This window comes from Simochromis diagramma, unplaced genomic scaffold (genome assembly GCF_900408965.1).
Source record: "Simochromis diagramma unplaced genomic scaffold, fSimDia1.1 OVJJ01000685.1, whole genome shotgun sequence".
Taxonomy (NCBI): Eukaryota; Metazoa; Chordata; class Actinopteri; order Cichliformes; family Cichlidae; genus Simochromis; species Simochromis diagramma.
In genome coordinates, this window is record NW_024387477.1 from 5,304,671 (window position 1) to 5,593,028 (window position 288,358).

At 40.2% G+C, this 288,358-nt stretch overlaps 11 protein-coding genes and 2 long non-coding RNA genes across 26 annotated transcripts; 8 read left to right on the plus strand and 5 right to left on the minus strand.

Moving 5' to 3' along the window:
* The first annotated feature begins 39,293 nt into the window (after positions 1 to 39,293).
* On the plus strand, positions 39,294 to 43,795 carry LOC120724375. The gene is made up of 2 exons (XR_005693898.1): positions 39,294 to 39,930; positions 40,697 to 43,795. It is a non-coding gene; the product is annotated as an uncharacterized LOC120724375 (long non-coding RNA).
* Positions 43,796 to 90,118: 46,323 nt separating this feature from the next.
* Positions 90,119 to 91,731, plus strand: tmsb2 (thymosin beta 2). The gene is made up of 3 exons (XM_040016317.1): positions 90,119 to 90,252; positions 91,284 to 91,388; positions 91,657 to 91,731. The coding sequence occupies exons 2-3, from the start codon at positions 91,289 to 91,291 to the stop codon at positions 91,692 to 91,694; spliced, it is 138 nt and encodes a 45-aa protein (XP_039872251.1). The 5' UTR covers positions 90,119 to 90,252; positions 91,284 to 91,288; the 3' UTR covers positions 91,695 to 91,731.
* A 3,916-nt stretch (positions 91,732 to 95,647) lies between these two features.
* LOC120724226 (protein Wnt-8a-like) lies at positions 95,648 to 97,519 on the plus strand. 2 transcript variants are annotated; one of them, XM_040016315.1, is made up of 6 exons: positions 95,648 to 95,818; positions 95,933 to 95,966; positions 96,085 to 96,223; positions 96,422 to 96,547; positions 96,653 to 96,795; positions 96,938 to 97,519. In XM_040016315.1, the coding sequence occupies exons 1-6, from the start codon at positions 95,748 to 95,750 to the stop codon at positions 97,493 to 97,495; spliced, it is 1,071 nt and encodes a 356-aa protein (XP_039872249.1). In that variant the 5' UTR covers positions 95,648 to 95,747; the 3' UTR covers positions 97,496 to 97,519. The 2 variants fall into 2 exon arrangements, with proteins under 2 accessions (XP_039872249.1, XP_039872248.1); XM_040016314.1 differs by lacking the exon at positions 95,648 to 95,818 and having other exon boundaries at positions 95,858 to 95,966.
* Positions 97,520 to 98,142: 623 nt separating this feature from the next.
* LOC120724228 (protein Wnt-8-like) lies at positions 98,143 to 100,263 on the plus strand. Its single transcript, XM_040016318.1, has 5 exons — positions 98,143 to 98,353; positions 98,464 to 98,593; positions 99,080 to 99,205; positions 99,294 to 99,436; positions 99,533 to 100,263. The coding sequence occupies exons 1-5, from the start codon at positions 98,276 to 98,278 to the stop codon at positions 100,079 to 100,081; spliced, it is 1,026 nt and encodes a 341-aa protein (XP_039872252.1). The 5' UTR covers positions 98,143 to 98,275; the 3' UTR covers positions 100,082 to 100,263.
* Positions 100,264 to 102,258: 1,995 nt separating this feature from the next.
* On the plus strand, positions 102,259 to 107,054 carry lcp2b (lymphocyte cytosolic protein 2b). The gene is made up of 14 exons (XM_040016323.1): positions 102,259 to 102,617; positions 102,916 to 102,978; positions 103,076 to 103,122; positions 103,325 to 103,387; positions 103,490 to 103,524; positions 103,609 to 103,649; positions 104,432 to 104,621; positions 105,205 to 105,306; positions 105,415 to 105,483; positions 105,596 to 105,671; positions 105,770 to 105,848; positions 106,092 to 106,166; positions 106,344 to 106,493; positions 106,665 to 107,054. Exons 1-14 carry the CDS (start codon positions 102,540 to 102,542, stop codon positions 106,788 to 106,790), a joined length of 1,194 nt encoding a protein of 397 aa, XP_039872257.1. The 5' UTR covers positions 102,259 to 102,539; the 3' UTR covers positions 106,791 to 107,054.
* A 1,753-nt stretch (positions 107,055 to 108,807) lies between these two features.
* syce3 (synaptonemal complex central element protein 3) lies at positions 108,808 to 109,879 on the minus strand. Its single transcript, XM_040016325.1, has 3 exons — positions 109,751 to 109,879; positions 109,395 to 109,504; positions 108,808 to 109,257 (listed from the first exon to the last, which is right to left on the minus strand). The coding sequence occupies exons 2-3, from the start codon at positions 109,501 to 109,503 to the stop codon at positions 109,073 to 109,075; spliced, it is 294 nt and encodes a 97-aa protein (XP_039872259.1). The 5' UTR covers position 109,504; positions 109,751 to 109,879; the 3' UTR covers positions 108,808 to 109,072.
* Positions 109,880 to 110,435: 556 nt separating this feature from the next.
* foxi3b (forkhead box I3b) lies at positions 110,436 to 112,671 on the plus strand. The gene is made up of 2 exons (XM_040016324.1): positions 110,436 to 111,274; positions 111,387 to 112,671. The coding sequence occupies exons 1-2, from the start codon at positions 110,674 to 110,676 to the stop codon at positions 111,962 to 111,964; spliced, it is 1,179 nt and encodes a 392-aa protein (XP_039872258.1). The 5' UTR covers positions 110,436 to 110,673; the 3' UTR covers positions 111,965 to 112,671.
* A 15,599-nt stretch (positions 112,672 to 128,270) lies between these two features.
* Positions 128,271 to 135,826, plus strand: LOC120724381 (gamma-aminobutyric acid type A receptor subunit pi). The gene is made up of 10 exons (XM_040016574.1): positions 128,271 to 128,552; positions 129,608 to 129,694; positions 129,785 to 129,897; positions 130,030 to 130,097; positions 130,175 to 130,392; positions 131,095 to 131,177; positions 131,356 to 131,493; positions 131,639 to 131,791; positions 134,806 to 134,999; positions 135,090 to 135,826. The coding sequence occupies exons 2-10, from the start codon at positions 129,648 to 129,650 to the stop codon at positions 135,420 to 135,422; spliced, it is 1,347 nt and encodes a 448-aa protein (XP_039872508.1). The 5' UTR covers positions 128,271 to 128,552; positions 129,608 to 129,647; the 3' UTR covers positions 135,423 to 135,826.
* afap1l1a (actin filament associated protein 1-like 1a) lies at positions 134,359 to 163,258 on the minus strand. Of its 4 annotated transcripts, none has more exons than XM_040016563.1 (19): positions 162,899 to 163,258; positions 146,446 to 146,571; positions 146,237 to 146,320; positions 146,059 to 146,138; positions 145,515 to 145,644; positions 145,261 to 145,356; positions 144,941 to 145,155; positions 144,658 to 144,837; positions 144,443 to 144,526; positions 143,781 to 143,856; positions 143,430 to 143,546; positions 143,137 to 143,348; positions 142,292 to 142,437; positions 142,100 to 142,172; positions 141,502 to 141,616; positions 139,884 to 140,051; positions 138,467 to 138,642; positions 138,256 to 138,381; positions 134,359 to 137,019 (listed from the first exon to the last, which is right to left on the minus strand). In XM_040016563.1, the coding sequence occupies exons 1-19, from the start codon at positions 162,924 to 162,926 to the stop codon at positions 136,993 to 136,995; spliced, it is 2,259 nt and encodes a 752-aa protein (XP_039872497.1). In that variant the 5' UTR covers positions 162,927 to 163,258; the 3' UTR covers positions 134,359 to 136,992. The 4 variants fall into 4 exon arrangements, with proteins under 4 accessions (XP_039872497.1, XP_039872498.1, XP_039872496.1 ...); XM_040016564.1 differs by having other exon boundaries at positions 162,905 to 163,257; XM_040016562.1 differs by lacking the exon at positions 162,899 to 163,258 and adding an exon at positions 150,050 to 152,770 and having other exon boundaries at positions 145,515 to 145,641.
* A 1,721-nt stretch (positions 163,259 to 164,979) lies between these two features.
* Positions 164,980 to 209,597, minus strand: ablim3 (actin binding LIM protein family, member 3). Of its 8 annotated transcripts, none has more exons than XM_040016568.1 (23): positions 209,079 to 209,597; positions 199,746 to 199,880; positions 186,230 to 186,413; positions 182,442 to 182,557; positions 179,444 to 179,570; positions 179,204 to 179,297; positions 176,775 to 176,862; positions 176,601 to 176,659; positions 176,371 to 176,442; positions 174,103 to 174,264; positions 173,115 to 173,144; positions 172,864 to 172,990; positions 172,192 to 172,287; positions 171,813 to 171,863; positions 168,916 to 169,032; positions 168,671 to 168,741; positions 168,250 to 168,418; positions 167,104 to 167,133; positions 166,769 to 166,824; positions 166,501 to 166,567; positions 166,387 to 166,397; positions 166,207 to 166,287; positions 164,980 to 166,112 (listed from the first exon to the last, which is right to left on the minus strand). In XM_040016568.1, the coding sequence occupies exons 1-23, from the start codon at positions 209,089 to 209,091 to the stop codon at positions 165,999 to 166,001; spliced, it is 2,070 nt and encodes a 689-aa protein (XP_039872502.1). In that variant the 5' UTR covers positions 209,092 to 209,597; the 3' UTR covers positions 164,980 to 165,998. The 8 variants fall into 8 exon arrangements, with proteins under 8 accessions (XP_039872502.1, XP_039872501.1, XP_039872499.1 ...); XM_040016567.1 differs by having other exon boundaries at positions 166,387 to 166,394; positions 168,916 to 169,050; XM_040016565.1 differs by having other exon boundaries at positions 168,916 to 169,050.
* Positions 209,598 to 214,370: 4,773 nt separating this feature from the next.
* LOC120724384 lies at positions 214,371 to 215,471 on the minus strand. The gene is made up of 3 exons (XR_005693899.1): positions 215,384 to 215,471; positions 215,171 to 215,247; positions 214,371 to 215,081 (listed from the first exon to the last, which is right to left on the minus strand). It is a non-coding gene; the product is annotated as an uncharacterized LOC120724384 (long non-coding RNA).
* Positions 215,472 to 215,516: 45 nt separating this feature from the next.
* sh3tc2 (SH3 domain and tetratricopeptide repeats 2) lies at positions 215,517 to 236,527 on the plus strand. 3 transcript variants are annotated; one of them, XM_040016560.1, is made up of 22 exons: positions 215,517 to 215,807; positions 220,813 to 220,911; positions 221,778 to 221,912; positions 222,707 to 222,834; positions 223,030 to 223,135; positions 223,286 to 223,429; positions 224,401 to 224,599; positions 224,684 to 224,757; positions 224,905 to 225,100; positions 225,341 to 225,477; positions 225,692 to 225,742; positions 225,838 to 226,142; positions 226,296 to 226,490; positions 229,738 to 230,598; positions 230,706 to 230,926; positions 231,046 to 231,212; positions 231,471 to 231,648; positions 231,746 to 231,896; positions 232,133 to 232,255; positions 232,373 to 232,523; positions 232,645 to 232,841; positions 233,394 to 236,527. In XM_040016560.1, exons 2-22 carry the CDS (start codon positions 220,902 to 220,904, stop codon positions 234,234 to 234,236), a joined length of 4,572 nt encoding a protein of 1,523 aa, XP_039872494.1. In that variant the 5' UTR covers positions 215,517 to 215,807; positions 220,813 to 220,901; the 3' UTR covers positions 234,237 to 236,527. The 3 variants fall into 3 exon arrangements, with proteins under 3 accessions (XP_039872494.1, XP_039872493.1, XP_039872492.1); XM_040016559.1 differs by lacking the exon at positions 215,517 to 215,807 and adding an exon at positions 218,662 to 219,711; XM_040016558.1 differs by lacking the exon at positions 215,517 to 215,807 and adding an exon at positions 218,662 to 219,602.
* Positions 236,528 to 248,776: 12,249 nt separating this feature from the next.
* On the minus strand, positions 248,777 to 254,097 carry adrb2a (adrenoceptor beta 2, surface a). Its single transcript, XM_040016575.1, has 2 exons — positions 253,865 to 254,097; positions 248,777 to 253,579 (listed from the first exon to the last, which is right to left on the minus strand). The coding sequence occupies exon 2, from the start codon at positions 253,577 to 253,579 to the stop codon at positions 252,323 to 252,325; it is 1,257 nt and encodes a 418-aa protein (XP_039872509.1). The 5' UTR covers positions 253,865 to 254,097; the 3' UTR covers positions 248,777 to 252,322.
* Between the last annotated feature and the right edge of the window lie 34,261 nt (positions 254,098 to 288,358).

Here is a 288,358-nt window from a genome sequence, read left to right on the forward strand (position 1 = left end):
TCATTTACACTCATCCTTGTTTCATCTTTTCATTTTGTCTATGATGTAATGTTAACTCAACCTAAACATATCCATCCATTTTCTTCCACTTATCCGGGGCCAGGTCACTGGGGCAGCAGCACAGAAGCCCAGAAGCCCAGACCTCCCTCTCCTCAGTCACCTCCTCTTGCTTTTCTGGGTGTTTCAAGACCAACCGAGAGATATAATCTCTCCAGCATGTCCTGGGTCTGCTCTGAGGCCTCCTCCCAGTGGGACATGCTCGTAACATCTCCCCCAGGAGGTGCCTAGGAAGCATCCTTATCAGATGCCCAAACCACCTCAAATGGCTCCTTTCGATGTGGAGGAGTAGCAGCTCTACTCTGAGCCCCTCCCGAATGGCTGAGCTTCTCAACCTATCTCTAAAGAAGAGGCCAGCCATCCTTTCCGCTCCTTGTATTCCCTCCATGAATTGCTACCCTGGTTTGTGTGGAGGGGTTTGTGTGTTCCAGGGATCCAAGGGGCTATGTTTTCAGGGGGCTTTTTGCCTCCTGGTAGGGTCTTCCATGGCAAATTGGTCTTGGATGAGGGACCAGACAAAGAGCAATTCAGAATGGCCCCACGAATACAACATAAGGGAACAGTTTAACCTTCCTGGGATAAGGTTACCGGGCCCCCGCCCTGGGTAGGCCTGGGGAGGATGAGGGCCTGGTGGCTTGACCTTAGCCCATGGGGCCTGACCAGGCACAGCCCGAAGAAGGAACGTTGGCCCATCCTCCTGTAGGCCCACAACTCACAGGACGTGTCATAGGGGTCAGGTGCGGTGTTTGCTCCGCAGTGGACAAAGACCAAAAGTGGTGAAAAAAATCACATCTATTTTCATTTAATTTTATTACAGTTTCAGACATTTCACACTATAGGGGAAACCTACATACATAAACCTATCAAGTATGTACTGTATACAGTGACGTCAAAGTATCTGGCAGTGCCACGATTTTTGTAATTTTTGCCCTTCTTCACCACCTGAGTGGATCTGAATCAATCAATCAAGATGTGATTTAAGGGCAAGTTTTCATCTTTAATACAAGGGGTTTAACAAAAATAATGCATTAGGAATTACGACCATTTTTATACATTGCTCCCATTTTCATAGGGTCAAAATAACTGACTGACAAGCAGTGCCATAGCCTCACTCTTAACGAAGTAGGTGTGTTATCATCAGAGTCAACGATGAGGAGACCTTTTCATGAGTGGGAACCTAGAAAGGTGGAAGATGCAAAACACTGCTTACACTCAAGAGCAATAAAGCCAAATATTAAAAATAGTCTTGCCAGTTCTGAATATGAAAAATCTTTAGACAAATAAAATTGAACCTGTATTAGAATGATGGTAAGGGAAAATATGGCAAAGAAGAGAAACAGCTCATGGTTAAATTTCCATTTCCCTTATGTATACTACAATAAAACAAACGTATTGATAACACTTTCAGGGGCAAAAATATAAGTCTAGATTTACTCCTGATAAGCCCCCCTCAATATTACACAGAGTCACAAAGGTCTTTTAGGAGGACTGTGCCACTTTGCTACACTTATCATGTTGCTCACATACGCATGATGAATCTCCTTGCTTGTTTCTGTGGTCATCTTGGCCAAGGCAGCGTCTCTTTTCTTTCTTAGCCTTAGGCAGCCCATCTGGGAAAACTTCTGTTGGCCCTGGGGTCTGTTTAGATCAGCCAAAGCTCTTCAAGCACACACTCAAATTTGGCCACATTATGTTGTTTTCAAAAAATCTTAACCATGGGAACAATTTAACCACAATCCCAGATTTAGTCTTTACTTAAATCTTTAAGATAACTGAATCCATTTCTCATATTTATGTTATATTAGGTAAAAACAGCTGAGGTAAACACATAATTTGTTTTCAGTACACAAAGACATGGCCCTGACCTTTATTGGCCTTTCAATCTGTTTTAGGGTTCAAAGTTGTCGTCTGATCTGTTTCAAATCTGCTGTTTACGACCTGTAATCAATTCACACTTTGACAAAATCACATTCCTCTCCTAAGATTAGCCAAGGAAGCAAACAGCAAGCCATCATGTAACCTAAGCTACAACAATCACAGAAAGGCTTTATAATTATATGTAAAGCTTGATGCAATAGGCTCTAAATTTAAAAAGCTCTAAGTTCTCCAGAGGCCCGGTAATGAACTAATCATTTGATTCAGGTGTTTTGACCCAAGGTGATATCTAAAACCTGCAGGACACTGGTTCTTGAAGCCTGGAGTTCCCCCATCCCCTCATTAGAGGTCTCCATGGATTGGCCCTTGCATTAGACCATATAAAGTATTAGCAACTTGTGAGCAGATCTTTGGATCACTGCAAAAGTCAGCACCTCCTTAAAAACAATAAAAAAAATTAAGAAAGAAATAGTTCATCCTATAGAATTGATCATTGCTAGTTAAGGCTTACAGATTTATTTATTTTTTATTCACATGAAAATGGAGAGCTAGCAGGGCATTTTTCCTTTTTCCACTCAACAAATCAAGGTGCTCTAAATTCAAAAAAGGGACATTTTATTATTGCCAAGAACCAGCAGCCCAATAATGAGATAGCGCTTGAATAACAAAGAAGAAAACAAGAGTCTTTACGTACAACTGGGTTCACGTTGCTAATGCTTCCATGAAGTTCAGAGAAAAGTAAGGTCAGAGAGCCAGCTGCAGACAGAGTATGAGTGTGTCCTGTGACGTAGCTCGGCTATAAATACTATGTTCCAAAGGCCATATTGACATTTAGGTGCTGATTTATCTGGGAGTCTGGCTCAGGTTTATAAGGTCCTCACCACTGTTCATGGACAGATGTGATGTTATCGAACCCTCCCCTGTCTAGCATTGTGAGAAGTATGAAATGGACACAAATTGTTTCTTTTTTGGGGGTTGAGCATGAAGGGGTTGATGGTTTATGCGACAGTTTCAACAAGCAGAATGATGGTGCTTACGTTATGAAAGGAAGGACTTATTTAAAGCACCCCTGGTTCATTTTCTGCATAGACAATAAGAGATGACTTATTGTTGGACAGGATGGACACAAATAGCCCCGGGCTGAATCATCAGTAATAAAGGATGAGCAACTACATCAGGAGATGTTTGATTCTAAGATTAAAGTCTGGGGTACAAATTAATGTGCAGGAATAAGTCAGCCATGAATCCTAAAGTGCATCCAGACAACAGGAAACTAAAATGCACCACTAATGGCAAGGGTAAGCTAAAGAGTGTGCTTTTAAGAAAACTTATAATATGATCTACCTAATTCAATTTACTTTGTGCACTGATACAAAATCTACTCAGTGAACTTAGAAGAATTAATAGCCATTTTTATATCAGATTATAATGTAGATCAAGTTAGATGTCTTCTATTTAATGTTTTTCCAAACATAAGTAAACATACCCTTGCTTACATTTTCCAGTTAGCGATCAAGCTTTTTTCTTGTATTAATAATATTGGCAGGTACAAAAATAATTTTGAACCGTCTGTGTAGTTGCAAGTGGTAACTTACTCTTTCTAAAGATTAAAGTGTTACAGATTTTCTGCACGAGGCTGAAAATCAGAGTAATTTCTGTGCTAACACAGGTTTTTTTATGGTATTTTTATGGTATTTTTTTATGAAGAAAAATAAAACCACGCCGTAGCAACCGAGCTAGAATGATAAACAAACTCATGCTAATTACTTCCCGTAACAATTTTAAGTTCTTCATTTCTTTACTGGAATTTTATAGTGAAACATTGTCAAGTATACCATTTAAAAATTACATTTAAAGGTATTGTGCCTTTTCAGTGGTGTATATTTGTTTGTGTTGACTACACCGCTGGCCATTAATTGTCTATTTTTATGTAAGTGAAAAATAAAAACCCACACAATAATAAAAAATAAATGAAGGACCTAGTTGCAAAGCCAAGGGAGGACATTTTTTAATTCACTCAAGGCTTTTGGTTTCCTAAAATACAATTTCAAAGTGTTCCCAGTTTGCATAAAGAGGTTTGAGAAGTGGCAGAGCCATAATTCACAGGACTTTCAGCTACTAATGTTTTCAAGACAAACTTATAAAATAACATTATGAAGTGGGGAAGATTTCCACTACCAGCAGTTCCCACTTAATCCAAGCTGTGTAGTTAAGTATGGCAATTATAATATTGTTGTTCAGTGAAGAAAATGACTGAAAATTAAACATATATTTGCTGAGTTTCTTACAGTCTTGCTAAGGATCTATGCCTCGGTATTTAGACATGTCAGCTATCTCGCAACAATGCGTAAAACATTATTTTTAAACATGAAGAATTGTGGTTAAACAGGAATGGTGAATGGTGAATAGCACCTGCAGGACCATCAACCCCTACAACACAGCTCTGTCATAATGTTATTCAGCACAAGGGTCTTGACTCTTATTTTCTTGTACTGCTACTTTTTTCCCAGTTCCATTTATCTTTCTTTTGTTGAATGCTAGCTCAGAATTGATCATTGCTAAAACAGTAATCCATAACCCATTCATCATGTTACACCCAGCGCTCCTATGAAATCTGTCTGTGTGGAGGATTTTCACAATGCTGTGTCACTTTATGTAGTTTGATTCTGGCATCCTAACTTCCTTCCATTTTTTTTTTCCCACTCTTAATCCAAACTATAGCCACAGTCAGCAAGGTCACTGAGTTCTTTACAGAGAGAAGTTTGCATCCACTGCCTGCAGCCACAACTGCTGAGGCTCACAGTGTTGACTCTCTTCTCGCTGGATCTCTGGCATGTCATCCTTATGCTGCCAAGGAGCATATGGTTATGTGCTGACATAGTAATTATATATATTTCCACCCCCCCCCATCTTTTATTTTCTCTCACAGCTTTTTTTGTATGTGTCGACTTCTATGTTATCCAACATGAAAAGGGCTTATGTCGCAAGTTCATGTCAAAAACAGCTAATGTTAAAATTACGTAGCTTCAGGACTGACTAAATACAGTCAAGGCCTTTAAGCTCTGTTGAATGAACTAATGGTATCTTTTACTCACTGAAAGAAGTGTGAGCAAATGTCGGCACAGATAGCTTAATAACAATTAAGGTTTTAGTGTTAAAAAACTGAAAGTCTGCAAATAATGATGAATTAAATGCATATATTTTTTAAATGCTGTGAAAACTAGTAAGAATTTAAAAATGTGGAGATGTTTTGTCATATGTTGACATCAATGGCTTGTATAGGCAGAGAGTTTGTTACAGTTGATCCCTCCAGAAGGTGGTGAATTATTCACTGTTTGGTTGGCAGGAAGCCTGGGATGCGATGAAAGCCCTGGCTCCCACCCCAGGAGGGATATTGGCTGGGAGGGAAACAACTCGCAGATTCCTGCCTTTCACCGCTTCCCAAGCGGTGAGCTAGTTTAGCATAGTTATTGGTCTAACAGGAGTTTGTTCATTAACAGTCCCTTGCTGGCTGACAACATGTGGTCACTGTCAGTTAGAAAGGCATGACAGAAGAGGTGGGATTGTAACTGCTGGGTTGAGAAGAATCATTAGGGCGTATGACAAATGCCAAGGAGTAAAGCAGCAAGATCTAAGGAAAGCAACTGATGGGGTTAGCTGTGGTCACCGGCTAGTCACAGCAATTAAGGTGAAATTCTAAATATAGGATTCACTGTTAAGCTATTACAAACCAGATATTTCTTCATGTTTTACTATGATGATACCAAAATAATCAACTCCAAAATGTACCAAAGTATTCTTTTAAATATTGCCTCATTGTCCTGGGAAATTTCCTATACAATCGGTTTATTTAATTCAAATTTGTTTATAGGAAGTCACTTTTCAACATGCTATGGAAGACTTTTTTGGCATGACAGTAACATATCTAAGAGACCACCTGAGAAGAAAAGAAAAAAATATATCTGTATATTTGCCATTTAAAACGAATCAGAGTGGCAGTTAAGTCTTTTTGAAGTCTGACTTGAGTTTCTGCTTGTGTGCAGTCCAATGGTTGGCACAAGCAGCTATTTTTATCTTTGCGACTAGGTTGTTGGTATTGATTTTGAGGAGGCTAGCATAAATGAAGCATTAAATTTCATTGCCTTCCATCTGGATAAGAGGTGTAGACATATATGTAGCTGTAGTTTATCTATATGTTTACTGGGTTTCAAGATTCAGATATCACAGAAGTCTAAAGTCTCAAAACATGTCATATTTTATCTACTGTATAGCCAAGCTTGTTAGCATTAGCCTAGAACACATCAGTGGGCAGAAACTGGTCCCATTCAATGAGTTATAAAAACAATAATCTTGTTTTATTTATGAGCAAGTGCACTTTAACACAACTACAACTTTCTCACAATGTCTCTGACACATAATATGTAAATTAATATGTAAATATGATCGTGGCTATGCATTTACAGGCAAACAGCTGGATGAACAAAGTGTTTTTGAGTGCTAACAGCTTCCTCCGACTGGCAGTGTATCCAACTGTTTATTTCTGTATACCCATCTAACCCCCTCTTACATATTGTCGCCCTCCCATCTGTGACACTTTTGTAAAACATGCGTGGATCAAAGGAAACGCTGTTGTTACTTTACTCTTACATGGCTGTAACAAATTCTGAACTGGCTTCAAAATCATTCTGACTAAGAAACACTTAAAACTCTGATCTTTATTGTTTGTTTAATTTTGTGAACGTGTCACTCACTTGGAAAAACAGACACGACGCAGCTGGCTTGAATTCACTTAGCTAAAATGAATCCAAAAAATGACACGCTTTTTACAATGTGAAGAAAAAAAAGCTATAAAAGATCCATGGGGAAGTTTTAAACTGCTGCTGCAGCATAATCCACTTCTATGCTTGGTGAGTTACAAATGTTCATAGTGTTTCCAAAATATGGATAAATACACTGTGTCATGCTGTTGCAATCTTGGATACTGTGAAGAATTTTGGTAACTCTTTGGAACATATTGAGCACACAGATGGACAACAGAAAAGGGATTAAACTGCAGAAGGCATGTGAGAAGTTTTAATGGATTTCTTCTTCTGTTATCTTTTTAGCCACAGTAAAGCTTGTCAGCATAGATGCATATAAGAAGAAGATGGTTTTAAAAATACTGCTTGCTTTGAAAAACTTGTTGAGGTGCTTTATACTTAAGTTATGTTCTAATTTTTAGTTAGCAATATTTTGCGCATTTGCAGACTTTCATTCTAAACATGAATCTTTTATTGCATAAAAAAACAGCATAAACAATGTCAACAACAAGCCTCTATTTTAGGGCGGTCTCAGTCGCACGCATTTAAAGATATTCAACATCTCAACATCTCACTGACGCACACGTGCACCCACATTTTCTCACTTACATCCACACACATTAAGCCTTAACCCCCACAGAGAATCTAATCATCGCCAGTCGAAACATGTAGTTCACCTCCTTTGGGTAAGAGAAAACCTCCCTAAATAAGAATGGCTCTATAATGAGATTTTTATGATGGATCTTCAATGTTGAGACTGACCTTGTTCACCACCTTACCCTCATTTAAGCCATAAATCCATCTGAACCATCAAAACTGAAGATTTTTAATTAAATGTGTGATAGGAAAATTGGAATACTTATCTAGGTATTTTTTTTACATTTTCCCCTTTGAGCTCAAATTCCATTATCTTTGTCTCAAGCACTGTCAACGCATCAAGATTTCACCTCACGCGGCAGCGCTTCAATACTCATTTTAAAGCGAATGATTGCTGCTATGACGAGGAAATTAAATGTTCAAAGCATCGCGCTGTAATCGCAACGTGCACCAACAGTCAACTAAACTCAAGCTCTCTTCCCTTACAGATGAATTGTTTCTTTTATCATTGAACCCCCAAAAAAGCACGAGTATGACATTTTCTTCATTGTTAACAAGCCGGACTCCGTGCCATTGCTTTTGGCAAGAGTTGTCCTTTGTGTCTACAGAAGGCAGTCTAAACCCTAAATACTGTACTCCTGATATATCCCTTAATTCAAAGCTACACCTGGATCTGATGTGCTGATTTCTGCATCAGTAAGATTTACAGTCTGTTAAGTGTGCTATTTTAGCATAATTATAGGGATTATTGAATTTGTTTATACTTAAAAACCTGCAATTTAAGTAGATTACCACCTATTTATATTTTTTCCATTTTCAGTCTGCATTCCTTCCTTTCCCTGCACTGCCCATGTCATTTATCATTATTCAATAGTGTATAAAAGTGGAGGTGATTAACATCTGTGGGCCTCCTCTAGAAACCTTTCCCATGTCTTCTCCTGATCCTGATGCCTGCTGCCCCTTGGAGCATGTAAATCTCACCAGTAAATATTTCATCAGGGTCATGCAGAGTAACCCCCCTCCCCTTTTCCTGGTCTGGTAATAGAATTTGGAGTGTGTCTTTGCCATCACAATCAGTCTAATTAAATCAGACAAACAATACTTGTGGTATACAGTTTACCTGCTTACCTAATGCCATACTTTCCAAAGACACTAAAGGAAAAGATAAACAGCGTCTGCCCGGTAATTGATGCTAGAGAAAATCCGAAATTGCTCTCACGATAGGTTTAAGGCTGTTTGAGCAGAATGTTAAATGAAAGAGCCTCAACTAATGGCTTTAACTAGTCATTTAGACAAAAGTGTCCATTCTTTTGTCAGTATTTCTAAAGCTATTAGATAACTCTGCTGAGGTCTAAATACAATTGATGATCCAAAAGTCGCTCATCACTTCCACTGAGCTGTGGAGAGAAAATATTGATTTGCATGTGACAGTGATATATGCAGTGCAATAAACTGCTGCAACAAACCAGGTTTTAATCTGGCTTTTGCCTTTGCATTACAACGTCCGTAAGCCATAGCAAGACCTTAGAAATAAGTAAGCATCTATGAGTATAAAAACATCTAATGGTTTCCTTTAAACTTACCAACTGTAATATGAGTATTGGTCTAAAGGGTTGGTAAGAAAAGTAATTGGACTGTTCTGTGTATAGCACTTTTCTACTCTAACTAAAAGCCCTTTTTTTTAACACAAGCATCATTCCCCCGACACAAACACTTTCATACAGCACTTTATTCTATGCCTTAAGTGCTTTCTATCTATCATGTACACATTCGGGGAAATTGAGGGTTGACTATTTTACCCAAGAATACTACGTCAATACCACAAACCACTGACCTTCACATTTGGTAGACAAACTGTTCTACCACAGCTGCCCACAAAAAAAGTTTTAGGTGATGACCAGTTCTGTTGTTCTTGCATTGTTTTGGTCCATGGGTAATTTGAACATAATATTTTCTCGGTTTTTCCACAGTAAACGAGGAACCCTACATTTTTTTCCCCTATTAAAGTTATCATATGTGGCAGAGGTTGTTTAAACTGATATTTGGGGCCAGGGAAGCCTCATTTTGACTCGTGACATGTGTCTCTGCTATCGTTATCTATGACTAAGGGTTCTTACCCGTTCCTGTATGACAAAGTTTTGTGCTTCTAATAACAGAAATGCCAAAATCAAGCAACAGGGAATAACATTTCACACGTGGCAAGCATGCTTAGATGGACTTGATTTGTGTGAAGGTTCACAAAAGACCAAGGTTAGAAGACACTCATGTACAACACCTGCTCATTGTGAGACTGATACTCGGTGAGAGGCAGGCTACACTCTGGATATTCCCCGGTAATTATTTACTCTGTTAAGCATGTTAGCCATGACATATTAGATTCAGCCATATAACTACTGACAGAAAACAAAACACTTTAATGAGAGGAATATCCCCTCAAAAACTATCAAGGGGATGGTCATCCATTATCAAGGCTACTAGAGGTTAGGGAAATGAGAGAAGAAAAATTCTTGAGGGAGTAATCTAGCTGTTTTATTTTAGCAGGAATAATCCAAGGGAGACAGTTTTAATTTCCAGATGCCCCACAGCAGTGACCCAAAATTAATTGTTCCTTTTGCTACAGAGGGAGACCCCATGAGACAGACAGGGGAACATAGAAAAAAAAAATCCTGGGTAATTACACAAGTGTAGAGCACTCTTCTATGGAGCGAGACTCTTGGTGGCCATGGATTATATGAGAGAGCTGACCCAAGGCTGAGCAGGAGAGAATTAAAAGTGTTGACATATAGGACTGCAGAGGCTGAGAAGGCTCTGTAAAATCAGCAGTGGCAGCAGCCCAGGCGAGTTAAGTATGTGTTAAAAAGTGAAACAGCATTCATTGTTTGGGTTCATGTCCTGTGAAGGTGCTGAAAATGTTTCAGGTTAACACAAGAAGACACGGAGCTGAGCCTTCTCCCCTGACAAAACATCTGTGGCTGTTTACATTACTTTATGGCAGATAGTAAACAGCTGCATTATATACTCACTCCGTTTAGTTAAAACCTCACTGGGAACTATTATGCAAATCTCTCATTTCACCACATCCCAAAGGTGCTCCATTCTTGATGACATGTCATGTTCAAGAAGCCAGTTTGAGTGACAAGAGCTTTGTGGTGTGTCATTCAGCTGGAAGCATCCATCAGGAGATGAGTACGCTGTGTTCATAAGGGAATGGACATGGTCAGCAACAATGCTCAGGTAGGCTGTGGTGTTTGAACAATGCCAGCGATGCTCAGTTAGTGCTAAGGGTTCCAAAATTTGCTAAGGAAAAACTTTCTCTAATCCATTACACCAACACCACCAGCCTGAAATGCTGATACAAGCCAGGGTGGATCCATGCTTCATGGTGTTTAATACAAATTCCCGTGAACTGGTGCCAACTGTAGCCTCAGTTTCCTAATCTGGAAACTGATCTTAGCTGATAGAAATGGCACCCAGTGTCTTCAACTAGTCCACCTGCTTTAAAGATCAACATGTGTATTCAGAGATGCTCTTCTTCAACCCTTGGTGGAATAGTCCAGTCCATCTCACGCAAATGGCTCTACTACATTAAAAGTCAGTTATTTCCAATTCTCTTGGGTTGAACTTTACTAAATGGATGAAGTTGCTGCCACACAATTAGCTCATTTGATAGTTGCATTAATGAGCAGTTGAGCAGAAGTAGCTAATGAAGTTGCCGGTGAGTGTATATCGTATATCTAACAAAAACAACTCAATTAGCCAACAGCAAGAACTCCCCATGAGTCCAAGAAATATTTTAATAACCCCAAATCATTATTGTATTTTGAACAGATCTTAGCATAATCAAAGTTTCAGTTTCATTTAAGAAAATATTACAGAGTCACCACATTGTTAATTTGAAAAATGCATTATGGAAACTATTTTAGTTTCTCTTCCTACCTGGATTTGTATCATTTGCATCACACTTCAATCCACTCAGAATAAACAGATAATAAACCTGTTTTTTGTTTTTTTCTAATGTTCCTGATTTACATGAGGTCGTGGAAAATGCAAACAAGAATGCACAAAAGCGACTTTGAATTAGTGACTGAAGGTTTTCTATAGAGCCTCCTTTGTGAAAATTTTTTTGTTTTGCTTCATTTTTCAGAGTCACAAAGTGCTTACGACTAAGGATCTGTTTTTATCTTTCGGGACCTTCTAACTGACTCACATCTATTTAGTCACACAGTTATAGTTTTTAATGAGAAAAACACAATAGGGGGAAAAATAGATTCTGGCAACCCAAACTATCACTCAAGTGCTAAGCTTTTATTGCAAAAGAAAAACTCTATCTAGACATTTCTATTGTGATGCACCGCAATTACTGAACTTTCTCAAAAACAAACAAAAAAAGAAAAAATCAGTTTACTTTTTTAGTTTAATTACTTTCCAAAATATCACAGAGAATCCATTCAAAGTGACATTACTTCAGGTGTGCTGTGTCTCCCTACATTAAATATCAAAGCTAAAAAAAAACATCATTTGAATTTTTTCAGACATAGCTACAATTAAATGATTAACTTGGTAACACTTAAAATAAGCAACGCTAAGGGTGATTTATCAGTAATAAATAGCAAACAGTTGTCTGAATTATGAATCATATCTGATTGTCGACCATTGTGTGACTATCGTGTGACTGTGGGTGTATTTACTTCTCACACAGTCCTGCTTTTTCCTTTAACTATTCTGAAAAGAGCCTATTGGAAACTAAACTAGTACAAAGTAGTCATCTCCCCTTCCTCTCATTGCCCCTGTAATAAAATTTGCTGTCACTGGAATAACAGATCTCGTCCATTTCACATACGAACACAGCCTGCTTCATCAGATTTACTGTGCCAGTAGCTTTCAAAGTCAGCTACTGTGGGACCATCAAGGTAAGTTTTCCTGCCTTGTGTGTTTGTGCAAGGAGGCATTTGTGTGCGAGTGCTTTAAAGTTGGCTGGGTACTCTTATTGCCTTTGAGTATTATTCTTTTTTAGGGTCTCTCCTGGAGGGTGTACTGCACTATTGATTTGTTTAGTTAATACATTTCTTCTTCTATCTCATCATTCTTATCTCACGAGGCTTCATGCTTGCCTGTCTCTAGGTGAAGTAACACATGGGAGCAACAAACACTTCTCTCACACTGCTGAAAATTACAAATCTGGGTGGAGTCTGATGAATACTTTAGCATGTGGTGAATTTTTACAGCACCAAAATGGGGGGAAAAAATCTGTCATTGTATACTGAGGTTTGTTTTTAAGAAATAAGATATCTCATTCCCTTAGTCTCCAGTGAGCTACAGTCTTTATTGAAGAAGAGAGGATGGGGCTATGCACCAACCTATCATCATGCTTTAGCTTGAGGCTTTAAGAGACGCTGTATTGTCTTTTAGAAAAACCTTGAAGAGTACATGAATCCAGAGCTGTCACTGTAGCTAAATCAAATGCACCCCATTCAACCTCCTCTCCCTGAGGTGATGTGATGCAAAGGAAAGGTCGAGGCTGTGTTAATAGCTTACAAATCTCTGTCTCAAAACCTTAAGTGAATAATATTCTTACAATATGTATAATTCGGATGTGCAGAGTGTAACAGGATTTCTTCTATGAGTTTTTTTTTTTTTTTTTAATTTTATCCAGTCAGAGCAGGACCCAGTTGGAGAAAATAAAGGGGACATTCCCTGCTGCAACAATAATCCTCAAATAACAAGTTAGTGTTAGCGACAGACCATTAATCCATTGAGAACTCATTACTATCCATATCTCCATTTACATCTGAATTAGACCAATTAGGGGAACAAAGCAATTCTGCCACATCCAAACCACTATAAATGAATTAACATCATCTGATTACATTGAAGCATGGTGAAATCTATACTGTCAGGGTACCAATTAAATGAATAGCAAGCATTAGAAAAGCTATAGCAGTCATGGACCATAATCCTCTAATTACTATAATCACATAGGGTGAAGGAAAAGCTTTTTTTTGGAGACCTTTCCATTCATAATACTGTTTTTAATTATTATTTGTTTGTTTCCCAAATTTATCTGATGATTAACCCATGACCATTTTTTTTAAATCTGTATAAAGATATTAGTTATTTAGTGAAGATAGTGAAGCTTTTCTTAGACTAAAAGCCTTCTGTAGTTTCTTCGCATTGCTCGTCCTCAGTGTTGGCCAAACTGACCATGTAAACATCTAAAAACTGTCCCAAACATACAAAATCAATCTGGGATCTTAAATGATTTGCTGTAATTCAAGAAAATGTAAATTATTAATAGAATTATTTAATTAGCACTGTGTGCAATATTTATGCTGATTTTTATCATATCAGCATACTAAGAGACTTTGTCAGACTACTATAGAAAGAAATCCCATGATGTTGTGTAAACTTTATGCTGAATGTCTGATTGGATCTTGTAAAAAAGTAGGTACATCCTAGGAAAACCTTTCTGTTGATGTGTAGAGTATCAACATAGTGTTATCAAGATTGTGGATAGTGGGGCTTGGAAAGACAAAGCAAAAAAAAAAAGAAAAGAAAAGAAGGAATAGCCTAGTCATAACCCAGTGATGAATTCCACTCAAAAGTTGGATTATTGAGTTTTAAATTCATTACAGGCTCAACTCCAAAAACTTTTTTTCCTTTTTTGCATCATGTAAGATTCATACTTTTAACTAGTCATGACTTACAGTACACATCCCAAAATTAGATTCCAACTTCTTTTGCTTATCTTTAGTTAGCTTTTAGTTTCAGAATCTGAATTAAAAACAAACAAACAAAAAAAGCAAACAAAAAAAACTTCATTAGTTAAAATGTCAAGAGAGATGATGTCACACTGCTGGAAAATTATGCAAAAAAAAAAAAAAGATTTTGTAAGTGCTTGACTGGCTTCTGTAGCTAAACCGGACTGATAGTCCATTGCAGCTTGTAAGGAATTTTGATGTCAATCGTCTTTTTTATTTAGTTAATGGTAGTTTTCACTGAAACATCAGGTGCTTAGTGGATTAATGAAAAGTTGGAACAGAAGAGGTCTGGATCATCCCTCTCTGTGCAGTGTCATCTTGATGGCTGAAAGTGAAAGTCAGTTCCTGATTTGATTGTGCTGTTCACAGTTCAAGATACAACACTAAATATTAAGGTGGTGGATAAATTTTTATCCTCACTGCAGATAAAAAAAAATAATATAGCCGAGGCAGAGACATGTAGACTGGGGGGCCTTGAAAATTGCACCCTGCTTGTACTAATGAATAGTGTTATAACAGCATATTAGTACCAAGTACCATCACAGTTTGTGCAGTCTGTGTTTTCAAAAATGTTAAATTTCTGGGAAGAATATCAAGCTATGGAGTATCCTATAGTCTTATATGTATGGAGCAGCTTTAACATTAGGATTACTACAGATTCAACGTTAATTTACACTTTTATCAACAGAAAAACAACTATCGATATTTTTGGTGAAAAAATCACTACAACAGCAATTTTTTCCTACTGGTTGTTCAAGTAGACGGCCTTTACGTTAGAGTTACGTTACAGTGCACTTACCAAACTGATGATAAATTGAAAACACTTTATTTCCACTATAATGTACATCATCATGAAATAATTCTAATTTCAAGTCAGTTTGAATGCCAATATTTCTCCATCTAAGATGTGAATAAATTAAAAGTGCATGTCTACTGGAGTCAGTGTTTATTATGACAGATGGGTGCATCTTCCAATTTTAAATGTCCATCTGTACTTAAATTTTTATCAGTCTTTCTAAAGTCCATTTAAAATGTATTTTTAATAGGCAAGCTTGCACTGCAGAGCACCCTTAGAATTTGCAACAAGACAAACGAAAAATGAAAGCTAAAATAAAATGTTCTCATTTATTTCATAGTGTCTTGTCTTATTAGCATCAAGTTAAGAATTTCCTTAGTGGCTGCAGCTCATATTAACCTGATAGGATAATATGAGGCAGGGAGTCATCACAGAGCCTTCAAGAAGATCTGTCTGAGGGCTGAGGAGAAGTGAAGAGGGTATCTGGTAGGTGAGCACCCAGTGGAAGCAACCATGAGCATGAAGTGGCCCGCTGACCTTCATTAACGCGTGTCAGCGAGCTATGCCAAGCAGCGTGCTGTGTGCTTGTGCCTGTTTGCCCACACACTGGGCGAAGACGGGGATAAATTGCATGGAAGAAAGAGATAAGGTTGTTATTAGGCCTGTTAAAATCAAAAGCGGGAAACAGAAGAAGAGCGCACAAGGAGGAGAGAAGATTAAAGACTAACCAAGGCAAACACATTTCATACAAAGAAGAAGTGACAGGTCTACCAGCTGCTTCATTAGAAGGTGAGGTAAATGGGCTGGTGAAACAATAAGACATTTTCAGTGTCAGACCATTTGAACACTACGCAGAGAGTCTTCATGAAGGTGTCATCATGTACAACCACACAAAAGACATAAATGAGAGAAGAAAAACTTTGTTCTCTGTACTGTCAAGCATAGCAGTCGTAAATGGAGAGTTGTATGCGTGACTGTGAGTGTGTGTCTACTTTGACCCCAGAGATTCCCCTGAAGCAATGAGGTGTGGGTACAAATCAAACTTCATTAGATTCACAAGCAGTGAGCCCTTTGGTGTGCCAAAGAGGCAGAACAGAGGAGAACTTAACCATGGAAAAACAGTTTCTATTTAAATGTCACTTTTCCATTATTCAGCGCTGGGCCTCTTCACCGTGATAGAAAATAAAAATCTAATGTAAAAGCAGGACATCAGAACCTGGAGGTAGTTAACATTTACCTCAAATTGATACTCTGCTGTGCTTACACACTAGTGTTTAGTAGGTGTTGGTGTGTTTAGCATCACTACTATCGCTGGCCCATTAGTGTTCTAATAACTGTGCCAGGAAGTGACCCAGCACAACCTTATAATAATTTTTTTGAAAATGTATAACCATTACATAAATACTTCACTTAAAATCCCTAAAACCAAGCACTGATGCCAGGCAACACAAATAAAAAGCAGTACAACAATGAAAAAGGACTTTTATTAAAACAGTGATGCAGCACAGCTTGAAACGTCAACTGGCATGCAGAAATGATCTTCCACAACTACAAATGCATATCATTAAATTCAAGCATACATACTGCATATGTAAGGTAAGTAAAAACATTAAGTAAAGACTGATGCCACCTGTTACCAGGATTGATTGGCTCCTTTAATTGGCCTCTTTAAAATCCAATCGCAATTAATTAAAGTTAGCAACAAAACAAATTAAAACAACAGAATAAAAGCAGCTGTTAAGGCAAACATTTATTAATACCCGGCAACAAAAGCAGCAGTTTAAAACAAAGTCAAATGCACTAAATCAACAGTAAAATTAAAAATAAAAATAAGGCTGGCAAAGCAACAGAAGCACCCTTCAGTGATCAAAATGAGTGTTTGGCTCAGTCCCCAGGCACATTTCAATTAAATATCAAAGTTAAATACAAGGTTTACCTGGCTGCAAACAAAATAAACAATGCCACCGGTCAGGTTCTGAATTCTGACCCAAAAATCAAACACCTGCATGCTAACCTGTCTGTTTATAGAGGCTAGCACATGCAAAGACAATTTTTAACCAATACTAAGAACAAACTTACGAAGAGACCGTGCAGTCACGGTGGGGCAAGCAGGTGGAAGAAGAAGGCTTGTTGTATTTATGTCCCTGTGCAACAGGCTAATCTCAGTTGAGCCTAACCCAGGTTGGTTAGTGTCACATGGAAAGTATAACTGTAGAGTTTTGAAAGTTTGACTCAGAAAATAAATATCATTTTTGACCACTGTGATAAATTAGTCAACTTCAATGCCAGTACCCTTGATGCTGCAAGGCACACTAAAGAAATATGTCTGAGAAGGTTGAACAATTGGGCCTTCTGTCTACAGATCAGTCACACTGTATTTACAGGTTTAAATCACACATTTTAAACTTTTCTTTCCTTTGTGGTATTTTATTTATCCTTTCTCTGTACAAATATTTATATTACAATCTAGTTACATGTGTAAACTGCAGTAGCGTATGTACCCATGCATTCCATATTTCCGTGATAAATACGGAACATCAAAATTATGTGAATGCTTTAATTTGGGCTTATCACTTGATGTCATGTTCACAGTTACTGAAGCCAGACAACCATAATTTAGGCAAATATGAAGTAATGAAGTTGAGTGTGACCTATTACTTTCTCATCTATCAAACAACAGCAGCCACATAAAATGCTCATACTTATACTATTTCATGCTGGCTCTCAGCCACTGTGTAACCAACAAATGCATTAACTGCATTTTGGCTCAATTCATATCTGGATTCTTGCAGTATGTGGAAATTAAACTTTAGCATTGCACTATGAGAATTGTTTGTTTTTCTAACCTGAAGCTAACACAGTAGTGTTAAAATTCAAAATGTGTGTTAAATTGGGTAATTACTAATGGTGCACTGGACAAACTGAATTATTTTGTTCTGCAAATTGCAATAAATCATTTTCCTCAAGAACCTTTCTCTACCCTTTTCTCTAGTGGGAGGCCATTTGTTTCTGTAAGTTGTAACTGTTAATCTTAGCTACATGTGAAACAGAGAAAAATAGAAAAGCGCATAATAAGTCTTACTAAACACTATATATACCAGCAAATACACATGCCATGGCATTCTAGGGTCCAGAGCGTCATGTTTTCATGTGTGAAAAATGTCCAGGCTCTCCACTGTGACTAAAAACTGTACAAACACCAAAGTGTCTGTGATGGTGATGTATACATGAGCATGGGGCTGTAGAAAACCTCTTCAGTCTATGAAAATCAAAGAAACACGTGTTGAGACTGTGTCAGAACCCTGGCCAATAACTGCTATCTGATGGAGCCCTGCCCACTGCCTTGGCTTGCCCACAGCCTCTCTACCAGCAGACAGAACTCTGAGCAGAGACAGAGATTTATGCCACCATTTATAGATTTCGCTTTTTTTTTTTCCACTCTCCCTTTTCATACCAAATTCTCATCTGACTAAGAAAGATTCCTTTGAGCCTTAACTCCAACAAACACATCCACTCGCAGAAAACAAACTCCCTTAACTTTAAAGAGGTCTCATGTGTAGCCTTCACTTTGTAACACATAAACAATGCAACACCCAAACACCATCCAAGCGCCGGAGGCATTCTGACAAACAGCCCTATTTGGAAAACAATGCACATACTGTGCGTTACACTGACTTTGACCTCCTCACTACCACTGATCTGTCAAAGCAGCTATCATCCCACTGGTAAGTATTTCTCCCCATTAAGAAAGCATAAACCATCTGCCTGCTCAGCTGAAACTGTATGACGTGAGGAATGCCTGTCATGTTATGCTTAATTAATGAGGCCGTATATTTGCAGAGGAATCAGAGCAATGCGAGCACGTACGGTTATGCAAATGCTCCTTGTTTCTGTGAAACTGGAAGTTTGGGATAGGTGTAAATGCTGGGTTTGCACGAACTGTGGGACACGCTCGTATTTAAGATATTGTGCAGGCAGTGGAGAAATTATATTTAAAAGTGGAGAAGGTGTTATGTAGAGATATCCATTAAAATGCTTTGATTGATGGCATGCTAGAAGGTGACAGTGAATGACACAGGAATTCAGCACAAAAACATGTGGCAAAAATCCACTCTGGAGTGTGAAGAAACTGTCCAAAGCTGCATTTGGCCAGAACAGCCAGTTAATTAATCAAAAGTGTTAGGTCTGATAAAGCTGACCGATAACATAGTCAGTGAATATATCTACAAGATACTCATATAAGAGAGAGAAGGCTCAGATGGCACATTTACAAAAAAAGGATTTAGAGGTAGTACATCCAAATGTTGAGGTTAAGTGATAAACAGTCCCTGGCAGTGAATGCAATTAGTGTTTACCTACAGATTTGACAATTACACATCAGCCACTGCATTAGACATAAAAAAGGATTTATATGGTCTATTTTCTTACTCGAGAGGGTGGCTTATGATTAGACGAGACTCAGAGTCTACCATGCTAGCAGCTCCTTAACTTTGGACCCAATCACAGCAGTGGTTTGAACAATAATAATAACACCTTAAGCTTGTTTAAGACTGGAAACAAAGAGCATTGGTAACAAATTATATATATTTTGTATATTTTATTAAATAAGCATTTTAAAATATAGGATATGTGAAACCACTTATTTCAATTGAAAAAATAAATAAGGAAATACACGAAAAAGCAAAAGCATACAACAAGCTCTATCCAACTCAGTCACACAGGCCTAGAAACCAGTCAGTGACCACCTGGCGACTGACCACTTGTTAGGGAAAAATGTTCGCCCTTCCATCCATCTATTTTCTTCTGCTTATCTGAGGCCAAGTTGCAGGTGCAGCAGCCGATGCAAGGTTGCCCAGATATCCCTGGGAAGTGAGGGAGAAGGTCAAGGGAAAAATGTGCATTCACCAGATGGTCAGCAAGTCGTTGCTGGAGGCTGATGGCAGTTGCTGTGAAATCCATTGCTTAAACTTTGGGCATGCATGCCTAGAGACCAGCCACTGATCCCTGGGAAGCCCCAGTCGCTAGGGAAAATGTGTATTTATCGACACGTACCACCAGTAACTAAAATATTTTTATATCTTGTTTTCATATCTTGTTATATATTTAAAATTGCTTTGTCAATAAATAAATAAATAAATATCAAAACTGTACTCTATTTTCTTTTGCAGCTGTCTACTCACATCTTTTATGTGGATGCATACACGCACTCAATTCAGTGAAGGAAGGCGTCATAAGGAGTCATAAGGCTATTGCCTGTAACTGGACAGTTAAATTTTTAATTGCTATGTATTTCATTGTGGGTCTTTTTCAAGGTCTGCTAGCAACCAAAGACCTCCAGCAACCACTTGCCAGCTGGTCAATGAATACACATTGTTGCCTTTCCAGGTTGCTATGGGCCTGTCAATCAGCCTCAAGGCCTCGAGCCCACTGTTGTTGTAATTTGGTGCTGTATAAATAGAATAGAATAGAACTGAAATGAATTTAATTATGTCTTATGTCTCTTAATTATGCTTTAAATAGACACACACAGACAATTCCTAACACACTGAGCTCTACCATTTAAACATGTTAAATAAAAGAGGCCCCAATGCTAGACACAATAAAATCATATAATAAAAGCAAATTAAAAACTCAATTCTGTTTTCTTTTTACAAACAAAGAGTATTTGTTATTTTATTACACACTTTAAAAGAGGAAACTTTCTTCTACTTCTGCTTTTAAACCATCAGAATATTCCTATACCTGTTAATATTAAAATATGTGACATAGAGATGGACGGCCTGAAAGGCATGAACATGACTATCTGAAAAAATAACATTGGGGGCACAAGCTGAACCGCACTCACTGAAAGCAAAAGGTCAAGATAAGCAAAAACAAAAAAACAAAAAAAACACCACCCCGCTTCCTTAGAGAGCAAGATTTTATTTGTAGAGAAATTCCATATAGCAAAGAGGCAAAAAAATATCAGCAGAGGATATGGGGAGGTTGTTGTAAAGGTGATATCAAGAAATCTGGCAGAAACATTTTACTTCTCCTTCAAAAGAAAGTGCGATAACAAAGTTTTGAGGGCAATTGTAATAAACAACTTCAAGGAAACAACTTTTTCTCCCCGGTGCCCTCAGTACATACAAAGAATACGTTGACAGACAATCAGATTTCCTCCCACACACACGCACACACACACACACACACACACACACACACACACACACACACACACAGAAGTACACACATCAAGTTAATGCAGAGTGCAACGAGCCTCTCAGGAAAGAAACAGTCGGCTTGGTAAGAAGCGATTAGAGCTCCCTTTGGTTGCCCTGGTGTTACCGAAGATTGATGTGATTAATAAAGGAGTTGTTATGGCGCCCTCTATGCCTTTGAATGCAGGCCAAAAGACATCGGGGGGAGGGAGGCGCCGGCAGAGATAGAGACTCTAAAGGTAATGATGTATCTAACAACTGTGATTTATCTTTTTACAGGTCTGGGACAAACCTCACTCATCAGATTATTATTTTACACACACCGTCACCTGTCTAACCACACAAGTTAGCTTCATGGTGCAACTGATCCACAATACTGACACTGCAGACGCTGTGAAATTAAGTCTTGCCAATCTCGCTAATCATTTTATTCATTGGAAATTATCTCAAGTAAGTAATTTAGAGTTCTAGCCTTCGGGTATGAGAATTTCCCAGGACATTGAGTCAGTATTCTTTTTCTAGATAATATGTAAGAGCTTCACTTTGGTTCCAGCAATGTATGTTTGAGTGCAATAGGGAAATTGTTTGGCCAAGGTTTCTGTGATGGCTTTTATTCGATTCTCTGTAATAATATGTAGAAGTCCACTGAGTTTTTTTTTTTTTTAATGTCTATATAGGTTAGTAAATAAGATACCATAAAATAAAGTACTAGAAACGTGTGGTATCAACTACGGGTCATGTCTTCCTGTATAAATTAACAGAAACCATGCAAAATGCATAGATAATAGTACTGGAGTATAATATAATCAAACACAGATGTTTTTTAAGTTGTTATGAACAAGAATGCACAGAATTTCTTTTTATTTGTACATCCAGCATCCAATGAAAAAATATGCTTACTTCACTCTCAAGTTTCTGAGCAGCTGGCTGCTGAAAATACAATATTAATTTATTTTATCTCTATTTTTGGTCTCTATCAATTATGTTGCAGATCTACTGTGGACTAATCAGATGTTTTTCACACCATTAATCAGCGCTATTAAGAGTGGTGACAGTGAACTGAAACTGTAAATTTCAGGCATAAAGCTCAAACAATGAACTAAAACAGTAATAAAAAGATTTGCACAGAGTAAAGAAAGGCAGTAAATCACTACATTTTTACCAAGTGGCTCCTCTCCCATAGTCAGCTGATGTTGATATAAAAGGAAGAATAAGACCTGCTACAAGCAACCAACATTTATTAGGATACACAAGAGTCCACAAGGGAACTACACTCATGATTTCAGGAAAACGTCTTATTCACCTTCTGGCTTCACATTAGATAAGAATACAAAAATGGTTCTCAGATCATTTAAACCCCTTGCCTAATATTTTCTAACTAAAACTGGATTTCTGAGTTGTATGACATTGGCTTGGATTTGGATTTGAGTCCCCAGTGACATGATGGGGCTTTAATGGATCAGAAAAAAAACAATCAGATTCTTGATAAGGTTTGGGTCAACATCTTGGACTCTTTGTTGTCTTCCTCAGTCATTTTAGGGGTAATTTTGTGGTGTAGTAGCATTATCGTCCTAGTGTTGACGTGCACAGCTATTGTTATGATGAAGCTATGGTTAGTAGCAACTTTCAGAAGAATGCCATGCCAGGGTCCAAAGTGTTCCAGCAGAACTTTGCATTGATAGAAGATGATCTGTGCAATTTATTTTGCCATTATAATCTAAATATAAAATGCATTTTGATGTAAAGTTTTGTTTTATGCATATCGTTATACTGTTTTCTTACCTCTTGAACTTAACCAGAAGTTAGGGTTAGCTCAACTTAGCCTCTCTATACAACAAGTAACCATGAGAGTGATATTATTCCATACCCCAGAACTAGTTTACTCAACATATTGATACTGCTTCTCTACTCTAATACCTGTACGGAGGTTTTGCTGTAATTATTGTTTAATGGAGTAAGTAATACAAACCTTTAATCATGAAAAAGGTCTGGAAGCAAATGGAAAGTCTTACTTGACTGAGCAGGGTGAAATTGAAGTGTTTTTCAATTTAATTTTGATGTTCTTTGACATTTCAAAACCTGGGCAATGAGTTATTTGTCAGCTGCATTTTAAACGGTTCAGAAAATCTAATACTAGTAATGTCTTTAACCGCCACACCACTGAATGGTATAACACTCTGATTTGATCAATATGAGCTTGCCTTCATCTCTCAACAGCACCGAGCCAATGGAGATAAAGTCATTATGGTCCATAAATGGCAGCATGCAGTGTAATTAAGTAGGAAATTTCCTAGAGGTCAGTTCACACCTGGTAGAGCTGAATAGCTGAGATAATGGTGGAATTGTTTTAGCTTTGATCTATTCAGCGTCCCTATGGTGTGATTTTGCTTGAACACTGAGAGGAGGCAAATGTTCTGGGTTTGGTCCAGCCAGCCACTTCTGGATTCCCAGAGACAAGATAATTTCCCTGTAGTTTATCTGTGACATGTCAGTTGTTTTCACGGTTCATGCTAGCGTTCATTCAGTAGACAATGGTTTATTTGAATCACAGCTGAGAGGTTTCCCTTTTCCTCTGCCTATTATAGACTTCCTTGAACATGTGCTTTTTCTAACTCATTGCATTTCATGTTTTCTGTCCTTTACCAGAATAGAGAGATCCTCATTTATTGGATGGACAAATTCTTATAAAATCACATTGTAGGTGACTTTGTAAGGTAACTAGGCAAGGAAAGCAACAAATGTGTGTTATTACATTGTTATAGATAAAGGATGTATACCAGCCCCAATCTTTTTTGCACCACGGACCAGTTTATGTCCGACAATATTTTCACTGACCATCTTTTAAGGTGTCGCGGATAAATGCAACAAAATAAAACCAGTATTGGTACCCAAAAAAAAGATTTATTCATAACATACAAAAGACCCAGGGAAACCAAGTTAATGATAGAAAAGATTTAAAAAAAAATAACGATAAAAACCGATAATACCCCTGAAAACCATGAATTTCGCAACCAAACCTCAACTCTCGCGGCCCAGTATGAAACGGCTTACGGACCGGTACTGGTTCGTGGCCTGGGGGTTGGGGACCGCTGATGTATACGACACAATTCTCATGCTTACTAACAGAGCACTGAGTCAAATAATGAACATCCTGTGTAATGTGCACTAACCTATAAGAAACACAACATTATGTAGAAGTATCACTGCACAGCTTGTTTTTCCGCGACCCCACCCCATGTGTCTATTTGCTGTGTTATAAGCTCAGATAACATGTTGATGGTGGAAGTCTTTCTGTGACTCATTAGGTGTTTTTATTTTGGTTGCCTCCTGGAAGTTGATGTTTCAACACATCAGTGAAAGATCTTGGATTCAACATGGGTTCTTCGACTTGAGCATTCACTCAAACAGTGTCATCAGCACTTAGTCCCAGGCAGTGGCAGATTGCCCACTGGAAGCACTGGGACATTTCCTTGTAGCATTCAGCCAAAAATGTGAATAGGTGTGCACATACAGACGCCAGCTGGCAAGGTATGCAAAATCTACCCATTTAGCTGCAGATAACATTTATACAAGTTAATTCAATCCAATTCAATTTTCACCTCAAGGCACTTTTTATTGTAAGGCAAAGACCCAAAGACAATAATACAGAGAAAACCCAAACAATCAGAAGACTCCCAGTGAGCAAGCACTTAGTCACAGTGAAAGGAAAACTCCTTTTTAACAGGAAGAAAAAGAAAGAACAAGGCTTGGGGAGGGGCGGCCATCTGCCACGACAGGTTGGGGATGAGGAGAGGGAACGAAAAAGTTAAGGTGAAAAGGCCCGACAGAAGAAATGTGTGAAGTGTATCTGTGGGTACAGTTCTTTGATAATTCCCCTTGATACCTGTACATAAAGTTAATTGTTTTAAGGTTCATGCTAGCCCTTGTCTTTTTTTGTGTAGTGTAGGCTGGAGAATATAGGCTTTACAATAGTTCTTTCTGTCTAACTCCCCCTCATCACCTCAGAGTTGGTCTGAAGATAATGAGCCAGACTAAAGTAAAAACACAGTACCATTCTGAGCTCTGGAAGAACCTTGAAAACTTGAATGCAAAACTCTGTGAGCAAAAATTATTTCAATATTCATTCAAGCTGACATGAAATCAAGAAAAAGACCTAGAAAGAGCTTTGTGTGAACAGAATTATGTGTGAAGTGCCTAGTTAGCTATTCAGATATATCCATATATTTATTATAATTTTTCATATCATAAACCCCTTCATAAATCAGACAACAACCCCCCAAAGAAAAAACAAACTATATCTGAATCTTTATAGTAAGCAGACAAATCTGATTTAACTGAAAAAAAAAATCTGATTCGGGAAGAGCCCTAGTTCTTATCATATTACCAAATGATATTCCACAGTGGAGCCTCGAGCAAATCAGAAAAATTGTAGTCGTTAGAGTTGTAGCTCAGGCCTAATCAGATGTGTCTCTGGGGGAAGAATTGGGAAGCCTGAGGTCCACCTGGTTGTACATGTAGGCTACTGGGTGAGAAAGATGGATATTCGAGTGCCCTCATCCAATCCATGTTAGGAAGTAGTCCTAACCGCCGGTGATTTTTACAGTCATGATAGGCTCTGCTGCTCTGCTCTAACATGTTAATATTACATGAAACTGTTAGGGATGACAATGAGCCTGAGGCAAGAGGGAGACAGAGATTTTTTTTTTCCTCTGCAAGATTCCCTTTTTTGCCCCCCCAATCCTTGCCAGTGACTTTAAATAACTCGTGGCCTCATTATCCAAATTAGAAAGCACAAAGTAGCATACAATTAATCTGATTTTGCTGAATAAATTTCAGATACTGTTTATATAGATTAGACCGTACAGTATACTTCTGTAAACATCATTCAACAAGTTGCTCTACAAAATGTACAGTGCCGTGTCTGATGACCTACTTATGATAAATTCATGTTTGCTGAGTCTTATACAGTCTTCAACCCTATTCTACCCCTCAGTTGCATAAACAAGTATCTGCAAGTGTTAGATATCTTCCATACTCTGTGTCCTCTTGTGTCGGACATTCAGTAGTTTTCACTTTTTAACCACCTCTCACTCTCCTCTTCACTCTTTCTCCTGCATAATCTCCCCCCTTCTCTGCTACTTCCCTCATTTTCCCCTTGGATTTTCAATTCATCCCTCCAAGGACACCAGGTCATTATCTTCTTCCTGCTGGCATAAATTTGAGGCATATCTATACAGACTGCTCCCAAACATAAACACTCAAAGGCACTCGCATCTGGCCAAGGGCATGTGTTTGATTAAGTCATGTGTCGATGGCCATTCCCCCCCCCCCCTGTAACCTGTAACCTGTGAGCCTCTTTCACAGAGTTTGAAATGAACATAACGTGAGTCATTTTTGCCCTGCTGTCCACCTGAAAGGGCCTGGATTACCAAGGCAGTTCCACAAAGACTGGTGACAGTTATAGAGGGGGCGAGCAGAAGGCGTCAGGGTGGCGGCTTATGACAGCGACACAAAAGCACCAGTGTTTAGTGAAGGAGGTTGTATCATACATTAGACTGCTGCTGCATTGGCCTGCCACTGAGCTGAGGTAACCATGGAAACAAGCTGCTGGGAGACAGTGGAGGGAGATTCAGCAGGCTGGAGTCAGTGGGCCTTCAGCTTTTGAACACCACGAGAGATTAGCTCAGAGCAAAACCATAAACCTCACACTAGACGCAGCTCTATGACGGGTATTGATGTTGGATGAAGTGGAAAGTAAGAGCAGCAGGGATAAACAAAGTTTTTAGGCAAAGATCCAGCCAAATAGTTGACATCAAAGCTCTTGTGTAAGTGCATCCTCTTAAACTCAGAGCTCGTGGCAATATGAAATTTGAAAATTATGCAGCGAGCACAGAGCGGTCCAGAACATGGATAACACAGCAATGGAGATAAAATATCCTATGATATGTCAGCAATCCGTGTATAATTGCATCATTTGCGAGCTGTGAATCAATCCCAGAGATTAATCATATTGTTAGGAGATGTGAAACTCATCACCATGATGGCTTAAGCAGATTGCCATGGCAATAGAAAACAATGAGCTGCAAGGAAGATAAAAGGAGGAGAGTGGCACTTACATAACAAACCGAGGGCAAGACGTGGGGAGGCTCAATGAGCTACAGAGAGATGAGGCACAAAAGTGAGAAGGCTGGTGGAAGAAAAGAAAATCGATAAGAAGAAATCTAAACAGGAGAAAGAGGAACGAAGACAGATATTGGAAATGTACAGAAGTAAAACCGAGCAGCGGAGTGATTGATATCTAATCCTTTGGAGAGCTTTTAGCCTAGCTTAAGAGGTCAGGGTAAAATATTATGAAATGTTTAGAGCAGAAACACAAAACTTTGTGGACAGTGTTGGGGTAAATACTCAAGGAGAGGTTTTTTATTGGCACATCATGTTGTGAAATAAACATGAGGATCCATCGGGAGACCTCTTTTTTCTCTTCCTTAATCCACCTTCTCAAGTAGGACATGACACTCTCACCCCTCCTCAACCATCTCTCTCTCTCTCTCTCACTCCCAAGGCTGTGTTCTCCTTAAAGGTGATAGATCTTAAAAAACAAACAATGCTCGCCTGTGCAATGCTTCCTCGTCACAGTAGCATTTCACGCTGAACAGAAAGATGATTAAATACCATCTCATTCCCTTTTATTAATATGAATTGCAGTTGGCAAATAACAAAATGCTGCATCGATATCACCATCTGGCATCACACTCAATTCCTTCAGCCCCACCTTTTAACAAGGCAGCATGGACGGATTTTGTAATGCAGTGTGACACCTTATCCCTTATGTGCTTTTCTGTGTTAACACTTCAAACACTCACTAAATTGAAGTGCATTTCATCCCTTCAGGTGCTAAGAGTTCAAGGAGTCATATTACCATGTTGCTGGTGAAATAGATACGACACAGTGGGGACACATTTTAGTCACGGTCGGTCAGTGCTTCACAGGCTGAAATACAACTATATTTAACTGCTGGATGGACTGCCATGAAATGGTTCCTTCAGCATGAACTGCAATAACTTGAGATGATCCCAAAACGTATAAATATTCAGTATCTTTGTAAAAAATGAATTTCCTGTGAAGAAAAACCCCTTTACTGCTAACAGTTATATATAAATCAGTCATTTCCCCTGTTTTCGGCATTCCCACTACAGGTATTTCTAAACTCCACAGTTAAAAATATATGCTCTTTGATTTGACTTTCAGCCCATAACGTGTGAATTGTTTGTGCTCTACCAGACATCATTAGCGATACATGACGAAGGTGTAGCATTTTTACCCAAAAAAGAAAAGTTGCAGATTTTCGTGCCATGTGTGTACGCCCAGCGAACGAGCGAAGGCTTTGGTAACGGCGAACGTGAAGCTGCATAAACACAAACACGTGAACACATCTGCACACACACACTGTACCTTTGAACATAGTTCCACTGAGGATGCCAGAGGCCTTACCTACAGGCAAAAGAGGTAGAATACGTCTCACTGCATTTATAGCCTGGGGCAGTTTTCCGCATTTCAATGTACTGATCATACCGATGCTGCTTGCACCTCCCAAGCCAATACACACTGGGGAGAATTAAATTTTACCACCAAATAAATAAAAAAAGATGCTTTTAAGGCATGCACAACAATATGGAAGTTTTTAAGTTTTCCTCCCTACAAAAAACCCCAGTTTTGCTTCATCAATATTTCTGGCAGATTTTGGCCTCGTCATGCCACAACACCTCAATAGGGACGAGGTCAGAATTCTCACTTGGCCATTTCAGCTCTTTATGTACTTGTGTGCTTTGACTCCCTTTCTTGATGCATCAATTAACCTCTTCTAAATTTTAGGTGATAGACAGCTGCACTGATATAATCCTGCAAAAAAAATCCTTTATTCAGATCTGAATTCATTGTTCCATTTATTGCAGCACAGGCTTCCAAGCTCTGGTATAGAAGAGCAGTCCCAAAGCATAATGTATCTCGGGTGCGATAAGGTTTTGGTGTGCTGTATCTTTTGTGTCCTTAAAATATAGTGGTGTCCATGTTTGCTAAATGTGGATCTGTTGCAGAACACCCAGGCGGTCTTTTGCAAACTTCAGACTTGCACTTTTGTAAACATCTAAGTCAGGGGTCGGCAACCCGCATGCGGCTCTTTAGTCTTTATTTTGCGGCTCCGGGTGGTTTGGGAAAATAAATTAGAAGTATTTAGCTGAAGTGTATTTTATTTGTGTTTAGTTCTTTTTTTAACTTGTAGTTCTAAATTGGAAGATTATTGTGATTTTGAAATATAAAAATAAAATTATATCTTATTATTTTTTCATCGCTCAAAATAAGCATCACACTCGTGGAAGCCGGTATACCCGCCGAAACGCCGTGCATTTATCGAGACTTTCGACCACAGGTAGGCCAATTATGGATCTTCGGATCCACATTATGTCAGCAGCTATTCTCCTCCGTGAACTATGTTAAAAACAAACACCGCTCACACCCCACAGATGACAGCTTACAGTCCTGCGTAAAGATTAAAGCCCCGATTTGCAGACGCTGTGCGCAGAGTTTCGGGACCAGAAGTCTAATTGTAAACATATCACGACAGACCCGACGATGTTTGTATGGACATGCTTTTCAGCATCTCTTTATTGACCGCTTTTCACACATGGTTGCTGTACGCATACAGCCGGCTGTAGCTTTTCAGCTCACAGCCCGACACACACCAACACAACAGCATAAACTTTAAGGCGGCGAGGTGTGATTGCGGGTGCCGCTCAGGTGCATCCGACTTCCATACAGCGGCACTGCAGACCACGCCCCGCCACACACATTAACCAGGTAAAATACATATTTAGGCAGAATTTTGCAAATATCTATTTTTTTTTTTTTTTTATTAGCAGCATAGTGCAGGTCAAGGCTCCAAAAGTCCAAAGGCGATATAAGGCTGGCGGCTCACAACAGTTTTTGTTTGCTACATGGATCATTTTAGTTCAGCTGGGTGTCTTTCCTTTTGTTATATTTCTTTAAGAGTTCAAAGTGTGTTAATTACATAAATAAAATGTAATTTTCTCTGTAGCACTTCATGGATTTCATAAGCAACACACCTTAGTTGCTCTGTGGATTCTTTTAAAAAGCAGTTAAAAACGTTTCTTTTCAAACAAGCCTTTTGTTGATCTACATATTTTATATTCTTTACATTATTTACATTTGATCTTTTACATTGTGTATAATGTCTATTGATTGTATTGTTTATTTTAATATTTGTGTACAGCGCTTTGTGACTGCCTGTCTGTGAAAAGCGCTTAATAAATAAACTTTACTTACTTACTTTAGTTGTTCACACAAAGCATAAAGGTAAAAAAAAACAAAAAAAAAACAATATATGCAGTGTTATCTTCATTTTAGATTTCAAAAAGTATTTGCGGCTCCCAGTGTTTTCTTTTGCGTGGAAACCGGGTCCAAGTGGCTCTTTGGGTGTTAAAGGTTGCAGACCCCTGATCTAAGTGATTTCCATCTAACATTCACACTCTAATGAACTCATTTCGAGCAGTTCAGGGTTCAATATCCTGCCCAAGGATGCTTTAGCATGCAAACTGGAGCAGCCAGGGATCAAACCACCAACCTTACAATTAGTAGATGACCTTTTCTAGTCTTCAGCCACCAAATAGGCTTTTGTTTTTGTTTTTTAATCTGGTTGTGTCCATCTGTGACTGTAACATTTTGTCATGAACAAATGCAAAAATCCTGGTAATCCCAAAGGATTCTCAAACCTTTTTTCATATATAGAAATCTAGCAAAAAAAAAAAAAGTCATTACTTTCTCCTTACTAAGAAATGTTCTAAATACTTTCCAAAGTACAATCTAATTCATAAATGGCTAAAGTAATGGCCTCCCTTGAACCCTGTCTGCTCTGTCCAAATCTAGCTGAGACCATTTTTAATTGCAAGCTTTTTGCAAACTCTAGCAGTCCAGCCCCCAAGGAGCTGTACTTTCCTCTCCCCAAATATCAATCACTAGAATGAGATTGTCCCATTAAAAGAGCTTTAATAGGCCTAATCACTGAGGCGGGAGACGAATAGTGAATCAATTAAACAGATTTGTGTAAGAAGAGACACTGATGTGACTTCACTTTTCATATGTGGAGACATTTAAAAGATGACTGACAGACTTTTGTTTATTGTGAAGGTGTCTCAAACAGCTAATCAAAATCCATATTATGGAAATAGTTAACATAACAATACTGTTTATGTTCCAAGTTTTGAAATCAAGATTTGTCAATCTAAACATAACATTTAATAGTATATTGCCACTTTTTAAATACTTAAAGTGCTGCTTAAAGTGTTGAACCCACGGACATCACCAAATGCTGATTTTGCTCCCTTTAGATGCTCTGCCAGGCCCTTACTGCAGCCGCTCTCTCATTTGTGAGTCTTTCTATGTTCAGTTTTATCTTCAGTAACTGTAAAGTATGATATGCTGGGTTGAGACTGCATGACAAACCTGGCCACTGAAGAATATCCCTTTTCTTTGCCTTTAGAAACTCTTTGCTTTTGCTACATGCTTTGGGTCATTATCCATTTGCACTGTGAAAAGCAGTCCAGCTGTCAGTTTTGAAGCATTTGGCTGAATATGCCCTTTCCAGTTCTTTAACTTCTTCACCTTTATTTAGTACATGGGGATCTGCCAGGCCTCGGAGCTGCCGCAAGTCCCCTTCGAGGCCTTCCCCAAACCGCAGCTCAATTCAAGTCCAAGCTTTTATCTACTAAAACGCTATCAAACCTAAAATGACGACGTGGGCCCAGCGAGTGAAACATGTTTGACAGGTGAGGTAGTCTGCTTGAGATCATGAGCTGTTTCTTTACTACTGCATTCTTTCTTCTTCACATCATTCTGGTACCAGTTCGTTTTGGTTTTATTTGTTAATTTTTTTCAGTACTGGGTAGGTTCTGGGCAGGATATTTGGTCTTCCTGTTTTTGGGTTTAACCAGTGCTTTGCATCTTATTGTAAACCCTGTGAATTTCTGTACATGAAGGCATCTCTTGATTGTTGAGTATTTTTGTTATGGCTAGATGCTGTGAAGGGGTTTGCAGTCATCCACTTTAGTTGTCTTCCATGGTCTTCCGTCCCTTCTCATGTGTGGGGCGATCGTGGCTCAAGAGTTGGGAGTTCGCCTTGTAATCGGAAGGTTGCTGGTTCGACCCCTGGCTTGGACAGTCTCGGTCGCTGTGTCCTTGTGCGAGACAGTTCACCCGTTGCCTACTGGTGATGGTCAGAGGGCCCGGTGGCGCCAGTGTCCGGCAGAATCACCTCTGTCAGTGCGCCCCAGGGTGGCTGTGGCTACAATGTAGCTTGCCATCACCAGTGTGTGAATGGGTGGATGACTGGATGTGTAAAGCGCTTTGGGGTCCTTAGGAACTAGTAAAGCGCTATATAAATACAGGCCATTTACCATTCTCATGGTTCCTCTTGTCCTCCTTGAACTCCTGCTCTCTCTCGTTCTCTCCCTCTTTCTTCTGTCTATGTCTATGTTGGTGAAGATGGTATTAACCAATCTCTTGCATTGGTGGTCTCAGTAGGTTGCAGCTTGCAAACCTGTTTGCCACCTTCAATCAGTGCAGTACTTAAACCCAGAATGCCAGATTGTTGTCCTACACATGTGGTAGTTTATCTAGGATCACTAATAACTCTGCTTTACTTACCTCTGTGTTTCTGCCAGCTCTGTACTGCCTTATCCTCAATCATAGAGGGAATCCTGTGAATTATTCAACCAGCTACTTAACAGATACACTCTCTCCCTACCTGTTAACATTACTTACCTGCCCAGAGATTTGAGAACTGGAATTCAGCTTTGAAGACGAAAGAAGCGTTCCTGCCCAAAGACACTCACCCAGGAGAGCCTCAGCCTGCACAGCTCTGAAGAAAAGACACTCTCTTCCCTGTTTGGAAACATATCTAAAAAACAGACTTACCTGAATGCTGTTCCTGTTTTTTAATCCAGCTAAGATACTTACCTGAAAACTCTTCCTAGGCTCCTGCAGATATACTGACCTGTGGCATCCATTGTTATTGTTGCTCCTGGAAACCATGTCATTAAAACTGTTAAACTTTTTAAGCATTTTTGTCCTCCGGGGTAACCTTGATACCTTTTGTTCCTTTCTGTTGCTGAGCTGGCCAGTGCAACCTTTCGTTTAAGAATGTACTACATTGTTGATTTCACCCCTGCATGTCTGATAGGTGCCTTTTGATTTTTCAGCCTGATGATTGTCTCTATCATTATCTCTGCTCCTCGTACCGAGAGTTCCAGTGAACAGCTAATACATGCAAGTTTAACAACAAGAATCAACTCCAGATCTTGGATATATAACACAATTATATTAATTACAGATTTATATTTGTATAGATGGTTTTATAATCCATAATCTTTAATGTGTCCTTCATGCAAAATAAGCAGAAAAATAAGACGAATAGACAATAAAAGGTTACTGTATATCACATTAAAGCTAGTGCTGAAATAACAAGCTTCAGTCAAACTCTGTCAGTTTTATACAGGTCACAGATGATTTGTATATTTATCCTCCTCTGCTTGCATCTCAAACTGTACCTCTCACTTGCATGAGTAATTACTGTGCACAGGCACACTTCTGTGAGGACAGTCATCCTGGTTCACACCTGCCTGTCTAGACTGACAACTTCACCTGTCCGATTTTGGTCGAGTTTTCTGCTAGACCATGAGTGGAAGGGGGAGGACAGAGAAACGGGGGCAGCGGAGACAGCTGATGCATTTTTCATCAAGGTATTGTGGACACTGCAGGAAGCTTGGTGAAAAAGTGGATGGAAGAGAGCTGGACATTACTGTGTTCTCAGGTTTGTGCTTTAATCCTATAACCTGTCCTGCTTTAAAAATACTAGTTTGCTTTGGTCTCGCTTCCAGAATGTATTCATTGTGGATGGAGTGTTTATATTAAAGGAACTGCCATAACCATTCGCCACATGCTGGTAGGGTGACTGGTTGTAAATGTTGTAAACCTAACACAGCACTATATAGCACTTATAGAGTCACCAGGGTAGGGGAGTGAAATGTGGCTGAAGTTTGTCCATAACTTATAGCACTGAAAAAATAAGTGTAGTTTTAATTTGGCTCTTTAGTTTCCTGCACACAAGACTCTGACCCAGAATCAGGTCGTTTACATACAGTGGGGCAAAAAAGTATTTAGTCAGCCACCGATTGTGCAAGTTCCCCCACTTAAAATGATGACAGAGGTCAGTAATTTGCACCAGAGGTACACTTCAACTGTGAGAGACAGAATGTGAAAAAAAAAATCCATGAATTCACATGGTAGGATTTGTAAAGAATTTATTCGTAAATTAGGGTGGAAAATAAGTATTTGGTCACCTCAAACAAGGAAAATCTCTGGCTCTCACAGACCTGTAACGTCTTCTGTAAGAAGCTTTTCTGTCCCCCACTCGTTACCTGTATGAATGGCACCTGTTTGAACTCATCATCTGTATAAAAGACACCTGTCCACAGCCTCAAACAGTCAGACTCCAAACTCCGCCATGGCCAAGACCAAAGAGCTTTCGAAGGACACCAGGAAAAGTATTGTAGACCTGCACCAGACTGGGAACAGTGAATCTACAATAGGCAAGCAGCTTGGTGTGAAAAAATCAACTGTGGGAGCAATCATCAGAAAATGGAAGACATACAAGACCACTGATAATCTCCCTCGATCTGGGGCTCCACGCAAGATCTCATCCCGTGGGGTCAAAATGATCATGAGAACGGTGAGCAAAGATCCCAGAACCACACGGGGGGACCTGGTGAATGACCTGCAGAGAGCTGGGACCAAAGTAACAAAGGTCACCATCAGTAACACACTACAACGGCAGGGAATCAAATCCCGCAGTGCCAGACGTGTTCCGCTGCTGAAGCCAGTGCATGTCCAGGCCCGTCTGAAGTTTGCCAGAGAGCACATGGATGATACAGCAGAGGATTGGGAGAATGTCATGTGGTCAGATGAAACCAAAGTAGAACTTTTTGGTATAAACTCAACTCGTCGTGTTTGGAGGAAGAAGAATACTGAGTTGCATCCCAGGAACACCATACCTACTGTGAAGCATGGGGGTGGAAACATCATGCTATGGGGCTGTTTTTCTGCCAAGGGGACAGGACGACTGATCCGTGTTAAGGACAGAATGAATGGGGCCATGTATCGTGAGATTTTGAGCCAAAACCTCCTTCCATCAGTGAGAACTTTGAAGATGAAACGAGGCTGGGTCTTCCAACATGACAATGATCCAAAACACACCGCCCGGGCAACAAAGGAGTGGCTCCGTAAGAAGCATTTGAAAGTCCTGGAGTGGCCTAGCCAGTCCCCAGACCTCAACCCCATAGAAAATCTGTGGCGGGAGTTGAAAGTCCGTGTTGCTCGGCGACAGCCCCAAAACATCACTGCTCTCGAGAAGATCTGCATGGAGGAATGGGCCAAAATACCAGCTACTGTGTGTGCAAACCTGGTAAAGACCTATAGTAAACGTTTGACCTCTGTTATTGCCATCAAAGGTTATGTTACAAAGTATTGAGTTGTATTTTTGTTATTGACCAAATACTTATTTTCCACCCTGATTTACGAATAAATTCTTTACAAATCCTACCATGTGGATTCATGGATTTTTTTTTTCACATTCTGTCTCTCACAGTTGAAGTGTACCTCTGGTGCAAATTACTGACCTCTGTCATCATTTTAGGTGGGGGAACTTGCACAATCGGTGGCTGACCAAATACTTTTTTGCCCCACTGTATTACTGGTTTTATTCACTTTTCGTGCCATGATGGAAAATTTTGCTTTTTTTTTTTTTCTTCTGACAGATATCTGGATTGTTCCGAATGGGTGTTAGTTTACATAGAACAAGCGTAGATTTAGTTACTTTTAAAAATTCCCATCAAACTGTCAAAGAGGTGTTTATGTTGAGGCTTTTAAAGCAGTTATGATAATTAATGCTGAAGCTTATGAAAGGCAGATTAGAGATTTTAGTTTATCACAGAATGCTTGTTCTAGGTCCAGCCAAGGGCTGTCTGGCGAGCTTGGTTTGATCCATTTTGAAACATATAGCAATCTATTGGATAAGAAATAGTATTGAAAATTTGGTACTTCTAAACCACCATTGTGTTTTGGCCTTTGTAGAGTTTTCAGATGTATTTGTATGGTTTGTTTTTTCCATTAGTGACTTAAACTAGAGGGATTCGAGGGTTTATTAGGGACCAGTGAAAACAAGTAGTTTATTTTAGGCAGAACCATCATTTTAATCATGCTGGCTCTTCCCATGAGTGATAAATAAGAGATCATGATAAAAATGAGATCATCTTACTGTTATGGTTCTGGGTCCTTTTGGGTCCTAGCATTTTGTGTTTTCTTGTATTCTTGTATTATAAGTTATGTTCTGGTTCATCAGTAGTCTTTATTTATTCTATTTTGAGTTTCTTATATTCCCTGTTTGGTGCCTTGATTATTTAGTATTTTCTCCTTTTGTCTGTGTTTATGCAGGTTGTGTGAGTTCTCGGGTCTTGTTTCATCCTCATGTTTCATTCTGTTTTCCCCTTCCTGCCATGTTTACCCATGTTTCCTCAGTCAGTCATGTCTCGGTGTTTGTCTGAACCTCTGTGTGTGTGTGTTCCCGTTACTTCCTGTTTCACTTTGGTAGTCTCCTGTCTGTGTGCGCCATGTTTTGCTTTGCTTCTCTTACTTTGAAGGTATCTCATCATATGTATTATGTTTAGCTTTGCGTCCTCTGTCTCGTTGTGTTTAATTTGCCCCAGCTGTGTTGTACATCTGTTTCCTGTCCCTTCGTCGTTCCCTGTATATTTAAGCCCTTTTTTTTCTTCTGTCCAGCATTGTGATCTCCCTCTTGGTTGTGTGTGTTTCTCTGTGTGTCTCCCCGTTTTGTTTTCTTAATTATTCCCAGTATGGCTTTGTACTATCTTGCCATTCAGCAAATAAAGCTGTGTTTTTGAGTTTACTTTCACCTCCATGAAGTCTTCGTTTGGGTCCTTTCCTGTCTGCACACAGCCGGATTATGACACTTATACCATTTTTAGTAGAGGAATATGGTTCAATTGTACCAAGTCTGAGAACTTGGTAGAAAAATTTATACCTAAATATCTAATGTTACCCAACTACAGTGGAGTGGTTCGGGGCAAAGCTGATGATTTACTCCAGTTAACGGAATAGCCTAATATGAATGAGAACTTATGAGTGCGATTGTCTTAAAAAGAGAAGTTTGTGTGTTCCCAAGGAAAAGTAATACATCGTCAGCATATAGGCTTATTTTATCGTCTGTATTTTCAGTTTTAATTCCTTTAATATTTACATATTACTTTCCAAAGATTCAATCTTTACACAGCATTTGGAGAGCAGTGTAGTTTTCTGATCCAATTTATGAAAAATGAACAAAATCCAAATTTGTGTAGAGCTGCTAAAAAATAAATTCGGTTTCCTCAGTCAAATACTTTGACAAATGGAGTGATTTTCGCTCATCTTTTGGCAAGGGCTTTGCAGAGTATTTTAAGGTCTGGTTTAAAAAGTAGGTTAATGATGGCAGAGTTCATGTTTGGAGTTGTGTGATCATTCTGAATCTGAGTTATCAGTCTGAAAAAAGCAGGTGCTAGTTTATGCCAAAATTCTTTGTGAAAGTCGGATATTGTCCGCATCAGGCGGATTAATCTGTAATCAGTATTAGGTTTCATAAAAGACTTCAAAAGATTTATTTATTTGTTGTGGATCGTGAGTAATGGTCCCAGTTGAGTGCTATAAGTGTATAAGTGTTTTTTTCTTTATTTTTATTATGGGAGCAGTATATTTTGCCCCGCATTACTGCCTGTCCAACTTCCCAAAGAACACATGGAGATATTCCTGGCAAGTCATTGTTTTCTAAATTCGTTCTTCACTCCTTTTTGAAATAATTAATTAAATCCTGTTCTTTAGCTAATGATGTATTAAATCTCTAGCTCCTAATTGGTGGTGTGATTCACTTCTCTCTCAGAGAGATATACACCAGTGCATGATCGCTAATAGTGATAGGATGAATCTGAGTGTCTGTAATATCCCTCATAATGGAGCTGCTAATTAAGGTAGTCCAAGCGAGAATGTGAGTGGTGTACTGGTGAAAAGGTATAATCCCTGTGATTGGAGTGATGTGAACTCAAAGCATTGCAAAGACCAAAATCACTCATGTATTATTTCATGCCAGTTCTTTTGACTCACTGCTGTACTGAGCCCGTCCATTTCTGGATTTAATGGACACCAGAATGTATAAAAACAGGAGGGGTCATCAACATTTGGTCAATATGTAGTAGCAATACACAGATCTATATTTTGAATACATAAATTAAGTATTATAAATATTCTTTCTGGATCTATTACACAGCTGGTAAGAGTGAAGTTTATTCTTCTATTAATTAATATGGCTATGCCTCTTTGTTATGAGTTGTAACAGGCTGAGTACATGTGAGGGAACTGTGGAGAAGTGAGTGTGTGGGCAGATGTTTTGAGTCTCCTGTAGAAAGATAATGTCTGCCTTCAAGTCGTTTAACCAGTTAGTAATTTTAAGCCTCTTTTCCCCTGGAACCAACTCCACGTTTGTTCCATTGACATATCTGTGTGGTCATGATTAAACTAACTGGTGGTGTGTTTAGACACACCTTTAGTGTATGCTCACTAAAGGTGTGTGTGTGTGGTGTGGCTGTTTATGCTTCGGTGTTGTATGTTGGTGTGTCTGAGTGAGTGTGTGTGTGTGTGGTATGTTTATGTGTATATGTGTGTGCTGTATGCTTAGGCTATGTGTTAATAAGGCAAAGCAGACATAAAGAGTACAGAAAGAGAAGAGAAAAGATGTGAAAAGTAACAAGAGAAATAAAACAGTGCAGTCAACAAATAACCATTCCAGAGTCACCTAAAAATAACAAGAAAAAGAAAAGAAAGGAAAGGAAACAGGCTATGCTGATTAGAGCAGCATTAATTCTTCTACAGTCTGTAGACTTCTCTGTTAGGGGGAAAGAACACTGGAAAAAAAAAATCAGAAAAAGACGTTTTTGTCAATAGAGGTCACCTGACTCAGTGCAGCCATGGCGCAATGTTTTGGTCGCGATAAAGCTGCCTGTTAATGTACAACTTATCGACCACAATGTCAGTTCGGGAGCTTTCCTGGAATGAACTTTTTCGGATCGGGAACAGGACCTTGTGTCGCTCCAGGATCTCCTTGGGAAACTGGTCGTTCACGCTTAAGTCCATTCCTCTAAGCTCCTGGGTGCAGTTCTTCACCAGCTGTTTTTGTTTGAAGTGTTCGAATTTGGCCAATATCAGTCTGAGTCTGCGTGCATGTGGAAGTTTGACCTTCCAGACTGAATACGATGAAAAGATATGGATTTAACTACATCCTCCGGGAATTATATGTCGGTTTGGATGAATTCTCTCACTGTTGTTTCCAGATCGTCTTCTACCTTCTCTGGTATTCCTGAAAACACCAAGTTGTACCTCATTATGCGGACTCAGAGCTCAATGACATTTTCTTAGATAGTTTTGTTTTCTTCCAAGAGTCGGGTCATTTCCTGAGTGAGAGATTTTAACTACGACATGAAAATGTCCACCATGTCGCTGGCTCCGGTGAGCTTTCAGAGCGGCTTAGTTTCGAGTACGACATTCTTTTACTGCTAGAGGGACTTGGCACCTTGTTACCTTTGTTTTGCCACAACAACGTGCTCAAAACACTCATCAGTATACTGTGGTAAACTGTCCAGGTCTTCTCTGCGGTCCTCAGGAGTGGGGACGTTTTTTGGAATGTAAGTATAATTCTTGTTGTAAACTTAAAAGGCTGTCAAGTAATAAACTGGCAGAAAAAAATTTGTGCTGAAAATGTTTTCAGTGACAAGCCATGTTCATTAGTGCCGAGACTCTCGCTGTGTCTCACGTTGCTACAGCATAGCTCTCTTCACTTGCCTGTCTCCGCTCAGAATCAAAGAATCTTAATACTACAGACCATGAGTTTTCTGTTATTTTAACTTGTCACACTAGCCCTCTTTATTTTCTCACCTTGATGCATTGAGCAAATTGAATAAAGTGGATAAGCTTCGGGAATTGTCTTTTGAAAGCCCCACCTTTAATGCATTGAAAAAGTTTCAGATGCTGGAAGTCCTCCCAGAGCTTTGTGTAAGCATACTTCCCTCTCTAGGGGCATGCTTGCTTGACAGCTAGTCACACTCAGGCTGTTACTTGCTTCTCTGACTGTAGCTCAGCCTGAGTGATCTCAGATAGTGACCGATGGCATTGAGTGTTAAACACAAATGCGAGTTACGAAACTCCCTTTAGAAAACCTCCAGGGTGGTGTTTGATGCTACACCCAGGTTTTTTCCATCCTCTCTGGTTTGTAGTCACAGTATGATTTTATTTACCGCTTAAGTGCCCTCTGTATTGCTGGGAAAGGCACTCTTCCGTAAGGGAACCTTTGGCATTTCTGTGCAGAAAAAAAGGGTGGCTACATCTCGGTGCCACTGAGCGGCACAAAGCTTCCGTTCCAGTTCACATGCTCCGTCCTCTTCTCCTCTGCAGGATTATGATCGCTTTGTGAGATGTCAACAGGAGTTAATGAATATCCCCTTTCACAAGCCTGGGTAATCCTGCCAACAAAATGCCCCCCGTCATTGATAAGATCTGCCATAATACCAGGAAGGAGACCACTGGCATCCAGCTCTCAGCCACAGAGGGATTTTTCACGCTTTGATGCATAAAGCTGCATTCCTTTATTTCTTTATTTTGCAACACTCTGATGAAATTGGGTGCAGTTATTATTGGGGGATTTGTTGCTGTTGGTGGCAATGAAACAGTCTACCTCCTGCTTAATCTACCCTCCAGTCTACTAGCAGCGCTTTTGTCTCGTTTTATTAGCATTTCGTTCTCGCACTCAATCTTTTGTTCTTTCCCTCTGTATTTCTCTTTCTTCACCCTACTTTTCCCATCTCTAGTCCTCACACCCTCCAAGGTTTGAACAAGTAATTGCCCAATCTCCTTCATATAATTCTTTTTGTGGTAGGCATTTCTTACCCCTGCATTTTCATAATGCGAAAACCTGATTATGAATTTGGAAAAAACCATGCCCCATCACACGCTATTTTAAATTTTGGTACTTTGGTATTTTTCTTCTATTGCAGATCTTTATGATAATACTCCTCAGTCAAGGCAATTGCATCTCCAAGGTGTTGTGCGGCAGTCTGTGTATGACATTTATTGAAATGTCTTAAACACAGTTAGTATCTTTTGATTTTTTTTTTTTTTCCTTGAATCAGTAGCACTACTGCACAGGGTAATAATTTGCTAATTACAGGTGTTCAAAACGTGGCATGCCAAAAGAATTACTAGGTGATGGATAAAAGCAATCATATACATGCTACTGTTTTTATATGATATCAAAAGCATGTAATTTGGCACATTCTGTGACAACTGCTAGTACGGTTAACACCTGTGGGCAAAAGAAAAAAAAGAAAAAAGAAGATATTATAAATATAAACACATTGCAACATTGAACAAACAGACATTTAGCCACTGGCTCGATATTCTAATAGGTGCATTGGGTATGCTGCTATCAGTACATCCCAGCAAAACACATTAGGCTAGCAGAAGAGTCACATCAAACAAGTTTCCATCCACACGTAATGCAGATTTTAACAGAACTTCCAGAACTACTAAGGCAGTCCCATGTTTTCTTTCAACAGTTTTTCAAATGTTAGGAGCTAATTCATACAAACAGCCCAAGGTACTAATTCTCCAGTTAGGTGCTACCAAACCTTTGTAGAAGATAAGACGAGACAAAATTACATAATTACAAGAGCTCTCGATAAACATTTCCCCCACACAGATATGTGTTTTCAACTAATGCTGTTTTTCATCTCTCTTCAGTGGAGTTTTTAAAAGTGCCGTGATTCATGTACATCACGATGTATTTGACAAGCCTACTGCCACCTTTTCACATCAGACAAGCAAGAGAAGGTTTATGTAAATATAAAAATTCTGAATATAAAAACAGGAGGCTGGAAATTCAATTACTTTTTTGATTCATCCTTCATTCTTCTGGTTTTAGGAAGACAATGTAAATTAATGATGTGAAGTTCTACACTGTATTAATAATTTTGGAGATTATTCAAATATGAATATCATGCAAAGAGTGAATAAACAAGGTTTCAGTCTCCCAAATAATGCTATTTATTTGAAAGGGATAAATAACGACTCCATAGTTTTTCACCAGTTGAAGATGCACAGCTGGGTGAACCTGTTGGGTCTGATCCATTTTCCATACCTGACAGTAAAACAATCATATTTAACATTATTTTAAAGTTCTGTTCAGAATTTTAAAAAACTGCCCAATTAACACCTATCACTCTCAGTCAAATTAATGATCATAAAATTATAAGATGTCCCAGTTTATTGGACAGAGCCAATGTTGTTTTTTGCACTTTATCTAACGTGGTTGCATGACTATGTAGCTCTGAAATCATACCCCCTATTGTTTTATGTCACCGTCAATATGTTACCTATTTCTGACCCATTCCAGTTATGCCAGACTTTTATGTTAGAAACTAAGCTACACATAATAACTCTGTACACCATCAGAAAATGTTTTAAATCAAATAAGTGTTGGTTGCAACTGAAATCACATAACATTTTTCAGTAGTAGTGTGAAGCGTTACAGTACTAAATAAAGTAAGCACTTTACAGTTATAATTATATTGTTACTTGTGTTACAAATGTTCTTCAGTTATCTGTGCACTGGGTGGAGAGAAAGAAAAGAAAAAACTCAAACAAATGTGCTTCTTTTCTTCCTGCACACTTATGCAACAATCAGCTGATTGTAGCTCACCTTTGGAAGGAGGAAGATGGTGGAGCAAACTACAGCGAAGCTATGGACACAAACTACATCCAGGGCCAAATCAGCTGCATTATATTGCTAACAAAACTTTAGCACCTTTATGCACCTGCCCAGCTTGCTAACATAAAGCTAGCCAAGAACCCAGAGTGACGTCAAAGTTTATCCCAGCTCAGCAGCCAGAGTCGAACTTTAATAGGTATGTGTTTCTAAAGTAGAGTCATTGGGTCACTTTGAAGTGTCTTTATGCTGGTTCTTATCTTTAGTTTGTGTTTATATGGAAATACTAAAAGAATGATAATATGTGTGTCCTCATTAGGATAGGGATTTGTGTTCATGTGTGGAATTGTAACCTAAGGTTAATATTGTTAATTGGTAGTTGCGAGACAGTGCATTCAGTGACATTATATGGAGTAATGAGAAAGTCACGTAATGCATAGTGTAACAAATTAAAAATGACTAGGAAAAGTAATAAATAAAGTGTATTTCATTACTTTTTTAACCACAGCACTTGATTAAAAAGTGCTGTGAAAGTGCAGACTTTCAGTTTTAATCCTAGTTATTTAATAAAAGTATTGCATTAACTTAAAGTAATACAGCCATTGCTTTTACACACAGTCCTCCATTTTCATAGGCTCAAAAGTAATTGGATAACTGAATGACTGACTAGCAGCTTCATAGCCAGGTGAGGCCAGTTCCCTCATAATTGATTCTAAGTGTCCCTGATGAAATTGCCTGCAGGCCACAGTCAAGAAGTTTAACAGTTTAAATGGCAGGCTTTTCAGAAGCAACAAAAAAAAACGTGCCTGCCACTGGTCAGTATTTCTGCGGGAGCAATCAGTTAAGGAGGCCATCATGAGGCTGGAAAAAATCTATCAGAAAGATTGCAAAAAAGTCAGGAGTGACCAAATTAAATATGTGGTACATTCTTAAAAAGAAGGACAGCTAAGCAACACCAAAAAGCCTGAAAGACCACGAAAGACAACTAAAGTGGGTGATTACAGACTTTTCTCCATGCTTAAGATAAACCCTTCCACAACATGAAGCCAAGTCAAGACATCACTGTCAGCATTTATCTGAATACTTTATTAGTGCCTGAGGAAATAATGTGGTTACAGTTGCTCCAAGACAATAAGAACAGTAACAAACTAACTAAATGAAATAATACGAAGTATTACAAAGTTATAAAAAATATAAGAAATAGCTCTACTATTTACAAGTAGCTCAGTTATAAATATTACAAAGATTAAATATATATGATTGACATTTTAGTCTAAACTGTAGACTGTAAAACTTTATTTGTTATTTCTACTGTAGAGGATGTGCAAAACGGTGTACTATTGTGCTTTGTACTGTGCATTAAATGAAAACAATCGCAACTTTTGAGTTAAACCGTGTTGTTCTAATTCTTTTGAGATGCACTAGAATATATATCAGTGTTTCACAATATAACTAAGCTGAGCAGATCATGTTGACCTAAAAAAAAAATGTTGAACAACGGGTACTTTAACTGAAATGACTGTTATTATTTCCACAACTCACCTTCAGCATCCTCTCTGTCACCCTTACACATACAAACTGCATTCCCTCTGTGCAGACATCAGCCACATCTGCATTGTTAATCTCCATCTGTACTATAAAAAAGCAGACACATTTGAAATACCAACAGAGCATTGTCTCTGTAACTACAATAAGTTCCTAAAATTTAGATCTTATTAAGCACTCCAGCTCATTCACCAAAGAATGGGTTAAAAAATTGGAATGATCTTGTCAAATCCCAGATTACTATCCCACTCAAATGTTGCAAGGTGGATTTCTGTGGGATAGACTGGGCGTCTTTTACGTGGCATATATAGACTGGCTTTATGACCTTACATGTACAGAAAATCCTATATAACACACTAAAGAAACAGCCAAAAAAGCATACCATGGCCTCTTTTAAAGGGTATCCTGTCAAGCTCAGTCTGTGTCTTGAGGCCATTAAGCGTACAACCTGACCTTCTTTCAGCTCACTTCATTGCATGGACATGAATCAGCTTAACATAAGTAGTTGCAAATCACCTCTCCAACGTATTGATCCCAGGTCTAGACTCTATCCTTTAAGTGTTATTTTGTCAGTGAAATCACAGACGTAGCAGACAGTAATGTCCATGACAGCGATGCAGTTGTAGTCATTCACATTCTTTATCGGTAGTCCTTTGGCCGTTAAAATATTTTGATTAGAAACCTTGTAGATTTTCCAGATGAGTACCTCTAGGATATTTCTTTAGTGAGAATCTAGGGAAACATATTACCACGGATAGGTTTAGACATTGATCTTTATTGTAAGACAGGCATTTAAAAATTAAGTAGAACTTAAGTAGATAGTGTAGATAGTAAATAGCGGCAATCAGTCCTATTTTTGCATTATTGTACTGACGATTACATAAAGAATATGAGAAAGCTGTTTTGTTTTGGGAATTAGTGGCAAATCTTTGTGTATAATTTCCATGACCTGTAATTTGATTATTCATTTCAGATTCATTTCAGATTCAGATGTGTTTTATTGAACACAATTTCAATTCTATTGATCTCAGTGAGAAAGATGCATTACCATTCACTGTTTATAGCACATAATCAGTAACGTGTAATTAGTTTTATCAGTATTAGTAAGATAAATCCTTGGAATGCTGTGGCTATGGGGTTCTGAGCAATAACAAGGTTAGACAAACACAGCAACACTTAACCATTTCCAGGCTTACATACAGAGATGATTACATTCTCTGATATACTGAGGTTTAAAAGACTCCGGTAATAATCCGCTTTACTTTCCATCAAAGCAACTGTATGCTTCCTAATGACTTGTGCCCAGTTTACACTCCTGCGTGCTTTCATCTTATCCTAAATAGGACAAAAGCTTGTTATATTTAAAAGCAGTTGTCATTAATCTGCGCTTCCTGTCATAACTGAAGCTACAGTGGGAGTGATCTGAGTTGAGCATTGTCTGATCTGGCGTAGGCTGGTTTCCATCTTTCACTAAATGCCACAGATCAGAGAGAAATTTTCAAGTCTCTTTTTTATCTCCTGCATTGATTGCGAACCAATTGCCAATTTGATTCTAAACATCTCAACACTGATTGTTTGCTTTTTGGCTTGCTGCAGGAATTCACTGGCATTAAGGAGAAACCTGTTTTCCTGCCTGTTCCTTTTACTTGTCATGCTAACCTTGTTTTCTTCTGCTGTTTTAAGGGTAGTTTGAGTAGAGTGCTGTTACTATAAAGAGAAATGCCCTCTGGGGTGTTACCTATGGTAAACATTTAGAATCTCTTGCTGTTTCTCGTTGCATGTTGACATTTGTGGTTTCTGAAAGACAATTAGCTTGAATCTAAGCTGAAAAGAAAATAACACTGCACTCAAAAGACAGTCATACTTATATTTTGTACCCTGACTGACAACTGCACATGTAACTATCTCCCTCCCTTATGTGTCCCTTACGTAACAAAAAGTCCTGGCTTTCTTGTGGATCTGTCAGTTAAAGCAATCTCAGTAAAGACACGTTATACCTATTTCTGACAGCATCGGCAAGAAACAGGTTACACTTACATAACCGAGAAGCAACGGATTGCAACAACTGTTTATCTTACACAGTGTCACAAAGATATGAGCAACAAACGCAGAAGCATCTGTGGCCATAGTCCAAACATAAAACTGACAACAAATGCTCACAGTGATGCAAGATTTTGAGACAACTGGAGAAACTGAGAGCCATTCTTCTAAGCTTTCATTTTGAATATATAAGAGGTTGGTTAAGATTAAACCCAGTTTACTGGGTCAAAACAGAGTATATCACATGCACAATTGTGGCATGTTTTTAAAAAAGCAGTGAACTAGACTGGCTCACAGGATTACAGATATTAATAAAAGACGTATTAGGATAATCATCTGCTGAAATGACCCGTTATATTCCACTCAAAAGTACAAGCTGGAAAGCACAATTAGCAGATGCACAGATTCATTTTTGAACACTAAACCCCAGCTGGTCAGCTGTCTGTGTGGCTGTTGAAAATAAAGTGATATTATAAGCTGATAAGTTCTCAACTATCTACACTGCACCGATGAAAACACCTAGCAAGCCCATGGTACTTAAGATGTGCTGTCACTGCTAAATGAGCTTTACCAAGTAATTATAGAGTCATGTAAAAAGCAAGTTTTCACAAGATTCTAGGCAGACCTATAAAATGTAGAATGTCAAAAAAGGGTGAGTAGCAGCCAGGTGCTAATCAATCAAACACACTTGATTAATTAATCTAAGATTTGGAAAGTTGCGTCTGAAAAAATCACAAGACCTCTGGAACAGACCTAAGTGGAGATGTTTGACCATAATGCACAGGGCCAAATGTGGTGAAAACCACAAACACATAATACAAGCTGTTAGCATGGTGGTGAAGAGGTGATGATTCGGGCTCATGCAAATCAACAGAACCTGGGCACTTTGGTATACAAAGGAATTCATGTTCAACTTAGTTTCATCTAAGCTTTAGCAGTCAGACAGATAGCTTCACATTTGACTCTAGAATACTTTGCAGTCACTAAGTCATGTAACAGGACAATGACCCCAAGCATAGCAGCAAATCTAGAACAGAATTGCTGACAAAGAAAGAAGGTGTTGCAATGTCCCAGTCAAAGTCCAGATCTCACCTAATTAAAATGCTGTGGTAGCGCATAAATGCCCCTGCAAATGTCAGCGAACTAAGGCAACACTGTAAAGAAAAGTGGGCCAATATCCTCCACAATGATGTGAGAGATTGATAATTAGTGAAGATTTGTGTGTCATGTTACTGCTGCTAAAGGTGTTCAGAGCTCAGTTGACTATGGTAACATGCAATAGGATGAAGTAAAATATATCTTGTCTCATGTAACCCATCATTTTTTTTTTGTATTATATTTTCTGTATTTTAGATTTTTTATATATTCTTTTTCATCTGTATTTCTTCCAAACCACATACAATTTCATTCAGGAAATTTCCAGGGACACTGTTTTCAGTTTTGGCCACCTGTCAATTAAATTTACATTTTCATTGGAGATAACTGCTCTACAAAGAAGAGGACGGACATCTGTGCAGAAACACATATATATCACTTTATTTAATTTACTGGCTATGACTTTGTCTTTGCTTTTAAATGCAAATCCATCTCACATCAAACAACCCTCTACAAACAAGTGGACTGTGCACAAAGAATGTAAATGCATTAAAAACTAAAGGAAAGTGCCATGACTGAGCAAAAACAAAACCCATTTTATTCCTGGGTGTATTGTCTTTCGGTGGATGTGCTGACACCAGGTGTTGTCTTTGCTTAATGCAAGAACCATGCAGAGGTGTCTGTAGCAAAAGCTGTGACACCTATCACCATATTTCATTTGTAGCCGGGTGTCTTTCAATAACCCCGGAGCTAAATGCAAGCAGAGGACTCAGCAGTGAAAACAAACTTGCACAGATGGCCGAGAGTGAAGGAAGAAAAAATAGATTTCAGGATGTTGCTGACAGAGCAGACATAATTCATTAATATATATTGTATCCTCCCTCTCCTATAATTTTCTCTCAGACTATTCTCAGTGGCCAAAAAAATGAGTATGTGAACAAATCATCTTTCTTTGAACCTCATGGGTAATTCAAACAATACAGCTTTCATTGCTAAAAAAAAAAAAAAAAAGAAGAAGGAGGAGGCTGGACTTCTTTGAGTTTCTGTCTGCATAACAGTGAAACTGCTCTTTGACTCCATTTGTTTGTTGCTTAATTGGAAAAAAGTTCCAAGGGTTCTTTGTTCACTTTAGTTTTATGATAAAGACCGCTGCACGAATGATTTTCTTTGTTCCTAGGCAATTTGTTGCCGTTAAATAATTAAACAGACACATACATGAAAAAATGTATTTTGCCTGGAGCATGTCAAAGATATCTGATAGCAGTGAATGAACAAAAGGCGAGCGGACGTTTTTGTTGTTGTAAGGCAACAATTTCTAATCAGACCATAACTGTCCTCAGGGAGGTGCTAAAACTAATGGAAAAATACTTTGATAACGTGAGGGAGAAATGGGAATGGCACCCTTTAAATTTGATTGCTAGAAGTAACTGATAACTGAAGCCATGTGCCAAAAGGAAAGTTCTGAAAAACTCCACCACACCAGGTAGTTACAGTATAACTGGACACTTGACGCTAGGATTCAAAGACTCGAGATCTTTATAAAAAAATATTCATTGTCTACAAGAAGGGTGTTATTAATGGGGTTCTAAGTAAGACTTGCAGACTGTTTGTGAAGCAAATATGCCAAGCAGCAAATCTTTTTTCTGACTTCTTTTTTGCTAGATGTGAGGTTGGGTGAGTCACAAGCAAAACAAGAAAGTGAGCTTTCATTTTGGGATTGTAATGTCTCCATTTTTTGAAGCCCACGCTTTAGGCACTAAAGGTTTTGAACTGTTTCAAGTAGGTCGACAAGGAATGGACAAACTTGACAGGAAGAATACAGTGTAATAAAATGTGTGGAATTTAATTTCAGATGCTTCTGCAATGACTACTTTGGTGTCATTCAGCGAATTTGGAAAATACAATTTTCTGTGTCAGAAAGAGGGTATTTGTAGCCGTCTGTGGCTTTTTTCTCGATCAGTTCACCACAAAATAAAGTCTAACATAGATAAAACTCTAAAGTAACAAGTATGGTCCTGTGTCGGCATTACTGCAGTGTAAAGGATGCAGAGAAACAACTGCTCTGTGACTCACAAAATGACAATCAAGGCTGTGAAAAGCTCATATTTAAATATACAGTACTGTGCAAATTCTGAGGCTCTCATCATTGCTTTATATTTTATTTTTGAGGACCCAGACTTCCTAATGATTTTTTGGGAAAATTGGTCTTAAAAATATTTCTCCACTCTTTCTGAAGGTGTCTGAAAGATTTACTTTGGACATTGGCTGCTGGACATTTGAATAACTGGACAAACTGAGGAGGAAAAAAAAAAGTGACAAGCCCCAAAACAAAACAAACAAACAAACAAAAATTCATCTACAGCAGATAAACTGTATCTCAGTCGTGTCTTAAGAAAGAGGGGGAAAAAAGGTCCAGCAAAGACCTGACACAGGACATGAAAGACCCGTCTGAGCCTCTCAAATATTTCTGCACTGACTACTTTCCTCTCAGTGGAAGGGTGGCTGCTATGAAGCAGGTATAAAGGAAGGGTAAAATACCGAAGTGTGCCAAATTGCACAAAAACTGCACTGCAGCCATTTGTAAAACACAGTGGAGGCTCTGTCATGCTTGTGGCTACAGTTCAGCCTGTACGGTTAACGCTGTTGTCAATGTTGGATTAAGATACAGATTTTCTTCTACCATTCAGTACCGTCTGGAAAGCATCTGATGGGAATCACTTCTTTTTTAAGCATTACTCACTGCCAGTACAGTAAAATAAAACTCTAGAGGTCATGGATTTGCCTCTAAGAAGCCTGGATCTCAACAATATCGCAGCAGTGTGGGATCAAATTGCTATACCATTGAATAAAAGGCAATCAAACATCCAAAGAAGAGCTTTGAAATGTCCTTCAAGAATCCTGGAAAACTATTCTTGAAGACTACATAAAAAATACAAGAAAACAGATCTAAGAGAGTTCAGTTCAGACCACCTCCTACAGCTCTTCTGAAGGGAACTCCAAGCCAGCCGAGAAATGTAAAACTCCAGTATATCCTGGATCTGCTATGGGCATCTTTCTAGTACTAGTTTTAGGCAGATTGCTGAACCCTCTTAACAGGCTGATTTCGGTTTGATTTCGAGTAGTGGATCAGAGCATCCTGTGGGAGTCCAACCTACTCCAAGAATGGGTCTGATTTACTGCCGGCGATGCAAAACAAGCTCTCGCTACAGTTGTAAAGGGACCAAAAAACAATGAGCCAGATACATCATATTTCTGAAGCACCCTCATGGGAGCCCCAAAAGGAGAAGGTGACATGCCTTCTCCAAGTATAAGTTAGTAGTGTACATATAAAAGCAGAGAGACACAGGAACCATGCAACAAATATGAACACTTCAGTATTTTTTTTTGTGAACAGTATCATCACATATGGCAAATTTTACTCATATTGTGCAAGTCACATGTGGTGTCCTTGAAAACGCACCAGTTTCAGTTTCCTAACTATTCAGTCTTTTACCCCCGCTACTTAATATTCTCCATTCATTGATTTAAGATCCATAAAACCCTGAGCTTCTATTATCCAGAGAATCTCACGCCGGCACTTTTTTTTGTCAATCGCTTCTTGAGCTCCGCCACCAAACCCAAAACTCTACTCTCTAGCTTTTTCATATTTCCATCACTCCATCTCACTCCCCACTTCCCATTCCTCTATCTGTATGAAGCTGTTCCAGTGTGTGATCAAAGCACAGTGCGCAAGACTTCTTTCCTCCCTCTGTCAGAAGCAAAAAGACAAGGGAAACAAAGGCCCCACAGTAGTCTGCCACAAATAACCTCTTTACAGCACAACACTCACTCACATACACACAAACCATACTGACTCAGCCTATGGCAGTCGTAAGTAAAGTGAGTAAGGCTGATCTGTTTGAGTGCACTGCTGCTTGTTGGGTCTCTACGATTCCCAGCATAAAAGGATGCAGCTTCTAATTATCTCCTTTTTGCTCCAAACTGACACGACACATACAGAATGACTTGACTGATAGCAGGGATGACTTCCTGCTTTGTGGTGCAGAACATGAACACAAACTGTGTTGCCGCCAAACTAAAAGGAGGTAGTAAAAACTCGAATGCAGGAATATGCAGCTGTATTCATTCTGGACAGTATCAAGTTAAAAGAGAAAAAAAATGTCCTTAGGTTTAGTTTTCAAAATTTGACTATCTGTTCCGTGTTTTTCGGTGGCCATTCAGGGGCACCTTGAATGATATTCTAATTTCCATTAGTGACAGGGACCATAGAGCCTGTGAATTATGTACTTGAAGCCGACACTTCACATCAGCTGTAGAGTTAATGCAAATACTCCTGGAATTTCTTTAACACATTTTCTTGTTCCGAACTCATTTTCTGTCCTTCTCCCTCTGTAGTCACATCCATCTGCACTCAACTTAACCTCTCCACAACTCTCATTCACACTTCAAACTATCTGTATTCTACAGGGTGGGCCATTTCTATGGATACACCGTAATAACATGGGAATGGTTGGTGATATTAAAGTCCTGTTTGTGGCACATTAGTATATGTGAGGGGGCAAACTCCTCAAGATGGGTGGTGACCGTGGTGGCCATTTAGAAGTTGGCCATCTTGGATACAACTTTTGTTTTTTCAATAGGAAGAGGGCCATGTGACACATCAAACTTATTGGTAATGTCACAAGAAAAACAATGGTGTGCTTGGTTTCAATGTAACTTTATTCTTTCATGAATTATTTACAAGTTTCTGACCACTTATAAAATGTGTTCAATGTGCTGCTCATTGTGTTGGATTGTCAATGCAACCCTCTTCTCCCACTCTTCACACACTGATAGCAACACCGCAGGCATCCAGTATCCGTAGTTTCAGGTGATGCACATCTCGTATCTTCACACCATAGACAATTGCCTTCAGATGACCCCAAATAATAAAAGTCTAAGGAGGTCAGATCGGGAGACCTTGGGGGCCATTCAACTGGCCCACGTCGACCAATCCACTTTTCAGGAAACTGTTCATCTAGGAATGCTCAGACCTGGCACCCATAATGTGGTGGTGCACCATCTTGCTGAAAAAACTCAGGGAACGTGCCAGCTTCAGTGCATAAAGAGGGAAACACATCATCATGTAGCAATTTTAAATATCCAGTGGCCTTGAGGTTTCCATTGATGAAGAATGGACCCACTATCATTGTACCCCATATACCACACCAAACCATCACTTTTGTTGTTCCAACAGTCTTGGAGGGATCCATCCAATGTGGGTTAGTGTCAGACCAATAGCGGTGGTTTTGTTTGTTAACTTCACCATTCACATAAAAGTTTGCCTCATCACTGAACAAAATCTTCTGCGTGAACTGAGGGTCCTGTTCTAGTTTTTGTTTTGCCCATTCTGCAAATTCTGTGCGCCAATCTGGGTCATCCTCGTTGAGATGCTGCAGTAGCTGGAGTTTGTAAGGGTGCCATTTGTGAGTAGCTAATATCCGCCGAAGGGATGTTCGACTAATGCCACTCCCCAGTGACATGCGGCGAGTGCTACGCTGTGGGCTCTTGCTGAATGAAGCTAGGACAGCCACTGATGTTTCTTCATTAGTGACAGTTTTGTTGCGTCCACATTTTGGCAAATCCAACACTGAACCAGTTTCACGAAACTTAGCAAGCAGTTTGCTATCTGTAGCATGGGAGATGGGTGGTCTCGTAAGGTGTCTTGCACTGAAATCTGCTGCAATGACCCGGTTACTGCATTCACCAGATATCAACACAATTTCGATCCGCTCCTCACGTGTTAACCTCTTCGACATGTCAATAGCTGTGAACAAAGAGAAACTTGTAAATAATGGTAAATGGTAAATGGCCTGTATTTGTATAGCGCTTTACTAGTCGCTAAGGACCCCAAAGCGCTTTACACATTCAGTCATCCACCCATTCACACATCCACTGGTGATGGCAAGCTACATTGTAGCCACAGCCACCCTGGGGCACACTGACAGTGCAAATAACTCATGAAAGAATAAAGTTACGTTGAAACCAAGCACACCATTGTTTTGTGTCACATGGCCCTCTTCCTCTTGAAAAAACAAAAGTTGTATCCAAGATGGCCGACTTCTAAATGGCCACCATGGTCACCACCCATCTTGAGGAGTTTGCCCCCTCACTTATACTAATGTGCCACAAACAGGACTTTAATATCACCAACCATTCCCATGTTATTACGGTGTATCCATATAAATGGCCCACCCTGTACATTATGCCTATTTTCCCATTAATCTGAAGGCAAATTCAGCCTTCCAGATCAGATGCCTTGGCCCACATCATGGTTATTATAGTTAACAAAAGCGAAACATTTTGTCCAAATCTAACCTGATGGTCAAAAAGTTAAAAAAAAAGCAGCGATAGTTTAGAAATTTAATTGTTTTAGTTTAAATGTTCGTCTCAGTTTCTGAATGAATTTACTGATTCATGTGGCACGGCGACACAAAAGAGTGTTTTCTCAGTGGCGAAATCAGTTTAGCGTACCCACCATTCAATACCACGGGTGGGACTAACCCTGCTGTAGAGCTGTGGTTCATATATACTGGTCACTAGTGTTCGCAGGGAAAAATTGAATCTCCTCCCCCACACAAATGGGTTTGAGTGGAGGCACTGCTGGACTCTAATGAGTTGACAGTTCTGTTTGATATCGGGTAAGCAATTTAGTAATGATGAAACACAATTCATATCAGCCAACACTCTCTTCTTGTTTTCTTTTTCTACCATATCAGTGGATTGTCAGAGATTGCAGCACTGTGACTCTGTGGTTACCCAGACCCTGTTTGATGTCTGATAGGCACCGGGGAAACTGTGTAGCTCATTAGCCTCCATTACGGTTTATGGCTGTATCAGTGTGGAGGCAGATTTGGGCCATATAATGAGTATGGCTGAAATCGCAGCCTCACAGAGCAGGTGCTGCTTGAACACAAACCACACTATTCTGCGACTCTTTGCCAGGACTACACCATTGAACTAAACAGACGTGCACGTATCTGTGATTACTTACACACAATTCTGCAAAGTCGGACAAAAAATATACCAGGTCTGCACACGTATCAATGTTTTCATTTAAGAAAGAAAAGATATTCCATCTGACAGTCCTGAACAGTGCCAGGCTCAGTGTTATATTGAAGCTGATATAACTTGACATATTCTGTGAGAAAAGTCTTCTTGCGCTTCTTTTTTTTTCTACCAGAAAAACACTGGCACTGCAGATATGTTCCTTATCCCTACTAAACACTTGTGTCATATGATAAACTTATCACAAAGCCTTCTCTACTACAAGAAGAACACGAATTCATCCCTCTTGATATCCGTTACTTGCTCTGTCTTTCTGCTGCATTGGCAAAGGTTGCATTAAGAGTTTTTCATGGGTATCCTGTGCATCTATGCCAATTAGCTTATATCGATGCCTCCTTTGTGTCTCTACTTTATTTCTGTGTGCCACTTTGAAAATAATGTAAAAGCAGTTTTCTCCCCATCTCTCAGGTTCTTTATATCTCTTTGGAACTACAAACAGATGGGCTTTTGGCTCTTTGCTCCAAATATACATTTTGGGAGAATAAAACCAGCTAAGAGATCTATCACACATTATCACACCTTCGACACTGGAGATTTAGCTCCATTAACCTTCTCAGATTTTTAAATGTTATCAGAAAATTGTTTTCATGCTGTGGATTAATCTCTTGTTTTGTTCATAATTGGTGTCAAATCTCCCATATCTGTTTGAACAGCCATTTGGAAGCACATGCAGAAACAGTTTGTACAGAGGTTGTTTACTGGGACGGAACAAAGCAGTTACAGTGTTTGAACTGTAGACATTACTGACTGTAGAACATTGGGACTGTTCCCAAACTGCAATTACCCAGACGATATCTAGGAGCCATAAAAATGGTAGCTGAGTCAAGTTTGGGATTTTTTAAGTCTTAAAGGATATTTTCACATGAGCTGTAAAAATATGTAGTGTAGTGTTTGGTGCGTAATTTATCTGTTGAAAAGAATTTTTAAAAAGTAAAAATTTTTAAAAATTTCATGAATTATTTACAAGTTTCTGACCACTTATAAAATGTGTTCAATGTGCTGCTCATTGTGTTGGATTGTCAATGCAACCCTCTTCTCCCACAGATTCAAAGAAAGTCTAAAAAATAAAGAGTGCGTGGAACAAAGTCAGTTGTATTTTTTGCAAACATTAGCATGTTAGGCTAACCGTTTTACTAATCTTGGTTGTAGCTATAACACTGCATTTAATTTGTGCACCTTACCACACGTGCAAAATTCAAACTTGTTTGCTATATCTCTGACCTGTTTTAGTTATAAATATATTTTGGGCATAGTTGTAGCTGAGAAAACAGGGTTCTCACCTGCAAGCTACCTAGCTGACAAGAAAGCTGATGGTGAAGACAGACTTATCCAAAGAAGAGTATCAAGAAAATTTCAAATAACCTATTTTCAATTATAGGTATAGTTTTGCTATATCCACACACACACACACACACACACACACAAGCAAATATGTGGAGACATGAAGGGGATAACAGGCTTCAGGAAGCCACTGAACTGAAATGGGATGTTCAAAACAGAATATGACTTCAAGGCAAATGTCAAAATGATGGTGCTGTAAAGGGACAATTTCTATAGAGAAGCAGAGTAATTAACCAAGTCAGAGACAAAGGTCACAGTGGGAGATTTTCAGAAAAAACTAAAGCCTATGCAGTATGCTTCAACTTTCTGATATTGTATTCCCCAACAAACGAGGAGTTACATTTGTCATCCCTGCTCAAATATCCAGTCCAGTAGATGAACTAGGTCCTGATTTCTAGTGACTTCTCAAAGATAGGCAGTGTGTCACAAGGGTTTAGATAAAAGACGAAGTTCAGATGGTTATATTCGTCTGTCAAGTTGATGTTCAGTCTTCTGTTATTGGACTTCTCGGACTTAAATTTAATAAGTCAAACAACCTTAGGTCATGAACAGTTCTCCATAGTAAGGCGTGTGGCTAACAAGCAAAGGCGTGACTGCTATTTGGGTAAAGACGTGGATCAGTTTCTAGTGTGCAGGAGAAAATGGAGGCGCACAGAAGGAGAACTGATTGCTCTCCACTGCATTGCACATCAAGAGGCTCTGTGTGAAAAAAGCCTCAGGCACTGAACAGTGCTTAAGAAATATGTGAATCTCATATGAGCATGGGGCCTAAACCATTCAGGTCACTTTTAGAAGAAGACAATTCTGAATATTATGAGACAACTTTGTTGTCAGTTGTGGAGAAAGCATTCTGCCGCCAGTTCGGCAGGTGCACCTTTGCGAGCTGCTGACTTGTTCAAGTTATTGCACTTCTGTGAGAGGGAAGCATACACGCTCAGCATTATGGAAAGCAGTTCTGCCCTCCAAAATATGGTATAACACCTTTTTCTCAAGTTTTTATGGGGCATTCTACCACTATGGGTGTTATTAATGAAGCAACTTAAGATTTGTTGCTGGTTAAGTCTGATTTTCACCTCTGCTAGGAGATCCTGTGACCTCTGTGCACTGTCCAACAGGGGCAGGATAAAAAAAACATATTTGAGTGTTAAATTATGCAGGGTTTGTGGATGAAGGGTTGAAAGCTTGATGTTGGTCGTGGTGGGGTCAAGTAGTCAATTAGTTCCGTTCATAATGCAGCAAATATATATAGTTCACATGCAACGCAGAATAATTAATGATGCTGCCATAATACTTCTGGCAGCGTCTGTGACAAAAAGTCAGTCATCCATTGCAATGCCTCTCTTTTGGTTGGCTGTAGGCTTACAGTCTGAGGCAGAGACAGAGGCCCTCTGCGGCGGGCTTAGGCTGAGATCTGTTCACTAGCTCAGTCATCTAAGCACTACAAATGACCCACAATATGCTAGAGTGCCCACAGGGGAAATAAAGCTTCCAGACATGAGACTCCATCACCACTGCGTTCAAGTGAGGGAAATGGTGGGGCAGAGAGCGTTTAACCATCCTTGCTTCACTGGCCTCCCGCGTCTTGTTAAAAGCCGATGGCCACTTATGACAGAAGGGATAGTGGAGATGATGAAATGTAATGGGCCAAGAGGAAAGGAGCTTGGCTGAAGAGGTCCGGGAAGTAAAAGGGAAAAAAGATACAGGGGCAGATGGGAGAAGTGAATGGTGTTAATATAAAGTAGCTTGTTTGTGTGTGTGTGTGTGTGTGTGTGTGTGTGTGTGTGTGTGTGTGTGTGTGTGTGTGTGTGTGTGTGTGTATAAAGACATTTTACCTCCAAGGCTTTGTCGAGAAAGAAAAATCAAAGTGGCTATACTGCTCGTTTCAGCCACAACACTTGCTTGGGTTCTTGTAAACAATTTGTTCTTCAGCATCTTCTTCCTGCTTACTGTCGTGGAAAACATAAATTCAGCTTCGTCGTGAGCAGCACGCCTAACAGTATGACTAACAAGGCAGGGAAAAAAAAAGAAAGGTGCCTTTGGCCAAATGTATAAAAAATGTAATATGCACTGCTTATGCTGTTAAACATGAAAGTATGAAACTCTTTAAAAGGGATAAACCTAGCTGATAGAGCTACTGTGTATTTGGTGTTATAACTTGCTTCGGGTCCCAAACAAGCAATCCAGTCTTTAAGTGATGACATGATGAATGCTGCTTCGAGCCCAAACTACTCTGCTTTTAATAAGGCTGTTGTGTATTTAACATGTTTTAATGCTTTGTATCTTGTTTTATTTAATCTCAACAAGCCCCTAAAAACAGTCAGTGATCACTGTCGGCCTTTACCGCTATTCATTTTTTAAAGCTCAGTTTTTAAAACCTTACAATGTCTCAGCCTCCACCACTCTCAGCACTGGAGCCCCCCAGGGGTGTGTTCTGAGCCCCCTGCTGTACTCTTTGTACACATATGACTGTGTGGCCACTACCAGCTCCACCACCATCATCAAGTTTGCTGACGACACCGTCGTGGTGGGCCTGATCTCTGACAACAACGAGCCTGAAGGAGATTAGGAATCTGGAGAACTGGTGCCAGAGGAACAACCTCTTTCTAAATGTCAGTAAGACAAAGGAGTTGATAGTGGACTTCAGCACTAAGCAGGAGAAGAACTACCAGACCCCCGTCATCAACAAGTGCCCAGTGGAGAGAGTGGACAGGTTCAAATACCTCGGAGTTCACATCACGCAGGACCTGTCATGGTCCTGTCACATCAACACCGTGGTGAAAAAGGCCCGACAGCGTCTCTACCGCCTCAGTCGCTTGAGAGACTTCCAACTGCCCTCCAAGATGCTCAGGAACTTTTACTCGTGCACCATAGAGAGCATCCTGACGGGAAACATCTTAACCTGGTTCGGGAACAGCACCATGCAGGACAGACGAGCTCTACAGAGGGTTGTGCGATCAGCTGAGCGCACCATCCGCTCCGAGCTCCCTGACCTGCACTCAATCTACAGCAGGCGGTGCTGGACCAAGGCCAGGAAGATCATGAAGGACCTCAGCCATCCCAACAACAGACTGTTCTCTCTGTTGAGGTCAGGAAAGCGATTCCGCTCCCTGAAGACCAACACAGAGAGACTGAGGAGGAGCTTCTTCCCGCAGGCGATACGGTCTCTCAATCACACCACAACACAGTACTGACCCACACATATGGTTCTTACACACACACTGAACATTCTGGACATTGTTTTCACTTCATCACTTAAATCACTTTAAGCATATATGCACTGCACAAGACACTTACAAATGTGGATTGCGCAACACTGGACATTATATTTCTTCATTTCCATTTAATACTTGTACAGCTGCTGTTATTGTATATATATATATATTTATATTTCTTCATACATTCTTATATATTTCTATACTGTGTATTGTGTATTTTGTTGTACAGTTATTTTATTTTCAACTTTAACTTATATATTTTATCTTATTCTTTCCCAGTTAAATTCACCCTTCATTCTAATTTGTGTTGTACAGTTATTTCATTTTTAACTTTAATTTTTATATTTTATTTTATTTTTATTCCTTCCTAGTTAAATTTACCCTTTTTAATTTTCATATTTATTTCCTATCTTATTCATAGCCTTTTCTTTTTTTTTCTTTAGGTCACGAGCAGTTGTGTAAGCATTTCACTGCATATCGTATGGTGTATGACTGTGTATGTGACAAATAAAATTTGAATTTGAATTTGTAACTACAGCCCAGCCCATACAGCAGTATATTAATGACTAACCTCGTATTGTGGATGGATTTTCTCAGTTGTTCTCCTGACTGAAGTTTTTCATTGAGTGGAAAAAAGTTTGCGTTCTTCCTCCAGATTCACTGTGTTAATGTTATGCTAACATAGCTGTGTTGCTAGCGATCACGTAGCACATCATTATATACCAGCTAGCCCAACTTCGGTAACCCTACAAGCGTCACTGCTGTTTAGTTTCCTGTCTTTATTTATGTTGGAAGTGATAGCAGAGCTGTACGTTTTAATTTGTTTCAGAAATCCCTCAGTCAGAACATGGTATATTATATTTAGATGGAAACTGACTAGCTAACTTCCTGCTAACTTTTAACTCCGTTAAATTTCATAAATTGTGTTTTCATGGATGCCTGGATGTTAAACTTAATTGTTACACCTGGTAGAGCAGCCACACTAATCATTTTATTACAGATGAAAGAATTTAGACGGTTCTTCAGCTCTCAGCGATCCCGCTGTGTTGTTTGACTTTGGGACCTGCAGCGTAGTTTGGGCCCAGACACGGCTAATGACATCAGACTTAAAGACCGGATAAAGACCTTTTATGTCTGTACCCTAACCATGGAGCTGAAGTTGAGACTTGAGCTTTGTCTAGATAAGAAATATCCTTCCAACAGTTCTACTGTTTAACCAACATTAAACAATGGTTGGACAATAATTGCTTACAGCTGAACCCAGCCAAAACAGAAACTTTGATTATTGCACCAGACAGTACAATACCTGATATTAAATGGCGACTGAGGTTCCTCACAGAAACAGGTGCTAGTATAGATCACTGGGTTAAACGGGAGACCCATATACCACAAGGCTATTGCAGAGGCCTGGGTTTGATTCTATCCTGAGCCTTTTTGCTATGTGTCTTTCCCCTGTCTCACTTTTTCTGTCTGCTCTCACTCTGTCCTGTCATAATAAAGAAATAAAAAAGAAAATGAGTACTGATGAAAAAAGAAAATGAATACTGATTATTCATCCAAGTAAAACTAGTCATGGTTTGTTAGCTCAGGTTTTTGCTTGGTTTTTGCCAGATATCTATAGATTTAGGAAACATCACTCGTCAGACAGTAACACAAGTCTTCTTAAGGTAAGTGGTCACTTTAGACAGAACCAATTCCCATCGAGTTCCAGATGGTTTCCATGCAGTCACCTTGTCAGAGTACACATGTTGTCAGGACGTTGTTTGTTGTCACCCTGCTGAGAGAAGGTCAGCACCTTGCTGTTCCAGAGAGCGGAGCAACCTCCTCTGGAACCACTCCTGCTCTTGCCAGCGTGCTTGACGGCTACCGTTTGTGACATAGTTTACTAATTGTGGGATGCAGACCAATAACATTTTAGTAGCATGATGTGTTTTTCTTGGTTTGTCTAAAATAATACCCCTGTCCCTGCGTTAAGACAGGACATCAGTTTACACTAATTTGTGCGTAGGCTGGCATGGTAAAATAGAGGTAAAATAAGGCCAGAATATGAAACGGCACGCGCACTGCATTTTGTAATATACTGCTCTTTGTCCTCGCTCATATTCAACTGTGATCACTGTTTTGGCATCAAAAGGAAAATTACATTTGGGAAATAGGAAATGTCTTCTGGCGAAACATCGTCTGGCCAGCCATTGGCCTCAGCTGAGTTCAGCTCAGGAAGAGATGAGACAGCCTTATCACCGCATTTCTTCCCCGTAATGCTTGCGGGTTATGTTCAGGATTAGGATGATTTAAAAAAGTGCCATTATCTCCGTTGTGAAAGATTTCAAAGTTGGATTTCTGTTACCAAAACCTATTTTGAGACATCCGAGAACATGAGCTAACTCCACTCCTTTAACTCAAACAAACTCAATCAGCATCAACACCACAGTATAAATTTGTTATAATATATATATTACCTGCATGGTCTCTAATTACGCTACTGGTACTGATGAATTCCAGATTGACACACTGGCAGAGTTGTTTTAATACCCTGGGCTACGTGACGTCAGTCGGTTGAAGGGGTTTGGAGGAGGCGTGCGGAGGAGTAAGAGCAGATTCAGCAAAAAAAGGTGACAGAGAAGTTTTAACCACATTTTTAATAACCTTTATCACATGCTGCTGATCAGTACAGGGCATGCAGAACAAAAGACTGCTGTGCTAAGCAGAGCACGAGTGTCGATTCTCTTGGAATGTCAACATATTAATTCCAAGTATTAATTATCATCCCTTTTTAATGCAGGACTAATAGCAGTTATTCAGACAGTATGACTCAAGTAGGGGCTTCACTAATGTGCTAATGTGCTTTACATCATTGTGCATTAAGTGCTGCAGATTTGTGACAGGTTGTCTTTTGTGTTTGCTATAGGCTCTGCTACTGTTATATATTGTTGCCACATCATACTCTGAACCCTTGTGAGAACTGTTGCTGTGGGATGTTCTCTTATTGATGCTCTGTTTTATCCAGATAGCTGAAAACATAAGGGTGCCTGTACATCTCTGTGAGTCATTTATTTTTTCCCATGTTCTCTCTGTCCACGTTGTGTACTTGTACAGAAGGGTATGTCAGTGCAAGGTTGGAGTCGGGGGTGCCACTCATCCAAAATAGTCTCCCTTCCCTTGAGCATGATTGTAATTTCAAGCCCCCGGGGGAGTCATCGTGTGGTGCATTGACTGAGGGTAGATAACCGGTCGAGGCGTACATACGTTCCTGTTCTATTCTATCTCGCCTCACAGCCCACTGCTTCCATTTATGTGTGCGCATCTGTTGGCATGTTGGAAGAGAACAAAAGAGGGGAGAACGTGAAAAAGAGGAGCTTATTGCTGCGAATGTTTTATGCATCGCACATAATGACACGGTGTCATATCTCTCACCCCAGTGGATACCTGCTGTCACATCTTCAGCGAGTGTGCGTGCCGATATCTGCCGTCCCCACAGCAAAGCCAGCTAAGCCAGGTGCCCTTGCTCCCAAAGATAAACCCCTAAAGCTTGAATGACAGGTTGAGCACTTTGAGACCACACACACACTCCCTTTCTCACTCTTCTTTTTGTGTGTGTGTGGGGGGGGGGGGTTTCACTCTTTCACTTTTCATCTGTTGCAACGCTCTTCTCTTACTCTGGCCTCAGCTTGGTCGCTTGTGATTGTTTTTTATGAAACACAGCACAAGCACATGTGATATTCTGTCAAATTGGGGGGTAGTGTTTGTTTGTTTTTTTTCTTATCATTTTCATAACTCACAGTTGATATTTTGTCCTACATGTGCAATTTTCTTTTTGATAATCCATATAGAGGTTTCTCAAAGCTCTTTTGCACTGCAATAAAGATGCAAGATTCTCCCTCGCTCTCTCTGTTGGCAAAGAACGTGAAATAGGAGGAAGCAGTTCTCTGAACTGAGAAAACTCACAGTTGATAGACTACAGTGAGAGATAGCTGAGTAATACCACAGAGATAGCCCGGTCTTGTATGTCTTATCAGGGAAGACTTTAAATTTGGTTAAAAGGATTTGAGCTTCAGGATGAATTCAAAAACATGCAGCTGTGTGTACTGCAGTGATAGCATTGATCGTAACTATCCTGTTTACTTGGGTGGGCTATAGAAAAAAGGTAAACATTGCTTGATCTGGGCTGTAAGCCTCAAATTGTGTATCTGTATCCCTGTTGTTTATTTCAAATGATACCCACTGTCCATGTGTTCTAATAATGTTTTCCAGTTGTGAATTTCCTTTCACATATTAAGCCATTTTGACGTTTTTCTGTCATTTTCAGGATAAAAGCACAGGCGATTAGGCTTGATTTTTGCCTTATCATTGATAGGTCCAGTCTGGTGGTGGTGGTGGAGATGTGAATAAGATGTGTCGGAGGGTATAGCGACAGATACAGGCTACTTTTTGGTCAATGATACCCGCGTTTCACTCCAGTGGGAAATGTTTGTTGTAACACCAATTTAGGCCGAAATAGAAAATAAACATTCGGCTCTCAGATTTATAAAACTCAGGCAAACAGCAGTTGGTTGATGAGATCAGGACGGAGCCCGGCAGGAGTCGAGCAAAACTCCAAACAAGAGCTCTTATGTTACAGGAATATGACAAAGCTACTCGGCGCTCACTGCACTCGGTGTGCACAGATCATAATTACAGCAACTTCTGCTCTAATTAAGTAGACATACAAATGAGTGTAACATGGCATAACTCGAATGAACATTATTATAACAGCTGGACAAGAGAACAATGCTCCTCTGACTTCCCCGCCATGGTGAGACTTTGCAAAAATGTGCAACTCCATTTGTGTGAATGTGGGCTCTACCACTCCTGTGTGGTAATTAGGCCCAGTGCCAGGATTAAATAATTGCAAGCATAGTTAAAAATTGTGAGAAAGCAAGTATTTACGTAGTAAAAAGATAGATTGCCACCCTGCCTCACTCCCTATCTTGAGTTTTCCACGTGTTTGGTGCACATACAAAAATTAAGACGATTACAATTACAAAAAAGAGAAAATTCAGATTACCTTTACTCTCTTTTTCCTGATACACCTAAAAATGCATATATGTAGATTAAGAGACTTGATTAGAGACCAACCTTCAAAATGTAAACATAAGTGTTTCATTATTTATCTGCAACTTTTTATAACATTTTTTATATGATGTATAAAATTATACTGTGGGAAAAATGGAGAAAACAATCACTTTTCCACTTGTAGCATCAGGTACAGGTCAGGACTAACTGAACCCCAAAAAGAACAAATATGATTATTGTGTGACATCAGTTGTGTGACATCAGTGTCAGTTCACTAGTGTAAACTGAGTGACCTATGATGAACCCCTTTGCCAAGTTTTGTAATAGGCTTTTTGGGACATTCAATATATTCTTTTTTATCACCATGCATATCTCTAGACTGTAAGATGCATAATACTGAAGGTCTACCTGAAAAACATAAGATATAAGATGTGTTTTAAGAAAGATAAACTGCTCAAAAAAAGGCTAGTTTTGCATTTGGCTAGACCAGTAGTAGTGTAGAATATATCATAGAATACCAGAATTGTCAGATTCACCACTGGCAACCCGTGCTTTTCACAGATAAGAAAAGGTTCACTGTGAGCTCATGTGACAGACGTGAAAGCGTCTGGAGAAGCCAATGTTACTGCCTGTAACATCGTTCAGCATGATCACTTTGGTGGTGGGTCAGTGAAGGTCTAGGGAGGCATAACCATGGAGGGACACACAGACCACTACAGGCTAGGCAACACTACCCTGACTGCTATTAGGTATCAGGATGAAATCCTCAGATCTACTGTCAGATCCCGTGCTGGTGCAGTGGGTCCTGGGTTCCTCCTGATGGATGACAATGTCCGACCTCATGCAACAATTGTCTGCAAGCAGTTCATGGAGTATGTCGGAACTGATACCATTGACTGGCTCCCACACTCACCTGACCTTACTCCAATAGAACATCTGTGGGACATTTTGTTTTAGTTCATCCAGGCTACACTTCAGACTGTCCAGGAGCTCAGTGATGCCCTGGTCCAGACCTTGGACACCATTCATCCTGTTATTAAGAGCATCCCCCGACATTACAATCATCTGCTGACGTGGAGGCCATACAAATTACTGAGTACACATTTTTAGTTGCTGTGATGAAATATTGGCCAAAAAGACTAGCCTGCTGCATCATTTTTTCCACTTTGATTTTCAGGCTGTCTTTGAATTCAGCCCTCTAAGTTGGTCATTTTCATTTTTATCAAAGAGTATGGCATCTTTTCATAACACATTTCCGAGCCCTTATCAGCATAGAAATCCAGTATGATTTTTTTCCAATGAGATCTGATGTGCTCTTTAATTTTTCTGAAGAGTGTATTTTCGGGCATTAACTAGTCTAATTTTTTGAGTATCAAGTTTTTTTTAATACAATATATTTTTTTAGTAAGATAACATTACAGCCTACAATAACACTTGACAAAGTGACCGCATGTAAGGAGGATTTGTCTTGTTATAGTTAATGAGGTCATCAACAACAGAGATAAAAATCCCTATATATTATCTTTGAAAATGATGAGGTCGACTGTGTATTTCTGCTAAGGTTAGCAACCAGAAATATATGCTTTCATGAATTCAACTGACCTTTGCCGTGGGTTGCTAAAAGTGATAATTGCACTAGGGCAAAAGCCATGTGAAATGTTTTTGCAGGACCATCCTGCTCTCTAACAGAGCTCTTGATAATTTAATTAACAGTGAATAAGCACTATGTTGTAGCATGGTTCTAGAAAGACTTAGGAAAGTAATAAAAAATAAAGCATGTCCACTTTGTTGATAAAAATCAAAGTACAAATGCATATCCATTAACACCTTGCTCAGATATTGAAAGACTGCAGGCTAGTATGATTTTAATATCAATGCCGAAGTGCTGCAAAAAGAAAACTGAAAATGTAATATCCCATCCTATCATTATTCTGAGATCCGAGAGAGAAAAAGGCAATATGGGTGACCCAAGGGAAAGGTGTGGCGACCCTTGCTGTGGGTCAAGCATGGATTTGCACTCCATAGCACCGGCTACAGAGAAAACATCACTAATCTGACCCGAGAAGGTCGGGGCAAATATATGCGCACACACTCAGACACATTCTCAGGCAAACACACTCTAATAGTCACATGCATGCACATGCACAAGCCCACACAGCTTACTCATAGATTTGGCAGAGGTGCAGAGGCTGATCACAGGATTTGCAAAATGACATATTCAAAGGCGTGAAAGAGAGAGGAAGAGTTGAGGAGGGTTGGCGGTGTGAAATGGGGGGGGGTTATCAAAGGATCATTTGGCAACATCTGGGTCCACAATCTGCATCCCCCTCCTACTAATTAGCTTCCCCTGCATCCTCATTTTTGCTCTCCCTCCTGTCCTTTCCATCTATGCCGTCATCGTCATCCTACCCTCTTCTTCTTCACTTTCTGTGCACCAAGAGGCCCTTATTTTTTCAGTTTAGCTCTAATAGAAGCAAATGCAGGAGCACACCGACACACACACACAACTCTGAAAGAAAAAAAAACACAACAGGAAGATACAAATATACACACACTGTTTGATGTAAGGTTGGTTTCTAATGCCATCGTCATGGTAACACTCCCTCGCTCCTTTGCACAAACGAACATATCCCAGGAATCTGTGTGAATCCTTATGTAACTGCACAACCCCGCACACGTATAAAGAGACAGACAGAAAGACAGACCGATGGGGGGGGGGTTGTGAGTCAGCGCTAGACCACATAGTGAGAGCTTCTGTCATCAACGGTATACCTTACACTGTGACAAGAACAGTATGTACCGCTGTGTTACTTCAGCCTCATTATAAGACACACACCACTACACACACACATACACGCTTATACACCCACCCACACACGCACACACACACACATCTGAGGCTTCTTCAGTGCTTCACCACAGAGCGAGAGGTAGAAATAGCTGTTGAAATAGTTACGGCGACACCACTGGCTCATGTATCAGCATACTAATTACTACTTTTGTTTCCTGAGGGCCCTGAACATGTATGTGACATTGGGTGTGTGGGAAGAGGAAGTGCTGGACAAATGAGAATGGGGTCAGTAGAGGCATAACTGTAGATATAATGAAGTGACTGGCTATTTGTCATGGCAGAGAAGCGTAGCACAGAAGGAAATCATGGAGGAAACACAAAAGAAGACAACGCCATGTGCTGGATTATTTATGCGGTCTTTGGGTTAAAATGCAAAGTGCATGTGTGAAAGCACATAAGTGCATGGCATCCTGTATCTGACTGATGTGGAAAGAAGAGATAATTCAGTGTTCCAGGATGATGCTCTCCTCCTCTGCTACTTGTTTGCTTTAAGTAGGCATGGAGTATTTAATTTGGTGGGGTTTTTTATCACCCTTGCCGCGGCACTGATACATTTGTATATGTGGGTAGGTGACGCTCTGCCCTTGCTGGTGCCTAATATAGCCCGGTGTACGATTTACTGATAGATGAAGACAAGATGGGTGAATAATAGAGACGTGCTGATCTGGTACTAACATTGTATATCGACACGATATTGACTGAAATACTGACTCATGAAGTAAACATAAGGTCTCGAACATGGTGGGATAAAGAAACATACAGGGGGGGAAATAAATCAAAGAGCTAATTCTTTGAATAAACATGGTATTGGAATCCAGTAAATAAATGCACAATTGCTGTTTTTTTATAACCGTAGAAAAATCATCTTTCTCCAGTTACATAGATTTTATAATATATTGTGTGTAATCATTTTGCAGCACACTGAGTATCAAAGAATTGGCTTTTTTTGTGATAGCACTGATATTGTGGCAAATGCATCTTGATTATATTGTGTCATGAACAGTGTTGGGGAGTAACGGAATACATGTACCGCCGTTACGTATTTAAAATACAAAATATGAGTAACTGTATTCCGTCACAGTTACCGTTTAAAAAGGTGGTATTTAGAATACAGTTACTTTGTTGAAATAAATGGATTACACGGCGGTACTTTCCTGTTTCATATTGTCACGGGTCAGGACTGTTTGGGTTTTGTTTGACAGTTACGTTCTGTTGTTCCAGGCGGCAGCGTTACAGTTGCCATGGTTACAGGGTGACGCTCTCTCTCTGCGTGTTTCCTGGGTGAGAGAGCGCCTTTTTGTTGTTGTTGTGCTAAGCTAATAGGCAGAATGCTACAGGTATAGCTCTAAAGAATGTAGCATCATAGGCAGTGTAGTCGGGTGCTGCAGTGAGAATGGACTGCCATACCCGTTATGTGTCTGTGAGCGAGGGAGGGAGAAAAAGGAAAAGTACGAGTTGTCATCGAGCAGAAACGGGAGCTGGAAGCATGCAAATATAATAATAACCACTGCAGCCAAGAAGAGTGCCTTGATGAGCCCAGTTGTAAGTAAGCTATTAAGACTCGACTGTACACCGTGTTCGTGTTTTCCTCTGAAACAATAAGTTCCGTTGGAGCAGCCTTTCAACGCCTCTCTCTGTCTCCCGCAAGCAAAGTTGACCCAGACAACAAAGTAAAGCTAGTTTTCGGCTACCAGCCCGACAGGGAACCCACCGTATTAGCCACAGGTCCCTTTACTAAGGTTCGGAGCCACGGACCTTCAGTAACAGTAATAAATCACAGCAATAGTACATTCACGTAGTTGTAAACAGCATGATAATATATTAAGTAATCCAAAGTATTCAGAATACGTTACTCTCATTGAGTAACGTAACGGAATACGTTACAGAATACGTTACAGAATACATTTTGGGGCATGTATTCTGTATTCTGTAATGGAATACATTTTAAAAGTAACCTACCCAACACTGGTCATGAATGACTCTAGTTCCCAGCTTTATAATTATGTACTGCCAGTATTAGATCGGTAGACAGCATTGCCCAACACTCAAAGATGTGATTTATACCTCATAGCAAGAAAAGTATAAAGATTATGTTTATAGATTTAAAGATTATGTTATATCTTTTATTTATTTATGCACTTTTAAAAGCAGACAGATTGGTGATTTGCCAAGGGTGTACATCGCCTTTTGCCTTGGTAGGTGGGAAAGGCTCCAGCCCCCCCCCCCCCCCCCCCCCCCCCCCAACAACCCGGATAAGGAGAAGTGGAAAAGAATGGATGGATGGAGGGGTGAATTTTTAAAGCACGCTGCTATTAGGCTGGCTTGCTGTAAAACATAACACCTCTACTTTACACCAAGAGGAACTGGGATGCAACTCCTATACAGTACATATTACAAAAGTTCCACAAGGGGGAGCTGTCCATTCACTACCAGACCAGTTTGCCATGAGTCACAGCCATAGACTGTATATAAAAGGTGGACATATGCCTGGTACCTTTTAGCTCAAAGTCAAATGTCAGACCTAGGAGTGACTTCATTCATGTGTTTAATTTAAGTAAGTACTTTAGACCCCACATTCTGCATTTGACTGATAAACCAAAAGGAAACTGCAATCTCACACAGCAGCAGCTTGCCAATCGGAAGCTAGCAAAACCTAAACTAAAGAGAAACCTGCTTTAATTTCCTTTTTAAGTCTACAAAATGAACATGATGTTGTATTCATTATTACATCAAATTAGTGAATGAGGGAATACCAGAGGCCTCTATGCAGTCAGACTTCTTGTTCAACCAGAGAATAGTCTCCTTCTGCTAGCCATTACATCCTGCAGATCTGAAGCTTCTCTATCTTCCCTTTAAATGTTCCAGATTCCTGAGAATTGCAAAAGAAAGTGTAAATCTGAGGAAGACTTTAAAAACATGAATTTTGCAAAATAACTATTAAAAATAGTAAATATAAGTTAGTCTTAACATCTTAACACAACTTTATATTTTGTATTATGTTTATGTGCTTATCTGTGGTCTGTGTAGTGTGCTTGTACTGAACATGTGGATGTGAAGGTGGGTGACTCACTACTGCTGCAGACCAAATCTACCTACAGGCACAAATAAAGTAATCTGAAATCTCAAAGCTCACAAATAGCTCTTCCAAACCATCTATGACCATTTAAGATTTGCACATTTATGCTTTCAAAATCTCGTTTCCATCACCTCTTTCTTTTCTTCATCCCCCTCCTCTACTTCCCTCTCCCTCATCATCTTCTTCTCCTCATGTGGCACCTTATCTCCCCCACTGAACTCAGAGCTATAACACAATAAAATCTGCATAAACGTGCGTTTTCATTTGTAATATTGTTCCAGTTAGTTGTTGTCAGCGATGAAACGTGCAGCCCTTCCCTGTCTGCAGCCAGCTGACAATGACAACAGCTGGTTAAAGGCTAGCTAACATTCCTAATTTGCTAATTGCCTGCCTGACAACGTTAGCGACACTTTGAAGAAAGTTTGCAGTAACACTGGCTGACGATGACTAAATCAAAGGACTTACAAACAGAAAGGTAATAATGATATCTGTGCACTAATAGGTTTTAGGCTAGGCATGCCTCCTGAGAAATTTAACTGTACGTCTTGGTTTTAATCACCAACCAAATACTAAATGGCGACCACAGAAGTTCCTTGTGTTTTTGTTTCCTCAAAAGGAGGGAGCATGTAATCAGTTCGGTTTGTTTGTCTGCATTCACAGCATTCGCAGTTTTTAAGGTATAATTTTCAAATGTTGTTTGATGGTAGATACCAATAATAGCTAGAGCTGATTTTATCTTAATGAAAATTGGGTTAAGGTCAAGGTTACACAAAATTTGAAAATCAGTAAAAACTTTATATTATGCACAAGTTTTTATGCATTATCCTAAAATTTCACAGCCTTAGAGAACATGTGTACCTAGGCTGACTAAGCATTTGAACTTGACTTTCGTTGTTTGTGGCAAAGGTCAAATTTGACCTTGAAAAAAAATGTAAAGAAACCATATTGATTAATATATCAAATTAAAAGGGTATAGAGAGAGCTGCATAGAGACAGCTGCACAAAACACTTTTTGTTGTAACAAAACAACATAAATACAAGGTTTATTATAGGCTTGCCCTTAGAGTGCAGTTAAATGATATGTTTTAAATGATAGTAGAGAATTAATCCAATATAGTGAGTAAAATATGAAGCAAACTGAAAATAAAAAAGATGTATTATATAATGCACTGCATTTTTTTTTCACTGCAAACATGGATCACATATCTCTGTTAGAAGCAACATCCACAAGATACTTCACAAAAGAGACATACTGAATAGTTAAGGCCTTTCCACTGCACCTATCACAGACTGAAAGAAAGAATGGGAAACATCCAGCCACTGTTTCTCCTGGTGCAGTACAGACATGGAAAAAAATCCTCTGCTGAACTATAAATCAAAGCCCAGAGAGCTCCCTTTAAATTCACTTAGAGTATGAATTTTTTTTCCCGTGTGTGACTGAGATTTTTCATGTTTTATGCTACTCTTGTAGGATCCTGTGAATACAGTTTGTAGCTGCGAGACACAAATTATCATTCATGTCCTTTTCAAAACTATACATTATGCCTGTAACTTTGATTGCTGTTATTTTGAATTTGATGTCACAGCAGGAAAAAAACCTGGATAGAATATGATAAAATCTTGCAGTAACATTATCACAAAAACATCTGAAATCATCCCTCATCTCAGGTCGCAAATTTAAATTCGAGAACACAGATGATAAATAGGGTTTTATAAAAACTTGGAGTTGAACTAACAGCCAATTCTCATTCACGGAAATGCATTTCATCAAGAAATGTTGTTTCCGGGGTCTTCTGAGCATCCACCTGTTATATGTTTCCAGTATGTTTCCCTCTCACCTCATTAACTGACAAGCGGTTCAATTTGTGCAACTTTGTTTCAAGCTGCTTTAAGGAGGCGAGGTGAGGAGGTACGGTGGCTCGTTCACAATTGGCTCCTCGAGATTATCATGTTTTAGAAAGCTTCCCCGGAGAAGCCGTGAGCCCAATCATCTCTTCTACTCCGAGACAGAGTATGTCTGTTTGCGGCAAAGCCTGCAGTGCATGAAATCTGACTGTCAGGGTCTGCTGACGCACCTGCCTGCAGACACGCACTGACGCATTCACACACATGGACAAACACATGCTGAAGCTAGGTAATTGGGCGCACGAAGCCAAAGGACAAGACAGACAAAATCTCCCTTCCTGCCTTTGTGCGGTGCGCGTGTGTGCGAGCGGTTTTCTGTGTTTCAGTTCAAATGCCCTGGCACACTTTCACCATCCTAAAACCAGGCAATTTCCTGTGAAGCCATCCGACTGTGACAGCTGCAGGTGCCTAATGGGCAAGGCTTAGGAAACAGGGCATTACCACAATCCGGCAAACTCAATTGTATTAATCCTCGGGATTAGCAGCTTTAATTCTCGACACGTTTCCAGTTTAAAAAGTCTTATTTCCTTGCTGAAAATGGGAGCGGCACGTGATGAGAATGCTCGACTTCTTCAAGTGCTGCACAAGAGCTTCCTCCTATTTTTTTGTTCTTAAGTAAGAGCTTGTTTAAACTTGGGCATCAAGCCAGAATAACACACTTTGTTGTCATGTTATGGGAAATTAGGATTTTCCTCCCGCCCCCTTTTTTTAAACTGCAGACAAAGTATGACCACAAGTGGAGGACTAATGAGAAAATCCTTCACAGTGTGTTTTTAAGATGCGCCTTCAAACCTCTGGTTTACCTGTCAGTTTCACGATGAGTGTGCTTCTTGCTAATTAACCCTGCGATCAATCTCTTGCTGGTACCATAGAGCCACTATCTTAACCCCACTCTGCTCACGGGGCCCTTAGACCATTGAAAGCTGTCACTTTTAATCTCCCTCCCTGCCACCATCCTCCCGTCTCACACACGCACAGCTTTCAAATAAGGGATTTAGATTACAGTGAACAGTGCTAGCTTCATGATGATGAAGTGTGTGCACTCTGAGGTTGAGCCTTATTGGAATTCAGATGATGTTTGTTGACTCCCTTCTTATAAACAGGTGGCTGTGTGAAGATAACATACAGCATATTGTGCAGACGATGATGCTCCTCCACACGCGCGCACACACACATTCACACCACCGGATTTGTGCACGTGTGTGTGCGTGCTCTTTTTTTTTTTAAGCAGTCACAGGTACATTTATTAATCTCTCTATTTCAGAAGTGCGCAAAAGCCTTTCAGGTGCGTGAGCAGGGATTCCTGAACAGATGTCACCTCGTATCCACCCAACATGGAGCTGCAATCGCAAAACAAAACCAGCTTTGTTTTGTTGCCTTTGCTGCAGAAAAAGGCAGCATCTCTTCTGTTTTTTCATACCCTACTTCCTGTATTCTCGAAGAAATACCTCCAGTTTATTTTCACGGCTCACTTTCACCTATTAAAATCATACGAGTTATTCAGATTTTCCTGAAAGATGGATGCTTTTTCTTTCTTTTAAAAAAATTCACTTCTCATCTATTTAGGAGAGGTGGTTAGTAAGGTTTTCTGGATTTCTCAAGCACTCACATGCTCACAGACACACAGGCACACACAAATCGTTTATTGAGCTCCTGATTGTCAAGGTAACAAGACTCGACTGTCACCTCAGTGATCTACAGTACCCCTCATCGGGAACTGTGAACAAGGACAAAAGAGAAGAAGAGAGGATACATGTGTGTGTATGTCTTTTTACCACAAAAACAGCATATCTGTGCACGTGTGTGTGTCCCCATGATTTGTTGCTAAACTGTTCATCCTAAATAATAAAAGATGAGGGAGTTTTTTTTCTCTTCTGACAATCTCTTACTTGTCTTTACCAATGCTATGTCTGCATGCAGACCTTGCCACTTCACATCCGGCAGCAACCCAACCTCGATATTGATCTCTCGTCTCAGAAACACAGGCTGACGGTGATGACGGAGCCATTACAATTCATCACAGCTAAGTCAAACAGATCCCTGTCTACGTGGGACAGTTTTAGGGCACTTTTGCATTCTTTTCTTCTGCAGTCTATGTATAAAGTAATAGATAAAAAAGGAACATTTGCTTTGGTTTGGATGTTATTGTTGGGTCTTCAGTTTCTCCTCCTTTTTTGTGCCTCCAAAAAAGGCGCCATAAGTGAGATCAACTAATGTCGCGGTTTCTTGGTCACCGGAAGATTTGTGTGCAACATGTTATAAATAGCTAGATGCTCCTTTAATAAATAATCCTCTCTTTGAAAAGCCATAGTGACTCAGCCAGCCCACATAGCGTTTATTTGAAAATTACGGTTAGCCACTAAAAGCCCTCTTACTGTATAAGGTCACAAAAGAGAGCATCATCATTAGCTGTTGACAGAGGAAGGTACAATGGTTAAGCAGAGGAACCCAAAATACATCTTGTTTGATTTTAGAGAAACCAAAATCAAAATGCTCTGAGTGCTGTTAGAGAAGGAGCTTGCTTAAAAAGCGAGTAAAGATATTCTTCTGAAATGTACCTCGATTACACCCCAAACAGAAACATTTAGTCTATACAGGGAGTGCAGAATTATTAGGCAAATTAGTATTTTGTCCACATCATCCTCTTCATGCATGTTGTCTTACTCCAAGCTGTATAGGCTTGAAAGCCTACTACCAATTAAGCATATTAGGTGATGTGCAACTCTGTAATGAGAAGGGGTGTGGTCTAATGACATCAACACCCTATATCAGGTGTGCATAATTATTAGGCAACTTCCTTTCCTTTGGCAAAATGGGTCAAAAGGAGGACTTGACAGGCTCAGAAAAGTCAAAAATAGTGAGATATCTTGCAGAGGGATGCAGCAGTCTCAAAATTGCAAAGCTTCTGAAGCGTGATCATCGAACAATCAAGCGTTCCATTCAAAATAGTCAACAGGGTCGCAAGAAGCGTGTGGAAAAACCAAGGCGCAAAATAACTGCCCATGAACTGAGAAAAGTTTGGCCATATTTCAGAGCTGCAACATCACTGGAGTGCCCAAAAGCACAAGGTGTGCAATACTCAGAGACATGGCCAAGGTAAGAAAGGCTGAAAGACGACCACCACTGAACAAGACACACAAGCTGAAACGTCAAGACTGGGCCAAGAAATACCTCAAGACTGATTTTTCTAAGGTTTTATGGACTGATGAAATGAGAGTGAGTCTTGATGGGCCCGTGGCTGGATTGGTAAAGGGCAGAGAGCTCCAGTCCGACTCAGACGCCAGCAAGGTGGAGGTGGAGTACTGGTTTGGGCTGGTATCATCGAAGATGAGCTTGTGGGGCCTTTTCGGGTTGGAGTCAAGCTCAACTCCCGGTCCTACTGCCAGTTTCTGGAAGACACCTTCTTCAAGCAGTGGTACAGGAAGAAGTCTGCATCCTTCAAGAAAAACATGATTTTCATGCAGGACAATGCTCCATCACACGCGTCCAAGTACTCCACAGCGTGGCTGGCAAGAAAGGGTATAAAAGAAGAAAAACTAATGACATGGCCTCCTTGTTCACCTGATCTGAACCCCATTGAGAACCTTGTGGTCCATCATCAAATGTGAGATTTACAAGGAGGGAAAACAGTACACCTCTCTGAACAGTGTCTGAGAGGCTGTGGTTGCTGCTGCACGCAATGTTGATGGTGAACAGATCAAAACACTGACAGAATCCATGGATGGCAGGCTTTTGAGTGTCCTTGCAAAGAAAGGTGGCTATATTGGTCGCTGATTTGTTTTTGTTTTGTTTTTGAATGTCAGAAATGTATATTTGTGAATGTGGAGATGTTATATTGGTTTCACTGGTAAAAATAAATAATTGAAATGGGTATATATTTGTTTTTTGTTAAGTTGCCTAATAATTATGCACAGTAATAGTCACCTGCACACACAGATATCCCCCTAAAATAGCTAAAACTAAAAACAAACTAAAAACTACTTCCAAAAACATTCAGCTTTGATATTAATGAGTTTTTTGGGTTCATTGAGAACATGGTTGTTGTTCAATAATAAAATTATTCCTCAAAAATACAACTTGCCTAATAATTCTGCACTCCCTGTATTGTGTCATTTTAGCCTGACTGTTGAACTTAGGAAACTCGCAAAGGGACCATTTGAGAGTTCTTCTCAAGTTCTATCCCAAAGAAACCCTACTTTAGCATTTTTAAATGTCACAAAAATTCTCAGAGATATACTTCAAAGAATAATTCGGTATGAGTGAAAGACTTTTTTATTTTTTCTCACAAAAGCATTTGGGTATATTTTTAAATTTCTCTGAATTCAGCCAAGCATGGAAAAAAAATTTTAAAGTCCTGGTTTAAAAAAGACCATCAAGTTGAAATGGTATAAAAATGGCAAATAATATTTTGCATGGTTATGAGTTTAGAAATTGTTATTATTATTACTTTGGGTATATACATTTTTATAATTCTTACTTTGTTTAACAACAGGTCGTAAATGATAATAATAAAACAGAAACTATAACTTTTATAAAGTAACATAAAGCTGCCCTTTCTTGCTCCTTGGTAATAAATCTTATGGTAAATGAACTGAATCTTATAGCGCTTTTCTACTCTACCAGACTAACTTATACAGCATGTATCATTTACCCATTCACATTCATACAAGCACTATTTCTATGCAGCAATGCCTTCTTTCTAACATTCAAATACATTTGTACTCTGATGGATGCACTGGAGAGCAACTTGGGCCCAAGAATATTTGGCATGCAGACCACCAACTTTCCGGTTAGTAGATGACCTGCTCTACCTCGTTAGTCACAACCACCCCTGACTTATATATGTTGGAAAGCCTGTTTGTTTTCTTTAAATGGTGCCACATTTGTAAGGAAAATGCATTTGTGGTTTAGCAGCAGAGTTGTGTATGTGGGTTGTTCCCATTAAAAACTTGCCAGGTCTTCCCTGCTAGTGTCAAACAGCTTATTCCGCTAACAAACTGGTGCCTCAATAGCATGTGGAAGAACCATACACAACCAATACAGCCTGGCACTTCCTCCTCATGCTGGTCACCAGCTTGGTCACACGATGCTGTGGGATGGCATCTAGTTCTTCAACCAGCATTTGTGTTGATCCTAAAAGTGTGCAGTAGTGTTGAGGTCAGGATTGCAGGGAGACTGCTGAATCCTCTCCACTCCCAAATTCTGGAGGTAGTCCCTATTAGACCCCACTTAGTTGGGGTGATCATTGTCATACTTTCATTGACTACATTTGGCCCACATACTCAACTTTGCTGCTCAATCCACAAATGTATTTTCCGTATAAATATGGCGCCATTTAAGGGGAAACAAACAGGCTTTCCAGTGCTATAAGATTAATTGCCAGGAATTGTTGCTACAACAAAGAAATAATTAATCAAACATTAATACCTAACTTTTGGTTTATCATGTTTATTATTTCTAAGAATTAAGGCGTTACAAAAATAATTCCCAACATCTATATAGATGTTGATAATGCTGGCACCTTAGGCAGTTTATATGGTAAATTTCTACAAGATTGTTTAACATGTCAACAAGTAATAAGGGAGCAGATACACACATACACTACAATCCTTGTAGTGAACTCAAATGGTATAGATATATTATTTCACACCATTTCCCTCTAATCTCACCAAAAGAGATACAATATGAGGGCAAATTAGTACTTTAAGAGGGTTTAGGAAAGTGGACAAGACTGCTTCTGTGGAGATTTTTCATATTCTCAGCCAAGGAAAATAAATAAATAAATAAACACCTCCCCTCATCCTACACACTATTTTAACCTTATATTGAATGTTAGGCTGCTTCATCTTTTTATCAGTGACAGTTTATCACTTCTCCATGGTGACTAACATGGTCCTTGTTGATATTTTTTATGTGTTTTGCTTTTATCATTTGCTGCATTTATTAAGTTATAGTGTTCTCAGTATTGTTGAATTTGTATTTGTACTGTATGTTCATCTCCCCTTCTGTTCGTATGCATCCCCTCTGTCATTTGTGTTTATTATGTATTTGTTAACAGATTTTTGGATATGCAACATCTACATCTATGTGACTGCTGCATGAGACAAGAATCCAATAGAGGCCTATATCTATCTAAGAGCATTTGTAAGCAAATGATTCCAGCAATTAAAATTAGTTTAACTATATATCATAAAAATATATACATTAAAAAAACATCCGAGTCCTCTTTAACACAATGCAGATTTTCAAGCTCCTTTAGAAGAAGAGTCATAGAAAATTATTCAACTATGTGCTTATCTGGAAAACTGAACAAATCAAAGATGGATTGGACGCACAATCGTGCAGTCACAAAAATAAAATGTTATGGCCGGGAAGTGTGAACACAAACTGGCAGAAAATCTTGTTCACTGTAGGAGATCAAAAGCAGAGACAGATCTCTCACAAGCACACCAAGCAGCCACTCTTTGGTCATTTACTGACATTGGTTGACCGATAACAGGAAGTAGAGACTGTATAACAGGACAGGCTGCAGACCTAAAAATTGTCAGATGCCATGTAAAAAATAACAGATTTGAAATGATTAAGGCAGCACAGTCGCATGGTGGTTAATAATAATGGATTGGATTTATATAGCGCTTTTCAAGGCACCCAAAGCGCTTTACAATGCCACTATTCATTCACTCTCACATTCACACACTGGTAGAGGCAAGCTACGGTTGTAGCTACAGCTGCCCTGGGGCAGACTGACAGAAGCGAGGCTGCCATATCGCGCCATCGGCCCCTCTGGCCAACACCAGTAGGCGGTAGGGTAAAGTGTCTTGCCCAAGGACACAACGACCAGGACAGAGAGCACGAGGATCGAACCGGCGACCTTCCGGTTACAGATACGCTTCCCAACCCCCTGAGTCACAGTCGCCCTCAACAGTTAGCACTGTTGCCTCACAGCAAAAAGGTCCTAAGTTCAATTCCACCATCAGGCCCAGGTCTTTTTGTGTGGAGTTTGCACGTTCTCTGTGGGTTCTTCCTCCCACAGTCATGCAGATGGTGGGGATAGGTTAATTGGAAACACTAAATTGCCCATAGGTAGGAATGCAGTGCAATTGGTTTTCTCTTGTCTATTTGTTCACCCTGCGATAGACTGGCAACCTGTCCAGGGTGTACCCCGCCTCTTGCCCTAAGACAGCTGGGATAGGTTCCAGCTCCCCCCGTGACCCTGAAAAGGATAAGCAGAAGTGAAAGGATGGATGGAAATTATTAAGTAAAATAATAGTTCCTGTCTACTTTATTGTGTTATTTTCTTTTCTTTGTTTTTTGTGGGTTTTTTCTTACTTGGAAAGATTTATTCAGCGATGCATCAAATACCTCTTTACACTTTCCACACCTGAATTTTAAGCATTTAGAGAGCGAGGTGTCCGGGACGCAGTGTCATCATAGACGATAGCACAACCTTTCAAGAGATCAGTGAATGTGCACCCCGAGGTCAGGTACATGCTGCAGATGCTTACAGTCATTTTCAAACCTTTTATTCTTTGCTGATATAACTCAAAACTAAAAACACTCTGATACGGGGATTTAAAAAGAGCACCACTGCACCATCATTTAGCAGCTAATTGTTATTTTAATTGTCAGAGATGAACAACGCTCAGTTTTGTTTTCCTGCAGGGCCAGGGATTGCGTTCAATACCCTTCTCACGTTTAGTTCTCACAAATGAGCAAATTCGTTGGTTGTGCCAGTCATTTAATTTACAGGCGGGTGGACTGAAAGGATTGATCATTTGCTTAATCTATTCAAGCCCTTCAGTTGTGTGAATGCTTAACACATCGCATTTATCCCTGGAAGAAAGTTGAGGAGGAGATGAGGGGGAGAGATGTTGAAAGAGAGAAGATGCATAGAGGATATTTACTTTGATGTGCTTGCAAACAAGGCCTTAGCTCACCCTAAAAGAAGATATTTCAGGAAGAGTGATGTAATGGATGCGCATAAACCCCACAACACTAACAAAACTATGAACACACACAGACACTATTACAGGCAACAAATTCAGATAGTCATTCCTTAGTGTTACCTGATAAGGTGCATTACAAACATGTTTTTTAGAACAGTGCTCGAATCTTCCATCTATCTCATTCCCCCACTCTCTCTCTCCTTCATCCCTCATCTCTCGCTCTATCTCCACTGTTTTTTCCCTCTCTTTTCATCTCTGTCACTGTCCTCCAGCTGGCTAGGTGAGATAACTCCTCCACACCGAGATACTCTCAGCTCATTGGCCCGGCAATGGAACACAGGGCACCAGTCAAACACTGCATCATTAGTCGTGTAGATCATGAGCTGAGCCAGAGCGCTTATCAGGTCTTACTGATCCTGCTCTGTCCTAACCCATCCCACAAATCCAACAAGTCTTCAGGAAAAAAAAAAAGCATGCAGAGTTTCAGCTGCTTACCAGCTCCATTTTGTTTAACACCTAATTCCTCTTTGAATACGGAGTAATCAGACTTGTTTGACAGACAAATCAGTGCTCTCAGAATGGCTGACAAAGTAAAAAGATTATTTTGAGAGGCCTTTGCATATTTGCATTAGAGTCCCTTCATTCTGTTGGTTTAAGGCTGATAAAAAAGCTCTGGGCAGGATTTAATTTGTTTGAATGTGGTTAGTAATTACACTTCAGCCAGAGTTCTTCTTGTTGAATAACAATGTCGCCTTGCTTTTGTTCAGGGGGGAGCTAAATAAATTGCCCAATCTATTTCCAGCACTTAAAATCATCTTCCATCAGGCCAGATGATGAAAAATAACTTAAGCTGTGTGCAAGTGTCGATATGTGTGCATACAAATGTCTGTGTCGATGCCTGTAACGTTTAATGTGTGTTGAGAGGCATTTCTCTGTCCACCAGACTGCAAGGAGAGAAAAATTGCAAGGGAAACGAGTGTGTGTGAGTGTGAGAGCAAGAGTGGAATAGCGTGACACAAATTCACATTCATACCACAGTACAAACCCTGTTGATGTATTGTTGAGAAATGTGTATCTCAATTGGTTAGCGAGTGGTTTTTGGACATTGCTAGCTGTCACTAGCTGAAACTGCAAATCGGGTGCTACACCAGAATTCTCTTTATGACTGATGCTGTCAACACACTGCAGTCATTGTGCCAACTTGACTGCAAGCACTCACGAACTATAAGCAGAATGCTAGCAAAATCTGAAAAAGGGCAAAACAAAAAACTGTGGTTGCAAAGCAGTAGTTGTGCCTCAGTGCTGCAGTGAACATGTTTTAAAAGGCTTAACATTTACTCCATTTCCAGTTTGTGTTACACTTTTCACAGTTTCGCCACTGCTTGAAGAGTATTGGCAAGTGTTTGCAGATATGTCAGTGTGTTTTTTATGAACTACAGGAAAATTTAGCAGCCCAGAAACTTTACCAGCAGCACACATTGTTGTGTGCCTCAACTTTCAGTCTTTTACCCAAGCTAATCTGCCATTTTTTTGAGGGGATAAGAGATCTGATCTAGATTATCATATTAAGTGGACCTTGGATTCATTGGGTGTTTCGGCCATTATCTAGACACCCTCATCCAAAGAGGCCCTGCCAGGGTTGATCAGGCCCTGGAGTGTGTCACTGGTTTGTGTTAAATTGTTATTTCAATTCTTCTTTCTTCTCTTTAGTTTCCTACAGTTTATTTTCTCCTATCTATTTGCTGCAACAGAGAAATAATACTTACCTCTTTAGCATTTACGGAGCCTAACTTCTTCAAAGGGATAGAAAAGGTGATATAGAGAAGTAAGACAAAACGTACAAGATAGGCGAGAGCAGAGAGGAGAGCCGGAAGGGGGGCGCCCGATCTGGCTTCCCACACCTCTCCGCCAGATCGGGCTGTATGCTCTACCTCCCCACTGCCTACCAGAAAAGGGAAGTGGGAAAGAACACTGAAAAAGCCATTACATGAATATTTTTGCCAGTCACTTGGGGAATACACATTTTTCTCTTGCACCAGGTGGTTGCTGACCAAATTCTATGCCTGTTTTATTGAGGCCTTATCCACTTTACTCTACATTGTCATATGTCTAAAGTGGCAGTCCAGTTAATGTCACATGGTTAGCAGTTCTCTCCAGGTCTGAAAGTCTTTTTTCAGCCACATTCATTACCCTCCTCTTTAAAAAGAATGCATGTTTGCAGTTTGGCTTCATTTTCTCAGAAGCCTGAAGTTACATCTTGTCATTTATATTGTCTGTGGTTCAGCCTTATGCAACCACCATGTTTTCATGCCTGACTAAATATAAACCTAACCAACAGTGCTAAAGCTAATTTTTTGACACAAGCTTAACATGTTGTATATGGTTTTGTGTGCGCTGTTCTCTCTCTGTACTAAGCTAACAGGTGAGGAAAAAGGTTTGTACAATTAAACAGCGGATGCTGTTAAAAAATGTTCAAATACCGATTATGCTAATGCTAAGGTGCTAATTACATTATTATTTTTCTTTGTCCTCTTCCAACAACGGCATTACATTAAGTCATCTAAAAGTGACTGAGTAATAAGAAGGGTTGGACGATACCTTCATTATCATCAAAGATTTGTGCCATTAAAGTTCTTTTATGTACAGTGTTCAAACTAATTAATTAATCAAAGCTAAAGTTATGAAGACAAATTTGACAGCACAAATTATTAAGTGTCACCTATCTTTTGTATCCATTAGCCAACTGACGAGCTTCATATTTACCTTTACTTTCTCTTCTACCCACAAGCAAAGACAGATGAGCATACTCTGCAAACATTCACAAACTATGACCAAAATGAGAAATCATGCCTCCAAGCACACTCTGTACAGCAAATATTAATGAATGCATAGTATACACATGGAATAAAATGTAGTGTAAACTTAATTACCCACCTCTGCCCTCCCCAACCAATTACTACTAGTTTTTACCAATTCCCAACCTGTTAACCTTATTTAATTAGTATTCTTATATTAACTGTCTGACAGTGATTAACCTTCAACAGGAATTTAAGAAGCCGCTGTAAATGAACAGCCTGACAGCATTTAGTCACAGAACTGTAGTTAGTTATTTGCCATTACTGTAAATGTTGCTGTACTTGAAGCTTCTCTGCAGAATTGACAATAATTACTAGAGGCTCCATTTTTTACTAATTTCCTGTCATTTTATAGTGTCATACTGAAACCATTGAGCTATATATATATATATATATATATATATATACATACATATATATATATATATATATATATACACTATCACTGACTATGTATGTGTATATATATATATATATATATATATATATATATATATATATATATATATATATATATATATATATATATATATATATATATATATATATATATATATATATATACACACATACATAGTCAGTGACAGTACAATTTAAGCTGTTACCAGCTGTTGGTTAGTGCTGAGGGATGACTGCACCCTGGTGGTCCCTCATAGGCTGTTAACTTCACTTTAATTTTAAGCCAACAAATTTTAAATAGTCCTGTGCTGCCATCCTGTGTTTAGTACAAAGAAAATAATTGTTTTAATGTGTCAGAACAGGCCTTTCTGGGTGTAAAAAAAAAAAAAAAAAAAAAAAAAGAGAGAGAGAGAGAGAGAGAGAGAAAATAAAAAATAAAAAAAAGTAGTTCTTACATATCATTTATCTATTCATCTATAGAATTATGTATGGTTCTGCCATTTTTTGCCTATGGGATCTCAGTATGTGCTCTTCTCTACTGGTATCATTGATTTAAACACTGTAGCACAAACACAGATTTGAACCCACAAAAGGTGTACTGGTCTATTACCACTCATCAACGGGAAGTAGGATGTCAGATTTTTCTGACAAGTCAGTTGGCTTCTAAGGCTGACCTTTGTCAGAGCGTGTCTCATCTCCCACCCTCAGATATAACATTTCAAGCAAAAAGGTTAATTTTGAGGGCCTGGACAAATTAGAGAAGGTCAGAAATCGTCTTCCCCCTTCACAACATTACAAGGAAACAAACAGCTTATTAGAAAGATAAGCTTGAAAGGCTGAATCAGTGTGTGACTTGAAGAGCATTGAAATATAATGAGCTCCAGAAGGCATTCACGTAGGATAGTGTGGATTATTTAGAGACTGTATGTAGGTTTCAGCAAGGTTCGAGTTGAGTCTCGATATAACCAGGTTGCAAGATATGATTAATTTTGTTGTAATTTTTTTTTCAATTCTGTGTGCACAATGGATCGGGCTAAATGAAGAACCTCAAGACTTCAGCCAGTAGGTGGTGCTGTAGTTTCCTCAGAGACCACTTTAGAGACAGTGATCTTAATATAATGTTGATGTAATCCAGTAAAGCCCAAAGTCATCCAGTAATGTGATGTCACACATTAACACAGTGCTTACCAGAGGTCATTTTGCTTAAATCACCGCATCATTTCAAGGGTTGGGCTCAGACTGAAAGGGCTAAGTGCTGATGTGCTTATGTATCATACTATATGTTGGTGCAGGGAATTTATAGCACAATGTAGCAAAAGTGAACATGACTGGCAACATGTTATCAGTAAATGAAGTACCACTCATGCCATACTGTGCAAAAGTTTTGAGCCATTTTTCCTTATAAAAATAGAATTTTGCACTAACAAGGAGATTCCCAAAGACAGAACATCTGTGGCACCAGATGCTATGAAGTGAGGAATACAAAGGTAGAACTTTTAGTTTAAATAATCATCAATATGTGCAGAGGAGGTCAGGAGAGATGTACACACGCATCTATAAAACACAGTGGAGGCTCTGTCATGGCTTGGGACTGCGATTCAGCCAGTGATGTTTGGGATCTTTTGAAAATTTATGGAATTATGATGCAGAAAAACACTGTCAGATTTTGATCCACCATCCAGTACCATCTTGAAAGTGTGAAATGCTTTATTTTTGCAGCATGATAATGATGCAGAAAAAAATGACCACTGCAGTAAAAATATATCTGGATTCAAAAACAAACCATTGAACATGTTCACTCATAGATTGTCCTCCAAGACCACTGACTACTACAGGCAGCTAAGTTTGCCTGGGAACGTTCGGGCTTTATTGAAGACTAAAGGTGGTAATACCAAATATTGACTTCAACCGTGTTAAAATTGTACAAACAATTGTACAAACAATCTATTTTCATTTTTTTCATAAAATATATAGCAAGAAAGAGGGAGAGATGTGCAAAAAAAAAAAGAAATTGTAGATAGTATTTATTGGGGATAAAAGAATTAAAATTTATGAATGATGTCATTTCATATCCAGTCACTTGATTCCATTCCAGGTCATGTTGACTCATCATCTATGCTGATTGGAGATGAGCTGTTCTTTTTTGAGATGGGTTTCCTCAGCAGCTGCCATCGGCAGACTGTAACCGTACCTCTGGGAAGATTAGAGAGGAATGAGTAGCGGGCTTCATGATGTCAGGAAAGGACCATGAGCTCCTCACATCACAACTTTATTAGTGTACGATGTAATCAAGAGCTGTTTGAGCACCAAGTGAGTTAGGTGGAAAATAAAACCACCCACATACAGCTGCTAATGAGTAATAAATGATTAATGATTGCCCCATTAATCCTCTTAGTTTAAAGGATAGTAGAATATTGTTTTCAGCCTAAGCACTACAAAAATTCAAGAAGAACCAGTTTATTGACATTAATACATGCATGCAGAATAAAGGTGCATATTTTTTTCATCATAGGTGTTTTTATTTTATTTTTTGTGTCCTATCAATCCAAAATTTTTATAACTTAGTTGGCCACACTTTTCCTAATGATAGACCTTTTTTTCTATGTCTGCTTTCTGGAGTTTTTTTTCAGTGTGTAACTAGCAATTTGGTGCTCCAGGGTAGCTTGCGCAAAAGCACTTAATTCCACCTTTACAATTTTAATAAATGGAACTATTTACAGTATTTAGTTAATATTTAGTTAATATATTTGCCATGGGTTCTAAATTGGAGTAATGCACAGTATCCAGGGGTCAGTCATTTTAAGGAACAAACACTTCAACTGTGCCAACCGTGACTTCACCTTCTGGATGGGGAACGTCACATACGGGAAGTTATCAGAACGTTGGAGAAGTTGCTGGATCTAGTGTACCCGAGAGATGGGCCATAACCTGGTCTGCCACACATGAAAACAAGAGTTGATACAATACTGGGATACTGCTACATTAAAAGCCCCAATCAAAGCAGCGATGACCTTCTCGGGAGTGAGGAAAACTCCACCCGTTGACTGTTCAATGCTCAGCTGGAAAATCTACTCAGCAATGGTTTTTAACGTTTAACTTCCCAAATCACAGAAAGGGAGTTACCAACTGTTTGCTCCTCCTGTAACATGTCAGCATAGTATGGGGAAAACTGTGTGCCATAACTGCCTGTTGAGTCTGATTAGTTTTAGATGCTTGTAATCGTTTCTGCAATAAGTCAGATTGGGAAGAAAGGGCTCCCTTTGATTGTTGTCATTGTATTTTTGGGCAAAATTTCTAGGCCCAGCCAAGATGTGGGGGGATGGAAGGCTCAGTGGTGTCATTGCGTCTTTTTTGCAGATGATGTGGTTCTGTTGACTTCATCAAGAGATGGCCTCCAGCTTGCATTGGAACACTTTGCATTTGAGTGTGAAGCAGATGGAATGGGAATTAGCACCTCCAAGTCTGATTGCATGGTTCTCATGTGGAAAAAGGTGGAGTGTCCGTGACGAGTTTCAGTATTTCAGGATCTTATGTATGTTTGAGGGGAGGTTTGACAGATGGATTGGTGTGGCATCTTCGGTAATGTGGATATGAAGCTTGATTTACAGTTTGATCTATGTTCTGACGCTCACCTATGATCACAAGCTCTGGATAGTTGAAAGAATGAGATTATGGATACAAACAGAAACAAGCTTCCTCTGAAGCATGTCTGGGTTGTCTGTTGTAGATAGGATAAGACGCTTGGGGATTGGGGAGGGACACAGAGTACAGCCACTATGAATCCACATCCAAAGTAGCCAGTTGGACGTGGTTCAGGCGTCTGACCAGAATGGCTTCTGGGCATCTCCTAGATGAAGTGTTTTTGGTATGCCTTAGAAGGAGGAGGAGGTAAGGAGGCCCCAGGGTAGACCCAAGGCATTCCAGAGAGATTAGATCTCCTGGCTGGCCGGTTGTGTGTTTATTTCAGTTATTTCATATTGGGGTCAAAATCATGCAGTTTGGGTTTATTATGTAAGTACAACACATAAAATGTTTACTTGAAATTTCTGTGACACCAGAGTCACATGATGGTATATCGACTTTGATGCAATAATGTTGATAAAAGATGTAAATTGTATTAAAGAAAAGCAGAGTTTCCTTTTTTATATATCATTAACTAAATTAATCATATTAATTACATAAGTAATAATGCTTTGGGAAATAAGATTTCTATTATAATTATTACTATCGTTGTTGTTATTGTTGTTTATGATGGACCGAGTTGAATTAGCAGGAGTCACAGGAATTATTAGAAAAAAGGGTTTTCATTTATTTAACCCAAAAAATTATGTTTACAAAAGTAATAAATGTTGAGCTAATAAAAGAGGTCAAAGGAACAAAATTAAACTCAGGCAAAGAACTCCAAACTCAACAAACCAAAGGAAATGACACACTGGGGCAGTAGCTGGGTCAGACCACTATGACACAACAGGGGTAACTAAACAAAATACAATCAAAACCACAAAAACTATGCAGCACAGTCTAGCTTTTTAATAAACTAAACACCAAAGAAGAAAATCAAAACCCACTAAACCCTAAACTCAAATATTTAATTAAGTACAAAAGCTTTTTTAATTAAAGAAAATACACATTCTCCCCCTTCAGCAGGAAGTGGTGGTGCAGTCCAATCATCCCTCTTTCTATTTAACTGCTTTAAACCCTAGCTACCACTTTTTGTCTGGCAACTCCCAGGGATCATGAAAGGTGAGAAACAGGTAAAAGAAACAAATATTAGTCACAAACCAAACAAAGTAAAGAACTGGTATGAATACATGAGTAAACTAAATATGCGTGCTTACAAATAGAACAAATGTATCCAAACCAATCAATAAACTACTGCAAATTAAAGTGTGTTGTTTTAAATGAAGAAATAAAGAATACATAAGAGTTACTTAGACTTTTAAAGTGTGGCCATGGGTTTGGCCATCACATTGTTGTTGGTGCTTCCCACAGTAAATTATTATATAAAGCAGGGGTCTCGAACTCCAGACCTTGAGGGCCGGTGTCCTGCAGGTTTTAGATGTGTCCTTGATCCAACACTGACTTAAATGGATAAATTACCTCCTCAACATGTCTTGAAGCTCTCCAGAGGCCTGGTAATGAACTAATCATTTGATTCAGTTATGTTGACCCAGGGTGAGATCTAAAACCTGCAGGACACCAGCCCTCGAGGCCTGGAGTTCGAGACCCCTGATATAAAGAATCTTCTCATGTTACATTCTTGTCTCTATATAAAAAATGAAGAAATTAGAAATAAAGAAATAGTAAATAGAAAATAATAAGTTTTGTGCTATGCAAGTTCTTTTAAATTCTATATTTTATTCTATATCTTCTTTTATTGATCACTTTTATTGAACACTTGTGAATGTGTGTGTGAATGGGTGGATGACTGAATGTAGTGTAAAGCGCTTTGGGGTCCTTAGGGACTAAGTAAAGCGCTATACATATACAGGCCATTTACCATTTATTTCAAGCATTCAATTAAAACAAAGTGATTAGCATGATCCAAAAGAATAGTCACTAAAAAAGCATATTTCACCATGGCTACACTGAGTTTTGTGGACATTTTAATTGCTTTCATTTAATCTGTATTTTTTTCTAGTTTCACATGAATTTATATTAAATATTTGAATATATAGAGAGGATAAATATATATATTTTTTTGTGCTATGATATAAACAGGCTATTGTCAAGAGTAGCGACCTCTATTTTGACAAATGCAAATATACATTTCTATTGTTTTGTTTTAGTTTGTTTGTTTTTAATTAAGTGCTGCTGATATACTGTCACTATAAGTTATTAAAAGTGTATACATTAGTGTACATTACATTAGTACATTAGTGTATACAGTTCCATGGTACAGTTTCACATCTTTCTAAAACAGGAAATACTAGGTGTTACTGTTATAAGTACTGGGTGTTTTAATAACTGTATGCAATCTCTTTCCTGTTACCTTACTTCCTGTTTTGGTGGTTTTGGTGGTTTTTGGGGAGAAGTATATCAAAGTTATATGTAACTGCTAATGCTAATATGTACTTTCCTCACACTATTACACAGACACTGAGAGAACATGCACAAGATGTATGACAGTTTATTTATTCACCACTGCAGATGCTTAGACCATGAACAGCAACGACACCCTGTGATACTTTGTGGAATGTGGCATTAGTCCATGGCATGTCTCAGTAAAAATAAACCGCTATTAGTGAACTTTGATATAATGCTATACTTATTATTTACTATAGTGACAAATGAAAAAAACAAATAAGTACAGTGATAAAATATATCATTTTTCAGTGAAATACACTATACACATCCATTAAATGTCGTCGTGTTTAGTAATAGAAGCAGCTCGACTCCCCTTTTTAGCATTTCGTGCATTGTGTCTCCGGCTTACTCAGCAAAACAGGGTTTAAGGCAATCTATAACAAACTCTTTGTATTAGATGAATAATTAATCATTTTATGTTTAGATGATCTACACAAAACAGCTGTTTCTTGTTAGTGTTTGCTTTCCTTTTAGTCTTTTCCCCTTGAGAACATTAATATTGATGACATGAAGGGAGGCTGACCAAGCTCTCAGTCATTCTCTCACCACCACCACCACCTCTCTCTCTCTTCCCCTCCCTCTCTCTTATACCCACACCCTGGATGCAGGCAGGCGTGCACACACCGGCAGAATCACTCAGCTTCCGTGCCGCACTCTTCTCTCCATCTCTCTATCGCTGTCCCTCCCTACTCTCTCCACCGGTGGATTTTAGCCCACTGCTTCGTGGAACGTCGGTAAGAATGATTCATCTCTTAGTATGCTCTTCATTTCTGTGTTTCTCTTTGGTTCTGATTTTTTACCAGGACTCAGACAAAGGATTGGGTGTGGCTAGATGGGCAATGGCAGCAGAAAAAATGTGGAAAAAGGGATGTTGAGGACACTGATGGTCATAGTGATAAAGATACAATATTACAAATTGTTTGGATAATTGGATTTAACAATGAATCGGAAAGGGTGAGAATATCACTGCTAATATTAATATTAATGCTAAGCTTAGTGTATAAACATGTCGCGATAAAGAAATGACTCAGTGCGCCATAAAAATTCTGGATGTGCGCCAAGCATATCTATTTATTTGTCAAAGTGATTTTCCTAGGCCCCATTCAAATTCACACTAGTGAGGAGATTGCCGTTGCTTGGTTTGTAAATGACTTGCTGCAGGCTTGTGGGCTTGTCATATTTGCACATAAGACTCTGACAAAGCAGCAGTTCAGACAGGCATGACTGGGCTAGACTGTGAAAGGCAGATTAGTCAGACCTGAGGCTAGCCTAGGAATAAGACTGCAGTGGAGCCTGTGGAGCATTGCCTATATCCACAAGGCTGCAGGGGTGGATGCAGTAGGGTGAGAGAGAGAGAGAGAGAAAGAGAGAGAGATGATGCAGAGGGAGAGAACAAAGACTTTAGCCTTAGAGAGGTAAAATCAGGGACAAAGGAAAGAAAATACAGCTGGGTGAAAGCAAGCACATGTTGACTTCATCTACGTTTTGGAGAAGCCAATGTGAAGCCGTGTGGGAGGCAGCCACCACCCATGTTCATCCATGTGGATGTAGTCTGAGCAGCACATGTAGTAGCCACTCCCTTTATGTACAGTCATTGCAGAGCTTATGCTAAAGGCTAGACAAAGCTTTCACAGATTTAATGGCTCCTACGATGAACTTTCAGATTGCTACAATGATTTTGATCACATTATGCTGCATTATCAATTTAAGGCTCGACAGGAAAGGTCAAATGTGTGTGCTCAGGTATCTTTCTCACCTTTGCCAGCCAAAATGTCTGACAAGCCTGACATGACCGAGATCGCTCGTTTCGACAAGACGAAGCTGAAGAAGACGGAGACAAAAGAGAAAAACCCTCTTCCCACCAAAGAGAGTGAGTGCTCGTTGTGCACCGTGTGTTTCTGATCACTGTTGAAGCCACAAAGGCTTCGTCGTCTGCAATCATTTGTTACTGTCAGTAGCTCCTCATCATCACTTCCTGTGCTATCGAGAGACCGCATTGTCAGCCAGCGGGAGCTCTGAAGCAAACAGCTGCAATGTCATCACACATTTTATACACAGCAAAATCAAAAAGCAACATCCTCACACACGTTTACTGAACAAGAGCCTACCAACGGTTGTGTTTCTCTCTTCTTTTCTAGCCATTGAGCAAGAGAGGAAAGGCGATGCCACACCTTGACTCAAGCACACGAAGAAAAGAAGCTGAGATGCGGCAACAAAAAGCACTTTCTTTTGATTATTACAGTATTTGAATCTCTTTCATTGTCTTCAGAAATGGGTGCTCTTAAGCTCCCCAGGGTGCTGTTAAGGGTATATGGCATCCTCACAAGGGAGCCTCTGTAACCAATATTAAAACTCCAGCCTGGGTGCCTGTCTTGTGCTGTTAGCGTATAGCTAACATGTCTCCAATGTTGCCAAACTGGGAAGTGGTGTAGTGATGTAGCACAGAGAGACAGGCAGGCATCCAGGCTATAGGGCTGGTGGGGAGCTGGTTATGGACATGGGAGTAATTGAAGTTAAATCATGTGGGATGTTTTCTTAATCAACTTTTTACTTTTATTTATGAAATAAAAATGAAGACATGGAACCAGTCAGTCCTGTGCATCTTGATGTCTCGTTTTTACAGATGTGCAAATCAAGACAATCACAAACACAGACACACACTGTATTTATGATGCAAAGAAATAAACCAAATGACTCACACATTAAAATATAGAAAATATGTAATATAATGCTGGTGTATGTTTTACCTACTAATGTATGTTAGAGTGCTAATGTTAATGTCATTACAATAAACCAGCATAAGGTTTGGGATCAGAAAATATAGTGCTAGTGGCTAATCAGCCCAAGGTTTTATGGGGCCTTAAGCACAATTTGATTCTGAAGCCATCCCCCACCTCAGAAGCGCCAGCGTTAACAATATGTGGTCCATGCTTGATTTTTTGTGCTTTGTACGCCTAACACAACCCTTATCGTGGCTTATAGTGCGCTGGAAAGCACCATAGGCAGATGTTGTTTTCTATGTTCCGAAATATTTCAGCAAAGCTTCTGAGGAAATATTTTAATCAAGCAGTAGAAGCAGGTCTTAAAAATTAAAACACGGAGCTAACTGAGGTGTAACAATGCTGGAATATAACAGCAAAGACTCCAAAATAAGGCTGGTCTATAGAACAAAAGGCCAGTTTCATAATGGGACAATGGTAGTCAAATATTAAGGACATACATTTTCACCTGTTAGTTACTGAGCAATAACAATTATCTTACACCGAAGAACTAGCTAATAGAATATTTTTCATTATGTTAAAATGATCGTTATTTAGGAACATAATCCAAACACAAAGACCACACATGTTCTCTGGGCTGTTATAACTGACTAGTAAGCTAAAGGTAGGCTGCCAACCATAATGCCTTTGATTTACATATAAACCAAGCTCACCTTACTTAAAGGCTCATTTTTGTTTTTGTTTTATATGTTCAAAATTTATATTCCACGGATAAAAAAATATATATATATATACACATACATTTACCCGCTAGTTTTGTGTGACATTTAATGAGCTTGAGACTCCCCCTGGTGGTGTGGAGGCCTCAAGCAGCTGTGTTGTCTGTTCATGCCCTTATGCTGACTCTTATAATGTTAAACATGAACTACTAAATTAAATAATAAATTAATCACACACAAACACAAAGCAATATTGAAAATAGAAATATAGTAATTGAGTAACTATTCACAACTTCCATTTGTGACAGTGTACAGAGGGATGATCTAATCAAGCACTGCGGTTTCAGTGTGAAAACTACCACTAACTAAATAAATGCAAAATGAAGAGAATTGAGAGTGTAAGATTTTTACAGGAGACAGAAAAAAAACCTACAAACATTTCTAAGCAATGTTAAACACGGGTCTGATAATCAACGTCAGAATTCCCTGCTATGGTGAGATCTGCAGCTTCCATTTCAACTTTGTTGAATTGCAGTTATGCTCTTGGACTGCTGTATGGGACATGCCTCACTTAGAAAACCCTGCTATGAAGTTTTTTTGCCCTTGCACTTAATGATACACGCAGGAGTGTGACGCATTAATATAGCGGAACAGCCATACTCCTGTGTCCAAAGATCATCCCTAACCTGACCACCATCCACAAGTTAGGACTTCCAAACCATGATTCTATAAAAGACACCAGCCTTTTCACATATTTATAGACTCTTAAACGCCTGACGTCTGCTGCTGAGCTCGGTGAATCAATTAAAATTGGAGAAAAAGTCAGTCAACAAAGCTGACAGTTTTGTTAGTGTATCCACAGTCGTAGTAGATGTATTGTTTTAACTGACAGCATTTTGTCTTGTTGAAATGATTGTGTCATTTTAAATATTAAAGTTAAATGGAGCAGTTGACAGAAATAGCGCTATGGGGGTGGGGGTATGGACCGTTACAATAGCACGTAATGATTTGTATTGTTAAATTTGATTGCATCACCTGCGTTGGAAGAAAAAAAAACGTGAAACTGAGTATGGTGTGAAAAATAATTTCATTCCCCATATTCCTGTAAAAGGCACTGGTTACAGCTATGTTTTGACTTCTAAATTGATGTTCAGAATTATTCAGTAAACATTACGGTGACACCAAAAATGACCAGTAAACCCACCCTAAACTCAATATCAGTGATTTATAACCCCAAATCTCCGCCTGCGGGTGTTGCTCCTGTCACCCTGCCTCCGCCTGTCAAACTTCTCACCTCCGGAGTCTTGATAGACCCACTTCTCGCAACACGTTCTCACTCCCAAAGTGTGTAAGGTGGTGGGTAAAAAAAAAATAAAAGAAATTTTCTATGTGCTCCCTGCAATATTCGTTCAAAATGTCACCCAATAAGCCCGGTGTTTTGTCCTGATCTGTAGTCCTGAGAGTTTCGATACTTATGTCGTCATGTAGACACGCCCGGATTGATTGTTTATATCAGTAAATCCATTAATATCGTTAAAGGTTCCCTATTGGCTTAAGCTGTTCTCTACTATTCTCAACTTTTTGAGAGTAAGTCAGACCGGGGGTGGGGTGGGGAGGGGAGCTGTAGGTTTCAATCACGACCTTAGCTGATATCTAATTAGTGGGGATTATCTACACCTCTCCGCTTTTTGTGCAGGCTGAGTGAATTGTTGTTTTAAGGGATTTTGAGTGGCTTAAAGGGGATCTGACAAGTCCGCTGTTCAACTCGCAAGTAAAAGTATGAAAAGACAGAAACTGGTGGTGATGATTCCTTGATGAGGGACATGATTATGTGGGCTAAAGCGAGAAAGCGAATCAGCGGGATTAAACGTGATCAGCCTGAAAGGATCATCCAATGCTTAAACCTGCATATAACTTACAGTTTTTTAATATTTTATCAAAAGTCAAACTAAACATATTATGAAATAAAATGACCTTGCAATGCTACATTTTAATTGTCATAGCCCTTACGTGTCTTATGTGTCTTTACTCGTGTAAATCCCAGACTGTTTTCGCACCAAGTTGTTTCCCAGGGAAACATCTATTATCCTATTATCACAACGGTGCCAATTTCGCCGATGTGTGAGGCGGTATTTACATGACTATATACTGTCACTCCTGAAAAGCTGTAAGGCTTTGTAGTACCCAGTGTCCCCACGGGATACTGGTGCCATCTCCCGAATGTTTCAAGTGATTTTATTTATCTTTTAGCTAAGCTATCTTCGATTTGTGTGCACATAAAGATGAACAATAATCATCACAATGAACCCATACAGAGATTACTTTTTGTGTGAATAATGATCTTCTATTAGTCTAAAATAATACTTTTATTCTTAAATGTCTCCAAATCCGGGGGATTATTAGAAGATGGTTTTAATTATTCTATACGTAGTGCTCATATGGATTCACATATACTGACACACACATATATACTTTAAATCCATGCATATACTTTGTTTTTATAATTAGCATCAGAGCCTGGGAACAACAGGTGAATTCGTCTGCGTTGCTTCTTTGAAGTGCACTTATGCACCCACAGTTCCTATTTGTCCATGGGAAGCCCCAGCCAATGTCGTTGACGCATTTCACAGTAAAATGTTACTTGCTGGACAAATCTGTCTGTCAAAGGGGGCACGACCATATAAATATCATGAGCGCCGAGTAGGGCGACAAACTTCAGTCGCCTCCTTCTTTTCTTGGCGCTCACATCTGGAATACGTCACACTAGCCTCTGCTTGGAATACACACGCTATGCAACCACTGAATTTCTCTGCAGTCTTGGTTCTGTTCCTGTGTTGTCTTTTTCAGCTGTCATCTGCTTGGTATGTCCTTTTTTTCTCTCGTAAAGAAAGTTTTAAATGCTATAGTTTCTATGGGTTTGCAATTGGTAAAATAACTTACAGGTTTAACATAGCTATCTTTTTTCCCCTCAACAGGACCATGAATAATTTCTTGATGACTGGACCTAAGGTAATACCATTTAAGATTTTAAGAATGAGTGTTGCGTAAAAGCTGTTCCTTCCAGCCAAATTCTATGTAATTAGCACTAACATTAATATTCATAACTTCCTTTCCTTTCTCATCCAAGGCCTATCTGACCTATGCCAGCAGCGTGCGAGTGGGCGCACAGAGTGGGATACAAGAGTGTAAACGCCAATTCGCTTTGGAGAAGTGGAACTGTCCAGAGAACACGCTTTCTTTGTCCCCACACAACGGCATGCGGAGTGGTAAGAACTCTTTTTGGATCAAATCTATGGCAACTAAAATTAGTGTGGTCGTGCGCTTTTTTGACAGCAATCTTGATGCGCCTGTGCGTAAAGTTCTTTTCACGCACAAAACTAGAACTCATCAGTTACGCATTAATCGTGCCAAACTGGATATCCAAGTAAAATCATCCGGATTTCTTTGTTTGTTATTTATTTTAGCCACAAGGGAAACTTCTTTCGTCCATGCCATCAGCGCTGCCGGAGTGATGTACACGCTCACCAAGAACTGTACGGCTGGGGACTTTGACAACTGCGGCTGCGATGACTCCAAAATTGGACAGCCGGGTAAACATGTATTCCATGAGCATTCTATCCGCGGTTACAGTAAGCGATTTCTAAATTGGCTTGTATTCCTGCAGCGAAATAACGTCATGTGCTATTTTGTCTCAGGCGGTGTAGGGTGGATTTGGGGAGGATGCAGTGACAATGTTGCTTTTGGGGAGAAGATCTCCAAACAGTTTGTGGACGCGCTGGAAGATGGGCATGACTCGCGCGCAGCGGTCAACTTGCATAACAACAAGGCAGGCAGACTGGTAAGATTTGATCTTAATATTATTGACGGTTTTTTTTTTATGTCAATAGTGTTCTGACACAGCGTAATAAATGAAAAACGAGATCGTTGTTTTTGTTTGGCTTTCTGTTTATTTTTTGGTAAAACGTTTGTGCTCTCGGCAGGCAATCAAAGCAACCATGAGGAAAGCCTGCAAATGTCACGGAGTATCTGGAAGCTGCACCATCCAAACCTGTTGGATGCAGATGGCCGATTTCAGAGAAGTGGGCAACTACTTGAAGATGAAGTACAAACATGCAAAGGAACTGGAAATGGACAAGAAAGCGGCGAGAGCAGGGAACAGCGCGGACAACCGAGACGCAGTCACGCACACTTTTTTGAGCGTCGCTACAACGGAACTCATTTACCTGGAGAGTTCTCCAAATTACTGCGTCAAGAACCAGACCCTCGGACTCCACGGTACAGAGGGACGGGAGTGCTTTAAGGAGGACAAGAACATGTCCGAGTGGGAGAAAAATAGCTGCCGCAGATTGTGCAATGAATGCGGCCTAAAAGTGGTGAAGAAGCGCACAGAGGTTTTCACCAGCTGCAACTGCAAATTTCACTGGTGTTGCACAGTCAAGTGTGAAAAATGCAAGCGAGTTGTAGCCAAATACTTTTGCGCGCACAAAAGTGGGAGGAAAAAGAACAAAAAAGGCAGGAACAGTGCGCATCAACAATGACTGGGATCTCTTGCAAAATTTGAACTCTTCACATTATTCGATAAATATGATTTTCATCATATTAACCAGTTTTATATTTACGAACTACATGAGAAATTATTCTGCATCACATGAATGTTATTTAAATTTTTTAGCTAAAGTCCTTTAAAGCACCTTTCCCCCCTTTAGTTTTGAATGGAGTGTGTATAGGTCAAATTTTGTCTTGTGGACCAAAATCTCCAAGCATTGGAGCAACAGTAGCAGTGTTGGGAACTTGGGAGTTCCGAGGATGTTTGTTCGCTGTTTATCACGTGTGACTACTGAAATTGGTTTAATATTTAAAAGGCTACCTAATAATTATTTAAAATAATAAATATTTTTATACAATACACGTAACTGCCTCCCAGTTTGTCGGTGGTAAAATTCTGAGTCTTTTACTCCTATATGCGGGTGCCTTGGTGTCATACAGTCTTTGGGAAGTAAATAAATTACTTCCTAATGCCAACCTTTGAAGTGCGAATAGGCGTCTCCTGAACCAGTCAACCAATCAGCTTTCTCGGGTCTCTAAGACAAAGAAGAAGACTTATTTGGTCCTCAGTCAAGTAAAGGACAAAGCTGCAGCACACAGGGTCAAAATACCTACATCTCTAAGCAGGATAACGACAACGGGATAGGTGAAGATGGCGCAATCAATTTTTTGGCTGCTGTTTGTTTCGTGTAGAATCAATCCTGGATACGCTTGGTAAGGTATACACTAGTTGCATGCATGCTTTAAAATAAGTGAACAGAAGACAGAATTATATGACTTTTATTATTATTATTATCATTATTATTATTGTTCTCAGGGTCGCAAGCAATTTTCTGATGACGGGGTCAAAGGTATATATACATATATATTTGATTGCTTTTATTGTGGCAACATTTTTTTTCCACATTTCAAATGTAATAAAAACAAAATAAAGGACAGACTGCCACTGCCTCTTCTGCAGGACTATCTCACCTACGCAAAGAGCGTGCAGGTGGGCACACAGATTGGCGTCGAGGAGTGCAAACGCCAGTTTGCCTGGGATAGATGGAACTGCCCCGACAGCGCAACCCAGCTTAAAGGACTGAAACGAGGTAGTTATTGTTTTTCTAGTGAGCCTCAAGTTTTATTCGGCATTTCCAACCAAATGATTGGTTTTCCCAGACTTTCCTGGCAAAAAGTGATTTCCAGTGTTTCTATGCTTTTTATGTGTTAATTAAAGCAATTAAATCAATTAAAATATCTTTACAGAACTATTGTTAGACTTGTTGCAATCTCTGCTACGCCCCTGGCCAGACCTGTCTTTAAAATACTCTTTTACCCGTGCTTGAATATGCACACGCACACCCATGGATGTGGATCTATTTTTCATGTTTTTGATGCTGATTTAGTTGGTGACCTTTGGACATGTTGACCTTTATACCACTTTATTTTTCTTTGTACCTTTGTAGTGTGGCCTTGATTATCACAGAGTTATAATAAAAACAATGCAACATTCTACACGTTATTAGTCAATGCTGGTTATGTATTCTCCTATAAGAGGCTGTGGCAGTAGACCTTGTATGTTTCCTCTCATTCAGCCACCAGAGAAACGGCTTTCGTTCATGCTATCAGTTCAGCAGGGGTCATGTACACTCTGACCAGGAACTGCAGTCTTGGTGAACTCGAAAACTGTGGCTGCGATGGTTCAAAGAACGGAAAGCTTGGTGAGTCAACGTACGAGTTACAGCGCCATTTGTCAACATGCAAGTTCTTAATTAATGATCTTTAAGTATTCAAAACTGTGTCGTGCAGGCGGTCGCGGATGGTTGTGGGGTGGCTGCAGTGCTAACGTGGAGTTTGGAGAGAGGATTTCCAAAGAGTACGTGGATGCGGAAGAGACGGGTCAGGACTCTAGGGCTGCTGTCAACCTCCACAACAACGCGGCTGGCCGATTGGTGAGTTATTTTCAAACGACACGCACTTCTTTACTAACCCTTCATCACTCAGCGCTAAGGCATCAGCAGCCGTTAACAGAACCTTGTTTCCAACAGGCCGTGAAAGACACAATGACGCGTATCTGCAGATGCCACGGAATGTCTGAGAGCTGCAGTGTCAAAACCTGCTGGACACAGCTGTCCGATTTCAGAGCCGTGGGCAATTACTTGAGGATCAAGTACAGTCACGCTGAAAAGCTGGACATCGACCAAAAGCGCATGAACGCCGGTAACAGCGCGGATATCCAAGGTGCCATCATGGACGCGCTCGGCAGCATCGCTCAGTCAGAGCTCATCTACCTACAGGACTCTCCAGACTACTGCAGGAAGAACGCCAGCTTGGGGGCGCACGGCACGGAGGGCAGGGAGTGTCTGCTGCACGGACAGGGCTTGACGCAAGGGGAAAGAAGGAGCTGCCGCAGGCTGTGTCACGAATGCGGCCTGAGAGTGGAAGAAAAGCGCACGGAGGTGATGAGTAGCTGTAACTGCAAATTCCACTGGTGCTGTAAGGTGCACTGCGAGGACTGCGCCCACGTTACAGTCAAACACGTGTGCGGCAGGAAGGACGGTGGGGATGGAAAACGAAGAGATCGTGGACCCAAATGAAAACGACTGCGTTTATGGATTTGTCTGTTTGCACTTTCCCCACTCTTTCGTGTATAATATCCTGGTGTCTATTTATTAAGAATGCTGTAATTAAAATAAAAATGTAAAAAAAATAACTTCTAAATATTTGTATCTACAATTTCAGTTTTTCTCTAGAAGAGGGCCACCAGAGTTTCTGACACCGCCCACGCACATAATAAGAATCAACTGCATGCATTTTAAAAGGGGGATTACAGGGATAACATCGTGCAGCTTACGCCACACCGAGGTGTCGATCCAGCGTTTATCCGCCACCACTTTGATGTCAATGTGGATTGATTTTTATTCAAAGAGCAAAGAGCCTTTGAAAGACAAATTAGGGAAGCGCTTCCACCATTCAAGTTACAGTGTTTGGTTGGTAATCGGCGACACCATTGCCCACGCTAGTCTTTGTCACATTCCAAATGGAATGCAAATGTGTCTCAACACATTAAAGCTAAAGCCTGGTGTTTATTCGCTGTTACATGAATCTTGTACATGCAATCAGACACTTATATAAAAGCATGACTCAATTTTTTCCCCTGAAAAGCAAGATGATTTCTAATCTTATCATTTGCAAGTAATTAGGCATTAGTATTAGATCTATCTCTGCTGGCATGTCGGTTTTTCTCTCCTGTACCCCCTGTATCTCCAAAACCTTGCCTCTTAGCTGGATGTGTCATAAATCTGCCACAGATTCCACTAAATGACTGATGGCATGGATATTACCTTCTTCAGGGGGCCCATGGCTGGAGGGGAAGGCGTAGGGGGAGGGAATGTTAACAGTTATGGGTCTGGTGACAGGTCTGTTTCACTATCTTTACAGACCAGTTACTGTTGCACCAATAAAAACACAGAGATAAGTGAGAAATTCTGACATGAATTATCAGACTATCTGGTGTCTCTACATCATAAAGCCCCGGGACCTGGGGCAAAACAGCGAATGCATTCCACTTTTTCAGTTTTCACCCATGTTTGCGATGTGAAATTAGGCATGTCATATTAAATCTAAACACAAACACTGTGGCAAATAGTTACACAACTCTACAAATAAACAGACTACTGTTAGCTTATGTACTGTTTGGGGACAAAATTGGGTTCTAACACAACCAAGGATCAAAGAAGCATAACATCAAGTTAAATTCCTGGCTGCAGAAGCAAACAAATAACACTCTCACCGACCTGAAACGCTCCCTCCCACACTTCCCATTTGTCTGTTTCCCCTCTAGGGATGTCCCGTATTTCCCATGCTGTCCTGCTGTGCGTTAATGAAGGTTTTGCCCCACTGGAGGCCCTCACGCTTTATCTCTGCTCTCCAGTGAATACATTACTGGTGCCATATTGTTCCCATATGATGCTCAGCTGTGCTTGGATTCACTCTACAAGTGAGATGCCCCTGAGCAGACCCTGCATTTGACATTTTTTTCACCCACTAAACTGCATTTATTTATCTTTCAGGAGTTTTATGATTTTAGCATTTCAAACATTTTAGACTCAGTAAAGGAATATTTTTTTTAAGGAAGAACTTACATTGACCCATCACTTTTTATTATTTATACCACATTTGGTGGCAGTTACATGTCACAGGGGTATGTTTCCAATTCAGGATAAAAGAAGAAAACAGAGGTAGGGGGTTCTGCCACAAGGACCCCCCAGGGGAACTTGTGTATTCTCCCAGAGTGGCTCAGGGGGGTCAGAGCGTGATTGATCACCCCTTCTCATTGCTGCCCTCCTCTATCACCAGGGTGTGAGATACCAAGAGGTCTCACACAAGCTGCAGGTGGGAAAAAAGACCGAACACAACCAACAATAAGACTAAAAGGTAGAATGGTAATAAAAGCGTGTGTATATATATATATAGATATATATACATATATATACAGATATATATAGATATATAGATATATATATATATATATATATATATATATATATATATATATATATATATAGATAGATAGATAGATAGATAGATAGATAGATAGATAGATAGATAGATAGATATATATATAGATATATATATAGATATATATATATATATAAAACCCTAACTCACAATGTGAGACGCAACATCTACAATCCAAGCATCAGTATTTATCCCGAGTTTGCATTTCAGTTTGCAAGTCTGCTGTCCATTAAAAGTTGACAATCAAGTTTGAGCAGACTTAACCATGTGTTAGAAATGAAATCAACAGCCTCTGTGTTTACAGATCAACCATTTGCAGTGCATGCATGCTCTATTCATAGCTTTCTGACCACAGAAGCCTTTTACTCTCTTACACAATAGGTGAGAGAGTATAAAAAAAACACATGCATGCTTAAAGTGTGCTTAAGCAGGGGTAATTTTAGACCGATCATTTCACAGTGATGAGTAAGATGATGGCTGGCAAGTAAAGTCACTGTGTTATCAAGTGTAAGTTATCATTCACGACAGACAAGAATGAATTTTTCTAACGTTCCCTCAAAAGCAGAGGTGATGGGATGGAATCCCCAAACTCTAGCGGACTACATGCGGAAGGTGAGTATTAAAACTAGTTTGAAGGTGAAAGTAGAGATGTTTATACCTTCAAAGTACTGTAGTCTCTTGATTAACATTATTTATGAACATCTGATAAGCACGACTGCATAATTAGCAAAAACAAAAGCTCACTTTTTAACCAAGAAAAATATATATGTCCTGCTTTTTCATTCACGCCTTGTTTTAGTTGGTAACACCTTATCTAAAAAGTAGCATTTCACGCTAATTTAAGGAAACACCAAACATACAAGAAAACTTGCATGGTTTAAATGTGCTTAAAGCTTCACTCTCCTCTCAGCTTAAACTACCAGGCTGTGACAGAGTAGTGAAAAAGAGCAGCATAGATGGAGCACAGTTTATGGTAAGCGTGTGTGTGTGTGTGTGTAACATTTCTTTTTTTATTATTCTGAAATCACAATAAATCTGACTTTCATGATCTCCAAATCCATGTCATGTAGAATATGACAGAGTGTGATCTGCAAGTGTTCCCCTGCCTCTTTGTCCCGTGAGTCTAACTGAAAGTGTATTTCTTATACTGACAAATTACCCAACAATTAATATCTCTGAAGACATGAAAAGGTTCATTATATTGATTGGTTGCATGTTTTTTTTGTATTAAGTATTTTGGACCCTAAATTAATAAATAATATAGTGATACTTACCATCTTTGATAATATTTTACTTGTCTCTGTGCTGCACCTTTATAGAGTAATTACTAAGATACAAACTGAAATCAACAAAGAAGAGCGCAAGAAGGCTACTAGTCACAAGTAAGAGCGTAAACTACATACACTATTTATATCTTCAGCTGACTCTAAAACAGTTGCTCACCGAACATCAAAAAAAACCTGTCTGTTTTTTTTTTTTTCCAGATCAAAACCACTGAAGTATCCGAAACAAGATAAAGGTCAGTTTAACCGTGTCTGTAACATTGTGCTACCATCTTTCGTAAGGCTTCACTGTCCTCTTTTTACAATTTATTTCACTACAGTATTTGTACAAGAAGAAGACGTTTGGGAATCTGATGAGTTCGTAAGTAAATACACTAGCCACTTCATTAGGCACCCCTTGCTTGCTTGTTGGACCCCCTTTTGCTTTCAGAATCACTTAATATTTGTGGCACAGAGTGCATCAAAGTGCTGGAAACATTCCTCAGAGATTTTAGTCCATGTTTACATGATGGCATTTTGCAGTTGTTGGTTCTGATTCTAATCGTTGAGTTTGAGAGGATCTGAGCTTTGTGACGTGGTGCAGCAGCCAAACTCGACTAGATGTTTTTCAAATCTTCTACTGCCTGACTTTGATGACCATGTGTGAACTGTTGCCTCAGTTTCCTGTTCTTAGTTGACAGGAGTCGTCTTCTTCTTCTGCAGCCCATCTGCTTCAATGTGTTGTGTGTTCAGGGATGCTCTTTTGCATAACTTGGTTGTATCGAATTACTGCTGAGTTAGTTACCATTTTGAACTCGGACATTCCACTTACTGCATATTTTCTCTTTTTCTGACCATTTTCTGTAAATCCTTTATCTATGTGAGGGAAAAACCCAGGGGTTCATCAGTTTCTGAAATATTCAGACAAGGCGATAACAATCATGCCACATTCAGCAGGTGGCTTTCAAGATGTTTGCATGCCTAAATGCACTTCTGTAAACGTGATTACCAAGTTGATATTTTTTTTAACAAGCAATTGTACGTATGCACCTAACAGCTTAATTACGCACCTAATACGTCATGTGAAATTTTTTTAAAAAGTTGCTTTTGTCATGAGTTGCACTCATGCGCTCTGCTTGTATCACATGTCCGGGCTGCGGTAAGGACAATGAGAGCGATGATCCAATCTATGAGGGTCCAGAACACGAAGCAGAGAATTACAACTGCAGTGTAGTTGAGCAACAACCAGGACAGGACAAGACAAGTGAAGCAAAGTACAAGCAGCCTGCTGCTGGAGACCTAGCGAAGCCTCCAAGACCCCCCCGAGGGCCAAAACCTCCAGACTGTCAAAGAGGTAAAGGAGAACAATTCAGAATAATACTGTATAAAGAAATGCAGTTATATATGAAAGCATCTCAGTGCCTATATGAAGTGGGGACACTTTCACAGAGATACTAGACTATATTAGACCTGTCTGTATGGGTAGAGCAGCCCTATTTTTGCTCAGAGATTAGTCTGAGACAAGACTGACAAAAACAAAGACTAATTTCAAGCCAAACAAAATAGACACTTTACCCCCAGGCTGACTCAAGACTGTGGCACCAATCAGTGACATTTGCTTTGACTAGTGTGACTCACTGGTAAAAAGAGGAATGACTTCAAATTTGTGGTTTGCTAACATTATTATGCAGCTTCTTTTTTTTTTGAGGCTGTAGCACTGAAAATGTAGCTCTGCTACAGGTTTCTGTGATGAGAATTTTATGCAGCATGTTATGCCTACCTACCTACACTGTACAATTTCTTCTGAGGTTTGACTATTTGATTTATTTATTATATTTTTTGGAAGTAGCTAATTCTCCTGCTCCTCCTTTACCTAGTATGCTTTGAAACCAGAACTGGCATTAATGTGTCCTGAATGTATGATAACATGTGCACAGAGCCTCTTCCTGATCCACCACTCTCTCAAAGAACCTTCAAACCTCCACTGCCATCAACCCCAAGGGGGGATCACATCCTCCAAAGACCGTTAAAACCAGCAGGTAACAAAAATGTGTTGAATCAACAAGCTGAATTTACCAGTTATGATGAGTGTTGTACGCTCACTTCATTGAAAGATTCCCTTCTTCTTTTTTTTTTTTATTTATAAGTGCCTGCAAGTGTGCACATAGACCGGAGCAAGAAGCCTGGACCATCCCAGAAAGACATTCCAAAAATAAGTATGCAACCTACAATATGCTGGAATAGTTATAGCAGGTGTCCTACAAAAGTGTTACACTGTTGTCTCAATGTTTATCATTTCTATTTCACACCATCAACCATGTCCACAAGAGGGCAGTGCTGTAAAAGATACTATCAGCAAACTTCATCATCCAAAGGTGCCTGTGCCTACTGATGTGTCCAATAGGTAGAACAGCCTGAACAATTTATGAGCATAAAAAGCCATTCACTTTAATTCAATGCAACTATTTAATAATTGTGTGTGTTGAATCTCTCCTCTTTCAGGCCAAGTAAATTAATTCCAGAACCTTCAGTAGTGACACAATCTACAGAAGAATACAATTCGACACCAAGACTAAAAAAGGTATTAAAAAAAAAGTGTGTTAAGTTATTTATACAAATGTGAGAAACCCAATGGTCCAGTTAAGGTTTTATTTATAGATCATGAGCACTTTCAGAAAGGAAACAGCAGATCACAATGCTGTACAAAGAGAAAGAACAACAGAGATGCTTATATCTTATAAACTGCCTTTTATTAACTAGTCTAACTGGAACTGTCTGTGATAGCGCTACACTTACACTGACTGTTCTATCATGGTGCGCTCAGGGCTTGGATTCGAGTTGGTATGGAGGAAAGTTGACAAGACACCAAGCTGAGGCTGCTCTTCGGGAGGTCAACAAGGTCAGATGTTGCACCTTCTCATTCTAAAGCAGACAGAAAAACACACACACACACACACACACACACACACACACACACACACACACACACACACACACACACACACACATCTGAAATGTTACTGGATGCATAATGTGAATGTATGGGTTTGTGTATTTACATGTATGTATCTTTAAGGATGGTGCCTTTGTGGTGAGGGACAGCTCTAACGGCTCAGTCGAGCACCCCTTCACCCTGATGCTGCTGTATCAAGACAAGGTTTACAACATTAAGATCCGTCACCAAGGCAATGGCTACACTCTCGGCAGTGGCCTCAAAAACACCAAGGTAAACTGGAAGCAATGACAGCGTAATGTTACAAAAAAAAAAATCAACATGCTTGCTTAAAGTAAACTGTTCACATCTTGCGGCACGCCTCGGGGAATGTGTGATGCTAAGTTGTGCTGCACTGCATCATTAGGTCCCTGTCATTTTTTGTGTGTGCTGCTTGTGCTTCAGAGTTTCCCTGGGGTGAAGGAGCTGATTAACCATCACACACACACCCCGCTGCAGCTCATTGATGCCACAGACCAGAGTCATGAAGAGCACCCCCAGAGTTGTCTGCTGCACCCTACGGGACATTGACCAGCACTGACAACAGTTTTAATGTGCGTGTTCGCACCTTTCTCTGTGCTCATATATGCTAATCTGTGTGCATGCATGCATGCGTGGCCTATTCAAAATCTTTTTAAGAACATGTAAAGCAAATGTCACAATTTTCACTCTCAAAGGTCATTGTTATGCAATTCATCTTTGTGCTGCTCTCACTTGTATTTTTAGTAAACACAAAGAGAGATTTTTTTTTCTTACATGGGTCATGGTTTGTTCACAAAGGAGCACAGCATTACCTCCTTTATTCACACCTCTGAGGACTGCTGCTTCACTGCCTCTTGGATTTTAAGAGACGCCAACTTGTCAGGGTGGCCAACACAAACGATCAGATCACATTGTCTCTGATTGGTTCGCACTGCCGGCAGAAAGCAAATATCTTGTTTCACAGCTGTGTCAGATCTATCAAATATTATTACACTTTAAAACCACACAGTCTGAATTTAAAACCGAAACACAAAACATGTACTGACATATTAGGTTGCTTTCTCGTTTGTCTTGCTATTTCAAACAGCACTACTATTTCAGTGTGACTGACAACAACATATGTTTTTGTGTCCTAGATTTACATAGCAATGTAATGCAAGCCAAATTAATTGAATCTGAGAGATGTGCTGATGGACACATTTGTCCTTTATTTAGTACATCAGGACTTAGCAGGGCAGCTCAAATAAGTCAAAAGATATAGACCAAAAACTGAGTGAGATATGTATTTGATCCCATACAATCCAGCCAGAACTCAGGTTGTCCCCATGTGACACTTAATCAGTCAAACAATTATAGATACTCCTGAGCTCAACTCATTATGTATATTAAGCACACCTGTCTACAGAATTAATTTCTTCCACCAAAATAGGTGAGACCAAAGAACTGTCAGAGGACATCAGGGACAACACTGTAGATTTGTACAAGGCTGTTATGGGCTACAAGACCATCAACAATAAGCTTGGTGAAAAGATAACAACTATTGGTGTGACTATTTTACAATTAAAGAAATATATAATGAACATTAATCGAGCCTTTGCATTTATTTAGAAGTGAAATAATGTTTTCCACTTAAGCGTCCAAAAATATTATACCTAAAACACTTTTACATTAACTTGAGTACACCTTGTATGATTTGTTGTTGGGGATAACTTAATTCATTGCAAAAATGTACTATATCAAAACATAATTTTAGATTAAACATACATATACATATATATATATATATATATATATATATACATATATGGGTCCAGGCTTTTAGATATTTAAGTGAGCAGATAAGAAAGTCACACTGATCTGACAGTTGTTGCACAAAGCTGTCCCCCATGGCAAAAAAAAAAAAAAAAGGTAGCTGCATGCCTCACATCAAAGAGCTTGATGGACAACCACGTGTAAAACCCTTCAGTTACTCCTATCTACCAATCAGCAGAGCACAGTTTGACAGACATCATGTAGTATCACGCAGATCTGCACCACTGACACCGACAAGCAAGGCTGAGACAGCCCATAATGCCCTTGTAGTTATCACATTTCACATCTGGGAGAGGAGTTTCATCATCTGCTTTGCATATTTGCAAATTGATCAGCAACTCCACGTTAGTGGCAAAAATGATTGTTTTCTGACATTTTTGAAGTACCAAGTAAGGGAGTCAAACATACGTGCCAGACGATCCAAGGCGCTTGAAAGGGAATCTAGCTCTCTCATTATGTTCACCAGGTCAATGCAGGTGTTAGAGGTAGCTTCTTCTTCAACCTTCTTTGTGTTCTCCATCTGAAAATGAAGTTCATACACACAAAAAACAGTCAGTCACCTATCAGCATACACAAGGTAAATCAAATGTGACAGACAATCATGAATGGCAATGTTGTATTTCAGCTAAAAGTCATCCATAACAGTAAAATTAAAACACATATTTTACTGTTTACATTTAGGGTAGGGCTCCAAAAAACAAAGAAAAAAAATGACAGAACACGTTCTTATTTCAATTTTTATTAATTTATTTAATTAATTTACTTAAAAAATCTTTCTAAAAAAATTACACAGACCAGGGCAGTTTAATAGTGAGAAAACAAACATTACAGTCCATTCAAATGAATAATTAACCATCAAAATACTGTTTTAGTGCAAGTAGTCAGAACTAAACAAGGCATGAATGCCCACCTCCAGCTACCAAAAACAAACAGATCCGCTGGGATTTCAATGTTAACATTTAAAAGTTAAAACTTGTTAATTCTAGTGCCTACTTGTGAACTCAAAACTCTTATAAGCATCACATCTGAGAAAGTGTTGTGACAGCAGTCTCAGCAGATTTGTCAATCTGTGACTCCTGGTCAGGGTCTCCGCAAACAGCAGCTCTACATTTGAGATAAGCTTCCTTCAGCTTTTGCATAGAGGCTCCCAGCTCCGGACTAGTCCGCAACGCCACCATATCATAGGCCATCCAGGTCAGGTGCGCTGCGGGCAGACAGATAAGAAGAGAGTGACATTGCATGTTTCAGACATTTATTTTAGTTACCTAAGCTTCACGCCCAAGCTATCTGAGCTCATATTTACCTCTCTAAATATGCCACAATACCGTTAACGTCCCATACCTGACATACTCTCAACGTCTTCAATCATCCTCTCCAATTCCTTGTTCATCGCCAACATGTCGTCGTCGCTGATGCGTGGAAGCTCGGAGCGAGTGGACGAATCGGCCATCCTGATTGCACACGTATTATTTATTTTATCACGTCTCCCTTTACAAACACCTCCGCAGAAAAATAGCTAACGTTAGCTAACGCTAGGAACGAGCCTGGTACTGTTAGCAAAGTGATGTTAGGGCAGAAAAAAAGTTCGCAAAGTAGACTTCAAAAACTAAGATGTTGTAACATTTGTCGAGGCAGGCTAGTAAACTTGAGTTTTCTCGCCGGGGTCTGAAGGTAATGTTCAAAACTTATAAACTTACCTTAGGAAAGTTTGTCGGCTGCTTTGGAAAATAAGGGTCTCGCGCTAATGTAAGAAAGCAAAAATAAGCATGCGCATTGTCATGTCACAAACGCTCACTTTGAACTGTGATGAGGTTTTAATATCCTACACAGTAATGCACTATTTTAACACATGAATTGAATAAACCTATTGTAACAAAACCTACTATCATGCGAATAGAGTGTAGGTGACTGTATTCTTTATATTATCATAAATGGTCATTTGGATTCAGCAATGGAAGCCTATATTATTTCAAGGAGGTAATCTCGTCCCCCTAGAGTTATATAAACTGAATCTGCTTACAGTCCATTTTCCTCATTACTGCTGGAGGCAAGTATTAAGTGAGTACTTTTCCTGTTTGTTGTGTAACAATATATATTGATGTAATATATTGTTTTGTTCATGAACAATATACTGTTTCCTTGAGGCTATTTCTTAAGGATTTTTGAATCAGATCGTTTACTCAAGTAGTCTACTTTTATATGTTTGACATGAAATGTTTGTAAAGATTAAAAAGAAATCATAAACCAGGGTGTTAACAAAATTGTCTGCCATAGGTTAAACTTAATAGTATCCTTGTAATATCCAAAAAATATGACAAATGGTGGACAAACACCATGAGTGGAAAATTATTTTTCCACTCAAGTAGTCAACTAGCTGACAACAGGAAAAAAATGAGCTCACCTGAAAAAACAGCCAATCAAAATAGAGGGGGGCGTTTCCAGAGGAAAAGATAAAAGTGTGCCAGGTGACATCTTGACATACAAGCAAGGACAAAGACAAGAGCAAAGAGAAAGAGCAGGACTTTTGGAGTGGAGAGAAAGAGTCTGAGAAGTCTTGAGAAGAAAACCCATCAAAGGCAAAGAATTAAGAAGAGACAGAGAAGTGAGAAGAAACTTGACAATGTCTTCATTTGAGGCCCAGAGTCAGTCTCCTCCTCGATGTGGCCCGCAGTTTCCGAGCCTCGGCCAGGAGCCCCCTGAACTCAGCATGTACAGCGACTGTTACTACCCTCCTCCTTCACTGCCAAGTCCTCAGCGCACTACTCCTACCACCTATGAGATAAGTGACTACACCAGCTCCTCCTCAAACCCTTACCTATGGTTTAACAGCTCTGGGATCAACACATCGCCGTACCTGGCTACCACCGGCCCGCCAGGTAATCCCGGCCCTCCGTTTGTTCCTCAGCACTATGGCATGCAGAGGCCTTACCTGGGTCCACCTGGTGCTGGCGGTCCAGGAGGGGAACTGAGCTGGTTCTCCCTCCCTTCACAAGAAGACTTGATGAAGCTGGTTCGCCCCCCTTACTCCTACTCTGCTCTCATCGCCATGGCTATCCATGGAGCACCAGACAAGAGACTGACGCTGAGTCAAATTTATCAGTACGTCGCTGATAATTTCCCTTTCTACAACAAGAGCAAAGCAGGCTGGCAGAACTCTATCAGACACAACCTGTCCCTTAATGACTGCTTCAAAAAAGTGCCAAGAGATGAGGATGACCCAGGTATGTAATTTTTGCATTTTGCATAGTTATGGTTGTGCTTTGAATTACTTTAATGGAATCTATGTACGTCTCTTCCATTCTAAAAGTCTTATTTTCTTCCTTGATAATTTAGGTAAGGGCAACTACTGGACACTTGACCCAAACTGTGAAAAGATGTTCGACAATGGAAACTTCCGCCGCAAAAGAAAGAGAAAATCTGATTCTCTGTCCAGTGGAGATGGCAGTTCAGGGCCTCCAGAATCAGGTGACAGTGAGAGGGCCAGTCCTAAACACTCCAGCAACCCTAGCCTAAACATGTCGCCCGCAACGGACAGGATTCCTTCACCTTCACTGTCAGTTCCCGGGCCGTGCCTGAGCAGCTTCTTATCTGAAATGTCTGGAGTCTCCAATGGGGGAACAAATGAGGTGGGAGGTAGTGGGTTGAGCAGGCCGCTGCAGATGAACGTTCCTTTAGATGGGCCACATAGACCCACACAGCCAGGAAGCTTTAGTACCTATTCGGCCAACTCCAGTGGTTCAGAGTGGGTACCACAAGTTCCAGCTCCACCTGCACTCTCCTCTTCACCCAGCCACTCCTCGTTAGGTTACACTAGCCCCATTCTCAATCAGTACAATGGCTCCAACAGTCATTTTTACCCTACACTGAGTTCTACAGGTGTCATCTATCATCGTGAGGGCACAGAGGTTTAATAAGACGTTGATGGGGGAGAAGGTGTTTGAAGAGACTCTTGATGGGAAATCCGTCTGGTTATTTTTTTTTCTAAGAGAGGGTCCGTTGTAGAAAATACACAAACACAAAGTGTGTTTGCGCTGACTGAGACAGTTGAGATCACCAAAGCGTGCGAAAGCTGCGTAAAAAGTCTTTAATTCCCACAGGAACAGCTTAGTCAGCTGCAGCGGACTACAGTTGTCACTCCCTGAAACCGCAGCCAGACTCACTATCAGATCTTCAGTCAGCTTTTATTCTAACTAAAGCTTGTTTCTATCTGATCTGAGTCATTATTAGCAGATCCTAGATCTGAAGTGCTGACATCAGGCTATTCCACTGCTATCTATGATTCTCCGATGGTATCGCCATTACAATGCTCAGCATATTTAGAGTAGGTAAATTATTCTGTTGTCTACAAAGCATGTGTAGTTATTGCTGTAAAGTAAAAAACAAGTAAAAATGTTAATGTATGCCATGTTTTTTTTTTATAGTGCTAAAACAAAAGCATCTCATTGACCTACAGTCTTAACGGTAATTGCAGTTTGTAAATATGTTTATGTGTTGTGTAATTTTATACATGTGAGCTGTTGGTTTGTCGTTACAACTTTTATTGTGTAAAATGGATTTGCAATGTATGGTGTGTACTATATTTGTTGCATTTTGATATGAATAAAAGGTTTGAGTTACAGCTGCATTTTCCTTATTATTTATTTATTTTCATTTTTTTATTTTAAGATAAATAAATTACACTTTCCCAGTCAATGAACTACCCATAGGCAATCACAAACACTTACCAAAAAAAAAGACAAAAATAAAATGATAAGCACTTCGTGACAAAAAAAAAATAGTCCTGTCTGAAAAGCGATGACCAGTACTGTGGAACCTGCATGTCGGTGTAACCTGATCTTTGTGTGATGGATAGTTAACTGATTCTCCTAAACGGTGAAAATCCACATTCCCATGCTGTCCCTCTTCCCTACTCTAAACACTAAAATCATTCTCTATCACACCATCTGTGCACACATACTGCTGACTGGATGCAAGTAGCTTTATTAGGGGAAAGGGGACCAACTGTAAAACAGCTGTAAAGATGCTGATGCATGAATTACCAACTAAATGGAACACAGCAGCTCAATCCAGTTTGCATTTGTTATTACCCGATGAATTTTAATACTGTCAAAACTGTATACCAAATGAGAACAATCCTAACAATAAACGAGAACGAATTAAATCAAAGTGCCAAGAATAAATAAGCTTTTTATTTGTACATCAATAAATAAAACAAAAATGTGTAAATATTTAAGTGTTGTATACGTTTTGGAGAAAAAATATAACATCTAATAAAGAAATAGTACTTATTACAAAACTTGTGTAAACTGAATTTGCAACTTTAATGTAACTTTGTAAAGTCAGATCTATCCAAGAAATTGGATTTATATATCTTGACAAAGTATTTCTTACCAGCACAGCCGTATAACAAGATAACTTACATTTTGTATTTAAGCACTTGGAATTTATTAAAGTATATATGTATACTAGATTTGTGGAAATTTGAAAAATCCATCTAACAATAATAATAAAAAAAAACATTAAAAGCAATGCCTATCGTCTTGGTTGTTTTAATTTGTTCTTTTGTTGATTTTTGGTATTTAAAAAGATCTAAACTCTTTGATCAATGTCACCCTCGGGCCTTTATTTACCCTGAAATAAAGGCAGCATGACACTCATTTACGCTAAACACAAAAACAAGAAGAACAAGAAGAAGAAGATGGAAAAGACATGGAAAAGACACACTTTCAGAAACAGATCAGGTGGAATTTAACATCTTGGCACAAATGAGAAAGTGTACGAGGTCAACCTGTCAAAATTTGCATAACTGATTTTAAAGAAGTTGCGTTCAGATGGGCCATAAAGTCTTGTTTTATTACTTGTGTCAGACTTGCTAGGATATCTGATTCAACTGTTTGAAAAATATGCCAAACCTAAACTCTTCAACTCATTCAGGGAATTAGTCTTCTCGGAGGCAATATGATTTCCAAGTATATGAAGATTCAGAAAAAGACAAAGAGACGGAAGTCAGAGATAAAGGTAAGAGGAGGAACGTATAGTCAGTATTGCTGCATATGCGTTCCAACATGTCGCACTTCTATCTCTAAATCCTTTGGCACATTGAAAGGTTCATGCAGCCAATTAGTTTATTCCCCCCCCACCCCCCCCCACCCCCCCCACCCCCAACTCCATATCGTGTGCAGACTTTGTACTGGCAGGTAAAAGTCCTTTTTGCCTAGTCGATTAAGCATGAGTACTTTTGCCAACAGAAACATTATAGGACTTTTGTTTCGGAGACTCCAAAGGAAACTGTCATTTTAGGCAGACAGTACAAAATCGATGCAAATTCTTAACTGTTTATCACATCAAGGCTGGAAATCGTGTAATCTGGAATTCCAGGTGGAGCCTTTCAAATAATAAACGGTAAAACCTGAGGGATTTCACTTACAGACTTCTCTGAAACCAAAGTCAATTTTCTTTTATTGAAACTCATAACACAATATGTTTCAGTATCTTGGAACTTCCCCTGCCTGTTACTCTGTTTATTGATTTAGACTGAACATTGTCTTTATGTGGACAGATCATGCATTCGCCTTACGTGATATAACATCCAATTATGCTTTATTTCCCTCCTGGCAGTTCTTCTCACCTGTCTTTATCTGTTGCTGAGTCCAAAACTGCGTGTCTACTGAAATAAAAACTTTGAAGAGGTGCTTGAATCTCTGTCTTTACCTTATAAAAATGATAGTGAAAGTGAAAAATTAAGCCAATAAGCACTTGTATTGACAACTAATCTGCATCTATTGTGAGGCACAGTAGCTTTTCTGTGTCTCAGGGATACCCAGTAGAGCATCCATTAATCATACAGAGCTGTGAACCTTCTTTGCCTTAGGCAGTGGAAATATTGCTCAATAGAGTGATGCGATTAAAATCTATAAATCCTCATCTCCACCTGCCGCCTGGCTCGTGGCTGTCTTCCACACACCTGTCAAACTAACGGAACGCATGGCCCGTGTGTAGTGTTTATATTATAAACGGAGACAGAGAACGATTATACCAGAGCTGATGTGCATGAGAGATCTTTCCTGTCTGAACTCTCCTGATTATAAATGTGTGAGGGGTGGGGGGGGAAAAATCACACCTCACTGTATAGAGAATAAGGTCTGGCAGGAATGAGTTCATGTTTATTCCTCCAAAGTGAGCAGATGCACCAGTTCACCTTGAATAACTGCTACCTGAACAGAAAGCTAACTGCTGTGGTACCAAAGCAACCCAAAACACACACAAGGACACACCACACGCGCCTTCTGTATTTACTAAAACAGTTATGTCCTGTCAAAGCTGTTTAGTAAACGGTAGAACATCAAGCCTGGAGAAATGTCATCATACCCATGGCCACAGCACTGTATTACCAGCTTGCTGTTATGTGTAAACACCTCCACACACTCCACAGGTGATGAAAGGAGGGAAATCGGTTTACGCGAGTTTTGAAAGTCACTCAGCACTCTTTTAGTTTTCAATGCTTTTCAAAGGTCAGTTCAAAAAGCTGGCTTTGTATGAGGTCTTACATCCCAGGATCCAAGTCAATGAAGTACTCTTATATTTAAAATTCTTCACATTTTTAAATTAACCGTTGACAAATGAAATGCCACTGATCCTCATGACACAAAGAACAGGAGACTTTAAGGTGTCTAAATAGTCTCAGCAGGTTGGTCCAAGAGCCATAGTCCATAGGAAAATTCCTTCAGTTGTCCCTAAGAAAAGTGTAAATCTTCAGCAGCTCCTTCCCTGTACTGCATCCCTGTGTCGCAGAGTCCAGAGAATAAAGCAGTGACTGATCTGCACTTGTTAAACATGGTTTATATACACGATTTGGGGAAAAGTGAAGTTTGAAGACAAACACAGAAAGGAGTGAGACGGTGTGTATATATGAATCATTCCTATTTCCCCCTAAAATATTTTCCATGTCAACATGCAGTAAACATGGCGATATGAACAGGGCTTTGCTGAGAGGGAGGGAGATGAAGAAATACGAGTGGGATAAAGTGTATACATACATCTCAAATCAGCTAAGCTAAATAAGTAATCTAAGAAACTGGAACAGCATCTTATGTAACTTGTGTAACCTTTTTTCCCGTATTCCCATTTTTTTGACCAATAGTATTTGTGAGCATTTTACTGTTGATCTGATGGGACTAGTTAATGATAGATATAAAATTAACAAGTATCTAAAAGTAAAATCCACACAGGTGTCTTGTTAAGCGATGGCAGTATTAGTATTTTGGTCAGTAAGTCTAACCCTTTTAATCAAAAATTAAATATCAGAACTAGTGTATTGGAAGCATTATCAATAATTTTGAATCCATGTTTCCTGAGGACAGGACTATCGACTTTCATTGTTATTGTTTTTTGACAATTATAAGCTGGATTGCTGTAAAAGTTTTAGCAGATACTCATTATGTTGCGTATACTCACCAAACTGTTAATTATTTGCATCATGCAAGTACGGGATTAGACCTCTTTTTGCCTACTTTAATTCTTTGTGACATAGATTTAACAAGGTGCTGAAATCATTCCTCACATATTATGGTCATATTTACATGGTATCATCACATAGTTTCCTCAGATTTGTCAGCTTAACATCCACTCTACCACAAAGGTGCTCTGCGAGATTAAAATCTGACTGTTGAGACCTTTGAGCCCATTGATGAAATGAGATAATATGAGGTTTGTGACATGGTGCATCATCCTGCTGGAAGCAGCCACCTGACGACGGGTACACCGTGGTCATAAAAGGATAGATGTGGTGGCAGTAATACTCAGCTAAGCTGTAGTGTTTAAACAGTCCTCAATTAGTACTAAGTGGCCCAAAGCATGCCAAAAAAAATACACACACCTTTAGACCACCACCATTAATACAACGCAGGATGAATCAATGCTTTTATTTTTATGCCAAATTTTGAATCTGCTACTCAAATATCTCAGCAAAAATCAGGAGTCATAAGACCAGACAACCTTTTTCCAGTCGTCTGTCGGCTGTTAGCTGACAGGATTGGCCTCTGGTACGGTCTTCAGAGATGGTCTTCTGAATACTTTCTTTGTAATCACTCTTTTTTTTAGTTACTGCTACCTTCATATCAACTCATAGAAGTTTAATGATTCTCCTCAAACATCTAGTATCAACTAATTTAATAACTGATATTATGTACATAATAAAGTGACCAGGGAGTCAACATTGTAATGACAACTATTCTATTTCTTGTATTATTATTGGTAGATCATTGTGGATCCTTTAATATCACATCAGAAGAGAGATGAAGGTGAGCTGAAGAGTTTGTGGACAAGACACTGAACTGGGATGTCTGCAGACAATATTGTGATCTGTAGTGAAATTAGGGAGCAGGTGGAAGAGAGCCTGGAGAGGTTTCGGTATGCACTTGAGAAAAGGGGAATGAAAGTCAGGAGAAACAGGTGTGTGAATGAGAGAGAGACAGGTATAACAGTTTCACCTGAGCTTCTTCTCCTTCTGATATATTCCCATCTAACTTTATAAGGTCACATAATGTCACTTATTTTTCTGTGGTTCTACTGTAAAGAGCACCAGGTCTAATCCTAAAGCCTTCAGCATGAAGCAACCCTGTTACTAACAGCAGCTGAAGGTTACCTATAGCAGATTACATGTCAGTTCTACTGTTTGCATAACAGGAAATGTTCTGTTGGCGTTGCATGCCTAGTAACATCTGACTGATGCATCCCTCATAGCCCGTGTGTTATGACACACTCCTCTGAATTCAGTGACAAAAACAAGGTTCTTCACCACGCCAATCTGGTTAGATAGGGGTTTTCCTGATAATATTTAAGTCCAAGCAAATATTTTTTACATTTTAAAACTAAGCAACAAGTCAAAATCTTGAGTTTGAGGTTTATGTCAGAAACAAAGATCAAGTCTCTCTCTTTTTAAAAAAAAACTCTGGCCCCAGTTTTCCCAAGTTGTCAAAACAAAAGCTTTGTTTTAATCATTAACTGACTGTACCTGCAGGCTGACAGTTTGTTATAAGCTCATTTGAGATCTAACAGGGTGATATTTTTCATCCCTCTTGAAGTGAAACTGTTAGGTTCTCAAGATGTGTCACTTCACTACTGTTCCATATATTATCGGTGTTTTAGCTGACAAGGAGTAAACTTCCTTTACGTTACAGCAAGCTTTAAAATCATGGTGATGAGTTTTAAGCATGCTAAGTATAACATTTTTTCAATTACTGAATACCAAAATAAGAGTGTGGCTTCCTCAGTGACAAGAACAAGGATCTTCACCGCACCCCTTTGGTTAGATATTTTAATTAATTGCTATTAATTATGAATCAAAAATGAATGTCAGTTTTTTCAAAACCCTTTTATGACAAAGCCTGTGGACATTCACTGTTACAAACTATCTGTGGTCCACTTTCACTCAGGTATGTATGTATGTTTAATTATGTACCGTTGCTTCATAATGTAGTTATAGGTGAGTTTTAATCACTCTGTAGCAACCTGACCAGGTGTAGTAAGAGTTACCGAAATACCAAGAGACCATCTAGTGGTCATTGTAGGAACTTTTGAAGCTTACTGTTCAGTGTGTGTTTCCATGTGCTGTGATGAACTTGTTTTGTTTTCTTTAATATTTATTTCTTAATGTAGAGCTGCCACATTTTAATACTGTGTTGTCTGCAGCAAAGATAGGGAAGCCACTTTTTTTCATAGCAACTCTGCTTTTTTGGTACTTGGTACATTTTGTGGAGGTCGATGAAGGAATGCGATTGGCTACAGTTTCATTCTTTAGCATGAAAATGATAACGAACATTTCAAATTCAGTAAGAAGAGATAGAAAAACAAACAATGGAACACTATCAGTCATAGATTGGCCTCCCAAGAGCTCAAAGGTAAACTTTACAGAGAACAGAACAAAAAGCAGCCGACATCCAAACAAGAGCTTTGAATGTCATTCAAGAAGACTGGAGAACTGTTTTTTTACTCCTTTCAATAAATCCCTGCACCTATCGCATTTTCCTAATAAGATATAAAGAAGTGAAGGGTGACTCAAGACTTTAGCTCAGTACTGTATAGCTATAATTTATTATATGTGAAGAAGAGTCACCCATATCCCATTTTTATTGTGTTATTGATTATGTTTGTGCTTGTCAGATGCAGAATTTGACTTTGACTGTCTGATGTAGCAGTAGCCTGTGGCTGGATGGCTATTCTCAATAAGGATCACAAAAACGTTTATGATTTGAACATAAGTAAAACATAAACATAAACTTCTTAATGATGAATTTCCACAGTAATAAGTAACACTAGAACATTAAAATAACAGTAGACAATTGGTGGGCTGTTCTGGGCTCTAGTGGTTTTGAGGTTAAAGATTTAAAAAAAAAATTAGGTAAGAGAATGAGAGAGAGCAGAGAGCCTGGAGGATTAACAAGCGTGGGTAGAGGATGTGTCTGATAAGGTGCCACCGGGAAAGAGGAAAGTGGTGAGACAGCTGTAAAGCAAAAAAGGATAGAAATTATATATAATAATAATATATAGACAAACACCACTGAAGTGTGACCACACAGGTAAACACCGGGGAGCACAAGCAGCTCCCAGCGCTGGAACAAATGCATTTCATATCTGCACAACAGTTGTTAAAACAGAATATATTTTCCAGTCTAGTCCACCAAGGACTCCGGAGCACAGCACACTGGTAGCCAGTGCCTTGTTTAAACAACAAGTACACTGACATCCAAAAGAGTAATCAGCAAGCATAAACACACAACACAAATCCATGTCCATCCACGTATATGGTGCATATGATGCATACATCTTCCATCACACTGGTGTGGAAGTTCACAAAAAATGTGACAAAACAAACAAAAAAATATTAATATTTTAGGTGTCTTGAAGCATTTTCTCTCAAATTTGTACCAACACAGTCTGATTAACCTTATCAAATCATTAAGACTAAACTACTTTATGGCTCTTATCTAAATGCAGAAAGAGTTTCATTTCTTGAATTCCAAGAAAACCGGGTACATAACATGCAGCCAATGAGACAACAAGGCTTTCCACTTTTCCAGATTCCTGGAAATCTTATATTTCAGTTAGAGTCATGCATCACTCATATGACGTGGCAGGACCAGCGAGGAAGAATTTACTTGTTTTTTTTTAACCTTCAGCGTTTTTGTGTTTTTATAATGTCCATTACCAAGAAAATCTGAGAAAATCATGCTTGCATAATTATTCTCGCTGCAGTGAAACTTTCATGTTTGTCCAGGCAGGATGCACGGCCATATCCTTCTGAACCTTTGTGTTCCCATTGGGCTTTTTTTTTCTGTTAAATAAGCTGGTGCATACTAATTGGTGTGCCCTTATCCCCGTGGCAAAAGGAGGAACAGTATGTGCGCGCGCATGCGTGTGTGTGCATCCATGAGTGAATATATGTGTGTGTGGGTGGATGAGTCTACCACATGCAGATGAGTCTGATCCTACAGCTGCAGGAAATCCTTCCTTACACATCAGTGCAGCCAGCTTTGATCTTTTTAGACACCAGCCACTCCAACAAACAAGGTGGCTACCTTACTAATAATAAGGTGGATACCACATTCTTCAGCAGTTTACACTAAACTGATTTCCGCGAGAGCCTGCTACACACCTAAAATGTTTAATCAAACAGTGTAAACCTCTATTTGATTTTAACAAATTGTCCAAACGTGGTAGAGATGCTTTATTTTTTATTTTTTATTTTTTTTGTCTGTTTAACTCTATTTTTGAAAGTTTCAGCGTGCAGAGAGCTTTCTGGGCTGAATCAGAAGTCAATGGAAATTTACATTTTGGCAATACAGTATCAGTGGGAAGGGGGAAAGAGGAATAATTTTGCAGTTCGTCTTTCACCAGCATTGTGAATGCTTTTGTGTTTGCCAACATTTGTCAATAAGCAATTTTGAGTTCCCTCCAACTCGCTTTCATCGCTTATATTGTGCTCGGAGCAAATACGACAGATGTTGTGAAAGTCGTTTTCTGCTACGTTCACTGGCCGCTTTTTACAGGAGTCCAATTGTTAATAAATCTATGTTGGTGTTTGCGCTCTTGTTTTTAGTCCTTGATCAAATGCTTCTCGAGGTAAAGCTGTGTTGTATGGGTCACTATGGGACCTGAAAATACGTTGTCACAGAATGAGCCTTGTTGAACCTTTTTGATGACATTAAATCTATTATTGAAGAGGAATGGGAATGGGCAGTTATTTATTTAATTTAAGACACAACAACAACAATAACAATGAAATTATTTTAGATACACCACAGAACACAAGAAAAGTATATTGACACCTTCATTCTTTCTTTTTATACCATCGCCCCATCAGCGCAGGTGAATTCCCTGTCCACCCTCATCCCCCCCTGCAGAACCGAATGAGATGTCACCCAGGTCCAGACGATAACCACTGCTGACACCTCGACTCATCTGAATTTCAAGCAGAAAGGCAAAAGGGACAGGACATGCTCCGGTGAGAAGGGGTGTTCCTGGAAGAAGACACTATCACTGTCAGTACGCTGATTTTATAAAGGTAGGTGGCGAGAGAAAAAAAATACATCAGAGCGGTTTAAACAGATCAATATTAAAGCCAGCAATGAACTGGCATGCTGTGTCTAAGGTAAGAAAAACAACCACCTGCTACAATAAGCTGACATAACCGCCATCTACAGCAGTTTGAAGTATCGAACACCTTCGGCGGGTCCTTTGACCCAGCTGAGAGATGACACGAATCAGCATTAAATCCTATGAGATCTGCCAGAATGGTTAATGGGTTCACACATCACACGTGATTCACTTTTGAGCACTTTGAGCAGAATAACGGGACACAAAACATTTAACTCGATTGGCCAAATAATGCCTGATATCCAAGAGGAGGTAAAAGACACAGAGAGTGATTGAGTTAGAGAAGTGGAGATGGTTGGAGCGCACTTTACCGCCTCAACACTACTCCACCTGGGGGGTCTCAGATGATTTGTAAAAAACTGGATGTTGCAATGTTCTGTCTTAACGTAAACATGGACACGTTGCCTCTTTGGCCGACTTTTTGTTGGTAACCTTCCTGTTGGCACACAAAAGTGAACTTTCGTGTGCCAACAGGAAGGTTAAAATGTGGTTTGGATCAAGAACAGAGCTGAAGAGCAGCTGGAATTTAGTTTGTTTGTTCAATTGCTGTTGAGCTATGAAAATTTCTGAATGGGTTCATATGAAGCTACCGTTAACAGACAGTAGAGGTCGATAGGGGTTAACAGCAAGCCTGGCCATGTTCTGAGATTTTTTTTAAAAAAAAGAAAGAAAGAAAGAAAGAAAACCACAGAATTTGTCATATATCATACTTTGTTTCAAAAACCAGTGTGCAGCAACAACAGATTCTTACCCAGCAAGCACAAAAGCCAAGTTCGTTTCAATTTAATAAAAAAAAAAAAAAAGAAAACGGAAGAAAAAAGAAAAGGTACTCCCCCAGCCCTTATAATAACAAGGCTAAAACGTGTGTGCATAGTTTTGCCTGGAGCTAAATTCTCTCCTACCTTTCCACGTCCTGGAGTTCATCCTAGCAATATTTTAGTTTCTACATTTTTCCACAATTATCCATCTGATTCCTACATGTGATTGAAGTTTAACATTGAGGACAGAAGGGACTAAATGACTGAGTCAGTGAAAGCTTGCAAACTCAGATTTTGAGTGTTTCACATTTCCAGACAGTTGATTAGTGTGATGACTTAGGGAACTATTGAAGTATAAAATTGAAGTTCTGGTAGAAAGGGAACACTTTTTGGTTGTTCCCATTAATATAGAGATAATGTTTATTTTTTCTGTTTTTAAAACTTTTAAAGCTTTAATAAGAACCCCAGCTCACCCATGGAATAGAGCAAGCTGGAGCTCTGGCACGAGAGTGTGGCTCCTGGTTACAATAAATCCATTACAGTGTAATAAACGATGATGCTGTAATATTATTATTGTATCACAGAGAATATCAATGCTAATTTGATAAGGATATGGTTGGGGGCAGATAGGTATATATATTTTTAAATCATGAGAATAAAATGATCCAAATCTTCTGTGCCCCAGTTACTATGACATAATATTTAAATATATATATATTTCAGGTGGGTGTCTGATGTTATACCAAGCTGCAATTAGTCTTTTCCTAAAGCTAATTATTTCACACCATTGGCTGGAATAATGAAAAACAAAACACGATTTGGGATTGTTGTGCACAGTCCAGATGCCTTCCAACACAGATGCTTAAAAAACACCCTGCAGTCATTTCAAGTGGAAGTCAACTAAAGACAGAAAATAAGATGTTAACATCGAGGGAGTAAGCAGCTTATTTCACACTGGATTATTCTTTTTTACCCCCCCCCCTTCTGGGCTGAATTCCAAATCCCAAGGAAAGCAGTGACACAACTGCTCTCCTAATAGATCCACTATGTATGAAGTGCAGCTCTCATTGCAACTGTACAGTACAGACAATGTGGTTCAAGATATAAAGAGAAAAATATGCATTCACAGTAAAACCAAAAGTGCAGTGTCTTTCAGAGCTAAGGTTTTACATATTAGGACGCCAGAAAAAATATGTATTGATGATTTATTGCAATACCTTACTTGTTTTCTTTTCCATCTATTCTGTTGTAAATTTGCTGCTGTGCTTGTTCTGTGGCATGACCCAGATTCATCCAAGATTTTGCTGTCAGACAGATGGTCTCACATTTTACTTCGGAATACTTTGGTATACAGAGGAGTGCATGGTCAAATCAATTAATGCAAGGTGCCCACATCCTGCGGCAGCAAAACAACCACATCATCACCCCTTCACTGTGCTGACAGTTGGTATGAGGTGTTTGTGCTGGTATGTTGTGTTTGGTTTTCACTAAACTTGGTGTTGTGAATTAAAGTCAAACATAGCTACGTAGGTCTCATCTGCTTAAGGACATTTTCCTAGAAGTATTGTGATTTGTTCAGGTGCAATTTTGCAAATCTAAGGCATGCTGCCCTGTTGGTTATCTGTTGGCTTCTTTTTGAGAGAAGAGGCTTTCTTATATTCTTTTAAAGGTGTCGTGAATATTCTTCAGGCTTTTTGATGGTGTTTTAAAACACTGCCGTATATATCACTGTATCACATAAAAGAAACACCACAGTCATAGCAGACAACCTAGCAAAGAACAAATTTTGATTTCGTATCACTAAAAGAAAATGTCTACAAAAATGCCAGAGAGAACATAGTTTGACAGGCAAAAAACAGCCCTTTTTGGCAAACTGATGATTGAAAACACGCAGATCTCACTGTGGTGTGCAGTGTGTCCTTCAAACATTTCAGGAAAATGGACAAGAGGAGGAACAAAAGATGATGTGGCAGGGCTAAAATGGTCCCAGTGGAAGGGTGATGATCAAGAAGCCATTCTTGCAAGGCTGATGTGTGCAAAAATTACACAAGAACCGCACGTAAATTCAGTGGCAACAGGTGAGTGATGAACCCAAATTTGAAATTTTGGGTCCAGTGTTCCTCAGTATCTATTGAGGATGTCAGGAGAGAGGAACAGTGTAAAATACTGCCTGTGGTTTGGTGTTGGGCATCTTTTCAAAAATGATGAAATTATGAGCGCAGAAAACATGTAGGTGAATTTTCATATATTAATTTTTAATCTTTTCAATTTTGAATCTTTTTAAAGCAAAAACTTTTGTGTTCAGAACACCAAAACATAAACTATTGTGGGTCATCTGAGCTTTGGGCATAGAGCCCAGACTGAATTTTAGATGACTCCTGGTTCGCTTGCATATTTTGCTTATCGCTGGCAAAATAACATGTATAAATAAATAAAAAATCTCAGTATGGATTCTTATATTTAATAAATTAATCATGAAAATGTGTGTAAAGGCTTTAAAAGACCAGAAAACCACACAGCTTGTTTTGGTATGATACTGATTCAATGTTATTGTCAGTTCTTATTCAAAACTGTGAGTACAGAGTGTGGTTCTCTCGGGCTGTCTAAGCAGTCTGAGAGTTTCCCCACGAGCCATTTTTTTTCAGGATGTTTCTAATCCTCAGAGAGTCAAATTCTTAATCATTCTTTTCTGATGATCAAATCTAGTCGTGGTTAGCAGTCTTTAAGGTTGCTTTGTGCTGCTTTCCCAGTCCCAAACAGAAGGGTGTCCCATGCTCTGTGAGCATTGTTTTAAGAGCATTTTAATGATACTTTTGTGAATATTCTGCTCTTCAGAGACCAGGCAGTTTACATCACAAAAGTGATAGCTTGCAAAAAAGGGATGAAAAGATTTCAACCTAACTTTAACAACAAAGACATAAAAGGCAGGAAGATGTGGGAGTACAGGGAGCGAAGATGAATAATGAATCTGGCGGTCTGTGTATACGTATATGAGTTTGACAGGAGTGAATAAAAACAAATGTTCTGACAAAGATTGGAGACAGGACTTGAGCCAGGAGAAACCTGGAGATCAACAAGTGCGATGACAGAAGGACGATGTAAAGAGAAAATTTTTTAAAAATTGTCACAAATGAACGTCAATAAACTACGTCTCAGGTGAAATCCAGGGAACAAGTCAAGCGCCTTGGCAAGTAGCCCTAAAAGAGCAAAAACAAAAAGTTGAATGACAATTTAATGTTCATATCTGAAGAGAGAAACAACAGAAACACTTATCCACCTCTCAAGCAGATACACCAGTCACAGGGAGACATGACAGCATGCTCAGAGCAGCGGCGTCTACGCCACATTAATTCATATGTGTTCCTCCTGGACATGGCTGCCGTCACAGTCATTTAGGAGAGATTTATCTGTGTCCCTCTCATGGGCAGTCCTGTGACATTTCCATTTGTCACATGACAGCAAATCACTGGGCAAATGTGGGGGCAGTGACGTTTCCATTTTCTGTTGCCTCAGTGCAGATTCTGAGCTGAACATTACCTGAAACATGGTGTCGAAATGCTTATCGTTCTGATAAGCAGTAAAAAATAGAGAGAGAGCATGAGTAAAGACAGCGAGGCAAAGAGATTTAGAAGAAAGAAAAAAAGATGGTTATGTAGGTTACGCAACTGGGGTGGGAACGAAACCAAAGCGCAGACTCAAGTGTTTTGGTTGGCTGTATGATAGGAGATGATAGGGAACAGCGTGCAGACAGATGAAAAGAAAATGAAAGAAGATGCTCAAGGTTGTCAAAGGTTAACTTAAATAAACATAAGCAGAGCAAGAAGAGATAAAAGAAGTGAGTGACACATAAGTAGCAGAAGGCTGCTGTGGCAGCACAGAGCTGTCAGGTAGGTTACTGCATTTAAAATGAAAAATGAACCAAAGGGGTGGCCTAAAGGGTCACCAGTCACCGATACGAGGATTTAACGTGGAAGACTCTTGCTTTACAGAAGCACTAAATATACAGACACATAAACTGGCATGCAAGACATATGGGCATTTCAATAACTGGTCCTGGGTTGTGACAGTTATTAATAAAGCAATAAATTTTAGTGTTTAAAGCCCCTCCCTCATCCACCCCAGGATTATTAGTTCCTACCTGATATTTGCAGACCAGCAGTTTATTCAATCATGCTGCACCAACTAAAGAGGAACACACTCCTGTACTCTTCACTCTGTGGTACACTTCCAACATATTGGCATGTTTTCTTTTCCCCTTATTTGTTATGAATAAATTACTAACAGTAATATGTATTAATTTAGTTTTGTGTTCATCACGTACTTCAGATGTGTAATGATTTACATATATTCGAGGTCCAGAAGGTCATTCATATGGCCTTTGGTATTCACTGGTTACCACTGGCCCTCATTAGCACTGTTAGCCACCTCTGTTACCCTGACGTGAAGCCAGACATAAGTGATCAGAGGTAATCAGGTCATTAACAGGCAGGGGGAACAATGATTTTGCATGTTTATCAGTGGTAGGGGAAGTAAAAGGAGTGCTCAATCATAGGTAGAAATGAACATGTATGCAGGTAGGACAAGAATGTCAGCTGGATGCTGACTAATACAAAGCTGTCTCCCACTGTGACATCACTGCTCTGGCTATAATTATTCAATAGCCCTCTAGCACACAGATAAAACATTTACATCCTCCCCCTTCAGGTGCTTCACAAACGTCTCCATTTGTCTCTTTCACTGTCAAGGAATGTGCGCACTGCGTTTCACACGATTCTCCACATGGAAGCAAATTCTACACGATTTTCTTATGTTCATTCCACAGCTCCCCTTCACCATCACTGTTTAATAAACAGATTGTTTATTTCAGACATGCAGCCATTGGAGCATGAAATTGAGAAAAAGGGAGCCTTACGCCCACAGTGCGTTACTGATTCACTAAATAACTGAGTAAAGCAAAAAATACTGCAGCAGCTTGTTAGTGACCATTTACAATCATTAGTCAGTGCTGGGAAACACAGACTAGCAAAATAATTGGCTGCAGTAGGTACAAGCATCTCTGAAATCTCATAAAGTGTTGTAAACAAGTATACCCCAAAGGTTCTTGCACATATGCTGGAGATCCAGCCGTGGGTTCTCAGAGGTTAGGCTATATAATTATAGTTGGGGCTCGGCTCCAGAGCCATAAAGATGAATCAAATAAAGTCGGCAGCGCTGGAGATGAATGACTGACCACACAGCACACAAGCAGTATTGGTATTTGGGCTGCAGTTTACATCTCTGGATGTTGACAAATAATCACCAGGATCTGCTCCTTATAGCAGCATCAAGCAGCTTTTTCATCATCAGGACTACATGTGCACTTCCTACAACAGTGGCAAAGGGCAAGCTTTATGAAGGTGAAAGTAGTCAAAATTGTTACTTTTGTCTGAGCCGCATGGGTATTTCATTGAAGTTAAGTTGCAGACAGAGCCGAGAGGAAGCTAATTCGGATGATGACACTGATGCAAAGGAACGAAGTAGTTGGAGGTGAAGATGGAGAGGGCATGAGGGGATGAGACACAGTCAAGCTTTGAAGCCCAGAAGGAGGTACAGTGTCAGTGTAAATTGAGCGGGAGGAGGTAGATAGAGAGTAAGGGGCCAAAAAGAATAGGAAGAATGAGAAAAAGGGAGTGATGTAAGGGCTCAAAGATGCTATTCTGTGTGTGTGTGAGTATGTGAACGGGGGGGGCAGAGAAAAAAAGTGCAGCGCAAATGAGTAGTACGAAGAGAGAGGGAGGGGGGGCTGCACAGAGGCTCTGTGGGGAGATCAACACAGCTGTGCAGAGAGACAGAGGGAGTTGCACAGATAGTGGAACAACCAGCAGTAAGACACAAAGGACCAAATATTAGATGCTTTAACGGTAGCCTGAAGACACACAGGGATATATAATCAGAAGTAAACAAGAAAGTGGACCAATATCAGCCACTGGCAACACTTGGGATACAGGAAGGCAGAAGAGCAGAGGAGGAAACAAAGGAGAACTGAGAGAGAGCAGAAGAGTGACCAAGTGGAAATAAAAAGGAGGACATAAGAGCACGGCTGAGGCAGGTAAGAGTTAGAAATTTGTACGTAAGCAGTGTAAAAGAAAAAAAAAGTAAACAGAAATGTTTATTTGAATGTAGATCCACATATAGGCAAGGTAGTATCTGACAATATGCTGTTGTGCAGTTCAATACATGGGGAAAGAGGATAAACCGGAAGACAGATGTGAGGACAAAGGGAAACATGCATGATGCAATGCAAAACTAACACAGCAGGCTTCAGCCTAAGCTTCAGAGCAGCCGGTGAAAAAAAATGCATCCAAACAGGAGAATATGTTCACCTGACAACTACAACCTGATAACATTCTGTGCCATTTTGGCCCCTGGAGAAGGGGAATCAATAGTGTTGGTTCGCACAGTCATTTAGAATGGCACTTCAGTGTAAATAATGCATTGAAAATTAAATGCTGCTTTTCTAGACTGCTGGCAATATGGCGATCTATTAGCTGCAGATTGCTTTGATGATAACTGAAGCACAATAACATGCAGGACAGATTTGCATGGTTCGGATGAAAGTATAAAGTGAAAGGACAGAAGTCTGTTACTGACAGTGAAATCAATCAGGGAAAGGAGGAGGAGGGGAAGGGTTTCCTGTGAGGATTTCTTCCTTGATAAGAGAGTTAGTTGAAGATTTCTGAAAAACAAAAAATGTGATCGAGGCCACATATATCAGCAGATCAGAGTAACTGCAATATTTAAAAAATTATTAATAAATAAAATAAATGATAGACGTACATATATGCCTATCTAAACAAAATGTTGTTTGTCTATGTCTGTGTGTTTGTGTGTGTCTGCACGAGTGTGTGAAGGCATTGGAAAGGCTACTAATATATAACATTGGAGCGAGTAATAGAGGTGGGGATCAATGCAAGTTTACAAAACATTTTAAAACTATCGTGTCAGGGTGAACGCGCAGTTATCTAACAAGAAACAAGTGAGGATGACTGCTGCGTTGCAGACTTCCACTGTGCTTTGTAGTCACATTTAGTTAGTTGCTGCCACCTTATGGTCAAACTGTGTCATCCCAATTAAATGAAAACAGCTCTTGTGTTTGTGTTTTAGTCCTCATCACATCTCTCTGACCTCTGCCAGCTGATCCAGGATGTCTGCCAACCTGTTACTCATCATCCTCCTGACCTTTACGCAGGGGTGAGTGACTCCGAGGTCAAAAAAGCACGCACACTTGTTTGTCTCATTGTTTCTCTCATTTCCTTTTTCATTTTTCCCTGCTTTTATCAGGAGCTGTGCATTCCATAGCAACCACTGGGGTGAATGGAACGACTCCCAGCTTCTGCCAACAATACAAAAGCTCATGAAAGGCTATAACCGCTACCTCAGACCTAATTTCAATGGTATGAAGTTGCTTGAGACATTTATTTTTTAAGCTTTTTTTTTTTTAACTTTCTAAAAGTCGTCAGAGCTTCTGTGTCTTTCACTTAAGAGTGGACCAGTTGTACTGTTTCCCATGTGTGTCTCCTGAACAGAGGGCCCAGTGGAAATCGGAATGAGCCTTGATATCGCCAGCATTGATGCCATCTCTGAAATCAATATGGTACACCTTCTATTTTTGTCATCTGCGCGATCAAACAAGGGAGCAGGCGTCTTTATGTGTTTTTTGTATCTTTTCAGGACTACACAGCGACAATCTTCCTCCGTCAGCGCTGGCGTGATGCTAGGCTGATGTTCCCCGGTAATGAGAGCGTGAGCGTGGACGGTCGCCTGGTGTCACTGCTCTGGATCCCTGACACTTTCATCCCAGACTCCAAGCGCTCCTTCCTGCACGATGTCACCGTGGAAAATCGCCTCATACGCATCTTCAGCAACGGAACTGTTCTCTATGCTCTTCGGTACATTTCTTTACCGAAGCTTTGACGCTCGCTGACAGCTGACATTTCACGCTGCTGGTCACAGACAAGAAGAAAACAAATCCAGTCAACCCCACACTGCTCTCACGTTCTATATAAAAAGAAAGGGGAAAAAATAACTAGGAGTATGACTAAAAAGCAAATGTCATCCCTCATTCATTCATCTCAGGGGTATGGCTCTGCATTCCTGTATGTTCTGCCCTTCAAACACTTAAGCCTTTGGCAGTGAAGATTTGCAGAGTTCCATATGAGTATTAAAAATCAGGCCAGGCTAATCTGTCAGCTCACACTGCCCTATAACTTTTTTTTGACTAGACAGTTTGACAGATGAAAGAAAGGTCAGCTGTGTACAGTATGTTCAGTATCTTCCTTCTTCTTGAGTACCGAAACTGATTGATAGCTGGAGCCATCATCTGATTGTGTGGAGGTGATTGAATGTTGTAGAACTCGAGCAATCTGGCCTCATTTTTGCAATCCGACAACACTGTGCACATAATTCATATGTGAGACACAATGATGATACTCCAGATATAAGTCTTTGATCTCTTGGATGTTCATCAGGGGAGAAGAGTTCTTTATGTTCACTAATAATTAACATCCCCTGTTATAAATCAGCAGAGCTGCAGTCATTTCAGTTGGGTTTTTGAAGCTTGGTAATGAATGCCTGCTTTGAATGCCCAACAGCATCACGGCTACGATCGCCTGCAACATGGATCTGACTAAGTACCCTATGGATAGACAGGTGTGCACCCTTCAGCTGGAGAGCTGTGAGTATTTCACTGTGAGCTCCATTAACCATCAGTCATGTGTGTAGCTGGACATAAATCATCATCATCATCACTACTACCATTTTCATCAGCTTCTGTGTAGTGAGTATGAAACTGAAAGCCAGCTTTACACCGAGCACTTCACTAGCCAAAGGTTAACTACTCTTTGTCCTTTAAGGGGGGTATAACCTACAGGATGTGGTGTTCTACTGGACCAGAGGAAATGATTCAGTGAAGGGTTTGAACACACTGAGGCTGGCACAGTATAGTGTGGAGAGCTACTACACATCAGTGTCAGAGGCTGTGTACGAAACAGGTAACATATTTGAGCTCTCTGGATTTCCTTTGCATGTTAGGATTCATCCAATGGCAGCTGCTAGTGGAGCACAAATGCACCACAGGATTGTTTAAATCTGTATTTTTTCCCTCGTTCTTTTTATGTCTCTTTGTGTCTTTTGCAGGAAATTACCCCAAGCTGGTGCTGCATTTTGCACTGCGCAGAAATGTGCTCTTCTTCATCTTGGAGACGTATGTTCCCTCCATTCTGTTGGTGGTTCTGTCCTGGGTCTCTTTCTGGATCAGCCAGTCCTCTGTGCCAGCTAGGACCTGCATTGGTCAGTAGCAGACCTCACTCTTTTAGTCCATGATTTTGGTAACTGTCCATAGAGTGACCATTTCCATATTACAGGCTGCAGGATTTCATGTATCGGTTTTTCTTTGGTCATATGAAGTAGGGATGAGTTTTAGCATCCCACCTACTTGTATCATAATTATAATAACAATACTTATATTATTAAATAATTGTTCTCAATATAACAACTATGATGTCTAATGTCTGAGGTTTTCTGACTCTAACCTATGAATAAAAAGGATAACTTTGACTTTAGTCACTAAATAACTCACCAAATGATCAGCAGCTGAAGACATCAATTATAGTAAAAAAGTGCACAAATACATGAATAAATAAGATAAGGGTAGCACGGCATTTACTTTGCTTACACTAATGTTTTGTAGGAGTAGCTAATGGATGATGGGCCTTCACATGTAAATAACTGGACATGACTAACTTGAGCTTGTTATATAATAATATACTACAGTATATTTCTAACTAACTAGGCAGCTCATTCTAACTCTTGACAATACTTTAAAGATGTAACTCTTATTGGGATCACCTTGAAAGAAAGGCAGACGTCATGTAAAGTGAGGTCAGAGGTCAAGTGCGACATGATGTTTAGATGAAAAATAATGTGATAATTAGAATCCCCAAAAAGAGTATCATTTTCTTAATGTTGCCAATACAAACAAAGGCAGTAGAATTTTAAGCATCACTTTGAAGATAAAAGGCATTTTATGAAAGCTTGACCTTATTTGACCTTGAAGAAGTCAGAGGTCCAAAGTAAGGTCATACAGTGGCTAGCAAAAGTACTCGGTCCCCCTTGAACTTTTCCACATTTTGTCACATTACAGCCACAAACATGAATCAATTTCATTGGAATTCCACATGAAAGACCAAAACAAAGTGGTGTACACGTGAGAAGTGGAACGAAAATCATACATGATTCCAAACATTTTTTACAAATAAATAACTGAAAAGTGGGGTGTGCGTAATTATTCAGCCCCCTGAGTCAGTACTTTGTAGAACCACCTTTTTCTGCAATTCCAGCTGCCAGTCTTTTAGGTTATGTCTCTACCAGCTTTGCACATCTAGAGACTGAAATCTTTGCCCATTCTTCCTTTCAAAACAGCTCCAGCTCAGTCAGATTAGATGGACAGCGTTTGTGAACAGCAGTTTTCAGATCTTGCCACAGATTCTCCATTGGATTTAGATCTGGACTTTGACTGGGCCAGTCTAACACATGGATATGTTTTGTTTTAAACCATTCCATTGTTGCCCTGGCTTTACGTTTAGGGTCATTGTCCCGCTGGAAGGTGAACCTCTGCCCCAGTCTCAAGTCTTTTGCAGACTCCAAGAGGTTTTCTTCCAAGATTGCCCTGTATTTGGCTACATCCATCTTCCCATCAACTCTGACCAGCTTCCCTGTTCCTGCTGAAGAGAAGCACCCTCAGAGCATGATGCTGCCACCACCATATTTGACAGTGGGGATGGTGTGTTCAGAGTGATGTGCAGTGTTAGTTTTCTACCACACATAGCGTTTTGCATTTTGGCCAAAAAGTTCCATTTTGGTCTCATCTGACCAGATCACCTTCTTCCACATGTTTGCTGTGTCCCCCACATGACTTGTGGCAAACTGCAAACGGGACTTCTTATGGTTTTCTGTTAACAATGGCTTTCTTCTTGCCACTCTTCCATAAAGGCCAACTTTGTTCAGTGCACGACTAATAGTTGTCCTATGGACAGATTCCCCCACCTGAGCTGTAGATCTCTGCAGCTCGTCCACAGTCACCATGGGCCTCTTGGCTGCATTTCTGATCAGCGCTCTCCTTGTTCGGCCTGTGAGTTTAGGTGGACGGCCTTGTCTTGGTAGGTTTACAGTTGTGCCATACTCCTTCCATTTCTGAATGATCGCTTGAACAGTGCTCCGTGGGATGTTCAAGGCTTGGGAAATCTTTTTGTAGCCTAAGCCTGCTTTAAATTTCTCAATAACTTTATCCCTGACATGTCTGGTGTTTTCTTTGGACTTCATGGTATTGTTGCTCCCAATATTCTCTTAGACAACCTCTGAGGCCGTCACAGAGCAGCTGTATTTGTACTGACATTAGATTACACACAGGTGCACTCTATTTAGTCATTAGCACTCATCAGGCAATGTCTATGGGCAACTGACTGCACTCAGACCAAAGGGGGCTGAATAATTACGCACACCCCACTTTGCAGTTATTTATTTGTAAAAAATGTTTGGAATCATGTATGATTTTCGTTCCACTTCTCACGTGTACACCACTTTGTATTGTTCTTTCACGTGGAATTCCAATAAAATTGATTCATGCTTGTGGCTGTAATGTGACAAAATGTGGAAAAGTTCAAGGGAGCCGAATACTTTTACAAGCCACAGTATTTGAAATCTCCATATGTGATTCACTATATGTTGTCAATACAAGAAATAAGAAAGATGGTTTTTAAATAACTCTATATAGCATTACACTGATGTGTTAACAATACACACCACACTTGTAAGATTTTTGTCCATTTTTGACCAATAAATCATTGTGTTGACCTTGGAAACTTTAAGGCAAATATTTAATTGCTTGTTAACATGACCCCACTCAAGCAAATGTGTTTACAGACAGAATAAAATCACACGCACACCCAAAAACATGACCTCCTTGATGATGGTAGATACAGAAATACATCACTGATTAAGATTTCACTGAAAAAAACATCAAGTTTTCTGTTTCCACATGTTTGTTTTCAATACAAATCCCCATACACTGAGTATTTTCTAAGATCGGGATCCTTTAGTCTCACATCTACAGCAGCAGTGATGTTGTTTGCTTGAAGTTGCTTGAAGAAAATAATAAACCGAGAGAATGCATAAACAAAAAAAGCCCCTGAAAGAAGAGCAAGAGTAGTGTGGAATGGACAAACTAAATATTTGTTTGCTTGATTTAATTGCTGGGACATGCTGGAAATAAAGAAAAAAATCCCAACCCTCTGATCTGTCTGCAGGAGTGACAACAGTGCTGACGATGACAACTCTGATGATGGGTGCCCGCACTTCCCTGCCCAATGCCAACTGTTTTATAAAGGCCATAGATGTTTATTTAGGCATCTGTTTCACCTTCATTTTTGGTGCACTGTTGGAGTATGCCTGCGCTCATTTTTACACCATGCAGCACCAGACCATTGAGGATTTATATCGGGTGAGACACATAACCATGACACAGATAAAAATGGAAAGATTCTCTGTTACTGTAAACATCAATCCATCGGTTTATCTGCCCATGTAACAGGACCTTCTGAGGGAGCTCAGCGAGTCTAATGGAAATGGCTCTATCCCCATCGTCAACTCCAGCCAACCAAATCAGTCCGTGGAGATCGGCTCCACCGCAGAGGACTCCACGGAGCAGTCAGCGAACAGCGACACCAAGAACCACACAGGAACAAAAGAGAAGGCGCCAAATCAGGGCTGCGGCTTGTCGTCAGTGAGAGACGCATCACGTAAGGCGGCATCTGTCTTCATTGTGGAAAATCCACACAACATTGATCGCTATGCCCGCACAGTTTTCCCCACAGCATTCCTCTTTGTCAATATCCTGTACTGGCTTTATTATCTCTTTCTGTAAGTGCTCATTCCAAGCCGTGGAAAGCTTAATTTCACCAACCTGAAGCTGCTCTACCTCCTCATTTAAGATCCAACACCAGTCGCCATGGTCTGAATACGAACGGACCTGACACAGCTTCTTTATTGGATGGCGAAAAATCAATTGGTCAGGACTACGCTTTGCAACAAAGGCCGTTATTGATTGTGTGCAAAGAGTTGGCTCCCAGCACATCAGCATGTAAGAGTGGTAATGCAAAGCCTGTATTGTCTACTGACCAATCCATAGATCAAATGAGGAAGAGTTTAGAATGAATAGGATGCTGAACAGCACCACACAGTTGGTTGCTATGCATTGTTTGCATGAGACCATATACTGTATGATTATGTTTCGCCGTACAATGTGAAATTAAAAGACTACATCAGTGACTGGAATGTGTCGGTGCATTTTATGAGAAGGAAATTCAGTCTGTGCTTAGTAACAAGTTAATTAAACAGGAATTGTTTGGGAAAATAAGACACACATTTATTATTCCCTCATCCGGGTACGAGAACAGTAAAGTGCAACAGGCGACCACAGGTTTGGTAAGGAAGGTGTTAAAATGACATTTGATGATTTCATTAAAAGGAAAAGACAGATTTCTATCACTGATAGCACCACTTTGTTAGTAACTCAATGATCTGTAATGTAAATATTCAGCTGTATTTAAACGTGTGCCAAAGAGGGTGATCAGGACAAGCATGGATTTACTTTGTTTTTTACCCAGAATCCTCTATGGCACGTACCCGAATACTGACTTCAGGTAGAAAAATGCACAAAAAGTTTTAGGCACTTAAAAGGAGTAGCAACATTAGGGATATGAGCCACTGCGGAGTCATTAAAAAAACATCAAGAAATAGAGAGACTGCTGCAGCAGATGGCATTATCTGAAGATTAGAGAGTCACTATGGGATTACTTGATGCAACTCAGAGAGCCTGAACCCCCAGAGGAACATACCTGCCAATTACCTTGGAAAACTGTGCCTAAAACTTTTGCACACTTTGTGATGAGAAATGAAGCGCTGTACAGTATTTTAAGTACAAACACATATAGAACAGTAGTTGGCGCTCATTATGTACAGGCAAAACAAAAAAGATTATGTCACCTAAAAGGCACATCATGGCTTAAACTGTCTTTCATTCTCAAAGCTTCCGATACGTCACATTGCTTTGACTTTCTTTTTTCCCCTCACGACACCTTTAAACATTTCTGGCTCTTTTCCACACTACATTTTATTCATTTGTAGTGCTTTCCATACTTTTATGTTGCCTTTCTCTGCTGAACTTACCCTTCTTGATTTTTTTGTTTTCCTTTTCCAAAATTTTAAACTGCACCTTTCCAGAAAGTGAAAATACTTGGCTACAGACCGTAAACAGTCGTTGGAAATATTCAGTAAGCTGTACCACCACCTAGTGGCTGATTTCTTTCATTACTGTTTATGCAGTTTCTCAGCAATCCAAAAAGGAAACAAGTCTTGACTTTCATTTATAAATGGCAAATTTTAGGCAAAGTGTCCAAAGTCTCTTCCAGATATGCATTATTTCCCTCGTCCTCCTAGGTTCCTTTCTTTGACTCCCATTCCTAGAGAAAGAAAATCAGATTTTTTTTTTAATGATGTGAAAACAGATTTCAATTAATTTCACGGGAAACACAAAAGTGTACTTATATCATTAAATAGTTGTTCACAGTAATCTAACAGAATGAAAACCTAAAGCTTTTTGGGGAAAAAATGAAATGAAAAACAAGGTCATGGTGCACTAAATTGTATTCACTCGTCTGCCTTCACACACATATGAACTTGAGTGACTTCTCATTCTGAAGCCATTAATATGACATTGGCACACCCACTGATGCTATAACGGCTTCAACGTTTCTAGGAAGACTTTCTAAAAGGTTTAGAAATGTGTTTATGGGAATTTTTCCCCATTCTTCCAGAGGCAGACACTGATGTTGGACAAGAAGTCCTCTGAGTCTCCGCCCAATTCATCCCAAAGATGTTGTGTTGGGTTGAGGTCAGGACTCTGTCTTTATGGTCCTTACTTTGTGCACTGGTGCACAGTTATGTTGTAACAGGAAACAGTCTACAGTCCAGTGGCAGAATGCTTCACGCCACTGCGCCTGACACTTTGTATCAAGCTTGGTGATGTAAGGCTTGGATGGAGCCGTTTCCATGACACTCTCTCCACACTATTCTTGAGCTAATCTGAAGGCCACATCACATTTGGAGGTCTGTAGCAGGAAGCTGACAAGCTCTGTGCACTACGTGCCTCTGACCCCACTCTGTGATCTTACATGGCCTACCACTTCATGGCTGAGTTGCTGTTGTTTCTAATCACTTCCACTTTGTTATAAAACCACTAACAGCGGACTGTGGAATATTTAGTAGTGAGGAAATTTCACGACTGGGCTTTTTTCATAGGTCCTGAGCTCCTGAGAGCGACCCATTCTTTCACAAATGTTTTTAGAAGCATAAATAGGTGCTTGATTTAATACACCTGCGGCCATGAAAGTCAATGGAACAATATGGTGTATTTGTAATGCTTAAATTTTGCAATACACTTTTTTTTTTATTGCTGCTTCCTCGTAGACTGCCTCACATTTCATTAACACATAGAGCCACTAATATCTACATTGAGTGCACTATCGTATGATGACTATCTATTTATGTGCGAACTGTGAAAAACCCATTAGATGATGGTACATGCCGCGGTGATTCTATTAACTCCCTGAGGAGACTGAAAAGAAAACATGGAAATACACGACAAGCTGAGCAACTGAACTGCGTGCAGCAGAACGGATGAATTTCATCACTATTACCTTTGCTTTCTGCATGACAGTTCCAGTACAAGAAGCGTAAACAGACGGTGGCCTCCTACGCAGCTCTGCGGCACAATTTACTGGTAAAGAATCACTGTAGATATTCTGGATCTTCTTGCTAGAAGCCTGGACAATATAGAAAAAGGATAGAAGTATATAAAAATCTTTGTATGCAGAGGGCCTATCTTTCTACATTAAGCATAAGTGGTACCTGAACAGGAGGTTTAGCCTCCGCTGATGCCCCCAGGGTTCCTCCTGCCAGGCTCTTATTTAGGTTTTCTTTGACCTGAGTCAGTCGAAGTTCCAGGTCCACCCTCTCTGCTTCTTTAGCTCGACAGGCCTCCTCCAACTGAGCCACACGCTTGTTCAGGAAGGACTTCCTCTTATCTGCCACACAGATTCACAGAAATAGATCAAAACAATAAGATACGCATTTGTACGTTCATATCCTCCTTTACATTATAAATAAGTCTTAAAATTCCGGTTTTCAAAATAAAGCACTTACTCAAGTTCTAAATTTATTGATTTTACAATAAATCAATCTCAATCTCAAGAGAAAAAAAATTTGTTTATTTTGGTTTTTTTTTTATTTATTTAGTGATGAAATTTATTAGACTACCTGTTAAAAAAAAGCAAGAAAACAAAAATATTCTAGAAATTTGCCCAAAACTTGTTTAAGACTAAAAAAAGGAGAAAAAGTTGTATCATTATTTAAGACGCAAATAGCAAACTGAATTCACATTTTTAAAGCCACCGGACTTCTGTATTTGGAAATTAACCAAGAATAACATTCAACCACTAAAACACATTTTTAGTATAAACTTATTTTTAATAATAATGTGCTATCACTTTTTGTTTTTACTTTATTTTGTAAAACAGTATAGTCGAATATTACTGGATAACAACAATAATTATATTTTAGCATTAAAAGTACAATTTCAAGTAAAAGACTTACACATTCAGGCTCAACTAGCCTGAAACAAGTTATTAACATTAAAAAAATATTTCAACAACTGCAGCATAAACCTCACAATGCAGGATGCTGTTATAAATTTTTTTAAGCACTGTATAAAAAAATAGAATCTAATTATGAAACTTAAAAATACTACTTAGATGTTTTTAAAGAAAACATTTTGCTTCATTAAAATGTGTTGATGATCTAAAATGTAATAGGTTTCATACAGTTGTGTTTCTGTGGCACAGTTATGATTGTTTCCTCTGCCTCTGCTGGAAGCACGCCACACAGTACTAGAGGAAATTAGGTAATTAGAGATAGCAGACATTTTTTTCATAAGCATGTTGTTTCATGTAATAATTTTAATACCAATGCTGCATGGGAAACTTCTGCTCTTTCATGGCCTTATAATAAAGGAGGTCACAATGCGGGGTCATATAAAGAGCCGTCTGGCAAATTTGCACAAACACACCAATGAATCCTGCAAAAATAAGACTAAAATCCTCCCATGTTTTTTTTTTTTGTGCCTTGTAACTATGTCTTCATACATTAGTTAATCATCGAGAGGGTACATGCATGTTTTAGTTGTGTTTTTCATTTTGGGACTGCTTCAACAATAAAGAGCAACCATTCATGCGGGATCTGCTCCCTGTCTGACTTTATATCTTCTTACCTGCAGCTGTCTTCAGCTCTTCTTTCAGCTCTCTCTTCTGCTGTCGGAGGGTTACTAGTGCATTACGTATGCCATCTCGCTCTTTCTCCAGCTCCTCTTTTTCTCTGAGGTAGCGTTTGGCATCTTCTTCTGCTCGCGTTTTCCCATACCTCCCGTACTGGCTGGTATCTGGATGAGAGCAAAGGTTAAAGGTCAGATGTACAGGGGTTATGGGAATAAGACAAAACCCTCTCACGGCAGCCTGTCTGCATAATTAATGCTATGCTCTCCGTGGGAGCAGTATGAAGCTGCCTGTAAGTGTCACATGGATGTAGAGCGTGGTCGTTTTTTAAAACAGGCCAGAGAGAGACAGCGTTCATTTTTCTAGAAATTGTGTGGCTTTAATATTAGAGAACATTAAGTTTTACTGTCTCATAATATTTTTGTGTTAATGTCCCATTTATGTTTCAGAGGATGTTTGATTTTTCTTTCTTTCTTTAAGCATCAGACATTAAACTTACTATCTTACCATGCTCCACTCACCCCAAAGCAAACCCTAACCTATAATGGCCATAATACAGCGTTGTAAATTCAAGGAAACCCGGTGATATGGTTGCAGGAATTAAAGATAAACACACACTCCTGCGGGGTAAGAGGTCAGAGGGTGAGGCAGCAGATCTAATGCGAGTGTCCAATAAATCTCAGGTTACATCCTGCGCGGCTTCTTTGATGTGCCAGAAGGTGACAGCGAAGACCACAGCGGAGACGCGGCAAGAAGAGGAACCCTCGCTAGAAATCCGCACTGATATCACTTTTCTGTAACTCAGACGCTCATCTCCTTCACTTGTGCAGCAGAGAGAGAATGACAAAAGGGAGCAAATGGGAGAGGCCAGAGCAGAGGGAATGGAATATGGGCGGAAAGTGAGAAGATGATTGAGTGAAGAGAAGAAAAGAAGAAATACTGAGCCAGATGACTGCTCAAATTTTATGACTGCCAGTGCTCAAGCCCACAACTCGAAGGAGTGTAAGCTATATGAGCTCAAGAGCACTGGAATCTATGACTTAGTGAAATATTGATGTATTAAGAAGAATTATTTCTCCCCCCCACCACAGTATTTTGAGCTGTTTTTATGGGGTTTTTTTTAATCACACAGATGTAAATCAAGGATCAGTATAAAATAGAAAAAATACTTAATATAACAACAAAGTATATTAATAAACTCAGCCTGTAAATGTGGAGTCAGCTCCTTTCAAAGTAGTTGAAAAAAGACACCAGCACTGCTCATAAGGCTGCACATTAAACAATAAATGACAATGTTTCAAAGTTGTAAAGCAATATTTTAAGTTTCATACTGACAGAACAATAAAAAAAAGAGAATTCCCTTAAAAATGGTTTAAAACAATTGGTTTACCACAAATGTAACAAGTCAGGAGACAGTTTAGTCACACTCCGAAGAGGGGCGTTTAAAGATGTCTTCCTTTTTATTTAGGAAGCATTGAATTAAAAGCTAAGTATGTATATAAAATAGAGGATTTTTTGTTGCTCTTTGGAAAATCCTAGAATTTATTTCACAAGGTTAGACTCAGCACCACTTGATGAACTGCAAGTCACACTGGAAAACAAACTGAGCACACTTACGTGAGCCTATTCGCTTCAGGGAGACTAATGGCTTGGTTCTGTCAGAGTCGCTGCTTGAGAAACTTGAGCGCCGTTTCCCTGTATTCCCAGACTGCTGCCTGCGGTTCTCTCCTGACTGGGTGGAGCAGAGAGAGGGCGGGGGGAGTGACAGATGTGGGAAGAGTCAGGGCAGATCAAGAAAAGTGAAATTTGTTTATCAGGATATGCAGTGAACGTGTCTCGGGATTTACTGATTTGAGACTGCTGTGGTGTGCGTGTGTGTGTTTTTGGTTGTAGGTGGTGAGAGGCATGTGTTTAAAGTGCATGTTAATGGGGTTAAGAAAGGAGTTTACAGGCTGTGAAACTGCTATGACCTCTTGCCTTCCTGTCACCAGTCAGAGCACTTTATCTTTTTTTTTCCTAATGCGGACACCCTGATCTTTCTGTGGTAAAAAAAAATGGCATCATTGATAGGCGTGCAGCAGAGCACTGTCTATTTATTTGGGTGACTGATGGGATGTCAGACAGCGAAAACCCAAACAGCTGCATGCCCATACATCTTCTGATCTGGTCACATCAAAGTTAACGCGTGATTTCTGAGCGTGAGTGTCCTGCTTACCTGCAGATCCTCGTTAGGTACCTCATCGTATGTTCTAGAATCTGTGGAGGTGCTGCTGGAGGAGGTAGCCCACCTAGTTTGAGAGACGACAGACAAAGTAAATTTACATAAAAATGATGTAAGCAAAAACATCGCTGCTTTGGTTGATGGCCTAGCTTTGAACTTGACCCCCTTCCGCTTCATCTCACTCACAGGAAGGAATGCCGCGCAGCATCACGGATGTTAGCAATGGTTTCCACATCTACATAGTCGTAATGCAGTGATTCTGGGTCTGTCGCAGAGCCCATTTCTGCCAGGAGGAGACCGAGCCACCGTCCAAGCTCCTCTGAGCTGCTTGCCTGACAATTTAAAAGAAAGGCATTGGATAAATAAATAAATAAATAAATAAATAATCAAGTTTAATATTCAATCTACTTAAAGACTGTGGTGATGTACACTGATTCTTGATGAGACCATAATATGCGTAATATATTTTTAATAGAAAAGTTGCAGACACCAGCTTTCCAGACTGGGTCTTATCTGTTACTACATGTCTGCCATATTCGTTATGCCCCTGTTACTTAACCTTAAAGGAAGAAAATAGACATCAGACTTGTTAGACAGTCTGCCGCCTTGATGAGAAGGCATGTCAGGCGTACGTGAATGGTCGTGTGATATGCACGTTAGTATGGATTCAGATTATTTCTGAAGCTTTTGTACAGATTGTGATTGTTTTTGCTTTGCAGGTATTAGAGTGGATGAGAGAAACATCTGGCTCATTAGCTGATAATTGCTTCACAGTCTGTTTATCTGAGCTCTTTTCACTGAAACAGCTGCCCAGTACTGACCGAGTCGAGCTGACGAGAGTGATGAGATTGAATCAAAACATTAACCCGACAATAAGCCTACCACCTCTGTTGGGCAGATGGAGACTGTTGAGCTGGTTAAAAATATCTCCCTGCTTATGTTCTTATGAAAGATGACTCTTTTCAATTCTCACAGATTCGACCATTCTGGTAATATCGTGCAGCTTTGAAATAATCAAACAAGAAGCACACCTCCAGGGCAGCCACTTCTGTGCTGTCCCGTAAGACACGGAAGGCAAAGGGGTGCTTGGGTCCGAGTCCCGGAACCACCTCGCAGCCGTGGAGAGGAAGGGAAGGGAGAGACATCCGAGGATCTCCTTTGTCGTGGTAGAAGTGCAGGGCACCTCTGCACACGCAGCACCACTGCTCCCGCCACACCTGGTTCACCAGCACTGACAAATGGCCTGCATAGCGAGGAGAAAAGGAAGAGTTACGCATTCCGCAAACTTGGACTCCTGAAGCACGACATTGAAGCGAGCTCTGACCTTGCCGAGGATCGCTGTATGTCCGTGGGTCACTTGTCCGAGTGGACTTCTTCTTTGAGAAGCTGATGATGCGTGTGATCTTACGCCCCGCAGCAAAAGGACCCCGTTTCACCTTACCTAAAAAAAATAATTAAGAAGAGTTCAAAATCAGATGCTTTTGTTTGGATTTATCTGTGTCGTTTGGGAACTGTATTCCCAATCTGTTTTATTTTATCAACATGTTTCAACACAATCCTTCCCATCTCATATGGCATAAATGCAGCAATATGGAAGAGTCACACAAATTACATCCCAGCAACCTCTAATTGGAACAGCTGCAATGCTTTAAGACTGCGTGCATCTCTGCCTTACCATTCTCTCTGCAGTTCTCTCCAGCTGACACGCCCACACTGTCTGAATCCGATGTGTTCCTCTCCGCAGACAACCTCTGCAGAAGCAAACACGCCAACACAAGGTTAGATTTTATCAGGGCCCAAGGTTTCATTCTAAGCTAAGCTGGTCTACACTTGCCTTTGACTAATAAAGAGCTAAATAACTATACTTTAAAGGCATTTCTTCTCATACATATCCACCTTCTTAGACGTCTTTCTGTCATGCTGTTTCCTAAATACAAACACATGGCATAATTAAACAAATAGTCTCCTTCCAGCTCTATATGGGCTCCCCTTGTTTTAGTATTTGTTTTTGTATGAGAGCCTGTTGCAGATTGTGATCTAATAAACTCCTAAAGAGGATGTGCCTCTTCCGACACTGGCTCACCACCACCTCCGTCAATGAAGTCTTAACTCCTAATTACCCTGCTTATCTCCTCTTTGTTCTGCGAGCCAAACACAGGTATCTGTGTTGAGCCAAACAATTGTTTAGGAAAATTGATGCTGACAGCACAATTGCTGCTTGCTGCTGAGCATTCCTCGCCTCAGCTGCTGTAAGGAAGAATTACGGACTTCGGGGATATAACAAAAAAAAACCCCACAAGGATACACTCACATAAACATCCTCTCTCTCACGCTTACCTTATCAAGTTCACATTTTCTGAGAATGACAGGAGATGCCGATTCCTCGGGCGCTGCGCTCTGACTGCTCACCTCTCTGACAACCTGCGGGAAAGTTTGCACTTATCACTCTGGACTGGATGCTAACCCCCCCCTCGATAAACCATTGATGATTGGCAGCTATACCTGAGGAAAATACATGACTCCTGCATAAAATTGCAGCATGCTAAAATTACCGTAAGCCACGTGTGGGCCTGCTCTTTGCTCTGTACCGCCAGCACCAGCACGTCCCCATTGGGTAAGGTAAAGCGAAGCTCGTGATGCTTCTTCTTGGTGTCTTTGGGGACGTAGACTACAGTGCATTGGGGCAGCAGCAGGTCCACGTAGGGGGACATGTCTTTGGAACTCTTATAACACTGCACAAAGAACAACATGTGGTACGTGTGAGGGGGGAAAAAAAGGAAAGATACATAAGTAAAGAACATCCTTTAAGGAAGATGAGAAAGTGCAGCATCTCACTTGTAGCCTGTTGTCCCGTATGACAGTGAGCTGCTTGGCCCACTGCCCAAAGCGTTTTTTACGCAGCAGGAAGGCACAAATGCGACAGTCCCTGGCAGGAGGCATGGAGCTCTCATCAGAGGGCCACTGATGAGTAAGCCGGACGCTCGGGCTCCTCTCTTCCTCGTCTTCCTCGTAGGACTCGTAAGAACTGCTCAGAGCATCAGAATCATTGTCTGTTGAAGCAATGAGAAAGACAGAGAGAGGGAAAATGTAAGCTTTATTTGTTGGAAAAACGCAGGATTTATCCGGCGATCCTGGAAACGTGTGGGTGTTCTCACAGGAGTTTTTGCGACGTATGTTTGAGCAGGTAGTGGGGTATTGGTTTTCTGTATCTTCATAGCCATCTTCTATAGAGTTAGGAGGGCTGGACCTTACTGGAAAGGGAAGGAAAAAATGCATTTTAGCTTTTGTTGCGCTAATTATCTGTGGTACATCCTGCTATATGATTGTGTTCATATCAATTATATCCTGTGCATGGAAAATTCTAGAACACTAAGGTCACTGAGTTCAACTGAGGTGGGAACATGCTGACCTCTTGTTATTATATACTCAGGCATCTTGCCAGGGCCCAGGGGCACTGCTTCTTCGTAGTACTCCTCCGGAGGAGGGGTTGTGGGCAGCGGGGGTGGCGAGTCAGCTGAGTGTGGCGCGGCACAGCTCTGCTAGGGGAGACACATAAATATAAACAAAGCTCTCAAATTTCCTCTATAGCCAAAAAAGCCAAAAGAGCTACATAATCAAAGAGACGCACAGAACAACCCTGTAAAAAAATTCCATAAATTAGACGCATGGGCTCTGGGCGGATCCCCAAGTCTTCACTCGTCCAGCAGTTTACAGAGCAATGAGCATGTCGAGCAAAGGGAAAACCCCACAATATGGAACACAGTCTCTGGTTTTCATCGCCTCTTTTGGATTTGCAATTTGCAAAGTGCAACTGGGGCAGCGAGTGCTGAAAAGACTGATATTAAACAGCTTACAGCCCACACACGGAATCCTTTCACCTTCAGGACTTTAAGCCAATATTTAGTTAATTTCCAAAATATGAGTTCTCATATTTTCTCATATTTTTCACTTGCCTTTTTCGAAGTTTCAGTTTGTGCATTCTTGTTTTCTTTCACATCATCAGAAACATCCTTTAGGTCTCCAAGCTCACAATCTTAAAAAAAGAAAGAGACATTCATTTATTCTCGTTATGTTAAGGGCAGGGAATTTGCATAAGTGGCTTTCATTTGATCTCACTATGGTGGAGCTCACCAAATGTCTCAAAGAGAGACTCTACAAAGCTCGTGCCATTTCTGTACACTGATGAGTTCATGTAGATGTAGTCTGTTCCTGACACTAGAGGGGAGGAAGAGGAAAACACAGGCAGCAGTAAGTTAAAAAAAACAGCATTAAAAAAAAGACCTTATGTGTGCAATCATTCAGAACTTAGTGTAAAAATGAATTTCCTTCCTCTCTGTTACCTGATGGCTCTATCTGCTGCAGGAGGTTCCGCACTGAGGTCTTCTTCTCCTGGGTGGTGGAGCTGAGGTTCTCCTGGTCCAGCATCTTCAGCAGCACGCCCAGCTCACTCACCAACACCTCCATTGCTGCACAGAGAGGAGGGCAAATGGTCAAAGGGGTGTGTGAGTGTGTGTGCGAGCGTTTGTGTATAATTAGAGAGGGCAAAGGTCAGACTAGCAAGTCTAAACAAATCCCTGGTGTATGTCCAACAGGCTCTTTCTGCTTTGCTTTCCCCTCGTCCTTCTTTCAATTTGTGTCACTCTGCTTCACAGTTTGTCAATATCCATCAGCCATCTCATCACTGAGTCTCCTTTCTATCTCCCTCTGTCTATCCAGACTAAACAATGCCAAGAGGCTTCAGTCACAGGAAACACGTCTGCTAATTGCTCATTAACCCTGTAAATATGTGAATTTGGAGCGACGACCAAAGATAACAGCAAATGAACTTCCTGAAAAAAGCTCTAAAATTCTGCGGATTCACAAACTCAAATTTGAATCAACATTTAAGTGACAGAAAAACTCGATTTTTGTCCCCCTGGCCCTCTAAAAGAACAAACAGATACAGGCAATGGTTCAATATGGAGCATCGGACTCTAACAGGAATAACTTAAGGAGCACTTTAGAGAGCTCAGAACAAGCCAAATGAGAAAGCTAGAACTTCATTCACAAGGACCCGATCTTTATCCAGCAGTTGCGAAACTGAAATGCCGAACTTAGAAAAACACAAGCTGCCTTAAACAGGCTTTCACAGGGCTCTCTGGGTCCTCTGGACCCAAGATTGTAGGAACAGATATATCGCATACATCATATGTTGATCTGAGAGGTAGGACAGGTCCACTCCCTGTTTCTCAGAGCAAAACCCAAATAAACTAGCTCACTCCCCCCAGCCGCTGCAAGCCCGAGAAAAGATTTGCAACCTGCTGCAAGCCAGTGCCACCAAGCAACGCTTTTTGTCTCTTCCAGCTTCCCGAGGTGTTTCCATTAGCTCATTTGTAACCACCGTCTGTATTCTAGCACCCAGTTTATGTATGTATGCTTATGTATGTAAAAACAAAACAAAACCTAACAAATGGCTGAGTCACTGCTGGCATTCTTGTCTGCCTCCCCCTACTTCCCATTCCCCTCCATCTCTTACTCTCTCCCCTCCCTCCTACCCAATTTTCACAGTCCAGGCCCCTTGGACCTAGTGAACCGTGCGTCTTACTAGGGTCAGCCGCGGGACAGCCGCTGAGCCAGAAAACTCTTTGTACAGAGTGCGCTCATATGGCAGCAAGACCTGTTGCGCTAAGCACACACACAAACACAGGCAGAAACCGACACATACACTCGTGCACACAAGCCCAAAACGCACAGGCAGGCTCATGTGTTGTGCATTTAGCGAGGTGTGTCAAATCTTAACTTTTGTCTGCTTATCTAGAAAATGCACTCGAACCACCATCGTGTGCAGGATTTTGTACACAGGCCTAAAAAGCACATTAATAAGTTGAGGCAGAATGTTGGCTGTCTCAACGTATGACCCCAACGCAGTGAACTTGCATGTAATCACCTCTGACAAGCAGAAAATAAATTAGCTGGAGAAAATATCTATTGTTTGTCAGTGATGTATGTCCTACATTTCAGGGTGCTCCCACTCCTTAAAGACAGACATACTTTTCTTAGGTGGGTCTTCCTATGGGTTTTAACAATGCCCAGCCAAGGCTACGGTCAAAAGCAACAACAGCTACAGTAGGTGTATGTTTGCCTGTGTCTGTTTAACCACTTTGACTCCTGTACCAGCCTGGTTTCCTTCCATTGTAATAGCAGCCTGCTCCCACTCTGAGGAACGGGCATGAGGATTTAATCCATGCTGTGAGCTGGAATGCGTCCTCATTAACATCTGATTCATGCAGGGAAATGAGGAAGTGGAAGGACAGGAAACTCATGAGAGTGGGATGTGTGGGCCTGGTGAACGCTGTCACTCTGCCAGAGGTTCCAGCTGTTTAGATTCTGGCTCTAGCGTAGCACTGGGCTTCCCCTAACCTAAGTGTAAGACAAAACCGTATCCACAGCATGACTCATTCTCTGCAGAGAGAAGTTGAAATTTACACCAGTCAGCACTAAATCAAGTATATTACATATAATATAATAGAGAAATTGAGGCGACACTTTCAAAGGATTTGGCGTGAAGTAGGTCGCCTCACTCCTTAAAAACGGTTTCACAATTTTACTCCTTAAAAATCAGATTACCCAATTTCACGTTTACAGTGCAAGGGCGAGCGAGAAGGAATTACTTCCTCATTTTTGGCACTTGCGGCACGTGAGACCACCCTCAAGTCATCCATCGTTCCTTTATAATTAACAACACACCATGCACGAGTGTCGTCACTCTAAAGTGGCGAGTCATCTTTTGCTTTTATGCTGCAACTGCTCGTGCGTGTGTTTGAATGCGATACGTAACCGATGTCTTCTAACTAATTAGGCAAAAGCTCCCGTAATGTTACAGTGATAGATGAAAATGTGGTTCAGTGGAGTGAAAGCAATGTATGTGTCTCCATAGAAGGTCAAAGGGTAACTTTATTCTAAGCTTTGTGTACTTTCAGCTTTAAAAAAAAAAAAAAAAGACATCATAAAGTAGAAGACTTAAGACACCAGAGAAAAAAGATTGTGCAGGTCTGCAAAGTCAGTCAAAGCTTAGAACACACTTGGTTTCCTCACACTTGCTTAACAATTGCTGTTAAACACCAGACACATTCCTCGCCTTGTTCATAGTGCAAGACTCTGCATTGTGTGTGTGTGTGTGTGTGTGTGTGCAGACCTTTGTTAAGCGGAGAGGGTAGTTTGTTTAACACTGCAGACTCAGGCCTTTAAAAGGAGCTTACATTTGTAGACTTTCTGTGCCAACTATGTACGGTTGAATGATGGGTGAATAATTTCAGTGAGTCTAGCACCTGTGCTAACATGCCCAACAACGTCTAAATTAAAGAATAATCTGACCTCATACGATTGCACCATTTTTCTCAACCCCCTCTCCCTCCAAGTACCAAAGACTTCCCTCATGCTGAGCTGACTTCTTTTCTTGCCATGCAACCCACCCACACACACACACACCCACACACACACACACACACACACACACACACACACACACACAAACAAACTTAACATAACAGTATGTCGAAAGTGACAGGATTCAGTCAGCAGAAGCTTTGTTTCACAACATCACTGTAAGCAGACATTCCAACTTATCCAACAAGAATTTGCAGCCCACAAAGAGTCTTCAGAGGCTTCAGAAATTACAATGTTTCACTAACGACTCTGGCAAACACAGCTTTCTCAACAATTCAACATTTCTGCCTTTCTCTGTGTTTCAGTGAGCTGGCATGGCCCTCAAGGCATGAAGTAAACATCACCTGATTCCTACTGTGTTTGGATTGAAGGCACGACACCTTTAGCGTCTTTACATCCCCGCAGCTAACACACCTCTCTTTCCCTCGGCATGCCCAAATCCTGTAGCATCAGATGCTTTAATATACCAACATTTATAAAATATCTGTTTTTTTGTTGTTTTCTTTTCAAAACACTTACCTTCACGGGCAGTGGATGACAGTCCCACCATTCTCTAATTGGCTCATTCATACACAAAAGAGATACTGCAGGAGATACTCCAGACTCAAAGACACCCTTTGTGCTCTGTCCTGTGAAGTCTGTAGCGGAGGTGAGCTACCATCTGCTGAATTCACACTCCCTTTACCTCTCCCTTCCTCCATCTGATCTGTTATCTCTCTGCACCTCCCTCTCCGTCTACCCTCCTCTCGTTTCTTTTTTTTGAGTGGGGGGGGGGGGGGGGCAGGGTATAGGGTGGTGCTCTGCGTGTGTGCGCATGTGTTTGATCCCCCTTCTTCCACTGTAATCCTAGGGATCGTATAGCACCTGGGAAAGGCTTGCTGTGTAAACACACACACTAATAGCTAACTCACATTCTTTATTCTTTTGCATTCTTTCCCTCTCTCTTTACATTATTAACTTTTAACTAGTGGCTACAAACTAAACAGGTTCCAGTTTAGCTGCCTGTGGAAATCCCCAGTTTATAGGGGTATTTTAACATGTCAAGTAAGAGTTGCAGGATTTAGGAAATTCTGTGGAGTAGTCATTAGGGCAAGTTGAGACCTTTTCAGTGTCACACGTGGAGGATTTGCTGCCTTGAGGCAGAATCAGGCAGCCAAACACGATGCAACATGCTGCCTTCAATCACACCGGCAGTAACGTGGCACAAACAGCCCTGAAGCATACACAGTTCAATACACAACCACAACCACAATATGACACACTAGCTTTTTCTAAGTGTAGGCTTTTACTATAAGAAGCCTCTTGCACATGACTGGACAAGTATCATTATGATGTCACAAGACTGGGGTTACAGCATAAGCGTGCAAGTAATAAGATCACCTGTTGTTTGGAATCCTAGTGTGACCCCTCATCACCCCATTGTGATTCTATTTGGGGAGCTCATTCACTTTTTTGTTCAGAATTCGACGAGAATGGTTTTAAGATCCATCTGTGCTAATTGAGACTAGTTAACAGGTTGTACATTTTTATTTAACTCATACAAAGATTTGTGTGTTTTTTTTTGTCTTTTGGTAGCTGATAAAAAGCACAACTTCATAATAAAAATATAGAGTACTGTGCAAAACTATTGAGATAACCCTCATTTGTTTATATTTGCTAGGATAATTGGATGTAGGTGCTGCCATTTCTCAAAAACACAGGTACCACAGACCATAGTGTGAATGTGAGTGTGAAAGTTTGTCTGTCTCTCTGTGTTAGCCCTGTGATAAACTGGTGATCTGTCCCGGGTGTAGCCTGCCTCTCGCCCTAGCACAGCTGGGATAGGCTCAGCTGCAACGGGATAAGCTGAATTGGATAAGCAGATAGAAAATGGAAGAATGGACTCCATTAGACCTTCTGCCTCTGATTTTCAGTGCAGTTCTTCTATACACAGTTGTTTCCATGTCTCGCTTTATTTTCTTTCTTCCCTCTCTTTGAAAGAGTAACATAGCATTGGTTCCACAGCAAAGAGTGTTCAAATTCAAGCGGATGAATTTTTTGCTCAGGCTTTTCTCCAAGTTGTCCTTCCTTAAGAATGATTTTATAACAGCCACCATTCTGAGGCCTTTCTGCTGATGCTTAAGCACACAGTAGATGGATCAACTGAAGGGCCAGATGCATGTCTCAAAAATGCTAATCAGATACTGTTAATCTGTTGCAGATAGTTTTAAAGCTTGTCATTTCTATTTTGTCCTACACCTGTGTAGTTTCCTCAGATTTCTTTTAAGGACACACTGCACACCATGCTGACATACAACAGGTTTTCAGCTAAACCAAAGGAATGGGAACAAATTAAATCTGTTTGTAATTAGCTGCTAGTAACAAATTTCTAATTTGCTTGTTGTAAGTAAACACAACCCTGGTTCATCATTTGAGTTAGATGTCTTTTTATGCTTAAATGAGTCATAGGTCAATGGTAAGTGGCATTACAAACAAAAACTACTCCTCTAAAAATGGTCCGGTAAAAGGACCGGACTTCTTGGAAGTTAAATATAAAGAAATTAGTAGTGGCTCGAGGCTTTTGCACAGAATTGTATTTGTGAAGAAAAGCGCCGCACTAATGAGCTCCTTCTAAAATCTATTGATAAAAAAGCCAGACCCTTCCTCACTCGTAAATGGTGCTTCCCAGCTTTTCCCAAAATAGTCTCACATACTGCCTGATATGGCCTAAAAAAAAAACCGAGTTCTGATAGTGACTAAATCTGAACTTTGACCTCAAGAGTAAATATCTGACCCCATACAGAACTGTGGATGTTAAAGGAGGGACGTGAAAGCACACCAAGTTGTAAAATTCACACCACCTTGAACCATATTACAGCTGGGTGCGATGGATCTCAGGTTTTTGAAAAGCTAAAGCCTTCGGGGCAGAAATAGTCACAGTAATTGATAAAACAAAACCTAGTGTTTATTACAATGAAAACTACTGGTCAAGTCCACAGTGCAAAACAAAGGAGAACCATAAAGATGTAAGTCATGCCAGATAAAGCAGTTCGAAAAAAAAAAAAAAAGACGGTACCATCTGTGACTCCACAAGAGATCTGTATCTACTGAAAACTGATGGATTATTCTTGGAAGAGCCCCTTTCCTTATTGTCTTTGGAGATGCTGGATACACAACCATTTCTCAACCCGATCTGACATGAAAGCACACTGCACTGTGTAGGTGTCTTTCTTCCTCGGCCGAACAATACGACCCAGCAAGTTTTTGAATGAGACGAAAAGCACATTTTTTGTGTGCAAAAGCATAATCTTATCTCATGTTAAGTGAGTCAAAGGATAGGGTTTTCAGTACAGAGACAGTGGTGTTTGAGTGTTATCATCATGCCGTGTGAGTGTTACCTAAATACCTCCATCCAACTCAGTCATCAAAGCTGAGTCAGGCATGTTTGAAAAAAAAAAAGAGCTGATTCATAATGTTAAGAAGCACAGATGAGAAAGGAGATCACCGTTCACCACAGGATTTATCACACCACTCCGTGTAACAAAGAATGAGGTAAACCAGACAGCCAGATGTTCGCCCAGTTTTTAATTGAATTAGGAGGTGTGCCAACAATGCCTTCTCTCACCAGGCTGTGCCCTATCATGATGAAATTCCCTCCCACCCTACCCTTCGAATTCCTGGCATTTCCCAAGAGTGACAGCTCTTCTTTCCTCTTGCCAGTAGAAACGTGTCTGGGCATTCGCAAAGTGATATCTCTGGAGAACACCACAGGTACACAGGGACAGATCCGGTTCATAGCGCAAATCATCTTGATGGCTGCTGCCAGTCTTTCTGCTACTTTTTACTGCGTCATTTGGGATGGGGGAAGAGATATTCAAAAAAATGCTGTTGCTGTACGTTCATTTTACTTTCACGGTACATAAAGTTGCTATATTTGACATCTCACAGAAAGACTGTGTATGAAATGGCTTGCTTGCAGTCACAAATAGACTGGGAAATATAGCTGCAGGCAGCGATGAGGGGGCCAAGGTGGCACAGTCACCATGGCAACTTGAGCTGACCATGTTAAAAGCACTGGCAGGAAAAATGAGTTGTTGCTTAATGCCCTGAGTGGGGACATTATGGAACTTGAGAACCTCAAGAAGAAGTACAAAGTTCATACACCAAGGCTTTATTCAGATATTGAAATGTATTTATTCATTTATGTTTGATTGGAAAAGCTGGTGCATTTCCAGGTGTTCAACCTACGGTACAGTTTTAATACAATAGGATTCATGTCCGTATCACTGCTGATTGTGAAACAGATATATCCATCAAACAAGAGAGAGCATAGCTTTAGGCCTGTTGAGCATTGTTGCGTACAATCTGCTAAACATGCCATAATGTTGTATGCTATTTCCAGACTGAATGTGACCCATATCTGATGTCATGAGCTTTGAAGTTAACTTGCTACAAGGAATATAACAGTACCTCATTAGGTGGTGTTATAAAGGTTACTCTAGCTTCAACTAAGCGATGGTGCACGAGATGGAGACATGAAACTCGGTGAAACGACTGTCCCCAATGAGGGTGTCCCATTCCTCCTCTTTAGCAGTAGCTGCTAGGGGCTACCACAGTGTTACTTTTATTTTCTCGCTCTGGTTGGCTAAGTTTAGGCAACAAAATGATTTAGTGTGGTTTACCACACAGGCACACCTGTGCACAGTTTACAAGCACTTTTTCACACATCTTCTTGGGGCCTCTTGCACAAACAACATTCAATGTTATATTATGGGAGAACATAGTAATCATCCAACTGTGCAGTGTCCTTAAGTTTTGTGGAGCATTTTAGCATAATTTAGTCTGTTGTGTTGGTTTTGAATTAGCAAACAGCATATCATTGGGGAGCTTTGGTTCTTCTTTTGGCTTCTTCCTGCTACAGCAGATCATCGGTTTCCACCTAACCCTGTCCTTGGCATCCACTTTTCTCACACCAAGCCTCTGAATGTCCCCTTTGATTACCTTCATGGGTTTTTTTCTCTTGTCTTCCACTTTTCATCTTGCCTGGGCAGCTCCTTCTTCAGCATCCTCTGTCCAATATATCCACTATCCCTCTTCTGCACATGCTCAAACCTTCTCAGCCTTGCTGCTCTAACTTTGTCTCCAAACTGCTTAACCTGAGCTGTTCCACTTGTGTATTAACTTCTAATCTTGTCAAATCCTGGTGACTCCCAATGAAAATCAATTCTTCCTTCTCCAGCTCCACCTACTGTCATTTTGTCAGTGCAATCCTGGTGACCCTGTCCATTTCACTCTCGCTGTTATCCTTCACATCACTCCTGACACTTATCTCCACTCTTCTTCACCTCGCTCGTGCACTGTCCATTTGTTTGGACGGTTGATCCCTGATATTTAAACTCCTCCACCTTCACTAACTCTGCTCCGTTGCTCCTTCACAGCTACACCTGTTTTGCTCTCATTGACAAACATGTATTCTGTCTTGCTTCTGCTGACTTTTATTCCTCTTCTCTCCAAAGCATGCTTCCACCTCTCCAGGCTATCTTCTACACAGTCACAGTGTCGTGTGCAGACTCCTGTCTAACCTCATCTCTCAATCTGTCCATCACCTCTACAAACAAGAAGGAAGTCATAGCTGACTCTTGAGGCAATCCCACCTCCTCCTTGAACACATCTGTCACTCCGACTGCACACCTCACCACTATCTCGCTGTCCTCATTCATGTCCTACACCAGCCTCACATACGTCTCTGCCCCACCTGATTTTCATCAGCTCCTCTCTTGGCACATTATCTTATGCTTTCCCTAGGTGTCCTGGTTATTTTTTGGTTAGCATTTAAACTTTAAGGCTGGAGGAGTTGATGGATGGCAAAAAGCCACAGGGAAAATAAATACTGGACTTTCAGACACTTCATCAACTGAATACTAATGATTTGCTGGATATATTTACTTAACATTTAAACACAAAAAATGACAATATTTTATATTGCTGTGCTTATAGTTTTTATCAACATACACTCCAAAGAAATATATTAGTTTAAAATTAATGAATGTTTAAGTAAATCTTATTATTGGTCAATATTGCCGGGCCTGAAAACAGAGATGGATGGGCTGTGTTTTTGAGGGCTTAGGGAATAAGAGTCCATTCATTGGAAGCATGTCTGGCATATAGAGTAGAAAGTGTGGGTATTTAAAGGTTATGCCAGCACTTCTAAACTACCTACTGAAGACCCTGAAAGGCAGATTTAAAAAAGTAGCAAAACAAAGCATTTTTCCTCATCATCATTAGTATAATGGGCTGAGCATCTCTATGGAGTTCTCTCATATGGCCCCCAATAGAGATGGACTTCCTCTCTCTGCCGATGACATCACCTATCACCTCCAGCCTTCTGTTTCCTCTTCCTGTCAGCTGACCCATTCCCACTTTGACTGCAGCGTCTCTGGTGACCCCATTCTCATTTCACTATCTAGATCATTCACCAGATAGAATAGAGAATGCATCTGCAGCTGCATTTCAAAGAAACAATAAAACAGAGCCTTGAATACGCGATTACTGCAAAAACTCATTTAGCAGCTACAGGCTGACTCCCTGAGAGTGATAATTATGTTCTCATGGCCTTTTTGTTAATGCATTCATTGTGTAGGTAGTAATGTCAGACAAAGCAGTGATAATGAACATATATACTAAATGTAGACTACAAAACTGGAGCTGAGCAGCAGGTGAGAAGAACATGTGGAAAAGCTTATTTGTTTTGGAGGAACTGCAAAGGTATATGGCTAAGGAGAGAGAAAAAAACATGCTCCACCCCCACTGTTTTTACTGGACTCGGGAAGCTGCTTCAGGTTATTATAAAATACAGCAACGATCCCACACTCCATGATACAAGTGTATGAGCAAAGACAATAAATATAACAGTGATGGGGACTCTCTAAGGACATAGATATGCTGAGTTTCTACGCGAGTAGAGTATTATTCTGTCTGAGATGTTTACTTTTACTTGCAATAACTGGCCGGCACACTGACCCGAAACTGACAGAGCGATAAACAGCGTTGCATTCAGCAGAGCATGCGTTTCACGGCACAATTACTTTCCAATCTAACATCTTTGTTTAAATCTCCCTGAGCCTCTCCCCGAATCAAAGCAAATATTTCTACACATCACTTACATTTGGTTTGTTTGCGTCGTGCAGTCTGTCTCTAAGAGATTTCTGGCTCCATCCTGCATTCTTGCTCCTACTAATTACACCACTCTAACGAGCTCACCCCAGACAGAGAAAATACTCAAACTCATTAGGTATCTATGGTGGCCGGGGCACTTCTGGTCAGAGTGTGGGAGAAGTATGGGCTTGTGCACTCCCGCTCACCTGCTTAAGCATTAACTGGCTCTTTGAAGGTCAGCCATTAAGCACAGAAGTTTTTGATGTTCAGACGGTGATAGCTAGAGCTGCTATCTCAAAGAGACAGTCAAGGTCCTAAGTTAGAGGTCAGGTTAGTAAAGCAACTCTGCTCTTTCTTCCTACCTGACATTGGTGATGTTTGTTCAGCAGCTTTTGCATCTCTGTAGCAAGAATCTCATGCTATCAGGCCCTAAGAATAACTGTATCTGACAGGTATGGGAGAAAGGTTTATGTTACTGAAATAATTTTAGTGAAATAATTACACTTTTGAAAGAGGCAACACTGAAGTTGTACTACTGACGCCCTGAAATAAGACTTCTTCTGGTGTAGCAGAGTTCCACTTTTGACTCCTACAATCCTTTACCCCTCAGTCTACTGTGGCAAATCTCTTGTGTGTGATGAAGAAGCATCTCAACAGCTGATGATGCCTGTTTATGCATTACCACAGTAACAGAATGGCAAAGTGCCCAGGGGATTTCCCTGTATTTTATCAGTGCATTGTGAGGCAGGGCCGATCTTCCCAGTGTCCCTGAAAAATAAAATGCAATAAAAAAAAGGGAGGAGACAAAAATGGACAGATGGGTAGAAAGAGTCTGATCAACAGTAATACTCACCAGGTGTAAACATATGCATCTGGGCATTTCTCAATATGGACTAAGGTCAAAGGGATGTCTGCCTGCTAGACTTCCTTCCCCTTGCTCTCATTTTTCATTTTTTGCTCTGATTTATTCAGGTCCAGGATGGCACAGAGGGCTTGACTCAGCCTGCTGCTAGACAAAGCCCCTACAGTGCAGTCAGTATTATTCAGATCCCGTATCTGCCCTCAGTCCTATGAGATCACCACAATGCTATGTCTCCCTCACAGAAAAGTATTCACACACTTAGAAAGATGCTATTTTGCAAGTGGAAGCACTGATGTTGCACAGACAAGGGTAATATAGACAGAACAGATGCCGGCAGACACTCACACACACCATTTACGTGCGCGTGCGTGCACGTACACGCTCAGAATCCCAGTCACACATGCACAGAAGGAGGAGAGAGGCTGCTTTGTCTCCACTTGGGATTTTCTGTGTTAATAAGATCTGAACTAAAACACTGTATTCAGTTTTCACCAGAAAGCTGAGATTTCTGTTTTCTGAATCTGTCATGTTAGCCATAAGAAGGCCTTGATAACTGCCTTTGTATTGTATAGTTAAGAGCATTTAAATGCATAATGAGGATGACTTTGGGCATGGATTTTGCAGTGTAAACAATAAAATGAGTCTTGATTATAAACAACAGTTATGTCTAAAAAGTTAAAATAACATTTACTAAATCATTACTAAGTTACCTTTCAGCACACTTCCATGCAGTGTTTTAGGTAATGGATTAGCATGTCGTGCCTCATGTAGTTTCACTTCTTTTTTGTTCTTTTTTCACTAAGTGCAATATGTGTTCAGTCTTCAAAGAAGCATGAAACCACAGAGGCAGAAAACAAAGGAGGTGGAAAGTCTGCAAAGTATTAAATATCATTACAATATAATAAGCTATTGGCAGGCTGGAGTCTTTTTTCATAGTCTATCTGCTTGGGTTTTGTTTTCAGATTCTTCCCACATTCCAAAGACGCTCATAGTTAAATGGCTGTTCTATACTGACCATAGGTGGGAGGGTAGCTTGTGACTCCCCTAGTGTGACCTGGGATCGGCTCCAGCCACTAAGACCTTCTTATATGAAATACCAGAATTTGTCCTGCTTTTTTCATGGTCCAATGAAAAGAATGCCAAAGCACAGCAACAGGGAAAAACCTACAGGTGAGAAGCTGTTTTGCAGTGTTTCAATATTTTACTTTTACAGTCATTTTTGCATTTATACACAATAACAATAATTCCTTCACTGACAGTGACTGGAGCAAAGAACCACAATAAACTGACACAAAGACTTTAAAAATATCATTTTACAGACCGAACTTCTTCAAAAGAGCCAAGCATGAAATCTACTTTTTTAATGTAGATAATATCAAACATTATGTTACAATGTTTTGTGGTATACGTCATCACACATCATACACCAAAACTCTTGTGAATTCCACACCACGTGTTGTCGGTAACATGTCTCTTTAACCCCTAAAGCAAAATGGAAAAAAAAAAAAAAAATTCTGTACCTGTTTCATAAATCACCTTAATTCACATCTGTTCGAAAGTCACATATAGACGTCCTAACTGATAACAGGTTGGACAAGTCCTATTATGCCAAGTTTTCCCAATAAATCGTAATCTTTTCTAAGTACTGCTTGTATCTGTGTGCCAGCACACCTCAGGCAGAGTCCCTTTTCACTGTCAGCAGCATAAGAAAACACCTTTTTTTCTTCAGTGTCACGTACACTCTATAGTCCCCTGCTACAGTGGTGTGATGCAGGTCTCCATGGAAACCCTATATAAACAGCAATGTGTGGAGAATGACCACTGCCTACATGTGCACGCCCACATGTGCGCATACACTCACATAACCCGCACACATATAGAGCCATATGAATCATAGTGATCTCCTGTTCTCATAGGGTTAAAGAGGGGGAATTCCACTTCTTATAGTGCTGGTCTACGATCATCCATAATTTAGAGCTCATGAATGATGAAGCACATATTTCATACATACACGTCATATCATACTAAATGCCTTAATGTATGCTACATGTGTGATCGACCCATGTCTGCAAAGCTTCTTCATAATTAAAAACTCCTACTAAAGTCTCAAAAGGGAAACAAAACAAAGACTCTTTTGAACAAAGGTTATATGGAAGGGAGATTCCCTTTTCTATATGTTCTGGGTCTCATTGACGTTCATGTGGTTCAAGTTAGTTACAATAATACTATACTGTGTACATCACATCATAGAAAAGATCTAGAGTTCTACTGGAAACAGCTTTGCACCAGAGAACAGGCAGCTTTCTTTGAGTTTTTTGAACTGTAAATGAAGGTGAATGCTATTTTATGGCCTGTAGAATTCATTGTAACTGTCCTTTGTTACGTTTGGCTATTTCATTTACAACAGGATGCGAAACAGACTAAACGAACAACATTTAAACTGAACCACAGGATGGTTTTATTGTTGTTAATCCTCCTTGACCTCATCGAACTCAACTGGAAAGTTGAGCAAGGAGGACAACGTCATAGGAAGCTATGATTTTGCTCATTTTGGCTGCTAAAACTAATGGTAAAAAGCCAAGTTGTAAAATACTGGAGAAAAGCCAAATGTATAAGGACTCTTTGTTTGTTACATAAAAATGCAGATCACCCAGCAGATAATCAGGAAGTGTTGCATAAATGTGCACACAGTGAAGTCCCCTGACCGCTGCATAGATGATGAAAGCGGGCAGCATTTTAATTGTGCTCTTTTGCACTGCTAACCTGAAACCACTGAAATTGTGATTTAATACGACCGATACCAATTAAAACCTCTGTTGTCTCCTAACAGTGCTCAGAACTCAGTTCTATGAAAAGAAAAACATTTTCTTACTCTGAGCCGTTTCCTATGTGAATAATATATTAAGAGGATGGTGGGGGTTGGAATGACATTCCAACAGGCACACAAGCACGGGCGCATGGATGCCCTGCAACACACTGGCTGTCTTTTTCATATAGTACTCAGTGGAATGTGGAGCACGCTGTCACATTAGCAGAAATGAATATACGGAGTAGGGATTTGCATGTGGTGAACTTGTGCATTTCTCTCTGCATCATTTTCTACTCCATAGTCTATTGTTTTTCTCTACAAGTTCTTCCACATGCTCTGACAATAGCCTCAATTCATCATATCTGATGGGCTAAATCACAGGCAAACCCCGTTGCTGCGATGCATCTCTGCAGGGACGACCTCACCCTTCTCACACCCACCTGAATGCTCTGCTTCTCACACTGTTCACTGAGGTCGACTGTGGAAACAAAACCTTTGTTACACTGCTGCTGCTGCAGCTGGCTCAGACAGTCGCTGGCTCACACCATTCAAGTTCCTACCTGCCACTTGTCAACTTTTACAAGTTTGATATCTGAACATATGAATTCTAACTGCAAAAGCAGTTCCGCACATTTTTGCTGCCTTGGATTTTTCTTTTTTAGCTTTTAGTGCAACTTGATCAGTTAAAGATGTGGCGATTGACTCCTGCGTGACACAAAAACCCCTGTTTTGCCTTTTGCAGTATGTTTTCTTCCTCATTCCCCATGTGTCCCATGAAGCTCTTTCACATCAACTCTGTAGCATTTGTCTGAATCTAAGCAGAAGATGTGTATAAATCTTTAGAGCATTAGAATTTTTCTGGCTGCTTCTATCTCCTATCACGTCATCTGTAAACATTAGTGATCCAATGCCACTGGAAGACACACACCCATGCATCACTGCATTTACTGGGCTTTGAAAGATATACTTCAGGTCCTGAACCTTTCTCTATAATTTTGATCTTAGTGTCGTCTGTCCAAAGATTGCAGTCCCAGAGCTAATTTGACCTTTCTGTTCTTGAAGCTGACTTCTAGTTTGCTCCTCACAAATACAAAAGATTCAGCTCTTGTGAACTCCTCTACATTATCGATGTCAGCCTCCTGGAGAGTGTTCATCACTTTGCAGGATGTTTTGAAGTGGACCTTCTTTACTAATATCTTTATCATTTCTGACATGCTATAAACTTTACGAATGCTCATTAGCCCATTATAACATATCTGACGGATCAAATAAATAGCTGCAGGCAAGCGGGGGACAGGGGAGTGTTTATTCTCGTGGTGTTTACACAAACAAAAAGCCCGGTCTGTCAAGATGCATTCTTGTGTGTTTGTACGAGTTTCTCTGTTGAGAAAGATAGCAATGACAGATGAGATTTTCTGCTCGTCTGCAAATCTGGACAAGCCCTAAAAACTTCCTTCCTAAGATGCTTTGCCTCCACACCAAAAACACTGCTAACATCAACATAATCCTCATATGCTGACAGAGTCACAAAGAATGGAAAAGGAGGTAAACTGAGGACGGGAGGGCAGGAGTGACCAAACGAATTGTTGTTTTTCTTGTAGGCATGCATTTTTGCCCCCTTTTCTTTCATTTCCAGTCAGCTGAGTAAAAATGTCCATTAAGCTGAACGTTATAATCACTATCACATGTTTACCTGCCTGGCTGCGGGCAACAAGTCGATGAAAACCATTTGAGAGTTCACAGCTCTAAAAGCAAACAGCAACACCAGCTTAAATCATTGCAGGTTTGACCATATGTTCTTAGTTGAAATGCTACACTTGGTCAAACCTTTCCTGATTAATGCCATCACTTCTGATGTTTAGCTAAAGCCCAGACGGAGGCAAGTGTATATGCTTTTTGTTACAGTGGGAAAACATGTTGCTGTGCAGGGGGTGCGAGTGCACCCCGCCAAGGGAAAACACATGGCATGGAAACACATTTTGTATTTCTGGCTATTCAACACACACACAAAAACACTGCATATCCCTGGAGATCTGTGCAAAAGAATTCTGTGCCGTTGGCGTCCAATACCAGACAATTACTAGCAGGATCACCCAATCTGTAAAGATCTCATCTCCACATCCAGATATTTGACTTGACTCAGGATGAGTGAGATTCACTTTCTAGAACAACAATCAAACTGTGGGTCTTGGGTCTGCACTTGGTTTCCTGGTTGTCCAAGCAGCTGGGGGGAGACCAAAGCAGCTTTATTTCTTTTCTTTTCCTTTTAAGTGGACTACAATTGTATCTTTGTAGATGCTCCACATGAGTTCACATTTACTCAATTTGGTTCATTTACATTTACTTTGTCTAAAATGACATGTTTGTGAGTGTTTGTTGAAGGTAAATGAGGCAGTAAACATTTGGGTTCAGTGAAGTAGAAAACCCAACAAGAATTTCCGCAGATAAAAGTGTGAGAGGAAGGGTGTGCGTGTCACTCTTTGACAGTCTCCCAGAAATGATTAGTTCCCATAAACAAACACATGCTTGTCTTAATTAGCTGACGAATTAGAAAGCGGCTTACACTTACACTTGGGGCCGCTTGTGTCCATTGCGCTGTGATGCTGTCCCTGTGAGAGTTGCTTAAGTCTACTGCAGGTCCATGAGTGAGTGAGCGAGCATGTGAAGACGTGTGGAGAGCTGCTTGCTGCCGCCGCTGATAGATCCACAGTGGATACAACACAGAGCAGCAGCAGGCACCCGCTGATCTGCTGGGTCCTAAAGCCACCAAGCTCCCGTCTCAGCAGCACAGCTCGGAGCCACAAATGACTCGTGTTTGACAAGGTTACAAGTGTGCTTGAAGGGTAAAGTTAGCACTTCTTCGTCTGCAGTCTGCTAAACAAAGAGAAGGAACTCGCCTGGCCCTGTCCAAAGCCAAGCCCACCTAGCTGCTCCCTTAAAGCGCCTATTATGTCTTATTTGCTTATCTTAGACAAGAACCTGTTGCAGAGATGATGATGTGACCCTGTCTGTACTTGCCTGGGAGCAGAGTTTCAGCTGGCTATTCTACTTGCGCAAGTAGATGTTTTACTGTCAAAAGCAGTAGATTTTTTTTAAGAAAGGACAGCCAGATAGGTACAAGGATTTCCGCGCGGCTTCCAGGCAGCTATATAATGGGAATAAAACCCTTTTAAATAGGAGAGAAGTCTAACTCCAAGTTTCTTGTTTCATAGAGGGGACTTGCCTGATAGTTAGCAAATAAAAATAGCAGTAAAGTAAAGGTAGAGTTTTTCATAAAGGGTTTTGACAAAACAGACAACTGCGAGAGCAAGGCACAATCGCACAGGCATACCATGAGTCACTCTTTGACGTTGCCATGATTTCACAATTCAGATAAGCAAAGTGCAGACAATTTCTAACACAGGCCTCCAGATAGCAGTCTCACAGGACCACTGATCCTAACCTCTAGAAAACTGTTTTATTTTTCTTTTCTTTTTTTTCTGAACACACTATGACAGTGATATCTGTTGTATTGATCTTTTTGGAAAAAATGTGCCATTAAGGAAAACATTTAATCTCCTAAATCCATAGCTGACCAATCAGCATGCATTAGCAGAATGCTAGGATTTGCTATGAGAAAAAAGGAATCATTTCAGACACATGACGAGTACTAGATTCGTGAAACTAATAAATAATACTACTGTGCAATCTTGATCCGTTGGGATTGTTAGGAAAGAGGTGCAGTGATTTATTGAAACGGGCAAGCATATGTAGAACTACAGTATATAAGGCAAGAGCAGAGTTTGTGTAATTCCAACAAGCTTGAAAGTCAATATTTGGTATGACCTCCTTGATTCTTCAACACAGCCATAGCCAAGCTTTCTTGTGATTTATTTAGGTAGTCTTCAGGAACTGTTCTCCAGGCTTCTTGAAGGACTTTCGAAGCTCTTCTTTGGATGTTGGTTGCATTTGTTTTGTTCTCTGTCAAGATGATCCCACACTGCTTCAATAATGTTGAGGTCTGGGCTCTGGGGAGGCCAAACCATGACTCATAGTGTTCCATTGTGTGTTTTTCTTTAAAGATGTGTTTTTACTGCTTTGGCAGTGTTTCGGATCTTCATGCTGAAGAATACCAATCTGACAGTACTTTTTTTTCTTTCATGATTCAATCAGTTTTAGCAAAATCCCCAACACCACTGGCTGAAAGGGAGCCCGAAACCACGACAGAGCCTCTACCGTATTATATAGACAGCTGTAGAGGCTGTATTATTCTGGTGTCTTTACCTTACAATGTAAAGCATCTTGAAGTGACTGCTGTTGTGGCATGACTGAAAATGAGTGAAAAAAAAGGAAACAAAAAACAAACAAACAGTTAAAACACCCTTCAAAAGGCTGGATAACTATTGCTCAAGACCAAATTACCAGAGAGTCTGAGTCTTTTGAAATAAAACATGAAGAAATGAGGGATGGCTCGACACTGTTGGTACTCTATGCAGTGAGTACTACTGAGCACCCCAGCTGGCATTAACAGGAAGTGAACAGGCTCTGGTTGTATCAGTCTTCATACTTACACAAGCACCTGGAAAGCAAATAAGGGCAGTTGCCTAAAACAAATATTCCAGTCTATTAAAAGTGTAGCTAGTAAAGTAATAAAAAAGAGGAGGCTGGTTTTGATTTGAAGTTTAATTTTAGTGACAAAAATCAAAAATAACAGTATTCAAAGTCTTCAACAACCCTGGATCTTTGTCGGCACGTTAAATCCTTTGCAGAGTGTTTTATCTGTGAGTGATATAATCTCTGGAGCTACAAAATTATTAGATTACCATTCTAAAAGTATATAAATAAAAAGCAAATGCAAATGGATGACTACAACTCTCATCCTAAAACATTTAGTCATTGTTCTATTGCAACGGGTAGAAAAGCAGAAGGACAGAACCGCCGTGATTGCACATTCTTTTAGGTTATCGCACAGCTGCACAGTGAGATGAATCTATTGGTGATCTTTGACAAGTTTAACCAGAGTGATCTGATAAATTGTACATTTGCGTTCTCAATTTGGTTTTCATATCTAAATCAATTGTTGTAAACTACAGGTCTCTTAGTTTCTGTGAGAGAGCAAGAAAACAGGGGCACAGGTAAACAAAATGCATCCCTAAGCCAAAAAAAAAAGAGAGAAAAAAAAGCAAAGCGATGCTCGCAGGCTCACACTCTTTTTCATCTAGTCATTCTCACTGATAAAGTGTCATAAATGATATGCTATACCTACATTCTACTCATTCAGATTGCTGGTGCTGCACAGTCATACCTAAGAGAGCGTAACAAATAAGGCAAAGCCAAAATTCTCCTCATTATGTTTTACTACTGCAGCTCTGGTCACTAACGGTCACGCCATCCTTCATCCTTTAGGCTTAACAAAAGCAAAACACTACTGTATGACAGTCTCTATTGCTTGCACCCCACACAAGTTGCACACAAGTTTATCAGTCCAGCGTGCATAATGTCTCTCGGTATCCCAGGAGTCCATCTGGTGGGACCAGAATTTGGTTTATCACGTGAGGGGATGTAGAACAGGTTTCTCGGGCATGGCAGTGTAACTGTGTAGGAGTCTTCGTTTCTATCCGTCCCCTCCTACAGTTAGTCCGTCTCCGACTCTATGGCAGTATTCAACACACGTCTGTATGTTATTAAAACAGTCGCGCCTGTTTTTTCAGTTCATTTCTCTTCCACAGAGCCAGCCGGTCAAACTCTTCCACGGTCATACCGAACACTTGGACAAACTCCTCTGGGGACAGGTGGCGCTGGAAAAACACATCATAGCAGAAATTAAGTCTCAAATTCTAGTCATGGTTTTGGGATTTCTTTGGCCGTTTATGTCTCATTTCATTAACTTACTTCCAGTCTGGCTCTGTCTACATCTTTGGGCAGCCTGTTGCGCCCTCTGGTGGTGACGATGAGCGACTCATAGGGGTAAATCTGCAGGATAAAGGAAAGGACACACGCACACATTTCAGATACCCAGGTACAAAAGGAGTGGAATTTCATTATTTAAAAAAAAAAAAAAAAAAGCCTTACTTTGTGTTCTGCTGGGAGAAAAGAGAGAGAGAATGAAGTCAGTGCAATTGAAAAAAAGCATGTTAGATTAATTGCTTGGCTCTAATAAGGTGTTTTTAATTCATATTAAATTACCTCTGCTTCCCCAGTTGACCTCGCTGCCACTGTCATATTGGTACTGGTAGCAATCTGCACTCTGAGGCTGCAGGAACAGAGTAGGACAGTGAGATTAACAAGAGCAGCGAGCTTTGGGGAATTAACTAATAAAACAGCTTGAAAGCTGGCCGAAGGTAATAATGAAAAGTGAAAGGGGCCAAAAGAGTTATTTGAATTAAGCCAAATAATATGTATGATAGAATATGTCACAGCTATTCATGCTTTGCCAGGTTCAGTGTGATCTCACCCGCTGGATGCCGTTGCGGCCATATCCCGGTAGTGAAGCTGACTTACAAACAAAATCTGAAGCAGAAAAAAGAAAACACATCAGCATGATATCAGTCTAGCCATGAGCTGCTTAAATGTTCAGTTGTTTTCATTCATTCTGGCGCCATAAGATGGCGCTCATGCCTAACCTAAAACAAAAAATATCCCTAGAGCTCCAGATGTGTGCAAATGATGCTGGTCGAAGAAGTATTAAAACTAGCAGGAAAAGATCAATAATAAACTGATGCCTTAAAAAAAAACAGCTATTTAAATAAATCAGAGCCACATATTGAAACGCTCTGCAGATGAACTTACCGCTATCGGTGCTGTACTGTGACCGAGGAGCTGTAAAATAAACAGATGATACGATTACCTGTCACAAAAACAACAACAATAATAAAACAATAAATGCTGCAGCACATGAGCCTAATCTAAATTCATGAAAAACCTCATCAGGGAAAATAAGTGTGGAGCTTTGACATCAATCTGTCTTTTATAGGCTTGACAAAAAGAGGAATTAAAGAAAAAAGGGGGGCAAGTTCCACATTCATCAAGCCCTGCGAGGAACACAAAACATCAAAGGGGCAATAAGGCCAGGGAACATGCAAGCATCTTTTAAAAAACGAGAAAAATAAGATGCACAAGTGTGCAAAAAACACACTACATGCTTCAACATCTAACTGCAACACCCAAGCTTGCACAGTTACAAGCCTTTGTTGCCTTTCAAACACCACCAGCGAGCCGAGTCCCATTCAGCCCCGCTCACTCCCATTTGAGAAGCGGCTTTAATGAGAGATCTTACCGCTCATAAATAAAACAGGATATGGGACACCAGCTGTGAGAGTGAGAGAATCACATAGATGCAGGGGTAGATGGAAGGGTAGATCCACCCATATGGAACAATTTTGGAGAGAGAAAGCAAAGGGAGCAGGAAAAAAACCTGTCTGATAGAGATGAGGTGAGGCTGAATGTCAGAGGATAAAATAACCAGTAGTTTATACACTGTATGAGCAGCGAAGTGCGACTATTACAAAGAGAAACAAGTCGGCATGTGACTTTGTGACATCTGGAATTTCAGCACACCTGGTTGAGCACTCTGTTTCAGTTAGCTTGAAATTTTCTTAATCAGTGTGATCAGATATCCCTCCAACACTGACAGGCCACATCTGCCCCTGCCGCTGGCCTACCACAGCTGTTAAGCACACTCATCATCGTTCCATCTCAATACACCACCCAGCCTCCAGCAGCGGCCGTGACCCTCTGTGACCTGCATCCGCAAACCTCATCGCCCTCGCCCTCACAACGCCGGCGACATACTGAGGCTCATAAAAAAACCCTTGTGGCAACATATAGGGCTGTACAGAAAGACAGTCATAAACCTGCTGAAACAGAAGAAACCAGCAGACAAAAGAGGCGGATGTACTGGGGGTGTGGGGGTGGGTGGGATAGGTGGATCCTTACAGCCATTGATGGTGTTGTTGTACGCCGTGGTGCCATAGCTTGTTGTGTTCAGTGTTTCCTTGCTCCCGCTACGAGAATTCCTCGCGCTGCCCCAGGGGTCGTTGTCATAGGAACCAGATCTGGCTTTCATCTCCTCCTTTAGAATCATCCTCCCGATGCCACTCCCAATCTGCGAGGAAAGAGGGCGAGGAGAGAAGCAGAAGGTGGAGAGGAAACAATGAAGGACGCGTTGTAGAATTAAACGAAAGACAGAGAAAGAGAGCAAGAGAAGCAAATAAGGAGGACGGCACAGGCGCCGTGCGATTAAAAAAAAGTGCATTTATTTATTTATGGGTGATTTTCTTTCTTTTCGTTTTTTTTGAGGTGGGGACTTACTTCAGTGTGACGTTGAAGAAAAGAGAGAAAATTATGAAGCTCTTACTCTTTGAAGACCGTGACTCCAAGTCTCTTCATCTCCTCCCGTGGAGAAGCGTCTTCTCGGCGCCCGATAGGCTGGGAGAGGAAAAGAGATGAAAGAGATTCCCTTTATGAATTTTGCACTTTCGCGGGGAGCACAGCAACAGCGCGAGTAAATGGATAAACATGACAATATGGCTACAAAATGAACCGCTCTCCCATGTGTGCCATCGGTACACTCTGAATAAGTGAAACAGCAGTGTTTCGTACCCCTGGGGGAGCTGCTGTAGGGGTAGTAGTCAGACTCTGACTGGCTGTATGGCTCTGGAGAGTAGGTAGACAGTCTGGAGGATCTGAGGATGTCCTCACTGGTCCTGCTTTTGGTGGCTGCATCCACGTGATTGTCTGTTTGAATTAAGAGAGAAAGAGGCAGAACCAAAAGAACTGGCCTGTTAGAGGAATAGTTTGCCTGTTCAGTTTATGGTCGGGAGCTAGATGGGAAATTATAAACCATTCTTATATCTGTTAGTTCAATATGATTCTGGAGTCACTAGAGCAGGGGTGGGAAATTAATTTTCCTAAAGGGCCACATGAGAAGTCAGGACTGCTGTGAAGAAATACATCAACAAGCTTATAAAGAGAAAATTAATAATGAGGAGAACTGAGTTCAGCTTATTGGTGCGACCCTCAAAAAACAGTCCCGGTTTCTCATGTGGCCCCTTGGGAAAATTAATTGCCCACCTATGTTATTAGAGGGTCATCGCAGCTTAGCACAAAGGCTGGAAACTTCACTATGATGACAATCCTCTGGTTTTAGTAGAAACCAGATATAAACAGGATCTTGCAACACCAGAGTGGAGAAATTAAAATAAATGTGGATTATTTCTTGGCTTGCAGCAGCGTACTCCTAGTGTCTATAAACTACAGGAAAGATATGGTGCTTGGTTTCTGAATGAATTACCCAAACTAGATTGTTAATGAGCTTTAGGGCCTTGCGTTTTACAGACCCAGGCTAGCTGCTTCACCCTGCGTCTACTCTTTCTGTCAAGCTAAGCGAAGATGTTTCCTGGCTTCATATTGAACAGACAGATACTTAACAAGATTGGTATTGATCTTCTCATCTTGCTCTCAGTGTGAAAGGAAATTTCCCAACATGTCAAACTATTGCTTTAAGACGGCACGCACCAGCAGCGCACTAACAATAACATCTTAATGAGCGTCACAAAGACGTACAGCGATGAAGCGCATTCACTCCACAGCTTCACACTTATGATATCCAACGCTCTTGTCAGAGAAGATCAATATTCCGGCCAACGGCGGGAAAATAGCCGGCATTAAAAAGGGAGTTCTGTTACGGCTCAGCCTGAGGCTCACATTCATTTCACGAATGGTGTGAGGCAGCGATATTGATGCCACTCTGCACTAAAGCATAGTCAACGGAAGTCAATGGGAGTGACATGCGGTGTAATGTCGCATAGATCGCTCTTCACTCTGTTAGCCATTAGCCATGCCAGATCCAATCCATGGCCCATTGAATTCCCATGTACACGATGCACGACACCAACACATATTCAGAGCAATATTGACGCTCTTGATACTTCTGTCAGAGGAAGTATGGCTGCACAACACTGAATGCGAAATACAGTGACACACACGCATGAAGACAAATGAACTTCTGTATCTATTCACTGACGGTAACTGAAACAGTGAAAGGAGGGAGATACTTACAGAGGCAAGGTCACCGGGTAAAGTGGAGCAGAAGGTGGAGGGAAGTGAGTAAAAGTGATTGGATGCAATAAAAGAAAAAAAGAGGTGCAAAGATAAAGGGCAACATTATTGGAGCATCCAATGCGAGTGCTTTGCTACCCACACGGAAGGCATACATGTATATGACTGGGTGCTAACTGATTAGTACATAACTGGCATTTGGCGAACAAAGCAAATCTAAAGCACATGTATCTGCTGTGGCCTTGGGTTTACATGGGGTGTGTTTGGCGCTGACACAAGAGAACGTGTTAATCAATGGCTATTCAGGAAGACATGAAGCACAGGGATCAATATCACTGATGTATGAGTTAAATGTCATTATTCAAACAAGGCGAGCTAACAAAGGCTGCCAATTACAGTACATGCTACTTTCTTAATCGTGTGTAAAGGACTGCGCGAGGCAGCATCGTGACCAGTGATGTACTAATTTTTAGAACAGAGACGCTGACGGGTGACGGGAGTCGACACGCTGCTCACTAACTAACCCCCACACACACACACATACACGCACAGCACGGAAAAGCATGCAGGACAACAACAGAGATAAGACTGTCCTCAATCAAGAGGTCTTATGACTCTCAGCTGAAAAGGCCTTTAAAATGCAGTTTAATGAAAGAGACTCTGTTACTGATGCACACTACCCAGAAAGTTCAAGCGCATTTAATTGCTGGGCCTTGTGAAAAGAAAATCCCCCAAAAAACAGCATCTCGTGTTAACCACACCACCATGCTATCTGAACGTAATAAAGACTTTAAACAACAAGTCTATTTGTTTTCTAGAGCTGGAACACTTGTAACAAATGGTTTAAGCCCACATTAAAAAGAAAAAAAAGAAAAGGCAAGGCCGACAAATAAAAGAAGACTCCACAGCAAATCTAAAATTCTGTTACAAAACAGTTTTTCCAGTGCGCTTTGTTCCATTGTTCTGTTCTATTCTGGTGAACTGTGTTGTCCTCAGAGCCCTCTGTACTCAACGCTTCTCACGCCTGAGCAACCTTCACTTCATTCATGGCCCGTTCCAGCACTATTTGCCAACAAGAACCTGTCGGGAGCTGCGCGCGGTAGCAGGCATATTCATATGCTTGTGGCATGCACACTAAAACATCTCTCTTTTATATTCACTCAGCGCCGCTAATGCGAGAAGTCTGACTGATCCCCTTCCTCAACTTTGGAACGAGCCGCGCAAGTCAAAACTCTATCCCTTTTGTGCTTTTTCTAGCACTTCTAATCGTTGCTGTTTTTGTTAGTGCAGGCTTCGGTTTCACTGAACAGCTGGAACATCGACACTACTCGAAGCTGAATGGCGAGAGGCCGGTAAACACATCTACATCGGGTTAAACAAAGCATGACTAAAACTGACAGAAGGACAGGCAGGCTAAGGCAGGACTAACTGCACTGTACCCGTTCTCTTATAGATGGGAGGCTTCCTGTAGATGTTGGGATCCCCTGTGGCTGAGGAGAGAAAGAGGAGATGAAGACGTGAAACATGGAGGAGTAAAGGAGGAGAGGATGTGAACTACTGCCAGGCGAGGTAGGAGGGATGATTGTAAAGAAAAGTAAATATGCAGTATGAGGGGAAGAATATGCCAGATTGATTATGTGTTGTATAAATATACAACTTTCACATTTTCACACACGCTCACTCCTGAGGAACTTAATATGACCTTTTTTAAAGGATTTCCTTCAGTGAATAATGGCTGATGAAATCTTCTCTGTGAAGTGAAAAAAGAAATAAATAAATCTGAGAGTAGTGTGAATGTGAGGAGATGAGGAGTCCTACCTGGTACATGAAAATGTTTAGGGGGCTGGTTTGTGGTGGGTGTGCTTGGTCGCCCGTCTTGGCTATAATAAGGTGAACTCCTGCCACTCTCAGAGCCTGCAGCCAGCCATGGCCCAATCACAGCGAAGGAAACACGAGCATGAAGGAAGGCATCAGCACATGCAGATGAAAGCCAAACAACTCAAAAGTGTGTTTAAAATTACAAGGTGACACTCAGTAACCTTTCTACTTGTGTAACAACAAAGGTTATTGACTTATCAGCAGCATAGAGGGCTGTTTAGAACTGTAATTAGTAATTACAGCCTCAATGCACATGTGTAAGAGTTAAATGAAATGATAGCCAAGGAGCAACTGCAGCAAAGGTGACAGTCAAGCAGCTACTGTGGCAGATATTTGTCCCTAGTACAAATATATTAGGGGCTATTTGTCTTAACTGGCAATGACAGATGGAAATGACAAACACTTTGATCTCTAGTAAAAGGAATAGTTTGACATTTTGCTTTTGTGCAACTAGTTGGACGACACAGTTGAGTTTATTCATTGTCTGTATGCTAACTATGTGGCTACAACTTCTACAGGAGCTTCTAATTAAAAGATTATTACTTAGTTGTTATGTGACTTAATGAAGTTTCCAGCAGCTGGTTTCCAAACTTTCTAAAACAGACATCTTACCAGGGTAGCCATAGTGCTGTGGAGAGCGAGGCATGATGGGTGACATGCCTTGGCGACTATAAATTGGTGAGTCGATGTAGCCGGGACTGGAGCACCGCCTTTGCTTTATATCTAGGCTGTCATAGTCCTAAAAGGGACAAACAAAGCAAGTCAGGTGAAAGACGAGCAAACAGACACACAGCTCACCGAAATGACAACAGCTCACTTGGGTGAACTTGTACTACATTCACTGCTACATTCAGAGTGTTTACCTGAGAATAGGGAGAGAGAGTCCCAAGTGACTGCAGGGGAGACAGGAAAAGACAATTAAAGTTTAAAATTTTAATGAAATCAACTCACTCAGTTTCTTAGATAACCACTCTGAAGAAGAGGGGCTAAAGAAAAGAAAGTAAGAAAAAAGAAAATAGGGCTTCATGACTTTGTTTTCAGAATGCAAATGTAGGAAACAAAAATGAGATTGTAGGACTAAAGTAATAATTCTGAGAAAAATGTCAGGATGGAAAAAAAATTGTAAATTGTGATTTTTTTCTCAAGATGCTGAACTGAATCTGTGGCTGTAATCCTCTTCCATACCTCTTTCATAGATTTCAAAAGCTGACTGATTAAAACTTTATTGCTCAGTTTCCCAGACACGGAGTCTAGACTACTTTCAGTTTAATTTTTCTTTTCTGTTTTTTCAAAGACCAGGTTTAATCCATTGTCTGGGAAAGTGGCTATTTATCTTCTTTTTAGACTGCAAAATCCAAATGAGGGTTAGCATGCATTATTTCTTGGTTGAAGCTTGCAAGGTTTGCTGTTTAAAACCCAAACCGATCACCTGCAAGCTCTTTCTTCTTGAGAAGACAGATGTGAGAGTAGCATGAAATATAATCAAAATTTTAATCATGAAAACATAATTTCCTGTAAGTATGTTTACATTTAATTGCACATTTGCACTACAAATAACTGGCTGCTATGTAAAAAAAATTAGGTCAAATGTTTTAAACAGTTCACTCATCCACAAAAGACAGTTTGATTGTTTTTCACCTTTAAAAGTACTTCTGTAAACATCACATCAGTCAAATACCAAAACAAATATCAATAATTTCTGGGATTATTTTTCAAAAACAGAAAAAAAAAAATCGAAAACTAACAAAATATGCCCAATCAAACTGCACGACACCGACTTTTGATCTTCCTGAAAACAGACGAGTGACGAGTGCAACGCTGTGTTTGACCTGGAGTGTGTGGCTGCAGTACCTCCCCATAGCTGTAAGTGTCTAGTCTGTCATCAGAGATGTATCTGTGGTACGGCTGGTATGAGGAGGATATGAGGTCTGGCTGTTGGACCTCATATATGGCTTTGACCTTTGGCAGGGCAGCTAGGTCCTTATAATCTAGGATCTCATTCTCCACTCTGGCCTGGAGAGAGGACACACATACACCCACCAAAAGACAGCGCTACAGCAACAAGACCCAACATCAACCACATGGACAATGAATGAGAACTTCACCAGTGATAGCAAGCAGATCGTGAAACAGTGAGAGCCGTCGAGGGGGGGCAGAGAAAACTTGATGAGGAACACACAGGTACAAACGAACACGCTGCAGGAGCTGACAGCACTATAAGCTGTTGACCTTCAGGATATCAGCATATGTCAGAGAGAAAGCAGAGGAAGCACAGACAGCAGGAGAGAGAAAGAGAGGGAGGAAGCGTGGAGACAGTATGGATGACAAGCGTGCTTACACTGCATTTCCCCCTCATCCATCACCTTAAACAGAAAGGTCATTGATTATGAGAAGAGAGCAGGGCAGGGCAGGGCTGAGCAAGGAGCAGTGACTCCTGCTTGCATGCAGATAACCCCTGACATGCTAATACTGCAGTGATATACAGCAACAATTCAGACAGCCAAAAAGGCAGGACTTACAAGTGCAACTGCTAAGCACTAAACAAAACATAAGGCCTGGCTGACACTCTGATGTGGTTTTCAGCATAAACACTGCTCAAAAAACTTAAAGGAACACTTTGACAACACATTAGATTGGAGGGGGAGATCATGCTGGATATCTAAACCAACATGGACTCTGTAATGTGTTAGAAACGAAAGGATGCCACATCGTTTGATGGAAATGACAATTATCAATCTACAGAGGGCCGAATTCAAAGACGCCCTGAGAATCAAAGTTAAAAAATGATGCAACAGGCTAGTCCATTTTGATTAAATTATATTCCAGTAAGTCAAAGGGGCACTTAGTAGTTTGTATGGTTTGTATGTTGGGGCAGGCTGCTAATAACATGACAGATGGTGCCTGGAGGATCTCCTTGCAGATCTGGAAGGCACCATCAGGGCATCACTGAGCTCCTGGACAGTCTTTAGATCAGACATTCATGCCAGTGCCATGCTGCAGGTCATTTTGCAGCTTTGAAAGTGCTCATCCTGTTCCTCCTTGCACAAACCAGCAGATATCAGCCCTCCTGATGGGTTAAGGACCTTCTGTGGCCCTGTCCAGCTTTCCTACAGTAACTCTGTCCTGGAACTCGTCCATGCTCTTGGGACTGTGCTGGGAGACACAGCAAACTTTCTGGTACATATTGAGATGCAACCACTGTAGGGTCCAGAAATCGCCTCATGCTACCCCTAGTGGCACTGACCATAACCAAATGCAAAACAGTGAGAAAGCAGATGACAGAAAAAAATATCATTGTCCTCCAGCTGTAAAACCATTCCTGTTTTGAGGGTTGCCACTCTAGTTGTTAATTTCATTAACACAAAACAGCTAAAACTGATTACCAACCCCCTCTGATATTTAACTGAACAGATCAATATCACAGAGGTTTAACTGACTTGATGCTACACTCCGATTAACAAGTGTTCCTTTAATTTTTTTTACTTAGTGTATAATGAGTAGAGTGTTTTTTGGTCATTGAATATTGAAAATGAGCATGGAATATCCAGTCAGGTTGAAGACAGTGACACATTGTTTCCACAATTTTGCCATTTGATTTGAAATAAAACTGAAGAGAGAGATTCAGTAAAGGACCGACAAAGCTTTGCAAAAGGAGCAAACCCATTGTTTTGGCAGTTCTTAAGTTCCAGACTTCAGGCGGTCCTTGCAGCCAAAACAGTTTTTTGTCATTAAAGCAAAATAAAATAAAATAATCAGTTTATAAAATGCTTATATGAATTTGAACTTTTGAACCGCCCCCTGAAAACATGGGAATGTGTATAACAATAAATGAAGCAATGCAGTTCAACCCCTTGAGACTAAACGACAGGAGTTCAGTCGCACCGCAGTTGTTTTATTTCAAATCTAATGGGATGTCTGGCACATCAGCAGTGACAACAGAGGTTAAGGACACAGACAAAGTGAACAGGCCAAGGGAGCGAGCAGCCTCTCTTATTTTGTGCTTGACTGTTCAAGCCTAAGCATAGTGCTCGTGATTCTAGTGTAGCAAAGGTGCTTCAAAGGTAGGCTCGGTGGCAGTGTGGCAGCCAAAAGTGACTAAAAGCTGCACAGGTTACTTACACATATAACTCTACTGGGAGAGCCTATTGAGGAGCCCGGGGGAGAGATGGAGGCCTCGGACATGCGTCTGTGCTGTGGGTTAGAATCAGACAAAGAGGGAGTTAATTCACATAGTGAGGAAGTTTCACTCTATATCTGTGGGCTTCTCTCTGTACCACTGTCAAATGCTCTTAGAACTGTTAAAACTAGTGCTCCGTAAACACAAAGACTGAATTGAAATTCCAGCTCACCCTGAGTCTCCTCTCTGCTCTCGCTGCTTGCTTGCATAACGGGTGCCACACCTCGCATCCTGAGGAGCAAGAGAAAGAGGGCAGTCACACAGTTGCTGGGTGTTCCCCGCATGCCGTGCGTTTTCTAAAATTGGTGAGCACAATCTAAAACATGCATATGTGTGAATACTCGACCTGTCAGGTACATTTCCTCGCCCTCTTTGAACATCATGTTGCAGCGGGCGCACCGAGCACAGGTTGGATGGTAGTGTTTCCCTCCTGCCTGTGTGATGAGGAGAGGACGTGGCTGAACGTAAATCATCGCCACAAGGATTTTCACAGATTGAGGGCTAATCTAAAAATCGCACCCCGCCTAGCAGAGCAGGTCACTGTTTCCATATGTTTTTTATGCGCTTTATTTGGCCACCGGTAGCCTGAGAAAGTATTAGGAGACCAGTGGATTGCCTGAAGCTGTTTCATCAGCATGCTAGAAACCACCCATTCTCTCCCTATGACATAATTAGAGCAAAGATCCCCGTAGGTCAGTCACATGAGGAAGCATGTGTATGCATGTGTATGTACAATACAGAATCATGTAAGTGAAGGACATGTGAGCGTGAAATATGCCCTTGAACATGCAAGGTGCCTCGAGGGGATAAATCCAAGCACACGGTGCAGCTGAAATGGACACAGAAAAGTGATCACACTCCTGATGTTTCTCACATGCAACCCTGCGGGGCTGATGGCCGAGGCGTGGCCCCATCCCATCACCTCTGCCTTCCCTAAACGCACCATTCGAGAATTTCTATTTATAGAGGCACTGCAGACGAGGAGACCTGAACTGTGTCAGCTGAACTCCCACGGCATGCAAGTTAAAGTGGGTGTGTTTGTGTGCACAGTGAGGTACTTTATATCATTTCAAGCTGCACTGAATCTTCCTGGTGTTCATAAATCGCACGTTTTTACTGGATTTCCAAGAAATCGGTTGCACCTGATGAGCGAGCTCCCTCCAAGAACTGCCACTGTGCAGCAAGACGCTCAGCTGTTTCCGAGACACATCTTAACCGCGCTCCCTATCTGCTCAGGTTACTACGAAAGGGGGAGGATGCAGCACTTCTGTCTGTTTTCCAAGCAGTGGAGCGTTTACTATCGGTGGCCAAACGGTATCAGTTAAACAAATGCTGTTACCATCTCAAATGAGGAACCTCTGTGGTGGCACTAACAGGCTGCTAAATTTATTGCCAAACTGAGACATTAAGTGAAACATAAGAAAGACGGTTTTATGATCCTCCACCCTCCACTTTCCCCCTTTATGTCTCCCCTCCTCCATCTTCTATATAACTACTCATTAAACTAACAACCTTTGGCTGTGTTAAGTTAAACGGAAGCGATGCGCCGTGGGGAAAAAAAAGTCTAATTATCGACACAGACGCAGAGAGATTAATCCGAGTGTTTGCCATCGGACAGCATAAATGAAAGCAACACTTTTAAACAGACGTCTGTGCGACTTATTGGTATCTGTCAATGTGCCAATAATCAGCTCCTAAGTTTTTCTTATCCTTAATGAACTGCCTTTTGCATGTGTAGGGCTACAAACCTCTGCATGAGACTTCCCCTGAGTCAGTCTAGATGCACTCTGCATCCTAAAGAAGTGCATCATTATGTGATCAGATACTGACAGAAGACCGAATGCAAGCGAGCGCAGATACACATGTTCAGAGAACAAACGACACAGATGCAGTGGGAAAAGAAAGTGAGAGAGAGTCTTGCAGCATGAAGGCTGACATGTCCCCATGTCTATAAATAGCCTAGAGAGGCTGACAGTCAGGAACAAAGCACTTTACACCAGCTATTCTGACAGGCGAAGGAGCAAAGGGACAACAAGACCCTGTATGTGCATGTGTGTGTTTGTGTGTGCGTCTGACAAAGTTTTACTACATCTGCTCCCTTTCCTCAAGTCCCCTCAGACGCAAGACGCCCACCAGAGACTCTTCCAAAACATTTAATTAGCATCTGCACTTTATCACTTTCATTATTTCCAGCCCTGCTCTCCTCATTACTCTCCCTTCACTTCTTTCTTAAGCCCAACTCCTAACTCTTTGCTGTAGATCCTTTGCTGCTGACTCCTTCTGCAATCTCTTAAAAAACTGCTTCACTCTGTGCATTTTTAATCCCGCTTTCTGTGTCTCCCTCTGACATCACCCTTCACTTTTTAGCCTCTGATCTTTTTTTTTAAACTCCCTTTTTGTCTCCGTTCTTTTCACAAAGTTGTGCCTCAGTCTAGTTTTTTTTTTTTAACCTCCTCAGAGTGGAGGGTGGTTTGTGTTCTCTTTGACCTCAAGTAGAAACAGTCAATCTGCTTGGATGTTCTGTCGGGCGCGCTCAACGTGGTGCAGCTCAATTGGTTTCGGTTTAGTAAAGCTTCACAAAATGTTTTATCACCCCCTCAATCTTAAGTCGGTCACTCCCTGAAGCGCAGCGGGGCTTAAACTCCGCAGAGGACGTGCGACGCGGCCGTTCAATTACGATAACGCTGATTACGCTCCGCGGTTCACTCCAATTTGGATTTCTGTGCTGCTGCTGCGGTGGGATCATCTAATGTTGACATCTGGTTCCGTTCTCACCTCCAAAACCCTTCCACTGATGTATCTGCTGCAGGTCTCACATTTCACCCCATACTGGGCGTGGTAATCTGCCTCACAGTATGGCACTCCATCCCTGCAACATAGAACATATAAAAGAAACTGCTTGTAGAGTGTCAACGACACAATTTGCCTTGTCTTGGGGAAACCGCAGATAAAGAAGGACAGAGCAGTTGTTGGGCATTTTGTTTCTCTCTGTTTTCCTTCCCTTTACACACTCACTTGCTGATGTACTCTCCAGTGAGGACCATATTGCACGTCCGACATCTGAAGCAGCTGACGTGCCACTGTTTGTCAAGTGCCAGGAGAGACTGACCCTGCTTGATCTCGGCTCCACATCCAGCGCAGTCTGGAGAAAAAAAAGAAAAGGAAAAGGGAGGGAAAGAAAGAGGGAAGCAGAGAGATAAGATGTTAAAATGTTGTGGAGTGGTAGAAATTGTAAGAGACAGAGAAAGGCAAAATGAGCCCAAGGACTAAGTGTACATCTTTAAGCACTTTCTGAGCTACTAAGTGCAGTTTTCATCACTGCCACCACCTTAAATAAAACCTACTGTGCTTTTTACACTCCCCTAAGAGGTCCAGGGGATGTGGGAAAGTAACAAAAAGTGTACGGGTTAAAAAAAAAAAGGAGACAGGGAGGCAAAATTGTTAAATTAAAAGTTTTTATTAAAATTTCTATCACTAGTTAAACTAAGAGATACGGGCAAGCCGATAAGTAAGGAATGCAACATTAGCTTAATTGCTGATTATACAAGCATAGAGCACATACATCGGTTTTGCCCTCAGAAAGATGCTTCAGCAGGTGTTACTGACCAACAGGAGCGTCGGGAGGCTTAAAAAAGGGTCAGCCCTCTGTTTGTTTGTACTAGATGGACGCTTGGCTATAGCTTAACCTTTTTGACCCGCTCTGTTGCACATGAGAGTAAGTCACTCTAGGGACCACTCCAGTCTGCTTCGTTAGCCAAGACAAACTGTGTTTTGTAGTGAAAAACTGCAGTGTACAGTGCAGGCTGGGTTTCTGGCGTCCAAATCAATCTTAAAAAGTGATTTAGTGGTGATTGTGCTGAGTGTAAAAGGCTGGGATTTTAGTCCCAGACCGTTCTTCTACTGAGTCATTATACACCTCTAATTTTAGCCACTGGATGAAATAGGTATTAGATCATCTAAAAGTACGTACCAATGTTTGTGATAAAGAGCAGCCGGCTATGGACGCATAAAAATGTACAATAAATAATGCAGGAATGTTGCTGCCCACCACGGCTTTATCTGTGATGTCAAAGCAGTTTTTTTAAATGGTAAATGGTATGGCTCTTCTTCACACAACTTGCCTTATTTAGCCATGCGCACCTGGCTCAGACCTTAAAATACATTCAGTTTTAATTTCATTTTTTATATATATAATTGGTTTTTTGGTGAACGTGTGTGAATACACACTTCTCAAAGTGCAGAAATTGCCACAAAAAAGCTTTTAAAAAAGTAACTGCTTATGACCCAAAACATATAGCCTCATCAATCATGTAAGGTGGTGTGTTTGTTATTGTGTGGGTAGTGTGAAAAGAAAATGAAAGGAGTAGGCGAGGGGGCTGATACGCAACAAAGGTGCCCAACAAAACTGGGGAAGTTGGATTCATGTCATACACACTAAGCTCTTACCCCACTGTAATATATCACGTTAAAATCTTGAATGAAATGAATTCGAATCCTTAAGAAGGCTCAGCAAATGAAATTACAGCACTGTGTAAAAAATCTTATGTCGCCCCTCATTTCTTTATATTTTGCTTCCACTGGTGTATGCATGAGAAAACTTTAATAATTACTTAGCTCTGTTTTTTTTTCTTTTTTTCCCTCTAAGAATTCTGCACACTAAGCGTTTATTTACCTTCTTAAATATCCCGATCGTTATGCAAAATGAGGCAGTGCATTAGTGCGTGTGCCCTATACCGTCCACACACACTGCATCCTCATAAGACAGAGTGATGAACATGTACCTGGGGAGCTGTTCGATTTTTATTCTGCTGAATGGAGCAATTTGGGGAGGACTGTTGTTCACTGCCTATACGCCATCTGTTGTTACTGCACAGTCACTGAGCAGCAGACTGCTGTCTGTATGCTATGCTTAACAAATGATTCACTATCAGTCACTATCCTGCTGCTCTATCATAGTAATTTGTCATTTTAAATAACGAGAAGGAGAAAAATAACTTTACTAATAATCCCTCTGGAAAATTCCTGCATAACAGTTGTGGAGGATTTGCAGAAGGAGGAATTACGCATATCTGAATGAACTGAGGAAGGAGGAGCTCTCTGTGACCTTCGCTGAAATATTCTGTCATTATTAGGACTTTTTCTGAGTGGGCTACTCTTGCCAGCAGGATGACTGTGCAGACTGTGGGAGACTTCCAAGACAGAGCTTAAACACCAACTCCTCTCTGCTACTGCATGTAGATCATCCAGCTCTGGTACCAGGAATAAACCAACCATCTTAAAAAAAAATTTAGTCTCTACTTCCTGTCATTCATCCTCAGATTTTATCATAGACGATGAGCGTTAACACCTTTGCCATCTTGGTCTAACTGCTTGCTCAAACCATGACAAACCATTAGCCATTAGTGGTTTCCTACCACAGATAATCCTAAATTTTAAAACACAGTATGACTGAGATTAAAAAACAGACCACATTTTTTATTCAATCTGACTCGAAATGAGTGACTGACTCAGCAAGAGCTTGTTCACAAGACACAGTTCAATAGGACTGGAAGTCTTTTTGTAGTTATAGCTATCGCCATCTGGTGCCCTTCAGATAGAATGTGAGATTAAAGCACTTTGACATTAACTTAATGAGTCTATAAAACAGTCACAAACCCAACATCACTAAGGCTAGATTCATTTTTTATATGCAGTCAAAGATCTAGTAACACACATGGTAGCAGGCTCATGATTCCTGTTAATAAACAACTATATGATATAAATCTGAGCATGCAGTGAACAAAACCACTAAACCCTGTATGTTGGAAATTGGCAGGTGGAGTATGTGTCTGTTTGTGTTGCATAATTCTCAGCTGGCAGATCAACGCGGCAGGTCACTCCGCTGATTTGACAGACACACGATTAGCTAAATGAGCAAAGTAGGCTTCGTGGACATGTCGCATTAGCTTTAGCGCACCGTAGCGCCTGGTGGCCCTAAACAGAACGGACAGAGCGGGGTGGGCGCTGGACTTACGGCTGGGCCCGTGGATCTTGATCGGTTCATTTGACTTGACAAGTGTGTGGGAGCACTGCTGGCACACGCAGTCCTTTCCACTGAACGTCACCCTGTCTCCGATTGGAAAGGGTTTACTGAGGAGGCAAAAAAAAAAGACAGACAAGAGAATTAGAAAGCGGAGCACAATGGGCGTTAAAACGCCTGCAGTAATTCTGTGTTTACATCCAAGTCTACTGTATTCATTGAAATAACAAATGGGTGCTGGCAGAGACATGATTCGGTGACAGACAGGCCATAATCCTGCTGACACAAGCTAAATGCGGTCCGACATTCTCTATGAAACTGAAAATACATTTGCAAACTGTTGTGATGATGAGTTAATAGGATGCTGATTGTTACAGGAGCACCTGGCTGCTCTGTGATTAAAGAGGCGATAATGCGACAGGCTTCTGAAAGGAAAACTGGCTCTCTCAGTGAGAATAAAAACTTATTAGGGAGACTTTGTGGAGCGCATACTAATTTTAATTGCCTATTGCTCTCTCAGTCTAGCCATCCAGCTTGCCCTCCCTACACTGACGCCACCAGGTCACCATTTTCAAGGCTTCAAAGAAAGAAAGAAGAGCAAAAACATGTGCCTGCTGACAGGCGGAGAATATGACAACCAGGCAACACCAATGAAATCAAATTTGCCACATCACAATGCACTGTTTTGACTCGCTTTCCTCTCCTTTCCAAGGAGAAAGATTGATTTCCTTATGACCAGGGACGATATGAGAATGAATGGGGAGCTAAAAGGCTTAGAGAAGGCTGTGTAAAAAACATAGATGGCAGTAATCCTTTTACTCCCCCACCGAGCCCTGGAGCCGGAGCCAAGACCCAGAGGGAGGCTTGAGTCTCCAGTAGAGGCCCCAGTCAGCACACATGAGTGCAGCACATCCATGTAGTCACTTAAAGGTGCTCAGACCATGTATAAAGTCTTCTCTCTCTGTGTGTCTTTGCTAACAACATATTCGAGACTTGCTCCTCTGTGCATTTATTTTATTCACAAAAGGGCACCATCCAAACATGAGAGCTGAGCTGCAGATACACAAATTATGCAACAAAAGCTATGGTAAACACAAGCTGCTGGAAAGTGATTTCACTAAGGCTTTATTTTGAATGTCACTCTTCGGCTGTTCCAGAGGTTAACTGCACATTTTAAAATTCAGACATGTGTCCATGCGAATATTTGTGTCCAGCTCCAAGCACGACAGACTAAATCTCTTCTACATGTCTGAACATAGCATTCACATTGTATAGTTCAACAGAACGAAGCACCAGAAATGCTGTGATGGTGCAGAAAAGCATCTCCGCGCATTTGTGACCTTGTCTTTACCTGTGTGTTGCTCTCACTCCCTCAAGACACTCTTGCCTTGTCAGCCCTTTGCAGCGCTTTAAAAATTTACTCTGTTTACATATTTAATGCTTTCTTTTTCTTAACTGGCCAAAAAAGTAAAGCTATTTCTGGCTTTAGGGGTATGTCCTCTTGCTTTGATCACCACTGCGTTAAAAATACGTTCACGTGCAAAAGTGAAACTTGCATTCGGACTCCATTAAAGCTGAAGCAGTGATGACAAAGAAGTCAAAGTGGAATAATGATGAGGAGACAAAGGAAGAGAGGGCGATGTGGCTGATGATTAAAGAGCGCAAAGATTATTATTTGTGAATAATGCGAATGACGAAGAAGAAGCAAGAGCAAAGGAGGTGCGTCCAGAAGGAAGACAGGAGTGAAAGATGAGGGGAAGAAAGGACGTACAAGATGGAACAGTCAGCAATGTGACAGGGGGCAGACGGAGCACGAAAGAAGAGATTCACCCTTTGGCTTCTTGCTGTCTCTTCTAGTTTACTCCACATACACTGACAACACATACACACACATCACTGTCACTGCCAGCGCTGCTCCACTGCCTGTCTCTGTCCTGCTGGTATCATTTCAGTTTTTTGGAGGGGGGTGGGGGGTTGTTTTTTGTCTTTTGCCCACAGCTGCTGGGTCAGAATGTGTGTTTATCAGGCAATGTCAAGCAGATACCCGACAACAATCTCTACTCTACTGGAAGACGATACTATAAGTAAGCTAAAAGGCTGCTCGCTTATTCACAAGGAGGCGCCACAGCAGGTAACTCTGCATGTTTGATTTGTCAGATTTTTTACGCCCTGATGCCCTTCCGAACGCAACCCCGCAAGGGATTTGTGTCTTTTCCCAGGATCAAAGCAGGGATCTTTCGCTTGTTAGGGGAATGTGTAAACCACTACAATATGATTTACTCTGGATACTGTTAGTAAAGATCCTTATAATGTAAACAACACATTAAAAACCAGTCAGCAAGTGAGAGGGTGCAAATGAGAGACAGGTTATCCCATATATGCAGCATGCTCTGAAGCGAAAGCGAGGGACACGGTTAAATAAAATAAAGAAAGGAGCCAACATTGATGCTGAGATTTCATTCTGAAGGAGCTTAACATGAACACTGATGGAGTTCATAGGAGAGATGACCTACTTTTACTAAACCTAAAAGTACGATACACCAGGTCAGCTCTCTATCTTTCCTACACTTGAGCTTTCCAATCACACATTTGCTGACATTCAGAAGATGAATCATGAGTTAATTATTAAATCCTCCATGAAAAAAGTCAGTCAATTAGCCAATTCTTGTTTTTAAAGATGCAACTTTTGCTGCGTCACTTCAGGTCTTGAGGCTGAAAATAGTGACTCATAGCCGAAAAGTAAAAAACAGTCATGCGTTTCTTATTCAGTGCCTCCACAATCTGTTTGCTATTTCCCGTCGTTTCTATCATGCTGTTCTCTAACAAATTACTAATGAAGTCTCACAGAATAGACTGAGAAAAGCACAGATACTCTAAAGAAGTCAACCGGCAGGTCTCACATATCTTTTGTGCAATACATAAAGCAGCATGCTGAGAGCATGCTGCAAATAGTAGCTACCAATAACAATATTATACTGTTTATTTGTTATAATCATACATATCCAATTCCAAGCTAATCAAAAATAACTAAGGTAACTGTTGCATAGGCAACTTTTAATCACATGAAATTTGTTTATTTATAAGGAACCCCATTAGCTTCCACAACAGTGGTTGGTAGTCTTCCTGCACAGCAAAATCTCCAGTGTTAAATTAACACTAGAGAGTGTCTATATGGGTCCACCCCTCTGAGTGTTAAATACAACACTGTTGAGTGTTAAATTAACACTTTTGACAGTGTTATATGTTTAAAAGTAACCTAGTCAGTTTTGAAGATTAACAAAGACTAACACTGAGCAGTGCTGATTTTCTAACACTGGAATATTTCTAACATTTTGAGTTATTTTCCAGTGTTAGAAATTCACACACAATGGCAAGCTACATTGTAGCCACAGCTGCCCTGGGGCGCACTGACAGAGGCGAGGCTGCCGGGCCCTCCGACCACCACCAGTAGGCAACGGGTGAAGTGTCTTGCCCAAGGACACAACGACCGAGACTGTCAGAGCCGGGGCTCGAACCAGACACCTTCCGATTACAAGACAAATTGCCAACTCTTGAGCCACGATCGGTCAGATAAAATTCTGACCACTACTGTAGGACGACGAGCAATTGTTATGACTTTTTGTGGACAGATGGACGGAAGTCATCAATCACTTGACCTAAAATTCATATTTCAGAATAAAGTTCTTGTGCTGTTCTTTAGTCTTTTGGGTGCACATAAACATCATCAGAATACATACTTGTATATAGTATTGTGTGTGTGTTCTGAGAAGGAATATACATACCTGCAAACACTGCAGACAAAGCACTTGGGGTGGTACGTGCGTCCCAGAGCAGAGACCACTTCTCCCGTGATGAAGGTGTCACAGCGGTCACAGCGTGTACCATACAAACGCTGATAGTCTGCTGTACAGATGTATTCGCCCTTCTTCTGGAAGAAGCCAGATTGTGCTAAATCACAGTTACACACTGTGGACAGAATGGTGAGAGACAGGAAAAGTGGGCCATTGGAAACAGTAAGGCATACAAAACAGAATTCTATATGTCTGTTTTTATTTCTATTTTTGGTTTTCCGCTTTAAGAGAACACATTTTTCTTTATCTGTCATCTGCTCTTTTTCTCTGTTTTGTTCCTCTACCAAAACATGTTTTTTTCAGTCAGCACGTTTTTCATTCAGTCTGAGCGCCCTCCTTTTTTACCTGTTTGTGTGTGTATACGTGTGCTTGGTTGTGCTGTGTGTGTCTGTTTGTCTTCACACACGGCTGCTAGGGAAGTTATTCAGTTCCAGACAGTGGTGAGCCAATTTGCAGTGATGGGAATATAATTATATAATCAGTGGAAAAGTCATTTTGTGCTAAACAATGTGAAGAAGGAGACAAAACAACAAACCACAAGCTCCCAACATCATCAGGACATCCACTACGGTCTCATTACATTTCACTGGAGAAGACATCAACATTTCTTGCTGTGTATGCACAAGGTAAGTGCTCAGTTTGTGTATGTGTTTCTATATATTGTGGATCCTAAGCAGACAGTACGTGCTACAGCCCTTTGCTGTGTAACTGAGAGGGAATTCCAGTGGGTGTAACAATATAGCCGAGAGGCGTTTTCACAGATCAGCGGCCGGCATGGTCTCTAGTTTCTTCCTATGCAGTTAACCAACAGGAAAGGCTGACAATTACTGGAACCTCTGACTGAAAAAACTATTATTACCTGATACATATTGCACTAATAAAGGTCATTAGAGAGGTACTTGTATAAACATTTTGGGTTTCTTTTATTGTTTTAGCCAAATGAGAAATTCTTGAAACCAACATAAAGAGTATGTAAACCTTTGCCAATGCTGAACTTCACCCTCTCTTTCGGCATTATAGCTTTGACCCAGTAATTACTCATTTGCTGACACGGGCACTGTAATTAGACTTCTGTATAGTATACAATTATCATGTAACATAGCAGCAACCACTGTAACAGTTCAGATGGCAAAGCTTCAGATGGAGCCAGCCATCATTCTTATCTAAACACTTCTCACTAAACATTGGTCTAATATCAAATAGGGATCTTTTTTCTACATTCATAACAAAACCTGAATCGAAACCTCATGTTTTTTTCCCCACATTTCAGTGTGAACACATGTCCATACACATCAGACTGAACTCAAAACGTCAGTTTGCATGTTTAAGGTTGGTAATGTCACAAACCATAATTTAATTCTAGTTGAATTTCATGCTTCAGGCTGTTTGTAGAAGTCTTTCCTTGCTGCTTTATAGGCTCCCTTACAGAATCCATATGTGTATCCCCAAAGCATGTGAGTTGTGTGCTTATATGCACATAGCAAAGGAGTGGTAACTTAATTCATTATTCATAACAATTGATTATTTCTGACTCAGAGACTCAGTGTACAATCTGTGTTTTTCTATATCTTAGACCTTTACAGTCATGTGAAAAAGAAAGTGTAAGAGGACTTTATGCAGTTCTGTGCATAACGGAAAAACTAAGTAAACCATTACTGCTTCTACAGGCCTCAAGAGGTTAAGTATCACCAGATGCTCCTATATGCACTTGAATAGGTGATCATCATCAAGTGTGACCTCCTCTATGAAACCAGAAGTTGTGACAGTTTGGTGTTTAGGAGCATTCAGATGTGTCTTAACACAATCCCTAAATCTTCCCAGGAAGATTATTAAAAACAAACATCCCTAGAAAATTCATCGAGAGGTCAGACTTTGCAATGCTCAGTGGAACTGGAAAAAACAAAAGCGCTACATCTCAGACTTTACAGACCTCAGTTAGCGTTTTAGATCTTAAGTTTCACGACAGTACAATTAGGACCTGGGCACACAGCAGTTACTGAGCTAATCATGAACTCCTCTTTATGCCAAAGTATTCTAGACTCAAATGTGGATCATGCAACAGGACAGTGATTCCCAAGCACAGCAGAAAATCTACAACAGACCACCTGAAAATGAAAGAAACAAGGTGCTGCAGTGGCACAGTCAAAGTCTAGACCTCAATGCTGTGGTGCATAAACAAACAACTGCAAACCTCAATGACTGAAGCATTGTTGTGAAGAAGAGGGGGCCAAAATTCCTCCAAAACATCAATTATTCCAAGTGCTAAAGGTGGTTCTACAAGATACTAAATCATGACGTGTAGTTAATTTTCACAGGAGTGCATAGAGTCCCATGAAAGTAGCTAATAACATGTAGCAGCAGTTAGAAAATAAACAAAACCCATCCTCCAGGATGATAAGTGAGTGTTAAATTATCACTACACCTAGACAGAATATTCAGTGTTTATGATGTCAGGAAATTATGTATTAAAAACTATATCAATAAGCAGTAGGTCTGAGCTGGTAAGTATTAATAAACTCTTTTTGACATGATAGTGTTATGGTGCTTGTTCCATGTGGAAACATCACCTGCTGAACACAGAGACTCTTGCATAAATGACCTTAAAAAAGACAGGTGAACTTGTGGTGTTGTTGGACCAGAGCAGATTCTGTGCAGAAATACATCACATGTCCCTGGTGAAGCAGGAGGTCTTGCAAGCAATGGTCAGTGAGTTAGAAACACATCCAGCATTTGCCTCCCATGTTTCTAAATTTGAACTCCGGTGTGTGTGTTTCTGTGTGTGTTTAATTTTCACTCAGATGTTTTAATCAGCCGATGATGGAGCGGTGGCCTACCCAAGATGTACCCTTTGTCCTATGACAGCTGGAATAAGCTACAGCCTCCCACCACGACCCTGACCTCAATAACTGTGAAAAAAAAATAATGCATTGAAATATGAATGCCATGATGTTATTTTGTGAAACTCTGGATGCATGAGAAACTCTCCTGTGTTTCTACACTGAAGCCAAACCACTGACTATCATTATCATATGTAAAGGAAATATAAGCTTTAGGGAAAATCAGTAGGTTAACAGTATCAGGTTAACTGCTGCTAAATGACTGCCACAGTAAATAAATATCTTCATTTACCAAGGCATCACTCTTCTTACGATGGAATGAATCACCTTCAATACCAATAACTTACTGATAATAAATGGATTTATACTGGCCACATACTACAGAGACTGAGCTGCTGCTCTAGGCAGTACTTGGCTCCCTACAGCCGCCCAGTTTTCAATTTTTGTTGGCAGGCTGAGAGTTCACAGACATGCAGACATACACATAAACCCTTCAAAGGGGCTCATTTAATCTCAAGCTGTTTATGAGTGGAGCACATTGACTTAATGGTGTAATAAAAGATCAATGGGCCCTCACTTAAAAACAAAACAATCTCCCTCAGGAGGATGGAGACACATAAATCCATCCCCGATGAGGTGGCACACTGCGTATGCAGAGATAGCATGACAGAACTGGACAGCGTGCACACTGAGATGCGATCGCAGCAGATCTTTATCATTTTGACAGGTCATTGGCATTGAGGCAAAGTGGGTGCAGATTTGCAGTAGAGGAGCATAAGAAGATCCATAAGGAGATCCACAGCTCTCAGATATAAAATAGCTTGTTTATATAAATGTGTGTGTGTGCCTGCGCCAACCACATTTCCAGAACCACTGAACAATGGCACATAGCTTCAAGAAGTGCCTCGACTGCATTTTGAGCCAGACTTACTAAGGCTCTTACCAGAAACCCAAATCACAGGCTATCCAGTTCCTTTACGGAAAAAAGGGAATGAGAGGGTAAATATTTCCACATCTATTAATGTTTTCACCATGGAAAAAAAAATCATTGTGTCTTGAAATGCCAATCACTTAATAAAAACAATGTTTTCATCTTCTCAAACTAAATTTCGTCTGGTTCTCGCTTGCCTCTCTCTTTTCCTCAGTCTCTCCACCCTCGTTCTCAAAATGATTTGCTTTTCAGTCTTGGCCCAGATTGATTTCTAAATAAGTGAAATCTGCTCAATTAGCCTAAAGCACTGTATATATAAGCATATGGATGCTGGATCGAATCACAGCCAGCTGAACTGATCAGCTCAGCCTGGATTGGACGGGAGAGATGTGTGGTTCACCTGTTGGCTTATCGCGCTGTTTTCTTCAGGCGATAAGCCGGTTGCATTGCAAAGGACTTCCCCCCCTTACCCAGTTGCCAGGAGGATATAAACCTTCCACGGTTGCCCTAGAGACAGCTAGGTCCCAGTTTGAGTGATGAGGTGGTGGTGGTACTGGTGGTAACTCATTCGGAGAAGCTTTAGTTGAACGGGAAGCTGTAAATACCAAACCTCGTCTTTCATAATCTGATGATCTGTAGCCAGGTTCTCTGTTACTGTAATTGTGACATAAAGGATTATACCATGTTCTGATTTATATAGTTCTAACCTAAACAAACAATCTTTAGCAGACATTAATGATGAATTAACCTGCAGCTACTCTTTTTATTGGATTTAAAGACTTTCCACAATATTTCTGTAACTACAAACATGCCTATTACTACGAATCAATCATTACATCAGATCAAACTACAAGTATTGCTTGTTTGCTTTAACAGGGTAATCACTTTGTAATGTGCACCTGAGTGAGTAACCAAAAGAAAATTACACTTTTTAGATATTTGAAAAAAAAGTGCCATTCATAACACTTTCCTAAAAAGCTTTCCACTTTTACAAGCCTACTCAGAAGGAGTCCTTCTACTTTCCAAGTACTCCCAATTCAACTGTGACCATCAAGCATATTTTCTAAGCTCATCCCTCAGAATTTTAGGTGCCAGCACAGTGGGTGGAGTTGGGACTGAATCCGGTGTCTCTGCTGCTGCTGCACAGTTGTGGCCCAGCTTGGCTTTAAGAAGAAAGATTTTGGTTAGAGCCACACAACCAGCACCACATGGGTGCGGGCACACACCCATAAAAACAAGAGCCCAGCACAACCGACTGAAAACTTTTCTGGTCTGCTTTAATATCCTCTGAATAGACCGTGAGGATTTTTACTGTGCACATCCCACATCGATGTGCACAACTCAAAAGGCAATAAAAAGACTGTTTTGTTTGTTTGTGTAAGAAATGTGTATTATTCCGTGGAGACGTGGAGATTTATTGTCATTTAAATGCCTAAATAAAGACGAGCTTTGCAGAACCAAATTAGATCAAACACTTAATTTCATTTATTTTCTTGTTTTATGCTCTCTCCCTGAATGACATGCTAATGAGGGAAACCAAAGGATGACGCTTGTCTTCTTGATGTATTTCATTCTGGGGCTGTGCAGGAAGCATCTAGAGATTATAAGTCTCCTTATTAGAGGTTAACATGTAGGCTGGTGTCTGCAGCTGTGGTCATTATAACAGCACTGATTAGGCATCCACGGGGGGTCTGCCTGATTGGGTATTTATCTCCAGCCAACAGACGCAATTAAAATTCCCTTCTGAAAGTCAGCCCAAAACGGAACTCCAAAATAGTCCGTCAACCCCGTCAACCCCCCCCCCCATTTCTCCCCTTCTCTGTCTGTGACTTTCCGTTTCAAGACTGCTTCCAAATTTTTGTGGCTCTGAGCACAAAGTCTCCGCTTTATCTCAATTTGCACCCTCTCTTCTCACCACTACAGAGCTGTACCTCAACACAACCTCGCCTTTTTTTTTTACAGTGTTCCTTCCCTTGCTCTGTCTGTCACTGTAACTTTTTCCCACTGCTTATTACGCCACACTTAGATTTTCATAATGTGCTATTAAGTGAATCGACATGCTTTTGCAGTATCGTAAAGTAGCCTCGCGGCACATTTTAATTGCTGTCAGCATTGTGCTAATTTCCCAACCTTTTGCAGGAAAATACAGGCAGTCACAGATAGTTTAGCAAAGGGACATTTAGTAGTGGGGCAGTGACAAGTTTCATTAGAGAAAGAACTTCAGACGCACATCTGTGGTACCAACATGGGGCCCTCGCTGCCCTCTCCCTGTCCCCCCGGATCTGAGGCTCTCTGACAGGAGGGAACACTTCAAGAGTAAATAATGCGTTTTCTCAAGTTGTGCCAAATCGTGGGGCGCTGGAAGAAGGGGTCAGACAAACAGGAAGAGGAGACAGACAAAAGGCACACTAGCAGCTCTGTGAGGCACTGCGCTTCAATCTCAATACTCTTAAGAGGCGTACAGTTGATATGCAGGTAATGCAGGTTGAGCTTTTGCACATATCTTACAGTGCATGCAGTTTAATTTAATGTATTAGCATGCTAAAGCTCACTACTTAGCAATATGCATACAAGTGAACTGATGACAGCATGAATTCATTGTCTATGAAGAATTTATAGATCCATACCAAATTTGTGACAATTAATCAGGTGAATTCAGTAAATAACTAAACTTCTGATTCATATCAAGAGATGTAGTAAGGTTCAACCATCCAGTAGTTTTTGGGATATTTTTGTCTGGACCAACTGGACAGTGCTGCCACCCCTTGAGCTCTGCTTCAAGCACGTCTAAAGGAAAACGGCAATAGAAGATAGACGGAGATGTTTTTATAGGAAAGGGCAAGAGAAGGAGGAGGCGGGTGGACAGCTAAAGGCTAAAGCAGAGAGAAAGCATGCATGAGTGGCAGGGCTTCCCTCATATTTGGCTGCTGTAGTTGATGGAGACAGATGGTAGCCCAGTGGAGTCTCTTCATACCAGCAGACTGAGGCCTTCAGCTTTTAACCCTAAGAGAGCTGATGAGAGATTCTGAGGGGAAGGGAAAACAAGACATGAACGAGATCACAGACACACAGAGACAGCCAGACGGCTACAGATGACGCTTTGAAATAAGCCCTAAACATGCTCCAGTTGTCGGTATGTCCGAATGCACTTGTCTAACACGGCTTCTTCTTTACAATCAAGAAAAGACTCCTTCTCTGAAGAAGACACTTGCACACCTAGGAAGCTGCACCTCACTGTTCCAAGCAAGCACACACAGACACACCTAGAGGAAACAAAAAGGTTCTCAGTATGTGAAAGCCATGTTCGTATGAGAAACGAACAGAGGTATAATGCCTGCCATCTAAACCGAATCCAGAGTCGTAAGGGAAAAGCGCCACTTCCTGCCACACTCCCTTCTCCCTCCGCCAGAATCTCTCCCTAGCAACCATGCATTGGCGTGGTGATTGGACCGGCGTACCAGCGGTTGCTATAGCTACAGGAAGCTCCCCTTTCCTGTAACCCCCTCGTTTTTTTGTGTGGTTTTTTGTGCTTTTTCTGTGTCTGTCTCTCTGTTTCTCCTCATAACCTTGCTGTCTTTATTTCTCTCTTTGTTTTTTTTATATTCTACTCCCCACTGTACTTCTCTCCATTACAGTCTCTCCCCTTGCCTTCAGAGAGCAGTGGCAGTACAGTACAGTAGGCTGATGTTAATATGATGGGGGCTGATGGCTTCCAAAGGGAGGCTGGATTGACTGAGACAGATCTGCAGAGAAAGAGCCAAAGATGCTGCTACTTTATAAAAGCCCCGGTGAGAATATCAGCCAGAAAGGGTGCATTAGCGGAGCAGTCAAGTATTTATCTGACCTGTCTGAATAAATCTTCTATTCCCCTCAGCGCTGTTTTATGAGAGAAATCTGCTTTGTCTCAGAAAATAAATAACTACCGGGAGCAGGTTTGCAGTTTATGTGCAAAGGTGTCTGTGTTTGCATCTGTCTCCTGCTCTGTTTGGATATTTGCTTCTCTGTGTCTGTGTTCTTTGTTAGTCTGTGAGCTGGCTGCATAGGAAGCAAGCACCTTGATTTATGTTTGAGTTAGCCTTATGCTTGTGACACTGACAGGCTCCCTCTGTTTTTGCTGGAATCTAAGAGTGCCAATTATGCTTTGGGTAAATGTGGTCACTATGTCACTGAACCAGTATGCACTAGTCAGCCCATATAGCAGTAATAGAACACTCCATCGTTACACACTATAGCTGCTGACAAGCGCTACAGGATGCATGTATTCAGGGGCTGTTTAATCATTCTGTGAGCTGGCTTCTGTCTTCAGCGTTTTCCATACTTCTTCTTCTTTTTTTGTCTTGATATTTTCCAGCTGATTGCGTGGCTGCTTTTTTATGCCGTAATCAGCTGCGGTATAATGGGTTCAAATGAGATGATTAGTGATCTGTTCCTCCTCTAACTAATGCATGAGAGATGAATTATGGTAATGTAGCATGCAGAAGGTTCATAAGTGTGGGCAAAGATAGAGGGAGAATGAAATGATAAATGATGTGGCTGTATGTCCATATGTGTTTTTACATGCTAAGAGAATGTGGGAGACAGTAACTGAGTGTCAGACTTTTTAAGACTGAATGATCAGGAGCTATTCAGTGGGGCATAGTCAGCCCTTTTGAGGAGAAAAGGGGGCTGGATGCAATACAGACAGAAAAGGAGAAGTAGGAAAAACAGGAGGGAGATTTTTTGTCATAGTTTCACAGTGAAGATGAAGGAAATGGTCAAGGTCAATAACCTGCGCACTCATTCTGATTTCTAAAAAGAAAAGAAAAAAAGGCCAGGAAAGCGCAAAATCAAATGATGAAACACATCCCGGTCTCAAAGTTCATAACCAGGAGTGATAGATAAAGATATTGGCTGCCGGGCAGTGAATTTTCACTACGGTGTGTTGGCATAATACAGTTTAGCCATTAGCCTCCAAATTGCACACACCGCTTGCCAATGTCATCCTGCCCCGAGATGAGAAATTGATTTCATGCTTGAGTGACTGTCATGAGGAAAAAGAAGAAGATGGAGAAAGCAAAAGAGAGAGAGAGAAGAAGAATCAGAAAAAACACATGACAGAGATGGACAGACACGGGAAAAATCCTACCAATGCATTCAGGACATTTTTACACTCTCGAAAAATATACAGAGAACAAACTAAAAGCCAAAGTCAATGCAGACAAAAGGGGAAAGATGGAGTTTGCGAAGTTCAACGGAACATGGAACATGTTTGTGTGTGAGGGGGATTTACACACTGAACAATAAAAGCTTTAGAAAACTGCTGGGTGTGCAGCAGTCCATACGGGAGAGCATATTATGGGCAGGTTTGTGTCAGAGCCTGGCCACACAATAGTCCCCCATTGCCTCATGGGAGCAGGAGAACTGTCTGGAACACGAGGGGAGAGATTTGTCAGATAGGTGTAGGCTAAGATGATGCGATCAGTGACAGCTTTCCATTAGCATCGCGCTGCTACGAGTGCGAGGAAGAGGAAGAAAAGAAAGTGAGAATCAGACTGGCATTATACTCAAGTGATGATGTAATGTTTAGGCGACACAAACGACCCCCCATCCCCCCTCTTTTTCTCTTTTCTGCTCGGTTTCGGTGCTCTGCCCCCCTTTTTCTCTGGGGCACAGAACAGAGCCTTTCGATTGGTTAATAGGACCATAGAGATGCTGAGAATATCCACCAACCAGGGCCCGGGTGCCCCTTCACATCGTTACCACAGCAACCCCACACAACCACAGTGAGCGTGCACACATGTATACAGTAGACGTGCGTGCTTATAAACACAACTGCATGTGTGCACAATAAGCTTTTTTTGGGGTTTTTTACATGTGTGACAGCTAGATGTAACAACAATCCTCAGAAGAATAGCCTTCTGTGAGTTTATCAACTGTAGAACGTCTGGGAGCTGCACAGCACTGTAGTGCAGAGAATAACAAACCCAACTTACCCACCATTGCTTCACGATTATCTAAAGACTACTCAGTAGAGCAGGGCGATATGACCAAAAATATTTATCACGATATACATTTGAAAATTTGCGATAACGATATAACTGACGATATAATTGACACTAGACAAAATACTTTACAACTCCACAACTTTATTAGTGCAAAAAACCCCATCAATGTATTTTCACTTAAACAACAGCTGTTTTTTATGTGCATTACAGCCGTAATGCTCCGACAATCCATCAAGCTGTGCGGGTTCGTAGCTTAGCAAAGTCGTTCTAAAACATTTGACAGATTTTCGAGCGCCGTGTACCACATAAAATCGTTTCGAGGTCAGTAAACACAACCAGAATTCAAACATAAGGCACACGGGATTATAAGGGGCACTGTCGATTTTCAGAAAAATCAAAGGATTGATTTTAAGTGTGCCGTATTTTCCAAAAAAACACGGTAATAACGACGGCCCGCTAGCATGCTCTACCAAAAATAGTGCTTTGTTGTGTATCTGACGGACGAAAGCTAAACCAGTTCCACACCACTGAAGTTGCAACATTTTTAAAAACCAATTCTGGTTCATTTTCTTCATTCAACGATCTGCTTTCGCCTTTCACATTCTCCGTCGCCGCCATGCTTTTTCCGCCATGCGCGTATGAAAACAAATGCACTGCGCATGCGCGTTTTACCCATATTCTATCACGATATTTCATTCTCTTATCATTGCCCAACATTATACCGGTATTACTGTGAACGGTATGATATGGCCCAGCCCTACTACTCAGGATGTTTCCTTATGTAAAAAAGTTGTCAGGGTGTTAAAAAAAAGAAAAAGACAGTTGTCCTGTCTCACAAAAAAAAAAAACAGGAAATGAAAAAAAAAAAAAGAAATAATATTTTTTCTGTTTTTTTTTTTTGTTTTTTCATTTTTTAAAAATTTGCACTGAATAATGTTTACAGTGGAAGAGTTTGCACAATTCTAATGAGCTTGAAACTCAATTTTTGGTACGACAGCATTTATTCTTTGGCACAGCCTGAACTCTCTGAGCAAAGCTTTCTTGTCATTTGCTTAAGTAGTCTACAGGAATAGTTCTCCAGGCTTCTTGAAGGACATTCCAAAGCTCTTTTTTGGATGTCGGCTGCCGTTAGTTCCATTCTCTGTCAAAATTATCCCACACTGCTTCAATAATGTTGGGGTCTGAGCTCTGGGGCGACCAATCACTGACTCACAGTACTCCATTGTGTGGTTTTTCTATCCAGGTATGCTTTTACTGCATTGGCAATGAGTTTGGGATCATTGTCACACTGAAAATGAAGGCATGAAGGCGAATTTATGGTTCAGCAGGGGTAGTGTATTCATATTCCGCTGGTAGTCCCGGGATAACCCGTGCACCTGCAGAGAGCTCTGTTATCAGATGTAAGCAGTGTACAAAGTATGTGGTACAACCAGTCTGTGGACAACTCTTACTTGTGCTATTGTTGGTGCGTCAGCCAGCCGTGGAGAAGAGCAAAGCTATAACATTCAAAGAGCTGATGGGAAACCAGTGTTAAAAACAATAAAAGGTGTCCACTACTGTCTGTGCTTTTTTTTGTGTATTTTCTTTATCTTTTTTCTGAAGTTCTTCCATTCCTGGTGAGCTCCTCCACCATACCTGTCAACCAATCAGCATTTGGCTAACTCCATGTCACTGGATGCAGTGACTGGATGCAGTTAGGATTTTGGAGGACTACAAAGGAGCATGTCTGCGATGGGTAAAAACCCCCCTCGACAGACAAATTTGCAGGACCCTAAATCACGCTTTAACAGTCGTACACTTTCACAATGTTGTTGCGTGGTGGATGAAAATCTGACCAGATGCATCTATTAGCTCATTTGTTTGCTGTTTCCTAAGGACATGACTTTCAGAAACAGTTCATTTGATTTTTTTTAAGCTCTGTCACTTCTTTTTTTTTGTCCTTCAATTGTGCAGTTTCTTCAATTTTTTTTACGGACATGCTGCACAGGATGCTGAGATTTGCCAAGCTTTCAGCTAATAGCTCTTTTTGTTCTCGTTTTGTTGGTGCAAACATAAAGTTTTGTGCTTGTCAAACTGCTTTATTTTTGGCACTTTTGTAATATTCATATAAAGAAATGGAAAAAATTATGTGTTTTTGCAACAGACTGATGCTAGCAAAGTGCCTAAAGATACAAAAAAAATGCTTCTTTGTTAAGCTGTTATGCGTAATGCAACACTGGTTCATCCCTCGCCATTTTTGCGCTTGAATAATTTGTACTTCATAATTAAAGGGCTTTATAAAAAAAAATATTCCTTTTAAAATGGTCAGGTATAATAACTGAACAGAGAATGATTGAAAAAGTAGCCAATGTCCACAGAATTTTTTTTTAAAGACCTTTACAAATCCTTTACAAACTATTGATTAAAACCACTTTAAAAATTTACAAGAAAGCTTGGCTGCTTGGAAGGAAAATATAAAGAAATGAGGCGTGGCTCAAGACTCTTTTAGCACACTGTCGATTGATTTGGGTGTATATAATATAATATAATATAATATAATATAATATAATATAATATAATATAATATAATAAATGTTTGCTCCAAATCCCTTGTAGAGCATTAAACGATAATAAACCATTCCTCTAAGCAACTCGTGCTACCAATGCAAACATATTACAGAAAAGATGTGGCAAGGCGATTCCTTTTTCATTTGTCCTGTAACAGTTTTGGTCTCAAATGTTACAAAGAACTGATAAGTAACCCACAACTTACTGACTGTCTTTGTTTTAGTGTGGAACTATTAACATAATTCTGAGAGCGCTTGCTCAAGGCTGTACAGCAGTGTGACAAACAGCATTCCTCGTTTCTTTCATTTCCAGTTTTCATTTTACACCTGCACAGACACGTGCTTATCACGAGCCCCTTTCAGACTTGCCCTTCACTCTGCAAATGTTGCCAATTGTACATGTCAGTTTTGCATTTGAAATGAACTATGAGTCAGTCTGATTTTTGCTGAGCCACATAAAAATACAAATCCCATTCATCAGACTGTCAACCTCCTAAATTTCCCTCAACTTGAATGTCAGTTGGTCACAGTGTGAATACATTTTGCCTCCAAAGTCTACAGCATAACCAGTGTACATTTTACCTGGGTGTGTAGCTCTCAAAATGTCAATTAACCCTGCAGTAAAACATGTCATAGAGCAGGCTGCCATGTAAATGTGCTTTACACAATAGACAAACACAAATTACAAAAGTGAAAGGGATTCCACACAACTCCTACACTAAGAGGGTGTGTGACTATGTCACCATTGTTTCTATTGGAGGTCACCGGTGCTCTTCCACTGCAAAGCTAAATCAGTCTCATTAATCCACAGCATACAATCTCTTTTAAGTTGCCAGCAAATTAACAGGCTACCTTAGCAGGAGCCTGAGTCGCCTGCAAAGCACCTCTGATCCATTCCAATCCCCACCGTTTACTAATAGTAGCACTCAGCATGTACGCTAGAAGACGGATGAAAAAATGCATGGGCAGTATCTGCAAGCGTGCATGTGGGTGTGTGCTCAGCAGACGAAGACGTGACCAAGATAGATGTCTTGTTTCTGGCCTACCACTGGAATTCCCAGTTCTTTCTAACCATGGCCACCCAGGCTTAGGAACTGTGCAAGGCAGCTCCAGTTTGTGTGATTTTTATATAACTGATTCATTTCTTACCGGTGCAGGTGAAACACTTGACATGAAAGTGGGTCTCTTGTACTCGTACCACTTCGCCTTTGCAAACTTCCCGACATCGCTGGCACCGGATTGGCCCAGAGCTCCGCTGACCGCCTGTTGAGTCTTGGCGATAAGCTGATGAAGGCATAAAAAGAACATTTACTGAACTCAGCTATGGTCCGCTAACACACACATTAAAACACAATTTTGAAAGTTGTGTTGACTGTTCCCATTCCCAGTTTCCTTAAGATTTAGTTTTCCTCTCTCTCAAAGCACATTTGCAGTTCTCAACCTCTGACAAAGTCCTAAGCTTCACAGGCCTTTTATATGTAACTGATGCTAGCTTTTAAAGACACTAAGTTATAGTTACTTGTATCTATATATATATCTATATCTATCTATATATATATACATGGGTGTGTGTGTGTGTGCATTAACCTGCATGGACATGTTGCCGTCGTTCCTGCCATTTTTTTAATACTATTTCTTGATTTTTTAAATTCTTGCCCTCTTAAACTAAATTTAATCAACTTCCCCCTGGGATTAATAAAGTATTCTGATTTTAATATGCAGTATAAACGGAGTCTGGTATGAGTTCAAGCAGGCCAGGGAATCAAGCTCAGCTGCAATCGCAGCAGATGATCTTTTCTCAAAATTACATACTAATGTAGTTTGATATTGCCATTGTCAGTCACACAAATGTGATTCAGAGAAACTATACAGTATACACAATATCTTCTTTGGGCGATCATGGCTCAAGAGTTGGGCGTTCGACTTGTAATCAGAAGGTTGCTGGTTTGAGCCCCGGCTTGGACAGTCATGGTGGTCAGAGGGCCCGGTGGCGCCAGTGTCCGGCAGCCTCGCCTCTGTCAGTGTGCCCCAGGGCGGCTGTGGCTACAATGTAGCTTGCCATCACCTGTGTGTGTGTGAATGGGTGGATGATTGTGTATAGTGTAAAGCGCTTTGGGGTCCTTAGGAACAAGTAAAGCGCTATACAAATACAGACCATTTCTTTAAACAGCATAATAATACTTCTGCTAATGGGTGAAAGACATAACGCGGCTTTTCATTTTCAAGTGTTATCTGAGGAGAGAGTACATTACAGACTCCACTGTGTGCAGTTCAAACAATAAGATCAGTGTGTAGCTCTGTCAACACTTGCTCTGAAGCTGTGAGGTCTGACACCTATGTAAGCTTGGTAAGCTCCAGGCTTTCTCTCTCACTGTCTCTATTTTTCACACAGTTATACAGGATGACACACACAAACATACACACACACACATATAGACACGCACACACACACTGCTAGTAGAGAAAGCGAGATGGATCCCCTTACCTCATTATACCTTACATGTCAGACTCCTGCAAGCCCAATAGCTATTTCACACAGTCAGGAAAGCACGTTCACACAGAAAACCTTAAGAGTATCGGAATAAATGCAAACACAAGGAAAAAAGGTAGAAATATTCTATTAACTGAATCTAAATCTCTTAGGCTATTAAGGGCTCTTTAAAGATCCATCTTCTCCTCTGGGTTGTAAACACACTTGAATCCACAGGCAAAGAAATGGATAATGGACAACCAGTCATTCAATATTGATATATATATATATATATATATATATATATATATATATTATGGCAAAAGAGCTGGGATTTATCACTTATTTATCTCTATCTTTCAAAGCAGTATGAGAGGTCACACTCTCTGTGGAAGGGGTGTAATGGCTGGGTAACCAGCTGGCCTTGACTACCTGAATAGCTAAGTGAAGGATTGCGCTGCTAAAGTCAAAGCAGCAGCAGCATATGGGCTGCCATGACAGTGCTACCGATTCCATTTCACCGAGTGAATCCCAAAGGGCTGGCATCACTTAAACAGTCTAAGGGCCTTGCACATCTCAGAGTCTGAGCGCTCCTTGCGTGCCTCGAAGTTGACAACAGGATATTCACTGCGCACGTGAACACGAGGACATGCATGTAGGCATAACTGTAGCTGTGTATTTTCTCACTATGGACAGAGTTGTGGGCACTGGAAATATGCAAGCATATTTTTCCCACTCCCCACCTCCCACACTGGAGCCTCTGTAAATCCATAACTTTCCTCACAATGTTGGCAGCACTACCCTGACTGATAAGTGCAAAGGCGATGGTTCAAACAATAGCACTTCCGTAAAACTATCTATTTTTTGTCTTTTTAGTTTTTTTTATTAATGTAAAAAACAACTATTCATTAACGTTGTTCCCAGCAGGTGGACATGAGAGATGATGGGAGCTAACGGCAGAAAATGTAAGCCCGTGCCAACACCTGTAAAAGACAGAGTATTTACTTACAGGTCTGACCTTCTTAATCTGGGCCAGAACAAACCTCTGGCACACAACACAGGTAGGTAACATTGTACAAAAATTAACAATGTAGCTCAAATCTGACCGTGGTAAGGAATGGCAGTTATCAACAGGTACTTAAATTATAGGCAGGGGTGAGGTAAATGGCAAGAATTTTTTTCAAACACTCAACAAGTCTGTTTTAATGATCTAGGTGCTTGTTTAACCTCTTGAATGTCTGTGACAGAAAGAGAAAGACAGCCGAGGATCCAGGTCCAAAAGACGCTCAGGAGCCGAAGCATTATGTAACTCTATCTAATTGTGTCAACACGCTCACTCTCATTAACTGCAGCAAAGCTCTCCAAGTCCAAGCCCCTTATAGGCACCTCTCTAACAATCCTCCTTCCTCTCCCCTAGTGAGGTGTTGAGTCGTTCTTCTAAATTATGGCCACCAGACTACCAGTTTAATCCACTGACTCCAAATCATTTGAGAGTAGCCTGGAAGAATACAGCCTTTGGTAACAGGTGATAACAACAGGGCTTTGGTCAGAGAGGCAGACAACATCCCCAGGGACTGAGAGGTTGCTGCTATTTCTACCCCTGACCTGACAGCCCCAGGGAAAGACATGCTGTGGGTTCAGTCATGAGGGATGCTGAGTAGCAATGAGAAAAAGAATAGGACATTCTAAGCGAGCCAATACAAAGACCTTTAGGAATTAAGATTAATTATTAAAAGGAAAAGAACTGCTTTGCAATCTGTGATTAGTTTCCAAAGCTTTTTCTTTGGTTTTCAAAAACTTAAATTTCATTGTTGAATTCTAACAAATTGAAATTGATCTCTACTGAACAAAGACCACAGACACAAGACTTAAATCAAGGTGAATTCATTACAGAGAGAAACTTATTTGGTAGTCATCTTAAAATTGTAATTTTTATTGTTTAAAATCCATAGCATAGGAACTGCAGTTTGAGAAGTTTGCAAAAAGACTTGACTGACAGTCATTTTGATGCAAAACCATCAACTTGTAGTTTAGCAACAGAGCTGTGGTGTCTGGTAAGGTAGCAGATAATCTATCACAAGCTGTGAGAATCTCATCCATAATTTTTCAGCAGGCATCTTCCTGGACAATTAGACAGCTGGTAGCAAAACATCAATGCCTAATGTCGCTCATGTATCTGGGCGACAACTCAAGCCCTTTAGAGAAAGCTGCTGATGAATTTTTCAAATTCTGTTTTTTGCCGTTTTCTGATCCAGACACTAAATCCTCTTATAAAACTCTAAAGTGCCATGAAATCCAAGCGGCAACCAGCAATGCCAAAAGTTGGAGCCACTTGAGAAGTACGGCAGCTAGATGCTGGCTCTAAAAGACTCACTTTGTTAAAATGACTGGGAAAAACCCCAACTTCTCTATGAATTATATTAGCTTTTGTTTTCTACAAGCCTAAAGTCACATGTGTGTCTTGGTGGCAAATTTTAAAAAGCATTATTTGATCAAGAACAAAATACTCAGCCTAGATCCAGCTATTGTTACTGTCTATACAGGCTGGAGAGTAAAAAACCACAAGCATAGATATTGAAAAAATGTTATTGATACCAGTGTTATTATCAGTTCTGCTCATGGGTCTCATTCTTTATCGATTCCCTTAACGACACAACCAGGAAAAGAGTAGGCCTACAGAGGTTTTCATTGTCCAAGTATGAAAACAGTGTAAAAACAGAGTACAAATAAGGACTGCAGATGACTCAAGTGTACAAACATTTGACTGCCATGAGCTCCATGTTATTCTTTTGCAATGTGAAACAATCGGAAAAAAAGATCCCAGAACTGATGTAGTTAGGATACTGACGTACTGAAGGGTTGTTTTTTTTAAACTGTTTACTGAAATATTTTCCAGTTATAGTTATATAATGGACATGGACATAATGTGTAGACTTGTAGCTTTCATTTTAGTGTATCCACAATTAAATTGGATGAAGAGTTTACAAGTTTCAGCTCTTTAACATGGGCCAGATTTGGGTAATTCCTTCATTATGTCATTATCAATTAGGCAGATAAAAGGTCTGGAGTTGACTTAAGGTGCAGTGCTTGCATTTGGAAGATTTTGCTGTAAACAGACAACATGCGGTCATGCAAGTGAAACAAGCCGTCCTAAAGCTGCGAAAACAGAAAAAACCCATATGAGAAATTGCTGCAATATTAGGAGTTGTGAAATCTAAAGTTTGGTACATCCTGAGAAAGAAAGACAGCACTGCTGAACTCAGCAATGCAAAAAGACCTGGACGTCCACAGAAGACAACAGTGGTGGATGATCGCAGAATCATTTCCATGGTGATGAGAAACCCCTTCATAACAGCCAACCAAGTGACCAACAACACTCTCCAGGAGGAGAGGTGTATCGATATCCAAGTCCGCCATAAATTCAAGACTGCATGAAAGTAAATACAGAGGGTTCACTGCAAGATGCAAGCCACTCATAAGCCTCAAGGATAGAAAAGCTAGATGGACGTTGCTAAAAAAGCATATAAAAAAGCCAGCACAATTCTAGAAATAACATTCTTTGGACCAGACAAAGACCAACCTCTACCAGAATGATGACAAGAAAAAAGTATGGAAAAGACGTGGAACAGCTCCTGATCCAAAGCATATCATATTATCTCTAAAACATGGTGATGGCAGTGCCATGGCTTGGGTGTACATGGCTGCCAATGGCACTGGGATCACTAGTGTTTATTGATGATGTGACACAGGACAGAAGCAGTCGAAAGAATTCTGAGGTATTCAGAGACATCTTCTTAAATCCAGCTAAATGCAGTCAAATTGATTGGGCGACGTCTCATAATACAGATGAACAATGATCCAAACCATAGAGCCAAAGCTGTTTATTAAAGCAAAGAAGTAGAATATTCTTGAATTGCCAAGTCAGCCATGCATTTCACTTATTGAAGACCAAACTTTGGACAAAAAGGCCCATAAACAAAGATTTGAAGAATGTCTTGGTTTCTCTAATGTTCAAAGATTACACAGTAATGTATAGCACGGAAACATCTGTCAGATGATCAAAAAAGTTTGTTATCTGATAATAATCTTAACAGTTAATCAACTTGTGAGTGCAACACCACATAAATCATAAGCAATGCTTTTGTAATTCTGATATATAATTTCACAACAAAGCAACATCATGTCTTCCGTGTCTGTGATCTAAAGAGGCCAGTGGTCAGGTTTTTCCATGCCTTCCCCCATCCCCTGTCTTTATATCCCCTTTGGGTAGAAGCATTTATCAGAGCAATGGTAGTGTCCAATTGTATCACAAACATCCTGCTGCTCCACAGAGTGAGAAGGGTCAGGTCGCTACTGACAGTCTGAATAATCACTCAGTCCTACCAGAAGCCAAGGTCGTGGAGGCATCCTTGAGGACAGAACAGCGGTCTGGCTCAAAAGAGTCTACTGATTAAACTGTCCAATGAAATGAACAGAGCACTTACAGTTTAAGATAAAACAAATGCTAAATGTTATTATTATGATTTGAAAGTGGCTTTTAATACTGTAAAGAAAGAAAAAGAAAAAAGAAAAAAACCTCACCTATAAGCAGCAACAATGGCCTCCGCTGCAAATTAACAACAAAAAACATGTGCTCGATTTTAATGTCGGCCTGTAAGAAAAACACACCAGTTGTATGTGATTACTGCATATGAATATTCATCAGTCTATACCAGCATCTGTGTTTGCATCTGTGCATCTTTGTTCTCTGTGTTATTATAATAAGGCATTTTGTATCGAGAGGGAAAATAGTATTTGGTTCTGGTTTGGACTGTTCACCACATGACACGGCTCTTCTCCTCCTTCACTAGCCCTGCTCCAGTAGATGCTACCCATAAAACCAGGAAAACAATGAACAGTAAATAAAACAGCAAAATAAACAAAAAATATTAATTAATGTAGTAATAAATCAATTAATTATCCTAATTAACATAATTATTAAGTTACCTTAGTGTTCCTGGGCCCAATAAGGATAGCATCTGGCAGCAGGTCATTTATGGATGGCCCTCAAGTGTCAAATGAGCTGCTCATCTGTAAAGTCATCTTTCACTGATTGCCTGTTTCGTATTCTATTTTATTTCATATTGAAGCTATAAATAAGCAACTTGTTATATAACTAAAGGTAAAATTTAGCTAAAGCTAACGCAAATCAAATTGTGTTTAAAGCAGATTTTTTTCTCAGATTTTCTTGATCTAATCAGATCTGTTTGCTTGATTCTGCACTTTAGGATGCACATCTCAAGCAAATCCCTGAAAGATGAAGTTCCAGCAGACAACATCTATATCACTCTCCTCTTAATTTATTATGCTAGCATTTTCCAACAAGCATTCGTTAGACAGTACAGCTGATGCTCATTAGGCAGGTATTTCGTGTTTTAGCACTACAGGTCCACCTTTGACCTCATGGTGGCACAAGCTAGTCATTAGAATATAATGTATGGGAACATGAATATTTGCATCAAATTTCATTTCCACGTGACTAGAAGAGCAGCAACATCATTATCAGATATTGGCCTGACACTAGCTCAAATAGCTGGGAGGAGCATCTGTAAGTACGGGCTGGCTTGTGCAGTCATTTCCATTCTTTGTTATTCTGAGTTACCTAAATCATGTGGCAGCACTGCACTGACAAACCAGTACATGATGGTAGGAGGAAAGCCAGCAGAGCACGTAGGAGCTAGCAATAATGTTTCAGCAGTTTAGAGAGGTTCCGGTTTCATTCCAACAAGTCTCTTTGGTTGTTGTTTGTGACTTTGCTGTATTTTCAAAGCATTTGCACAAGACTAAATAATAAATCCAAATGTTCAACATATTGGAAACTGCTGCTGTAACATTTAAACCATATGTGTTATTTTTCATGAGACACAATACAACTTTTTTTTAAGTTAAGACAGCCAAAGAGGAAACATTTTTACCGTCCCCATATGCTGCACTATGCAGCTACAGTCTTCTGAATGCACTTTGTTGAATAGCCTTAGAATTTTTCTCTACATAAAGACAGAGAGCAAGGAGGAGACGTGTCAGAGCTGCCTGTGATGTATTGCTCTGCAGATCCCCTCAGGTCCTTGAGCTCGATGATCAGTATATTGATCAACATGTGTTTTATCACTCCCCTGAAACACACTAACTGTCTGGAGCCAATTCTGCAAAAACAACTCAGAATCTGTCATCATAGCTACCCACATACTTTCTCTATATCTAATTATTGAAAAACAAGGCTCCTTCTGCAAGAAATGTACCTCCCGTGCCCAGGGTACTGCACCGTCTGTCAGCCACATGGAAAATAAGACGAGACCAGACCAGACACACTCACGCACGTACAAAAAACTGGTGACCATGACAGACAGAAGGACCAGAAGATGAAGACAGACTATCAGAGCTGTGTGTAATTACTCTATGTGCGTCGATAGCTCCTGGGCAATAACACCCAGTGCAGCGGAACAACTGCACACAGCACAGCCTAACAGGCCCGTTCATGTCTAAACCTTAAAAGTGTTGAAAGCAGAAGGAAACACGTTTGACTGACTGAAGGAGAGGAGAGAAGAGGACATGTTCGTGTTTGCTTTGTTTCGATGCCTAAAGCCAGAGTAGAGACACATGTCACACCACCATCTGCCTGCTGTGTCATCGCTAACACACACAAACACACACACAAACAAACACTTTTAAATTCTGACACATCAAACACCACATGTTGACATGTTGTTTCTGCGCGTGTTTGTGTGTAAACCTGTAGGAGCTCACGCTATTAACTCACAGGAGCTTTTGGACAGCTCTTCACATGTTGGCCGTGTGTGCTCCTCCCCCTCCTTCTGTGTCAGCTGAGAAAAGCATTCTGAAGCTTAACAAAGGAATTATAGTCATTTACTCAGACCACAAGAAGCTGCCACATCACTCCTGGCACGGACGGCAAAGGCACCGGGCTGTCAGGCAAGACTCTGTGCCACAGAGTTAAGAGCACTGGATGAATAATGTAGTGCCACACAATGACAGGCTCGATTATGAATGATGCAGTAATACCAGAGGGTGGACAGGAAGCGCCTGACACCATCAGTTCACGGAGCACCTGGTGCACATCAACTTCAAGAGGCCTTACTGACAGCTAAGGGGCGGGGGTGGAGTGGGGTGGGATGGTGGGGGAATTTTCTTTTAAAGTTAACCTTGAGATCCACACGCGGTCTGACTTGTAAACAAAACAAATACACATTACCCTACAAGCCCTACGGGGAAAGCCCTGATTCAGCTGACAGAGGATCAGGGTCAGAGTCAGGTGATACAAGGTCAGCTTAGCATCATGGCTGTCCCAGAGCCATTCTGAGGTAAATATGACAGGAGCCCCCGAGGCTGACAGATACACAACTAAAGTCCCAAACGCTCAGCTTAGGAACTTTCAACCAAAGGCCTTACTGATCCTGTGAGGAATGTGTCAGTAAGGAGCAGGTGGATTTTTAAAAAGAAGAAGCAACAGCTGGAGGCTTGGGTGTTCCCTCAAGAGTGATGGGAAGGAGGATAAGGAGGGAGAGAAGAAGATGAAAGACAGGAAGTGAAAGAAGTGAGTGAAGGCCCCAGAAAACAACTGTTATGTGGATGAAGAATTTCAAAAATGCTCCTCATTGGATGAACTCAGGGCAAATGCCACTCTGACCTCGAGATATACTTAGCTCTAATCTCTAAACCTGCTCCAAGTCTATTATAAGGACTTGGCACCCACAGTCACACTGGTGTGTGTGTGTGTGTTTGTATGTTTTTGTGTTTTGTTTTGTTTTTCCTTAATGCAAAAATGCCAATTTCCTATTTTTATTACATTAAATTGCAAGTCATCCTTATTTTAAAATGTTTATTATTTATAATAAATAATTGAGCAAACGTGACATAGTCTAGACTACTATTGTTCTATGGCACTTCTCTCGGCTCTCACCTACATAAATCGTCCCTGCGCTTCAAGTGGAGAGGTGGAGCGCACATTCACTTACCACTGGAACTCATGATGCCCAATATCGGTTGTTATCCAAAACAAAGCGGCTTCGTCAGAAAATAATCCCATAAAGCACGAGGAATTCCTCAGTTTCGGCAGTTTTACTCCTTCGCAATTTTGAAATAATACTATTGATAATAATAAAATTAATAATAATAATAATAATAATAATCCACTAAACGCAAATGATGCTTCTCACTCCCAGCAGCACTGCTTCCAGTCAATTTCTCAGAAGAAGAAGGTGGGCATAGAGGGGTATAAAAAATATAAGAAAAAAGAAACAGAAGGTAGGATAATACCCGTACTCAGCTACAACATCCAAATAAAACTCCCTCTCTTGCTGTGTGAACGTCGGCTGTCTTTATTATTATTATTTTCTTTCTTCTTCTTCTTTTTTCTTTTTTCCCCAAAGACGCCAGTGACAACACACAATGCTGCTCACACGGATTCCACCTTCACATTTTCGCTCCCGGCTGATCCCAGCTCCGCCGCGCTCCCCTGGCGTGTCATCGTGCGCCTTTCACGCGCTGTAAACACAGCCTCCCTATATATTTTTCCGTTTGAGGTTTTCAAAATAAAGCAAACACGTTTGCGTGTTAGCATGTGAACGTTGCGTGAAAAGAAAGGAAAAACAACGATTTTGGTATATCTGAAATTAAAATGTTAGCCTACAAAAGACATGCATGCACCTCGAATATCATTGATAAACGCTGACAACTTGAACCTAAATCGATGTTTCAGCGATAACAGTCTTTGATCATATATATTTTTATAATAAGCTAACACTAAGTTATTATTTAATTTAGATTTTGATTTGAAATATCTATTTAAGTGGTAGCTAATTCAATGCACCATTAAAGCAAAACCTGCATTAAACCAGAACCTGGCTACAAAACATTCCCATTCCCAGCTGTACGTTATTACTGTGCTTTCAATGTATTAAGTACGTGACTTGAACTAAAATGTTAAGCCCCACATAAAAAAGAAGTAATACTTTTGTAATTGTAATGTAACTTTTTCCCACAAGCTCAGTCCTTTCTCGAATAATATTAGGCTTTAGGCTGAATATCATAACTACATTCATATATATATATATATATATATATATATATATATATATATATATATATATAACATTTACATATATATATGAAAGTGTCACTGACGATTTCTGAAAGCTCAAGCTTTATGGTTACTCAAAACTGATTTTTTATGAAAGTAGAGTAAAGTCATTTCCGGTACTGCTCCGGGTTTCTGAGCCCAACTTGACTGCGCTCTTTTTTCTATCCTAGGTTAACGACGTCACTCTGGGCTGCTGTGAGCGCTTTGGGGATACTATACCCTACATCACTCTGCAATAAGTGATACGTGTTCACGAGTCCTTCCTTTTAAGTCGATTTCCAAAGCAAAGGAAGACTGACAGAAAGATGAGAATTTTAGATTCATTTGCAAAGCCATCTTGAATTGAAACTGGGCCGGAACACATTTGTCACTTTTCAAGAGATGCATGTAATATTTAAAACAAAATTATTTAGAGAAGGTCGAGAGCGTTCATAAAACCACTTTGTTGTTTTAGCAGTGCTAGGCTGGGCTTGTTGCTAAAACTGATATGACACCGCCCTCTTCTGGAAAATCGACGTAAGCAAATAAATTAATTGGATTATTTACGGTGAACCTGCTGCTGAGGCCATGGTAATTTAGAAACTGTGGACGGATTTGTTTCCACGGTTTTCACCTGTTAATATGTATTGAAACATCTCATGAATTCACCTGTTTTCAACCTCACAGCAATTGCCTTAAAAGGCATTAGTTCTGCCACGAGATTAAAAGCTGCCCTGCCTTTATGGCTCAGTGATATTTCTTCACCAGGTCCGCTGGCATCAACGTGGAAAGATTTCAATCTTAGAGCTCGCGTGAAACACCCATCCGCTGTTTCCCATGGTATGAGCCAGTAGCCATAAGGAAACAATTGAAGTTCGCTAAAAGGCCAATTTAAGGGATTAACTATTACATAAATAACAAGTGGTTTATTAAACTTGAAGATAAAAAAGAAGGTAACGCTGTGATAAAGAAAACTCTATATTTATTTCGGTTAGGGAGACAGAAGATAAAATTTCTGCTGTCAGATTTCTAAAGGTATTCCTATGGAATGGGATGTTAAACACAAGGCCTGGGAGCAAGAATCGGCCTTGCACAGAGTCAATCCTGCCCAATGGATATCTTCGAAAACAGGGGGGGAGAGCATAAATTTTGCACTTTTAAATGTATTTCAATAAGTTTTACAGCTTTTCCTGCAGATAAAGAAATCCCCATTCATACTATGCCAGACAGATAAACAATGAAATAATTAAAAAACAATTCCTGTTTTTTCACTGTGAGTTATAGAAATGTCTTTTGTGTGTGTGGTGTGTGTGTGTGTGTGTGTGTGTTCATTTTGTTCTTACAGTTTTCTATTTTGCAATTAATTTTAACAAAAACTAAACATTAATGATACTGATACTTTGTGACAACCATCCCGATAGTGGGATAATTTCTCACATGGTGTAGGGTTGTTTGTCCCTGTAGTTATCACTATAACTTATATAATTTAAAAACTTTGTTTTCAGAAAAAATTAAAAGTCGATATTTTTTGGGATCTTCATGTCATTTTGCTAGGATTCATCTAGCACCCCTGTGCCTCAGAGTCATGACTCTGTATACCCCTGGACTTCCAGCAGTACAATCTTTGCAAGACCAGTTGTGGAAGACAATACACTGAAGCCATATTCCTTGGGCTGGTTATTGAAGTATGGCTCAACAAAAGGCATTGTACCAACACGGAAACAAATAACAAAACAAAACAAAAACCTTTTACATGCTTAGCTGCAAGAACATTTCTCATCAGAGACTTGGTTGTCACATGTGTGAAAACCAAGCCCAGGACAAGTGAGACAATCTCCAGCTGACCTCTTGCTACTGGACATTTGATTCAATTCAAAGATATTCCCTTCAGCTTTTTAATAAGTGTCTGTTTATGTGAGCTTTCAAAAACAACAAGAAAAATTTCTCTAACTTCCTCTTTAAAGTTTTGTGAGTTTTCCACAAACTGAACACTGCATATTGGACAGAAGGTCAAGTGTGACATCCACAGAATTCCATAGTGTCCTCTAATGTGGCAGTAACAACCAACGTGACAACCAATCCCAGGTCTACCCTACAGCACAGTCTGGGCAATGGAGCTACCAGAACTTTTTCTGTTATTGCTTACAGCCCACAGAGTCATGCGGATACATTTCTTTCATTTACTACAACAGCTGGACTTTTGTCAAAGCGGGAAAGGCACCTAAAGAAAGCTCCAGCCGATCCAGGAGAGAAGGACAACCGCTGCCCAAGCGAAAACCTGTAGTGATCCCATATGTGTCAGGAGTATCGGAGCAGTTGAGACGCATTTTTTCTAAACACCGGGTCTCTGTGGCTTTTAAACCCCAAAACACGCTGCGCCAAAAATTGGTCCACCCCAAGGATCGGGTCCCCCGACACAAACAGGGTAACATAGTGTACGCTGTTAAGTGCCAGGAGGATTGCCAGGATTTTTACATCGGGGAAACCAAACAACCTCTGGCGAAGCGGATGGCACAACACAGAAGAGCTACCTCGTCAGGCCAGGACTCTGCAGTCTATTTACACCTACAGGCCAGTGGACACTCTTTCAATGATGAGGATGTACACATCCTGGACAGGGAGGAACGCTGGTTTGAGCGTGGAGTCAAGGAGGCCATTTACGTGAAAAGGGAAAGACCGTCTCTGAATCGAGGAGGGGGCCTAAGGGTACATCTTTCGCCATCTTACAATGCTGTGATTGCAGCCATTCCCCAACTCTCTGTGAATGGTACTCATGGCCATTGATCAGTGGTCTTTGGTCAGTGGTTGTTGATCAATGGTCATGAGAATTTGCATAATTATGATTAAGGAACTGACCTCCCAGCCCATTGTTCCTTCACTGGGCTGGTTTCAGTCATTATGCAAATGTACTGTTTATAAGATTTGGGGAAACATCAAGACGTTACTACAACAGCGTTTCCTTATCATGTAGAAAAAGTGGAGAAACATCTCATAGATTCAATATTTTATTTCTTCTCAATGACAGAAAGGGCACTTTCACTGGTCTGGCTGTACACGCGGGTGGCCCAGGATGTAAAATGAGTTCTACATCCCTCATTTAAAACACTTGAAAAGTTAAGTTGCAACTGATTAATCACAGTGCATTTAATCTTGATGAACTCCTAATACTTTTAGTATTTGGTACAGATTGTAAGGTGGTGAACTCATTGCTCTGTCAGCTTATGTGCTGTGAAATGTGTCTGTGTGTGTGTGTGTGTGTGTGTGTGTGTGTGTGTGTGTGTGTGTGTGTGTGTGTGTGTGTGTGTGTGTGCGCTGTTTTTATTAACCTTGTCCCTGTGTCCTGAGGAAGCCCTGGTTCTGGAGCCCTTAGGAAGCTGGACAATGGAGGGATGTAAAAGGCGCCTGGCTTTCTTGCTCTCTCTGTGCTGCACAGTCTCACCTCTTCTGGTTCTGGAGCTCACCGATTTTACAAGATGTTCTTTCTTTACAAGATGATCTTATTTTCGCCTCACAGTTTCATCGTTGCCTCTTAGTTTCATCTGGGAGCTTTGTAAAAACGTAGCATAAATCTCACTGACATATTTATTTGGAAACCATTTCACTGTCCATTCAGTTCAAACCATTACCTTATTCTGCATGTCTTAGTTTATTAATAGTATCACACAGTATGTTTACAGCTATCTGTGCTGGACTAACTTGGGTTAGTACTGACTGTGACGTCTGTTAATAGGATGTACCGACGTGAAGCATCCTTATCTTCATTACTGTGTAAATGTGACAATATATAACTGGATGGTGTGCAGGACGGACTTGTGCTGGCTGCTGATCATGCTCCTGTGTCAATCCAGTATTGTACTTTTGTTCTCCAAACTGATGGGGCAGAAAAACAGGAAACTGACTTTCCTGTGCACTGAAGGCAGCGGGGCAGGAGGCCGCTGGGTCAACACAGTGCGGTCGGTATATGTAAAGGCGCCAGTGCCCTCCATAACTGACAGTAAAGCCAAACATCCACTGCTGACATCACTCTGTTCTTTCAAATGGAAACTGTTTCTTTAAGTATGCCAAGCAGTGGAAAACAACCACAGTCAGCACAAATAACACATGACAGACACATCATTTAGTTGCACTACTAATGTGTTGCAAAACTGTTTGTATATGTGTGTGTGTGTGTGTGTGCGTGGTTGTGTTGTTTTTGGCCTTATCATTCATTTGTTTATCAGTTGGATATAATGTGTCTTTTGTTTGTCATTCGCACCGTGGCCATGTGTCCACTATCAGTAGCACTGATCAGCAGTGTGCTGCATTCTTCACTAAATCTCACAATCCTTGCCCTTTGTCCACTCACATGGCAAGGGGAAAGTGCACATACCCACTCCGTGTTTTACTATTCATCCTGCAACGCTGTGCTTGCTTGTTTCTACTTATTCCTGGCTATTTGTAATTTGCTGATATTTAATGCTTTCACCCCCTCCCCTCCAACACTCTCAGACTATTGGAAGCAGAGCAAAATAAATGGTCTGTGTCCTCCAGCCTTGCATAGCCAGTTGCACGATCACATGAGCACCACAGGGACGATGTTGTGTGTTCAGGGTGACTTAGTGGTGGTGTACTTGGGGCTACACAATCAGTTCCAGAGTTTATATTTAACTAAGCACGCAAAAGAAACAGGGAAAAAAAATGGCAGACCAAAGCACTGCCGGCTTGGTGTTTATTATCACTGCACACACAGATATGCATAACAGAGATACATAGCCCAGAAAGAGAATGACAAGAGGTCACTGCTGTGCCTTTTTGTTTTGTTTTGTTTTTGTAGTGTCATGCAGCACGCCAGGATAAATATTTCACACTTCCAGGCATCACTCTGGACATTTCCCACATTCAGTGGACTTGTTGAGCAGGCCTGTGAAAAAAACAGGAGCTTTGTAATGAAGATGAGTGATTTGTCAGGTATGTGCTGAACAATACAAAGGGAGAAAAAAACAAACAAACCCAAAACAAAGCAGGTGATTACTCAGTCATCTAAACGTCTGACATCATTAGTGGCGCATCAAGACAAGCTGGTGAGACTGGTGTTGTAGAATGGGAAGAGAGAAAGTATTTATTATTGTGCATCTGGTACTCTAACTACGAAGAATGTTGTAATCGTGCAACAGGTTTGAATAGTTTTGAGAAGATAGATTGAGGATATATTTATAACCTGACCTCTTTTCGGTTTAGTCCTCTGTGGGATCCTGTTTCCAGATTCTGACAGAAAGAGGAAGTTTTTTATGCATGAGGGTGAGAGAGGGGAAGAAACAGAGAGAGAAAAGGAGGCCCTACGACTGCCCCAAAGTAAATGTAGGAGGAGTTACAGGGGAAAAAAAACTTCCTCGGTCAGTGGCACGCTGTTTCGGATCGCCTTTGAAGCGACAGGCACGCACACAAACCCACGCATACACCCACATTCTCACTCACTTCCACACTTTTTCGCTGTTTCCTTTGCTTTCACCCGCGGAGATTGACAGCACACTGAGCCGCTGTCATGACGCGCAGCTCACCGGTTACCGCTCACGGTACATTCATTAGATACGTTTTGCCACGCACACCAGGAATGAACTGAAAAGACAGAGCTGGCACCAACAGAGAGGTAAGAATGTGCTTTTAGCTGATCTTTAAGTTTCGTGGTGTCATAAACTTTATTCCGTTGGGCAGTCGCTGCTGTACTTTGTACCATGAGGCTGTTGTCAGTCTCTAGTGAAAACGGTAAACAGTTTTCTGAACGTTTGAATGAGCAGTGGCTGCCAAGTAGTGATTTCAGTTCCTCGGTTTCACTAATCGTTTGACAGTAAATAGTTACAGATTCTTCCAAAAGGTCAGAAAACTCAATTAAGCGGCAACCCAAAGGCTTCTTAGAATCAGACTGTAATGAACTGTAGAAATTATCCACCACATTTTGCAGTGATCCACCACAGTGTGTGTTTAAGGGATCCAAATGTCTCTGTGTAACTGTGGGAATCTCCCTGCAGGGAGCTCTCTCCGTCCCAGACACACAGGCATGTGAGTGAGTTAACAGGGGGTTATAGTCTAAACTTAGAGCTCATAACCCCTGTCTCACATTTCTCTCTGCTAACTCCTCTCCCACATGTTTGCCGTCTACCAGCCTACGTTGTACACCCAGAGACACCTCACCTCAAACATCTCCTGCATAGTCATGCAGTTGGACGCAGCCACACACACAGCTGATCACACCATATGTCTCTCATTATGCTAGATGTTATTGTCATGGCCCACAGAGTGTCACAATAGTGTACCAGGCTGTGGCTGTGGCTTCAGACTGTGTGGAGACTGGGAGGTTGTTTAAGGTATGTGGTCATTAGTTACAACAGCCCCTGTTATTACAAGCAATGCATGATGTGTCTGAGGCTTAACAAGTCAGCAATCAAGCATTGTTTATAAGAGACTTTAGTGAAGTGTTGTGACAGCCTCACTCAGAAGAAGGGTTTTGAACACTGCCGCTTAGAGGAAACAATAGTTTTATCTAAAGGTGTTTGGTAAAGAGGATTTATGTGACTTGTATAATCAAATTACCTTTTTTATTGATAGTATCTATGGGTTTTATGGAGACAGCTGCTGTTAGCTTTTGATGCTAACAACGGCCTGTGCATGTGACTGCACATATGAGCTTGGAGACCAGTCTGCGTTTATTAGATTGGATATGTGTTGAACAATGGCAAACAAGCAGGGCTGTACAGAGAGCGTCAGGATATTCCCTGCCATGGCTCCTGCTTGTTTACAGCTTTCTGTCTCACCAGGCACACATGCGAAGATTCAGTCATGAAGAAGAGGAGACCAGTTACAGACAAGAATATCAGGCCTCTGCATCGCCTAATTTTGCGGAAGCAATTGTTTTCCAACATCAGTGATTGCATCTGATGGCAGCTGACACAAGGCGTGTAAGGCATCAGCTGTTTCTATCACCTCATTACATCAATTGGCCCCTCCATCTCGGTTAACAGCGTAATCTGCAATTTGCTGTGTCTGCCGGCAGTCAGATACGTTTTCAAAGTTTAACTTGGATACTGTTCGGGTACAAAAACAAAATGCATAATTCTACTCAGGTTTACTCTCTATATAAGCTTATTTTTACGGCATGTGATGTTTATGTCATCAATTCAACACTTTTTGGTAGTTTTATTCACTTTCCATTTAAAGTGTTGGAATAGATAAGTATAGATATGTGCACATTGATTTTGTGGGAAACACCCTTTGCTGTAAAACCTACTGTAGTATTTCAGTTTCAGTAATTTTTAAATTAATGTAAAGTCCCTGTAAAGACTTCTCTACCTCCTATCTGATAATACACAGTGATCAACCACAGCTGACCAGATCGACTGGTCAGCTGTGGTTGATCTGTGTGGAATCTGCATCTTCTCCATGTCCCTGTGTGATTTGTTCTGGTAGAGCCTGACCCATTTATTGACGGGTAAATATTATCAGCTGGTATTGGCTATCTAACAATACCGGCATTTATAACAGCTTATAAATAATATTTTATAATAATCAACAATTTTAAGAGCGTTCACGTTGCATAGTTTTTCCACCAGAAGGCACTCTGCAAGTTTCCTTTTGGGAACACACATTTGGAACGCCACAAAAAACCAATAACAGCTGATCTGAGTAGAGCCGTGCAGAACGTTAGTGGGTAACTACAGGTAACAAATGTTAGGGAAATGTATGCTTCAGTGTCTGAAAGAGCAAAAAAAACAAACCCCTGATATATCAGGATTCCATCTTATCATTATTGATCTTAAACATATTATATCAGTCGGGCTTGACTCTGAGCACACTGGCCTCCTACCACAGTCCAGAGACGTGCATATTTAGGTGAACTGGTGATTCTAAATTGGTTGTGAATGGGACTGTCAATAGTTGTCTGTTTCTTTGTATTAGCCCTGTGATGGACTGCCAACATAGGCCCCAGCCGTGTCTGCCCCTGAATTGGATAAGTGGTTAAGAAAATGGATGAGAGAGATTAAATATAGGAAAGTGATTAGTTACCATTTAGCTTTTATGTTTAGCAGTTATAATTGACATAAACACTGTCAATTATAACTACTTCTGTCTATACTCTGCATGTTGAAGAGAAAATCATAATATGGGTAACTGTGTTTTTTATATATGTTTTAAGAATGGAGAGAATTTCACATTCTCGATGGAGCCATTGTTGTATTATTTACCGTGTCCCTCTCTGATGGTAATGGGTCGCCTAAGGTCAATTATTCTAATTTTCCCCTCCCTTTGATGCGCTTAATTATCAGGGGTGTCTCATAAGTGAGAACAATGGCATCTATCACGATCTTCTCACCACGCCATCTCTATTTTCAGCATTCAGCCTTTTTTTTTTTTTTTCTCAGTGACCTCACACTGTAGAACAGTGGTTCTTAACCTTGTTGGAGGTACCGAACCCCACCAGTTTCATATGCGCATTCACTGAACCCCTCTTTAGTGAAAAATAAAATATGATTTTTTTCAAATTCAAGACATACATATGTTTTTTTATTGGTGCACAAAATGAGCCGTGCATGTCACGGTGGAGGCTCTGCCGAACCTCTGAGACCAACTCACCGAACCCCTAGGGTTCGATCGAACCCAGGTTAAGAACCACTGCTGTAGAAAGAGGCTTTTCTGTGGTGCTCTTGTCATATCACTTTGCCATCTGATGGTAGAAAGCTGAGTTGGGTTAAACTCTGTGTTGGAGATGAACTGATCCTCAACCTGTGTCACCAGGAAACTCTTACCCCCACTTAGCACTGACCTTGCAGCCTGTCCCTCTATGGAATCACCTTACTGTGTATCAGCAATACGTTATCCCAGCAACAAACGCACACACACACACACACACACTGTCTATGTGACACACATTCTGTGCATATTTTCACTGACACACACAACACATAAGAACACTATCACTGAGGCCTGCCCCCCCAACCCCTACACACTCATACCAATCGCAGAGAGTGCTTTGTGCATTCACTGACTGGCTGGGCAGTTACTGAAGAGAGAGAGAGAGAGAGCAAGACTGGTGGGAGGGGGAAGATGGAGACAGCAAGACACAGAAATATTAGAAAGAGAAGCAGACAGATAGAGAAGAAGGAGAAATTAATACTGGGGGGGACATTAGAGACAGATCCTAACTGGTGGGAAGACAGACTGAGCAGGGCAGGAAGGAGAGTACAGAAATAGGAAGGGAGCCGGGAATTGTCCAGTAGAGAGGAAGAGAGGGAGTTGTTGTTGTTAAAGAGACTGAGAGGAACTGATGGGATGGCATTGATCTCTGGGAGCTGCCGACTCCTGGGCCAGATGGCGTCTTGTTGCTGCAGACCTCTCCTCAGCTCCTCCTGTTGCGGACCGCTCATCAAACTGTGCCTCTCCTCATTCACAGGTCGGTCCCACTCCGTTCTCTGTGCTCTGCTGCCATGAGCAACTGCTACAGTCATATAGGCAGGAGCAGTAATCAGTATACAACATGGGTAATACACTTAGCCAAGAAGGTAAAAAAAAAAAAACAAATAAAAAGGGGGGAGGCATGGTGTGTTTCTGCACTATGACTGCATGACTTTGCTTGTGTTGACTCAAGCAGTCCCAGTGGTGCTAACTGTCCTCCGTGTTGTAGAATGGAAAGAATAGGCTTTTGTCCTCTTAGGCATAATGTCATGTTGCATACTGTGTTACTAAATTGTGTGCTCCCATTGTTTTGTGAATGCTTTGCATCAAGATAATGATGTTCTTTTGTGGTTCTGCACTGACAACACATGTAAAAAGTGGAATTCTAATCTGAATTATTACAGTTTTTTTTTCCTTTTTAAAATTTAAATTACGTCTGATGTTGTGACCACGGTGACATAAAGTGTGTGCTCTGAGGAGTCAGGGGCAGAGCAGCTGAGTGTGTGTGTATGAGTAAGCCTGGAGGTCTTAATGATGTCAGTGCAGTTGTGTGTCCGTGCTCGGCCTGTGTGTGTTTAACGTCCGTGTATACCCTTAACAACTCCTCAAACTAACGAAAAAGCTCAAGTATGCCTCTGTCTCCCTAAGTGATGTCAGCACTCTCCCCACCCAGAAACATATTTGTTTAAAAAAACCAGAAGATCCTTCTCTTCCATCTGTAAGGTAAAGCTACACCCAGGAGGATCTTGACTTAAAGACTAAAAATATATTAAAGGACTAAAAGCAAATATTAAACTCAACTCATATCTTTTTGTTTTGTTGAGTTTGCAAACCCTCCTTAATGAACCTTGATATGAATGAAATAACTTCCTGGATTCTTTGCTGGTTACTTTTTAACACTTCCTGCCAGGAAATGGTCTACCTTATAAGTATTCAAAAAGGTGATTAATGAGATTTGGGGTACTGATAAGCAACATTTGTTTGATTTATTTATTTTTTTTAAAGATAGGTTAGCTAATTGCTAAGTGACTGCTGGCTGTAGCTTTGTATTAACCAGTAGATGCAGGAGTGGTGGATCAAAGAAAATACATTATGCATGTATCCCCAAATTTTTAGACTATTACTGTTGTGATATTTAACACTGTATTGCTTAGGATCATAGACACAATTCAATTTTTTCAGTATTGTCATTGCTTTTCTTTTTCCAGACATCTCTCCTGCCGAACTGGATGCTCTATGGAGGGAACCGCCATATACTCTCGGTGGAGCTAATGAACACTTCCCAGGAAATGACATCATGACTCAAGGTGTGTTAGCTATGTTGCACCAAACAGCCGGATGTTTGGAATCAGTTTGAAATCATAACATTATTAAGTGCCCGATTAGTTTAGAGTACAAATAAGTCATCAGCATTCATGTGAGAAGGAGCGGTGCTGCTTGCGCCGTGTTCAAGCAGAGGAAGTGTTTGGGATATCCTCCCTGCACAATGGAACAAACCAGGGACAGCCCGTATCAACTTTCCTGAAAAAAAAAAAAAAGCGTGTGCATTCAGCTTGCTGCAGGTTTAGAAATGATTAAGATCCTGTTTACTTAAATGGCTGGCACAGAAAAAGTGCTAGAGTAATTGGTGATATGTCTAAAGCTGTAATCTACTAAAGTATGTAGCAAATGAGTTTAAACTGAGCATAAAATGAAAAACTTGACAAACACTTCTTACAACATCCGGCTCTGGAAGATAGGATGGGTGGTGTCAGTTGACGGACTACTGTGGATTTTTGTGGATATATTAGAAAGAAAGTCTAGAAACTACTTTTAAATTCATGAGTTCATCCTGTTCAAATACAGACTGCAGCGTGTTGTTTTTGTAAATAGCAAAGAGTGATTGCTATCTTGTGTCATCTGGTAACATTCCCAGTTTAATCTCCATGCCAGTCTGGAACATGCATTGCAGTAGCAATCTACTCTTAAAGCCCTTGTGTTGTCTGTTTTGATAAAATAGTTTCCACATACAACATCCACGTCTCGATTACACCTCAAATGTGAAAATGCTGTTTAGGAAACACTGCCTTAACCAAAAGTACGCTGAGTTTCCTCTCCTCATTTTCTTCTTGTTTAAATTTTAAGATCTAAACTAGATTCAGGAACTGTTTCATGACTTTATTTCCTCTTTCAGGTGCTGGTGAAGAGGAGGATGTTGCAATAGTAATATCAGGTGAAGGTACGGTGGAGCCTGACAGTTACTGGAAGAAGAGGAAGGAGGCCTTCCTTAGAGGAAGTACCGTGTCACTGGGAGACAAATTCTCTTCAGGTACACTTTGTGGCGCTTTTACTCGAATTATTTGCCTGGATTGTTTTGCCTTATTACTGGAAAACCTGCTTTCGTATAAGCTTTGCTAAACTAATTTCATACACAGGATCGTTTCCCATGCATATTATATTTATGCATACTGATGAACAACATTCCCCATCTGCTAATGTTTTACTCACTCAGCATTTTAACTTCATCCATCATTTTCCCTCAGGTTCTTCCTCTCAAATGGATTTAAATGGCCACACTGAGTGTCCAGTAAAAGGCCTAATAGCTTTGTTATTCCTCTGAGGAATCACATTGTGCTCACAAAGCATCTTCCTGAAATATAAGCTCTCAGAGAAAATATTTTACAAAATCGTGCTTTTTTTTTTTTTTTTGATGAAAATGATGTGTTTTTATTCCGGTTTCGGTTTTATGTTTTACTTTTTTGGAGATACTCTGAATAGTGGAACAAAAGGATTTAAAATGCCCTCCATATTTATTCCTGGTTAGCTGTAGCTCAGGTAGAGTGGGTGATGTACTAACTGGAAGGTTGGTGGTTTGATTCCTGGCTGCTCCAATCTGTGCTGTAAAGTATTTTGGGGCAAGATACTGAACCTTAAGTGTTCCAGTGCATTCATCACAATGCGAATGTGCGTGAATGGGTGAAGGAAACATGTTATATAAAGCACTTTGAGTACAATATAAGTGAAGTAGAAAAGGCAAATTCTTTATATTCCTTATATTTCACTGCTATAACCAATTTAAACTCAGTGTTGATAACCCCAGAGCGCATTTTGTCCTCTTGCTAGAAATCGTGCTGCTGTTCACCGGACGACGGCGTTCCAGTGCCGATTCTGACCGGACCCTCCAGGAGGCGCTACGCACACGACTCCGAGTGGTGGAGAGCAACAGCCAGGACGTCATACAGCTCTTCAAAGTGAGTCCCTATGATGAAGACGACACATAAGCTTTCCTACACTTCTAAACTGTCTGATATAATAATGAAAAAGTAGTATGTTTTTACCATATAATGAGTTCATATTACGCAGTATTATATACTGTACATGTAATGTGCACTTTATAGAGATGGCTTAATGACTTTTTACTGTAACGTGAGACTTTGTTTCTGCAGGACTTGTCTGCACGTCTGGTCTCTGTCCACGCTGAGAAGGATAGCTTTGTACTCACATTCAAAACTGTAGAGGAAATCTGGAAGTTTTCAACATACCTTGCACTAGGTAGGACTAATAAGCAACCTTCTGGATGACATTTCAATGTCTGTATTCTCTCTTTTTCGTCTTTGTTGTGCCATCATCACAGTAATAGTACTGGTTGGCATGAGTATAAGCAGTAGTATTTCATCTGGTGCTGCATGTGCTCTTGCCCAGGCTATGTGGCTCGTTGCTTGGAAAACTTCCTCTGCGATCCGTCATTCTGGCTGGACCCAGAGCTGCTCAGTGACTTGCAGATCAGTGTGACGGTGGATGAGGAACATCTGGCCACACTGTACCTTGGACTTTTACTCCAGGAAGGTCAGTAGTGTTGTAAGTGCAGTAATTCATGTCACTGAAATGTAAGGGTTTGTTTTATCAGGCCTGGCATTGCACAGGGATAACAGGTGGAGGGAAAAGGTTAAGCATCTGTAAATAGAAATGAGATCCTGTCAGTAAATCAGTGATCCGAAGTCTATACTTTAGACTCTAAAGCTGCTGCCTGTATTTCAAAATGTTAATCTATTGATTCATAATGAGATTTAAAAAAGAAAGATAAAGTCAAATGAGTCATTGTCAGAGTAATCTTGAACTTAAGTAGTTAATTATAGGATGTTAACTGAGTTCACTGTGATTTGATCCCATTATTTTTAATCCATTTCTTTGTGACCCCAATTAAGACTTGAATGAACAGATTGCCTCACATAGCTTAAGTAAAATTTTAGAACAGACCCGCCTCATATGTAGTGGAAGCACTTTTGTGCTGTGCGGAAACTAATTTAGAAACTACGATACACTTTTAATCAAGTCAACATTATAATCACACTTTTATTCATATCAGGTTTATAGAGTTACTGTTAAACCAAAATCCCAAATTTGATCTGCTGTTTGAATGCATTAGACAACAACATGAAGTACAACTTACTGTGCTGTTCTCCTCCATGAATGTGTATCAATTCCCTCCTGCCGGGGCGGCACAGACATCCCTTCTTTCTCTTGAACATATCCTTCAGGCAAAATGCATCATGGGAATGCATAATAGGACTGCAATGCTGGCAAATAGTGGTGAAAATTACATTAACTTAATGGGCCAGGTTATAAAACATCCATCTTTTCCCAGTGACTGAATGAGGGCGCGGCAACTCTGGCAATTTTGCTGATTTTGAACTTAAGTGCAGTAACTTTTACCAGCATCATAAGCAATGACTAAAGACGGGTTTTGTGTTTCTTTGTGTTTCGGGCGGGGGAATAGCAAAGCTGATTCTCTCTACTAAAAATCAGTCTCCTTCCAGGATCCTGCTTTGCTAAGGCGCTGTTCACCAGAGCCGACAATGACGAGGATGAGGAGCAGCTGTCGTTCCAAAAGAATGACCTCTTGGTGGTGAGGGACACGGGGCAGGACGACATGTGGGAGGGCACCTTGCTCACCACAGGAAACCATGGCATGGTGCCAGTCACTGCCATGCAGCCCCTGCCCTACCCGTTCTATCAGTAAGTTGCTATCTGTTCCTCAAATTGACCACTTCATCTATGTGGAGTACAGTATTTGTTAAATTATACTTCCTGTTTGGTCAGGTGGTTCCTGAAGAAGTACCCAGTCTATGCTGGATGCTCACAAACAGAAAGGGAACCATTTGAGCATCCTATCGGTAAAGCTTTGCTATCACATACAGCATACTGTAACCACAGTGCCTGTTGAAATGTAACTGCGTAACTAACTGATATACCCTCAAATTCCTAATCAGTGTGCTTAAAACTGTTATTTCTTTTGCCCTTCACCTCATTAAATGCCCCAGTGACTGGCTCCTGTGTGGCAGTAGCTGACTACAGCCCAGTGGGACCAGATGAGCTCCCGCTCAGCCAAGGTGACGTTGTGGAGATCCAGGGTCTGTTGCTCCGAAGCCTGGGTGTTTTCATAGGACGACATACTTCAACTGGATGCCGCGGCTTTGTTCAAATAGCTCACGTCAAGCCTCTCAATACTGCACCCTTGTAAGAAAGTCTTTTTTTGTAAATCCAGGCAGTGGCTTAAACTAGCTGGTCTCATTGTAACATGTGACGCTTCACCTGAAAATCACTTTATCGCGATACCATCTACATTCCTTATGTCTTGTTTACAGTCTTCTGCTAATCTTTTATGAAATCCTATTTCGAGGATTCACAGTCTGGACAGGGCGGATCAGGTGATGAGGCCTGGATAATCATAATGCTGCCTTTGTTTCCGTTACACAGAGATGGACAATTGGTCTTTCTAACCGAGGAGGAGAAAGCCAGCCTTGCTCAGGTTAACCCTTGCAGTTCTGAGCTGAGCGACAGCGGCCTGCTGGAAAGGCTTTTCTCGACTGACATCAGCTCCGTTTACAGACTAGGTAAAGGAATGACTGGGCTCGCTGAGAAATGTTGCACTTTTAATTAGCTAGGGGAAAAGGGAGGGATCGTGTCATCGAGGCATAACTGAAATACAAGTCATGTTTGTTTCCTAAATAGCGGCGGTATTTGTAATTTATTCTGGGAAAGATGGTTTCCATCTGTGCTTCCAGCTGGAAAATCAATGCTGAATTGATTTACCTTGTGTGTTTCCAGATAGGCTGGATGAAACCGACTTCATGTACATTAGGAGTCGGCCAAAACATGGTAATGACTTTTTAAGAAGAAACCTGACGTTTACGATGCTGATGCCTTTGAGCAGCTTGAGAAAGGATTTATGATTATACCTGTCGTCTTTACAGATCTTAAAGGCCTTACGAGCGCTCGTCAAAGCATCATGTCAGAGAGAAGTGGAGTCACACCCACCCACCAGTCGTCCCCTCGCCAATCGCTCTCTCGCTCCTCTCCTCATCTGTCCCTCTGTCACTCTCTCAACCCTCTGCCACGAGAGGGAGAGCGCCTATCCTTCACCCTGGATGACACATTCAGAGAACTGGACGAGTTCCAGGAAGATCCTCCTCTTTTCTTGGAAGAGAACAGCTGGGATGGGGAGGAGTCAGAGAGCAGTGACCCTACACTGACTCTACTCAACCAGGAACACTTCCAGGTCTGCCTCATTTATTACATTACTCAAGTCTTTCTTTCTTATCCATGTTGAGCTTCCTGTGTCTGACCTTCATTAGGACATTTGCCCTCCTGTTAACTCGGTTAATGCCTAAAATAACTCTAAAACCCTTTGTTTGTTGTTTTTTACCCCCAGGATGCTTTCTTGCCCCTATATGACCTGCAGTATTCCTTCCTGTGGGTGACTTTCAGCGGCAAGACTGAGGACGAGCTGTCAGGTCACCTTGAGAGTGTCAGAGAGTGTGCCAAGAGAATGGGAATGCACTGGGCGCATCGGCGGGCATGCTTTCTCCTGGGGAGACTATGTGCCAGGAAGCTAAAGTTCTCACAGGCATGTTTTTGTTTTTTTTCATTTGCATTTACCATAAGTGTGCTTTGTAGGCTATATGATTACTAGGGGTGCAACGATACACAAAATTCACGGTTCGGTTCGGTTCGATACTTTGGTGTCACGGTTCGATATTTTTTCGATACAAAAAAATGTTCATGCCTTTTTAATTTGTCATTTATTAAAATTATAAATATATATTTTAACTCAAAAGTACAGTTTTTAAATTTGATGTTGCTGAAACAAAAGTAATTTTAAAAAATAAATAATCTGATTGAGGAATCACTCATCTTTGGAAAAGAGAGTTTATTACAGAGAAATGGCTCTTTCCAAAATAAAAGCTATACTATACGCTTCTTCTGGGCTATATTCTCAGCAGCATATTATAGCGGGTCAGGGCTGTTCGGGGTTCTGTTTGTACAGTTATGTTTTGTTTATGTTGCCATAGTGACGGGTGACGCCCTCTCGCTGCGACGGTGTGTCCTTCCGGGGTCAGAGGGCGCCCTGTGTGTTGTTGTTGTTGCTGTGCGGTTGCCGCGCTGAGCAGTTAGCTAGCGGCAGTGTTCTTCTGCAGATGTCAATAAACGGCTGTGCTCCCTGGCTAGCTCACGGGAAGCAAGACCAAACGACACCTCCGTCTCCTCGTTGTCTGAGCTCGCCACATTGGTGTCAGAAGTGGGATGATGGTGGCACCCCATGTTCTGACCCGAGTGACTTTTCCCCCACCGGTCGTGACCGGCCGGTGCGCCTGGACATTTGCAAAGTGAAAGCAAAAAACAAGCGCAAATTCAAACGCGATTTCAATATGTCACATATTGACAGTGGCTCACCGATGCCAATGACATAATTACCCAGCTACATTTCCGAAAGAATGCAAAAGCATTGACATATATTTTTCCTTCCTACAATAGCCCAACGGGCAGGGCAGAGATAGATTTTGGTAACCTGACTGGAAAAATCGCTAGCCCCGGGACATCGGGCTAGCGATTTTGCAAGCCCTGTGTTACAGGCATGGCCCTTTAAGGATGAAGCCTGATGGGAAATGTATTCGGGATGTGTGTAGCGGGACTGCCTGGTGTGTGTGTGAAGAGAGAGAGCGGAGAAGGGGAAAAAGTAACGGTTAGCTACAGAAGAGACGAAAAGAAAATAAATAAAAGGAATATAATAACTCCCTCGACAGCCAGAGTTGTGTCGGCGATGCTCGCTGTGAGTAAACTGTTTCAGCCCACTGTACGCGGTGTTCGTGCCTTAGAGAAGAAATAAAGTTCGGTGAAGCAGTTTCCTATGCCTCCTTCGATCTTTTTGCTAGCGGAGTTGACCTGTATAGTAAGCTGTTGCCGGCTACGAGTCAGTTACGGAACCTTCAAGTAACTGCCAGAGGTTTCCTTACTACGGTTCGGGGCCGCGGATCTGGCGCGGTAACACCTGTATCTGATTGAGGAATCACTCATCTTTGGAAAAGAGTTTATTACAGAGAAATGGCTCTTTCCAAAATAAAAGCTATACTATACGCTTCTTCTGGGCTATATTCTCAGCAGGATATTGTAGCGGGTCAGGGCTGTTCGGGGTTCTGTTTGTATAGTTATGTTTTGTTTATGTTGCCATAGTGACGGGTGACGCCCTCTCGCTGCGACGGTGTGTCCTTCCGGGGTCAGAGGGCGCCCTGTGTGGTGTTGTTGTTGTTGTTGTTGTTGCTGTGCGGTTGCCGCGCTGAGCAGTTAGCTAGCGGCAGTGTTCTTCTGCAGATGTCAATAAACGGCTGTGCTCCCTGGCTAGCTCACGGGAAGCAAGACCAAACGACATCTCCGTCTCCTCGTTGTCTGAGCTCGCCACATTGGTGTCAGAAGTGGGATGATGGTGGCACCCCATGTTCTGACCCGAGTGACTTTTCGGTGCGCCAAAAGAAGGCAGCTGGACATTTGCAGGACTTTGTGTGGGGTAATGGGGTCGTCGGGGACGACTGACCCCTTAGGTGGGGGCTATGTAGCGGGTCAGGGCTGTTCAGGGTTCTGTTTGTACAGTTATGTTTTGTTTATGTTGCCATAGTGACGGGTGACGCCTTCTCGCTGCGACGGTGTGTCCTTCCGGGGTCAGAGGGCGCTCTGTGTGTTGTTGTTGCTGTGCGGTTGCTGCACTGAGCAGTTAGCTAGCAGCAGTGTTCTTCTGCAGATGTCAATAAACGGCTGTGCTAGCTCACGGGAAGCAAGACCAAACGATACCTCCGTCTCCTCATTGTCTGAGCTCGCCACAATATTAAACATATCAGGTCCCCATAAGGAGAATCATGTGCTAACGGCTGTCTAAATGACTCGGGTAAAGTTTGTAGCATGCATGCTTGTTGTTTTTGTCTGCTTCCACTTGTCTTTGCACTAGGATGATGTCAGGCGTAAATGTGCAGTCATATTCGTTGTGTTCCCACTAGTGCTGTCAGCGTTAATCTCGTTGAAATGACGTTAACGCCACAACATGGCAAATCTCCGTTAACGAGCTATCCTGCGTGGGGCTAGACGGCCAACACGTTAATCAGCTAACTGTGCTAACACACTAGCTCCCACCCATGTAATTGAGCATTGCGTGGCACATCCAACATACTGTTTTACTTTAGTCCATGACACGCTTACCTTCAGGGTCATATGTCACATGAAAACCAAAATAATTCCAAACGCCAGATCTGAATGAGGGTGGGAGAGGTTCAATTTGCCATGTTGCAAGGAGAGCTTAATTAACTTCTGTCTCGCTAGCTTGCTCGCTAGCTCAGTGGATCTGCGCTCGACAGTGCAGCCTAGGCGGAGTAGTCGAACGCAGATTCGCTGAGCGCTCCACACAGACAGCATCCTCAGAAGGAAAGTTGATAAAATAAATTACAAATGTTGTATTGTTCAATACATATGCGTACCGAACCGAAAGCACTATATCGAACGGTTCAATATCGATACGAATATCGTTGCACCCCTAATGATTACATACTTTAGTGTTTTCTAAACAGAGATTTCAAGGCAAGTTAGCCTGTAACAAGACACCACACATGACCATTTACATAATATTGTAATAATAATGATGATGATGATGATGATGATGATAATAATAATGATGCTTTTTGCAGTGTGGAGAGAGATAAAATGAAGTGCACAAATTATTTGTCGCACCTTTTAAATGAAAATAGGTTTGAAACACCGAATTTTGCTGCAGTTTTACTTGGCGGAACATATTTGTTTTCGATCTACACCAGTCTACAATCTTTTCTCCCCAGGCACGTGTATACTACGAGGAAGCTCTGAGCGTCAGTGTCGACAGCTTCTCTGATGTTCAGCTCCTCGTTGCCCTCTTCACAAACCTCACTGCTATTTACCTGAAGCAACGCATGACTGACAAGCTGCCCCAGACTCTGGAGAAGGCCAGCGCCCTGCTCCTATGCCTCCCCTGTCGTTCCTTCACATCGACCGATGAAGTCGAACTGCTCAAGGTGCTCCTGAGGAGATCGGTGGTGATGGTGGACAAGCACCTGGAGGCTCGTATCTGCTACCTCATGTCCACCCTCTTCCTGCTACTCAAGAAGAGCGATGACGCTCTTCCTTTTGTCGAGCGGCTCCAGTTTCTTTCGCTGACTCTGTCTGCCGCCGACGGGCAACCGATAGCTCCTTTGGATCTCAACTGGCTCCTCAGCTGGCTCTATCACTGCAAATACATGCCTTACTTAGCACTTGCCTCGCTGAGCCTGGATTCGAGACAGGACCACTCTCTCCACAATGTCTTTCAGAGGATTGAGTTATTTATCAGGAACTCTGTTCGTTTGAACCCCTGCTGGAAGGAAGGAACCTCACTGCTCCCTGCTCAGATCGTAGTTTACCTGCAGCAGACTCTGGCAATAGCCGAGCGCGGGGATGACATGAAGATCCAAAGGGACCTGTGTTTGGGCTTGGCCTCAGTTTACCAGCAGTACGGCGCTCTTGATAAAGCACTGCACTGTGCTCAACGAGCTGTGGAGAAAGGAGGCCACATCAATGAGGAGGAGGGATTTGAGGCATCTGTGTTGCTTGGGTGGTTGCTGGTGTTGACAGGCCAGGCTGAGAAGGCCCAGGGTGTTCTACAACCACTGCTCACATCACTACAGGTACAGCGACAAGTGATGAACTGGTGAAGAATGACACACTCGCAGTGAATAATGTCTAAACAAACATGAATATCATGGGTAATACGTGCCTTCGCATCTTTCTGCAGGGAACAGACAGTCCCACTCAGCGAGGTGTGATCCATAACCTGCTGGCTTTGTGTCTGAGGCGTCAGGGTCGCATCCCAGAGGCAGGATGGCACCTCCACTCTGCCTTGGTAATCTCCAGAGAAAATGGAAACCAAAGGAATCAGGCCCTGGCACTTGCCAACCTGGGGTGTCTGGCGCTGGACGCGGGGGCGTCTTTGATTGCAGAACGCTTCCTGGTCAGGTCAGATCTTTGACATTTTTTTGAAAAATCTGCCACAGTTAAGTTTTGACAGATTAAACAAATCTAGCGTCTATAGGATTATTTAGTTTTGATATAATCTTATTTTCTCTTTATTTTAGATCCCTGTGCCTTTTTTGGGATCTCTGGGAAAGCCCGACAGATGAGGAGCACGTTCAAACCTACCTGTGGCTGGGGCGTAGCTACAAAGACAGGGGGCGGAGTCAGGACATCAGGGCATGCTATGAAATTGGGTTACTAATTGCACTACATGCCAAAAACCTGCACAGTAAGTACAAGTTCATCCATGAAACTTGCTGTAATGTACCTCCACTGAAAATGGCACCTTCAAGCATGCATTTAGGTTCATGTATTCGTGCACACTAACTACTAACTGCATGTAAATAGAGGACTTTGTATTAAAATTCAAGCAGGTAGTCTGTCCATTAAGCCCACATGTATTACGTAACTATATATAGAATATAAAAAAGGAATCAAAATATGACCAGTATGATTAGCTGGTTATGTTGATCTGAATTTTTCATAGGTCAGATGGTGGTGGCCAAGGTGCTGAGCCGACTGTATGCTGACATGCTGCTTTATGGTCAGAGCATTGTCTACTATGAGCACTGTGTGTCAGTGTCCAGAGAACTGAAGGATAAGAGACTGGAGGGGGAGTATCTGGAAAAGCTCAGTAGCCTCTACCTCACACTCAACGATGAGAGGTGAAGATTTGCGTCTCATTTCTATGATTCTGTCTCTATCTGTAACCTAACATTTGTGTCTTAGATTTTATGGTTTTTAATCGTGCATTCTGTACAGGTCATCTCGTAAATCTCTCGACTACACCAAGCAAAGCTTGAGAATTTCTATCGATCTGGGAAAGAAAGAGGAAGAGTCTGAGACCTGGCTACAGGTCGGACGCATTTATTATCTCGTTTATGAGGATGAGTTGGCTGACATGTATTTACAGGTGAGGAGTGTTGGTGTGTGTACAGTAGTAGAGGGAACTTTTTCCTTTCAGTGCCTTTTGTTGTTTCATAAATCTGGTATTCCTAGAATGTCGATATTCCACATTCCTGAACAGCAAACAGTTCCCTTACTAAACAGTTAATGTTTTTACTTATGAAGTATAAAATAAGATCAAATGATAACATTTGATTACTTGTGTCTTGTCGTATTTGTTTTGTTTGCTTGTTTGTTTTTCAGGCAGCAGTAAAGACAGCCTTAAGGATGAATGACCCTCACTTTGCCATGAGCATCTATGAGGAGGCAGGAGATGTTTACTTTAAAGGTCACAGGAACCGGATGGCTTCACTGCCGTTCTACAGGGTAAAAGGATACTTCAAGCGTACTGTTGTTGTTTTTTTTGTTTGTATGTTTGTTTTTTTCAATAACAAACTGTAGAAAGTTTGGATTCTCAGTAAAATTACTTATATTTGCTTTCAGGATGGGAGTCTGCCGTTTGCGAGGAGCATCGATGACATCCAATCAGAGTTTCGATTGTTAAGTAAACTCACAGACCTGCTGATGAATGAAAAGGAGCACGAGGAGGCTCTGCAGTACGCAACACTGGCTGTCCAGGTCGCCAGCAAAACAGGTACAAAGTTGAGCCGTGCCTGAGCCTCATGTCTGTAATAATCCTCTCAATCCAGGTACAGTGTGGTATTTGTACTTGGCAAGATACTTTATAAAAAAACATTGACTTTTTTTTGCTTTAGGAGTGAGTGTGAATGAGAGGAGTGCTTACCATCGATTAGCTACAATTTACTACAGTCTGGAACAGTATGAGATGGCAGAAAACTACTACCTGAAGTCGCTGTCACTGAGTCCGCCTGTCCTACAGCACCCCATGGAGGCTCGCTACTACACAAAGGTCTACTGCAGGCTGGGAAACTTCACTCTACACAAACTCAAGGTACAAGGGACACAGTTACAGTGTTGCATTGGGAAAGATAGAGAGAGCACATTCCTGAAATGATCCTGTGTGGGGAAGCGACCGCACCGCCCCTTATTTTCTCCCTCATCTCGCTGAAGTCAGCGTTCTCAGAAAGAAATGGAAAAAATCATCCCAGAAAGGAAAATATAATAAGAGTGCGTTCTGACTCAGGCATATTTAATATTACTCTGTTAAGAGAAACACACACGCTCACACTGTAATTCGTTTTACACTTTAACCAATGATTTAGTGGCAGTATTAAAAATCTTCTTGTTTTTCTGTATTAAAAATAACTTTCGAGAAATTACTTCTTCTGTTGGCGATGATCGATTTCACTGTCCAAAGCTGATGGCAAATGTAAGCTTTATCTTTCTATATGTCAAAATGACCTGCTCATGTTTTAATCATTGGCTGAGAAACAGTATCGCTTTCAGGTTCATCTCGTGGCGATGTAACCTTCAAATGTGGAAATTATGTGTTTGATTTTGACAAGACCAGCTCTGACCTCTGTTCTGCGTGCTCGCTCTACAGGATGCTTTTGATGCAGTGGGCTACTTCCAGCTGGCTCTGGCAGCAGCACTTGAGGACCAAGCTAACCCTGAGGCTCTGTATGTGGTGTACATGAAGCTGGCCGAGATCCATGGCAACCACATGCCCGATGCTCAGCTGTGCCAAGTTTACAGAGACAGAGCCCAGAGTCTGAAGAGAGTTTTGGCTGGATTGGAAGGCGCTGCTGTTGGACAGGAAAACAAAGATGATGCAGATAGAGAGGCTGTCCAAAATATGGAAAGGAACTTGGATGCTGACGTGGGATATACAGAAAATTTGGTTAAGTCGAGCTCCTCTTTTTATTCTATACCTGAAAGTGTGATGAATGAAGATGACTTGGCTCCAAGAACTCGTAGGATGCACGTGAAATCAGACAACAGATGCACAGACGCTAATCTTAGATTAGGTGCTAATGGGAAAACCCACCATAACTATCTTCCTGACTCAGTGGATGTGTCTGGCTCTGAGACAGATACCATCGCCAGTCAGTCGTACAGTGAAAGCATTTTCACGGAGTCCTTCGATACAGCCAAGGAGGACATGTCAGACTCCAGCAGCTCTACTGACACTCTACAAACTCACCTGAAGCCACCTGAACATAACATTCCCACTCAAATACCTGTTAATCGCACAAGTGATGTCACAGGAGACGCACAGTCCAAAGACGCTGATTCTGATACTCAGGATGACGAAAACACCCTCACTAATGAGACTCCAGCTCAAACAGAGCCTGGTACTGACCAGCGTGTTGTTATAAGCAATGATGAAGCTCTAAGAGAGGGCAAAGAGAGAAATGGTTGTGAGACTGGTGGCACTCACAGTTAACAGGCTGACGGAGGCACATAGTCTTTCTCCCTTTACGGATCTTGCCGGCTTTTGCTTCATCAGGTCACATGTGTCTTGGCAGGGAAAAAGCCACAGGGCACAAACCCAATACTGTAAATCTATGAGACAATTCGCTGATTTAGAGCATGTGCATTCTGTCTTATGCAATCACAGGGCACTGTGCTTGCAATATATGTTTTGTACATTTTTGTATCTCTGGAAGATATGACACAAACATAAAAAAAAAAAGTGTTATTTTCTTTGCTGAGTGTTGATTTTTATGTGGTTGCCCAATCAAATAAGAGAGGAATATGCAGAATATGTGCATGTTTCCATAAGGAAGAACAGATATAAAACATGAATAATAATTACTGCTCATTTATACTACTAGCCGTTACTGCTATAATGGTTGGTAGTATTAATGATTCTTTGTGGTAGCATTTCATGGGCAGTGCCACCCATTCCAGTATATGCATACATATATATAGTTAGGTTTCCTAGAAACCATTTCAAAACAAAGATAAGTGTGATATGCTGTAAATATAGAGGAAGTTTTAAACATAAGCAGAAGTATGTCTGAGTTATTTAAATACAAGGTTAGATAAAAATCATTTGCATACAGGTGACACGTGCGTTATTCAGCAGCTTACTTTCCTTAATGGAAGGTACAAAACCAACCTGATGTCAGAAAGAAATCACAATGTTCCAGGTGAGATTTTATGCCTGAAACCAGGCAAAAAGAGGACAGAAGAGTAAATGGTGTGAGAAAGTGATCCCGAATGCTCTGCAGCTTCCCTGCAGTGTATTCCAGTATGTTTTGTCCCTGTGGCTTTGTTTCTTATTTGTGTTTTGGTTGATAGAAAGACCACCATAAACTGATGCAGACTAGGCACAATTTGGTGAGGAAATTGTGAAAATATGAAGGTTCTGATGCTCCCTGTGTTGAAATTGACCTTATTCCTGTTGTGTTTATTGTTATAATGGAAATGCAAAAGAAGGAATGAAAGAGAAAATGGTGCATTTGTTTACCATAATGTTGTCTTCATTGGGTTTATGTCACAGTGCTCAAGTAAGTTTCTGTTTTTGACAACCATGAAGTGCTCTTAGATGGCAAAGAGCATGTTCACAGCAGCTCACTTGATCAGTTAAGTCTCGAGCAGGCCAGTTTGATTGAGATTTAGCAATGATGGCAGGAGGAATGGATCCACGTGACCTCAGCGTTTCAGGAGGGATCTTGGCCACAAATGCTTTTCGACAGAGTAGTGTGTCTTTGAAAACTGTGGTCTTAAAAAACGTTTTAATTTAAACCTGTGGGAGTAGTAGATGGTTAAAGAACTGGTTCTAATATAGCGGTTTTCTGCTGGAGCACTCAAAGCACTTTATGCAACATGTCTATCTAACAATGACATTCCTATGAACGCATCTAGAGCAACTTGAGGTTCAGTATCTTGCCCAATGATACTTTGGCATGTAGACTGGAGCAGCCAGGGATCGAATCACCAACCTTCCAATTAGCGGGTGAGCTGCTCTGCCTCCTGAGCCGGAGGCACGAACTGTATATCGCATTAATGCGACATAAAAGGAAAAGAGAATATCTTCCTCGGGTGACTAAGAAGGTGAAGAATGGATTCAGACTGTAAGCAAGAACATCCATAAGCAGAAGAAGCAGATGGATAATGTCATCTGGTTGGGCTGCATAAAGCCATCATAACAAAGATGAATGCACATTTGAGAGTTCAGCTGTGCAAAAGCCATTGATACTCGTCAACAGTGCCTTGTCACCTCACAAGAAAGCTCCTATTTTGCCTTTCTGCGTGGTTTGTATGTTCTCCCTGTGCCTGTGTGCCTTTCTGGATGGATAAAAAGAATGGATGCATAAAACCCATCCATATTTCATTGACATTCTTAGTCCAGAGACATGGATGTTAGGCTAACCAGTGATTATCATTCTGAATTAGAATGAATGTGGTGTGAATGAAGGCTGTGTACAGTATAATTTCCCTTAAATGTGATTTGTAATCAAAGTGCTCTGAATGGTCAGTAAGACCAGAAAACAGAGTGCATTAAATTACAAAGGTCCATATATTTGTTATAATATAAATGATATAAGAATAGGTTTTGTATTAATCAGCTGAAACTTTAGTCAGCAAATTAAAAAATAAAGCACCTGATCATAATCAAGTATTTATTTATATAATGCACAAGTTTCCATTTGGTGAAGTACAAATAAAAAAAAAAAAAAAATTCAAAGTAAATATTAAAAGTCACTAATAAAGTTGTCTTCACATCAATCCTGTGAGCTATCCGACTTACAGTGAAAGCCTTCCTGATACTGATATTTCTTTATTATTGCTTATTTTTGCCAATGCTGGGAAGTGACCTGTTCTGTACCAGCTGAATTACAAATACAGGGAAGGCAGAAAAGAGAGCACGATGGAAATAAACTTTCCACCAAATGCCTAGAAACCACGAATCCAGGGTGAGCATAATGAAAAGTGTCTTTTCAGTCCTTTTACAAGCTTATTGGAATCCACTGATTGGGAAATACTATATTTACTAATTACATCAAGCCTAGTCAAATAAATGTTGTTTCACAAGGGACATCACAGGAAACAGAAGTCTAAAATACACCCACAAAAGAAACTTCATTTCAAGTAGTTTGGTACTTCCCAGAGTGTGTTAATAGAAACGGTGATGAAGATCTAAGTGAACAATGTTGGTGCCACACAGAGTGAACATGCACACTACACACAGTCTCTTAGCGGCACTCGTATTTCTTTCATTTCCCCAAGTGTGTCTTTGCAAGCAAATTGACTCTAATGTTAGGAGCACATGGCGCTTATTGTGCAACTGTGATGTCATTACCGTAAATCTGTCATATTAAGTCAATTCAAACCATGTGCATTTCTAAATACTGCATTTATCACCAAATGTCAAAACAGAGAACATTTGATCTTATTTCATTTGATTATTTTTAATATGCTTATTCTTAATTTGATGGCAGCAAGAAAGAGGCAGAGGCATGTTTCCCACTTGCATCACCACTTGTTCAGTTTTGAAAGCCAAGTGTTTTCCATTTTGTCTTTTTAGTGGATGACAGGCCACTTTAGTACATCAACTGTTTTTGTGGTTTGGCATTGACTTTCTGATATAAGGAAAGCGTGCTCTTAAAAAGAGGCCGTCAATGGCAGCATGCTATGTTGTTCAGAAACCTGAATATGCCCTTCAGCAATATAAAGACTTTGAGAGATGTGCAAGTTACCCATGCTATGTGCACGAACACACTTTCACTCATGAAACTCATGCCTAAGATCAATAAGGATGAGTTGTGTTCATTCATCTGCCATCTGTGTTTGAGCTACTACTGCACAATTCATTCAGTTCTGTTGTTATCATATTCATTTTCTTGCCCACCTCTGTTGCACATCCTTTAAATCTCACTGCTTTTCTGTCATTCTGCCTGCTACACTCTCATTTGTCCAATCCATCTCCTCCTGACCACCACCAGCATCTAGACTCAAGGAGAACCTTCCTACTTCCGAACATTGTTTCTCTCCACTCTGATATGGAGCTTCACTGGAGTCTACTTACCAGATCTGTATCTGTATTTCAGTAAATCTTCCTTCAAATGAGCTGATGACCGGCTGGATGGTGCTGGTCCACAGTGTGATCCAATAATAAGATCACAAAAGTTTTCCTCCTCCAAGCTCTAGAGTTCTAAGACACTATTTCAGCCATTCACAATTGGTTAGCCGTGATTACTGGTAGCATACAAAGATTTTTTGATATTCTCTGAATCCTTTAATCACATTGTGCTCCTGAGATGATGAAATCCAGAAATCTGTAGCAGTTTTGAACAATATTCTTCATTTGTTAAATGTTTCACTGCCAATCTTTCACACAAGCCTGAACCGTTAGCCGACTTGAGACTGCTAAGACTTTACTAAGTTATCACATTGGCCATGAGATGTGAGAAGAAGTGTTTCCACTATTTGTTTATTTATTTTTAATATTAGACAACTTTTCATTCCAAATGTGAAAAAAAAAATGAAAAGAAAGTGTGGTCGTATTTTCAAAGACAAATCAGATTGATCATTTTCAGATTTTGGTGTCATTTTTTCCTCTCTCTAAATATTTATCATATGACAATGAGTACTGAGCAAAAACGAAGCACTAATATTTTATGTAACAGAGTTCTGTTGTACCTTAAGCTCATTTAGAGGGAAGCAAAAAATCATGCTGTAATTATACAGTATTATTAGGGGACCAGGTAGACTTCAGTTTGCAGTGTGACGATGGTTGACCTCCTCTCCACTGACCACAGTGCTCTCTGGGCTAAAATGCATTATTTGGAGAACTATAAAAAGGCAGGAGTCTAAGCAAGCAGATATCTCTGTTTTTCTATTTCTGCTTTTAAAAGTTCTTTTTAAAATATACATCATAACTTATAAAAGCTTTTTTTTTTTTTTTTAATGATGGAGGGTTTTTGTAAATTTGGCACTTCTTAAACAGCTCCACAAGAGGGCACTCTCTTACTGATTTACTATTTGGCTGTACAGTAAAACCATCAGCATGGTGTTCCCGTCTTCAGCCAGAGGTGGGCAGTGAAAGACAACGCTTAGCTTCATGATAGTTTTTTTTTTTTTCATCAGCAGCCTTACAACAGGTAGAATAGGAGAGAAGAGGAGAAAGAATATCTCCATCAATCTGCTTGGTAATGACAGCAAACCACGGGGAGCATAATGTAAAGTGTCCTCTATGTCACATTTATGGCTTCAGTTCACATACAGTGAATGTCCTGTAATGACCTTTATGTCCCAGAGCCCTGAAATGAACAGTGAGAAGGAAGATTTGAACTAACACAGACAATAATAATGGGTGATTTTTTATAGTGCTGCTTGACTGTAGCCATACTTTTGTGGAGACTTTTGTGCTCTGGATTTCTCTGATTAGATCACTAACATATTAACTACCCTGCATTTCACTGGCAAATATCAGAGAGTTCAAACAAGGGCAAACAAAGAAACGGCTAACGACTTGATTGTTGCAGGACAACGAGGAAAAGGAAGAAATGTTTGCATACATAATCTGCATGGTAAATAATATTGCAAGGCTTCCTTCCCCCCACAAGCATGAGTTTAGCACAAGTTCAAAACAAGAACAGCTGTGCCAAAACAAGCACTGAATTGTTCTTCCTTTTTAAGTATTCCCAGGGTTACATTCAAGCAATCTTTAGGGACTTATAATTAACAAGTTTACACTCTACGCTCCACCTAATACTCATGTGAAATTATAAGAGCTCATTAGGCTCAAAAAAAGAAAACCACAAGAGGCTTTATCTAAGAACTTTGATGCAGCGCATGTTCCCTCTAAACCGAGTAGTTTTTATAATAAAGAAGTACAACCCTGTTCCCAAAAACGCTGAGATGCTTTGTAAATAAAAGCAGTATGCAAAAAATGATCTCTCTCTATATAACAATATATGTAAGGCTTATAAGCATTTTCTTTTAGCAACAGATAATTAATGTTAACCAGCTTATAATGACAAGTGACTTCATGAATAGCCTCTTTCATAAATCAGATTTAATGAATTACTTACGGCCTCCTGCTTAAAGTGATTCCCACTAGCCTTCTGCCCCTAGATAACATTCCCAGATTGAGAAATAACAGTTAAAATAAAAATGTTGAAATCCATGTTGCTGTCCGCTGTCAGTGTCCTGTAACCGCTCACAATAGCATAAACAAGGAAATCAACAGTTATTTCAGCTACGCAGCATATTTATGTTGCTCACCTGTGACACACAACTCTCTACGACTCACACACACACACACACACACAAGTTACTGAAGCATACAACAACAACAATAATAATAATAATACATTTTATTTATAGGCGCCTTTTAGACCCTCAAGGTGACCTTACAATAGCACAAGAACAATAACAACAATACAATATAATAAAACACTGTGAGGTAAATATTGTTCATGCAAGCATATTGTTTTAGTTATTTATTTAACCAGAGAATAGTTTTATCTTTTTTGTTTTACTGTTATTATCTCCATTATTATTATTATCAGAGAGAAAGGAACCAAACAAGCTTTCAAGATGACCAAAGACACAGAGGGACCTTTGCCTCTGTCTGTCATGGACAACATCACCACACAGACAGCTTCATATACTGTATGCTGAGAATGGGCATTAATGGCCTTTTCAACCCACCTGTAGTTGTGACGGTCTGAGGATTTTGTATTGTTTTGTGTTTTGAATACTTGTCGAATTTCATTCAGTTCTGGATCCTATTTTGACTTCATGGTTATTCCAGTTAAGTTTTGCTTTCAGTATATGTTTTATTAATATTCTTCTAACCCCGAGTTTTCGTTTTATTTATAGTATTGCTTTCTGATTCTTGTATTGACTTAATTGGTATTCTGGTCTTCCCGTCAGACTCCCATCATCTCACTCTTTTGCTTCCTCTTGTCTTTGTCATCATGTTAGTTTTGGTGGTCATGAGACTGGAGTTAATATGTGTCTTTTGGTTGTTCCCCTTTCTCACACCTTGTTTCAGTTTTTACTTTGTGTCTCATTTCCCTCATGCTTCCTATCCCCAATCAGTCCCTGTGTATAGTCCTTGGTGTCTACACATCAATCTCAAGCTCTTCCTATTAGTTGGTACTGCTCTTTTTTAAAAGTTTTTGCCATATTAAAGGCTACTACTTGTTCCCTTTGTGTGCCGTGTGCCCTGCAATATGTCCTCTCATCACACTCCATAAAGATCGTTGTCATGTGATAATTGTTTAAGTATGTATAATTAGTTTTAGCCATTATTTTTGTCATTATTCTTATATATTGTAATACCATTAAAAACCCAACTGCAGACAAATAAGCAGTGTCTAGAAGTCCTGTGTACAAAACATACTATAATAAATACAAATATAACGAACATGGCTTGATGCCGTGATTCTTGTTCAATAAACTACTACGAAAACAAACAAAAGCTAGCCAGCGTCATTCACTTTGTGAGTCTAGCAAAGCACAAATGAGGTGTGATCAAAACACTTGGAGAACAGGTCTATAAAAATCACAAACCTTATGTTTTGAATTTATCCAGCTCATGTTTATGTATTTTTCACAGTATTCAGACAGGTTCCAGCACAGCTGCCCCCCCCCCCCCCTTTTTTTTTCTTTCTTTTCAGCTGCTTTCTGAAAGCCCCAGTTTTCAACACATTCCAAGCCCTGAGGCAGCGCTAAAGGTGAGGAGCAACAGCAAAGAGAATGCGCGTCAATTTTCTCAACCTCAACAGCGCGCTACAGAAATGAAGCGTTTTACTGTACAGCCCTGAGGTTTCTCAGGAAGAACACACACACACACACACACACACACACACACACACACACACCTAAGCATCCTAGACCACTGACCAATCTTGGCTCCCAACAACTCCTTTTCCTGAAAATGAAAATGACCTTCAAAGCATATTCAAATAAGCTACCATTTGATTTTACAGACCTGTTGTTGTAGCCTTGTAATATAGTTACTGCCCCACTACAGATAATAGGCTCATTGTCCTGTTCAGGTCCTGTAAGAACTTTGATGCAGCACATTATCTCCCTCTAAACTTATCCGAGTAGTTTTTATAATAAAGAAGTACAACCTGTTCCCAAAAACACTGAGATGCTTTGTAAATAAATACAGCATGCAAAAAATTTGTATATTTTATATATATATATATATAAAAATATATAAATTTGTAATATGCAACACACATAACTGATAAGACAACATGTCAAATAAAGAAAATATTTCTCCCATGTAGTGCTTTACATATATTTGTTGTATTTTGAATAATGCACAAATATTTTACGTGAATGACAGATGGGACTGAAAGTAGGCCAGTTTAGGACCCAGACTCTTTGACTACATAGACATGCTTTTGGAACATGTACAGAATGTGGTTTGTTGTTGTCCTAGTGAAAAGAAGGGAGGGTCTGCCTGAAAAATAAGCTGTCTAGTTTTCTCCAAAGCCTGCTCATATTTTTTTTAAATCATTGATTGTAGGTTGACAGATGTCTGTTTACCCAAGCCATGTGAACCCAGCGCACCCTCATATTAACGAAGATGCTAGGTTCTGAAAAAGCACTGATAATAAGTCAGATGCATTGTATGATTAACTTTTGAGCAATCGAAGGATGACACGCACATGTGCTCGCAACCGCTTCCAAAGACCTCTGTGCTGGAGGAAAATGTTGATTTTAAGCCTTCCATACAGATATGTTTCCTGATTCTTTGAACCTTTTAATGTGTACACTAGATGATACAGTATCTTAATTCTTTATCATTTTACTTTGAGAAACATTATTCTTAAACTATTAAAGGTCTTGCCCATGCAGTCATTTGCAGAATTCCAGCCATTTCCATGTCTTTAATTCACTTTGTTCTTGTTATATGTCACGTGATAAAGAATTCACGTATCATTAAATCAGGTGATAATTGCCTGCTGAACCTTCTAGTAATCTCATTTAGGTTTTAAATAGCACCAATTCACAATAGCTGCCTGAAAGGACTTTACATTACAGCCTGACCAGTATGGAAAATTATCATTTTCTTTTAAATACTATCAGATAATATTATCCAATAATGTTTGACATTTTAAGGTAAAAAATCCTGCAGTATTAGTGGGATGGGACTGGTATAGGTAATCACTTGGTAATAGTGCGGAGGAAAACTCCCTTTTAAGAGGAAAAGACCACAGATCCAGGCTCAGCGATTGTCACCCCCCCAACTGCAGCAGCTGGGTGGTGACAGGAAAGAGAAGAGAGAAAAATGACTACAGTTGGTAAAATCTGAAGCAGGTGACTTTGCTGTACAGTTTAGGACATCCACACACTCTTGCAAACTTTTCTACCACGCCATGTCATTCTCTGGACCACCTCTCACCTCTGCTTTAGGATGATAACTCTTCTTGTCTGGCTACCTTCTCCTTCGCTGTTGTAACAGATGAGTGAGTTTGTTTCACCCACCTCTAACGTCATGCGCGCGTGCGCACACAAACACACACGCACACGCACACACAAGGCTATCATTTTTCAGTTTGTCCCATTATATACAGCGTGTGCTCTCTATAATATTAAGCAAAGTTACTGTCTAAGGTTGACTGCTCATCCTTAGACGAGTTTGGAGCAGGATGAATTTCCCCTGCTATCAGTGCCCTCAATAAGGTCGAGGTGAGTAACTATAGAGGCTTGTGATGAAAGTTTGGCCGGCAGGATTTACTCTGGTTTCACTCCCTGCCCCTACATATTTTTATTAGGAGAGGTTCATGTTGACAGGAATTGTCTCTCCTTATTGGACGTGATCCAGATATGAAGTGGAAAATGCCTGGGTAAGCAGATTTTTCAAGATCATTGCATTTGAACTGGTGTTATAAAGTACATATATAATGAAGTTCTTCCACCCATTTTTAGTCCACTTTCTCTAATACATTAATAGGGTAATTATTGTATTTTCCATTTTATCCACATTCAATCTTAATTTGTGTTTGCTTTGATTAAAAAAAACACTGGAAAAAAAGGGCTTTTTAACATTCGTAGAATATTTCTTGAATGATATATCATTACACTGTGACTAACTTCAGGGAAATGTACGCAGCACAGAACATGGTGTGTGTCCATTTACTTGATAAAGTAACAGCTGCTGACACGCGCCTGACGGAATGTACTGCCTATGTCGCACTATTTACTACTGACCCAAGAAGTGTTTTAAATACAATTCATAGCTTCCATTTCACATCCTGTGCTCCCTCAGTTATGGCGTACTACTGCATACTTCTTCACCACTGGACACTAACCATGAGCCCATAGGGCCAAACATGTAAACACACAGACATTAGAAACATTTGTTAGCCAGAGCTGCTCACCAGCATCACACCATATCCATGGCTGCAGCACCATATTAGGGTTCAAACTGACAAGCATCTTTGTTTCATGAGTTGGGGAATGCTTATGGGAATACTGTTGTGTCAAAGGGATAATCACACAGTCTAGTCGTGACGAGCCTGGCAAGACTGACTGTGACTTTACACTTTAGAACACTACGTAGTACGACATTTGCTTTCCTGTCTTTGTTTTCGTTTCTTTTGTACCATTTAAAAGCTGTGAATTCTCCAGACATGCTTTCAAACAGGTTGTTCAGCCTGCCAGTCATACAACAGAGTCACAAAGGTAAATGCATGGTAAATGTAAGCTTTCACATTGCTGACGACTGTCAGTTCAGCGTACACCACAACCACTCTGCCACTTACCTTAAGAACTGCAGCATAGCCAGTAAAAGAGACACTTTAAAGTTAGCAACAAAGAGGCAGTTGCTTACAGAATACAGCACAGTCAAATTGATTGCTTGGAAACAAGTAACAGATAATTGAGCCATTAGGGAAGCAAGAAAGAAACAGAGAAAGAAAAAGACAGGAAGTCAGGCACATTTTAAAAGGTAATCTTTCACCGCATCCCTTTTGGCCAGCTACTATCAGCAACAGGAAAAACATTAATCAAACTTGAAACAAGAGCCTGACACTTGAAATTAAGTAGCACAACACTCCCTGCTTGCTTTAAGCAGTTAACATATTTTATATGTGGCCACCCATTCCCTCAGTTAAAAAAACAATCCTGACCCTCTGTAAACCATAGACAGAATGTATTTTTCATCAAAGAAAACCACAAGCAGATGTACGCAGTTTGTAGCCAAGTCTGTTCAAAAGAGCTGCTCGTGCATATTATTCATGAGTGCAGTGTTGATTTAGTCCTCTGTTGGACTGTAAGACACATGATATCGGGAGCTTACTTATTGTCATTTGCAGTTTACATGAAAAAAAGTAAATAAGAAAACAGAAATAAAGCAGTCAGCACAAAAAAGTGGTTGCTTATTGATTGAACGCAGTCAAAGACAAATCTTAAATGATCATTTAAGGTACGTGAAGTAGGAAAAAAAAGATGGGGAGTGGGGCAGAAGGAGGGATAGTTTAATATCTACTCACAGAAGAGCACCAAGCTCTCTGAAAGCTTATAGCATGCGCTGAGGGAGTGTATTAGCACATATTAATTTGCATTGTTTATCCCAACCTACGGGTTGTACTTCTATGGTTTATGTGTTTCGGAGTGCTCATAAACCATAAATGTTATCAGACTAACCTTTGCATCAATAATATCAGCTCTGTCCTAATAATATCTTAAAAACTACTCACAGTAAAATTTGTATGAATGAAACTTAAAGTCCCGTCAGCACTATGATATTCTAAATAATTCATTACTAAGTATTAGCCCAAATTTAGCTTTCTATGTTGCTGAAAACATCATTTCATTAGCTTAATTATTAATTTCTGAATGCTGAAACTTCTTTTTGTATGTAACTAAATAAACACAAATACAAGGTATTGCAAATATTGTGTATTTGTATGAATAATTTCTGGCATTTTATTTCAATTAAAAATTGTATGCCAATAAAGATAGATGAATTTAAATACCATTGATGATGGATCTCACGATAGGTGGAAAACTAGAAGCACAATACTGGATGTATGCCGACGATGCCGTTTCCTCTCCTTATACTTGCAGCAGCTGCTTAGGGTTTGCTCAAACTATGCAAATGTGCAATCAACAGGAATGATGTTCATGATGTGCAGTAAAGTAAATATGCTAGACTGGAAATTCTGTTTGCATGCAGATTATATTGAAATAGCCATCTTTAGAGCCGATGGTACTCCGCTACAAATTTGCTTACAGTAAAACAAACATGAAAATGCTTCAGGCAGCCTGTAATGATACATTCGGGATCTCGCTTCCAAGATGGACAAATACAAGCCAAAACTCTGTAACCAATAAGGTTCCTGGCTTCCACGCTGACCTGAAGAAATTTATGTATAAATGTATGTATCAATTAATTGATTCTGTGGCCCTAGTGGCCTTAACTGTACCAACTTTAAGTGACAAAAAAAATCCTCCTGCTTCTGAAAAGTTTGAATCAATTGCACGTTAGTGTTCTGTTCAATGATTACTGCATTTGAGTGTTCTCATGTGTTTTTTTGTTTTTTTTAAAAAAAATAGTATTTCTTTTTAAAATATTGAGCTGGACTATAAGGTCTAAAATAAACACAGTTACACACTTAATGCAATAAACTCAACAAGACACCACATTTCACTTTTTTCAAAGCACAAGAATTACCATGTTGGACAACTATGTGATATTAATAGTTACAAATAATAAGTAGTAATAAGTGAATAATTGGTGATGTCACTGCTACTGTGCTTAAATGTGTGAAACTCTATGTTTCACACAGTTTGATCTCCTGTTTACATTTTGTCAAACTAGGGTTAGGTTATATACACTTGTGAGTCTAACTAATAACCTCTTACAGACAGATTTGTGTCCATCCTGCAAAACAATCCATAAGCTGTATTTTTTACATTCTCCACTGGTTATGACAAAGTGTTGGTGCTGAAAGAGGAAAAAGGCCCAATGTTAAAAAAAAAGAAAAAAAAGAAAGAAAACAAAACAGTTTTGATTTTTTTTCTGCTTGTGATCCTTCTCTCTATTTGTTGTGAGACTTCTCTGGACATAGTGAGAACGTGAGAATAAAGGTTAACGTGCATGTCACACACCAGAAGGTCGACGGTTAGCAACCCCGCTGATAAAAATCCACAGGGATAACATTTCACTGAACTCTCACGAACTGCCAACTTTTTCTTGGACCGGCCTTGTTCTCTTTTCTTTCTTTAAATTGTCACACCTAAAGCATGCAATCAGCTGTGACCTTATTGTCCAGTAGTTTGGTCCAGTGATTGGTCTGAACTCATGAGCGCAGCCACAAGCTGTAAAAATGATATGTCCATTGCTGGTGCTATGTTAATTTCACAAGAACTGAGGCATTTATATCTTGTAATGTAGAGATGTAAATCCTTTTTAGAGAAGAGAAATGATACACTGATCATTTTGTTGCTCACTGGAGATAAAAAATAAATAAATAAATAATTTGACACAGTTATGACTAAAAACATTTATGGGATAAACATAGATCATTTTTGGTTATGACAGAATTACCAAACAGAAAATATTTTTGAAAAGATGTGTTTTATTATATTTACTTTGGCCTTTAAACAGAGTGAAACACATCTTTCAAGGTCACGTTTGCTTTTTTAACCTTAGGTCAGGTGGATCTAGTTTTTCAGAGGGGGACAAACTTTAATTTGAGATGTTCCTATGAGTCCACAAACATCCACACGTTCTCAAATACACACAGACGAACACACTCACACAGACACACATGCTAGCAGGTCTCTTGGGAGAAAGGGAACTGCAGACATAGCGGTGCCTCGGTCACTGTAGTCACCAGGGTGCCAGGGGACATATCGATCTATCAAAGACAATGTTTTCACATAGTCACACCCTGTATGCAGTATATCCCTGACAGGATTAACATATCTGAGAAAATATTCTTCCTGTCCCAAAACAGACTCTTTCTTTCCAGAGTTTTCCCTCCATGCTACTTTCTTTTCCCTCTCACTCAACATGGTGGGTCTCTATGGGAAAATGGCGTTCTTATCTAGCTCTTAAGGATCAAAGTCTGTAAAGCTTGATTGTGGCTATTACCATGGAAAGACTTATTTGAGTGGCTTGGCACATAAGTTGGCACAATATTAATCTTGCAGACCCGTGTATGCGTGCATCCCAGTGCCTCAATTTCAGTAGATGTCTAAAACCCTGAAATAAGAAGCATCTGCCGGGTTAGCCCGGATTCTGTTATGGCATTCGTCCAGGACCCTCCACAGAGCAGAAAAGGCCACAGTGTAGATGTTCTGTCTGCGTGGGGAGTTTAACCTCTAACCCTGGTGTGCAGAAATTTTATCAAGCTTCAAAGCTAGTCACCATTTTTTTTTTTATCATTCTTAGTATACCTATAGAAACTGTAGTATGTGACATTATTGAAAGTGGCTCATTTTACTGTTTTGCATGATGTAAAAAACTGTTCATAAAATAGTAAATACTTAAAATAGTAAATCAGTGCCCAGTGTTCTCTACTCAGCATGAAAGGCGTAATCACATCTCCAGAGCAAAATCCTTTTCTATGAAACTGCATTCCTAACTATGATGACTACTCTTAAGGTTTTTAATCTTCATTCTGCAAACGAACATATTTTATTCTTGAAAGAAACATGAAAAATGCTCTCCACTCCAGCTTAGTGCCAAATATCGAGACGTTTTTATGGCTCTATATATTTCTTCTATCCTCCTCCCTTGGATTTCTGGAATAGAATTAGGTGGTCTGTATAATGTATGATTACTTGGAGCACTAGGCAGACACACTGTTTAAAAAGGAAAGTGGAAAGATTTTAATTGTATCCCTATGTCCGTCCTGTCCATCATTCCAGATCACGTTTTGATAGTTTTCCCATACTAAAATAGACTTAACTGCAGTTAAGCCTTCGATCCTGACGTATCCTTTACGTGTGCATTTTAATGTGTATAAAGGAAATGCACATGAGGACATTACGTGCAACATGTAAATCATTTATTTCCATACAAATGTTACATCACATATATACATTTTTTTGTAATAAATATCACAAGACACCACATATTGTAACAGCCTCCGATACCTTAACAAACAGTGACAAGAACTTGTGCGAAGTTAGCTTGCAAACATTTAGTAAACATTTAGTTAGCTGAGTGACAACTTATTCACCCCGGCCACGAGAGGAAAAAAAAAGAAAAAAAGTATTTCACATACTTTTTTATATGACGGCTTAAGCAATATTTAACATTTGTAAAAATTCACATTTACACATGTCAGTTTCTCTGAATGCCTCACACTGAACAGCATCTGTGCTGAGATGCTACAGTCTTTATTTTGAGCTGCAAACAGGAAGAAGAACTTCCATGAAAATATTATGGTACAATTGAATAGGCAAAACTGTTTAAAGTTCATGAACTCCAATGTCTATTTGGTTATTTGAAATCTCTAAAAATACTTCCTGAAAGTAAATGAAAGTCCTATACAGTGCTGCTTTTAGGATGGTGAATAGTTTAATTAAAATCATGACTAAGTTGTTCTCATGAGCAAACTTTTATTCAATCTGAACAACTGTGGTTCTGTTAGAAAAGCACTGGTTTTACCCCACCAAGACTTGTATCATATTTAACTCCAAGATATTGATTGCCGTACAAAAAAATATATGTGTGAAATGTGCATGTCACTTTGTAACATAACCTCTAAGACTTCTCTGTAACCCTGAATCTGTTTTAAAAATATATTTCTTTCTGTGTGTACCCACACTAAATTCGCTTATCTGCTGCAAGACCGTGGTGGGAGAACTAAATGTGGACTGCAAGCATCCGTAGGCAAGGTATGTGGTTAGAAACCATCAGCTGTGCTTTGCTTGGAATGTTATACTGTCAGCTATTCATTCAGGACTCATTGCACATAACAGTGTGGCGTCCTCCAGCAACAACGGGAGGTGAAGCCATGCATCCCTTATTATACAGCCTTATTGATGAAACAGTAACCATGAGTAACTCTGAGACAGCTGAGGTGCAAAGAGAGGCCACTGCCAGGAGAGAGCAGTGTGGATATATAGTTCACAATCTACAGCACTTGGGCTCAAACTGATCACTTTTAAAGGAAATGGCACAGAAGTCCACAAACACCTCACTACAAATGTGAAGCTGGCATGCAAGAGATCATTTGTGCATTACTCCTAAAATTACACTTATTTAAGCTGCAGACCTTTTAAACTCAGCTATTTGCATCTTAATAAAAGCAACACAGAAAATGGTCTAGAGTCTTTGACCGTTTTGTGCTTCGCGTAGACTGTACAGTGAAAATGTTGGGAAAATGCAGACCAACATGTCTTATGACACCCAACCCCTGCATTTACTTTGCTGTAAATCTGTTAAAAAGAAAAACAGATAATGAGCTCGACATCCTGGAAAGCTTGTTTTTTCACATGGCAAACAGTGACGTATGAGGATACCATATTTACGTCTATTCCTAAGGTCTGCAGCAGCAGCAGTGCTGATCGGACATAGCAATACAGTACATGGAGATTCCTCTGAGAGAACAAAGTTCACAGTTTTTACGGCATCAGCAGACCTGCACCGGCAATGCTACATGCACTTTAACACAGGTCACTAACACCGATTTAGACTTGCAGAGAATCCCTGGTCCCCCTTCTGCCACATTTAGCATGCTGATCAAGACATACTAGAGACTTCCAAACTGACTGGGGAAAGGGGTTCTGTCTGTAGGTGCACCTTCATTACTTCTCTTAAAACTAATGATCTTGCACACCGTTTACTGTAAGTCGCAAAAAAAAAAATTTGCTCCCATGACTATCTGATCTCATGTTAAATTGCCCCTTCGGATTTTATTCTAACCTGCATTGTTTATTAGAGAATTAATGTCGGAAACTGGAACAGCTAAGGCACTGTTCTATGGACTCCTGAGTGTCTTCTCCAAAGGTTTTCTGATTTTCAACTGATTTTACAACGGCGGAGGCACCTGTGAGAGAGCCGTGACAACAGTGCACTACTAAGGGCTGTTTTCTTTTTCTTCCTCTCATCTATCTTTATTAGCCTGAATATTCACCACCGCCACATCTTGGGTGTGGAACTTTGTTATCGCTTGGCTATTTTGACAAAGTGTTTATTATTACGTGTGGTTTGTACCCTTGGACCATGACTAAGGAAATGGCTTCTCTGGTTTCAGTAAACAGTGTACATGCTGAAACAGAGCAACCACAGATTTTAATAAATAAATAGGGCTTGTGCAACAAAGGGGGCTACTGTAACTGTTGCATAGAAGGAAAAGGAAAGATGAATAGTTTTTCTTACACTTACATAATGGCCATATTGCACCGAGTGACATGTAGCACATAAGTCGGCCACTTAACAGAATGCAAGAAGTGATGGGTTCTGACTGTGCAATAGCAAACTTTAAAACGTGCACTTTTGAATTTATGTTAATAACAGCTGCAAGCTTCAAAGGTAAACACTCAGGATTAACCGCATTATCTGTAATGGCATCCACTTTGCACTGAAAGATTACGTACATATATCTTCGACCTGACAGCGGAATCTGGCTTAGACAACATATACAGGCATGCAAGTTTTGACCAGCCTCACTTTGACCTAGGTTTCATCAGTAACTCGTAGATTACTGTAGATTAACCATCATATCTCTAGTGCTATCTCCCTGCAATGGAAACTCAAATGCAAGAGACTGTAAAACACTATAGGAGGGAACAGGACCTCGTAACATTGCTGAGGAGTGAGACAGAATGACTGAGACAGGTTTCGCCACACCTGCTTTTGATCATTTTTCAGATTTTCCAATCGTTAAAGAAAAAAAAAGAGCAAAGTAAAGGATGCCAGATTATAATCTCGGTCAATTTGGAATGTGTTTCTTGAAGCAAAGCATCGAAGAGGTATTACGTTTAACCCTTCACCCTCAATCGTTCTCTGATTACTTTGCTCTTTGTGCCAAATTGGCACGTTCGGATGAAATTTACAACCTCCGATTGCTTCTCCTTTGAAATTCTGAAACATTTTATGCTAATAAAAACTGTGGGATCTCTCTCCAGATCAAAGATAAACAACATGGCTACAAATTCAGTTGAAGCCAGACAATTAGCAGTCATACAATCCACAGGCCATTTAGTAGAGTAAATAAACTGCTGAGATGCTGCCCTACTTTAACTCCTGCGGACGGTGACTTAATGTGACAGATGGTCAGCAAAGATGCAAATATTGAAAAGGTATGATGAGGTAGATGTGAAAATTCAAAAAAAATAAAAAATGCAATGAACGCACACAAAAGGGAAATGTGAGAGACCTACAGTTTTGTGTCACTGTGTTTGAAGAGGAAAAGTGACACTTTACTCAGCTGAACAGCTGAGTTATTGTTTCTTTAAAGTCTCCAGAGACACTGTCAGTCATTTTTGACTGGCCTTACCTTCATCAGTCATTTGAAAAAACTGTTTACAATAGCAGTGTAAACATATCTGGATTTCCTTGTTGACAGAAGTCTCAGTGCTTCAAGTTTATAGGACAGTCGTTATACTCGTTACAGTCATTATTTCTTTGCTGCAATTCCCGTTGGGGTCCACTGTTCTGTCCACAACACTGCAGACCCCTGCTCCTTTCCCCAGAAACCCTTCAGTGGGGTCACTCTCTTCTGAGTTACCTTTACTCCTCCCCTGCTGCTCACTCTGCCAGCTGTGCCTGCTATAGATGTATCCATTCACAGGTCCAGGGTTGGTGAGGCGGTTCCTATTCATACACAGGATTTCCTTGAATGCATACCAGAATTCAGGGCTCCGACAGTAAATAAGTGGGTTGAAGGCAGAGTTTGCGTAACCTATCCAGTTAAGTACCATAAAGGTGATCGGGCTGTTCACAGCCCATATAGCCTCCACCACGTTTAGCACAAAGAAGGGCAGCCAGCACAGAGTAAAGGTCCCCATGATGATGCCCAGAGTCTTCAGAGCTTTGTGTTCCCGAAGGCAAAACTTTGCCTTTTTAAGGCCACGGCCATTATTGGCCTCCAGAGAATTACTGTTGCTGATGTCGCTATTATGAAAACGTCCAACGCTTTTGTCTATCTTTTTCAGTTGGCGCCTTGCCTCCTGGAAAACTCGACTGTAGACAAAAATCATGATGACCAAAGGGATGTAGAAGGAGATGATAGAGGAAGTGATGGCATAAGCCTGGTTGGTGTGGAATTCGCAGCAGTTGGTTTGGTTCGTACAGTTTCTAGCTTCAATAGTATCAGCGGTCCACCACTTCATGTGGATGGGCAGGTAAGATATCAGAGCAGCAATCACCCAGACCAGCACCACCACAATGCGAGCTTTGCATTTGGTCAACATCGACTGGTAGTGGAAGGGAGAAGTAATGGCCAAATAACGGTCTATGGCGATGACACACAGGGTCTCAATGCTTGCAGTCACGCAGAGCACATCAGTGGCAGTCCAGAAGTCACACCAGAAATTACCAAAGTACCACGTACTAGAGATAATTTTACAGGCACCGAAAGGAATCACAATCAGACCCATGACCAGGTCGGCACAGGCAAGCGATGTGATGAAACAGTTGGTGACATTCTGGAGACGCTGAAAGCGGGCAATTGCCGTTATGACCAGGATGTTGCCAAAGACAATAATCAAAACTAATAAGGACATGACCATGCCCAGCAGGATCATTACAGGGGCACTGAAACCTTCATCAGTCCCAGTTGAATTTGATGACGAGTTCATCGCAGTCATATTGGTGTACTCTGAGGTGGTTGTATTTCCCATCTGAAGAGAACACACATGAACAAAACACACACAGACACACACACACACACAAACAAAAGGAGTGAATTTTACAAATTCCATTAGTTTTTTTTTAAAATTCTGCCTAATTACAACAAAAGAAAATGAAAAAAAAAAATGCATGCACATAAATCTAGCACTAACAAAAAAGAAAAAGGAGACCAAAGCTTACTGCACAAAAACCACATACATAAACAGTATATCAAGTTGGCTTCAGGCAAGCTTTAAAACATGCTAAACAAGCCAGACAAAAGCAGAAGTACAAACCTCCACAGGTTGCAGTCGTGTTTCCTGGCTCCCATACAAAGTAAAATGTCACTGTTCAGATAGTTCCCACAAAGCAGCGAGTATCACATGTCCCAGCTACTTTCTGCTTTACTTGATCTGCGTGTGTCTCACTCACTCAGTCCCTCAGCTGAGCAGTGTTTCTTCTAATGTGTCTCCCAGGCTATTTGTCAGAGCCCTTATAGCATGCAGTGATGACATCATGGTCAGTGCTGAGCCAATCAGACAGCCAGCCTGTGGAGGGTGCTGAGAGCTCTCAAGAGTTTGAACACGCTGTCCCTACAGCGGTGTTTGCAGGGCTGCATGAGACAAAAATTGAAAACAAAGTAAAGGACTCCTAAGATTGATCTTTTTTTTTATGGTGTATAATTAGTTTTAGAAGGTTTACAATGTGTTTAAAATTAGACTCTACTTAAAGTTAGGCAGTGCAAAACTATTTGGAAGTGGGGGAAGGGGGTAATAGGTAATAGCTGCTTTACAGATCTTACTCATTGCTCATACTTCATATTGAAAACATTCTCAGCTTTCTGCTTTACCTTTTTTTTGTTTTAATGTCAAAATAATGTTTTAAAACTGTATATTTTTTTCTGACATATTTTACTTAAATACTGCCCGCATACTTAAATGTATATTACAGCCCGTTTAGCTTTCGTAACCACAGAATAAACACACTTCGATTTACACAATGCTACAAGTACAGATGTCTAAAAGTCAAACTAGGGAAGAGTCCCTCATAATTTTAGTCTAGGACTGCACCACTAGTGTGGCCAGTTTGACAGGGACAAGCTGGCACGCTATGTCTTATCAAGATACAAAAATGTTTTCAGGATTCAGGACAAATTTGCATTTATATACTGAGCAGCTCTGTGCAAATCATAAAAAACAGGCAGGTTTGTTTGGTTTTATATTTGTTTATGTGTTTGTTTTCTATGAACAGCAACTTTACTTCTTATTTTAATAATTTCCAAAACATTCCCATGTTCTGATCAAGTTGATCACACATTTGAGTTAGTTAGCGGCCACAAGAATTTGTTTGCATGTTTTTGTACATTTGCATTATATTACACAAGTTAAAAGGCAAACAGTGAAATCTTCTGAGCTAGATAGCAGTGTCTATGTAAAAGACACTCGAATATACTAATATAGGTTAGTCTGTTTTTCATCTACAACAATTTGCATTTGGTTCTTTTGTTGGACGTCCCCTTCGTTCTACATGCATACTTGTAGAAAAGCCTAACATAGAGGGAAACACACCTTCCTGCCCTTTCATGTATATACTGTACATGGAAAGCCTGAGGCAGGGAAAGCAGCAAACACGATAACAGGGATTAGACTGTAAACACAGACTTCACTTGCTTGTTTCAGCTAACATAGGAAGACTCTGAGTGTGCTAGCAGGTGTAACAGATGTAAAAATGAACAAAAAAACAAAGCATAACAAAAAAGAAAGTGGCAGTTTTCAAATGGTTGAGCCATACGAATGGAATTGTGTCTTCAACCTACACTGGTTAGTCTCCACACTGAGGCAGCTGACAGTCGAAGTGAATGACACTCATCATTAAAATGCAATGTTGTGCTAGGGCCTGGCATTTATGTTAATTTGACGCGTGCTACCAAAGGTTACCACTACATTTGTCACGGTCTGGCCAGCCAGACCGTGGGGATATGGGGGAATGAGGACCCAAAACACATTGTTCTGCGATGCAAACAGTGCACTTTATTTACAGTGAAGGTAACAGATGCACAATAAATCCCCTTTGCTCCCTAAACTCCCATGCGTGTGTTCCCCTCCAACGTCCGTGCTCGTGCTCCCGGCAGTTGTGTTTCTGCACACCCTGTGCGTGCTGCCCTTCTGGTTCCTCGTTCCACCTGCAGGACAATAACAGAAGCAGCCGTTAAACACTGAACCCGCGCGCACACACGATCCGCACTTTCTAATACTACACACAGACTTGGAGTCTTAGCTTAATGATCCCACGCCAGTGGGAGCTCCAACACTCTCCTAAGTAGCTCCCCCGATGAGCCCTGATCACCAACAGGTGTGTGGCAGGAACTTCAGGTGTGGCCAGTCCTCCTGCAGGGCCACACCCATCAGGCCTGCATGTGGCTGTCCTCCAGCCACACATGTACACACCCACACCCTGCCCACACATACAAGTGGAACACAGAAGCATAGTGCAGAAAAACACACATCCCCAAATAATAATAATAACAACAATCATAATAATAATAATCCCTACTGCTCTCGGACCCCCGAGACCTCCCGAGCCGGGTCCATGACAACATTACAACACCACTTGTCAAAATCAGTGACCACTAGCATGACAGCATCCACGCCACACTGCAAAAACTGCTTAGGAACACGTGCAGCTTAAGAACCTTCTCTGACAGCCCCCACGCAATGACCCAGGCTCAACAGTGGACTTCTTGTTTACATTTTGTGGCAGATAATTAAAATAGCTAACAAAGAGAATCAGTTCACCAATAGTGACAAATTGCAAACTCGAGTGTAGACTGCAATAGCACGTGATAGCGCTAATGTTTTAGATAGTGGCTGAATTTGGTCAACATCCAGTCTGAGCGCTTTCCAAATGGCTTCTGCTGCTTCTGCTTCAGCTTGCTGATGCTGCGAATCCTGGTGATGGTGATCGACACAGAAAGCATTAGAGTAAATGAAGTGTGACAATTGACAGCCCGCTCGTACTCATGAGACCGAGAGGAAGTAGTAATGGTAGAGATGGTAAAACGGCTTAAATACCACATCACATATGAGCTTTGCCAATGGCATTCTCAAGTCTAACCACCGGGAGATCAGTGATGAGTGAAGTGATTTTGGTGACAGTACTGTGGAATGGAGTTATGTGTGGAACACACTGTTAACCAGGCTCAGATGACTGTACATTTTGATGAAAATTAGGCTGCTCCATTATCAGCATCACAGCAGTGGAAATGAGCGATAGCTTGTGCTTTTGTCATTTCTGAGCTACTGGTCTGACATTTCAAATCCCAGGTCGAGGTAAGTGTGTCTCAGTTCTCTGTGGGTGCTTTCAAGTGTGTACAGGTCCACGCTAAGCTTACAAAGGGAAGTGATGATAGTTTCCAGAGCTCTGATCTTCAAAGAATGCAGACGCCAAAAGCACTGTACTTCCTCTGTGCACTTCCAAGGGAGCTTTGACAAATGCCTATATGACTGATGACGCAAGAGCAAATCCAACCGCTCAATCCATATGCGCAAATCCAATTTTCAGCATTTACACAGACATCTCAGTACTTATTTATACAAATATGATTTTCTATGTCCCACTTTTTAAACAAAAACGGTTCAGAGACATGCTGCATACTGCTTGTAACCATGGTGCCTTCTAACTAATTTGAAACTTTGTTGCTCCAGTTCCAGGCAAAATGTCAGTAACTAGCTACCGGGTGAATTACCCTAAAATGGTAAATGGCCTGCATTTGTATAGTGCTTTACTCAGTCCCTAAGGACCACAAAGCTGACCCTAAAATGTTCCATAGGCACTCAAAAGAAGACTTAAATTGATTTGGTGACCTTGTGTCTTGTTACATATGTTGTTTATATGACACCTTCACTTGGCAGATTTCCATGAAAACCAGTAGTCATATTCCCAAAATCCATTTAGATGTTTTAATGACCTTTTGATCTATTTCCCTTTATTACTGTGAGGATGAAACTTCCACATGTGCCCCAAAAAGAGGAAAAATGTAAACATGCATTGCTCTGAAATCAAAAGTCCACTCCTTGGGTTTTCCTACTGCATCAGCAGGTAAAAATAGTGCCATGAAACCCCCCAGCTCATTTTACCTATTTGATTTTAGTAACCCCCATAGTCTTATCTCTTGCACAACATGCATGACAAACCCACCATGCTTAGCCTCCAAAGATAAGTCAGTATATTATCACCACCTTCCAACAGTTAGATTGTAAGTTATAATGTACAGCATAGACATCAAATGCTTTTTTCTCCTACATGTATTACTTTGAAGAGTTTTTGTATTTTGCTTTTAATGCAGAAAACAGATTTTTAAATAATAGCAAGAAAGCTTTTTATTGGATGATCAGCTTTAGCGTTGTCTGTGAATGCTGGATTTAGACCTTGAGCTTGTTTGTAATTGTTTCTTGGCCTATGTGGACAACTAAGTGAAACACAGTACATATTGAACTTCACATTGATTTAGTTTAAGTATGCAGTACAATAACCTACACTAATTGTAAATGAAATTTCTGTTCTGTGTTCTGTTTTGGAAAGCTTGTTCCAGTGTTGGAATAATCACAACTGGTTTCCTCTGTCTGTGACATCTGTTTTCCTGTATCCTGTCACTCCCAGGCAGAACCGGTTCACATTTGGACAACCCTTCAACTATGTTGGGTCCTGTCTGCACTTAGATGTTGTGCACTGCTCTATTTAGTCAAACACTGTCACATTAAAAGTGTCTTATCTCTTTACCATCTCCTCTACAATTCTTACTTCTCTTTATAGAAGTTGTGATCCTGACCTGATGGCGCAACCATACATGGAGCTATAATTCATTTAGGGAAAGGTTTCTGGAAAAAAACTAGGAAATGAGAGGACCTATATTCTCATTATACGTTGTACATCATACGTTCTATACATGGCAACGTTAAAACAGACTAAATACTAAACAGCTTTTAATTTATTTTAATTGAAAATGAAGTGAAAATGTGAAAATAATGTGTTTTTACAGTGTTAGTAAGTAATAATAGCACACTGTAACAAAAAATGGGTGTTACAAAAAAACCCACATCTAGTAAGTAAAGGCATCCAAATTTGTATTTACTCAAGTACAATTAGTATTGTACTTGAGTAAATACACCCTTCACTCATCAGTCGTGTCTAATCTATTCAATGTTTCTCTCAGTCAAGGAATCATTGGCCAGTCAGTCGTATCCTTAATCACTGAAACAAAGAATTTCCACTTGGGATTAATTTTAAGCATGGAACACTAATTGTTTCTCTGCTAAAGGACCCTAGGGATCTGCGGGTGAGTTCCACCCAACAACAAATGTGTGTATGAGCATCAAAGAACTAAACCTCCATGCAGGTTGCACCACCATGCAAATATAGTGCCAGTTCTTCTTGGTAATGGAGAACAACCAAGCTGTTTTGCATGTGGTTCAGAGAAATAGTCTTGGTGTTCACCATGCACAAAAGACAAAAATGTTCTGGTGGGTCTAATCAATGCAACACCTGTTATAGTGTCACGTTTTACTGTGTGTACAGAATTTTAAAACCCTCAAAATGTGTGAGAATTCAGTTTGTTTCATCTGCACCTGCATTTTACCATCACAATTTGACACTTTCCGGCGTCCCACTTGAATTCTAATACTGAATTCTAATACTAATATCTAAGGGTAAGGTAAACTAGAGACGGGAAGTCTTTCTTCACCTGGCAGAGAAATTGCCAGTCTCACGGGAGTCACTTTTTTCTCTGCCTCATTGATTGCAAACATACAAAGAGAAGGGCGATTTAGACTCTTGTTTGAGGAGGTTAAAGGCTAAATACTGTGATGACCTAGTGACCTATCGGTTTACTGAAACATGCTGTTAGAAAAAAGGCAGTCTGCAGCAAGACGTACAATAGGATTAATAGTATAAATTAGGTAGTTAAGGTTAAGCCAAATTATTACCTTTACGTAAAACTTTGGGAAGAATAGGATTGGGAACTTTAATCCTTTCCTTAGAAAGCACAAGTGATTCTACCTTTAACTAGTAAATACGTAATATTAATATATATATATATATTTTTTTAAATCAATATTTATTTATTTATAAAGATAATCGGTTTTCAGCTAGTTTAATAAATATATGTGTGTGTGTGTATATATATATATATTTGAGTCATGAAACCTAATAGAAACATAAATAATTGAACAGTGTCATTTTTTCCCAATTATTTTGACAGATATGGTTTGGAGGCATTTGAGGCCCAATCATGCGGTTTCCAGTAACATTATTATTATGGTGGCCCAGAGAGGTTGAATGCACTCCACTTTAAGAAAAAAGCCTGCAAACAGAAAAATCTCTCTGCATGTTTTGGTTTCTGTCATTTCTGCAGCATTTCCGTCACATTACTGTGTCCCCAGAAACACTTCTGTTGTGTTTTCTGAGATTTCTTTTCTACTTTGATTGTGTCGTGTTAAACTTCAGCTGTGTTTTGCGTTGTTTTGCAGAGTTTTTCTACTCTATTTACTAGTTTTCCTAAATGCAGTTCCACTGCAATATTATCTACCTGTGTGAATTTTTTTTAATCCCAAGTATTCACACCTAAATTTTTAATCCCTAGCTTGTTGTTTCCTTTCATGTATTTTCTCTTGTATGCACTGTATTCTTTGCTCTTCTAATATCTTGTTGTATGAAATAATGGACTAATCATTTCTTGTCCTTTTGGAATGTTTCAGAACACTTTGTGTTCATTTGCTTTACTAATTTAAGAACTTTTATATTTCCAACAGTGTACAAATTTGCTAACTGAGACTAGTGGGAATAGGGCTGACCCATGGAATCACAGTCCTTTTGTTCTTCCAATGTCCACAATGAGTAATGTGTGAATAAACAGGCTGGAGGCAGATTTCTTTCTCTTTGCCACTTAAGGAAGCAACTTTTCTGTACCACCTTCAAACGTCTCTCACAGTGATTAATTGTAGAAAACAGTCAACTTTTAACTCTTTCCATACCAAGTGAGAAAGAGATGTGGGCTACTGAAATACCTCTGGTTTTGTTTCTCACTGTAAATCTGGTTAATTCTCCCACTTATATAAATAGCTGTAGCCTGGTATGCCACGATTTGTGAGAATATTGACAAGATGTGTCTACTAAGAAAGACTAAGGGAGAGACGGATGGGGACAAAGCATACCAACAGTGATATTATCTTTATATCATGGGGAAAAAACTAATAAACAGAAAGGCTTTCCATTCCTTTGCAGTCTGTAAACGATAAACTGTTGAATGGAATCACATAACACAAACTCAATAATGTATCACTCATTTATCACTCTGTTAGAATGTACCACCCATCTGTCCGACTCTGGCGCACACACATACAAACACACAGACATGCAAAGGCCTGTATTGATATTTTTGGTAGTGTATGAGGTATGGTATGAGTTAAGATGCCACCATCAAGCAGCCCCTCCCCCTGACACTCTACTGTTTACAGCCTCAGATTATTAAAACTGGATGCCAGCAGGCCACAACAATGCCAGGCAAAGTCACAACTGAGAAAGCCACATTTAAATTGAAGCCGAGCAATTTCATAACACCTCTGCACATGACCCGCCATCATCTTCTGATGCCACTTCGTTCTGCGTGTGTGCCTGTCTTTCTGTGTCATGCAGTAGGAACATTAGACTGCATTTGTGCTTTTGGCTGGTAATATGAAAACCTCTGTGAGCCTAGAGGAGATCTGCAGAAACATTTTCTTACACATCAGGTTAGCTCTTTGTCACAATGATGGGGGCTGCTTCTTTGTCAGCAAGATATACTGAATCTGAGGCCTGCGTGTCACCAGGGCTCGCTATCAGGATCAGCCATGCAGAGTTAATCTTGAAGCTGCATGTGGGACAATGCCACCAAGATACTAAAACCTACTGACCTAAAACCTATCTGAAGTCTGCCTTGCGTGCCTCGGTTTGTGAAAGGAACATTTAGTTCATGGTGCTTTGTTTTGCCACTATGTTTGAATGTATTCACAATATACTACAGTGGCTTGCAAAAGTATTCGGCCCCCTTGAACTTTCCCACATTTTGTCACATTACAGCAACAAACATGAATCAATTTTATTGGAATTCCACGTGAAAGAACAATACAAAGTGGTGTACACGTGAGAAGTGGAATGAAAATCATACATGATTCCAAACATTTTTTACAAATAAATAACTGCAAAGTGGGAATGTGCATAATTATTCAGCCCCCTTTGGTCTGAGTGCAGTCAGTTGCCCATAGACATTGCCTGATGAGTGCTAATGACTAAATAGAGTGCACCTGTGAGTAATCTAATGTCAGTACAAATACAGCTGCTCTGTGACGGCCTCAGAGGTTGTCTAAGAGAATATTGGGAGCAACAACACCACGAAGTCCAAAGAACACACCAGACAGGTCAGGGATAAAGTTATTGAGAAATTTAAAGCAGGCTTAGGCTACAAAAAGATTTCCCAAGCCTTGAACATCCCACGGAATACTGTTCAAGCGGTCATTCAGAAATGGAAGGAGTATGTATGGCACAACTGTAAACCTACCAAGACAAGGCCGTCCACCTAAACTCACAGGCTGAACAAGGAGATCAGAAATGCAGCCAAGAGGCCCATGGTGACTGTGGACGAGCTGCAGAGATCTACAGCTCAGGTGGGGGAATCTGTCCATAGGACAACTATTAGTCGTGCACTGAACAAAGTTGGCCTTTATGGAAGAGTGGCAAGAAGAAAGCCATTGTTAACAGAAAACCATAAGAATTCCTGTTTGCAGTTTGCCACAAGCCATGTGGGGGACACAGCAAACATGTGGAAGAAGGTGCTCTGGTCAGATGAGACCAAAATGCACTAACACTGCACATCACTCTGAACACACCATCCCCACTGTCAGATATGGTGGTGGCAGCATCATGCTCTGGGGGTGCTTCTCTTCAGCAGGGACAGGGAAGCTGGTCAGAGTTGATGGGAAGATGGATGGAGCCAAATACAGGGCAATCTTGGAAGAAAACCTCTTGGAGTCTGCAAAAGACTTGAGACTGGGGCAGAGGTTCACCTTCCAGCAGGACAATGACCCTAAACATAAAGCCAGGGCAACAATGCAATGGTTTAAAACAAAACACATCCATGTGTTAGACTGGCCCAGTCAAAGTCCAGATCTAAATCCAATCGAGAATCTGTGGCAAGATCTGAAAACTGCTGTTCACAAACGCTGTCCATCTAATCTGACTGAGCTGGAGCTGTTTTGCAAAGAAGAATGGGCAAGGATTTCAGTCTCTAGATGTGCAACGCTGGTAGAGACATACCCTAAAAGACTGCCAGCTGTAACTGCAGCAAAAGGTGGTTCTACAAAGTATTGACTCAGGGGGCTGAATAATTACACACACCTCACTTTGCAGTTATTTATTTGTAAAAAAAAAATGTTTGGAATCATGTGTGACTTTCGTTCCACTTCTCACGTGTACACCACTTTGTATTGGTCTTTCACGTGGGATTCCAATAAAATTGATTCATGTTTGTGGCTGTAATGTGACAAAATGTGGAAAAGTTCAAGGGGGCCGAATACTTTTGCAACCCACTGTAAGTTATTTCAGTGTTCTACTTTTCTGGAATCAATTACAGCCCAGATGGAGCCTGGATCAGACTTGATAAATGAAAAAAGGAATCTGCTCTTTTTCAGAATGAATACAATATACTTGTAAAGTTTTGTATTTCCATTTTGTATTGTTTTATCTATTAAATATCTATTGAAGGTTATACCTGACTTAATGATAAATTGACGAAAATAAATAAAGATCATTATGTATTTTTGAGGAACCTTTGAAGTCTTTTTTTTCCTAGTGATTTAAGCGGCCCCTGGGTCATTGAAACAGTGAGTTTTGGGATGGTTTGCTTTGTTCTATAGAATTTGAGTTTAATTCTGTTTAAAGATGAGATGTGTTTTTGAGCTCCATAGACTTCTGTTTAGATTCTGCTTTTCTAACCCCTCTGAGTTTTCTCTATATTAGTAGTTCATCGTTTTTTGTTTGATTATGTTATTTGCCTTTCATGTCCTATTCTTGTTTCTGCGTCTTTTCCTCAGTGTCACCTGTAGTATTAACTCTTGTCTCCTTTAATTCTGTCAAGTTCATATGTCTTAGTGCTGGTAAAACTTCCTGTTTTATTTTGATATTCCAGCATCTCGTGTTTTGTCTTCAGTTTTGCCTCCCCTCCCCTTGCCATGTTAGTTTGATTCTGTTCACCTGTGTCTTGTTTTGCCCAACTGTTTCCTCTCTCTCTTAGTCCTAAGTTCCCCTCTGGTTTTCATTGCATTCTCCCTCTGGGTTAATCCTCCCTCCCTGGCAGCATAGTATCCGTGTTGATATGCAGATTTGGTTTCTACTTGTTTTTGACCTGCTTTATTTTTTTAAATTAGTTTTTGTTTAACAAAACAGCTTTTTAGTTTACTCCTGTTCCAAGTCCTGCATTGCATCCTACACTGCCAGCCACACAGCCAGCCTTGACAGCAGTATCCTGTATAACTTTGCACAATAGCCATACACTCCAGGCAATTCATTTATTTCATTCAAAGAGAAATGTGTGAAAAGAAGCCCGATATTCATAACAAACATGACATTAATAGAATGGGAAACTCTAGATAGAATAGAATTAAAACATCTTTAGAGTAACGTGTCTGTCATTACTAATAACAAAATCACTGAAAAGGATAAGAAAAGATTGCCCATAAAAGATTACTATTCATGTGAAGAATGAAAGAGTATTTAAGGTGTAATAAAATCTCGTCTGTTAAGGAAAAAAACAAACATCTGTTTAACCCGTTCAACATCATTCCATCCATACCCTCTTATCTCTGCCGTGAGGTGCTGAAGCACATCCCACGTCACAGAGACACCCACTCAAGCTCATATTCACACCTCCAGGCATTACATGGTCAAACCAGTTAACCCTAAACCTGCATTTTTTTCACTACTGGGAGGAATGCTCAGTGCCTTGAAAAAACTGGAGAACATACTGTACAGACTCCACGCAAACTCCTCCAGCAGCCTGACTGAAGCCTTCTTGTGTTAATAGATAAAGCCAGCTGCAGTAGTGGGAGATTTGGACATGCAAACACAGCTGTTGTGGATTAGCCACAGTGCTATGTGTACTGAAACTGCTCATTTTAAGAACATCCATCAAATCTAAATTCGATTTGCTAATCAGATTTAAGATGTCGCACTAAAACAGTTCATAGATAACTTACCTTATCTTCACGTTCCAATCTCCGAAAGCTGAAATATGCATATCAAAAGACGGCATGCCAACAGCAGTCAATAAAAATGACTATGGGGGTCAGAATAACAATGATTCCAATAAGGAGAACAATCTTGTTATGAGTTTGGCTTTTACACGGCATTGTCTCTTCTCTGCTGCTTTGCTTTCTTTATTGGATTTATGCTGTTTTATGACATGTGCTCTTAGTTTAGTCTCCACAAATCTAAATGGGCCGAAAAATTATTCATTAAAATTTGTTTAGAGCTTGACTATAGTAACAGAGGCTAGACACATGATGGGAAAGTATTTACTTCCTTGTATTTACTGTTGGATGGTGACACTGTTGAAATATATTTTGCATAGGAAGACATAATAGAAAACATGCAGAGACGTCATGCACACATGTTACATTGTTGATAGGAAAACTACACCTTCCTCTTGAGAGCTGAAACGCACGCATATGCACAAACTGATAAACAGATGTACCCACAGGGTCTGCACAAAGACACTGCAGCGTGCTCACTGCAGTGCTTTTCTTTCCTTGTTTGATATTGCAGACATTTTCATTAATGTTAATTGAAAAACTTAATTTCCGGCAAGAAGAATATTACTATAAGGCATCTGAGGGAGTCTGATTGATCAACTGTCAACAAGTTTTGCCTATACGGGACTGTTTCCACTCCTGTCTGGCAATTAAATAAAATTAATGAAAAAAACAGGACTAGATTTGTGTTGTTTTTTTTTCTTAACTCAAAAATTTAAAGCTCACTCCACTGGTACAGATTAAGATCAGTTCTACTGTTTCCTGCCGCCTTTAAGGGGATTTCCTGACTACTAAATATGCTGCAGATGTCACTGTCACTGCACACTTTACAATACAAAGCGGCAAAAGTTTTTGACACTATCATAAACAAAAACGGAAAAAACCTTTTTCTGACCATTGGCCCTAACCAAAATATTGAATTACATAACCGTCCTTTGTCAATAAAGCACAGGTGAATCCCTTAGACTAGTGACTGAAAACATAAAATTACATGGCAATCAAATACAAAAAATCTAGGTTTCTAGGTGAAAGGTTTTTCGGTTTTCTGTGTGTGGTCAGAATAATCCATGCGGGTAAAGGCTGTATGCATTCAAGTAATATGATGCAAGAAAAAAAAGTGCTGTTGTCACAACACATCTGCTTTTGCTGTTTGAGCTTCTTACATTGTTTATTCAGTAAATTTGAGTGAGAATGCCATCTTGGTATTGTTTTTGCAGAGCTAGCTGTGCTTTACCGATGGCAAATTAGATGTTCGATGCTCTGATTAAGGTAAACAGGCTACTTTCTCGCTCAGTGTAGCCATGAGAAAGAATCAGACGTTACTGAGCAGCTGATATGCATGAGCATGCACAATATCCTCAACATTGTAGGCCAAAATCCTCTTACAGCCTTTGAGGATGTTGTACAGACTGCATATAGAAGATGTTAAAAGATGGTTTGTGAAGTCCTATTTTAAAACCTGAATTTTAGCTTGGTAGCCATCCCCATCTTGGATTGCAGCCAGAAGTAACCAAATTTGGAAGTGATGATGGAGTGCGATGTTATCAGCTCCATAGACTGTATAGGTGCACTGCTTAGTTACAGATACCTGCTAAATAGTACTACATAATATACAAACAAAACTGCAGAACAGAACATCACTCACTAAACACCGGCTTCTTGGACATGTTGTTAGTGCAATTCACTACATCAATCAATTAACCTTTCCAAAAGGCACAAAAGGTCCAGTTCGGTGACTCAGATGTGCAGAGGTGAAGCTTTCCAGACAGCTGCAGGCTACAGCTGCCTGTACTGGAATCCATGTATCTCATCCTGTAGTTAGGTTAAGGCCGGGAGGGGGGATTTAGCTAGAAAGAACAAAAACCTGCTTGTGTACCAGGCTCCAAACATGCAAATTATCCAATCTCAAGTGGCCACTTGAAGAACTGCAGTTTTTGGCATTTCCCAGATGGCTTCATTTCTGTGCTCGTAAGATTGCCCCATGGGATACTGTAGAGCAGCCAGTAAATCTGGTCTCACTTCAACTATACTGGCATGGTAATATAACTGATATAAATGTAACTTATCTGCTCTTCCCAAAGATGAACCTCTGTTATCTAGGCCCAAGACGGATGGGGCAAGCTTGCAGGATGAAGATAATTTGGAGCCATTATCACTGTAATGACTGTGTGGCACAAAACCAGGCCTGCAATTGTACAAAATCACAGGTTGAAGTAGAGAGAGAGTTCGCTCATTGCATTTTTTAACATAAAGTGCAACTGCACTGCTGATAATTTTATACTACCGGTTACATTGCTTTTTAATTTCCTTGTCGGCTTACTTCTCAATCTTAAATAAGAATTCCATATCTTCACGTGCCATCGTTTAATGTTTGGCAGATTGCTACAAATTAGATAACAGACACACAGATTCCAACACATACACAGATTTAGATAAAAGAAAGTTGGTGAGTTTATTTTTTCAGTCGCCTGACCCAAAAAAGACAGTCTGGACCACAGTGGTAGATACAGGGGTTTTAAAAGTGATGCTTTATTAGTGGCATACAAGCTGATGGCCACAATTGTCAAATGATTCAGGTCAGACTATTTTGTCACTGAGGTTTCAGCCAACATTAAGGGCAAAACTGATAAAAATTTTGATGTTTTTGTAAAAATGTCAAAACACAGGCAAGGACAGTAAAAGTTGTACCTGTGACCCAGTTCATGATGAAAAAGATAAAAGGAGAAGATAAATCTTACAAGCATAGTAGAAAGCAGGGAAACGTCTGTGCACTTAAAGTAGTGCTGTCTTACCTTAGTTTGAAAATGATACATTATTACTATATCATGAATTTAAAAAATAAACAACGCAAAAAACAAACAATGAATAGTTTGTATTTCACAAAATAAAAGCAGTACTTTCAACATTATTATTTTGCATTATTAATTATTTTACTGTTTGTTAAAAGTCCAAAAATACTGCCTGAAGTTTAATAAACTATCACGTTTTTAATGATTATTGTTATAAAGTGTTGCAAACAGATAACCAGTATTTACAGTAAACATTAATGTTACCATGCCGACACACTCAGTATAAACATTCGCTCACCGACAAGTTCATCAGGTACACGTTGATAGTATTGCATTGGACTCTGTTTTTTCCTCTCAGAACTTCCTTAATTCTCCATGGCGCAGATTCAACAACATGTTGGAAACCTTGCTCAGAGATGCTGGTCCATGTTAACATGACAGTATCATTCAGCTGCTGCATTTTTATCAGCTCCACCATATCCCAAAGGTGCTCTGTTGGTTTGAGATCCAGGGATGGTGTTTTTTTTTTCAAGGTGTCACTGGCACAGCCATCAGAAGATGGGTACACTGGGTCAAAAAGGGATGACCACAGTCAGCAACAATGCTCAGGTAGGCTGTGGCATTTACTGTGGTGTGCTGCTTCAAAAGTTGACAAGCGATGTATTCAGAGATAGTCTTCTGTATACCTTGTTTGTAACCGTTCTTTACTTGAGTTACTGTTGCCCTCTTATAAGTTAGAACCAGTCTGATCATTCTCCTCTGATCTCTGACATCAAAAAAGCATTTTTGCCCAGAGAACTGCCACTCACTGGATATGTTCTCTTTTTCAGACCGCACTCTGTAAAACCTAGAGATGGTTGTGTGTTTTTAATAGTCAGACGAGCACATCTGGCACCAAAAACCATGTCACGTTTAAAGTCACTTAAATCTTCTTTTCTTCCCTGTTCTGATCCTTGATGTGGAATTCAGCAGGTCCTTTTGACCATTTCTGCCTGTGTGAATGCACTGAGTTACTTCAATATAATTGGCTGATAAGACCAAAGATAATTTGTGATAATGAGCGGTAGTGTGGCCAGAGTTTTCTGCTAGTACAGATAGAAATGAGATAATTAGCATTAGCTCAGAATGGTGGAAATGTCCTTAATCTTTTCAGTTACACCATTCGTATCTGGCGTGCTGGTATCATAAACCAAAGTCGTTTAAAATTTAACCCTGTGGATACAGAACACTTTGCATTTTATAAGATAGCTGAAACATTACAGCTAGTGAAAAGATCACCCACAGACTCACCATGCAGGCTCACAGTTCATGAAAATGTAAACTAGATCAAATGCAGACAAGTAGTGTTCATGCTTGTAAGTACAGCTACTCATGCCAAAACATGGTGTGTTGAGCTGCTGCTTTGATAGTCATCATTTGCAATCCTGCAATCCTTTAATTTTTTCTTTAACCCTCATGTTATGTTCTCTCTTATAACTTAACCACTTAAGCAACAACACCTTTTTGTGGAAAGTAACTTACATTATTAAAGATGTTGTGGAAGGACCCATGCATATCAATGCGCACATTCACCACACTTGGTGTTCTCTACTTTACAACTGAAAGTAGTACCACTAAACAACATATTGCTTTTACTAAATACATAACACCTCATATCAAAGTTCAGTGTAGTGTACAGTGTGATCTTACCTATGACACTATGTTCACTATTTTTTTTTTTATTATGCCTGGTAAAGGAGACTGTAGTATTGATTTTTTTTCTCCCAAAAAGAAAACAGTACTTGAACATTTCTTCTTTCTAAAGGGTAAGAAAGGAAGTATTGACTGCTAATCTTAGCTTGGTAAACCATACCAGAGGGAGGTGTCCTTTCTGTATTACCTTCACTTCTGGTTCCTCTTTTCTGCTGCCAGAAAACACAGCGCTCAACACTTATCAGAGGAAGAAGCAAATTTAAGTTACGTAACCAATGAAGAGAAACGAATGAGGCCAGTGACTTGCTGGTATTTCTCGGCTGGTGTCAGTCAGACATGTTTTGCTGAACATTGTGAATCTAAATTCAAAAGTTGGTTCTGTTATAAATAACACAGTGTGTATGAGTTTTTTGATGAGATTTTTATTGGGAACAAAGAGCATTCCCCAGACATCATCCAGATAGTCATTATTAAACTGAGCCATGCTTAATTCATTAATGTGTTTAAGTCATTAATGAGCTCATTGAATGTGTAATAAATTGCAGCAAGGTCAACAATATTTAATACCATACTCATGTAGCATTTAAAACACTCACTTGTTATACCTGTCACGCTTATTATTATACTCATTATGTGACTTTCACTGTCACAACCCCAGTCAAAGAGAGAACTGGGTCCGCATGGCTGATGATAATTTAAAGTGTTACACAAGGACATCTGGCAAAACTAAATGGACACAGGGCCTTATAAATGCACATGTTAACAAGGCTGATTCTGTATTCAAAACAAAAATGTGTCTGAGCATACATCCCATGATTTGCAGAAATTTATAGCTTTCCCACAAGTTGGAGGAAACAAGTCCTCAAAAACAAGAATGGAATAAAAAGTTCATGCTTTATTATCGTCAGAATCATTTCTTCAGTGTCTTCTTTTGAAGGGAGAACATCGCCACTTCAGTATTGATAAACGGTGTCATCGATTCCTTTGTATAAGTCTCAGTTATTTATCTCTCCAACCTTACAATTTTCCCTGACTGTTTACTCTCTGAACAGGAAACTAGTCAGTCTGATGTGCCCTGGCATTAGAAAACAGAAATGAAGATCTTGGAACTGAGGTGGATTTGGACTCTGGGGTGGTGCCACATTTGTGCATGTCAAAAATACAGAGACAGATGGGGAGAGATGATTGAAGAGACTTAACCCTCATGTTAGGTGTCAACAGACAAAGTGATGTTTGTTCATTATTCTTTGGAGAAAGAGCTGAAGAACTGTCGTACCACTTCAGATCTTATTTAATCGTTTTATTGATTTTATTTTATTCTGATTTTTTTTCCCCTCTGTCATAGAATCTCATCTTCTTGCCCAGTGACCACAGCATTTTCCTTGTTTGGGGAGAGACAGAGTACACTCAGAGGCAAACTCTAACTGTAGCCAGTATCCTTGGTAATTGGAAACCTCATTTAGCTGGAAAGTGATGCACAACAGTCACGTGGCTAGGAGTTGTAAATATTAACACATGGGCATGCATCTGCCAAGACAAATGTTGTAAATCCTCCCCAAGGATCACAGTTAGCTACTAATGTTAGCTCTGGTGAGGAGAATGGCATTGGAGCAATGCATTTATAAGAACCTTAGACAGGGTTTTAAAATATCTTTGTGAATATATCAAGCAAAAAGAGCTGTGGTCTTGTTGACCACGCTCATGAAGAGTAAAGAAGGCAGCAAAACTGATGTGCATGTTTACTTCATTCCAGATGCAATGTGCCCAACAGATATAATTTTCTACAGTAGTTGAATTACTACTACTGGACCTCATACAGGGTCGTGTTTGAGAGGTGATTTAAAATGAGGTAATTTCTTCTTTTGTAAAAGTTCTACATCAAAACCCTCAACCATTTCAGTTTTGATGCATGGGTTTGTTTGCATGAGACTAATTTCCTGGAAATATATCACATGAAAATATCAATAGTCCTTTACATCATGTCACAGCCAATCTTGTCCTAAATAACACCCAATTATTTGCAATAGTGTGAGATGACAGTGGAAAAATACCTAACAAACAGGCCTCATAAAATGTACTGCCTAATGAATGACAGGCACAAACTGTAATGTGTGTATGCAACTTGGCCTTAGGTGCCTTAGGTTTATTTGTCCCCAAAAGAATGACTAATCACGATACTTTCTAATGATGATGAAAGGTAAATGGTTTTATAACTGTCCTGGAGCGTGTTCCAAGGCACTCAAAGTTGAGTTGAAAAGCCAGCTCTTCTGGACGAGATAGGCAATTTGATGGTAATGGTGCGCACTTTCATGTAGTTTCTTCTCTGAGGCATTTGTAGTGTTGCAAACCCACTCATAAAGGGACAGATAGATAAAGGACAAAAGGTAAACCAGTTCTGTTGGAGAAGTGTCAGGAGAGATTGCTTAAAGGCTGTTCAGCCACATGTACTGGAATGTATGTGCACTATAAGAGTTATGCAATTGCTACAGCACTTTTATTTAAAGGCAACGTGTTCTACTTGGGCTTCAAATCCCGGCTCTTCAAGTAACCACTACTGTTGCCAGGGGAGATGTGTGCCCTCTATATTTTGGTATTACAATGAGAAACTAATTTGCATGAAGATAAATGTGCAGTTACTATGGGCAAGGCCAAACAAACTGAGAAACTAATTACACATTGCTCTGTTTTGACTTGTTTTACACATTGTTTGATCTGTCTGACCTTGGTTTGAAGAGATCAGGACTAAAGTTCAGCCTGGTCTTGTGAGGAACAGAGAAGCCTTATGGTCACACCGTGTTGACGTGATCAATGCTGCTCTATGAGACACAGCTTTAATACAAATATGTACTTGTGATGGCTTGGCATTTTGTCCTCCCTTCTTCTGTATATATAAAACTCATCTCTCCTCATTACAAAAACTGCCTGCGATAGTTGGGCCTTTTCGCTCATTGGTTATAGCATTGCCGTTAATCAAACATTAGACGACTGCAAGAGCTGTTTTACAAATGAGCAGGTATTCTTTAAGATTTATGAACAATAACAGTCAGATGTGTTTGTGTAAGTTACCGTAAACGCTAAAACAATTATCTTCACACGTGAGAATTTGAGAAAAAGGAAGGAAAGTAATGAAAGACTTCTTTTTTGCCTTCTCTCAATGCCTTTTGTGCCTCCTATTCCACATCTTCCTGTGTATGTGTGTGTTCCATGTCTGTCTTTTACTTGCTTCCTTTCGTACTCTGAAGGTTATTTACTTTGCTTGACATGTGTTTTTACTTCATGCGTGTTTTTGCTTTTCCTGCCCTTGTTATTGCCTGCTCCGGCCTGATTGTGTTTACTTCTTCCTTGTTACCCCACTCTTCCATGTGAGTATTTAATTTGTGTGTTTTATCCCTTTGTCAGTTTGTCAAGTCGTCCATGTCCTGTTCTCTATCTTTGAAGACTGTGAGACTTTCTCATGTCTCACAGTCTGCCTGTCTTCCCTGAGTTATGGTTTTTAGTTCATTACCTCTTTGGACTTCATTATGTTTACGTATTTGGATTCTCTTAGTTGGATCATTTCTTTTGGATTTTCTTGTGTCCTCAGTTTTGTTACTTTTCCAGCCCGATTGTCTCTTTTGTATCAGCATGTGGGTCAATTTTTTAAACTTAAACTTTAAACCCTAATTTCTAACAGTACAGCAAAGGCCCAATTGGCAAATTCCTGGTCAATTTGCCTTTTCATTTCGGGGACTTTGATTTCAGTGAAAACATCTTTGTGAGGAGTTAGACAGCATGTTTTTGCCAGAGGGAGGTGGAAATTGACACCCTTGTCTCTCACAATCATGCTCCAGTACCCACATTAGCTTGGGACTTTGACACCACTCTGCACCTGTGGTGGTCAGCAAGCCCAAGCTTCTTTCTCTATTGGCCAACAGTAAGACTGTAATGAGTCTACAGTATTTTAGTTTCAGTTTACAGACACAATGCTAACTTAATTTGTGTCTACTGATGGCACCCATATGCCTATATTCCTGACTCTTTACATAGGCTGTTCACCTTTTCCTGAGTAAGTTGACAAAATATCAGAGTAGTTTAATGGCTCCTCACTTGATTCAGTTGGAGTCCAGCTGCTTTGATTTTCTGCCTTCTATTCATCCCTCATCCTCCTTCGGGAATGTTTCTGTCCTGTCTTTTGTCTGTCTGAAAGTTTTCTCTGGTCCCCTCTGAAATGGACCAGGATTGACATGTTAAGCCTCATGTTCTCCTTAAATTGCAGGCTGTCTGAGTGGTGTCCAAAAAAACAATGTGGGCTTTATAGATAATTGATCAACTTTGGTCACCTTTATGGCAGAAACCTGGTCTTGTTAGGAGAGAAGGCATCCATCCCACTTTGGATGGAACAGCTCTCATTTCTAGAAAACTGGCCCAATTTATTAAACCCACCCAAAACATGACTATCAAGAGTTGGGACCAGGAAGCAGAGTTGCAGTCTTACATGCCTCTGTGCAAAAAAAAAAAAAAAACACATAGAAAGAACAATAGTTCTACAGCATCTACATCTGCACCCAAGAGTAACACAGTGAAATGTGGATTAGTAAACATTTGGTCTCTTTCTTCCAAGTCTTGGTTAGTACATGAATTAATAATTGGACCAGGTGACCCTGAATCCTCCCTTGGTTATACTGCAATAGATGTAGACTTCTGGGGGATTCCCATGATGCAGTGAGTATTTCTTCTTCAGTTATCTTTCTCACTCATTACGTGTTAATAGACCTCTCTGCATTGAATGATTACCTGTTATTATTCTCTGGCTCTCTTCCACAACATGTTCTTGTACTGTCTCAGATAGCCACCACTCCCTGAGCCTGGTTCTGCTGGAGGTTTCTTCCTGCTAAAAGGGAGTTTTTCCATCCCACTGTCATCAAAGTGCTTGCTCATATGGAGTCATAACTGTTAGGCTTTTCTCTGCATGTATTCTTATAGGGTCTACCTTTCAATGTAAAGCATGTGGCCATCACTGCTGCTCTCCTGACCAAACTTCAGAGGGATTCTCATCCTGTTAGGCTTTATCTTTCTGGTCAAGCTTTTTACCTCCAGCCCAAACTCATGACACATCAGGCAGTAGAAATATGAATGTGTACATCATTTGTAAATTATGCTGTGTATTTTGCACATTCACTGTAACCTCAATTTGTATACAATATTATCAGGAAGGTAAAATACGACATATGCTCTCCTTCACCACTGAATGAAAGTGTTTGTGAAAGTGTTAAATGAGTTTTATGACTATATGGTCAACAGTAACCATATCCATATAATGCATGAACATATGTGAAAAACAGCCGGATGTCATAACATAAACCATATTCCAGATACCAGCATAATGGTGACTGGAAGGCCTGAACCACACCTTCCTAAGGTGGGAGTCAACTAATAGAACCACTACTTCATAAACATGGAGTGATTATGAAAAAGTGGTATCCAACATGTGTTACAAAGTGACATTTCAAGCTATCACATCATTTTTTAAAGCGTTTGTTCCTGACAATTTCACTTTGTGTGTGGACTGCATGTGCCTGCAACCAACAATAGACTTATCATTTGGGATATATTTGTATTTGTTCATTTTTGCATTTCAGCTTTTTTTTTTTTTTTTTTTACATTTTTTAAGTGATTTATTTTTTGCAAAAGTACAAAAAACTCAACCCATATGGGATGCTTCGGCCAAAGGGGGAACATGTATCAGTGATAACGTTTAAATCTCCCAGGGTCAGAAATTCAAAGGGCAAGAATACAATGTGCTATTGTGAACTTGTAATGTGTTCACCCTGTTGATAGCGCCACCATTTTCTCATAACTTTTTCATGACCCTATTTCCTTGAGGGCAAGGGTCAGAAGTTGTGTTGCTCCTACAGGTTTTATAGTCCCTGACTGAATGATTAGAATTCCAAGATGTACCGAGGCAAACAAAGCTCTTCCTAGTTCATTGGAAACCTAAAACAGCTGATTATAATCAATTATCCACTCTGCGTAGCACTGCGTCGGATATATTTAATTACAAGAGGAGCTATTGTGTAGACAATGTCACACTTGAGAGGAAGCAAGTAAGAGAACAACGCTGGAGGAAGAAAATTAAACTGCCAGTAAACATGATTAATTCAAGTCGAGGACATAATCAGTTTTCTTTTTTTAACGCAAAAACAGGCAACACACATTTTTTTTATGTAATGAGCATCTCCCTGTGCTGGCTGTGGCTGAAGTCAAAGCTGTGCACTAATTTCCACATTAGTTGTCAAGATGCTCAGCCCCTCCCCATGTCTACGTGTTCTCAGGCAAGACACTGATACCCAAGTTAATTCAATTCCAATTTAATTTTATATATATATATAGCACCGATTCACAGCAAGAGTTGCCTCAAGGAGCTATTACCCCTGATGTTAAGCAAGTACCTTGCATGGTAGCTCTGCTACCATTGGTGTGTGTGTTCATATGGGTGAATGAGAAATACATGGTAAGGTGTTGTGTCGAACATCTAAGGTTAGAGGGTGTCATGTAGGTGTGGCTGCGGTGCTCAAGGATTTTCAGCATATCCTGACATTTCATTATCTGCCCATATAAGTCATTCTTGGTATTTTCAACGCAACTTTATGAATCAAAAATACTAATTGTGTTGGGGGATCAAAAAAACAGCCGATCAAATGCCATAGCCTCCTCAAGTACAGTACAATTAGTTTTATATATCGTTAACCTTTTCACTAGTTGAACACCAAATGCCACAGCACAGAGATTCACAATGATGCAGGAAACACTTGGTCAATACACGTGAAGATTAATAGCACCTGAACCTTCCTCCATAGGACAGTCAACATATAAGGGTTTATTATTGCCCTTAGAAAAGTTGTAAAAAGTATGCAGTGACACTAACAATTTTGGGGTTGGAAATGTGCAGTTATGAAGTGTATACCTAGTATTATTATGTTATGTTTAAAACCAAAAACCAAACACAAAACAATCAATTATTATTTAAGTTAAAGCATTTTAAGATGTTTAAACAAGGTGTGGCTTGTTTCGTGGTAAATTTCTTAATTGTTATGAAATAGATTCTTACAGATTCATCAGGCGACATTTTCTTATATTTGGCCTGTTACCCATGACAGAACAGGATGTGTTGCATAACGTACTCACCCTATTGGGCGTATTAGTTTCAATATCTACTAATTATTACATAAAGTTTATTGTTTAAGTCACTATCAGTGATTTAAACCTCATTATCAGTAAAGTGATAGTGAAGTTTGAATAATAGGGCAAAACTGCAATTAAAAGCTTGCAGTGTTACTACTGCAGTTACATGGTTACATACACAGTGCATTCACTCTGTGCTGTGGGCGTTATCAACTCACCCTTGACAAAGACCCATTTCCTTACAGCAGCTGTTTCAGTCTTGATGTATTGTAGAATGACACCAAATCTGTCCTACTATTATCGTGATACTCTGAAAATTACTAGAAACAGTAGTTATGTGGGTATTGATTTAAAACATGTACACAAAAACAGGTTTTTCAGTTCCCTGATTTTAGCAGCTCTTACTACATCGCATCAAAATGGAACACAGCTTTTGGTAAGGACTTCATAACTTTGTATTTTGTTTTTATGACAACATAGGATAATATTTTCAAATGACTAAGGTCACAAAATGCAACCAGAGTGGAACGCTTGTGGTTTGTTTTACATAATTGTAACTTTTACCTGTTGTTATATAGGTAAAAAAAATTATGCCTTAACAGTAGGCTAAAGGCATTACATAAGCTTGTGTGACATTTAATGTAGACATTTATTTCACTGATCGATCCAGTGGAAGAAACATATAAACAGATGGATTGCTAACAGATACAGGAATGACATGTGTGCATCAAAGGAAGACTTTTTAGGAAGAGACTTTTCACTTACAGTACTTTCAGTTTAACAGGTTTTTCCTTTGGATCTCCCGCAGCGGCAGGAGGTAGAGGAGGTGGTCCTTACAATCAATCAGCCAAGTTTAACCAATCAGAAGTAACTGAACGTTTAACAAGGGAGCTCTAAATAGACATAAGCTGAAACAGTTTGTTTTTCAGACATTCACTGTCTGTTGTTCTTTGATTCAAGTAAAGGCATTCTAGTGGATTACCAGATGAAAATGAGCCTAACAGGTTCCTTAAGTCAACTGAATAAATCTAAAAGCCTATTATGTAATAACAGATCTCCAGAAATGCCTTAAATACCTCAATCTCACTATAGCTGATTACTCAGTGTAGAAATATTAGGTGTACATCAGAGTCTTTCCTTAATGTCTGCCACTCTCTCCCCAAACCATTTTCCCACAGGGGCCAAGAGGAAGCCCACCCACAAGCCTTTCAGCAGATGGAAATGACCTTTCCAGAATTGCCCCGCAGGAGATATAATTATCACAGCCGCCTTGGCTGTTAGTGGAAGTGTTCAACTGGTCGCTCAATACCTTGCCAGGTCCCTCTGTGACACTGGTTTCCAGTGGTCACTCATCATTACAGGAACACAGAAACCTTGAACAGGAATGAAAAGAAATATGGCTCCCAGTCATAAATGCACAGTAAGTGAGCACAGGTCATATCTGTCAGCCTACATGATGCCAAAAGTACAAGGTCTGCAACTGATTAGAGTCTGATCAAAGTACTGAATAACTCTGCTCTCCTAGTTCAGTTTGGTTATGCTGATTTACTGCTGTGGCTCAGAATCACACTGGTGTTTCTATGCTGAATGCAGAGAGTGAGAGACTGACATAAAAGTCTAAATACAGCTAAAAAGTTACACTGCTGCTGCAGCCTAACCAGGGGATGAACTACTGATGACAACTATGTGCCAAGCAGCTAGTGTGAGGCATGACAAGCATTTAAAAAGATGCAGTCAAATGGATGGGAAGTTTGAATCTTCCTTCTGGTCCCAGGGCTTTTAAATAAGCTTTGTTCAGGGAATTCATGGATAGTGAGTCTGACTGAGCAATGAATAGACCTCTTTGGTCTCAGAAAGTTCTCAAGCTGTGAACAGAAAGAAATACTGTTAAGTGAAAGAATGAGTGAGGAACAGAGATGCAGGGGGCAAATGCAGTTTGTTCATTCCCTACAAGCAGATTGGATGTGATGTGTCCTACTGACGATTTAAAAAGGAAGGGGAATTCCTTGTGTGCAGGAATTTGTGTGGATTTAGCTCAGTTCTTTCCTAGTACAAGGCCAGCTGACGCAAAACAGTTAATGACCAGATACAGCACAGGCGGTGTTTCAATGCTAACTGTTGACTGATGCTTCAGGAGTTGCAAATTTTACAGGCGAATTAAGGTCATGCAAAAATAAAAAATAAAAATTTAAAAAATCAAACATTAAATATGATAGAACACTTCACGTCTTGGTTAGCTTTCTCTCTGTATAAAGTCAGTGGAAGCTTGTTTGCAACCATGACCCACGCCGTTGCCACATGACTTGATCGTGGATCCTTCCAAGAACTGCATCAAACAAAAATGTATATTTTTCTGATAGATGGCGGTGCTCAGGGGAGGATTTCACATGTGATGCAAGGTGCTGCATTTAAGGCGCTGACTGAACTGTGTCACAGTTGTTTTGGTTTTTTGGGGGGGGGTCACAACATACAGGTGTGTGCATGAAGGTGTACTTGGGTCCTGGTCAGGTGTCGGCATCTCTGTGTCTTATGCCTGCATTTGTGCCGCGTATAGCACTTTATCTCCCTGTTCCATAGGGCACATGATACCTCTTAGTTACAAGCAGACACCATATGCATTTCCACCAAATGAAACCGTGTACGCCTGAGTGTTCCTGATAGCTGGCAGTTCAGACCAGGACAGCACGGGGCCAAAATTATTCTGGGCCAGAGGGTGACTATTTATACCATAAGCTATTTCTTATCACATGGCAGAACTTGAGAAATTACAATCACATAGTTTTAAGTGTGGGCATACGATACTCAGGTTATGGAGATCTTGTTTTACAATACTTTGCATTAAAAACGTTTAATGTTGTACTTTTCCTATAAATAAAAGCAAAAGTTGTTGTAAAATGTAACATTTATGTTAGTGTTGGTGCATTTCAGGTTGACCACGTCAGGTTTAGAATAATGGTGAAAAAAAAGCAGTTAAGAGCTAGGCCGTCTGCTAGAGATTTCTAAAAGCTATTCACTCACTCAAGGGTCTTATTCATCAACTGACAACAAAAGCAAAAAAAAGAAAAAAGGAAAGCCATGGAATAAAAAATCGAAAAGTCCTGGAGGGGAAAAAAGGAAAAGCAAAGTTTAGTAGTGTGTGGCAAAGCAATGTCACAGGGCCTAGTTTGTTTGTCTCTTCAGCATGTCAATATCACATTTTTACTGCTCATTTTTCTTCGAGGTGCTATTTTACTCATTTTTCTCAAGCATATGGAGTTTTTTAATGTGCTTTTCCACAACAAAAGTACCCTGTCTTTAGCAGTTTTATCAGTGTTTAAACTGGCAAAAATACATCTGTCAGTCACCACCTCTTCCAGTATTTATGACCTAGCACGAGCCAACAGGAACCAATAGAAAGGTGTCAACAGGTCTGGCTGGTCTGCTGAGTGGCTCCTGTAGTCGGAAACCAATCTGTGAAGTAGTACAACACAGATTTCCATACCTGACACCTCCAAAAAATTCTACTATCTGCGCACGTGGCAGCTGTATGTAGGCCATGTGTTGGGGCTTAGCATGCACAGTGTATATCATTTCTGAAACCCGGGGAAATTTAAATTACTTTAAACATTCAAAAGGAAAAGAGGCAGCTGCAGCTCTAACTTACAACTCTGAATTTTATAGGTAAGGTTGCACTGGAAAGCTGAATGTAACGAAGCCAAGTGAACATGTGCCTGAGCAACACTCTTTAACTGGAGAGTGCTCTGGTAATTGTGTTACCGAGATGCTCTTTTACCACATACTCTTTCTTCCCGCAGGTGTCAAGGCAGCCTTAAATTGCTCACATTTCTATTATACAACTTCTCTTTCACTAACAACCTGAGCCAAGGAGTTCGCCAAATGAGAACAGCATCGACATTAAAACTTAGAGCAAGTTACACTAATAGATGTGTTCATTTGTACAGATATGAGTCATAAAGTCTTAACTTTAATGTTTAATGATGGCAACCAGCCTTTTGCAATTCTATTTTTCCTGAAGGCATCATTATTGCCACAGTGCAAACATCATATCAACGCTTGCTTACAGTACTTTTGCATTCTCTCACGTGCACATTAGAAGCACTATATCCGCTCATTACATATGGAAAGTGTCCTAAATGAGTGTGTTTGGACCGGTTTGGGATTTAGCTTGATTTGGTAGTAAAAAGCATCCCCTACATCCCCCTTTTTCCCCCCTTTCAATTGATTTGTGAATTCAGTTGTGGATGAGGATGACTCACTCCGCTCTTTTTCACTCACCTTTATTGCTGTTCTGCCTGGTTGCTATGCCCACATAAATGCACACAGAGAGCAAAGGGTTAGGAAAAGACACGATCTGGCCTTGTCATCCTTTACTTAGTAGAAAACCTAAAAGCAAAACGACAAAAGAGCCACAATTAAAGGCTTCCCGGGCAGAGAAGACACTCAGTGAAAGGCTTGAAAAGAACATAGCATTTCTTAAAAATAAGGAAAATATATTTTTTTAAATGGTGCCATTAGGAGCACAATATATCTCATCTTCCTGGTTGCTAACTGCTTCTGAAATGTTTTGATGTTTATTATTATTATTGAAACACCACTCTGTAAGCTGCACAACCAGTTAGTGGACTTCTTTTTTCTACCCAAACTGTAATCAAAGGCAATAATGATTTTCATTTTCAAGTCATATCCCAGTAGAGTGGCAATTAGCAGATGCCCTATTTTGGGAGCAGACACAGAACATTGGCTACCTTGTGAGTACATACGCAGCCTCGGTCCTCCAACTCAAGCCAATCAGACCCATGCGGAGATTAAGGCCAAGAACTTGGTGTGGGGTGCGACTTGAAAGAGTTCCACATCAAAACACACCACTACCTCACTCGACTAGAGGAGATAAAAATCTACTGATCTCGTATCTCACTGTGTCATCACTGCTAAACACATTTAAAACCTCTGAGTTACAGTTTGTGTAGCATTTATAAGCTAATCTTTGGCTATCTCTCACAGGCCCTTATTGATCAAACATGTCTACTTTTTTATTCTTTCTTTATGCTAAAATGTGAAATAAAGATTTCTTCTTTTAACCAGTGTTGGGGTCATTACTCAGTATTAACAAATACTCGTTAATGTCCTTAAAAGTAACACAGCACTTTACCTAATTATTTGAAAGTAATGTGATACACTAATCATTACATTACCACCTCATTACTCCAATAAATGAACTGAATCACATTTTCTCATGCTTACCAGTTAACAATATCAACCTCAGGCTACAATCACTAAGCTGACAGCACAACACAATGATGAAACCACACTAAAGACTTCACAGCGACTGTGAACAGGTAGAAATGGAGGCTGCAAGCATGATTGCTCATCACTGCCTTTGTTACAGGTCTGAGTACTGGGCTGGGGCTGACACAGGTTTATCATCACTGTGTGTTCTTGGTTAGATTTATGTTAGCATGGTTTCTGTGCACATGATTGCAAAGAGCTGAAGTTGTGTCAGCAGTATAATGTGATTGTTTCTGTCCTTGAGTTTACACTTTACTGTCATGCTCTTGTCATTATGTGCAGTAAAAATAAGAGTAAAGTATCTCTATATATTTACTCCTTAAAGGCTGTAGACCACTCCACCATTTTCCTCCTCCTGCAAACAAACTGAAATCCACTAAATGTCTCGCAGGTGTGCAAGAAGAAAAGAATGTTTGTTTCCTTGTAATTATACTACTCAGGATTTCTATGTGTATCCCATATACTCCAGGGTCCTAGGCTTTTGTATCTCTGATTTTTGGAGTCTTGTTTATTATATTTTTATGTCTTTGTCTTTTGGTTACTTCCTGTTTCACTTTGAAGGTTAGTTTTCTGTTGTTTCTTGCTTTGGTTTTGCTTTCTGTTTTCCCCACCTTTATTCTTGTCAGCCCCGCCCTAAAAGTCTTCACCTGCACTGATTTTTTGGGGGGCTGTGCAACCTGTCTCAGGCTGGCTAATCAGGCCCTTGTGTTCCTCCTCATGCCCTCTCTTGCCCCTGCATTGAGTGATTTCCTTGAGACTTCATGTTTTCTTTCCTTTTCCAGTTTCAAAATTGATAAGTGATCATCTGCCAAAAGGTTATTCCTGATGTTCCTGAATGTATTTTCAGTGTCCGAGATACTGTAGATAGATCAATACTTTGTTGATCCCACAAACATGATCAATTTTAAAAATAGTACCGTGTACAATAAACAGCAAAAACACAATAAAAAGTGCCAGCAGTGTCTAGTAAGGGCTTTGTACTATGAGATCAAAGAGAAAAAAAAACATATATACAACAGTAATAAACAAAGAAAAGTAAAAATTAAGTTAAAAAAACATTAAAAGTAACACTGACACCGTGTCAGAGTAGTAGTAGCAATAATAAATATTATATACACTATAAAAACAGCTGCATGAAGATATAGTACCAAAGTATTGGATCACATCAATGATCTTTAGCCCTGTTTTCATAAATAAGTTGTAGTCAACAGCATTTATACATAAAATGCAGAAATGATCTGTTTTGTCAGCTATCCTTAAGACTGCTTTATTGTCCCTACTCTCTACTCTACATTATTATCGATCTTGTCCTTCTTTGCCACTTCAAATATATTTATACAGCTGGTATTTTGTGTTTGTTGCAATTTCTGCTCCTTTTTTGGCCTGGTCTGTGTTAAAAGGAGATTTTTAATCTCAATGGGGCATTTTACAAGGATCTAAAAAATCCCTCTGCCAAAAGCTGATTGCAGATTCTACCTTGTGATGGAAATGTTCTTTCTGGTTTCCAAATGGCTTCATATCATGCATGAGAGATGTGTTTGGCAGATTATAGGTCAACAAGTCATTTACAACAGTTTAAATACCAGCAATCACTTTTTGGCAGATGATCACTTTTTGGTCCAACACCAGCGTTCTTTCCTGGCTTCCAACCGGCTAAACTTCATTAATGTAGCCGCACTTTTCCAGTTTTACTGACCAAAGCACTTAAAGCTGACGCTTCATGCTATATTACTCTACAGTGCTTTACCTCTCTTTCAGTCTGTTTTATGTGCTTAACCTTTTCTCATATTTCCCACAAAGTAGCTTCAAACCCAGGATATGCTGAACTTGCTTTCTGGTACAGGCCTCTGTTGGGCTCATTCTGATCAGGGCTTTAAACTGGGTCATTCTGCCCTGAAGTCTTCCATCTATCAGTTGAGTTACACAGGTTAAAATAATGACAGTAACATGTTTTGATGTTATAAGTGCAGACTATATTTTTTTGTATTTTTTTAATGTCATCATATAAGGCAAACAGATAGTGGCACTGCAATAAGAAAGGATTGTAGTTGGGCCTACGTATTACCCTTGGACATTTTACAAAAAAAAAACAAGCTTAGGAACAGAATTCCTTGTACATTACATCAACCGATGTATCAGTGAATTTTTAATCTGCACCTTAGGAACTGTGACTCTGTGGAACAGCTCACCTGTCTGTTCATTTGCTTTTACATCCCAATCAGTCATTTTTCAATGTGGAACATAATTTATTAGAAGTTATTAATTGGGCCCTGCGACAGACTGGCGACCTGTCCAGGGTGTACCCCGCCTCTCGCCCTATGACAGCTGGGATAGGCTCCAGCTCCCCCCCGCGACCCTGAAAAGGATAAGCGGAAGTGAATGGATGGATGGATGGTTATTAATTGGTGTCCGATAACATTTCATCCAACCCTTTCTTTATAAGAGCCATAGGTGGGTTATATTGTTTGATGCTGCAGGTATGTCGATGGAAGCGAAAAACTAACTTCAGTCATATTAACCGTTTGTCAATACTGAAAACAGCGAGATCAAACTATAGCAACAACCAAACAACCACAACCTGCTGTGGCTGTTTGATGGAGCTTCCGCAACCTGGTGAGACAGGAGCTGCTGTCTGGAGGTTTCGTGTGGCAGCCGGCTTTGTGTGAAGGAGCTGCCTGTGAGGGGCAGTTTAGCAGTGGTGCTGAAACTGGTTGGATAATTGGCCTAAAGTAAGAATATAGTTAAAGACCTTGTTTTCTGTCTTTAAGTCATGCAGTTTTCCCCAGCTTTGATATGCTGCCAAAATGTGTTTCTGACAGAGAACTCAGATCCTGTGACTTAGTGCTCACACTGACACATTAAATCAACTGGGAACGCGCTTTTTGTTATTTTCGATACAAAATCTTTAATATAATCCCTTTTGACCCAAAGACGGAAACACCTACTGAGTTTCTAAATGAGTGGTTAAAATCATCAGTCAGTGACTTTTTCCCCCTTTAAACAAAACTTGAAGTAAAAATCACAAACCATAAAATCAACATAACATTTGACTCCAGTTGAAGTAAGAACTCTTCACAGAAGTTAGAAAATATGTCTTAGAGTTAATTTTAGATGTTCTTCTTTCAATATTTGTATATTTTCACAGTAAATTATTTATTTTATTGTACTATTTCTTTTTTTTTAAATCAGAGAGTAACACCATAAAACAAATTCTGTGAAGAGTAGCATCAGCCTTCTTTTAGAAACAACAACATATACATAAAAAGATAGCAGCTATCTTTTGTGATAAAGCTCTGGCTTTATCACTGACATACTTAGAATTACAGCACAGATATTAACCATTAACCAGTGCTTTATTGCACCATTTGGCCCATTTAAGGTCATTATAAACCACTAATTAATGTTTTTTCTGCATCATCATATTTTTATAGTACGAATCGTTTAAGTATAGCTTTTACCTCAAGAACCTGTGCCTGACTGTGCATTGATAGTACAGGAGGTGATGTACTTGAACTGTCTGACTATTATGAAATATATTTTATTGTGTGCTTCTGTTTATATGTGCTATAAAGAGATAGCACATTTGAAATATCTTATTAAGCAAATAATGTTATTTAGATGGGTATTTAAAGAAATACAAAATGGCAAACAATAAGAGTGTGAATAACTTAATTCAATTTTTCAAAAATTATATAAAAGAATAAAGTAAGAACTCCACACAAAAGTAAAATAATATTGAACAATGGTTATTTTACCCTTCTTTTAATGCTGATATATTTTTAGTGTAAATTTGCTTTTGCTTTATTTACGTATTTATTTTTTGTGATAAGCACTGGCTTCTTCTTTTGCATTCTTACAAGATATTTATATTATAATACATGCAGCATTAAATAGGGGCTTATTATCATGTATATTAGCCCAGTGTAACCTTTTAAAGTCAACTATAAACCACTTGTTAATGGGGTTTTTTTTTCAGTGCATGATCATATTATCAAAGTATTAATCCTTTAACAATGACATTTACCTAAATAAGTTCATAGTAAGTATAGCCGGTGATGTACTCAAATGGTGTTACCAAATAGACTATGTTCTCTTTATGGTGTGTCTTTTATGTACGCCTCAAGTTGTGTTATATTGTTGGAGTTTTCTTTCCATTTTTTAGGTTCCTTACTTTATAATCAGATGACTCCCTATGCGCAAGCTCTTGGCAGGGGGGGGGGGGGGGGGGGGGGGGGATCATTTTTAACAGGAAGAAACCTTTTTTCATATTTCCAAAAATCTAAGAACAACTGTAGTGCCTAGATTTGGTGTATAATTACCAAACATGTGTTTTTAGTTTATATAGTATCACAGACATTTTCTGTTCTCTGTTACGCTTTCATTGATTGGTCACTGAAAGGTTAGAGCATGAAAACAATGTGGATTATATGTCATAGCCTTGACAGCCACCACATCTGAACAATATGTGAGAATTAAAGCAGCAGCCTCCAGTGTTTGACTGCATTGAAAGTAAGTACAGATGGTGATGTACTGTAACTGTGTTACTATAATGTATGCTGTGCTATTATTTATTATTGCTCTCTTTATATGTACTATAAAGAGGTAGCACATCCAAAATAGCTTGTAACAGCTGTTATGTTATTTATATATTTATGTAAAGAAACACAAAATGGCAGGCATTACTAGTGTCTAAATAATTCAGAATTGCATCTTTCTAAATCAAGAAGTTCCTCTTCTAAAGCAAAGTTGTTGTTTTATTTTTTAATTAAAATAAACAATTTCTGGGCTACATCTTTAAACATTTATTCTATTCAACAATTATTCATATAATACAAAATCACAAAAGCAGTCACCTCAGCGTGATTTATTTCGTAAGGTACAGAACCTACAGTAATAGAGAAATCCCCAACAATGAGCAAACACTTGGCAACAGTGGGAAGGAAAAACTCCCTTTTAAAAGGAAGTAATTTCCAGCAGAACCAGTCTCAGTGATCTGCTGTGACCAGTTGGAAGTGAGAGGAGGAAAAAAACAAATTATTGAGATCATTAGGTTGCATTCCCAGTCAGTGGTAAAAAAAAACAAAGTTAGCACAACCTCTGACATTTTGAAACTAACACTGTTTTATTTTTTTTGTATTTCCACAACACTAAGAACAAATGTACTGACTAGACTTGGTGTATAATTTCCTGACAGATGTTTTTAGTTTATGCAGCATCACAGACATTGTCTCTTCTCTGTTACGCTTACATTGATTGGTCACTGAATGGCTAGAGCATGAAAACAATGTGGATCATATGCTATAGCCTTCATAGTCTACACATCTCAACCTGGTATATTTTAGACATGCTAGCTCAGTGGTTCCCAAACTTTTTTCGCTAGGCCCCCGTTTGTTTTACAAGAAAATCTTCACCATTCTTTGTTTTCAAACTCTATTGCAGTTTATTTCACTCCTCAAACATTTAGTAAATAATTAAACAAATAAAAGTAAACTGCAATAAATTACAGGTAGCAACAAAATAAACCACTAACTCTTTTACGTACACGAGTATTTTTGAAAACCCAGCGTTTTCTATGCGTTTGGACCTTTCGTCCACAATAAATGGCGTTTTGGATAACCGAAAACGGGGATTTTAAAAATTCCTGCCGGTGTGGAGATTTTTGAAAACAAAGTATTTTGAAGACAAAATACTGTTGCTGTTAAATTTACTGTCTGCAGGTTTTACACGCTTACATATTCCCACGTAGTTACTGTCTCTCCATTTAGAAAGGCAGAGGCGTCAGTGTAATAATTTTACGTGTACTGTAGTTGTCTTTTTCCTGTGTAATAATATTCAACATCGCTATCAATATATTTTTCAAAAAATGCCTCTCTGTGCAAAATGGGTTCAAAAACATAAAAAAAACCTGTGGGATACTGTTTGTTTCCCAAACAGTTATTATTTGTATCTCACTGTAACTTGACTGTATAAAGAGGTAACATCGCCAAAATTTCAGTGTTTGTGAAGTAAAATCAAGAATGTGGGATACTGTTTGTCCATAATTTGGACAGCCCAGCGGGTGCTCCCCACGCAGGGAAAACAAATTCTCCTGGGGATACCTACCTTGGCACTTGTGCAGGTGAAGCCAAAGGGAAGATATGTTTCATCACATTTTGTAGTCTTTCGCTTGGAAAGAAGTTGGTTTGGAAACATATTTGGCTTTCTTTTTTTTTTTTATTGCCCCCTCGCAATGGCTCTGGGGCGCCCCCCCCACTTTGGGAACCACTGTGCTAGCTAATACTTTCTAACACCATAATCAAAACAACAAATTAAAGAACATTTTTTCTTGAGGAATAGTATTCACACTCCTTTAGAGCCCTGTTGTATTTGAGAAGTAATACCGAAAAAAAATCCAACAGAAAAACCAGAGTGTCTTGTAAGAATACAGACACTGCTGCAACTATAATAATAAAACAAACACTTACATTTCTTGTGATATAAACCAAAGTCAGACAGCACACACTAGGAAAATGGATAAAATGAAGAC

Excerpts from the sequence above, each read along its gene's own strand:
- syce3 (XM_040016325.1), bottom strand. The coding sequence starts at position 109,503 with ATGGCCGATTCGTCCACTCGCTCCGAGCTTCCACGCATCAGCGACGAC. Across the intron at positions 109,258-109,394 it reads AGACGTTGAGAGTATGTCAG|CGCACCTGACCTGGATGGCC; the intron begins GTATGGGACGTT and ends GTCTGCCCGCAG.
- LOC120724226 (XM_040016315.1), top strand. The coding sequence starts at position 95,748 with ATGCAACCACTGAATTTCTCTGCAGTCTTGGTTCTGTTCCTGTGTTGT. Across the intron at positions 95,819-95,932 it reads TTTCAGCTGTCATCTGCTTG|GACCATGAATAATTTCTTGA; the intron begins GTATGTCCTTTT and ends TCCCCTCAACAG. Across the intron at positions 96,796-96,937 it reads ACAACAAGGCAGGCAGACTG|GCAATCAAAGCAACCATGAG; the intron begins GTAAGATTTGAT and ends TGCTCTCGGCAG.
- foxi3b (XM_040016324.1), top strand. The coding sequence starts at position 110,674 with ATGTCTTCATTTGAGGCCCAGAGTCAGTCTCCTCCTCGATGTGGCCCG. Across the intron at positions 111,275-111,386 it reads AAGAGATGAGGATGACCCAG|GTAAGGGCAACTACTGGACA; the intron begins GTATGTAATTTT and ends TTGATAATTTAG.
- tmsb2 (XM_040016317.1), top strand. The coding sequence starts at position 91,289 with ATGTCTGACAAGCCTGACATGACCGAGATCGCTCGTTTCGACAAGACG. Across the intron at positions 91,389-91,656 it reads CCCTCTTCCCACCAAAGAGA|CCATTGAGCAAGAGAGGAAA; the intron begins GTGAGTGCTCGT and ends CTTCTTTTCTAG.
- sh3tc2 (XM_040016558.1), top strand. The coding sequence starts at position 219,482 with ATGGCATTGATCTCTGGGAGCTGCCGACTCCTGGGCCAGATGGCGTCT. Across the intron at positions 225,101-225,340 it reads CCTCTCAATACTGCACCCTT|AGATGGACAATTGGTCTTTC; the intron begins GTAAGAAAGTCT and ends TCCGTTACACAG. Across the intron at positions 226,143-226,295 it reads TCAACCAGGAACACTTCCAG|GATGCTTTCTTGCCCCTATA; the intron begins GTCTGCCTCATT and ends TTTTACCCCCAG.
- ablim3 (XM_040016565.1), bottom strand. Across the intron at positions 179,571-182,441 it reads CAAGATCCACGGGCCCAGCC|ACTGCGCTGGATGTGGAGCC; the intron begins GTAAGTCCAGCG and ends TTTTTTCTCCAG. Across the intron at positions 168,742-168,915 it reads CTACAGCAGCTCCCCCAGGG|CCTATCGGGCGCCGAGAAGA; the intron begins GTACGAAACACT and ends TTCCTCTCCCAG.
- adrb2a (XM_040016575.1), bottom strand. The coding sequence starts at position 253,579 with ATGGGAAATACAACCACCTCAGAGTACACCAATATGACTGCGATGAAC.
- LOC120724228 (XM_040016318.1), top strand. The coding sequence starts at position 98,276 with ATGACTTTTATTATTATTATTATCATTATTATTATTGTTCTCAGGGTC. Across the intron at positions 98,354-98,463 it reads TTCTGATGACGGGGTCAAAG|GACTATCTCACCTACGCAAA; the intron begins GTATATATACAT and ends CCTCTTCTGCAG. Across the intron at positions 99,437-99,532 it reads ACAACGCGGCTGGCCGATTG|GCCGTGAAAGACACAATGAC; the intron begins GTGAGTTATTTT and ends TGTTTCCAACAG.
- afap1l1a (XM_040016561.1), bottom strand. The coding sequence starts at position 150,080 with ATGGTGGGACTGTCATCCACTGCCCGTGAAG. Across the intron at positions 146,139-146,236 it reads GTCTCTCTTTGAGACATTTG|ATTGTGAGCTTGGAGACCTA; the intron begins GTGAGCTCCACC and ends TCTTTTTTTAAG. Across the intron at positions 143,547-143,780 it reads AGAGAACTGCAGAGAGAATG|GTAAGGTGAAACGGGGTCCT; the intron begins GTAAGGCAGAGA and ends TATTTTTTTTAG.
- lcp2b (XM_040016323.1), top strand. The coding sequence starts at position 102,540 with ATGAATTTTTCTAACGTTCCCTCAAAAGCAGAGGTGATGGGATGGAAT. Across the intron at positions 102,618-102,915 it reads TAGCGGACTACATGCGGAAG|CTTAAACTACCAGGCTGTGA; the intron begins GTGAGTATTAAA and ends CTCTCCTCTCAG. Across the intron at positions 105,307-105,414 it reads AAGACCGTTAAAACCAGCAG|TGCCTGCAAGTGTGCACATA; the intron begins GTAACAAAAATG and ends TTTATTTATAAG.
- LOC120724381 (XM_040016574.1), top strand. The coding sequence starts at position 129,648 with ATGTCTGCCAACCTGTTACTCATCATCCTCCTGACCTTTACGCAGGG. Across the intron at positions 130,393-131,094 it reads ACTGTTCTCTATGCTCTTCG|CATCACGGCTACGATCGCCT; the intron begins GTACATTTCTTT and ends AATGCCCAACAG. Across the intron at positions 135,000-135,089 it reads CCATTGAGGATTTATATCGG|GACCTTCTGAGGGAGCTCAG; the intron begins GTGAGACACATA and ends CCCATGTAACAG.